This window comes from Eucalyptus grandis, chromosome 8 (assembly GCF_016545825.1).
Source record: "Eucalyptus grandis isolate ANBG69807.140 chromosome 8, ASM1654582v1, whole genome shotgun sequence".
NCBI classification, from domain to species: domain Eukaryota; kingdom Viridiplantae; phylum Streptophyta; class Magnoliopsida; order Myrtales; family Myrtaceae; genus Eucalyptus; species Eucalyptus grandis.
Genome location: NC_052619.1, coordinates 67,966,672 through 68,236,343, shown reverse-complemented (window position 1 = coordinate 68,236,343; position 269,672 = coordinate 67,966,672). Strand labels below are relative to the sequence as shown.

Sequence of the window (269,672 nt, the reverse complement as noted above, 5' to 3'; positions counted from 1 at the left end):
GAAAGAAGATGGAGAGTGAACAGTTGATCGAGCCAAGTTTGCTCAATCATAACCTTTTGGGAAAAAGAAAAAATGTCGACAGAATTTACTCTGTAGTGCTACTTAGAATGGGAGCAATTCTTTTGGGATTTGCCTCATGGTGCCAATATGCTTTCCATCAACTCAGACGTGTTGCATCCATCCTGAGAGGATGCGGAATTGCCCGTGAACCCAACTAACTTTATCTGCTAGAACAAGTAACATATCAGATCGCACCAGCACAATCAGTGGCAAGTCAGGGTCCAGGAGGAGCTCGGGCATAAGAATGGACCATGCATATGCTCAGGGATCAGTAAGGACTAATACATCTGATATGGTTTCTGCAGTTCATAGTCTGTGAACTATCTGTTTCTAAAAGTTATAAACATAGAGGCTATAAAACTATCATGCTCTTATGAGATCATCAAGAAAATGATTGTTATTGGGCTCCTCATTCTCAGTGTAATGCTTCGATTGCTGTTCAATAAGCTATTTGCAGTACTCAATTTCCTCAAGTTGGCTGCTCTGATCGAATTCTTCAGTCCCCTGCTGCCAGTGGCAGGCTTTCCATCTCCAATGCTCAGAGTTTGCCAAGATCCAAGGCTTCTAAAGTCTCTTGGCATAAGATCATTCGGTTCCATAATAATCATTCGTGCCATGATTTTGCTTGGCTTGCGATTTATTTGCTAAGGAGGTGTACAAATTGTGATTGTGTTCTTTGCTGATTTGTTCACGCGTTTTGCGATCACCTTTCATCTCAATTGTTCTCTCTCTCTCAAATTATTCAGTCCACAGCCGCTTCAGTCAGGTCTTATCAGTAGAAATATCTTACCACGGCAACTTGAAGTTCAACGGATGGTGCAGAATTTCAAAGGGCAAGTCTATTTGAATGGTAGTCCGTTAACTCGGCCCGATGTTCATGTGTACATCGGGACTTGGCGGGCTCGAAATCTTGTCACACACGCCAGTTGGTTCATGAGCACATATGCAGTGTACAAGCCCATTGTACCCTATGCTCGTGGAGCTGCTGATAGGCTGAAAACTTGGATGTTTTGTCACACTCTAAAACTAGCAATGATGCCTGCAGAACAGATTTGGGTTGCTTTGTATCATGGATTGTACCTCAAATTTCATGTAGTGCAGCATTATGAATGAGCGAAATCTGCCTTTGTCGCGATGGTCGGTAAATGAAGACGGAATTTATTCTGCAGCAAGTTTCATGTCAATTCTGTTGGGTTGGATGTCACTTCCTTGATACCAATCTTCTCTACACGGCTTCAAGGTGGCATCAGTTTTCAACTCTCTGAATTTCATTCCATCAGAGTTTTCCAAAAGAAAACAGCGAGTCGTACTAGAATGTGCATACCAATCTAGTCCGTTTCGGGGAGAGCTAATGCTTCGTTGCTTCGTTGCCTATTCCATCACACACAAACTGCAAATTCTTTTGGTACCTCAGATTCTCGTATCCATGATCCGTAATAATTTCGTGCTCCTTTCAAAGTCATCCTCAAAGTTTCGTTGCTACTAAGCCCGATTTCTGTGAATTAGGATGGCTAGTTTTGAGTACGAGATCTGCGTGTCCAAAAAGAGCCGAGGGGTGCCGGTCTTTCAATGCAAGAAAAGCAGCTTCGTTTCGCTCTAAAATTTACAAGCAAGCATCGGCGTCAACCCCCCATAGGACTTGGTGCAAGAACACGCGGCCTAGGCTTCTTGGCCAGGATCCCGACGGGTCGAAGCACCACATCGTGATTTTCTGAGATGGTTAAGTACTTGATTAAACTAGGCCGAACATGATGCATTACCTTAGTATGCTCTGGCCATCTCAATGTCCATATCACCCGAATGTCATGATCAAATCACTGCTTGAATTAGGGAAGAAAGGACATGTCCGGATGCTTCCATGCGGGGCCAGTAGAAAATCAATATAAGAGGAGGGGGCCATCCTTCTGCTGGGCAAGGGCCCAGAAATATAGAGAGGAAGATTCCAATCCCTTTTGTCAATGATCTTAACGTAATGTCATCAAATATTTCAATCGAATCGAATTGAATATTGGCATTGCCATGGCCACAAGGAACGGGCCAAACTTTTGTCGCCACTCCAAAGGACAAACCAGGTTAGCGAAATTGAGTAGCTAATAATTAGTGGCACTGCAGCAGATTTGATGTAGATCCTTTGCTTTTCCCCTTCCTATCTTGGCGTGGCCGAGTCCGTTTTTGTCCCACTTTATGCATTAAAAATCTTTTAATTTTCTTCTAATTATTATGAAGTCGTTTTGTGCAGAAAGAGAGGCAAATTAGATTGAGTAGGAATTAGGTTTCTCAAAAAAGTCATTGTCATCTAACTTTTTCAATCAGTTTCTTAAGCCACTCATTATTGTGACCTAGGCTCGCGCACGTTCGGAGCATATTTAGGTGACATTTGGTACGACGATATGGGATGAGAGAGAAATATCATAAAACGCAAAAAAAGAAGAAGGCAAAATGGAATAGATAGAATGAACAATGTATCTTTATTTCATTTTGTAACGATAAAGTGATTATAATAAAATATGATGGAAGAAAATTAGATGAGGGAAGAAAAATACCCTTTTGAAATGAAAGCTGGTGTATAGGGAAGAAATGGATTTTTGATATTTCAAAGTGATAAAATGAAATGGGTTCTCTTCGACGTGCTTCTTTTCCTTCTCTTTCTTTCTTTTGATATTCTCATCTGGAAATTTTCGGGAAAACAGAAAATTAGTACATTTAAGGATGTCTCCATTTGTAAGAAAATTATCATCATAATATCCTAAAATCACAAATTATCATAATTAATACATTCAAATATACTGGTAATGGAATGTCAACATGTGTGATGAGGCATCTTGAAGTAAGTTAGTTAGGATAAGTAGGCGAAGAAGATGGATTAGTGATCTATAGGAAAGGGCTAATTGCGAGATAATTTGTGCTTCATTGCAAGTTCATTTTTACTTTCTACCGCATCTATCATTTAATGATCAACACAATAGGAATGGCGTAGAAGATCACTATTGACATGGTAGATGGAGTCATCGTTGAACTTTGATGGCGAATTCACTCGTTCATGAAATCAGAAGATGACAAGCGAAATAAAAATAAATTTGCAGATACATAATCTTGTCTTTTGCTCTTGAGCTAACCCATCCCCTAATACACAAAATCTCTGGGAAAACAATTCCTGAACAAGAACCCAAAACGAAACTATACCCTAATTTATACATTGTTTTGGTATTTAGTAAGTACTATTGAATGGGCAGAAGGAGAATTCAAGTTTGAAAATAGCAGTGAAGGCCCCTCCCTGTCACTGCTAGCACACAAAGGCAGCTTCTTCTTGGATCCTGCCCACCATCTCGTACACGGCAGTTGCAATCTCGTTCACCGAGGTCAACTGGGAACTATCCTCAACCTGCCTCGCAAGCCATCACGTTGTTAGGTACATCAACTCATGTCTCGGCAAAACTAGCCAAGCAAAAATCAGATTCAGAATCATTTCTTGCCATTTTCTCTAAGTGTGAACAGTTTTTCCTCCTTCCCAACATTGAAATGATTAGCCTATCATTATCGGGTAGTTATAGGCGCGGGTCACGGTCAGTGTCTCAAAAAACTGTCTCGACTATATATCGATGCTGTCTCTATTGCGGTTTCTAGGCCGGTATTGTTTCTTTGCCGATTCAACGGAATTTTCGACATCGATCTGGCTTGATCACTAGATAAATAGTTTGGACGCAGAACGGATGGTGGTGTACTTAGTATAGGAGGAGGCTGACCTTGACGCTGAAAGAATACAACACCATGTTCTGGACCGTGGTGAGGGTGAGGTGGAGGACGTTGAGCCGGAGGGAGTGCAGCCCGTGCACCATCTTGAGCAGCTGCTTCGGCTGGTTCCGGGACAGGACCTTGACGTTGGCGTGGCTGTCGACCAGGGTCACCTCCACGTCCGCGACCGCCGGCTGGGCCTCGGGCCTGTGCGAGCTGCTGGCCCGGGTCGAGTACTGTGGGAAGGTGAAGAAGTCGGAGAAGGGGTGATCGTCGGCGGGCGAGGCTGACCGGGGGCCGTTGACTTGTGCAGGCTGCTTCTGGGACTTGAGGGATTGGAGGTGCTGCTCCAGCTCCTTGACAAAGTTGATTGCACCTGCTATTATTGATGCCTGGTCCCCCTATATTAATCAATCCATTTCCCAAAAAAAAAATCTTGAGATTAGGAAAGAAAATCTTTAGATCCGATGTATTTCACCAATTTAATAAGAATTTTATTATATAGTACTAAAATGATATATATATATTTTTAAGTGAATAATGTAATCGGTACGGACAGAGAGGGAGAGCCGAACCCTTTGGACGTAGGAAGGAGGCATCATGGACCGGAGCACGGCGAGGTAATCGTTCATCTGCTTCCGGCGGTTGCGCTCCACCGCAATGTGGGTCATCCTCTGGCTCTCCACCTCGTCCCTATTCTTCACTATCCTCATCCTCCTCCTCTTCCTCCGCCCCGCCACCGTCCCCGGCGGCGCAGCCGGCGGCGGGGACGCCCCCACCCCCGCTAGTCCACCCTCGACGTCCCATCCGCCGTCTCTGTCCACGTTCATCGCGGCCTCGGCAGCGTTCAAGTTCAGAGCCGCCGCCTCGTGGACGCGGGTCGTCTTCTCGTCGTCTCCGAAGCAGCCGGACCCGACGTGATGGTTCCAAGCCCCGCCGCCGTAGCAGCTGAACGGGTCTTGCTGGAACACCACCGTCTCTAAGGCCATTCGAATTCGACCTTCCGATTCACTCTCTTCTGTCTTCGATTAATGTCAGAAGCAGAGAGAGACGGAGAGAGAGAGAGAGATAGAAAGTGGGTTTGCTCGAGAGCTGAGATGGGTCTAATTAGGAAGCAGAGAGAACGGTGCTGGACTGTGACAGGAAGTGGAAGCTTTACCTTAAGGAGCAAGTTCTCTCTCCTCTTGCTCTGTCCGAGTCCGTGTGAGCCTGAATGAATGCTTGTCTCTGTCCTTGTTTCTTTTATAGGGGCCGGGCGAACGTGTGTCATCGTCTGTCATCGTATCCAATGCTTCTCCACTTCCCTGAATTTCACCTCAGAACTGCTGCTCGTATTTGCCATCAACTTGTCGACTTGACAGTGACATCTCTCTCTCTCTCAAAACGCCGATCCCACTAGAACTTTACGAACGCCCGACTAATCCTCGTATGATATACGGCGTTCCCCCGCGGCCGACATATTTCAACATTTGCAGTATACATGTCATAAGAGCACGACAGTGACGATGGCGATTGAATTGGATTTACTGTGAGTGATCTAAGAGACTAAAGATTACACGCCATTAGAGTACATTTTGGTGTTGTGAATAAGACATGGCTTGAGCCAGGAATGTGGACAGCAACCCCTTGAAAAGACTTATTAGCAGATTAATGGATCACTTCAGAATGGCATATACATAAGATCGGATAAGATCTGGATGTCATGTCATGATAAGTAAAGGTGATATTGAGTTGTTTTGCCTTCTTGAAAAATGAGATATGATGATATTTAACACATTACGGCTTTACATAGGAAAAATGAAATGAGAATTTCTAGCATTTATGAATCTTGTGAGTAGTGATCATTATTAGCTAGGATCTCTAGGAAAATTGTCCAAATAATCCTTAACCTATTGTGCAGTGACCAATTCAATCCCTAACTTTTCAATTTTGCCAATTTGATCCTAAATTTTTTTGACTTGCATACTTGTCCATTACAGAAATTCCATTCCGAATTTGCAAGGTAGTCATCTGAATGTTTGAGAGATTGAAGGGCAGTATCAGAATCCACCTTGAAAGCTAAATTGGTTTTGTTGGTATCCAAGTGTCATAGCTTCGGAAGGTTGGAGAAGTGGATTGTAGAAACTGTTCCTCTCAAGGAATTTGCTAAGAGATCTAAATGGTAAAGATATGAAATTGTTACGGAGACCTAAAAACATTTAGACTTGCAATTTTCCTAATGCCTAAATTGTTTGAAAAATCAAGATATTGAAGATGAGCGTGAGAATTGGCTTTGGTTTAGTGAATAGAAAGAAAATGAAATTTGAAAAATTAGTAGGTTGATAAACTCAAATTCGATAAGGGCATTTGATTCTCATACTGAGCTCTTTCCAGTTCACTTGCCATAGTAAGTGGACCCGCACTCTCCGCAAGAGCAGCTCGAGCAATCCACTAACAGCCAAAGAGTTTGGGATTGGGAACCTTATACCTAGTCCTCAAAGCCACTCATTTTCCTGAGATTATGGATCCATTTTGCCGACTTTCCTTGCCTACATTGTTCCATTGACTAGAGGTTGTTCACTTTGGAGACCTGGTGGGGTTATGAGTATGACTTAACATGGATGGCACTTGGTTCTCTAGATTTCTATGGACCAATGAGAGCATGAGGTCTCTTGCTTTGACAATCTTTATGCTACTCTCGTCGAGGATATTTAGTGACCGAAGATAAGAACACCACTAGAAATTATTAATAACCAAAATTCTAAGATCATCATGGAGATCAAGGACTTCCAACTTAGTGAGGTTTCCCAAATATCGAGGAACCGTTCCATGAAAATTACAAAACGACAAATTGAGGGGACTTATTCACTTGCTTACCATATTGTTGTTCAAATCAACACCTTTCAAGGTTTTGGTAAAAATTAGATAATTCTTTAGTGCATGAAGCGTCTCATTTAACTTGCTTGAGTAAACACATATATGCATTCCTCTCCTATATTTATGTTGTTTATGCGCTCTCTCTTCTCTAAGTTTTCAATCATAGTGTGAGACAACCACTATATTCCATGAGTTTTTAGATGACCTAGTCTTCACGTTTTTGCTTCTAGATTATCAATAGAAAAGGCAAATGACCACCACTGCGGTGGTCACCTTGAAGAGGCTGCTATGGCTAGTACTATAACCTAGAGGGGTGAATAAATTATAAAAATGAAATTTGATAACTTTCGCGGAATTATTAAAGACAAGCGTGATTAGAGGGGAGCAATTTAATAGATGCAAAAGTAGCGTCTAAGGTCTTCTTTGATAATATTAATTGGTTTTTGTTTTGTTTTGTTTTGTTTCATTTAACTTGCTTGAGTAAACACATGCATTCCTCTCCAATCTTTCTGTTGCTTATATGCTCTCTCTTATCTAATTTTTCAATTATAGTGGCAAACAACCACTGTGTTCCATGAGTTTTTAGATAGCTGAGTCTTCACATCGTGCTTCTAGATTATCAATAGAAAAGGCAAACGACCACCGTTGCGGTGGTCACCGAGATTGCTGTAGCTAGTATTATAACCTAGAGGGGTGAAAGGGTCATAAAAATGAAATTTGGTAACTTTTGTGGAATTATGAAAGACAAGTGCGATTACGTGAGTGCAATTTAATATATGCAAAAGTAGTGTCTAAGGTTTTTTTGATAATATTAATTGGTTTTTGTTTTGTCTTGTTTCATTTAACTTGCTTGAGTAAACACATATATGAATTCCTCTCCGATCTTTATGTTGTTTCTGCGCTCTCTCTTCTCTAAATTTTCAGTCATAGTGGCAGACAACTACAATGTTCCACGAGTTTTTAGATGGCCGAGTCTTCACGTTCGTACTTTTGGATTATTAGTAGAAAAGGCAAACGATCACTATTGCGGTGGTCACCGTGAAGAGGTTGCTATGGCTAGCACTATAACCTAGAGGGGTAAATAGGTCATAAAAATGAAATTTGATAACTTTTGTGGAATTATTAAAGACAAATGTGATCATTGGGGAGCAATTTAATATATGCAAAAGTATAGTCTAAGGTGTCTTTTTCGATAATATTAATTGGTTTTTTTTTGTTTTGTTTTGTTTTGTTTCTCTCTTGTTTAAGGTGCACAAAACACTTATAGCTTCTTTGATTAATAAGATTTTGTTATATATTTACCCGAAACCATCTACAGTAGGAAAAGCAAAATGAAATTATGCAAGTGCAGTGTAGGTTGGAATTTATTTTTTGATTGTGTTTTAGTTTAGGTGTGACGCCAATTTTTATTTAATAATGTCGAGTAATATTTTGGACCGATTTTACAAATCAAACTAATATTCATTTACTTAATTTAATTTAGAAGATGAGAAGAATGATGGTTCGATTGAATCGCTTAATTTTGATATTATAACCATGGCCCATTTACAAACCTCAGACGAGATCAAATAAATTCTTGTCAAATATGTCATATCACAAATCCAGACACCAATCCAACCACCTTTAAGATACCTAGAATGTGCCAAATATCTCCATAATATCTAAATCACATCTTCATCACACCCACTCAAAGTCAAGCTGGTATGGTAGAATAATTTCAGTTTGCAAAAGTTTGGGATAGATAGTGTCGCGAACCTGTTTGGATAGCTGTCAACAACATTACCTTTTTCAATAGATTTATCAATATGCGATAATAGCATTCGAAAAACAAAGCACTATCCACAGGAGCTTTTCAGAAGACGGTGTGGATATGCGATTAGCTAGCATCTTTTGAAAGCTGGCGCCGTATTTTGGTTTCGAGTAGGCAATGCTAAGAAACCATTAAATCGTTTAATGTAAGTGCGATTCAGAAGCCTTCAGGTAGATGATGCCAAAGTGTGAAACGCTATTTGAAAAGTATGTAATGAAGGACATCTTGCGACGACAGCTGCGTGAGAAGGACCCACGATTGGCTTTGTTGGGGCTATAATGTGACAAGTTTGATGCGGTACCAGGGAGAAATTATGAAAACACATGCATGGTTTCAACCGAAAATGAGTATTGAATTGACAAGGGGCGTATTCGGATGTGCATTGGGTGTGATGTGCACCCTAGTGTACTCAGATTGTATTTGACAGTCGGGATAAAATTTATATTATTTTGTGTTTGGTATCTGTTAGAGACATGATAAAATTAGATATAAGAGGGATATAGGCAGAGATAAAATTATTCCATAGAAAATATGAGATAAATGTGGATATGATTTTTAACATTTATAATATGAAAGTTATCTTTCTTCAATGACAATTTTCTTAAATTAACAACATTAAAATTAGATTCAATATAGATAATAATAATAAATTCAAAATAACAAAAAATAACAATTTAGTTATTTTTTTACCAATTTTTTTTTTTAATTTTACCAAAAAAAAATTTAGTTATTTTAATTTAATCTTATTTTAATTTATAAAAATTCAAATTTAATTCTCTTTTATAATATAAATTAATTATACAAATATAAATATTTATTACATGTTTTCGTATTTTATGCATATTAGTATAGTTTACTATTTAATAAAATTTTAATAGAGAATGATGGAAGGGGAAAAAATAAAAAAGAAATTAATTTAAAAAAGAGAAAAATAAAAAAAAAAAGTAAATAAAAATAAAGTAGGCAAGAGTGTTGTGAGAGATTTTTATCATCTCCATTTGTAAAATTTTCGATTCATTCATATTAATATGCCGTTTATACCAAACAATATATATGATGTGATGTAAATATATTTGACATTTATTACTGTAATCGCCAAAAAGTGGATAGGATATAACAAAATCCTTGAATTTCATATCTTATCATATCTAGTCCTATTTCGATTAGAAAATCGATGACCAAAGACAACCTCAAAGTTTTCTTAGGATTAATTAGTTTTGATACCAACTTAGAGAATGAGAAGAATAATGGAACAATTGAATTGCTTAATATATCATGTCACGTGTACAAATCCGATCGCGTAGAAAGGTGCACATGGTACGCTGGATATCTAAATAATTTGCAAAAATAGATGACGTGTCATAAATATCACCATAGCAATTAAAATATATCTTTAATTGTTAAAGAAGCCCAACGACGCCAAGGAATTTCGCAAAACATTACTTTCTCGTGAGTTGATCAATCCAATTTGCATTAAGCGTGAGCATTAAACTTAAAAAGACCTTGAGTTTTACGAGACACAAGATCCCAACCGTTTAATTTCTTTGCCAGCGTTAACACTCTCACTTGTGGAATATATCGGCTAATTGTCCGAAAAGTCCTGAACTTATTGTATGGTGATTAATTAAGTTCTAAACTTTTTAATCGTACTAATTTAATCATAAATTTTTTGACGATTTGTTAATTTAGTCATGAACTTATTATTTGTATAATTGGCATAAATGACTAAATTGATAAATCGTTTAAAGGTATAGAACTAAATTGGCACAATTGAAAAGTTTGTCACTGAACTAATAAATTGTCAAAATGTTTAAAAGGTTTAGAGCTGAATTGGAGATTGTATAACGGGTTTAGGATTTTATTTCCTGAAATGTTACTAGCTTACTTTCAAGAATCTTGCTTGGTACCAGAGTATAAAGAAGATCAACTTGGATCTAGTCCACTAGTAACAAAGTGTAGATGACCAAAAGAAAAGGAAAAAAAAAAAGAACTAGTAATGGAGGTTATATATGACGACATCCAAATTTCACTTACTAACTTGGCATCGTCTATGATGTGCATCTATAGCTAGTGCTTGCACGAAACCAAACTCTCTTTCGAACTCCGAAGACACCTCGACTAAGATCCACCGAAAGACCCTCTTTGATTCACTAAGATATACGCACGCATGCGTTCATATTTAAATCACAAGCAAATCAGTATTCAAACCTAAGCATCTCAGGAGGAATCTCCTTAGATGTTAGGCCCCTTGTATATACTCTCCATGGTATTGATGCATGAATCTCAAACCAATAATTATTGTTTTAGAACGACTACCTAAACATCTTAAATCGCTTGATTAATGATGCCTGGATGATGATGGCAATCTCTGCTCTGTTGCACCGAGGCAATTATTATCACGAGAACCTCTAATTAAGATGGCTCGATAAAGTCATCCATGTCGCTTATCAAATCCATGATTGTGCTCTGTATCGAATCTTAACCATTTTGATAATTCCGAGTTTTCTTTTATCAATACATATAGTCGCGAGCGAGCGAAACAAAAGCTTTATGTCACCGTCCAACCAAACCAATGACTCACGTTCCATATATGAACATGATGTCTAGCCTAGGCACGAATCGATGTCTTATTTCACAGCACGAGCTCCCCCCCCAAATCTCTCCACAAGTATCGTGATGACTTCATCTGCGGCCACCGCGAGAAACGACAAGAGAACGCCTTTGGGCGGCGGGAAGATCGACGAGATCGCCGCACGGCGGGGTTGAAAAGCGTGGAGGAGTTCCCAAGGGATGGTGGCAATGGTCATTTCAACGGAAGAAGATAAAAGCGACTTCGACCGGTGCTCTCTCTCTCTTTATCTTCTTCCCGCACGCAATATGTAATTGGCAAAGACTTTTTGCCCCATCTTCATTATTGGGGAATTAAATTTAGAAAAGGAGGAGAGGGGGGGCCCTAATTGCGTGGGCCTGATCTTGGAAATCTTGCACCAGTGCGAAGATGCGTGACGGTAGATGTCAAAGCGTATTAGCCTGCGACGCTTGATTTGTCGTCTCCGGATCGAGGCTACCGAGGTAGGTGACAAACCCCAGTTTTGTTACTGTGGCCTCTTGTTCTCTAGGGTTAAACTCCGCGATTTTCCGTCGAGAGATGTAAGATTTGCATAATTCTCACGTCAAACCCCCTAAGATCAACGTAGATAATCAGGGATATTGGGAGGATTTGCAGCTCGGGAACTAGAAATCACCTATTCGGATCTCACTGATCCGAATCGAATTTTCCTAAACGATACTTACTTGCACGGCCGTCGGACTCAACCGGTTCATGGAGGGTGTTCCATTGATCTCCAAATGGTAGAGCTCTATGTTCCTTCCCTTCACTTATCGAAAGCAAAAGTTTCACTGTGTATTTGGCTTGATACTATAATACTAGCATAAGGGACACCGTGTTTGTGTGCCCGACTTTGGAAAAAAAAAATTGATATCGTGGGATTTGCTTCAATTCAGAAAAGAAATTGCTACAACATCTTGTGTGTTATTTCTAGTCAAAATACTATTATTATCAATCTTATGATCACATGAGTTTTGTTGAAATTATCGTGTATAATTTAGAGTTAAAATACGCTTTGAAATTGTTTCATGGCAAAGAGAGATTATCTCTAGCATTACCCTTCATGGGATTTCAACCTCAAACTTAGGTCGTGTTCGTTTGAATGCGAATTAATTTTCTAGACTTCCGCGTGTTTCACTCGCTAAAAATGACCGGTTAGTGGAAGACCACATTCATGGTACAACAAAATATTGCACGTTTAAAGTTAGAAAAATAATTTTTTCTAATCTGAAAATGAGAAAATAATTTACTGAAAAAAGCGATTTCTATCCATCATAAAATTTCCTCCGAAATAAACGCATCCTTAGCTAATGAAACTTCCAGAAATGTCAATGTCAACTGCTAATCTCCCTACCTACACGTTCGCACATTTGTCTTTTTCCAAGCCCTAAGTCGCACTCTTTGGAGGGGTCCTGAAGATCACTCTCAATCTTTCGAGAGATGACCTTTTCCAGGCAAGTTCATGGCTCAGTCCCCATGAGAACTCTGGCATGAAAACCTTATTTTATGTCGTTCGTCCACCCCCCGTGTTGCACGCAAGACAAAAACCACATGTCCGATGAGGTTGATAGACTTTATTTATCTCCTCCGAATCCCCAACTACATGTGTGCGTGACGTTGCTACAATATCGAGATTTCAATGATGGAGCAATCAAATAGAAAAGAATGCATTCCGGCGGGCCGTGGAGATTATGTTCGAAGCCGCTGGGACACTCTTTACTCTACCTTTCACGAACTTCCGAAGCAGGTAAAACCCCGGAAGAATGTTATGATTCGTGCACGTTTTCTACTCCGCGTTTCACGAACTTTCGAAGCAGAAAAAACCTCGAAAGAACATCATGATTGCAGGTCGTACTTTTTCGATTAGGGTTTGTGGGAACATAATATGATCTCGTAGAAAAGAATGCATTCGACACCTAAGTACGAAACTAATATAATCCCATTTCATTGACTTCTTTTCCGGGGGTGTTAGTGCAGATTAGCTGGATCGTTGACGGGGAAGAATTGAATCGCTCCGAACGTCAATTAGGCGGTTCGATTGGGTGCACAAAGTCTTAAGCCATTGAAAGTAATTACCTCCAAACACTATGTTTGAAGGAAAAATAATAAATAATGTTATTTAAAACTCCGTCTCGTGCGCAAGAAGTGAAGAATCCAATGAATGAGAGGCAGGCAAAAGATTTAATCACAAAAATAGGGCGAGATCACAAGTCATTATCTGACATAATCTTTGCCACTAATCAATGTTGTTGTCTTTGCGTGGATGACTTTTCAATGGGTATACCAAAGTCATTGGGCGGATGGAAGTCTTCCGTTTCCATCTTTTGCACACTATTAAATTGTGTATTGCTTTTAATTGCCTTTCGCCATATTCGTTTCATGCAATTAGACCTGATCAATGGGCTGACCCCGAACACCATAGTTCATGATAGGGGTATACAAAATGGACCGTCCCGAATCCGTTGATTTGGTCCGGATCCCAAAAGTGTCGGTCCAATTTTCGGACCTTTAAAGTGAAACCGGCATCCGGGCGGTCTAATTTCATATTCTAAGTGGGATTAGTTTATTGTTTTTAAGAAAATAGGAGTTTGCAGTTGGACAATAAAATATTCGGATGGAAGCATAAGATTTGTTTTGAATTTGTTCATGGTTATGTTTTGGATGATAAGATATTTGGATAGAAATATGAAAAAAAAAAATAGTGACTGGTCCGGTCCCCCAAGGTCATCCTCAATTTTGAGAATTGGGAACTGATTACCGCTAATTCATGGCCCTAAAAGCCTCGTGTTGGTGATTTTATTCGTAAAATGATTTGGGATTGAGTGGGGCTTAGTGGACCTACGTTGGCTTGCTTTGGCCTAAGTGGAGAATTGCTTGACCGGACCATTTTGATTTGTGCACTTTGAGACTCGTTGATTTGGGTGGGCCTAGTGGGATGTTACACCTATGAACAAGTCCTCGCACAACAAACACGATCACCTTCTAATTAGAAGTAGAATGTAGATTCAAGATTTTGATATCGAAACTTCCAAGTATGGTCAATTTTAATGAATAATGCCGGATGATGCTCGGGATTGATGTGTTGAGTCAGTAGGCCAAGTAATGCAAGAATTTCTTATTGGGTGTTAGGATGCTTTTGGGAAGGCTTTTGGGGAAATGCAAATGCTATTGAGTTAAATGAGTTTTTCTAAATACAAATTGTGCTTGGTAAATTGTATTTGTAAAAGTCTATTGTTTGTATGTCCTTGAGCAAATAGTGTTTGGACAAATTAAATTTGCAAAAAGACTTTTGTTATTAAAAAAAAAAGAAGGAGAGTTGGTCGACGACTGCCTGTGAAGAGCTAATAATCGCCGGCGAAGGGCAAGTAGTTTGGTGAGGGGCAAGCGCTTCGGTGAGGGTCTCAGTGCAGAGGTCACGACCTTCGTGTGGAGGTTGCGGTGCGGTAGGTCGTGCGACCATTTGTCAGATTTGGGTCGCAGTGACCCTCGCCGGATGGTTGCGCAACTCGCCGCGCCACGACCTCCACACTGCGCCACGACCTCTACACGAAGGTTGCATCATGAGATTTGGGTCACGGCAACCTGATTGTGACCAAATCGTGAGATTCGGGTCATGGCAACCCTCGCCAAACGGTCGCATGACTCATTGTGCCGCCACCTCTATGTGGAGGTCGTCAGGGTCGCGCGATCTGGGTCATGGGGACCCTTGTCGCATTGCAACCTCTGTGTGGCGACCCTCGTCGGAGGGTCACACGACCCTAGCTGGATCACTTGCCCTTCATCGGACCGCCTACCCTTTGCCGGCGACCACATGTAAATGCTAGTCTTGTCCAACAAAGAGAAGGGAAGAAGATGAAAGTGAAATATTATTGGGGTAAAACCAAAAAAACAAAAGATTATCAAGGATAATTTCAGGAGAATTTTTTTCACTAGCCCCTAAGGCCAGCATGTCGAGAAAGTCCAAGCTCCTTTGGGCTTTTAGACTTTTGAAGGCTTGCATTTGGCAAAGAGAGCTCAAAAAGAATTTACCAAACGCCAATTATTTGGCTGAAAGAACTTTGAATGCCCAAGGGGCTTTGGGAAGGTAGTTCCCAAACGCACCGTTAATACCGTCTAGAGGGCCATAGGCAGTTTGCATATCACTTGGCATACCAATTTCAGTTGACGTAGCATCATTCATTCTTTCTTATTCTCTTGTTTCCATCTTCATTGTCACAACAAAATGTAAGTTAATAATCAAATCCGAAGGTTGTCATGAGATAGGATTTTGGGCCTTGGGCTTTCTCTATTTCGCAAGTTGGGCCTCAGCCTTGAGGTGGCGAACTGGGGGAAGGGGCCTTTGTAAGCCCAATCCCAGGCCCAAAGGTCCACCTTCCTCCGCACAACAATATATGTTCCGATTAGGGTTAGGGTTTTAGGATCTCTCGCACTCTCTCTCTTCCTCCGCGAGCCGACCGAAGAAGCTCCACTCCATCGCCCCTTGGAGAGCGAAAATGGTGAAGGGACGCCAAGGAGAGCGCGTCAGGTCGCCGATCTTCATGCTCCCGATTGCATTTCCTCCTTTCACGTCGATCCGTTTACGATCGGATTAGCTTAGCTTCTACTTCGGTCGTGTGCTTACCTGGTTCCTTGTTCTTGGGTTCTTGCAGGCTCTACGTGAGAGGGACGATCCTCGGGTACAAGAGGTAAGCGACGAATCGAATGGGGTTTCGATCTTTTTCCTTTTTTGATTCGGCTCTAGCTTTGGGGGATGAAGATGATTTGCAAGTTTTGATTTTTTTGTGTAATTTGCAACAGAAGCGGCCAATGCAGTAGCTTTGCTCTCTTTTCTGCGATAATTTGCTCCGTTCTAAATGTATCATCTCGATTTGTGTATAAAACAAGAGAATGCCTTTTCCTTCCATTTATATAATTCCTGTATTCAAGGCTTTATGAATAATTAGCACTAGTATATGAAGGAGGGGAATGAATAGCAAAGAAAGTTTCCTGATCCTTAATATTCTGGATGATGCAAGTATGTGGGTCGAATTGGAAGCCGCGAGGTTTTGCACTTGTGGTGCTTGTGGAGGATTATTTATTGATCGTTATGGCTGAGTATTGGGTAATGCGGTGGTTGAAATAGGTCGAAGTCGAACCAGTACCCGAACACGTCATTGATCCAGATTGAGGGAGTGAACACCCAAGAGGAGGTGGCATGGTACTGTGGCAAACGCATGGCCTACATCTACAAGGCCAAGGTGAAGAAGAACGGTTCGCACTACCGCTGCATTTGGGGCAAGGTCATCAGACCTCATGGTAACAGTGGCGTTGTACGGGCTAAATTCAAGTCCAACTTGCCTCCCAAGTCCATGGTAGGAAGTGTTGCTTAGCTCAAGCATGTCTACTTTTGGGGCTAACTCAAGCATGTCTATTTTGAAAGCAATCTTTGATTGTCATGCTTAATGAAATTTGCCTTCTCTGCAGGGAGTGAGAGTCAGAGTCTTCATGTATCCCAGTAACATATGAGGTAAATCTATCAGCTGTCTGTACATCACATTAACATATTTATTTTCAATAACCCCTTCCCTCCTTTAATCCGGAAATTGTGTCTACCCCCTTACCATATCTGTTCAACTGGAAACCTGCTGATGGCATTTTGTGTTGACATGGAAGGACTTGGATTTTCAAGTTCAGATTTACTATGTTGTTTGAAGTGTCCAATTAATTTTTTGAGTTATCTTTAGAATTTGAGTTGCCTGTCTTGAATATGTAAAATAGCATATTATACTAGTCTGAACTATGAGTGATTGTAGTACAACCAAAATGATCTTGTGTTTTGTTTGTTTATAGTTTTACATGTACAAACATAGTGTTCTTTGAATTATCTTTTGTTATTGCAAGTTTGGGGTTTATTATCATTAATCATTTTAAAGGTTTTTGTAATTTTTGGGATTAGCACACTATAAGTCCATAATTTTTGTATGGTGCTTATTTGAGTGATAACTTTTTTCAATCACTTGAGTGCCACACTCGTGTAAAATCATTCACCTAAGTGCCTATTCTGGCGATTCATTCTACGTGGCTTTTTAAATTGATCTTGTCTCCGATGTGGCTTTTTAAATTGATCTTGTCTCCGATGTGACTTTTTAAAAAAGAAATTCAAGTCCAAAGTGCACAATTTTCAATTGATGTAGCAACTTTGTTTTGGCCCTTTTGTTTCCCCAAATGAACTCTCCATCTTCAAGATCAGAGATTGAAAACTTTAGCCGCTATCTCTCTTATCTCTGGCAAGCAAATAGCTGATTTGTGTGATGAGTGATTGAGAAACCATGACTCAACCATCAGAGAAGAACCCTCAAAATAATTAGGAATAGGAAAGTCAATCTTTTGAAGGAAAATTAATGGAATTAGGGTTTTCTACGGTCTGGGAGCAGGGTTGGGTATCAAAAGGGGAAGTTCACCGCCCGAGGCCGAGCGCTTCCCTCTTAAGCAATGAGGAAGCGTGGTATTCCACAGAGAGAGGGTATTTGTGGCACACGATATTGTGTGACGGGCGCACATTAGCAAATCTTGGGTGCTTCCATGGCCGCTCTGTTGCTCTAGTTCTTGTGGCCGAGCGAGTGGTTTTGCTCTACATTCAGAAAAATTCTTGCCTTTTGTTGTGGCTGTTCTCGGTTTCACATCTCCTGTTGAATCTTGATTCTGTATCTTCTGGCAGCTTTTCAATATTGTTTGTTGAATGCGAATTTTTTCTTATGCTTTGGATAATTTTTTAGGCAAAGTAATGATTCACCTTGGGAAGCTGCTCTGCAATTTCAATTTGCATTATGTTCTTTGCAAGTCTGATCACTTGAGGCAAATATGAACCAACGCTCTTCTACATTATACTAACTATGCTTCCTGTTCCTGTCTTCTTTTTGCAGGTCCTGCTTCCTCAGGGGCATCTGAATCCCAGCTTCGTGATGGCTGATTTGAGAGGACCTACATAGACATGTAGCTAAAGTGAAATCGATTCTTCTGAATTCATTAGGAAAACGATGCGTCTGCGTATTTATATTTGAAATTGTTGAATTTCAACTAGTTGTATTGGATTAGATGCCGATTTTGACAGATGTGCATTTTGCTTGGGTGCTGGTTTTGGTTTTCTTCCAGGCTGCTTTTAACATCATTTTGAGAAACTCTAATGCGAACATGGTTGAATTCCATCAGCCATGGAATGCCATTGCAACAGATGATGGTGGGGAGAGAATGCAATGGCAGACTATTTTGCATGTTCGATCTTAATCGTCCGGTCATAATAATCGCGTTCGTCGAAATGATTTTTTTTTCCTTTGCCTTCTAGTGTGGCTGAACCGAGTAGTTATCTACGCAAAGCTGAAATGAGGGTGTTTTGAATGCGTAGGAGGGAGAGTAGGGTGAGTGTTTTTCACTATTCATAGCTCTGTTTTTCTAATTTCATTTGTCAAGTTAATTCAGATTTTGACACATACGCAATCAATATGTATTTGATGCGCATGATTAGTTAGTATGTTTTTGGTCATCACTTCGAATTTGATTTTCGTTAAATCAACATGGGAAAGTTAAATAAGTGCGATGACTGTTCGTTACGTTCATTATCTAGGCGAGACGAACAATATCATCCTAATAATGCCAAATTAAACTCCACTGAAAGGATAAATTTTATATATATAGACACTAACCCTGTTAGCATCATATGATTTGGCTTTGCAATTGTAATTTATCATGGTCTATGCGTTTTATCTGTACTTCATAAAAGCATAGTTGAGAGAATTGAAATGATCAAATGGCCGTATCATTTTGTTTAAGGTGTTTCATGTTTTCCACTTTGAGACCTCTTAGAATGAGTTGGCTCGTAATTATTTTTCAAGTCGAACCATCGCGTGTACGGTTCTATCATCATTATATTTATGCACAGCTTAAAAATAAGTATGAATGGAATATTTTAATAAAAAATGATTATGCGTGGCGAAGTTTGGGTATGTTGCTGTTTGAAAAGTAAGCATTTTATTTTCATATAAAGATAATTTTGGAGTTATTATTATTATCATTATTTTCGGATTGATACAGGGCCCTCAAATATCTTGATACACCAATATAAAACCGTCTAAACTTCCATCTCAAAAAAATCTTTGGATAAATTGATATTTTATAGAGAGTGCTGCAAATATTACAAAATTAAAAAAGACAAAGTAATCTACGATATCAAATTTTTAGCGTAACAAAAAGGATCGATAATGTCATGATTGTTAAATCTTTTTGATCCTGCGAAGATGCACGTGTTAATATTCTAGTTACATTATAGTCTCATTTCATTTCTCGTGACCAAAGGCACCATTAACGAACTCCTTTTATAGGACAATGGGTTGTCTGAGCACTCGATTGCTCCGCCTTGTTATTTCAGACCGAGCTGCAATTTGCTGGAAAAAAGCAAACAGTTTGTACAAACGAATCTGTCCAAAGTGGACTGATACTGTCAATGTGCATGAGATTAGTCTTGAAATCATACTCCAATGGCACATGATGTCATGGCCTAACTTATAATGCTCACTGAAAAACAGATAAATTCGACCCTCGTGGAGCGTCGATCAAAGAACGGCTCCCATTTGGTTGGACTCCATTACCAGTAAGTTGTTAAGGCGAGGTGAATCACTGTTATCAAGTCATAATTCAAACGCTGTGAGTGTAAGCTAACATTGCAGCAGGAAAAAGAATCGTGGCACCAGTGAATGATCCTGTTAAAATCTGAGGGTGTAGTCTCTTCTCAACAATATACAATGACATTCTCAACCAAAAAAGAAGAAAAGAATAGAGACAAAATTTCTTTCCTGTACTGAAATTTGTGCAAAATAAACTCAGATCAATCCTCTATAACCATTTCTTGTATACCATTATGTAGATTCTCTTGACTATCTGACCAATAGTGAAGTAACCTATGAAGAGCACAACCAAAAATCCAAAGAATGATAAGGGAAGTCTGACAAACCCCATGACCTCACCAATTCCGGTGCATGGAATCGCTATCCCGATCGCTGAGATTACAACTGTTGACAAAATCACTGGCCATGATGCAGTCTCCTGAATGAATGGGATCTTTTCCGTTCTAATCAAGTGAATGATGAGCGTCTGCATGAGTAGCCCTTCAACGAACCACCCAGAGCGGAAGAATTCGTCCATGTCAACTACATCAGCTTGATAATAGAACCAGAGAAACAGTAATGTGGCCACATCGCACACGGTACATACAGGGCCATTCCATAATATGAACATTGGTAAACCTTGCCGAGACCATCTCTGTGGGGTTTTCACATAATCTTCCTCCATTTTGTCCCATGGGATTGCAATTTGGCCGACACTGTACAAGAAGTTCTGTACAAGGAGTTGCCTAGGAGTCAATGGCTCGAATTGGAGGAAAAGAGTCGCTATAAGGAGGGAGAGAACACTTCCTACATTTGCAATCACCGACATCTTTATGTACTTCATCGTGTTACCGTAAGTCATTCTTCCCCTCACAACTCCTGCGACTAGGACATTTAGATCTTTCTCAAGCAATATGATTTGCGAGAAGTCTTTAGCAACCGATGCCCCTGAATCCACAGAAATGCCGACATTGGCTGCATCGAGTGCAAGTGAGTCGTTGATTCCGTCTCCTAGGAAACCAACCACATGGTTTCCCACAGTTTGCAAGGACTGGACAACACGAAGCTTTTGTGTGGGGGTGAGCCGGGCAAGCACGGTTGCCCTTTGAACCGTTTCATGGAAGGATTCTTGGTCAAGTAGCTCCAGTTCAGGTCCTGTTATGACATGGGTGGTTCTGATGCCGACTTCCTGGCAAACCTTTATTGCCAGAGCACGCGAGTCACCAGTTAGTACTTTGGCTTTTACTCCCTTCTCAGCTAACCGCCACAATGCTTGCTTAGCCGAGTCCTTTGGTGGATCGTAGAATGTTATAAGGCCAAGGAACACCATGTCTGATTCTGTTACCTCATCATCATCCTTTATCTGACCACTCGCATTCTGCAACAGCAGAAGTAAGCAATCAGTGAAAGAAAGTAAAGATATTAAAAAAACAACAAGCAGGAAAGATACTTCAGCACCAACTTTAATTTTCCTCTATAAGCATGCAATCATCTACTCCTCAGAGCTTAATACTGATAATTTGGAACAGACTATGTTGTCAAGGTGAGAACATTTACAGGGAAATGTAGCTGTGTGATTGAAGACAGCTAGAAAAGAGTGGATAACCCTGCCAACAGAGGACCGCTGGCATGTTTTTTGGAACTTTTATTTGTCTACTGTTCAAGTATCATGGAATTCCAGGACACAGGGTCATTCATTAGGACGGCAAAAAGAAATGTTGATTACAAATGTGATGAAGAACAAAATACTTGCGCGGATCTCAGTTTGTAGTTCAGCAAGGTATGCTTTTAGAAGAAGAGGTCTATGAGCAAGAATGATGAGAAGATGGATGATAAAAATTCCGATCAAATTAAACCCACATCAGAGCCACTAATAACAGTGGCCACCATTTAGTTTGTTAGCAAAAAGTGCAATAGTAGTGCATTAAGTCATCAGATAATGGCTGTCCACCACTTGTTGAGGATAGGCAAGGACAAGCATGACTAGATGCTTCATGTACTTTTGCCATCGCGGATTTGACTTATATCATCAGAAATCTGGTTCCTCTTTTTCACTCAATGTAAGGAGATGAGAAGCATATCACAATTGACAGCTACATATAAATTTCTTAATGGAGAATCATTTAGACAGATCATGACATGCTTCAACTGCAAGACCGTGTTACTGATGCACAGAACTCAGAAGTAACTAATAAGTTAACATTCACATACCTATTTCACTCTTAATACATCTGTGTACCACTGCTGGAATGTCTAAATGACTCCAAAAATAAGATTCTTTTAAACCAACATCTGCCACAATCAATACAGACTATTTTGTTGCATTTCTTCTTCCATCTAAATTTGTTGATATTTCTTGATCAGCTTAGATTTGTTTCTGAACTAAACAACATAGTATGTTCTGAGCAAGTGAAAGACCTAACACTTAAGTAATGGTCAAACTCTGAGCAAGTGAGCAACTGCTAAAAGGAAAGAACAAATATAATGTAGGTTGCTACACTGTTGCTACACTGGTAAGATGGACGAATGTCAACTCAAGAGTTGTGCATCAGAAACACTTTCCTTTTAAAGTGTTAAATTCAAACCTTAAGGACATTTTTCATCACGCAACTCCTTTACCCAAAAACCTCCTAAAAGGATGCTACTTGAATCTGGGAGACCACTAATGAAGCCTTATCTAATCATGCAATACAAGCAGAGTCGTTACCAATGTATCAAAACTAAAGCAGGTGAAAAAGCAAATTCAAGTGAGGTAATGGTGCACATCAGATTTAAAAGGATAGAGGTGAACTTATACGGACCTTTGTTAGTCTCTTTACTGCAACTCCAATTATTCTTAGCCCCTCGTTACTTAACTCTTCTCCCAAATCCAAAATCCGCTGATATTCTTTGGCAGAAAATGCTGTAGTAGAACCACTATCAATTTTCTCAATAAACGAACAAACTTTCATCACTTCTTCAAGTGCTCCTTTTGTTACCATAAATCTATCACTGCTCTTGCTTTTGCCATCTCTTGAAATTGATTCAATCTCCAAAATAACAGATACACGTCTGCGTATAAAATCAAAAGGGAGCTCATCCACCTTTGTCCACTTGGACGGCTGAAACCTGTGGCCATTGGTGTAGACATATGCCAATATCGCATCATCAAGAGGATACTTCTGCTCAGTCTTGAAGTAAGAGTTAAGAAAGGCAAATTGTAAGACTTTTTCTCTCTTTACACCCCAGCAATCAAGATGGTCAACCATAATTGCCCGATCCATGGTAAGTGTACCAGTCTTGTCAATACATAAAATATCCCTGATGGCAGAAAAGAAAAGCATAACAATCAATTTTTCTATAACACAGACATCAAATGCGGCTGCTACAAACAGATGATCACCAAAATCAGGTACAATAAGCTGAAAGCAAGTTCAATCTAGAGCTATATCAAATAGCATCAAGCACGAATCAATTCAGCTCACATTCACAAGAAGTGTCCTATAATAAATTTTTGGGCTTGACAGTCTGATTACATAAACTTTGGAAATTCTTTTCAACTTTATTACAGAGGCTCAAGTATCCTCGACAACCAAAGAACAGGAATTCTCCGACTAACACCCAAATAGAGAAGATTTGTTGCATCAGCCAACCACCCACAACTATGGAAAACTCTTTAAAGGCTACTTCTTGGGTAAATCGAGAATCCATCTGAAAAGTTAAACTTATATCTAACGGTTGCGACGCACCATTCAACTTGGCCTTCCATATACAGACAGTACATTTCAAAGGACAAGGCTGGGAATTTTTTTTTTTTCTTTTTGGGTTTTGACTTTGACATCCTAAGTGGATGACTAAGTATCTTATCCTTAGTTGCTTGTTAATGAAGAACTGTGCTTACTTCTTTCTCTCTGAAGTCTATAATGAATCTGCTCTTTTCTGGGGAAAATATCTATGTTAAAAACTATACAACCAAGAGGTGGTGTAGATGCCACAGACATATCCTGACATGCAGCTAGAATTAGCTACTACCATAAAGCTGAGAATAGCTAGCTTGATAAAATTGGCAGCTGGATGAACTAAAGAACGTAAAAGCCTAATACTGGAGAGGCAATAAGTGAAGTTCCTCGGATACGAATATAGGAGAATGTCTATTACCTGCCCACCAGGACCTACCCCATGATCTAGAGTAGCTAGGTGGCGAAGTAAAATTAATTCTTGTTCAAACATGGGCGCTTGGCCCAGACACGCTGTCTTCTCAATTGCGGGAAAAGAACTTCAAGAGGGAAGAATGCTAGATTTTATTGTGAACGCAATTGAGAAATCTGTGAGTGCTTGTGGGATCCTCTCTCTCTCTCTCTCTCTCTCTCTCTCTCTCTCTCTCAGACCAGTCACCCCAAAATGCTGCTAATTCAACACTTACATGGATCCCATATCTCGTATAGCGGTTATACTTTTGACAACGCATCTGTCCTTGGCCATAGCAAGTGCTCCTTTGGCAAGACTTGTGTTGACGATCAGAGGAAGCATTTGAGGGGTCAATGCACATGCCACAGAAAGTCCAAAAAGGACACTCTCACTCAGTTCTCCAGATGTGAAGTACTCTGTTAAGATTATGATAGCGACAACAACTAGCATTACACCGACAAGAACATAAGATATTCTCCGCACGCCCCTCTCAAAGTCATCTGGAGGCTTTCGCTTCCCAATGTTTGAGAATATTGTGCTCATATAAGTTTTGGATCCAGTTGAAATGACTAGACCAGTTCCGCTTCCTGACACCACATTTGTTCCCTGTACAATGCACATTTGACATATAGTAAGAAATATTTAAAAAAAAAAGGATCCATAAATGAGAACGGTTAAAGAAAACACCATGAAGTAGGCCTCAAATGACCAACACAAATGGCAGTAATCAATGAAACTCGTGCAAGTTTTATCTTTCTCAGCAGGCCCTATGTAATGCTTAGATCTACTGCAATAATATAGATATACACCTAAATTCTTATCCAGCAGGCCCAATTTGTATCTTAAATCAATTGAACTGCAAGAAGCTATGATTCTTTTGACTATCATAAAATTCTCATCCTCAGCTCCCCCCCCCCCCCAAAAAAAAAAAAAAAAAAAAAAAAAAAAATGAATAGTTACCTACCATGAAACATATATTTCTCAAGTCAAGTAGGGGAGTGCTCTCATTTTCCTTGACATCAGCCATCTTGTCCGATGTTCCTGACTCACCTGTTAATGAGGACTGACTGTGCAAAAATCAGTGTGTGAACATGGGATCAACTAGTGCCCATAAACTACAGAAAGAGATGGCTTGAAAGGACTGAGAAATCGTCTCACATGCCAAAGGAAATTTTGTAGGTGCCATACCTGACTACAAGGTGCTTTGAGGATAATAGGCGCACATCACCAGGAAATAGGTCCCCTGGTTCAAAAATGATAATATCACCAGGAACAACATCCTTTTGATCAACTTGAACTATTAATTCAGTCTGCTCAACTCTGCCAGCACATCTTTGAACTTTAATGGGGCATTTGACAAATTCAGAAAGTTTCATAGCTGCTTTAGAACTGCTGTGCTCCTGATAGGTATCAGAGTGGAAAAATTGATATTGAGGCTTAAAGTACCGTATGAATGAGCTTAATAAACAATAATTACCTGATAAAATCGAAGGGAGACACTTATGAAGACCAATGCTAGCATGATACATCCATTAGGATTATCACTGGTTATGTATGAAAGTACTGACAAGACAATCAAAATCATATTGAATGGATGAAAGAAAGCATTCCACAAGAGATGCCACCAACTTGGAAAAGTATACTCAAGAGGAGCATTGGGACCACTTTCTCTCAGTCTCCTCTCTGCTTCAGTGAAGCTCAACCCTGAAAGAATAATCAAAAAGAGTCTTTGTCGTTATGGAATATACAAGGCACAAAGCACACTACATATAGAAAAAGAAGTAATAAAAAACTCAGACACATTGATCATCAGTTAACCTGGTTGTTTCTATACTTCAATTTTTTAATATGTACTTCTCGTTTCCTCAGCCTCTCATGACATGCCGCTAAATTCCTTTGTCTCAAAGGTATGAGGGCAACTATGCCTCCCTAATTTGGACCATTAGAGCCTTAATACTGCAACCAGTAAACTTAACTTGAAAAGAATCAACTCGAAACAGGTCTATTGCAAGACATTCAAACAAACTAAGATGAAGACATGATGGATACCTTCTTCCTGCCTTCACTAACAGTTGAACAATGATAATTCATCACTAAACCCTAGGAAGTAGCAACCCCAATATTTAGCACTGTCCAGTCTGGAGAAGGATCAGCTGATATTTTCTTGGAAAACATTGCAACAGTTGCCTCATTTAGGCCAGCTAATAAAAGTCTATGACATCTAACCTTAACAGCTAGGTCAAAGCCATAGCCACTCTTATATCTTTTATCTTGAGTGTCAGTCCACACCAAGGAACTCTGGAGTTCATGTCCCTTCTCTTTTTGCATCTATGTTCTTTATAATCAAAATCTCTTTGCTTTGTCCCTAACCATGTATACATCTAATTCTGGTCATTTAAAGATGGTTAGCAAAGAGTAATCAGAATGCAAAAATGACTGAATGTAACTTCTAAGCAATATATTGAAATTTTCGTTTAAACATCCTCCACTGCCAGTTTTATTAAACTTAGAGTTTTTGTATTTTTGAAATTTTACTTCCCATCCTCAATCTTTATTTTTCTTGTTTCTTACAACCTGCCATTCTCAAAAATGTTATTTTTCTGTACAGTTGCACAAATTAACAAAAATGCCAAACAGGATTTCACAATCGCAAGTAGGAATGCTAGCCTGTCAAACCGTCAGCATGCACCTCCTCAATTACCACTACCAGCAACTCCCTCTATATCTTCAGGCAACGAACCACTACAAGCATCATCATATATATTTGCTTGTGAAGGAAAATTTTCTTTGGGTGGATGATTTAGTGCTTTTGAAAGGAAAAATAAATTTAAAGATGTTATTGTGAGTAGGTATAGGCTTACATATGATAAGAGAAGTGCCTTAATTTAGAGTAAATCTCAATTTTCCTGCTTGGCTTCTATGTGAAAAAGAAAGAGGTGGAAAGAAGCGATGGCTTGTAACATCTCATGGCAGCAAACTGGTGGGGGTGCATATAGTGCAGACACAAGGAAATAAATTGTCTTTTCCCTTTGGCCAGAGGGAAATAGATTGGTTGACTAGGTGATTGTAATTAATCTTCTTTTGATTAGTCACTGTCTAAACTTGTCTGTCAGATTGCTGAGAAAACAAGATCAACATGGGTCAACAATTTAATCTGATGGTGAAACAGTAATTGGGTTCTTCAGGGTATCACAGAGAAGAGTACCCTGCCTCCTTGTTCTGCGGGATTTTCATCTATTAGGAGAGCTAAGCTTGGTGCAATTTTGGTTCCCCTGTTGCATAGGATGAGGGAATATTTGCTTTGGATACAGAGTTGGGAAAGAAGGTTATAAGGGAAGAAATTCAACATATCATAATTTCATTAACTTAGAGATTCAAAGAGAAATTTGCAAAAATAGAGGAAAGTGAAACTAAACCTATAATGCAGGATGTAATCACAGTATCTCCTTTTAGGTAAGCTCAATCAACTTTAGTTCTGTTTGATAATATTGCTTTTGTTTGAACAATGTCAATCGATAGCTCTGCAGGGATGTGAAAGTAGGCTATTGTTGGTAATTCAGCAGATAGACCTTGGTGGCAAAATAAAAGAATGGATGCTGCAGAGATTGCTCAGTTATCCTACCGTTCTGTCCATATATGCCTCTGCAAAAGGCAGGTCATTTTAAAAGGATAACAAATGTCCTCAATGAGAATGGTCTCTTAAGATGTGGTATCAAATTAAGCATGAGCAAGCACTGCACAGCATTATCACACCTATTGTCATGGCCCGGGCCGTTTGGATTGGGACTCTTACAGGTGTTGACACCTGTACAATTGCCGCATATAATAAGGCCATCACATGGTTTACATGGTGAAAGTTAATAGCAAAGCTCAAGTTGTGACGTTCCTGAATTTGAATTGTAATCTTCCATATCAAATCTACTCTCCAGCAAAGGAAAAAACCAATCTGAGAAGGACTCAGGAGTTTGCAAATGAACACTGTATGCTATTTGCATGACCGCCCTCTTGAGTCAAATGACCATATCAATGGGTATGTCCTCATTCAATAATAGTCAGGCCCAATAAAACTATGACTTACTCTAATGAATTTGTTTGTAGCTGGAAGAAATGATACAATGCCCTCTCAAATGATGGTCATTTCAACTTCTACAGTAATATGCAGTAGAAATATTACGTTCAGATGAACTCGGAAGGAAGAAAATAACAGATATGGAAATTGCATCAAAAGTCAAATCGATATGAGCATCAATTGGAAAGATGTAGTCGGCATTTTTCAAGATATCTACAAAATGAAGTTGCAACCAATTTCTGCAAGATCATAGGAAGCGGAGGTGGAAAGCAGCCAAACCAACCAGAGTACCTAAGCTGCTACTCATTTGCCTTCAAGTTCCTTAATTCAAATCTACTAAAGTCCTAAAATTTCAACAAATACAATTCAACTACGCCTTTCATCAAACTGTTGACACAATACCAATCTTTGCCCAAAGTTGCCGCTATCAACCTAAACCGCGGTCCTCAAAATAGAAGCACGAATTAAGCACTAGGGAATCCTACTCACTCACCTCTTTCGGTGGATCGAACATACTCGAAGACCAAGTCCTTGTCCGACCGCGCCAGCGCATACAGCCAAGAGTACACTTTCTCTTCCTCCTCCGTCCTCAACCCGCCATCGACTTGATCTGCAAAAACCACCAAAAAATCAGTCTCGCCTATACTCTTTTCCCAGAACCAGAGACCGAAGCCAGAACAAAAAAACAAACCGGGTCGGTTCCGAACTCACTTCCGGACATGAACCGCTGCAAGAACCTGCCGACCACGTGTGGGAATCCGTCCTCGCGAGGCGGGGGCTTCTCCCTCTGGACGAGCCCATCTTCAATGGAGTTACCGACGTGGCCGCCGTCGACGTTGGAAGAGAGAAACGGGAGAGAGGTTCTGGGCCGCCCCATAAGAGCAATCTGGGGAAGGTTGAGGCGTGGGTAAAGCAGGCATAGAGGGGGTTGAGCAGCGTGCGACTTTGAGGTGGAGCAGATGAATTCATATGGTTTTGAGGGGGGGTTGGAGATTTGACAAGAAGGTGTAGAAAGAGAGAGAGAGAGAGAAAGAGAGTTTGGCGACAAGAATATAATTTTTTGAGGACTTCGAACTAGGTTGGTGCTGCTCCCTCTCCTTCGAACGAGTTGCTCTGTTTCTCTCTCTAGACCTTCACTTCAACTACCAGACTTCAAGTGACGGTTAGGTGCAGAGGAGGCGGGAGCTGATGAGCGAAGAGGAACAGTTTTAACCGTTGGGTCGGTCGGGGCTTTGACCTTCGGAGAACGGCACGTCGTTTCTCTGTTTTTGTAATCGACACCCTGGATTTTTTAAGAATTGTTGCAATCACACCCCAAAACTTCGAATTTCTACGGTTATCACCCATTTGCCCGTAGGCCTCTCTCTCTACACGAGATTCTTCGCCCCCTGCCACGTGCCAGGCATTTGATCCACGACATCGCGATCGCTGATGGGGGCAGCGAAATTAAATAAAAAACAAAAAGAGAATGTCCCGACCAGCGGACAAGCGTGCTCGTGGATGATTGAGATCTTTCAATAAATGATTAGCACGTGCGCAATCTAAGTGACGGGGGATCAAAATTAATCAGATCATGTGTTCATCTCAACTTCACCAGAGTACCTTGCACTTTAAAAGGAGAATTGTATAAACACGGATCAAAATCCACGTATCTTTATCTTTCTCAATACAAGAAGTAATATGACGGAGAACCGTCCCATGATTGATTGTTTGCCTCATGGGACCATTGATTCAAGTTCACTCGAGATTGGAAAACTCAAATTGGAGGATGGGACTATCGGTTGGGGAGACTAGGTGAGAGAGGCATTGCGGCGCTAGTTGCGTCTTGAGGAAGGAAGGAGGAGGAAAATCCGGTGGTTGAAATTAAAGAATTGATGTTTAGATTATTTAGAGGTGTATCCGTCGGCCGGTGGACTGGAATCTTGGTACAAATTCAGTAAAAACGTAGGTACACCAAAATGATTAGGTAGACATGTTACATGAAATGACAGCCTGCAAGTCCACTCGGATTTGCATTTGTCCTTTACTTATATATAGAGGAAGGTTTGGTCTTTTGAGTCCATATTCTAAGGGCCAAAATTGGTTTTTCATTTGGAGGGAGGACAGATGGTATGGTCTCAATTTTTCCTAACGATTTCTGCCATAACATATTAAAAGAATAAAATTGGCCAAGAAATCTTTTCTTGATTTATTAATTATTTTTAAATTCGGTTGTCTTTATTTCGTCAGAAGAAAAAATAGATAACATCTTTGTTGTTTCCTATGTTAACCAACTTAACCTCTCTTCTCTCCTCTTCTTTTCAAGAAAAATGCGTAGATTTGAGAAGATTTCTTTCTTTATCTATATAGCCCAAGAGCCCACTGTTAATATAAGCAAATTACGTTAAAGTGTTATTTACTTTTCAGTGCTTGAAATCTCAAATAATTACCCAGATGTATAAAGCGATATAGTACAAAAAAGAGAAAGAAATGTTTATAGTGAATAAAATTTATTATTTGCAATCAGTCTATGGCGCATGATAGTAGAACTGTTGTTATTCAAGGTGAAAATATGTTGGACTTGTGCATGCACAGAATGACCCACTAGTTAAGATAGAAAACGAAACCAAGTAGGTTCAAAAAGAGACACGGCCCACTAGGTTCATTCAATCACAAACATATTAAATGCATTTGAATAATAGGTAGTTACGAAATTGCACGCCGATTCTAAAAAATACCGCAAACAAACAATCCACTGGACATAATATAATAATAAAGAACAGAATCAAATAAACATGCTAGAAAATTTATTATTGAAGTTCACCCAAACTTGAACTACGTCTCCGCGTAGAGGCACTCTATGGATCCACTAGATTTCGAAGAAAATTAAAATACAATGATGATCTTATCTCAAGATTAGGGCATAAAAAGATTAAGAACTCTCACAAAGAAAAAACTCACCTTTTTATTTTCTCTTTTTCTTGCCTTTCTATTTTCTTTTTTAGCGTCTTGACAATTAGTGTCTAGCTTTCGCGAATATAAAAATGTAGCTTTTAATCTAAAAGAAAATTTAATAGAAAAGATAAAAAAAAATCCTTTAAAAAAAATATCTGGCTTCATGTACAACAATCTCTTACTTGAAAACAAATATACCCGATGTACCAAGCAACTTTGTATTCATCTTCTTCAAAAGTTAGTAACTAAAAAACTTGTGTTTTTGCGATACTCATCATTAATCAAATGTGGAGTAAAACCAATGGTAGTAGTACAGAAAATATGCTTCTCTCTATCTACTATCTTGGTCAACATGTCAGCTAGATTCTTCACGCCTTCAATCTTCTGTAATTTTAACTCATTATCTTTCAATACTGACATGATAAAGTGATAATTCTTCTTGATATGTCTAGTTTTTAAGTGATAAGTTGCATTCTTTTCTAAGTGCATTGCACTTTAACCATCACTCCATAGTGTATTGACTGGCTACTTTCGATGAAGCTCCTCCATGTAATCTTGTAACCACATAATTTCCTTAGAGGTGGTATTCTACTTTTGTCATCAATAGAGCCATTACTTTATGTAGTTAGGAAACCCAACCTATTGATGTACTTACAATTGTAAAGACATACCCAGTGGTACTCTTTACCATTATCTCCATCACCCAAGTGATTCATATCCATATAACCTTACAACTCTAGAGATGTATAATTATAACAAAGATAGTAATTTGATGTATTGGTTAGATATCTCAATATCTATTTCACTACATTCCATTACTCTCTGCTTGGATTTTGTATATATTAATTGACAACTCCCACTGCTTGTGCAATGTTTAGCCTTGTGCTCACCATGATATACATCAAACTCCTCACTGCTGATGCATATGAAACTACTGCCATATCATCTTTTAAAGCCTGAGAGCTCCTACACATATTCTTGAAAAGTTCAAAGTGACTCACTAGAGGAGTCGCAACTGGTTTTGTTTTATCCATGTTAAATCTCATTAATACCTTGTTCACATATTTTTCTTGCAACAGCCATAATTTTTTATTTTTTCTATCCTTGATGATTTTCATGTCTAAAATATTATTGGTCTCTCCCAAGTCTTTCATAGCAAACTGCAATGATAACATCTACTTCACTTTTGCGATTCTTTTCATATTGGAGCTAGCCACTAGGATGTCCTTCACATATAAAGAGTGATACAGAATATCACAATCATCATACTTGCCAAAATAAATACAATGATCAAACTCATGGTGTGCAAATCTTTTTTTTTTTTCCATGAAACAATTGAACTTTAGGAGCTTGTTTTAAGCCATATGAGCTTTTCTTCAAGCGACATATAATGTGCTCCTTATCTTTGACTTCAAAACCCTTAGGTTGTGTCATATATAATTCTTCATATAAATCACTGTGTAAAAACACTGTTTTCACATTTAATTGCTTAAGATGAAGATCCTCCATTTCAACTATACTTAGTAGAACTTTGATTGGTGTCATTTTCACTATAAGTAAAAATATCTTAAAATAGTCGATCCATTCTTTTTGAGAAAAACCCTCAACCACAAGTCTAGCGTTGTATTTGATACCACCATTTGCTTCATTCTTAATCCTGTATACCCACTTATTTAACAAAGCATTTTTTTTTTTAATCTATGGACAACTTGGTAAACTCCCAAGTTTTGTTATGAAGTAATGAGCTCATCTCGTCTTTCATAACATGCTCCCACTGCAAGTGAGATTTGTCTTTCTTTGCCTCATCATAAGTCTCAAGTTCTCCGAATCTGTATAGAAAACATGACTCGTAACAATATTAGCTGATGGATAAAAAATTACCTTTGGTTTTCTCACACGTGTAGACCTCCTCAAGATAGGTGCCACCGTGTTTGGTTTTAGGCTTATCATGTGTGCACTCGATTTCTTGGAACCATCTAGGACAAGATAGGTATTTTGTGGGTTGTTTGTTATTCTTTGCCTATAGCCATACTCATTTCTATCGTATCCGATAAAAATGTATTTTGTTCCTCTTGAACTGCATCAATTTTTAGGACCGAGGACCGATAGTAGGCTTATCTTGATAACATCTTTTTTTCTCCCTAAACCTACAAAAGTATCTCAATCAGTGTATGAAATCGATAATGTGGCATATAAGATGAAAAAAAGTATCTCAATAACTAGATCTAATGAATTTTTTTCATCATGCATATACATAACTAGATCAAACACAAAGGACATAGGACGGAAGGAAAAAATAGGCCTAACTCTGTCTATCTAAAACTGCAACATATTTTAGTATTAGTTTCTACCCATTTTTGCCTTCTTATACTTTGTTCAGGACATCTTTTCTGCGACAACTATCCTTATGCATCTTTTTTCATGCTTCAAGAACCCACCATTTGGAATATCACATTCCAACTCCTGTCCGATTTGAGTGACCATCCATCAACAACTTTGTTCGGTAAGACAATCCATATCTGAAAAAAGAATTCATTCATTTCTCAATTCAAACTTTTAATCCTAAACAGGAATGGCCTATCAAAATGTCAAGATCAAGAATATCTTCAGATTCCTCTTCAAGATACCGTTCAAGCTCCGATTTGTTGTCATCGCGCCCCCTTTTCATACTGCTCATAAAATTTCTTCAATTTTTCTTCATCGTCATAAATCCAGAATTTAAAAATGTATTTTAAAACCATCATGTTTACTTTATCTAAACTCCCATAGTATTTATCAAACTTCCCTTCATCTTCACACCCATAGCTCTAAGCTTGGGATCCAAAGCATTACTTGCATCTTTCAAATATTTATATAAAAAAGCTATTCCCTCAAAATAATCATTCGAAGTGGTATATAAACTCCCTGACATTTGATTGGTAGCATCATAAAACTGCTTCAGAAATTTGGAAAGAATAGTGGCATTTTCCCAATCTTCATTTTTAGGAAGATCATTGCTAAGCTCAGATTGGAAAGACAAATCATCTTCTGCCATCCTTTCAAAAGCTTTTCTAAATTTTATAGCCGTGTGTAACATGAGATAAGTGGAATTCCATCGAGTGGCAACATCTAAACAAAGGCGAACCCTTATGAGTGATTCTTTCAACCTCAATGCAAGATTGGAAAGCTTTAGCTCTCATAGGAGAACTCCTCACATATCTAACAATGTTTCGGATGCGTGCAATAGAATCACGTACCTCGAGACAAGCCATCTTTTACAATCAAGTTCAATATATGAGCAGTGCACCTCATGTGTAAAGCCTCACCAGCTAAGACCAATGACCCATCTCTTGAAAATTTATCTTTCAAATAATCAATGGCAACATCATTCACACTAGTATTATCCACTGTGATTGTAGACACATTTTTTTCTATTCCCCATTCATAGATGCATTTTTCAAGTATTTTCCCAATCTCCCTGCCCTTGTGACTGTGTATCACCATAAAATTGATAATCCTTTTGTGTAATTTCCAGTCTTCATCAATGAAATGTGCAGTAAGACATAAATAGTTCAGATTTTGAACAGAAGTCCATGTATCAGTCGTGAGTGCAACCCTTGATCTAAGCTTACCAAAGAAAGCCTTCAAAGAACTTTTTTCATTCATATACAACTTGATGCAATCTCTAGCTACCGTAAATCGTGACAAATGTGTGAAGAGAGGTTGTATCTCAGTAAGAAAATCACGAAATCCAGCACGCTCAACCAAAGAAAATGGTTGTTCATCAACGATAATCATCCGAGCAAGCATGTACCTAGACCGGTCTTGATCAAATTTCCATGTTGTTAAGATATTACCACTATCATTACCGGTACCAGTATCTCCCCTTGCCTTGCCAAGCACATTTGCATCACGTGGTGCAAACAATTTTTGCCTCTTATCTATATTTGGAGGATACTTATTGCACTTTTTCAAATGCTTCAACATTGTTGAAGTACCATTGTTAACGGTATATGAGTACTCCTTTCCACAATGAATGCACTTTACCATACATGTTTTTTTTTGTCTTCTCATCTATGATTCTTGAAAAATTATCCCACGCAATAGATTTATCCGTTTTTCGCTTCTTACAAAGAGGAGGATGATTAGTGGATACCTTGGTTGACTCTTTTAAGTTTTTTTCACATCCATAGCTAGACGATTCCATCATAGGACTGATCTCGTAGCATCCCTCCACTTCAGTTGAAATATTATCTAAATCCATCAAGTTCACCTGAATATTTAAGTACCAGCCAGCATGTAAGCTTCAGCGCTGCACTCACTGATGAAACAAAAAATATCAGCTATGGTTTCATTTTTGAGGTGGCAACATCAAATAGCTATTCAAAAACTACATGCAGCAAATAATAGAAAAATGCAACATCAAATAGCTATTTATATGTTGGGTGGTTGAGAACCATGACCGCTACTAGTCTTGACAAGGAAAAGGTTGAGGGGGGAAAAGAAATTTTACCAGGAAAGAAAATGCAGAAGTTAATTGATAAAGAAAAAGGGATCTTTAGAATGATTTCCTTGAAGAGAAGGAAAATTGACAAACTTGGGATCTACGGAAAGTTATTCATATTAGGTAAGGTTGTACCACTTTTCAAGGGTGTGATTCATTCACTAGATCCGAATTTTTGCCAACATGAGGCATCGATCAGAATTTATGAAGGCCTAAACATAGTAAGAGGAGCTGAAGTAATCAACAAAATCATAAATTGAGGTCAAAAGAGCAAAAGGACACAAAGCCCAAAAAAGAAAAAGTGGGCACTTCATTCTGAAATTTAATTATTATTCAGATTAAACTATAGCTACGTAGCATCCATAGTTACTTGATAATGATGAGTTCATAAAGTTTAGAGAGTTTGCCGGTGCATATCTATAATAAAGTGATTTTTACCTTGTCACACGACTCCCAAGTCAAGTGAATTTGGCTTGATTCTTGTGCCAAATTAAGTCAATTCTCTGGGAAAGTCGTTAGCACTACAGTGATGGAGCCTGCAACCAATAGAAAAAGCCAATTTCTTAGAAAATCCACAGGACAATTTGAACCCATACTTGTAGGAAATTCTTATTTCATCCCAAAATGCTACAATTTTTTTTAGCATTACCAATTGTATGCTCATTGTCAAATTGAGTGGCCTTGCTTGATTGCTAAGCCCATGAGCCTGCTCTTTTAAATCAGGAAATACACAAAGAGACAGCCAAGAAGTTGATCCTCTTGTGATATACGCACAACTTCAAATTATTTTTCCTGACTTCGATTGATCATGTCTCCCACGGTATACAATCGTGAACTTAGCTCAAAGACTGGTCTCCAAAATGCTTGCACGCTACTATGATTGGGTCAGCAAACAGAGAGTAGAGGGCATGACGGCGACGAGAGAGCGGGCAGTCGAGGCAAGTCCCCCTATTGTAAGTGAGAAACTTAAAAAACAAACAGAAAAATGTGTTCCAGTGAGTAATTAAAATAGATAAAAATGCCAAGGAATTTACCTCCATTAAGAGCCAACCTATTGATAAGCAAAGTAATTCAATTGCTGCACTGGAAAAGACAACGGAAATTACATCATATGGGCCTGACTACGATGAAGTTGAATGTTCTTCTCAAGACGTCTAGCATTGGGAATGTTTGACAATGGCGTTCATGTTCACCCATCATCAAATGCTTTTCAGAAAATCCTTTGCAGAGCAAAGGAGAAGATACTTCAGGTAGCTTTCATACACTTGCAGCCATGTTCCTCAGTCATCACTCAGCAAGCCGTCCCTCTGTTATTTGCATGTAAGAAGCAGAGCAAATAAACCAAATATGTAATCGACCTGTGGTGATAATCTGAGTACACAGCTCGACCCAAATATTCTCCACTACTGATTCAAACACCATCCACTTCAAGGTATGCCTCTTCTTTGAAATATCTATGGTGAATAGGACATTGTAAGGATCAGATTGTGAAAAAAGAAAGTGTAAATAGAAAACTAGGATCTCTCTCTCAAAGCACATACACAATAGGCTAATAAGGATTTATGACATAATATACTTCATTACAAAGTAAAGTTATTGCTGTTAACATCTATTTAATTCAATATCATCCTTAGGCTGTAATCATTTGTATGAATTTCACCTGTTTGAATAACATTAGGCACCAAAAGCACTAACAGACGAGTATACATACTAGTTAAATACACAGACTTCGTACCGAACCTAGATATATGAGGATCAAAATCCACCTTCTACCTGTCCAAATATTTGCTGTCTTGACAGGTTCGATATAGTGAACTGTCTCCCAGATTTAAAACAACTTCATTAATGGGACATGAGACTCAGTGAGATGACGATTGGAAGGAAACTTGGTGGTAATCTGATTTACTCGCATCACATTTCAGATGAAAAGTGGACAGATCTCGAGACAATGGAGAGTTCTTCTAGAAAAGGAAGAAGTTCCATTTGTCACGAGATATTTGACCCACAATTCCATCGTTGCTACATCTGCAAAAAACCCCTTTCAACCATTTCACCAACAAGTTGCGTGGCTCTAGTATTTTGTTATCTCTTAGTAGTCTTTGGATGATTGTGTTATAAGTGACCCCATCTGGGAGGTCATAGGGACTAATACCCAGCCAAACCAGTCACGTACACGAAGCAAACATGGAAAAAAAAATCAACACAAATCAAGAGCATACATGAGGTTGCAGATCTCAAATGAAGCACAAAGTAGAACTCACTAGCCAAGTTGTGTTCGGAAAGCAAGGGCGAGCCGAGCATTAGGGTTTCTATTTAGAACTTAGCAGTCAAGCTTCAGGCGGCAGCGGCTTCCTATCCTTCTTGTCAATCAAGGAGTTGCTACTTTTGATTTTGGCAAATTTGAAGAACAAAGAAGACAAAATGGAAGAGAACAACTAAATACTTTTAGATGTGAATAATTGATCTTTTATCTAACCATCACTCTTGTGGTATTTCGTAATTTTCAGGTTTCTAATGCACTAGGTGGACTCTTGTTGATAAGAGAAACAATTATATCTAACATCAAGCTTCTTCCTATCCTTCTTGTCAATCAAAGTATATGCAATACAACTAAATACTTTTAGATGTGAATAATTGATCTTTTATCTAACCATCACTCTTGTGGTATTTCTTCATCTAATGCACTAGGTGGACTCTTGTTGATAAGAGAAACAATTATATCAACTGTAGCAGCTCATAAGCGTAGCGGGAGACTCACATGTAGCCTCATGCTTCTTGCATGTTTTAGAATAGTCATGTTCATCCTCTCGGCTACACCATTTTCTTGAGGGGTTCTAAGAACAGACTTCAACCTGTTTATGCCTTCTCAGCTCAAATTTTCTGCAAATTCCTTACTTGTGTATTTACCATTATTATTAGACTTCAGAACTTTAATATGATAATCTATCTCTTTTTTTACCATGGTCTTCCACATCTTGAACACCCAAAATATTTTTTGTCGTGACCTAAATTTCGGTGCATTACTTAAAGTTTAGGCTAATGGACTGCTACGCCTAGACTTAGCTCGAGCTTTCCAAAGCTCATACCAATTCGCGACTTAAGTTTAATTTTTTTAACATGCAAATGGATTTTATCTAGGAGTCGCCACTAATCGGTTTACGGTAGGTCAATTAGATACCTAAGTAAAATAATGAGAGAATTATTTTACTTCTACGAACCAGAGATTATGGGTACGGGGGGGGATAAGTACACTAATGGTGCCATAAGTTGTGTACGACGCTCACTTTGGTGCCAAAAGTTTCTGTCGGATCACTTAAGTGCCAAAAAATTTAAAAAACGCTCACTTTGGTGCCAACGCCGATTTGAATTGCCGGAAATCCAACGTGGCCTTTTTTTATTAATTTATTATACTGATGTGGCTCGCCGAAGAGTCCAGTCAGCAAGTAAACCACCAAATGACGTCGTTTGGCGTCTTAAACCCCAAGTCGAAACTTAAATCCCCAAATTGAGAGAGAGAGAGAGAGAGAGAGAGAGAGAGAGAGAGAGAGAGAGAGAGAGAGAGAGAGAGGCCATGGCGGCGGCGTTGTCTTCTTCCCCAAAGAACAACACCAGCGCATAGAGAGAGGCCATGGCAGCATCATCTTCTTCTCTGAAGAACAACACTAGCGGAGAGAGAGAGAAGCCATGGCGATGTCGTCTTCTTCCTCGAAGAACAACACCAATAGAGAGAGAGAAGCCATGGCGGCAGCATCTTCGTCCTCGAAGAACAACACCAGCACCAGCCACTCTTTGAACAGAGCCCAATCTACCATCTCCATCTGCGCCCTCCTTGTTTCCCTCGCACTCCTCGTCTTCTCTCTCTCTTTGCACCTTCAATCCCCCTTCTTCCTCCTCCTTCTCTGCCCTTGCCTCCTATTTTCCCATCACTTCTTGGCCGAGCGATGGTGGTCGAGCATGGTGCCGGAGCATGGTGGCTGAGCGAGGTGGCCGAGCACAATGGCCGAGCGACGGTGGCTGAGCAAGCTTGGTCGGCGAGGATGAACAAAAAAATACCCTAATTTCAATTACAAATGAGCAATACGACGTCGTTTTTCCTAAGCCATCCACATAGGACGGCAAAACGACGTTGTTTTCTTAAGTAGGATAGAAAACGACGTCGTTTAAAGGGTTTATCGATTTTTTTTTAAAATATAAATTCACGTAATCATTTTGGCCGGAATTTCTCGCTGGTGACACCAAAGTGATCGTTTTTTCTCCGATTTGGCATTTAAGTGATCCGGCGGAAACTTTTGGCACCAAAGTGAGCGCCGTACACAACTTATGGCACCATTAGTGTACTTATCCCGGTATGGGGACTTGGTTACGCTGGATTTCTCTAATGCCCTTTCGGTACCATTCTTTTTCTTTTTCAAAAATGTTTTTGCAAGTAGCTAAGATTTATTTTAACCTAAGTTACTATCATGCAAATATGATGACCACCTTCACTATTAAACATCAAAATAAATAAATAAATTGCATCACACAAAGCAAGCAATCACTTTTTTTGGAGTTTTTCTTGAAATTAGAATTTTTAAATTAACATGCATCTTAACTATATGACCTAACTTTACTAATAAATAAATTCTAATTAAATGATCCTATTATGCAAACTAGTTAACATGCACCTAGTATTCTTGTATTTTTTTTATTGAAATTCGGAATTAATAAAAACCCTAATTAAATATCTAAAAAAGAATAATTTTCTAATTTATTTTAGGGATTAATTTGACTTAAACTCTATCCTATCTTAGAAAACTATTTTTTAGAAAAATGAGATAATTAAGATGTGTAGACATTATCTAAAAACCTATTTATATAAAAAAGGTCATTTAGGTCCAACCCTAACCTATTTCAAAAAAATATCTAAAAATGTAATCCTAAAAAAATGTAATCTTAAAAAAAATTCTAATTTACTAGTCCTATATATCTAATTTACTAAACCTACATGCTCGATGCAAGATTTTGATTTTTTGATTTTTGATTTTTAGTGTTTTTCTAAGATAAGTAATTATCAAATAAACAATCAAAATATTCATCAAATGAGAATTAGAATAACCGAAAAATAATCCTTTGTCGTTAAATTAACGGTTATTTTAATCCTAAACATCACAACAAAGAGTTCAAAATAATTAAAAATCTAATTCGAAGTCTTACGGATCAAATTAATAATTATATTGATTTAACAATTAAAATACTATCAAAAAGCCAAAAAATTAATATAATTAAAAAAAAAATGATCCGACGTCTTACGAATCAAATTAATAATTATAATAATTTCGAGCAAAATCCCTGCAGATAATACCTACAAGATTTATGAAATGAATATTGACATCCAATATTACAAATTAAATAACTAAACTAAAAAATGAAATAAAATAAGATAAATAAAAAATAAACTAAACTACCTAAGGGACTTAGGAAAACAAGGTGCGATGGGAGTCGCGCGGGTGAGGGGGACAGTCGATAGAGTTGGTGTAGCGAAGGGTAGCTGGCGTCGGAACTCCGGCGAGGGTTGGCAGGCGGCAACGTTGGCAATAGCGGCGACGAGTGGAGGTCCAAGTGTGAAGGTGATGCGGGATACTGGCTTCGGGCGAGAGTGGGCAGACAGAGGCGGTGGTGCGGTGACGGCATCAGGCATGAGCATAGGCGCGGCGACGGCGTTGAGCAGAGCAGGGAAAATGTCGCAGTCGTCGAGGCCAGTGCAGGGCATCGGGTGTTGGGTCGCCGGAGGGAGAGCGGTGGTGAGTGGGTTGTTGTGGGGCGATTTGCAGGTCACAGGTGAGGCACGGTGAGGATCCGGAGTTGCAAGGGACATCGGAGCGAAGGTGCAGGTGCGACGTTGCTTGAAGGGTGCGTGGTGGTGATGGGTGGATAGCGATGCTGCAACCTACGACAGTGGTGGCCGGCGGACTAAGGTGGGGAGCAATGGAGACCGGCGAGGGAGCAGTGGCTTCGTGGGGATCGGCGGCTCGGCTGCCGGCATTGGGTGGCGTTGGAGCAACGACATCCGGCACAAGGCTGGCGAGATGCTAGTAGAGTGGTGGTGGCGGAGGCATAGGCGTGAGATCGGCGCAAGATGGAGTGGATGGAGACGCGTGTGGCGGGTGCGGAGGAGGAAGACAAACAGTGACTTTTTTTTTTGTTTTTTGTTTTAATCTCTCTCTCTCTCTCTGCTCTTACGCTATGTAGCACCGACATGGACACACGACACGCGACACGACACAACACGACATGCCGCCATGTCATTTCTTAAAAATAGAGAATTTCGACACGTTCCGACACGTTATATATTATTCGGGGTCTCAGCCTCAAAAGACATCTTGAGAGGTGAGGGGGACCTTCACAGATATAAGATATAAAGCAGGCCAGCGGGCTTCTCCCAAGCGATGTGGGACAGGTATCTGGCTGACCCTTTAGCACCCTGCCCGGATCCACCTTAACCTAGCTCTGATACCAATTCGGGGTCTCAGCCTCAAAAGACATCTTGAGAGGTGAGGGGGACCTTCACAGATATAAGATATAAAGCAGGCCAGCGGGCTTCTCCTAAGCGATGTGGGACAGGTATCTGGCTGACCCTTTAGCACCCTGCCCGGAGAGTGGTTTTCTGCTAAAAGGTTGTCCCTGAAGGGCTTGAACGGGGTTGTTCGCCCACTGTGGGATGCATACCTGCAGGAAATTTACTCTCCTTCCTTGGTTCTAAGTCTAGGTCCATTCATAGTATCAGAGCCTGGTTTCGTTTTTAATATTATCCATTCCATGCGTTTGACAGGTGAATCTAGAGCTGAGAAGATCTCTTCTCATCATGTCTAGAGAACCAAAAATCCTCGAAGCACCAGTTTCTCTTGCACCTTCATCTTCATCTTCAACACCTCTAGAATTTCTTGTTTCTAATGCTTCTAAGATAGATTATCTCTATGAAGTCTCTCTTAGCGATGAAACCAAGATTTTTGAAACCCAACTCTCCCTCATGAACCCTTATTCTGCTTTCGCAAAACCAACCTCTTCATTTTCACCCATCCGCTCCATTCGCCAGCTAATTCACCAAACCCCAAAGCAAGTAAAGGAGTATGTCCGGTCCTCCAAATTCGACCAGCATCCTATTCCCTTTGCGAAAAGGAATACTTTGTTACTCTCGAGATCCCTCCAGAATTTCCCAGACAATGGGCTCAACAGGGATACACTCATGTCCATTATGGAGTTGTTCGTCTTGCTCTAACTTTCCACGGTCGAAAAGGTTTGCCAGTTGTGGCAATAATAGCATTACTAGACACCAGGTTTTTACAATACCAGCATGCTTGCATTGGTACTGTTCAAACTACTTTGAATGCAGGAATAGTTTTTGTCACTCTATACCCCAACTTCAACATCGCCCTTTCAGATCCCCAGTTACTTTCTTTTATGAAAGTCCAAGTTCAACTTACTGGAGCCCTCAAACTGCTGACTCGTAGCTGCAACATTACATTACCGAGATGGTTTATCGAGTGCGTAACCATGCACTTGACCTCAACTTCGACAACGGTAATGAAGATGCCTTATTCATCTCCATGCATAATGACCAGGCATCCTGTATCCATGTTCCTAAACAGATTCCAAAGGATACGTTGGCCAAGCTCCTTCTAGAGACTTGGATTACCAACTACGAAAAGCTGCATCAGCACAACAAGCCTTTCCAGTCTACGGACTTAGAGTTCGTAAGGAAAAAAGATGGAACTGTTTCCATCAAATTTGGCAAGGAAAAGGAAGAAAGTCCTTCTATCTTCCAAACCCTCTTCATGATTGAACCATGTATTCCTCAATCCATTTTCGAGCCAGATCCAAAAAAGCATGTTTGACACTTCGATGGTGATGGACATCCTGTTCATTACCATAAGGACAATTATGGTAATTGTTTTTGGGATCCTTTCTGCCAATGTTCCTCCTGTATAAATTCTCCTGACGAGGTAGACCCTTTTGCAAAATCTCCACCTCGACGGAAAAGGCCAAAGGATAAGATGTTCCAAAGGTACATATTACCCAGGGCCGCATATCGCTCAAGAATTATTGAAGTTTCCTCAGGACAACTTCACAACAAAGCAAATTCAGCAATATCTTGGGATAAACCCAAACATTGCAAAGCTTCTGATCCCTTTGCAATCCATGCTAAAGAAGAATTCCCCACCTTGGGGAAAAACTCAAACCAAAGCAGTCGCTGAACTTAAGGAGATTATGCAGAATCTCCCACCATTACAAATACTATCAACATGCAAAAGAATTCTCCAAACCGACGCCGGTGACGAATGCGAGCAAAGTTTGTTCTTTTTGAAGAAATTGATGGTAAGAGACTCCTCTCGTGCTCATAAAAGTGGAAAGTTTTCCCAAGCTGAAATGCATTACCATTCCACTTTCAAAGAAATCTTAGCTTGATCAAAAATGGAATCAAAAAATTTGAGTTTCATCTCATTGGCCACCACTTCTTGGTGGAATTAGACATGGCATCTTTCCCTCAGATGACCAAGTTTAAACAAAAGCAGATTCCAAATTCCCAACTGCTTCGATGGGCTGAATGGTTTTCAAAATACTCCTTTGAAACTAAGCATATTCCTGGAAAGAAGAATGTACTTGCTGACTTCTTATTAAGGCCAAAAGCACCAGCCGAGATCAATATATACACCAAGAGACCTGCCTTCCATATGCTCAATCATGGAGTAAAATACAAAATTGAGAACATCAGAAACTCACAAAGCTGGAAATACCCCCAGGAGATTATCCAACAAATCCAAAACGACAGTCTTGTTCAGAATTTGGAGAACCTCATGTGGCAAAGCCACACAGATCTATTCAGATTCAATGGAGGTTCGATTCTTTATCATTTTAGGTTAAATATGAATTATCCATTCATTCATCCTCTTATCACGCAAGGAAGATGATTTCACCGAACAGCTCAAAACGTTATTGTGGTACTTAACCAATAAGTACCTAATAGCTTTTGAAATTCCAACAAGAAGATTCATTGCCAACCTCACAAGGATATTCCTGCTCGGAAGAAACATTGAAAAAGAATGTGATAGAAATCTTTTAGAATTTCTAAATTGGTTCTATCATCCTACATGTTGGAAACAAGACTTGAAAAAGAACCGAGATCCATGACGCCAAATCCCGAGGTCCATACCATTCGTTTTTCCGACGTCCTTGGAATTTTTGCAGAAATAATGGTAGTATTCTTGATGCACCACTAGAAATAGGAACCGGATCCTATAAACCTAACTTGAACAGCCGAGAAGCCCGGATTTACAAATCTTATCCTAGATCTGTTCGACTTTGTGAGCATGAATATCGAGAACTCCAGAGAATCCTGTGCCAGGAAAACAAGACCATTCCCGAGAATGTTTGGAATAATGCACCCACCACGTGGGATCATTATGACCTAGCACCAGAAGCTAAGGAAGCACTCGGACAATACAGACAAGTCTCATTGTCCCAAGAGCCTGAAATGACAAGCGAAGATGACATTGTCCAATCCACCCAAGACCCCTATGCACGCTTTGGAGGACCTCTGTCCCAGGATCCCTACAAACAATTTCAAAGCATGGATACATCTTTCTATGCAGAGCCATCCAACTGGTCTCAGCCAAGAATTCCTGACCCTCAAGAAGATGAAAATACAAACTGGAATGAAGAAGAAGCATCGCATTGGGCTCATGAACAAGCATCCTCATCATGAAGGCTGAATCAAATCCTCTCACCTGAAGACCTTGAAGCCCTTGAACATAAATACGAGACACATCTCCTAGAAGACAGCTCGGATGACTCAGTTTGTAGCTACAATGCTCGTGATGGACGAGACCATTGAGTCCGTACAATTTCACTGTAGCAAATCACTGTTCACTTTTATTGTAGCACTAGGCTAGGGAAAGTACTGTTCATAGTACAGTTACTGTTCATAGTGTGCGAATAATTCCCTTTCGGTGCCCCTGTTTGTAGCTGGACCCGTGAGCTAGGTCCATGTGTTTGGCTTTGTGACCTCTTATTGCCTATATAAGGCAAGGAGGGTGTAATGTTTTGGGCAGAGTCCCTTGAAGTAAAGTGTGTGCTTTGTGAAAATCTCTCCATGACTTTCTAATTTCCTCTTCTTCTCCAGCCTGGTAGGATCCTTCAAGAACAGCTTGGGTAGGTTAGAAATAGGCTCGAACTAGTGGTTTTCGCTAAAAGGTTGTCCCCGAAGGGCTTTTTATATGGGATGCATACACCGCAGGAAATTTACTCTCATTCCCGGTTCTAAGTCTAGGTCCATTCATGATAAATACATAAATAAATAATAATAAAAATAGCATAGAATTAATTTACACGAAAAATATTAAATAATATCATTCATTATTTTAATTTGTTACAATAATACACAAAACTTAGAGGAAAAAAACATTGTTTAAAGGAAAATGCTGAAATGATATTTTTAAATTTATTTATTTATCATATATAGCATTTTTTATTACTTTTTTCATAGTAAAAGACTTAAAAAAACAATTCTAAAAAAAACAAAACTGAAAAAAAAATATTGACCTTGTGCGTGTATATTTATAGCAATTTTATTACTTCTTTTATTACTTCTTTTGTGTATATTTATATTTTGACTCCTTAAGTATTAGAAATTTTTAAAATTAACCCCGTGCGTGTCGGAATCGCGTGTCGAAATTCTGGACTTATGTGTCGGAGCGTGTCGGAGAAAGTTGATCATGTGTCGGATTTTTCGACACTTGTTGACCGCGTGTCGAGACGTGTTGGAATGTGCCGGACATGTGTTGGAGTGTCGGACACGACACGAAGGACACGTCTCCGACACGTAGGCTTCCGGAAAATGTCCGTGCTACATAGCCCTTACATCGCCTCTCCCCCTTTTCTCTGTACCTTTTGCTGTCCCTTCCTCAGTCAAAAGGACACTGCCCTCTTGATTTGTTTTCTTCTCACCAAAATAAAAATTTTGCTCTTCAATTTTCAACTCCACTGAAGGAAACCGCTCACTTTTTCTACACAAATTTTTTGCACGAATTTTCTCTCTGAAACTTTTTGCTCTCAATTTTTCGAAAATTGCCCCCGGTCACGAAAATTGTGACTCTTTTTATAGTGATTTCCATATGGCTATTTTTTATAGCAACTTTCGAATTTCCATCTTCTGTTGCATTAAATCAAGCTTGAAAATTAGAGTGTGATTTTGCAATCAATTTGATTTTGCTCTGATTTCTTTCATTTTGTAAAAATTATTACCTTTTATTCACCTGATTTTTAAATTGCTTCTATATTTATCAAAATTTGAATATTCATTGGAGTTTCAAACTTTTCATAATCAATCAAATCAATTTTCCCCATTTTTTCTATTTTTCATTTTATTTGTTTTGATACGTTTCTTTATGAGTTAAAATTAATCCATAATTTTTATGTAAAAAATCAATGATTGGGTTGCCAAAATTTAGGTGTTAACATTTTTTATTTTTCTTTGAGAGTATAGACCGAAATCTTCCTTGTCGTATCATCAATGAAGATGACAAAATGTTTCTTACCACGATAAGAGAGTTCTAAGCCGGTCCCCATATATCACTATGAACCAACTATAACTTTCAGCCTTTATTTTGTAGGCCATTCAATGGAAAACTGACAACCTTCTATTTTCCATAAATGCAACTCTCACAGAAATCTAATTTAACTTTTTGCAAACTTGAAACTAATTTTTTCGAGTGTAACTGCTTTATACTGTTTTCATTAAGATGTCCCAAACGATAATACCAAAAAGTAGACAAATTATCTATAAACACTGTAGTTTCAGCCATGTTACTGATATTATCTCTTTGGAGAAAGTAAAGTGTACCCATACACTTTCCTTTTGTTACTACTCTTGCCTCTGAGGTTGTCTTCCACTCTCCACATCCAAAAGTTGTTATAAAATCTTCTTGATCAAGTTTCTTATTTCTTTTTTTGTACTAATGGTCAAGTTTATTAGTTGAAATCAGATTTTTCTTTAATTAGGAAAATGCCTAATTTCACGTAAAACTAGATGTCCTCCACCTAAGATCTTTATAGTTATGGTTCTTTTCCTAATAATTGGACATATGTGGCCGTTTTTCACAACCACTTACTCGAAATCTCTACTGGCATAATTATCAAATATATCTTTTTGCAAGGTACAACGGAAAGAAGCACCGGAATCAATAAACTATTTGTTTGTCATCAAGTCAAACTTTGCAGACAAACACAACTTTTCTAGTGAGGATTCATCGCTAATCACACTAGTTCATTGATTCTCATCTTGCCGCTTCTTTTTGTAAGCTTCACACTGAAACCTTGGTGTCCAGTTGGTGACAAAACCAACATTCATCATTTGCAACTTGTCTCTTACCCCTTGATTGTGATCTACCATACCTGCTGAATGTTCCTTTACTTTTAATTCTTCCATAGTTCTCCATTGCTAGTGCCATTGAAGTTGTAGATGTTGAGAAATTATCTTTACTTGAACTTTTCTTCGCATCTCCTTATCCATGATCTTGCTTACAGCATCATCCATAGTTAAATCACTCTTCACGGTGCTTGAAATTCCCTATATCGCGATATTGTATCTTTCTGGAAGGGAACATAAAATCAATAAAGCTTGGAGTTTCATACTTAGATTTATGCCTACGGATTCCAACTGACCCATAACCTGCGTAAAACTATTAATATTTTATGCTACGGAACCTCCGTCAGATAACTTCATATTAACCAGTTTCTTTAACAAAAATACCTTATTTGATGTGAAAAGCTTCTCATAAATATTCGTTAGAATATCTATGACTTCTTTTACAGTTTTCATTTTCGTGATGTGATACTCTATTTTTTCGTCAACCCTAGACGAATCGCACCTAATGCCTTTCGATTAAGAATTTTCCCTCTAGCTTCCCTTGTCGGATTGACTTTTGCCATATCAAGTTTCCTACTTTCAAGTGGTGCATAAAGATTTGTTTGATAAAACTAATCCTTGATTTGTAGTTTCCACCATTCGAAATTTTGCCCATCGAACTTATCAATTCTAATTTTATCTTCTACAATACTATTTGCTTTCAATTGAACATTACCAAAAACCCTCGATATTTCGATTAGCCAACCCAGGCTCTGATACCAGTTATTACGAAATAATACAAGAATATAATCAGAAGAACATGCCTATAAATTTGTTATCGAAGTTCATCCAAACTTGGGCTTTGTCTTTGTGCAGAGGCACTCTGTGAATTCACTAGATTTCGGAAAAAATTGGAATACAACGACGATCTTCTCTCAAGATCAAGGTGCAAAGAGATTGAGAACCCTCACAAAGAAAAAACTCACATTTTTCTTCTCTTTTTCTTGCCTCTCTGTTTTCTTTTATAGCGTCTTGATGGCTAGCGTCTTGCTTTCCTTATTATAAACATATAGCTTTTAACTTAAAAACAAATCTAATATAAAAGACAAAAAAATTCCCTAAAAAAATATTTGGCTTCATCTACAACAAGTTCCGAATTGACGAACCGGTCCAATCCAACCGGGAGCGACTTGGCTCCACCCAACACCGGTCCTGGCACTCCTTTGGGTCTCCCTTTCGTGCTTAAAAGGTGGCTGTTGCCATTTGCGGGATTGGTCCTTCTATAAAGACACTTTGTTTCTTCAACTTAATCCGATCGATCCATTTCGTTTTCCGACTATCAAAAGACAAAAAAGGAAAAAAAAAGAGAAAAACATGTTTGGCCGCACGTCTCGCTAACGAGAGATTTGATCCTTATAACAAAGACATGTCCTCCATTTTCACATGACATACGAGTCATCTGCTTAGGTTATAACTCGCCTGCCACGTTCCCATCCCTGCCATTTGCACCGCCCTCGGAAAAGAGACAAACGAATCCGCAGATGTGTATGCGGCTACGTATCAATGGCAATGTCATCACTCTCGTATCTCTGGTGTTCTCGTCGGTGCACGGTGGTACCGCCGCGCAGCATGATACCGGGCCGTCCCCCAACCCCCTGGCAAGTAGCCACCGCTTGAGCCCCGCTGCAGCACTCGTCTTCGTCCTTTTGGTGCTATTCTTCTTGGCCATTGGCTTCTCCTCCGTCTACATCCGCTGGTGCTCCAACTCGCCGCAGCCGCCCCTGCCCGCTGCAGCCATAGTCGCTCTGGCTCCCCGCTTCTCCTCTGCCGCTGGCGCGGCCCTTCTCCTCCCCTCTCGGCGTCCCGGCCTCGACCCGCACTTGCTGGAGGTGCTCCCGACGTTCGCCTACGGAGAGGCGAAGGGCAGGGAGGATTGGATCGGAGGAGCGGAATGCGCGGTTTGTCTGAGCGAGTTCGATGAGCCGGACACGCTCCGCCTGCTGCCGTGGTGCGGTCATGCATTCCACGTCCAGTGCATCGACAAGTGGTTGGCGAAACACGTCGAGTGCCCCGTCTGCCGGAGCACCGTCGCGATCGAGTGATCATACGGTGAGACCTAGCTATCCGTGTATTTTTTTCCTCAAAGCTCTAGTGCATGTATCTGTAATAATTATCATTGCCTAAGTTCTCGTCACATTCGAGGTCAGACCATGTCTTTTAGTCACTTTGATCGAAGTTAGATACGAATTCATGGATATACAAAATCATTTTTATTTGCAATGATTGTACTAGCAAATAGCAAATAAAAAAAAAATATCATTGCTAGATATAAAATCGCTCACTTTAGTCGTTAATAAAATCATAGTGGGTTTTGAATAGACGCATCTAGGAGAGGTCCAGGTCAACGGAGATAGGGACAGCATGGCAAATAGCCGCATCTTGTCCGTGATTGGCTAAATGCTAATTTGATTAGAAGGAAAACTGTCGATTTATCGGGAAAATGTCAAGTTGCTAATACAGCCCGAATTTATGATCAAATTAATGAAAACCGCTTTTATCGTTAATCATGTGAGATACATGCTGCACACAATTGCAATGAGATTATACTCTCCCAATATGATTTTTTTTCTCATTCGAGAGATCATGTATCAAAGAAATTCTACACCATCTAAATGATGGATTGGTAATTTTCCATCCGCTCAAAAGCATAGAACATGTATAGGTAGGTTTAAATTGCTATAATCTTGATTTCGTGAATTCTATCCCAGTATTAGGCTACGTACATGATTTGTTACGTAATGTCCATTCATCTTTCTCTTCTCTTCTTTACTTTTAGTTATTTAGAACTTGAATGAGTTGTTAGGACCCACTAGAATATATTAAATAAAAGGAGGGCACGGATATATATAATATGGTCACTTGCCATTATTAATGGGCAAGTCTCACTTTCTCTTTTGGCTTTGTTTGGTAAATTAAAGGATTGGCTTCATCCATGCCTTTTATTTTTATTTTTATTTTTTTTTTCGCTTCTCTTCTCAATTTGGCTATTGTGGGAAAGGGAAGGAAAAGTCAAAAAGGGCAGCACCTCGTGCTCTCCCATTAAAACCTACTTCGTCTCGGGTCCTCCATTTTCCTAGGCAAAGTGGCCTTGGCCCCTTCTCTGTAAGAGTGACGAACGTTGCTTGTCCCAATCAAACAAAGCAAAAGCACACCCTCATCTCCACCCTCATAACAACCAACATCAGATCATCGCCCCCGCCGCCGGCCGCCCTCCGCCGCCGTCTTATTCTTGAGTTGATGGGTCGACGGGCGACGAAGCTCAAGGACCTCTTGGGCATGATGAAGGACAAGGCCTCCCAGGGCAAGGCGGCCCTCCTCCACCCCTCCGGGCCGGGCGGCGGCGGGGGCGGCGGTGGCGGTGGCGGCGGCTCCCCGCTCTCCTTCCACCTCCCCCTCCTCCGCGCCACCACCCACGACCCCTCGCCCCTCCCAAGCCCAAGCACCTCGACCTCCTCCTCTCCGCCGGCCACTCCTCCCGCGCCACCGCCTCCCTCCTCGTGCTCGCGCTCATGGACCGCCTCCAGTCCACCCGGGACGCCTCCGTCGCCGCCAAGTGCCTCATCACCGTCCACCACATCGTCCACCGCGGCTCCTTCATTCTCCAGGACCAGCTCTCCGTGTACCCCGCTTCAGGTACAAGGCCGTTCGTCCCTTTGTCTTCGCTGGTCAAATTCCAGATCATAAAAGGAGAGTGTCGAATCGCGTCATAACATGACTGCCCTCGGCTGCTGCAGGAGGGAGGTGTTGGTGTTTCATGAATCATGTATAAGAAAAATTAACGAAATGAACGCAGCGGAAACAAAGATATCTTTTACACATGATTCTCCTAAGGTGTTGTTCGTGCGTTTCAATCAAAAATCTAAACATAAAAGGGAGTTAAACGAAATACCTTTCAAGCGCGCTTTGAAACGAGTCGGTTCGGTTGTTCTACAATTCGAGTCCCACAAGTGTCGGACCTCTAGTTCGGACACACCAACAACGAACGTCGAACGGAAGAGAGAACCTTCGGATATTCTCCACTTCGATTGTGCTAGCAATCACGTGGAAATGATCCAACGTATCCTCAATGTATTATAGTCACAGCCCGAATGAGAAAAACACTCTACTTTCTCGTGTCTCTCAAAGAATACAAGAACACAAGAACACACACATTTCTCTTTCTCAATATTCAGCAACTAGAGAACTCTAAATATTTGTTCATGGTGAAGAGCGGATCCGGAACAAGAAGACAAAACACACGAAGTCTCTTTTTCCAAATTTTCAGCAGCTATTTTTCACTCGTCCCTCATTCATTTTTATAATAAAAATGACCAGCAACGATTGCTGATCGATGGACGATCAGCAACCGTTGCTGATCGTCCAAAGCGGACGATCGTGCATGAGCAACCGCTCATGCACGATCTTGGCATGATGGTCAGCGGTTGCTGACCATCCATGCTTCGTGCATAATGGTCAGCAACTGCTGACCATTACGCTCGTGCATGTGCACGAATTCGTGCACATGCATGAAGCTTTAATTAATTAATTAAATGGATAAATTATTAATTAAAATAACATAATCCTTAGCAGCTTTAGGGCATCTTCTAACAATCTCCCACTTGCACTAAAGCTAACTTGTTTGGTATGTTAACATATATCCACTTTGGGCATGCGTGTGCATCATATGCAAGTAGGCTCGTGACTATAATACAAATTAAATTAAATCTCATTTAATTTAATTTCAAATCGACTCAATTCGATTTCAGTAATTGCAAACACATTTGCAATAATATTTCTCTCTTGTTCCACGTCATCCTAGTTGTTTATGGTGTGTGACATCCCTAGGTTCATCACTAAGTTGGTAGTAAGACTTGTACTAACACATTAGTACTTCCAAAAGAATTAATTGTCCCGATTAATCTTTTAGGTCCTACAAGCCACGATTGACATCTAGCAATATATCATGGCTACCCAGATAGTGTGAATACTTTAAGAACATAATGAACCTGTCAGCTTTGGCTACAGTGTAATTCAATCCCTCTGTCTTACTATGTCCCGATCAAACAAAGACCATGGAATATTTGTCAAGTCATTAATTCGATCATATGCACAAATCTAATTGACATGCATTTTATTTGAGACATAAACAATTTATTCTCGGTTACAACCCCGGCCGAGGATTTCAATGCGAGTGTCACAATTAGATCGCATAGGACATCATTATCATACCTTGCATATAACAAGGAGACAGATTCCATATTGCGCACACGTGTAACTTCGTATATGAACAAACTATGACCATCAAGTATAAAGACGGATCGACGACCCGGCATTATGTGCACCCGTGAACCATAGTTGTTCGATACACAAGTTAACACTGTGCCTCAGTCTAAGGATTATTTACACAAGACCAAAGCATGAACAATTAGACATTGACCACGCTAAAAGCTTCCATGTCGCTAATCGTTCCATATGCGTCACGTTCAGTGAATTTGTCTAATACAAACACCTGTGTTCTAACTCAGGCATCATAATACCCAATGACATGTGACTCATCATTCCCTTAAGTATCCAATACGTAATGGCGAAGTTAAGAACACACCGGTCTCAACAGGATTATTAATATCCACTTAATAATCCATCGACCGGGAACAATTTAAAGATTCAGTCTAACTATGAACCCGTCACATATATTCTTGACGTCTCAAGAATAGGTCTAGTTGCAACTGATCTTATGGAATCATTCATCAATATAAAATAATTGGACAAATGAATGAATACGTCGTTGCCATTAATTAAATAATAATAATGAAAGTACAACTGAAATCCCTAATATGTAACTATTACATAGTAGCTTTAGGGCATACATCCAACAATTTCCGATTACACTAAAGCCAACTTGTATGGTACCTCAAACCCATTTTGTCAATATGTCTTTCAAAAGAAGAGGGCGAGGTAAGGCCTTAGTGAAGGGATCGCCACGTTTTCTGCTGAGGCAATTTTCTGCAAGGCGATATCACCTCTCCCAACAATTTCTCCGATGAGATGGAAGCGTCTCTCAATATGCTTGGACTTCTGGTGAGACCTTGGTTCCTTAGCTTGAGCTATTGCCCCATTGTTGTCACAAAACAATGTGATCGGTTGCTCAATTGAAGGAACGACTCCAAGTTCAGAAATAAACTTCTTCATCCAAGCGGCTTCCTTTGCTGCTTGAAGCAGCTACATACTCGCCTCGGTGGTGGAATCGGCGGTTATGCTTTGTTTGGAACTTTTCCAACTAACGCACCACCATTGAATGTGAAGACAAACCCGGACGTAGACTTATAATCATTAGGATCCGATTGAAAATCGGAATCGGTATAAGCTACAACTTTAAATTCTCCTTCTCCATATATCAAGAATAAATCTTTAGTCCTTCGCAAGTACTTAAGAATATTCTTGATTGCTATCCAGGTTGCTCTTCTCCCTGGATCGACTGATATCTACTAGTAATACTTATAGCATGCGCAATATCAGGTCTAGTACATAGCATAGCATACATTATGCTTCCAATAGCGGATGCATATGGTATCTTTGCCATCCGCTCTCTTTCTTCAAGAGTGTTGGGACACATCTCCTTAGAAAGACGGATCCCTTGCCTAAAAGGCAATAATCCTCTCTTGGAACATTGCATGTTAAACCGTGTTAACACTTTGTCTATGTACGTAGATTGTGAGAGGCCAATCAATCGTCTTGATCTATCTCTATAGATCTTGATACCTAAAATGTAGGTTGCCTCTCCTAAATCTTTCATGGAGAATTTCTGTGACAAGAATAGTTTTATCGATGATATCATTGGTACATCATTTCCAATCAAAAGTATATCATCGACATACAAAACCAGAAATGCAATTGCACTCCCACTGATCTTCTTATATACACAAGGTTCATCCGGATTTTTGATGAAGCCAAACGATTTGACTACCTCATCAAAACGGATGTTCCAACTCGGAGGCTTGTTTGAGTCCATAAATGGATCTCTTAAGCTTACACACCTTCTGTTTTTCACTATTGGATTCAAAACCCTGTGGTTGTTCCATAAAGATGTCCTCATCGAGAAAACCATTTAGAAATGCCGTTTTGACATCCATCTGGAATATCTCATAATCAAGGTGTGCAGCTATAGCCAACATAATCCGAATGGATTTTAGCATGGCCACAGGTGAGAAAGTTTCGTCATAATCAATTCCTTCTTTTGACGATATCCTTTCGCCACCAGCCGTGCTTTGTAAATTCCAATTTGACCTTCAACATTCATCTTCCTCTTGAAGATCCATTTACAGCCAATTGGTACAACACCATCAGGTAGGTCAGTCAAGGTCCAAACCTCATTGGAATACATTGAATCCATTTCGGATTTCATGGCCTCTAGCCATTTACCGAATCGATGTCCAACATCGCCTCCTCATAGGTTTTAGGATCACCGAGTTGATCACTATCATTCACAATGAATAATGGTTCGATATGATCAACCGAGTGTCTATAACGCGAGGTGGGCGAGACGTTCTCGCACTTCTCCTAAGAGGTTGTGTATCGAAGCTCCCATTGAATCGTAGATTGGTATACGAACTCGGTTGTTTGGCACTTCATTATTTTCTTCTTGTAAGACTATTTTCCTTAAAGCACCACTTTCTTGGATGAACTGATTCTCCAAAAAGAAGCGTGCTTGCATACCAAAATTCTTTGGTTTGAATGAAAATAGAAATAATATCCAAGAGTTTCCTTTGGATATCCAATGAAGCGACCTTGTTCAGATCTTGCCTCCAATTTTTCCATTTTTAGCTTTTTCACGAAAGCTGGACAACCCCAAATCTTAATATGATTAAGACTGGGTTTCCTACTATGCCATATCTCATAGGACGTAGTTGGAACAGATTTGGACGGCACTCTATTCAGTATATATACAGCTATCTCAAGGGCATATCCCCAAAGGGATATTGGCAAATCGGTGTAACTCATCATAGATCGTACCATATCTAATAAAGTACGATTTCTCCGTTCAGATACACCATTATGTTCTGGAGTTCCAGGAGGTGTCCATTGTGATAAAATGACATTCTCTTTAAGATAGTCTAGGAATTCAGTACTAAGGTATTCACCTCCTCGATCCGATCGAAGAGCCTTAATACATTTTCTGTTTGTTTCTCAACTTCAGCCTTGAATTCCTTGAACTTTTCAAATGATTCAGATTTATACTTCATGAGGTATAAATAACCATACCGTGATTCGATCATCGGTAAAGGTAATGAAGTAATTATAACCACCTCTAGAGTTTCATTAATTGGTCCACATACATCCGTATGTATTAATTCTAATATGTCAGCTCGCGCACTTTGTCCCACAAAGGCGCTTTGGTCATTTTTCCTAGAAGACATGCCTCACAAGTCGAGTATGACTCAAAATTTAAAGGATCAATGTATCCATCATTACTCAACTTGTTAATTCTGTCTTCTCCAATATGACCTAATCGGAGATGCCAAACATACTTTTTATTTGGACCGTCTCTAGGGCGTTTATTAGTTATGGCATTTATATCAATTCTATTTTGCTTATTGGCATTGGTAATCGCATTACCAGACATTGTAATGGTATAAAGATTGTTGGTTAATAAGCTAGAACCAACACATATTCTATTATGATAAATAGAACATACATCATCAGCAAAAGAAAATTCATAATTCTCTTTACCCAAACGAGGTACAGAGATGATGTTCCTAACAGCATTCTTATAATGCAAACAGTTCTTTAAAACCAATACATGTCCAAAAGGCAAACATAAACGAAAAGTCCCTACAGCTAATGCAGCAACTCTTGCTCCATTGGCAAACGTCGGGACAATCTCATTTTGCCTTAGCATCCTCGCTTATTTCAGATTCTGCAAAGACATACAAATATGTGAAGTTGCAGCAGAATCTAGAACCCATGAGCTGGATTCAGCACTAACCATAAGATTGGTTTCAATAAGCATAGACACCATACCTTCATAAGGTCGGTTCTTGGGCTTGACCTTCAAGCTCGCGAGGTACCTCTTGCGGTTCCTCCTCCAGTGCCCTTTGACACCACAAGTAATGACATTTCCCTTTATCAATCATGGGTTTTGGTTGCACAACGGGTTTGGCAGGCCTCTTCCATTTATTCTTCTTTAAAACGGTCTTACCCTTTGAAGAAGAAGCCTTAGCCATAGCCACTACATTTGGCCTCGTGTTATGCATTTCCTTCTCATAAACTACCAACATGCTATGTAACTCAGCAAGAGTTTTCTCCATCTTATGCATGTGGAAGTTTTGGACAAAACCGAGAAGGAATCGGGTAAAGATTGGAGGATCAAATCCACAGCTAACTCATTGTCCATAACAAGATTCAGCCTAGCCAATTCTTCAATGTGCCAGATCATTTTCAAAGCATGATCATTAACAGATGATCCTTCAGCCATCCTCATACGGTACAATGCCTTAGATATCTCATATCTAGAGGTTCGACCATTCTCATCAAAGTATTCCTTTAAGTGCAAAATGATCGACCCAAAGCATCTTCCATAGATTCATACTTCTTTTGTAATTCATTATTCATAGAAGCAAGCATATATGACCTAACTTTTAAGTCATCATCACGCCACTTATCATAAGTGACACGCTCCTCTTGGGTCCCACCCTCGGGAAAGGAGGCTGGCATCTTTTCATCAAGCACATACCCAATTTTTTCTGAATTGAGAACAATTCTCAAATTTCTCACCCGTCAGTGAAATTGGGTCCAGTCAAACAATTCTTGTCAAGTATAGAAGCGAGTGGGTTTGTGGTCACCATTTTTCAGAGTAATAATATATCTGTTGCAGAAAATAAATTGTTAGCCGTTGTATCTTTCAAAGTAACTATTTCATTTTGGCCTTTAAATGAAATAGATCCTCCCACTAAATTTATATTCGAATCCCATACTCCTTAAGATGGGAAGCGGTAATCTTCGTTGGGTAAAGATTACTAGTGGGGATTGGAGTCCCACTAGCCCAAAGTCCACCTCACCTAACAGTTATTGGTGTCCTATGAACTTAGTGAGTGAACCAGCTTGTTCAACGCATCATATGCGAGTCCCAATCATAACTTTCGGCCTCTAGACCATGAAAGCCTCACCTAACAGTTATTGGCATCATGATCATAGTTAAGTCTAGCCCATCGTCTCATGCAAGTATTGAAAACACAAATAATTCCCTCACCTAACAGTTATTGGAAATCATTTGGCTCCAACCCCACAAAGATCATATGCATAATGGAGTGGTCCAATATTATAAATGGTAATTAACCCCTATGTATCCATAACCAGTTAGTTAACCACTATAATATTGGATCAAACCACGACGATGGAAGGCCACGAGTCCGAAACCCGTTTCGACTTAATATTCTTTGTAAGGAGATTTGGGTCGTTATTAACGGTCTCACTTTGCACATTAACCGGTTTAACATGCACGATACCATAAACACAATAAATAAATAGATATCACATAATATCTATCCTATGTGGTGATCATGGAATTATGGTTCAATGGGTCTCGAGCCAAAGAGACCCATTTAGCCATTTTAATGTTTTAATTATATGGACCTCGCTCTTCACTTTTTCTTCAATCTTTGAACTCTTCAAAGACCGGGCCCAAAGAGCTCACCGGTTTAATGGCTCCTCCAATGGCTCCTCCTCTCTTGTAGTATTTACATCAACAATTGAAATACTAAACTATACTCTAAAATTACATATCAAGAAAAATTAAAGTAAAATAAAAGGAAGGACGCAGCCTCCATTTAATAATTACATCCCCAAAGAGAATACCTGTAATCATCATACATTCATCCATACAACAATCACAACAATTAGGGATTTTTCCATGATCACCACCCTTCCTTACGAGCCATAAATTCAAAATTTAAAGCTCGGAAGGCATGCATAAAATTCTGCATATCATTTGCAAAATATAAACATCAAGTATAACAAGTTACGGATTTTTGATTCAAAATTGATTTAGTTCTAATTTTTGCTTTGTTGATTAAATTTATCACATAAATCAATCAACTTCTATAGGCCACATAAGAGCAAGAGAACCAATTCTCTTAACAAAAGTAAATTGGCCATTAGAATGTGTCGCGACCTATTTTTTCCGGGTTTGGACCACCTATGGTTTGGCTAATGGATTGCTAAGTCTTTAAGCTTAGCTCGGGCCTCCCAAGCCCATACCAATTCGCGACTTAGGTTTTAATTCTTAACATGCAAATTTTTTAATTAGGAGTCGCCACTAATCTATTTTTGGTGGGTCGATTAGAAACCCAAGTAAAGTGATGGGAGATTCACCTTACTCCTACGAACCAGAGATTTATGAGTTCGGGGACTTGGTTACACTAGACTATCCTAGTGCCCTTTTCGGTACCTTTTTATTTTGAAAAATGTTTTGGCAAAGCTTGAATTGATTTTAAACTATCTTCCTAACATGTGAGGTGCTTTCATGAAAAGGCGCAAACCACCAATTTAACACCCAAAAAGCAATTAAATAATGCAGGACTTACCTCGAAAGCATTTGCAATATTAAATTAAAATCCATATCAACAACCCTAGATATGGTTTTTAATTAACAAGCAATTACTCAATTTTTGTTTCCTCTTTTTCAATGAAAATATAGTCCATATGCAATGCAATGCTTCTAATCTAATATGAAATGATATGGCATGGCAATATGTCATAAACTATATGAATGAATAAGAATTTTTGTAATTTCTTAATGAACATGCAATAATTAAATATGCAATTTAAATTAACCAAAATGATTTAATTCTAATGACGTGCAATACAATGCAATGCAATGACGTACAAAATTATTTCAACTAAAATAACATGCAACATGCAATTTAATATGCAAGGTATATGTCACGCGACATTTATTAAATGACTTAATCTAATGACGAGCAATTTCTAATTAGAAATGAACCTAACAATATTCACTAAAATGACGTGCATTTCATGGACTTAATTCTATATGACATGCAAATGACATTTTTTTATTTTAAAAATGCAATCTATCCTAGAAATTGCAACTACTTTATCCTAAGACAAATTCTATGAAATTTCAAATGATCTAGCTAGATTAAGATTCTATCTAATTTAAACTAGGGATTAAGTCATATTAAATCCTAATTTAAACTAAGACATTATCTAAATCTAAAATGCCATTTATCTAAAAAGATGATCTAAAATGAAACATGCAATTCTAATCTAATATGCACAATGATTTTTTTCTTGTGTTTTTCTTTAATCTCGAAATTAAAACTAACACATAATTAAACATGCAATTCAAATAAAAAAAAACTAACAACTTAAATGATTGCACTTTTTTGTTGTTTTTCTTTTTATATTTTTCGAACTGAAATCGCTATCCTAGATATGCAAGATAACAAGAAATATTCTAAAACAAACTGAATCTTAATTCAATTTTTTTTGGGTTTTTTAGTGATCAAGCACTTATCAACTAAACATTAAATATAAACAACCAATATAATCACTCAATAAAGGATCAAGATAATTGAAAAAATAACCTGTCGTCTCACAGGTTAAATTAACAATTATTCTAACCCTAATTATCACAAAAACTCAAAATAATTAAAAATCTAGTCCGAAGTCTTACGGACTAAATTAAATAATTATTATGATTTAACAATTGAGATTCTACCAAAAAGCCCAAAAATTAAAAATAATTAGAAAAATGATCCGATGTCTCTCGGATCAAATTAATAATTATATTAATTTCGGACAAAATCCCTACGGATAATGCATACTAAATTCACAAATATTAACATCAAATATTACAACTTAAATAGATGAACTAAAAATGAGATAAAATAGAACAAAATAAATAAAAGAAAAAGCTAAACCACCTAAAGAAAGAGGGGCTTGCTGCAGCGTTGATGGGTGCCGGACGGACGGTGGCCGACGTCGGGACTCCGGCGGGAGCTGGCGGACGGCGACAGTGAGGGGCTCGAGCTTAGAGCAGCGGCGGAGGTGGAGCTGGACCGCGGGTCGCTGGGTGGCGACGTTGACAGCGGTGCGGGGCGCGGCTGGCGTCAGGACGTCGCGGACTGCTGGGCGGCGACGGCGTCGAGCTCCGGCGCAGGGGTTTATCGAATCGGGCGGCACTCTGGCACGGTGACAAACGAGCAGGAGGCAACGGCGTTGGGTCGTCTGGCGGAGGACAGCAGCAGCGGGCTTCGGCGATGAGGCTGCACGTCGCGGGCGAGATCGGCGGAGCGGCGGTGGCGGGGCGCGGTGCGAGGTCAGGAGCGGCGGTGGTGCAGTGGCGGGTGGCGCTCGGCAAGGTCAGGAGCGGCGGGCTTCGTCGGGGAGCGGCGCAAGGGCAAGGCTCGGCGCGGCACGGTGGGCTCGGTTGGAGGAGGACTCAAGCGTCGGGGCGAGCTTCGTGGGGAGACCGACGAAGCGGCTGTGGCGGACGCACGGTGGCGGAAGCCTCGCGGATCGAAGTTGCAGAGGAGGGGCAGCGGACTTGAGGAAGATGATGAATAGTAGGGGTCAAATCACCTTTTGCCTTTTCACCTTTCTCCCCTCTCTTTCTCTCTCTCACGTTCTGACTTTTTTTCCCTTCGCTTTTCTGCAGAAGCTTTTTGCTTTTTTCTTTTTCTCTTAACCTCCACGGATGGCTTCTCTCCCCTTTCACTTTTTCTGAATTTTTTTAAAAGAAGCTCTCCCCACAGGTCCTCGTACACGGTTGCTTTTATAGGGGTAAGAGATAAGCCTTCGATTTCCCTTCAAATCTATATCGCGATACATTTTCACCAACCGATCATTATTGATAAAGATTTAAGATTACGATAAATATTTTCTCGAAATCCAAATCTCGCAAAGATAATATCGCAATATCGCAATATATTTTTACCCATCTCGCCTTATCTAAAAAGATTCATATCTCGGAAAAATTTTAAAATATTATATTCCCATGAGATAATTTTTAATTATTAAAAACGCGGGCTTGGGCCAACCTACTCGCTTCGTGGATTCGATTCATTTAATTCGAATTCATCCGCCACCGGTCCAATAGATAAAATGCAAATAACAAAATAAATGCAAATATAAATCTATATGCTATGCAATTAATAAAATTAACCCATAATTTCCTATGTAATAAATAAATAAACTAAATCGTCAAAATTTAGGTGTCAATACCGCCCCTCTTTGAATGTGAGCTCGAAGAGGTTGCCTTCAAAGACAAATTGAGATCTAAATTTTGACCATGCAAATGCATTGAATGATTTTTTTGTCGGAAAATGAATTCCATTTTTTAATGCAATTTATATGATGCATGGAAATGCTAATGCAAATGATAGATGAACCTACTCGAAATAACTTACCTTCGAGGAGGATAGAGTAATTCGAGGTAGTGGGTGTTACTTGTCCAGACCCGTACCATTCTACGGTCGCCTAGAATAGTAACATGACTTTGTGAAGATGTCGCTTTTCAGACCCGTACCATTCTACTCTGGGCCGCCATAAGATGGCGAAATGAGTTGCTTTCTCGGGACCCGTACCATTCTACGGTCGCCCAATACGGCGAAATGTTTTATAAGGAATCGCTTTCCCGGGACCCGTACCATTCTACGGTCGCCCAAGACAGAAATGTTTTGTAAGGAAATGCTTTCCCAGGACCCGTACCATTCTACGGGCCGCCCAAGACGGCATAAATTTTTGTAAGGAACCTTTTTCCCAGGACTCGTACCATTCTACGGTCGCCTAGTATGACGGTGTTTGGTTGTGTCTAGGACCCGTACCATTCTACGGTCGCCTAAACGGGGATTTACCTTCCAGGACCCGTACCATTCTACGGTCGCCTGAATAGGGAAATAAGTTTTGTTTAGGACCCGTACCATTCTACGGTCGCCTAAACAGGATTTACCTTCCAAGACCCGTACCATTCTACTGGCCGCTTTGAATAGGAAATAGGTTTTGTCTAGGACCCGTTCTATTCTACGGTCACCTAGCCCGAGGTTTTGCTTGGCTAGGACCCGAACCATTCTTCGGTCGCCCAACCTTGCAATAGAAATCATCCGACTGGGACCCGAACCATTCTTCGTCGCCTTAATCGATTGAATCGGAGGAAAATATTTGGGGACAACTCGGTAGAGTGTCGGTGTTTTCAAAAGGGAATCAGGCTATGACAAAGACGCGAGTCAATATAAAGGGACATCGGGCTACAAAAGCACGCCGAAGAGGGACTCTGGGCTACGAAAGCACGCCAGGTCAATATAAAGGACACCGGGCTACTGAAGCACGCCGGGTCGATAAAGAAGGACTCTGGGCTACGAAAGCACGCCAGGTCAATATAAAGGACACCGGGCTACTGAAGCACGCCGGGTCGATAAAGAGGGACTCTGGGCTACGAAAGCACGCCAAGTCGATTTTAAAGGACAGCTTGACCAAGTCAAGTGTCAATGCACTTAAGAGAGAATACCTGCACAATGACAAGTATTTTAGAATATGGTAGAGATATACTTACCTGGTGATATCTCTAATCCTTGGGATATGTCTTTTGGAATTTAGATATCCTGTGAAGGTCTTTCACCTCCCGATGGAGGTTTCTCATCTTCTAATATCATGAAACATTCGAAAGGAACTTGAATTACCCGTCGACATGACTTAGAGCAAAAACGATATGCATTCATCAAAGAGATAGACAATCTAAGCTACTCTAGAATGCACATTTCAAAATTCAGTGAGGTTTTTATCAACTCAATCAAGGTTTATGCATAATGACATTTGTATCACCCAAATTTCCACTGGAGAGAATTATCATTCAAGACAATCTTCACTCACGACATGGATTTCTTAAAAATACTAAATGAGAGACTTTCGGTTAGAAAGGACTTTCACTCACTCTCATTTAGAATGGCTATTTTATGCGAATCACTCTATTTTATCATATCGATATGGGTCCGAGTATTCTCGTAAGCGATACGATCTTACCAATCTGAGAGGTCTTTAACAAGGACCATAATGTGGCTTGGTCAACGGCTTAACAAAATGACTCTTTGAGTCAAAGCTATTGAATGAACTGTCTTATAATCATCTCCGGGTTTACAAGTCAAGAACCCTGCAAAATGAAAAAGAAATAATCTTGCTCGCACTTCTTCGAGCGATGCTTATAAACATATGAACTCCTACGTTAATTCAAGTACCCTAATCTGAAGAGACTTTGTAAGGGACGTAACGTAGGTTGGGTTTATGGGTTGAGAAATGAAATGATCATTAGGCTCAAAATGTGTGTAAAAGGTGAGAGTTGATGATCATCTTGGCATTGCCACCAGTTTTCTTTTTCACCATTGAGGATCGTCTTCATAAAATGCCCCACTGATTGCAAAAACTCAGCATTTGAGTTCTTTGACTATTGTTCCATTGGGATTCGATTCTTGTAGTTGACAGTCACCTATCTTGACTCTTTTTTTCATCTATGGGCATTGACTTTGCTTTTATCAAGCACACCACTTTTTATGCCCATAACTCTCATGCATTTTTCACTTTTTTTTTTTTTCATGGGCATTGGCCTTGCTTTTACCAGGCACACTTTGCTTTTTCATGCCCCTTAATTATATTTTGAATTCAATTCTTGCGCACAATGCATGCGTCAAGCAATTACACTTTGAATGGCACTTGAACTTTCAAAAGTCCTCATCGGCTTTTGCCTTGCCCCAGTGTGGGGATGATCACCAACGGGTTTAATGTGAAATGAATTCATAGGCTCAAGTGGGCTATGCAAAGGATATAAGTGTATGGGATAGAGAAAGAAATGCTCTTCATCATCCTAAGGCACTTAAATTAACACATGAATTCAATGTAATAGCAAGACAAGAAGATTGATGCAAGTGAGAGCAAGAAAATTTCAATTCATTTTACTCACCTCATGATGCAATTTTATCTCTTAGTTGCCCCGATGTGGGGTGATTCTTGACAGGGGTGATTTGAAAAGGAATATCCATAAGTGTATGGGCTCAAAAGGGTTAAGCAATGGATCACCTGTAGTGTTTGGGATAGAGATATGAATTGCCTCTCATCATTTCGGTTGCCGTACCTTTTGCGAGAGAACTCTTTACCTTATGAATATGAACCTTCCTACACTCATCTCACAAGTGTATGAATATGGGACTGTGTATAGGATAGGGTTTGCCTTTCATTATCCCGACTCGTCTCATTTAATATGCTCAATCAATTCCACATCATTCATTAAATTAGTCCATCTTGATGTTCTTTAGTGGAATTGGTGGATAAAACATGTAAGAGTCAACATGCAAAACCCTTTTTAAAAAGAACTCAACAGCTTTAAGCATGTTAACTTCAAACAGTAATCTATACTGCAAAATGGTTTTAAGCATTCATTCAAGGATTCCTCTACAATGGGAATTGCCTCAGCAGTTTATGTCTTTGGATTGTCCCTATCATTCAAGATTGAAAATCCACTTTTGCCCCTGCACAAGAGAACGTGCATCAGGATAATACTATGCAACATCAAAGTAAATTCGAATTGCACATCCATTTTGGCTCGAGTTGAGACTTTATCCCAGTCGGATCACTACCAAAATCTGTCATGTCCCAAATTGGTCATCTCCTCCACCAGGGAATGATGGTCCTCTTTTACTTGCCCCAAATCTTTTTCATTACAAGTGCGCTCTAAACTTGTTGATCACAAGTCAAGTTTATGATCATTGAGACTTGATACGCCATTCTCGGATGTCCCTTGTCATAAAGTTATAGAATCATGTTCGAGACAAGAAGCAAATGAGTCGAGACAAACAAACAAGTTTAACTGCTACAAGCTTTGGGAAAATGTTTTTTTTTTTTTTTTACAATGAAATGCTTTTTTTTTGTTTTTGAAAAGGTTTTTGGGAGGAAACATGAAAAAGTCCAGCCCTCAGGATTTCTCCGTGGATGATATTTTTCTTTTTCATGGTTGGATATCGTCATTGGACTGGTTTGGTATACTCCATCATGTCCTCAAAATTGGAAATAAAATTGTAATTTCATTGAATAGAATCAAATGAATTACATTATTGGAATGGAAAATGCAATTCCTAATCTCTAAAAAGAGAAAAAATCAAAAGCGATTCCTAAAAAGCGAAAAGCAAGTCCTAAAAAGCAATAATAATTCCCACGCAGGGGAGATGCAACCGAGCATGCCCCTAATTAAACAAGGAAAGTGAACTACTTAGGACCATGAATCATGTATGCTTGAGTTCTTCACCCTCCTTGCTCGTGTGATGCGAACCCTTCAAATCAGAGATTCTTCCTTCTAGATATGTCACGAGCCTCTTCATGGTGGCATCAAATTCAGCTACCTCGGGAAAATGAGACGATTCAAAAGTTCTCTTGGCTCTCATCTTCAAGTCGCAAATTCTTATTGAAGATGGAGTACCTATGTCATCGCAGCCTTTTTGCTTGATGAGAAAAGTCACAGTAGTAGACAATTCATTGACTTGATTTTGGTGGTGTGCAATTTGCTTGTTCATATTATCAATGATACGGTCCATCGCCTCGTTTCGATCCGCCATTTTAGCTCTCGACCGTGTACGGATGGGTGAGCGAGATCGCTTCATAATCACCTAATTGAATAAATGGGAACATGTAAGCATGATGTGTAAATAGAAAGCTAGTCCATGACAACCATTTAATTTTAGTCAAGAAAAGTCCACATGTGAAGAGGATTTCCTGAAATTGGACTAGGAAAATAAAGATATGAGATGCCCCAATAGAGACGAAATTTCCTAAATATGAACTAGGAAAAACCAAGACATAAATTGAAAACAAATTTCCAATTTTTATTTTCCAAATGATTCATTGTATGGCAATTCATTTGATTTCTAATTGACAAAGGAATTAAATCAATGATTGACCTAGATTGTCATGGACCGATCAAGAGTATGACAAAGTAAGTAAATTGCATTAATATGGGAATAGAAGACTTACTTCACCAAGGAAAATCGATGGCAATCACATAGACATGCACATGAGATGTGAGGCTCGATTTCTACTCTAGACAGGCTTAACAAAGTGGAGCTAAGAGGATGGTCGACCGTTGCGGTCTCGCATTAACGTGTCGGGTCCCCTAACTCCGGCTCAGTCGAATGGAATATCCAATAATCACGCAGTCTCGCGGATATGGATAAACACATTCGACACCATGAAAGAAATTTCGGGGAAGAGAAGGTCAACCTCTACATAGCAATCTCGCTTTAGAGGAAGTATCATTCTCAACACCATCCTAGAAATCCTATCGCAGCCCAGGTTCGACCGCAGGTTGTGTGTGCAAATAGTGTGGTGCTAAAGCAATAAAGCATGCACAACAATTTAAATGCAAACAACACTTCTATAGTTTTAATTCAAACATTCATCCCTAACTCCAACCTGCAAAACAGGGGTTAGCAAAGACTACTCCCCTTATACCTCCTATCTGCAAGAACATTTAACACCTTAGGAATGTTAGGGACATACCTGGGATCCTCGCTGCCAAACAAAAATATTTTTAAAAAGAAAAATTGGCCTAAGTCCACTAGGTGTTTTAACACAAGTCCCCAGCGGAGTCGCCAAGCTGTCGCGACCAATTTTTTGGGTTATGAATCACCTAGAGTTTGGCTAATGGATTGTTAAGCCTAAACTTAACTCGGGCTCTCCCAAGCCCATACCAATTCGCGACTTAGGTTTGAATTCTTAACATGCAAATTGATTTTATTTAGGAGTCGCCACTAATCAGTTTATGGTAGGTCGATTAGACACCCAAGTAAAGTAACGGGAGATTTACTTTACTCCTACGAACCAGAGATTTATGAGTTCGGGGACTTGGTTACACTAGACTATCCTAGTGCCCTTTCGGTACCTTTTTATTTCATTTTTTAAAAAAATGTTTGGCAATTGAATTGATTTTAATTTAACTTCCTAACATGTGAGGTGATCATACATGCGCATACCACCAATTTAACACTCAAGAAAGCAATTAAATATTGCAAAACATACCTATGAGCAACGAAAGCATACGTATTGTTAAATCAATTCACATCAGTATTCTTAGATATGATTTCTAATTAACACGCAATTTCAATTTTTGTTTTCACTTTATTTAATGAAAATCATGACTTATGCAATGCATCTAATATGACATGGCAGCATGACCTAAACTATATGACATGAAGAAATGCAATAATTAAATGCCATCTAAATGACCTAATTCTAATGACATGCAATGCGATGCAATGACATACAAAATTATTTAACCTAAAATGACATGCGAGCTATATGTCAAGCGACATTTATTAAATGACATAATCTAATGACGGGCAATTTCTAATTAGAAATGAACCTAACAATAATCACTAAAATGACGTGCATTTCATGGACTTAATTCTATATAACGTGCACATGATTTTTCTATTCTAAAATTGCAATCTATTCCTGGAAATTGCAACTAATTTATCCTAAGACAAATTTTATGAAATTCGAAATTTAAAAATGCAAAAGTGATCTAGCTAGATTAAGATTCTATCTAATTTAAACTAGGGATGAAGTCATATTAAATCCTAATTTAAACTAAGACATTATCTAAATCTAAGATGCAATTTATCTAAAAAGATGATCTAAATTTAAAATGAAACATGCAATTCAAATAAAAAAACTAACAACCTAAATGAATCACTTTCTTTTTTGATTTTTTTATTTTTTAAAATTCGGAATAAAATCCCTATTCTAGATATGCAAATAACAAGAAATATTCCAAAACAAACCGAATCCTAATTCAAATATTTTTAGATTTTTGGTGGTTTTCAAAAAAAACAATCAATTAACTAAATCTAAACAATCAAGATATTCAATCAAATAAAGGATTAAAATAATCGAAAAAATAACCCGTTGTCTCACGAGTCGGATTAACGATTATCTTAACCCTAATTATCACGACAAAAGATCAAAATAACTAAAAATCTGTCGAGATTACGGATCAAATTAATAGTTATATTGATTCAACACTTAAAATACTTATCAATAAACCCCAAAAGTTAATATAATTAAAAAAATGATCCGACATCTTACGGATCAAATTAATAATTGATAATTTTAGGGAAGACCCATGGATAATGCCTACAAAATCCGTGAAATAAAGATCACTCCTAAACTTAAAAGAAATAAATAAAATAAAGTAAATAGAAAAAAAGAAAATAAAACTACCTAATTTCCCTTTCCTTTTCTTTTTTTTGTTTTTCTTTTCCTGCTTGTAACCGTGAGTCTCCAAGGCAGCGGGTTAATCGGCACGGCAATTGGCGTCGGTCCGGCAGGGCAGCTCTGGCGAAGGGAAAGCACGGTTAGTTGCGTGTCAGGCAGGACGGGGACGGCACGGGAGCAGCAACAGCAAAAACTCGTGGAGCAAGAGTGCTCGGGCGGAGGACTCGGGGGACACTCCGGCGTCTTGAACCAGCAACTCGTGGGCGAGATCGGCTCGGGCTGCAACGGCGTTGTCGCTCGGGCGGAGCTGATCGTGGTCAGATCAGGGGCGGAGCTCGGGCACTGGGCTCGCGAGGGGGGTCGCGGGTGCTCACGGACAGAGGTGGCCGGCGAAGATACAGCAACAGCGGAGCGTCGGTTTGGCGCGAGCAGCGCGGCTGGGCGGCGGTGCGAGCTTGCGGGCGAAACGGCATGCGGCTGACGGTGGGGCGGTGGTGCGTTGGAGAGTGGCTCGACTCGAGCTTAGGTCGTCGCGAGGCAAGGCGTTAAGGCGCGGCGCGGCGTCGGGGAAGGACGGTGGCGGAAGCTTCGCGTATGGAGGTTGCAGAGGAGGGGCAGTGATTTGGGGAAGATGATGAACAGTAGGGGTCAAATCACCCCTTTACTTTTCTCCTCTCTCTCTCTCACGTCACTCTCCCTCTTCCTTCGTACTCTTTCTTTCTTTTACTGCAGAGACAAAACTTCTCTCCACTTTTTCTGAATTTTTTCCAAAAGAAGCTCTCCCCACAGGTCCTCGTACACGGTTGCTTTTATAGGGGGTAAGAGATAAGCCTTCGATTTCCCCTTCAAATCTATATCGCGATACATTTTCACCAACCGATCATTATTGATAAAGATTTAAGATTACGATAGATATTTTCTCGAAATCCAAATCTCGCAAAGATAATATCGCAATATCGCAATATATTTTTTTACCCATCCGCCTTATCTAAAAAGATTCATATCTCGGAAAAATTTTAAAATATTATATTAAATGAGATAATTTTTAATTATTAAAAAAACGGGCTTGGGCCAACCTACTGCTTCGTGGGCGAATTAAATTCATCCGCCACCGGTCCAATAGATAAAATGCAAATAACAAAATAAATGCAAATATAAATCTATATGCTATGCAATTAATAAAATTAACCCATAATTTCCTATGTAATAAATAAATAAACTAAATCGTCAAAATTTAGGTGTCAATGAGAATGCAAAAATATATTTGAACTATAAATCAATTAAACGCACGAAAACGCCTAAGGTTGGCTCGATACCCTTTGTTGGTGTTTCATGAATCATGTATAAGAAAAATTAACGAAATGAACGCGGAAACAAAGATATCTTTTACACATGATTCTCCTAAGGTGTTGTTCGTGCGTTTCAATCAAAAATCTAAACATAAAAGGGAGTTAAACGAAATACCTTTCGAGCGCGCTTTGAAACGAGTCGGTTCGGTTGTTCTACAATTCGAGTCCCACAAGTGTCGGACCTCTAGTTCGAGACACACCAACAACGAACGTCGAACGGAAGAGAGAACCTTCGGATATTCTCCACTTCGATTGTGCTAGCAATCACGTGGAAATGATCCAACGTATCCTCAATGTATTATAGTCACAGCCCGAATGAGAAAAACACTCTACTTTCGTGTCTCTCAAAGAATACAAGAACACAAGAACACACACATTTCTCTTTCTCAATATTCAGCAACTAGAGAACTCTAAATATTTGTTCATGGTGAAGAGCGGATCCGGAACAAGAAGACAAAACACACGAAGTCTCTTTTTCCAAATTTTCAGCAGCTATTTTTCACTCGTCCCTCATTCATTTTTATAATAAAAATGACCAGCAACGGTTGCTGATCGATGGACGATCAGCAACCGTTGCTGATCGTCCAAAGCGGACGATCGTGCATGAGCAACCGCTCATGCACGATCTTGGCATGATGGTCAGCGGTTGCTGACCATCCATGCTTCGTGCATAATGGTCAGCAACTGCTGACCATTACGCTTCGTGCATGTGCACGAATTCGTGCACATGCATGAAGCTTTAATTAATTAATTAAATGGATAAATTATTAATTAAAATAACATAATCCTTAGCAGCTTTAGGGCATCTTCTAACAGGAGGAACTATCTGAACCTGTCCAAATTCAGGGACGAGACGACGCCGCTGATGTGGGAGCTATCTTCATGGGTCCGGTGGTACGCCCGTTACCTCGAGTCCCTCCTCTCGACGTCGAGGGTCTTGGGCTATTTCCTCTGCTCCGCCTCGAGCGCGCAGGAGAAGGAGAGAGCGGAAGAGAACGTCTCTACTTTCGCCAACTCCGACTTGCTCAAGGAGCTCGACTCCCTCGTCGACCTCATCGAAGAGACGTGCAAGATTCCCGACTCCCTGTGCCAAGTAAGCATTGTCTCCGACTTCATCTTACAAATTCCGTTCATCACATCCTCCTGTAGAACGAATCTGTACAGTGTTTCTTTCCTTCTCTTCAGGACAACGAGTTGATACGCACGGTGACGGTTTTCGTTTCGGAGGACTACTTGTCTGCGATGGAGGCGATCTTGATCCGGGTCCGGGAATTCGGACATCGGCTGAGTTGTCTCAGTTTCGGCGAATTGGTCGAGCTGGTGTGCGCTCTGAGGAGGCTCGAGCGGTTCAAGGAGAGGCTGTCGCCGCTGTTCAGTCACAAGGTCGCGGCGTCCGAGGGCTTCTGGATTGCGGTGGCCGAGACGAGAGCGAAGCTGGAGTCGCAGAGGGAGGCGGGGTCGGTGTCGGCGCGGCCGTCGTCGGAGGAGAAGAGAGTTGGCGCGAGCGAGTCAGCCCGGTTCGGAGGGCGGATTCCAATGAGTTCCAGCCACGACTCGATCAGGTTCTCGTCGGGGAGAATAGTAGGTTTGAACAGGTATCATTTGCCCTTCCAAGAGTCGGTCGAATTGTTTGCTTGATCGCATCGAAGTTTTCTTTCCTTTGGACTTGGTATATCAAGCTTTGTCGTATGCGTATACATCATATAATTTGTAAGAAGAGAAATTGATTTAATTTCGACCGGTGTATATATATATATATATAATGGATTGTGTATTCTATACCATATAGCTTCTCTTAGTCTTATTCTCATGGATGTTAACAGTTTGGTTCAGTTTGATTTTTCAGTTTATTATTATTATTATTATTATTATTATTATTATTATTATTATTATTTTAATATTAGAAGAGATTTAGTGAAAAAGAGAGGCATCGTGTAAATTATAATATCAAGAAGAGGGACGATTTTTAGTTTGACTTGGTTTGATTGGAATAGAGATCGGTTATATTTTTCATTATCCGAATTGAATTAGAATTGCATGAAATTTTGATTCAATTCGGTTTCGTTTTGTTTGATTCCAAGGCTCCTCCCACATTACATGTTTTTCTTACCACCTAAACAAAAAGATATTATCAATTAAAGTTGCAATATTCGAGAAAATAAATCAAATGTACGACGATGTCAAACATGAAGCATGGAAAATTGAATCAACATGACATCAGGATACTCCTATCATCATGGTTGTTCTCCCGGATCTAATATATTTCTTTTTTGGAAGTCAATAGCCTTGGTCGTCGCATTTTGATTTGGTAAATATGTTCCGATTCAACTTGCTTATTACACAAAAAAACTATATCTTGACCTCATACTGGTCAGCGGCGTCGGTTGGAGAGCATAGTAGGAGAATGAGTTTTACCTAAATTTTCAGACCTAAACTGACCTAAGTTAAGATCTACATCAATAAGGTTTTCAGACAGGAGACTGAATTTATCATTCGCAAATTGTACTATTTTCAGCGGTCTCTCTCTGGGTCAGAAGGTGGGCCTGTGTTGCCGTATTAAATTCTCCATTAGATTGAGAAGGACGTGCATCCAGAAATCTCTTCGTTAATTAGACCTGGCACGTTCTTATCTATAAAATGTCTTAGTCCATCCAACTACGCAAAAGTAAATAGCCTGTCCAACTTAATCAATCGTTGGCCCCATTGCAATAATATTTGGAAAGTTTTGATTAATGCGGTTAATCTCAATGCGGGCTAAGTCCCGGTGACTTGACTAATTTGAGGCCCATTAGGTCTAAAGCACGAAATGGATGGATTTGGGCAAGCAATTTTGCAATTCGCCATCCAAGCTATAGCATTCCTGTGGCACTTAAGAAAATATTAGGTACGCATATCTTGTCACGTAGATCATACATCACTTCATTCATACATTTAGGATTTCTTTTTTTTTCTTGATCTCTCTTATCAATTACCCACTCTCTAAGCTCGCTCTCTGCAACAATGGCACCTCTTTTTCATCCTCTCCCTGTCGCTCTTCTCTCTCCTTCTCCCCCCGGTCCTCTCCCTCGCCTGCACTCCTTCGGTTCCTCTTGCTTGGAAAACCCATCTGGGTCATCCCCTCTCTCTCAGCCCGACCTCCGCACCTCCCCCTCCATTGCCACCACTAACTGAGCCAATCAGATCTGGCCGAATGACGCCGATGACGTTCATGGACGAGCGTCGGCATCACTCGCAAGCCACTCGTCCAAATCTGGCCTTGCCCATCTTAGTCCACAGTCGCGAGCTATTATCGTCCATGGCCTCGGAAGGCCAAAAGAAAAGGGAAGAGAGAGAGATATGAAATGTGGGCCCCACTCGGGCACGCGAGTGGAGCGAAGGAGTATAGTGGCACACGATTTACATGATAAGATAGGTCTATTCGATATTTTTCCCTTGATAATCTGTATGTTTTCATAAGATCTTAATAATGAATCCTCAAAGGCATTAGTTAAGATCATTGAAAATAAAAATAACTCATATGAACATGCTTTGCAAATTTAGAGATAATACACTTTGAAAAGGTTGCTTATTTTGAATGGATTTTTTTTTTTTTCTTAATGTTTCCAAAGAACAAAACTTAACAAATATCTTAAGGGTACTATTTCACTTTTGCCTTTTTAAAAAAAAAAAAATTATCATGACGCTCACTTTTTCTATGACCGAAAAGCTCGTGTCAGTTAAGACGTGAACTTTGAATTGTTTGCACTTGGGTGCGTAGAGAACAAGCTTGAAATATCCACCTAAATCACACGCGAAGCTGTTACTTTGACCGCTAAATCAACCCCATGCAATAGAAAATTCAATTGAGACCAGTAAAGGTAATGTCGTGGTGGCTAATGCCACTTGGCAAGATAATGACATTTTCTAAAGGGGTTGGCACGATGTGCCGGAATATAATAAGAATATTACTTATGCTGTTGAATATAGTAATTTCCAAAATTCCCTACCAGATGATGACAAATCTCTCCCATCTTCCATGTGTATTGACTAGAGGTGGCAACATGAGTCTAAGAACCCAGAGTTAATGGTGGAGGTCATAAATGAGTTGTCTTGAGTTAGAATAGATTTAAATGGGTCCAAGAAATGAATGCCTAACGATATAAAAATAGATAACTTTTTCAGCGGTCTTCTAATGATAAATAGAGAGCCCAATGACCACCGACCGAGGTGGCGTGGATGGTAGATCCTTGGCCCTCCCCGTGGAGGCCAAGGTTGGCCGCGCGACGAGGGAAGCGATCTTAACTACATGGTGACTTAAGCGTGACGTCGGGGTGGTGGTTTCAAAAAAAAAAAAAAAAAAAAAAAAAAATAAAAAAAATAAAAAAGCGTCGCGGGGTTTATTAAAAACAAGATTTGTTGGTCAAGCGGTTCCCCCGCACAAAAAAAAAAAAAATAAAAAAATAAAAATAGAGAGCCCAATGCATCAGGTGGTGTTGGAGATATTAAAAAAAAATATATTATTTTTCTTTTTCTTTCTTTCTACAAAGTCGGGTGAGGGTTTTCGGCCAACTCTTATTGGTCATAGGCTATAGCCGATTGACGCTTGCTAACACCAAGTGAGGGTTGCACAGCTCATCGGTTGTTGGTGAGAGTCTCACAACCTTTGCCTGTGGTCAGTGAGGGTTGGAGTGAGGGTTGGACAGCAACCTTTGCCAAACTTACAAGGAAAAAAAGAAAAAGAAAAGGAAGAAACAAAAAAAGAAAACATAAAAGAGAAGAAAATATATAAAAATAAATTAATTGTTAAGAAATTATAGAAATTATCTATCTAAACCGGTCGTTCTATGCTGGTCATGTCACCTAGCACAACTGATATCCATGTTAGTGATTTCCAGTCAAAATTGTTCAAAAAGACTAAATTAACAAATCACTAAAAGTTTTAAGACTAAGGGTTTGTTTAGTAATGTGCCAAATAGTGCCTATTTTTATCCTTTTATTTCTTGAACTAAAAAAAAAAGAATAGAAATCGATCGGTAACATTTTTGTTCATGAGAATAGATTAGAACAAAATAAAAAAGTAAAAAAAGTTATTTCTTTATTCTCGGACATAATTCTATAATCAAGCCTTTTCTTTTTCTTTTTCTCCTTCATCTAGCTAGTTGTCACCCTCGACAATGGTTGGCGACCTTGTCGGTCCATGACGAGGCCAACCTTGTGGTGGTTGGGCGAGCTAGGCTCGGGTCGACAAGGCTCCTCGAGGCCAACCTAGAAGAAGAAGAAGAAAAGGAAAAAAGAGAAAAATGTAATAAAGTTATTAAAACAATTAAAATAAATTCTAGGTCACAAAAAAAATAAAAATTGAGGGTCATACCAAATGCATTTCTATTTTAGGAATATAAATTTTATACAGTTATCAAATGCTTTTGAATGCTCAAAAACTTGTATAAGGAACAAAATCAAAAAAAGTTTTTTCTGAATAGAAATTGTTTCTAGAACATGATGGTTATCAAATGCACCGTAAATTAGCAAAATGTTTAAAATTGAATTGGTATAAACGCAATAGGTTTAGGAATTTTTTGGTAATTTTTGCATATGTTTTGTCAAACACAAGCATACTCTTCTAGTTTTTTTTATGTGCATTTCAATCTTTGGTTTTTTTTTTCTTTAATGTTTTTACTAGCAAATTTTATTTAGTTTATTTATTTTTTTATTTGATAAAATAATCTATCCAAGTAACATATTCTTATGAAGAGCTTAAAGTAGGTTAATCGTTTTGATGCATGTGGATGTGTTTTAGTAATAAGTGGGCCGGGTTTGGGTCGCTAAAATTGTATTACATAAAAATGGGTCAATATGAGTCAAATGAATTAATTTGGGTTGGATCATTTTTTATCCAATCCACTCATTTGATGGGCCTAATCTCAATTACGAAGTGAACTTCAAGTGAGCTAAATTAAGCATATTGTAGAACATGTACCCTTTCACATGGATAAATGCAATTTTGAACAAGGATATTACTAGTGTCATCACATTCACATACACTGAGAGAATTATTTAAATGATATTTTGATTGCCGTCGTGGAGAAGGATGACACTCCTCTTTCAATCGATCCTGCCAACTTTATTAAAATAAGTCGAGAACTGAAAAATGATTAAAATAGAGTGGCAGTATCCTTGCTTCTGCTCATTTTGTGTCGGCCCACTTATTCACGTGTATGCGAGCTTGTTGGGCCTGCAAAAACAGATAAAAATATCGTAGCCCAAGCAAATAAATAATGAGAAATTCAAAATCCCCCAATTAACCTGAATTTGATTAGTAAAATTCATGTACTAATGACAAACTATACGTTGAAAATGACGGACTCGTTGAAGCCCTCCAATTACAGTCTGCCGCGTCGTTTATAAAACGAATTTTACATGTCAAATCTTATGAATTGCTTGAAAAGAATGTCGCAATTAAGTAAAGTATTTCTTACCTCCTTGTCCCAATCGCACCGCCATACGATTATTGCCAAAATCAAGGTCTGAACTGCAGTCCCTCCAAAGATCATTCCAGCCCATATTCCCTGTTCCACACATTATTGCTTTGCCTTAGCTAATGATTAAACCCTCTAATTGAAATGTGACAATTATCTATCTATCATTGAAGACCGAAAAGCACAAGAAAGATGAACACGGTGTGGCACATACCATAACACCTTGGTGAAATCCCCATCCCATCAAGAAGCCGAGTGGAACCCCGACCAGGTAATAGCAACCTAAGTTTATGTACGCCACGTAGGATTGCCACCCTGACCCAACGGCCACTCCTTTGGAATCCCAAAAATGCATGCCAAGGAATCAAAATTTCATGAAACCGCTATCGATTTATCTAAAAGGTCAGACCTACTATATCGAAGTGTGATATAGTACTTAGACGGTCTGACATCATCACATACCCGAGAGAATAGGTTGAACACTGTTGAGCAAGATGGTGAAAGCTAGGAGTACCGAGAGCTGGTTCACTGCATCGAGGACGGGCTTGCTCGCGGTGAAGATCAACGCCAGCTTGTCCTGAGAGAACATTATCAGGAACCAGAAGACGAGGCCAATCAGGACTGACGTCACCACTGACACCGCCGTTGCAAACTTGGCTGCTTTGCCATTCCCAGCACCGAGCTCATTTGCAACCCTCACCCTGAACTTCCACAGATATTATCAATACAAGCATTTCCCACGATTATGTAATTTAGTCTTCTTTTTTGGTAAGGGTAATTCTCTTGATGTTTTTATGGCAAACCCTAACCAAGAACCATTGTATGTAGCATGACCTGTTTTGCATCGAATCTTGCTTCGAATAAACATATTCAGACAAGTTTCGTTGTGTGGAGTTACCGCATAATGCGTCGACATCACGCAAGCGGATCGAAGGGCTCACGCCTTCCCTCGCAAGAGGCGATCGCTCGTGAACGATAATAAATGCCAAAGGGAATCGAATCTGTGTACCACACGGTGACCACAAGGTGTCCTCTTCTCTGCCCACAACCACAATCCCTCTACATCTAGGAACGTTCTGTCTGTACATTCAATGACCGAAGCGACAAGGCACTTAAAACCATGACAAATTTAGCAACGGATTGTCTTTTCATCTTCATATCGACATTTTCTTTGATTGCATCGAATCAAACCAACCGCGCTTTAGGTGTTTCTGGCTCGAACATTTAATGCAGTGGTTGTTGGTCTTCGCGGAATCTTTCATATGGAAAGAGTTTTGCTTTGCAAATCTACGCATATTATCGTTCACAAGTGACTCCATCGAGAGGTCATTTGAAAACTAGGGTTCTTTGTTTTTCTACCCATCCTACTGATACTACGAGACAAAAAAAATGAGGAAGCAACCTCCGTTTGAATAAGTTGAAGGAGACATTGGATATAAAACACCAAAAAGAATAGGGAAGACCAGGTACAGGTTAACAAGAACAGACAAAACATTTCATTTTTTTTCATCAAGCAAATCATGCATGGAGATCCTCTAAGTCACCCTCCGTAATCATATGGTCTTGGCCAAACCTCATACATGTGGCCTCTATTGCAAAGGCTGTAGGGTCATTTCTAACCCCAACATGACGTGTGAAACTCAAACGTGTGGTGTCGAATCTAATAAAACGATTGGAGGAACTTAGCAAGGAGAGAAATGATTAAAAAAGAATAGGGAAACGGATGTGAACGATAATTCGTGAGTTGTTTTTGCTTTTTTTTTCTTTTGGTTTTTATGTGATAAGGATGAGAAGAGGGCATCGGCGTTGGCGATAGGGACTCCTCGTATTTTGGAGTTAATATTTAAGTGATGGAGAAGATAGAAGTTACCCGGTAGCAGCAAAGAAAGCCAGAGGAATCATCAGCTCCCAGCCATTTATCGTCATGCTGACCACGCGAAGACAAACAAAGTGAGCCCTCAAGACTGACCAACAGAGGCAGTGGCAATGTTGAATACGTTGTTCAGAATGGTAAAAACAAATAATTCAGACTGTCGTCCAAAAACGACAGGCGCTGGCACATGTTCGTCCGCATGCAGATGAATGAATTATTAGCAAAAGACCAGCGCAATAAATCAGACACCGCGCAGAATTTTTTGTGGGGGTGACTGACTAGAAGTGGCATGTGATAGGACTTCTACCATATGGACAAAGCATCCACGGCGATCTTGGCGTTCTCCAGATTCCCGGTCATCAGGATCAGTATTTTGTAGTACCAGTTCTCCAAGCTGCACATGAAAGAGTGTCACGGGCAATGACGTTGGTCAGATTTAGTTTGCCTAGTGAGCCTCACGGGCTCGCTATATATAGCACGTCGAAACTAGGGCAAAAACCCCATAAACTCATGACGAATTTATGAAAGTAATCTCAATCTGACACGATGCAATCGAGCATGACCAATACTTAGTAACAAGATCGAGACCATTTGAAAACAAGCCGAAGTAACACGAGAGCGACTGATACCAACAAGTCTGTGCCGAGAGAGAGAGAGAGACAGAGAGAGAGAGAGAGAGGGAGGTACCAGAGCATGAGTCCAGAGGCAAAGGAGAGCCTGACAAACTCCCACAGGCCATAGAAGGCCTCCATTGAGAAGCCGGTCCAAGTGAGAGGACACCCCCCGCACACGGTGTAACCGAACAGCCCGAGCACCAGCACCCACCACGAGAAGTTGAGGGTCATAGCGGTCCCGACCACGCCGAGATGGAGCCGGTACACTAGCAGCCAGCTCATCAGCACATGAACCACGAGAGCCCCCAAGGACACCCAGGCGATGGCTGCGGTCTTGAGCTGGCTCTGGAGGAACCGTTGCAGCGGGAACTGGAAGGCGAAGCTGAAGTGAAGCGGGATCATGACCAGGGTCACGGTGCCTGACAGCTCAGCGATGTCGTGGGGCTGGCCGAGGAGCTTCAGGAACGGGGAGGCAAATAAGTAGAGCGGCAAGAGAAGGATGCAACACAGGAAGAGGACGATCCACGACCTTTGCAAGTAGACGCCGAGCATGTAGTACTTCTTGGCCCCGAACGCTTGCCCGCACAACGTCTCCAAGGCGCTCGCCATCCCCAGCTATTCACCAAATTCAAGAAGAAGCTTTTGGGATCATTGACTCAACTTCTATAAGGGGGAATCACGTCTGACATGAAATGAAGAGTATAAGAATCTTTTAAAGTACGTACAAGGAGGCCGAAGTCGAGGCCGATGACGAGGTTGGTGGTGAGAGCCATGGCGGCAAGCTCGAGGTCACCGAGGTGGCCGGCGAAGGCCTGGGTGATGACCAGCATGGAGTAGGACGCGACGCGGCTGAAGATGGAGGGGCCGACGATGTGCCACAGCTTCTTGGATTCGACCCACACCCTTCGAGCCAGACTCTCATCTCCTCCCTCTCGTCCTTCCTTATCCTCATCCTGTCCTTGCCGTTCAGTCGAGTTCTGCAAAAGAGGGACCTTCTCTGCGTTCTCTGGAAACTTCAGGGTTGGCATTTTGCTTGGCCACCGTATGCAGTCCGTGTGTTTTTCTCTGGGTGGTCAGCAAATTGTGGACGACTCGCGAAGAGATGCTGATCTCGATTTGCAACATGGTCACTTCATATACATATATAGGAAAGTGAGTCGATTAGCGTATTGTCCTGATGCGAAAAGAAAAAGGAAATTTGTCATTATAAATGAAATTAAAAGGTCCAGATTTATATGACTATCCCACCCCACCCTTTTATTTTTCTGTATATATAATCAGCTCTTCCCGACCGGTAGCTGCCAACCTCGTTCTTGAAGCAACAGATTTCAAGGAGACATACGAAATTAATATTCAGAAGATGCTACAAATGTAATTATTGCTATCTGACGACCAACAATCACACACTCATTGACAAGTGCAATGCAACAAAGACGTAAAATTTAAAGTACGTCACTTATATGATTGATTGATTTCGCGATCCGTAAACGAGTTTATGCGATGATATTTTATATTGGCATTCGCGTTTGATCAGCGACTTTACAATGAAAGTAAGAAGTGACGACAAGAAAAATAATCGATTTGTTTAAAAATTGATTCTTGAAAGTGATTCGATGAACTTTAAGTGATATATTTAAATTAAAAAAGACGCAAAAAATACTCAGCAAAATCTGTCACCGCACTTGACCATCTATTCGAGATTCATTCTCTATATTATTTTCCCTACATAACTTGAGGAATGAGTTTCTAGTTAATTAATAAATTGTTCTCTATATATCTCCAAATTTCACATTTTTTTTTCCTTTTGTGTTATGATACTTTGTATGAAATTTGCGATCACATCTATGGGATTACGATTGGGGGAGCCATCCCCCAGTAGCCTTAACCGAAGAGTTAGGATTATTACACCTTTCTAAACTTGTGTCGGTTTTTTCTTGTATGAAAAGCATGCAGATTCTTCTTTGTTAAGTAGGGGGCAGGGCAGGTAAGACTTTTAGAACAATTATTAACTTTATGTTTTATGTTTTATGTTTTTTTTGGTAAAGATTATTAAATTTATGTTTAATTTCAATTGACCTAATAATTTCTCTCTGATCTCTCTCCCCATTTTCAAGCGTTCACTTCCCGTCCCTCTTGAGGGCGGTGACCACCGTCGAGATCGTCGGCGGTAACCGTGCCTACGGAGCCCATATCTCTGCCTTCTCTCCCCAATTAGCTAGGTTTTTCGTCTTAGTTCATTTTTTTGTTAAGAAAAACTCGAATCTAATGCTATCCAATATGCCAGAGACTAATTGGGATGGGACATATTTCTATATCAAGCTTAACATTTGTTGTTTCATGGACAAAGTATTTGGTATAGGATTACTTATCCCATCCTATCTTATTCGGTTGAGTAATCCTCGTGACAAAACGTAACTAATTAACTTTGGCGGACTCTTTAGGAAAGGATAAACGAGACATTTTATATGCTGGAAGCAGACTCGATCATGGTTTTTTTTTTTTTTTGGGGTGGTGGGGTGCGGGCTCACCCAAGCTCAATTGGAGCCAAAATGGCCCAAAGAGAATTTTAGACAGGCTTCAGTAAGGGCATTTATTCAGAATGTCCGATCCCAAAATTTGTGCATAAAAGTTTTAATGAGGGCGGGGCTTGAGCAAAAATTTAGATTCGGCTTTAACGCGTGGACACACCCAAAAAATAAATGAATCGATGCTTAGAAGGTGCATTACATTGAGCTCCTTGATAGGCACCCCTTCACTACTCCTAATAACTTGTCCCCTGTCCATCATAAGTTTGCATTACATAAAGCCATATAATTAGATACCAAGATTTAGCTTATATTAATGTGCTGATCATTAAGTAAATAATCGGTCTGAAGAGATTCGAACATATCGTGAGGTTATTATCAACTGATTAAAAAGTTTAATTGTTAAATGAAACTGTAGTAAAATACTTAAAAGTTCGACTCTCTCTCTGCTCCAACCAAGATCAATAATACTGGTATGAGGAAAATATGACATTGAGTCTTGGGTATTAAATGATCAAACTCGTTTTGCCAAGAAATCATAAGTAAGGCTTGTATTTTTCTATGCTAATCTTGATGGATGAAGTATCATCCAATTTCACGGGGAACAAGAGACTGGGTTCTCTAATCTAGCTTATATGAGTGTCAGCAAATGGTCGTGGGTGATTCCAACTCGGCTTCGCACTAGAGTATGGGATTGAAACCGCACCACCAGCCGACACACAAGTATCCCACTATTGTGTGCACAGAATAACTTCTGGTAACAATGAATCCATGAAGAAAAATACTGTAGGGCCTGGAGGCCATGTAAATCAAGCCCATCTCCAACGTTGACCGCTCAATGGTTGAGATGTTATTGATTTACATGATCTAAAGATAGTGCAATAACTTCTATATCCATATGGTCAATGGCTGAGATGTTATTGGTTTACATGATTTATTGACCATGCTGTCACTTGTCTATATAATGGTTATATGTTCTGCATGTACGATAGGAGGGAAATTCTTCCAAACCTTTGACTGAGGAAGTACAAGTTGTGGACATCACCATGTAAACATTTAGGTTTCATTTATTTCACTGAAAATATTTTCTAAAAAATATTTTTCTTATTTTCCAACATTTTGAATCACTTGGGAAAATGAGTCAACAAAAAAGGTTTTCTTAATCTATGTTTAAGTTCAAATAAATGATTTTCTTTTTAAAAAAATCAGAAATAATTTTTTAAAATATGACTAGACATTAGTGCTTAGAGCAAGATGCTTGGGTTTGATTTATATTTATATTTTTTTCTTCTACTATGTTCTAATTTTCTTTTGTTAGGGCTACGATGTAACTAACCATGATGAAACTCTACGTTGGGGAAGAGGAACCCTAATGCTTATTCTCAAGTCCCTAGCAATGGGCCTAGGTATAAAGGTTGGGGCTATGTCTATCGAGGTCCTTCGAAGGTAAGCTTGGTCTATGAGGCAACGCCAATGCCTACGTACTCGGGCCAGGGTCCATCAAGGCTGAAATCGAGATCTCAATGCTCGGGATGGGGTCCTTAATGCCCTTGCCCCATTGAGGCTAGGCTTGGGATCCTCGCACATGGGATTAGGTCCTTAGTGCCTTAGGGTCTGAGTTTATCGAGTCCGAGGCCTCGAGCTTAGTGCGCAAGACTGGGTCCTGGACACCCAAAATTGGGTCCATGGAGGTTGGGCCTTGGACCCTAGCACCCGTGCTCGGGTCCACCAAGGCTAGGCTTGGGGCCCTAGCATCCATGCTCAAGTCACAAGTGCCAGCGCTTGGATCCCCATACTCATGACAATGACCATCAATGCCAAGCCTTGCACATTAGTAGTTAGATTTAGGTCCATCGAGGCCAGCCCTGAGACCCCTCACCCGAGACCGAGTCCATCGTGGCTAAGCTTGAGTCAATCGAGGTTGGGCTCGGGGCCCTATTGCTTGTGCTTGAGTCCCTGGTGCCCATGCTTAGGTCCATTGATGTCAGGATCTCGAGCTTGGGTTAATTGAGGCCAGAACCTCTACCCCGACACTTGAGCCTAGGTCCATTAAGCCAAGCTCGGGACCTCGGCACCTGTGCTTGGGTCCTCGGTGCCCTTGCACGAGTCCTAAAACTCACCGGGTCCATCAAGGACTGTCCCAAGTCCTTAGGCTCCTACTCTTGGGTCCTAAACCCCGATGCCAGTGCCAACAAGCAACCTTGATGGACTCGGGCGTGGGTGCTAGGGACCCATGCACAAGTATCAAAGTCTTGGGCCTAGCCTTGATTGATTTAAGCATGGCATTGAGGTTCTAGGAGTGGCCTTGATGAACCAAGGCATAGGCATCGAGGACCCATGCATGGCTCTACCTCAAAGGACCTGAGTGTGGGTGCTAGAATCTATGGCTCAGCATCAATGGCCCCAGATGGACTTGGGCTTGAGAGTTGGGGTCTAGCCTTAATGGACTTGAGCTTGGTCATTGGGGTCTTGGGCATGAGTGTGGGTGTATCGAGCTCGACTCGGCCTCAATGGACGTTGGCCAAAGCATTGGGGACTAGGTCCTAGGGGTGAGCATTGAGGTTTAAGGCATGGTCTTGATGGACTTGGGTACAAGCCCAAGGTCTTGAGCTCGGCCTTTATGGACTCGGGTAGGGGCACCGAGAGCCCGACACAAGCATCGATTCTCAAGCCTAACTTCAATGGACCTAGACCAGTGTCCATGCTCATGGTTGGGGTTAGAGATTTGAGTTGGGGACCTCGATGCCTTTGTTTGATTCACCAACTGTCCATGCGAAAATCACTAGTGTCGATGCAAAAATCAAATGAGATTTTCCTTAACATATCGCATAAACTATTTTCTAGTTATTTTTTAAATTTCAGATGTTATTTTATATTTTGGCCCGTAAACCAAACGTTTGCTTCGCAGAAGCATAAACAAATATGTCATTAATCTAATAATAAAAAACTAGTTAAGATAGTTTTCTTTAATCAGTGAAAAATATATGCTCCTATATCTCTATTTGTTTTACGGAAAACAAATATTTTGGAATATGTTTTTCTAAACATGATCGGTTTTTATTGATTAATTATTTCAAGTGATATAAGTTATCATTTTTAAGAAAATTTTTTTAAATAATTTATATTCTATGAAATACACGGACCGTACATGCAAGTTCCTTTTCCTTGACTAGATTGAAGTGTGTGATTCACAATTGTGGCTAGACAATGACGTTGTACTAGCCACCGTCGTATCACCGATTCAAGCAACCTTAGGCTTAACCAGCTTATGAGACAGGTCTTCTCCACTCGTTTGTCATGTTCTTTGGGCTATTAGGAGATGACATAGTGGTTGGATGACTCTCTTTTCTCGCCCTTCTCGACTTAAATCACCGACGCATCTCAATGTTTATCAGCAAGTCAACAACACATGAGACAGACATCGACGCACACGTTTCATTTGGGCAAGAACCAAGTAGAAGTGCAAGAAACCATATCTCGCAACTTTCGCGCTTTCTTGCACTCAACATGCTCAATCAACTTTTGCCCTAAACATACATTTGTTTAAGTTTTCTTGCTTTTTTTAGCTTCCCTGTAAACCATGTATATAGATAGCCAAACATCACTAAACCCGCCTCACACAAACAGCTTACTCACACCCGCGCACTCTTTCTCTCTACCTCTCTCCCTCTCACCATGAGGTCTTCAAGTTTTGCGGTGGTTGCGTTTTTTATCGCTCTCTTCCTCCTCTCCACCCGAGTCCCGGTGTCGGAATCTGCGATCTCGTGCAGCGACGTGTTGAAGGACCTGAGGCCGTGCGTGAGCTACCTGAAGAGCGGCTCGGGGAATCCGCCGGCGGCATGTTGCGCAGGGGTGACGTCGCTCGCGAACGCGGCAACAAGCTCGGCAGATAAAAAGGCGGCGTGCGCGTGCCTCAAGAACGCAGCCCAGAAGATGAACCCTAACGCGCAGTTGGCCCAGGCTCTTCCTTCGAAATGTGGAGTCACCTTGCCTGTTGCTGTTTCACCCAACGTTGATTGTTCCAAGTACGTACTTAAGCTAGCCCTTAAAACTATTTGAGAGATTATAGAATATTGCACTGCCACAGTTAAAAAAAAAATGAAAAATGTACATGCTGCCTTATCTCATCACCCACATAGAGAAGGGCCTAAGAACACTCCCTCTAACTTTATCATATGCATCGGAATTGTTTGGTTTGGCTTTCTAATAGAAATTCCTAGAAAGATAACCATTTGAAGTGAAAATTTATTTACATCAAGTTGAAAATTTCTTATTTTCTAAAGTACTTTTAACGAGTCTCAGTAAATAGAAGAGGCGATTCGCTTTTTTTGGACATTTTCTTGATAATATCTGTGTTATGCTCATATTGCAGGATCGGCTGAAACAATAGTGAGTTTGCATGGTGACGGTTCAAGCTATTTTGATTAGCGACAGTTGTTAGTCTATGAGTTGGAAATAAGGTGAAGAAGGAATCTACTGATGTTTTCTCGTATTACGTTTTCCCCGTACCCGTGTGATGCTCAATCGAGCCAATATGTGATATGTACCGAGTGATAATAAAGCATACTATGTAGGAATATGTTTGATGGGATGTAATAAAACTTATTAAGCGGTTTTTATATGGCCTTGTCTCTGTGGAAATTTAGCAGATTTTATTTCTTGAATATGTACTGAGAGGTTTCTACTAAATAATGATCGATCTGATGCATTTTAAGCAAGCTTACTTGAGAAAATAAATAACCATGCATGGTCACGAGCTACACAACACGAAGACCCCAGTTACTACACGGAGACTTGTACATATCAAGGGAAAGTTTACTTTCAAAAGCAGAGCATTTAATTGACCCATGCACAGCCTTTTTGATTCTCGAAAAAATCACGACATAAGCACTAAAACGTACGATGAGTCATGTGAACGGCAGAACCCAAGTATTCCAGATAAACTGAAGGAAAGCAGCCCAGGAAGGTTTGGACAAAAGCTGGGGAAGAGATTTTTATTTAGAAGAAGGGATGGCCTGGGCAACTTCGCTATCTTAGTCCCTAGGAACTCTCAAAATCTGATGAAGATGTAACGCAGCAGAACAGACCTAAGAGTACACATGACAACCCAAAAAGAATATGTTTCTTATCTTCATTAGCCGAGTTACAGAAACAAGAAGCAGGTTAGGTCTGCATATTCCACTCGGGCAACCTATCCATCGTGCCTTGTCAAAAAAAAAAAAAAACCTATCCATCGTGGAAAATCCGTTATTTATAGCCAACCAAGCAACGAGACTGTGTGGAGGAAGGCATGGAATGAACCATATCAACATACACCACGGCACTTTAAGCCCTTTATTCTCAAAGCATTCCAAACATTTCTAGCATCTAAGGGCGCGTTTGGTAATGCTTCTGTTTCTGGGAATAATTTTTAATTAGAAATAATTCTTTTTTATTCTGTTTCCGGGAAAAATTTCTAAGCATTTTAAGCCTTTTGATAACTATTTAAAATTTCAATTTCAAGAATAGAATTGTGTTTGGCACTGTCCTCAAAATTTCTACTTTAAATCATTTTATTTTAATTTTTAAAAAATTTATTACTTTTTTTTTTTCTTTCCTTTCATCTCTCCTTCTTCAAGGTTGTGGTCGCCGGCCTTGGGATGACCTATGACTGGCCAAACAAGGGCCAGCGACCTAGCCTGAGCATCACTAGCCCTCATCGAGGCCAAGCCTCGTCGGTGGTCGGGGGAGGCCTGGGCGAGGCTTGCTTGGCCACTAGCAAGGCTCGACCGCACTAGATTTGGCGAGGCTAAGCTCGCCGGTGGCTGGGTGAGCCTTCGACGAGCTTGCCAAACCTCGCCGAGACTAGTCGCCGGAATCGTGGGCGGAGGCGGGCGGTGGCGGCAGTGGTTAAAGAAGAGAAGAGAGGGAAGAAGAACAAGAAGAAAGAAGAGAAAAGAGAAAAAAAATGGTTGGCTTAATTTTGAAATTGTTCCTAGGAACAAAAAATCAACTTTTTTTTTACTTCTCGATTCTATTCCAAATTTACTTCCGGGAATAAAAAAAATAGAATTTGTTCCCGGAATAAAATTTTTACCGAACGAATTTTTGTTTCAAATCTATTCTTGAAAACAAAAGAACAAAAATTGTTTATTATTTGGCAAGTTGCCAAACACAGCCTTACTCTCTAAATATAGTCAACTTCCAGATGACACTGTCAGGGACAGAGATATTGGGCTGCATAGATGCACAAAGACCAGTTTGAGTCTGCACAAGATCCTCTGATCAAGCAGGAGGTCAAAACCAGTCCAAACCCTCAATAACATCAGAAACCTTGGTATCGGGATGCAGAGAAGGGTCATACTCAACCCTGCTATGAGAAGTAGAACCAATGGATGCTAGTCATCGTGCCAGATAGAAGTAGACTTCCCATCACCAATAATATGCTCGATATATGGGCTAACAACACGTCTAAGCTTCAAGATTTTCCTCCAATGAAAAGATGCATTAGTTGGAATAGACAAAGTCCAAAAAATGAAAATAAATTTCCAAGTCAGCTCTAGCCATAACAAGTAGGATGACCAACGTTTACATCGGCGATTTTCAATCAAAATTATCCGAAATCATTAAATTGACAAATTATCAAAAAGTTTGCAACTAAATTGATCAAATTGAAATATTTAACATTGAATTGGTACAAGTTCAATAGATTTAAGACTTTTTGGTAATATTTCTATTTTTTATGTGTATCAACTCATTTTTAAATCTATCCACGTTGAAAAACAAAGAAGTTTTTTTTCTTTTTTTGAAAGGAAAAGGTAAATTGGTCGATGTTTTGCATGATACAAACCTTGGTTGTTGTTAAAATTCTATATTCCATTTCATATGAAGTGTCGGTGATGAAATTTGTTGTTTTTTCCCCTTCTTTTCCTTGTATTGTAATTCTCCAATTATTTAATGGAAATGTCCAAATCTGAGCGTACCTAACCGGAATTTGTCATTTCATAATCATTTTATTTACATTCTGGGGAGCATGTACTGCCACCACTTGCTGCATTACAACAAATCAATTATACACAAAACAAAGTCGAACAAATCATATCAGATCAAACGCTGCGATCGATTCTTTATACAAAGCAACTATTTCTGACATTTGCACTTACGAGAACTGGCAAGGTTCAAGCCACCTCCACATGAATACAGATCATCTTCACATGGCCAATCTCCTATGAAGGACAAAGATAAATTACAAAACGAAAGCACATGATGTAAAAGAATATGATCACGAACCTTTTTTATTTCATCAATAAATATACGATGTACATAAAATGGGACTCAAATCTACAAGTGGGACGAGATTACACGAGCCAAACACCAATGCCAAAACGAATGACAACCGTCAAATCAAGAATCGAATGGAATCGCTCCATGAAGCTCCAAACCCTAGAGTCAAACCCCCCAACCCAAAATACAAAGAGACGCTGACCAAAAGAAGACGTACGACACGAAAAAGAATTGGAAAAATGATGAACTAGTCCGCAGACAAATTATAACGACGCCAGATTCTTGCCCAAGTTCAGTCCACCCTATGATGAGCCCAGTTCAGACAAGATCGTTAAGCAGTTCTTTCTCTACGCCAACACGTAGGCGAAGAGAATGCCGGTGAGGACGGTGGCGGCGCTAGCGACGGTGGAGGCTCCGGCGCTGTTGCCTCCGGCGGCGGGGAGTCGCGGGCGCGTCGGCCGACGTGGGCGGGGCGGGCGGGGACGGGGACGGGGCCAGCGCAGATGGGGACGGGGCGGGAGACTTCTTGGGAGAGAGCGAAGGAGAGGGAGACGGGGTCGGGGTCTTGACGGGCGACGGGGCCGGGGACGGGGTGGCAGGGGAAGGCACGGGGCGGCCGTCGTCGCCGGGGTCGGAGCCGGCGGGGTCGAGACCGGAGTCGGCGCGGCTGCGGTCGGCGAGGGGGCCGGCGACTGCGCCATGCACGCGGTCGCGAGGAGGGCGAGGAGCACCGCCACCTTGAAACCAGCCAAACCCATCTTCGTCTTCGAGTTCTTTTCTTTGTGTAGAAGCTCGAGTCGATGAGAACTTTCAGAGAGAGAGAGAGAGAGAGAGAGCGAGTGATGGAGGGAGAAAGGGGGCGATGGAGTTTATATAAGAAGAGAGAGGTGGCGGAGATGGTGGTGGTGGCGGGGGGAATCGGCGGAAGTTGGACGACAGCGAATGTAGCAGTCGAGCGATTTGTAATAATAATAAGGGGAGTCGCTGTGAGATTCCTGGCTGAATAAACAAATGCGAGGGTTATGGCTTGACATGATCGTCTTGTCCCCCCCGCTACTTATAGCGGGGAGCTGGTTCTGACTGGTTCGCCTTCTTTGAAGTTTCTTCGACGGACGTTGGCGTGGGCCGGTTCTTACAGGTGTCCCGTCGCTTTCTCTGAATTTTTCTCCCTCCTTTTTTTGTGTTCATCGGATGCGTGGAGGGGGGCGTACGCGTCTTTGGCAGATCCCATTTTTAATGAAGCCTGGATACTTTGGCATACTTCAGTTTAGAAACCCGATAAAAGCGCTTTACTAGCATGTTTATTATGCTTCGATTACCGTGAGAATAAAAATATATGTCATGAGTCATAAATTTTTAAAAGAGTTAACTTCATAATAATTTTTAATTATTTATTATTTACTTTTTTTTTGTGACTTAAAACGATATCAATCATTTCTTTCAAACAAATGGTAATAAATGATTTATGAACTTTCACTTCGTGTACAATATTGTCTTAAACTTTTAATTTGTTTAACGTAATTCTTGAATTTTAACACAATTCGTTCTTATACTTTTGATACATATTCAATAAATAAAGTGATAATATTTGATATTTGCATATATATCAAAGTCTAAATTGAATACTACCGGCTGTTGCAGTGTGGATGGTAGATCATTTGTCCTCCACCGAGGAGGCCGAGGTTCGAAGCCTCTGCGAAGCAGGAAGGCTGAAGCGCTGTGTGGTGACTTAAGCGACACCTGAGAATTTACGTGGCGGCTGTCGGCCAAAGCGGTTCCTCCAGCAACAAAAAAAAAAAAAAAATTTAATTGAACACGTATCTTTAGTTTATGAATCATATCAAATAAATTAAAAGTTCATTAATCACATTATGCATTAATCGAATGTTCAAGAACTATTTATGCCGTTTTTCTATAATAATGAACTTTGGGCTCGTTCCCGGATCTTCCCCATTGCGTGAGATTATATCGCACTCGCGCGCCACGTTTCCACACGACCGTGTATGGCGTCCGACCGCCATGAGACGGTCAGGGATTCCAGCTTGGCCACCTTTCCTGTTTTCCGACGGAGAAGTTTCGGAGTTCTTGACATTGAGATTGCGATTGCGATTGCACATGCGTCGGTCGGTGGGCTCTCGGTCGGCGGCGTGTCCCCATCGAATTCCCCCCACGGGGCCGAATCGCACGTTCCCGTACCATCGGAACGCGAGCTTCCCGACTAGGGAGCCGCTGGCCTGTCCTTCCTTCCATCCCTCCGGGTCAACCGGTTCAACCACCTCGGGAGCGGTCAACACGATATTACCTAATTACCCCCCTCTCGCCTGGACGCGTTCTCCCCCAGCCGAAGGAAAAGTCCTAAAGAGCTAGCGTCATTCGAGGTCGGAGAGGTTTCTCTGTCTCTTCAGCTCTGTGGCACCCACATATGTTGAGCTGGCATACGTACAAAAAACAGCTGCAATTTAAAAATTATAAGGAAAAAAAGACAAAAAAGATAAATGTTCCGAATCCATTCCGCCGATTTCGGTGGAATTGACATCTCCATCGAGACTATAGAGCAATGTGAATTTGGGCATTGGTCATGATAAGCTAAAATGCGCGGTTAAGCTAGAGTGATGGGCTTTCATTTGCTTATCATGACACATGACATAAAAAACATTAAAATATGTCTAAGTTTTTTCCGATGACATGAAAAAGTTCAAACTTTTTTTTTATGTAATACATTTACTTTCATTCAACATGCTATTAGATAATTATTTCAGCCAAAATAACGTTGTTTCATATACACGCTATTCTAAATATTATTTGCTTTTCAGCATTCATATAAGTAAATTTTTAGCAGTATCCATTGACGGAATTTTGATGGTGGGTAGTAACAGGTCATATAGGTAGATGTTTATGATTTTTTTGTGTCACACTCACAATCGACATAATTTATGGGCGTTTTTGTGATTTTTTTTTCAAAAATGAAAAATCTCGCGGTTTCCAGCCCCGCAAAGGTGCTTTCACATGTGAAGCGACGAAGTCAAGCTTTCACGTCACACGTGTCGCTTCCGATGGTGACATTTTTGGGCGGTTCGGAAGCTGGGGGGCCTAGATCCGTAATTTCACGTGCGCCTTGACTCCTTCGCTTGCATTTTATTATACGATATTTATTTTATTTTGGGTTTTTACTCTTTCGTGAATATTCAAAAGGATCGGGCAGGGATGGACCAACTGTAGCCCACCCATTTTTTTTTTATTATAAAATTTCCTTTTGGTATTTTCTCATATAATTGGAGAGAGAAACTAATTAATTAAAGGAAAGGGAGAAGGGGAATTGGAGTACAACTAACACCATTTAATAATTCATTAATTTCTTTCTTTCTTTCTTTCTTTATTTTAATTTTTCGGGAGTGGGGTCAATTTAAGGGCCTAAGACATACAGACAACATGCGGTCCCCTTAATTGCATGCCCGCTCGTCGCCCCTCAATGAAAGCGCCTAACGTGCAAGCGATCCGACGCGGCGTGCGATCCGGTTGGCACGACTCCATCCTTGTCCGAGCAAACAATTTATAAAATTCATTTATTTAATTATTTTTCTTCCCCTTTCTTTCCTAAGAAGACATCCTCCCAAATTATTTTCAATCCTTAAGATCGATCTTCATCGCGTGTTCTGGTGCTTAATGATTGGGAGAGCTTAGGAATCCGTTTAGGAGTCTCGATTTTAACCCAGTTTCTATAATGATATAGTGGTTCATCGGTTTGAATTGGTCATATCGCCACAGTGCAGTTGCATGGATCCGATTTCGTTCAAATTAAAGATAGAGTTAATAATACTCTTAAAAACATCAAACTGATACATCGATGACAAATTTATCTTTTATTAATTTTCGTCAAATTTTATCTTTAAATTTGATACACGATAACATATTATGGCGTGAGAAGTTCACATAAAAATTCATAAAGTTAATGCCACGAAAAATTCCAAATTTGTCACAAGTGTACGGTTAAATTCATTATAGGAATATTGTTAAATTTATCACAAATGTACTAATTTGAGATTTTTTTAGATATTTATTCTATGGATTTTCACGTGGACTTGCTACGTCAACATATTTTGTCGCAATGTCTCATCCGGGTTAGTAATTTTAACGTTAAATTTAACAGAAGTTAATAGATAGTAAATGATAAATTTATCAAAAGTGTATTAATTTAGAGCTTTCGATGGTAAAAAAATCAATTTTCGATAAATTTATGATAAGTGTATAAGTTTGGATTTTTTATGACTAAGAAATTAATTTGGTATAAACTTATCATAAACCTATCAGTTGAGATTTTTAAGGTATTATTCTTTAAAAGATAATGATGGTCGAGTGATAAGTCTAACAAATAATTCCATGGCCAAAAAATCTTATCATTCCATAGGAGTATGGAATGTCATTGGGCATTATTCCGGGATGCTCTTGTCTCTCTTACGATCTGGAAAGGTGTACTTTATTAAGTAATTATTTGCGCCTTTTGTTCGCCCAAAGTTGACTAATTATTTACTTGGGAACGGGCAATGGAGCTGGCGAAAGCTGGCCCAAGTGGACATCGCAAGTGACAGCGACTATGTACTGGATCCATTATCCTGACGCTTTTATTTAATGTGAATTCATGACTTGGTGGTCTGGCCAAAGATCAAATGAAGTTTTTACTTGCACGATCGAGAGGAAAATCGCGTTAGGTGTATGGCTGTATTTGCTTGGCATAGACTCAAAAGGGGCCTAGCATTATCGCCCCCACCAAATAATGTCCGACCGAAATTATGTATCCGTCCCTATCTCGTACCGTCCTATCTTGGCTTCTTGCATCATGGACAACATAGCTCTTGGCAATATATAATTTATTCGTGTGGTTAGTACCTTTTGTACGAGTGAATGAGACATTTTCCTAAGGTAAGTATTTTTGTTTTTGAAAATAGATTTGGAACAAAAATAAGAAAAAAAAAAAAAAAAATTTACTTCTTACTCTTAGAAGTGTGCAAAAGAACTGGGACCTATCTAGATCGTCTGGAACCGGTAGTTCTTAAGGGAACCGGTCCGGTTCCTGGTTCCATAAACCGATCCACCCACCCACCCGGACCGAACTGGTTATATTATAACAATACATTAATTTTTAATATTTAAAAAATTTAAAATTAGCAAATCTAAAATTTATGGCTCCAATCATCATCTTATCTCAATTCACTACTTTCCTACTCCATCTCGTCTCTCTCAGTTCAAAATCTCCTTGAGTTCTCTCTTCCTCTTCGATTCACCTTTAGATCTACTCATCTCCCTTCGAGTCCTAGTCTTAACTCGGCAAAATAATGAATTGATTCTCTTTTCCTCCCTCGAACTTGAACTCTCTCTGTACGTCGTCGCCACCTCCGAATTCACTATCACTATCATCCTCTTTGTTGTTGGGCTCATTCCGCTTCTACCTCCCCTCTTCCTCCTCCCCCTCCTCAAGCTTCTCCTCATCATCCTCATCTTCGGGGACGGGCAAACTCCAATTCTAAGAACAGCTCATCGTCCCCGTTGTCCTCCTCATTGTTGGTCTTGAGGGAGGAGTGGGAGACGACGGAGGCAATGGCGAAAATGGTGGTGGTGGCCAGGATGGAAGCGGAGCAAGGGTCGCAACCGCCGTTGCCGCGGCACAGTACTTGAGGAGAATAAAGCTACCATGGTCAGGAGAGCTAGAATAAGTAGATGCGGGGAGGGTGAAAATGGGAAGGCGTGGAGGTTGGACCGGTTCTATGGATGCATCCGGGAACCAGATCGAACTGGTGGTTAGTATAGCTCTCGGCAATATATAATTCATTCGTGTGGTTAGTACCTTTTGCACGAGTGAATGAGATATTTTGCTAAGCTAGGCTGCGTTTGGTAACGCTTCTAGAAACATGTATTTATGTTCTTTCGTTTTTTAGAGTAGAAATAGAACAGAAACACATTCAGTAAGTTTTTTGTTCTCGAGAATAGATTTGAAACATAAACAATAAACAAAAAAAAAGTTACTTCTTGTTCTCGGAAACAATTCCAAAAACAAGAATAAAAAAGCAAAAATCAAGCTCTCTTTTTTTTTCCTCTCTCTCTCTCTTCCTCTCTTCTTCCCCTAGCTAGTTGCCATCGCTGGGCCTCGCCGGCCTCTGGCGAGGGCCCCCCGAGCCTCTCTAAGCCTTGCCTAGTCACCACGAGCCTTGTTTTTAAGGGTAAACAAAAAACAATATTGGGTGAAGCTTTCCAGTTCCACAAAGGTTATGTTTCAGAGGAAGTGGGGAATGAGCCAATCCCGAAAGCTTTTGGAGATGAGTATAGGTGACTACATATATTTAGTCAGATTTGGCAAATATATGTCGGATTTATATAAGAATTATTGCAAGTGCAATATTTTGTTTACCGAACATTCTTGAGACCATGACATATAAAAGCTTAACATGTGTCGCGGCGTAAAACAAAGCTATTGAGCTTATTGTAAGGAAATGGAGGTTCCAAATTTGTATACTAGACATGACATCCTATCAAGACCATATTCCAAAAGGGAAATTCATCCAATCAAGTTCTAAACCTCTATTCGCCATAAAAAAAAAGTTTTAAATTTATTATACATATATCCATTTACTCAAGAACTTTTTAATTTTGCCAATTTAGTTCTATAATTTACGCAAAATCTCCGAATAATTACTAAAAAAGTCTTAAACTTATCGTGCGAATAACCTTTCAATTTAATCAATTTAGTTCTGAACTTTTTGATGATTTGCTAATGTAATTATTTTAGCTAATTTTAGCCAACAATCATGGGTGCGGAAGTTGGTTATTCTACGTGGCATGTGGATAATATTTTTAAGGATATGACATAAATGGTCCATAAATTTTGACTCAATGTATAATGTGGTGCTTGAACCTTTAATTTGTTTAATGTAATCCATAAACTTTTGATACATGTTCAACTTAATCCACGAACTATATAAAAATGTTTAATATTGTCTTTCCATTAATTATATTTCATGGACTATATTGAATATCTTCACATAATTCAAGAACTAAATTGAATATGTACTAAAAGTCTAGGGATCACATTGAATAAATTAAAAGCTCATGAGCCATATTGCAAATTAGGTTATAGTTTTGGAACCAAATCAAACCAATAAAAAATTTAGAAACCACATTGCATATTAGGCTAAAATTAAGGAATCATGTGTGTCATTTTCCTTTTCTTTTTTCTTCTATTTTTTTCATTGTGGCTGATGAGGATTGTTGAGTAAGCGAGGGCTTTGCAGTTCTTGCAAGAAAAGAAAAGAAAAAATAACAAAAAATTGTTTTTTCTTTAAAATTAAAAACTTGTACACATTAGCTGCGGCTGTGTCATGTAAGATGGCCGGTGTCAATGTTTGTAGTTACGGTTAAAATTGGCTGAAAAAACTATATTGGTGAATTGTCAAAAGGTTTAGAATTAGATTTGACAAATTGAAAGTTTTACAACTGAATCGGGCATCTAATACAAAATCACCAAAAACTAGCTAGGTACGTGAGAAGGGTCAAACCGGACAGTTTCTCGAACAAAAAAATTGTGATTACTCTAAAAAATAAACACAGGCCCTCCACTGGTGCAACTTCTCCTTTCCTAAATGGACCCCTCGAGCTCAGCCAATTCCCACCTTGGGGTTTACCCCTAGTTTACTCTTAATTGATCCGATTGGTCAGTAGCATTAGGATCTAAACTCACATAGTAGGCCTCGGCGTGGAAACTCGAGAGATTGATAAGGATGGGTCGTGAACAAGGTCGATAACTCTGGCCAGCCGTCCGCCGTTAAGACGGGCTAGAGGTCTCCAGCTTCTAGCCGAGACGCGCTGTTACTTACTCAATGCAAACTCCATTTCACTCCAAGAGATGGCGGAGAAAAGAGCGAAGCCATGGCCGAGATCCGCGCTCCTGGAAAGCACAGGATTTTGTACTTCCACGGGTTCCGGACAGTGCCGCAATCCTCGAGACACAGATCCGCAAGTGGCTCGAATCCGTCCTGGAGAAGCTGGACCTGGCATTCCTTGACGCCCCGCATCCTTCCGCTGGCTAGTCAAGCGTGGAAGGCAACTTCGACAATCCCTACTTCAAGTGGTTCCAGTTCCAAGTTCATCAGGTCCGTGACACATGTCGAAATTTTATATGACATGAAGGCTTCAAGAGAATGTTGATACTTCCTAGGCACCAACATGTCTTTCCAAAGATTTGGCCTTTGCCAGAGTCACGGATACAATACCCGGCAATGATAGCAACTCTAGCCATTCTAGGATTCTCCCTTTCTCCACCAGGTGCCATCAAACATCCGAAAGCCGATTATTCTCGATGAGCTTATGTACCAACATTAAAAGATGTCGATAAGTTGAATATTTTCCAATCACATGACGGCCTGAGCAATGATTTTTCGTCATGGCATCAGGTTCAATCTGCCCATTGATCAGGTCTAGGCACGACTGAAGTGCTGTAAAGCTATAACTACTCCAAAACGATTAGAGAAAACAAAAAAGAAAGAAAGAGAAAAAGGGATAATTCCTAGAGCTGATGATGGGTGCGTCCTGCTTCTGTTGCATGCTCTCAAGAAATGATATCATAGTCGATTCTAGATTAATGAGCCCCAAATTCCGGGCAAGTGGATGTGCGTTCATGGTTTGGTTTGGAGAAAGTGTTAGAAAGTCTCACATTAGTAAAATGGTGAGGTGTGATTTTCCCATTTATTTTAATTTTCTCTTTCTTTCTTCTTTTACTTTATTTTTTTATTGTGTCAACAAGGGTTGTTAGGGTTGCTTGCTATTGGGCAGGGGCAAGAAAATAAAAGAAAAAATAACAAAAAATTTATAAATTTTTTTTAAAATTTTAAAATGTCCCTGTTAGCTCCGATCACGCCACATAAGATGGCCAACATTAATGTCTCTGGTTTCTAGTCAAATTTGCCAAAAGGATTTTATGGGAAAATCTTCAAAAAGGTTTAAGACAAATTAGGCAAATTGAAGTTTTATAATTGAATTGGCATATATGCGAAATTGCAAGAAGTTGATTTGGTTTTTTTTTTTTTTTTTTTTTTTTTTTTTTTTGTCAGTCTTATTCTACTTCTCTTCCAACTCTCACTATTAGACTTTTTCTTATCTTCTTATAGGATGTGAAAGTCGAAACCCACACTTAAAGTTAAATCATCCCCATGCCAACTCTCTTGAGAAGGTGATGGATTGAACCTCCTACCTCTCCCTTCTTATATGGGAAGAGTGGCGGGAAAAGTACTAAAAAAGTAATAAACATATTGCATTTGTATTAATTCAGTCCTAAACCTTTTTACATCGGTACCAATTCAGTCCATCCGGCTAATTTTTGGCCTGCCGGTGCTGATGTGGACATCGGCCGGTGACCGAACGCTGACGTGGCAATTTTTAAAATATTTGTTTGAATTTTTTTGAATTTTTTTCTTTTTCTTTTCTTTTTCCTTTTCTTTTCTTCCTTCTTCCCCTGGACTATTCCGGCGGTGGCTGGCGAAGGCCTCAAAGCCCTCGCTTGTCGCCGGCGAGGGTCGCGGCCCTCACCCGGCCTCTCCCAGGGCCGCCAACAAGGTGACTTTGCCCTTGGCCTCACTGGCCACGGGCGAGAGGCCGGTGAGGCCTCGCCCTGGCCTTGCCGTGGGTGAAGGCGGCCTCGCCCGCGACCGACAAGGCCAACACGGCCCTCGCTAGGCCTTGCTGGGGTGAAGGCAGCCACTGCCCACGGCAAGGCCAGGGCAAGGCCGAGTGAGGGCCGCAAAGCCCTCGCCAGCCGTCGGCGAGGGTCACAGCCCTCGCTCAGCCTCGCCTAGGGCCGCGGGGGAGGTGGCTTCACCGAGATTTGGCGAGGCTAGCCTCGCCGGCCCCTCGCCCGCGACCAGCGAGGCCAAGGCGAGGCTAGCCTTGCCCAGATCTAGGCGAAGCCGCCTCGTCGGCAGCCCTGTGAGAGGCCGAGCGAGGGCCGCAACCCTCGCCAGCGGCAAGCAAGGGCTTTGAGGCCCTCGCCCAGTGGCCGGAACAGTCCAAGGAGGAAGAAGGATGAAAAGAAAAAAAATGAAAAGGAAAAAATTCAAAAAAATTCAAAAAAATTCAAAAAAAAAAAAATATTAAAAATTGCCACGTCAACGTTCGGTTACTAGCCGATGTCCATGTCAAGCTGGTAGGCCAAAATTGGCTGGATGAACTGAATTTGTACCAATTTAAAAAGGTTTAGGATTGAATTGGTCAAATTGAAAAGTTTAGGACTGAATTGGTACCAATACAATAGGTTTATGACTTTTTTGGTACTTTTTCCTTGAGTGGCCACTTGAGCAAATCTCGTGTTTTGTACTCAAGAAGGGTCATATCGGACAGTATCTCGAACATATATAGTGATTACTCTAAGAAATGGCTGCCAGCCAGCTAGAGCCCTCCACTTGTGTAACTTCTCCATTCCTAAATGGACCTCGTGCTAAGCCAATTCGTGCCTTCGAGCTACCCCTAGTTTACTCTTAATTGATCAGGTTGGTCAGTAGCATTAGGATCTAAACTTACATGGTGAGCGTCGGCGTGTATACTCGAGAGACTGATGAGGATGGGTCGTGAACAAGGTTGATTACTCCAGCCGGCTGGCCGCCGTTAGACGGGCTAGAGGACTCTAGCTTCTAGTCGAGACGCACTCTTACTTAATGCAACTGCATTTCGCTCCAAAAGATGGCGGAGAAAAGCGCGAAGCCATGGCCAAAATCTGTGCCCCTGGAAAGCCCAGGATTTTGTGCCTCCATGGGTTCCGGACAAGCGCCGCAATCCTCGAGACGCAGATCCGCAAGTGGCCCGAATCCATCCTGGAGAAGCTGGACCTGGTGTTCCTTGACGCGCGGTATCCTTCTGCTGGCAAGTCGAGCGTGGAGGGCATCTTTGACCCTCCTTACTACGAGTGGTTCCAGTTCCAGGTCCATCAGGTCCGTGGCCTTGTTTGGAGGGTTTTTTTTTTTTTAGGTCGGATTAGTCTAACTGTGTTGTCCAATAACTGCATTACAATATACGATGCCATGTTGCGCCAACGTGCCTTTCAAAAGATTTGGCCTTTTCCAGAGCCACGGATGCGATACCCGACAACGATAGCATCTCCAGCCGTTCTAGGATTTTCCCTTTCTCCACCAGGTGCCAGAAACATCCAAAAGCCGATCATTCTCGAGGAGCTTATGAACCAACACTAAAACATGTCGATAATTCCAATCACACAACGGCCAGGGCAATGATTTTTCGTCCTGGCATTTGGCCGGTCTGCCCATTGATTAGGTCTAGGCATGACTTAAGTACCGCAAAGCTATAGCTACACCAAAACGATTAGAGAAGACAGAAAAGAAAGAGAAAAAGGGAAAATTCCTGGAGCTGATGATGGGCGTGTCCTGCTTCAGGATCATACAGAGTACCAGAACTATGAAGAGTGCATCGCCTACATAGAAGATTTCATGGTGCAGAACGGCCCTTTTGATGGCTTACTGGGTTTTTCCCAGGTGAATCCTGGTCAAATAGAAAGAAACTTTCTTCACTTTCCATCTCAATTTTGTGCGTTGATTAAACGATTTTGGTACTTGATTACTGATTACCAGGGGGCTTCTCTGTGTGCTACATTGCCAGGAATGCAGGAGGAAGTAAGACATATTTCTACTTTTCCCTGAATTCGAAACTGATGGTCGATATTCGACATGCAAAATTGGAAAACAAGCCGATAAAATGTCGTCAAGTTCGTGCAATTAACGTATGCTGAAATTTGCAGGGAGTGGCACTCACCAAGGTGCCCAAAATCAAGTTTGTGATTATAATTTCCGGTGCTAAGGCAGGCGGAGCAAAATACACCGCACCTAAGCTCGTAGCTAACGCGTTTGCGGCTCCTATTAAGTGCCCTTCTCTTCATTTCATAGGTAACCACCTAAACTCCAGCTTTCGTCGATTCTGTTAACATAAACGCTATGCTTTTGGAAAGTCTATCCTAGCTGCGCTCGACGACGATGACGATACGACCGAAAAGGGGAGGGATATCTTTCCTAACGCGACATTAGTCGTTAGACTAGCTTCAGCTATGGGAAGGGAGATTGTGAATAATTTTCCTACCACTAAATGTTGTTGAAGGAGTTTTAGACCATTAGTTATCTTCTCCCTCTTCAAATTCAACTCTTCGTCGATTGTTGTAAAGCAGCATATGAACCAACGATTTCACTTTCATTTTGGTGAAATTGGTCGTGCACTCAGCGCATTTGGTGAGAAAGCAATTATAAAGATTTTATTGAAACTTTAAAAGCAAAGGCCGCTAAAAACACCTAGGTTATAGTACTTCACAATGCAGTTACACATGATGCAGTTATAGATCTGTCACATACTAATACTAAATGGAATCCACTAGAGGGTGTGCATCAGTCGTAGTATAACTCGAGAACTGGACTGAACCGGCTAGTTCTCGGTAGTTCTCGAATCCAAAATTTGGAATCGAGAATAATTGGTTCAGTTTCCGGTTCTGTGTACAAGATCAGATCAACCAACCAACCAAGATTTCTTTTTCTTTATTGATTTATTTTTTATTCTGAAGCAAATTCTAATTAGTAAATTATTTAATTCTTTTGATGTTGAGAAACTCCCACTTGTGGGGAATTTAAAAAAAAAAAATGAATTTGGTGGTTCCAAGACCGGGTGGGCCGATTTCTAGTTTCACAAACTAGGAACCGACCTTGCCTAGTCTGATTCTTGGTTCTAGGGTAGAAAACAATATGTTTTGCAACTGATCACCCTTGCATGATAGCCTTTTAAGAACGCACCAAAAATTATTGATACAGATGTCATTATTTTGTTGTAGGTGAGCAGGATTTCCAGAAGACAGAGGGACTTGCTCTAATTGATTCGTTTGTGGATCCGCTGGTCATTCATCACCCAAAGGCCCACACAGTCCCCAGGCTTGGTTAGTGCCCCTACTGATTATATATAATTCATGTCTCGTTTCCTCATTGTCTCAATCCATCTTTTGCCCTTAGATAGAATCCTGTCTATGTGGTGGATCAAAATTCTCGTTCTCTAAAGAACCCCTGAATTAATTCTCTTTCTATATATCCAAGCCGGTGCTTTGTTTTCTTTTCTGTTTCAATCCCTCGTGCAGATGATCAGAGCGTAAAGATTGCGCAGAATTTCGTTGAGAAGATCCTGAATCTGGCCACCACATGAGGCGCTTCCTTGCAACTAGCAATGAAGATCAATAATAATTCTCATCTGAGATTCGACTTGCGAATGATAATTACTCGAAGTTACTCAGTTGGATGATATTCTTCTTTTTCTGTGATTTTCATTTCGTGGTCTGATGGGACTTCTATCAAAAGTGCCTCTCCTCTCCTCTGCCCAAACGCATGCGAAGCGAGCGTTCTATGGCCGGTTTGTACGTTAAAAAATCGGACTTTTTGGCTATCCGTGGAATTCATTTGGTTATATCTGTGGATGGAGGAAATAATCTTTCAACGGTTTGGTACGCCTTACCTAAATCAGTATCACACAGTTTTCATTTGGTAAGATAACGAAGGGTCAAGTTGTAAGTTAAAACAGGGAATTACAAGTTAAACCAGCCGAAGTGAATGGGTTATGAATACAAGTTAAGAATGAACGGATTGTGTTAAAGGGCCTATAGAGAGAACTAGCCAAAAACCAGAAGAGTCCACTTTCAGCCGAGACTCCTTTCAAGTTCCTGATGTATTTCACCCACAAGGTAGTAGAGAAAGTGAGAGCCATGGCTGAAAGCCGAGCCCACAATCTACTATCTTTAGCACAAACACAGTTATTCATGGCAACACAATTGGTTAACGTTCTTTTTTCCTTTCTGATTTTCGTTTCATGTTTTGATGGGACTTCAATTGAGGATGCCCGCTCTGCTCCACGCTCGCAAAGCGCGAGTTCTAGTCCAGTCGTATGTTAAAAGCAAACTTGTTGGACATAATCTTTAAATGGTTCGATACGCCGCCCAGCATGAACCGAAATCACACAATTTTCATTTGGTAAAGACAATGAAGGGTCAAGTTGCAAGTGAAAGGCAGAGAAGCACAAGTTTGGCCGGTTGGTCAATAGCACTGGGTCCAAACTCGAGATTTGCTGGTGGTTGAGGTTGGTGGGGATTCTTTAAGAGCCGGAGCGAATGGGTCATCCATACAAGTTAGGCTTTGAACAAATTATATCACATGGACACCAGAAAGAACGGACCAAAAACCAGAGGATTGACTTGTGGTTGAGATTCCTCTCCAATTCCTGCTCTAGTTCATTCCCAGGATAGTAGGAGAAAGCGAAAGCGATGACTGAAAACCAAACCCATGAGAAGCCCAGGATTCTGTGCCTCCACGGGTTCAGAACGAGCGCTAAGATCCTCGAGACGCAGATCCATAAATGGCCCGAATCTGTCCTGGAGAAGCTGGATCTGGTGTACCTCGACGCCCCATACCCGTCCACGGGCCAGTCCGGCGTGGAGGGCATCTTCGATCCGCCCTACTTCGAGTGGTTCCAAGCCAATCAGGTCAGATTTCCAGTTTCATCTGGATTCCATTTGGTGTAACTTTAACTATACCACATGGTTGCAGCCTTGTGAGGCACACAGTGCTACGAAATGTCATGGCACGATCGTAGCACCGATCGTAGCACGGTGCAGCTACAGCTGCACCAAACGGGTTTTTAGCAAAAAAACGGGGGAAATTCATCGAGCTGATAATTGAGAGTGTTGGGGTTCCAGGATTTTACGGAGTACGAGAACTTTGAAGAGTGCATCGCTCTCATTGAAGATTTCATGGTGAAGAACGGTCCCTTTGATGGTTTACTGGGTTTTTCCCAGGTGAGTCCGGTCAAATGAAAGGACAAAGTAACATCTATTCTTTTGGGGGCCTGTTCGAGTTCTTAAATTCTTTAGGTTTTGGGGCCACAAGAAGAAAGAAAAGAGACAAACTAACAAAAACTTCATCGCCATGTTTACAAGATTTTCCTGTTTTGATTACCAGGGAGCTATGCTAGCTGCAACATTGCCAGGAATGCAGGCAGAGGTACACTTTTTTTCTATCTAATTATCCCAACAAAAATTCCAAATCAAAACACATAAATGAAAGGAAAAATGCGAAGCATCAACAAAATGCTGAAATCTGCAGGGATTGGTACTCACGAAGGTGCCCAAGATCAAGTTTCTGATTCTAATTGCTGGGGCTAAGCTCGGCGGATCAACATACGGTGCGCCTCCACTAGCAGCTAATGCGTTTTCCTCTCCTGTCAAGTGCCCTTCTCTTCATGTTATAGGTAACTCCCTGAACTTAGCTCTCTTCGATTCTACTGCAATCCAATCACCATTAACTCGCTTACAAGTTTTAAAGTCTAGTCCGACAGTGCCTGACAACGACGATGTTAGTTAACTATAATTAGTTGTTACAACCACCGCGTGACCTCGTTAGGCTAAATTTCAACAACCAAAGTGGGAATAGTGATGATTTTTTGGTGCTGTCCTCCACCTAAAGGTCTAAATGAGTTCCGAGTTGCAGCTTCATATAGAATGCTATCGATCCAGTCTTGACCAATGAAGTTGGACCATAATCCATCCTTGTTTTACACTTTGAATCCGGGGATTAGGACCTAAACAAGAAGTGTCAATATCAAGGTGCGCAAGAAGATCCACATGATAAATTGAAGCTTCTTCAAACACTGGCAAGGTCAATGGGAGATTTTGTGGGATTAGCTATTAGATGAAGATGTGATTTAATATTTAATTATTTTAACGCTTCATTTCACGCTTAGTTTGGTATTTTTACTTAGTACTAAGTGTGAATATATTTAATTGGGAAGGCAAATAGGGTCTAGTAAGATATGAACTTAGGATCTCCAATTCTGATATCATGTGAGATTTTGTGAGATCACTGCCAACTATTTTAAAATCTTAAGCTATAAATGAAGGTGTAGTTTAATATTTACTTATTCTAACGGTCAATTAGCTAACTACGAAAGAGATTATAGATTAAGTGGGTACGCATCATGGCCTCGTTAACTGATAAATTAAGAAGTGACTGTTGTGCTGTTAGGCGAGAATGATTTCCTGAAGCCGGAGTCGATTGCTCAGCTCGATTTGTTCGTGGATCCGATCGTCCTCCATCACCCGAAGGGCCACACAATCCCCAGACTCGGTTAGTGTCACTACCAAGTGATTCAGTCTCTCTTTTCCCAATGTTTCAGTTCCTCCTTTGTTCTTAATCTTACTTTCATCAATTAATAGAACGAAAAAAGTGGATAGTGAACATCCACTCGATCGTAATTTTGTCGGGAGCAATCTCCCGTGTATCGAGGGATAGGAACGTTGTGTTCTGAGATGCCATAGATGTTTCGCTTTCTACGAATTCATGTTGGCGCTAAGTTTTCTTTTTGGTTCTTCTCTTGTGCAGATGATCAAAGCCTCGGGATCGTTAACAATTTCATTGAGAAGATCCAGAGTCTCGCTACTACATGAGTCAATCTTTATTTGTGATTTGGCTATCTTTTTTAATCTCTGGAAAGCTTGAAGGGCAAGGCATGGAAAAGTTCGTCTCTTAACAATTTGCATAATTATGGGGTACCTCCTTCTATAGACCAAGAAAAATCTCTCGAGGATGAGGTAGCGAGGTAGCTTGTAATTTCCCAAAAATTTAGTACCACTAAAAGTGCAACACGTTGCTATAAGCTCTATTGGTAATTATGGTGCTAGCAAGATTACATGAACTGGGTGTTTTTCGCTATAAGATCTATATGTTGTATGCCATAGCAGTTGACTACATTTATTTTGCGATGTCGAGATATATGGAGTGTCAAAACTTGATACGGGATACACCTAAATGTCAAAAGTTCATAAGTGTTAAAATCGGAGTAAAATGAATTAATTAAATATCAATGGCGATAAAATTTAATAAAAAATATTGATGTAGCATTTTTCTAGCAAGACAAGTACAAAATGATGTCGTTTTGCATGCTGATATGGCTAAATAAGTCGAAATGAGGTTGTTTAACTCAAATTTGAATTTTAATAGAAATATTAATTAAAATAAATTTAAAACTAAATAATCATAATAAAAAAAAAAAGAAGAAAAAGTTACAGAAGGTGTTAGGCAAGGGCTATGCAAGTCCTCGCCACCACCTCTGGCCCTAGCCAGGGGCCAACGACCTCGGTCAACTAGTGGTGATGGCCTGCAAGCCCTTGCCCAAATCTGGGATAAGGGTTGCGGCTTTCCCCTTGATTTAGCGACCCGCCAGGCCTAGGCCAAGCAACACTAACTGACCCTCCCTCCACCATTCCTTCTTGGCAACGGTGGGGAGGCGGCGGCAAAGGCTTGCACAGCCCTCACGGTTCTGCGATCTCCTTTCTTTTTTTAAATTTGGTTTTGAATTTAGTTTAAAATTCAAATAAGAGGCAAAAAGACGTCGTTTTGCCTCTTTTTTACTGACTCAACTCTTTGATGAGCCATGTAGACGAGTTATATTAATAAAAAAATTGCCACATAAGATTTTCGAGAGGCTTCATCAAACTTGGCACTCAGATGTCCCCATGCCAAGTTTTGGCACTTGCACTATATTTCTGCCTCCATTTTTTACTTAACTATGAAATACATCATTAACCAGATATAAATCTAAAGAATGTATGCTAGGTCATAAGTCTTCAAACAAGAAATCTTGTATATTCCAATTTCGCCCAACTGACTCATAAATGTAGGTAATCTACAGTTGATTAGGATCCATAGGAAGTTGTTTTCAAGACAACATGGAAAGAGCCAAACCTATCTCTAGGTCAAACCCAATTATCTTGTGAGACAATAGCATAATTTTTTCCGGCAAAATACATGTTTTTTTTTTTTATTTATTATTCTATCGTCCTAGAAATTTGAAAAATTGATAGGGAAAATTATTCAACCAATCTTTAACCTATTGCGCATATGTTTAATTATAAAATTTTAATTTTATCATTTTAGTCTTAAACATTTGCACGAAATTCTAATATAAACCTTTCAATTAATTTCCACCAGAAGTCGTTGATGATGATCAAGTTATTACCAGTCATCTTACGTGGCCCACTACTATTGATGGGGAAAATTGCCTTGTACTCAATAATGCTCATCACAAGCAAAATCTTCACCTTATTATTGGAAATATTTTTTGCCGGCACATGTAAACACGTGTACAAATATGTACATATACATTCAATTCATTAGCAACATAACCATATAATAGATTTCTTTCACTTAAATCTTCAAGCTTCTTTTGCTAATGTGTCCCAAATGCATTTGTCACAATTTAGACTCTCAAATAGATGCATCCGATGTTTCTATAGCGAAATCTATCATTGTCTTACCTTGAAGTTCATACGGGCCACCGTGCTTGATTTCTTTCATTATTACCAAAGCACTTCAAATAATTTTTAGAATTCTACATTTTGAAATAGATCGTTACCCAACTGAATCTATGGCACTTAAGGAAATCAATTTATTCTTTAACTCTGGAACATGCCTCACTCTAATCAATAATCTCACAATATCATCATGCATTCTGATTCTAACAAAACCAATGCTAACAACATCACATTCAACGTTGTTCCCTAACTATACTTCATTACCATTCCGTAATGATAAGTAGTAAACTAGTTTATATTTTATGTAGCATGAAAAGAACAACCAAAATCCATAATTCATCTTCCATCAAACGATAAATAATTAGTGACAAACAAGATATAATCGGCACTATCAACTACAACTGCAATATTATCTACAAAATTAACTATAATTTCCTTAGGCAAATGTACACTCCAAGTGCCAAAACTTAGCACGATGGGACACTTAAGTACGAAAAATTAAAAAAGTGACACTTAAGTGTCATCTTTTTTGAAAAAATAGATACTTGAGTGCCACCTCCAATGAATCCCATCAAAAATCCTATGTAGTAATTTTTTTTTATTAATTTTGTTTGCTTACATGGCTCGTCAAAGAACTAACTCAACAATGAAGTGTAAAAGCAATGTCGTTTTGGCGTGGTTTTGAAATTTAATATTAAAAATAATTTAATTTATATTTATATTTAAAAAAAAAAAAAAGAGGAAGGAAGAAGATGAATATTTGCTAGTGACTAAGGGCCCAATCCTCACCGCCATCGCCTCGCCACCGTTGTCCAAGGGGGCTAAAACCCCACAACCCTAGCTGATCGGAGGTGAGGGCTATAAGCCCTCGCCCAGATCTAAGGCAAGGGTCATGGCCCTCCCCCAAATTCAATGAGGGTCAACCCTTGCCCGACTGGGCCAAGGGCATTGCTTGCGGGGGGTCACCCCGGTAAGCTTGTGCAAGGGTCAACAACCCTTGCCATGTTTGGAGGAAGGCCACGACCCTTGTCTCAGATCTGAGTGAGGGCTTGCAAGCCCTTGCCTTCTATCAATCGAGGTCACCAGCTGACCTCCCCCCATCCTCGCCAGTCCGTCCCAACAACGGCTACGAGGGCTGATTCCTTAACCGCCTGCAACTGTTCATCATCTTCCTTATTTTTGTTTTAAAAAATAGTATTAAATTTAGTTTAATTAATTTTTTATATTAATTATTTACCCACGTCAAATGTCAACAGCAAAACGACATCAGTTTTACACTTGTTTAGCCATCAAGCATACAAAAAATGACATCGTTTTGCACTTACCTCACCAGAAAATTGCCACTTTAGCAGTTTGGTCGGATTTTTGCCATTGGCGCTTAACTGATTTATTTGCTCCATTTTTTATACTTAAGTATCACTTTTTTAACTTTTGGCACTTTAGGTGTCTGGCACTTAATTTCCTTACCCTTCTCATTTTTCAACTTAAGACAATTCTTTCTAAGATGCTTTAATTCTATTATCTTCATTATCCGATAGTTGGAATATTGACCTCATCTTTAAAATCAATCTCAACTAAACTCAATTGACTAATAGTCACATTGAATTTATTGATATGATCTGCAATTAACGCACCTTTGCTCATCTTTAACAATCACATTAAATTTATTGATATGATCTAGAATTGAGGCTTCACTCATCTTTAAATTAAACAGATGTCGCATCAAATAAACGTTGTTGATTGCAGGGGACTTCTCGTACATATCAAACAGGCTTTTATCAAATCAATAATGGTCTTCCTCTTCACGATGTTAAACGTGATGTTACGAGTCAACGTCTACTGAATAAAACCCATAACTCGTCTGTCTAACAAATCCCAATAAGCTTGCTTCATCATCTCTGGCTTCTCCCCATATAGGAGCAAGTGCAGTTTTATCTAGTAAAGATAATCTTCAATCTACATCTTCTAGAAATTTAAATAATTCCCATCAAATCTTTCAATTCTCACTTTTCCTTCTTTTGTCGCCATCGATTTGCTTCAACTCTATGAAGTCTAGTTTTGATACCAATTATTGCGGAAAGGTAAAATAGACAAAATAAGAAAATAACTTAGACACTAAATTTACGTGATTCAATTGTGGAGAACTATGTCCATGGGGAGAGTAGCGACGAATTTGCTATAAATCAAGCGATGCGATGGAGATTAGATACTCAAGTTACTCAAATGCTCTCGATATTTTCCAAGCCCCAATTACATCCAATAACTCACGCAATATTTAACTTCAAAATTCCTTACGAAATAATCTCTCAATCTCATAAAGAAATTCACAAATTTTACCACAATATTTCACGGCTACAAACACTAACTTGATGAATGTAATTTAAGAGTTTTCTCTGCACGTCTTTGCCTACCAAACATTTGTATACAGACCGCGCTTCAAGAAGACCTTTATACATCAACCGCAGCACGAAGACCGCCTTCACGAACAAGCACTCACGGCAAATCAACAACGGCGCGCCCAAATTCCAGCAATTATTCAGCCCGTATTTATAATATACATAAGAAACAAAACCCTTCATGAAACCGAGTCCAACGTGGGGGAAAAAAAATCCACGGTCAACTCTCCTCAAATTTATTTTCCTTGCTAACTTCAATGTAGAAACCAACTCGTGCGTATATATAATTTTTCGCTTTTTTCGCCGACTACAGCTCGTAAAGGACATATTCAAGATCACGCCACCAATATGAATGAGGTTTCTGCATTATGCAAGATCCAATCTTGAACTTTGATCTACCGAGTTAACACGCAAATAAATTGGGATCGGGTTCATTCAATAAGCTTAAACTCAAGACATATTTTAACAAGTTAAACCAAAGAAACACAAGTTAAACTGACCGAAGTGAATGGGTCATGAGTACAAGTTAAGATATGAACAGATTAATTCAAAGGGCCTATAGAGATAACTAGCCAAAAACTAGAAGAGTCAACTTTTAGGTGAGACTCCTTTCAAGTTCCTGATGTATTCCAGCCCCAAGATAGTAGAGAAAGCGAAAGCCACGGCCGAAAGCTGAGCCCACAAACTACTATCCTTAGCACAAACAAAGTTATTCGTGGCAACACAATTAGGGCCTGTTTGTTTGCATTTCTTTTTCTGTTTTGAACACTTTTTCTATTTTTCGTTTTAAGGAACGAAAAAGGAACAGAAACGCGTTTGGATGCGTTTCTGTTCCTTTTTTTTTTTGTTTTCTGTTCCTTTTTGTTTTTGTTTAAAAACAAAAATTTAACAGTAAATGTAAGAAACAACAAATTTTATGTTTCTTATTTCAAACATATTTGAAGAACAAAAAGGAACAAAATCGTGTCCTCCCCGCAAGGAGCCTCTCCTCCCGCGAGCGTCTCCATCGTCGTCTTCTCCAGCGCCTCCCACTCTCCTAAGACCGACAACCGCCTTTGTCTCGAGACCATCCGACTTCTCCACCGTCGTCCTCTCCTGGCGCCCGCCGCTACAAGCGTCTCCACCGCGAGCGTCTCCTCCCGTGAGCGTCTCCACCGGTGCGGCGAGGCCGACCTCGCGCCTAGGCCGGGCGAGCTCGGCCTCGCGAGGGCGCGAGCCTCGCCGTGGTTGGGCGAGCCGCCGGCCCTCTCCGGCCCACGTCGCCGACCGCCAAAAGAAGAAAAAAAAGGAAAAAGGAAAAATAAAAAAGAAAAAAAGGAAAAATAAATAAGAAAAATAAGAAAGAAAATAGAAAAATAAAATAAAAATATTTAAAAATTAAAAGAAATAAAAAAATTATACAAATTTATCAAACGTGTTTTTATTCTTTTTATATTTTGGAACAGATTTACCAAACGCGTTTTTGTTCAAAATGTCCCCTGGGAACAAACACTTTTTCTATTTTTGTTCCTTTAAACAATTTTTAAACAGAAACGTTACCAAACGCACCCTTAGTTAACTTTCTTTTTTTGTTTCTGATTGTCGTTTAATGTTCTGATTTTCGTCCTTATCACCTTTGTCCATTGTGGCCATACTATTTGTAAGACAAGGACAACATATCTTTGGCTGTTCTTCGTTGAGTTCGGGACCACCACTTAAACTTGTTGCTTTCGCTCAATGCTGCCGACAACACAAGGAAACGGGGACCACAACACTTGCTCGTATTTGCAATAGTTTGTGGTAGACAAATTGGGTCTTGATCGGGTTATGAACGAATGGGGTCTTCACGATTTGGACGTTCGAACCTGGGACTACAATGGACGAAGGCATCGGGTGAAAGGGGGACTCGATTTGTTCATGATTGTCATATTGGCTTCATGATTTTGTGGTTGACCAATGTGATTGAAGTAAGATGAGATCAGATCTAGAGAAAAAACAAGACCAATCTGGGTTCTTCGTGAGTTTGTGATTTGAGAAATTAGGGCTTTAGTTGATGAAGGGGAGACGACAACATTTCTTTTTCTTTGTGAGTCTTCTTTTCCTTTTCTTTTTTTTTTTTTTTTTTAATTAAAGGAAACGGTGTTGTTTTATTTTCCGGCAACCACGTCCACACCAGCCGTGCCACGTAGGATGGCCAACGCTGACTAGGTAGGCCACATCAGACTTTTCCGGTCAATAGGACTGAATTGGACAATATACAAAAGATTTATGACTGAATTGACTAAATTGAAATGTTTATGACTGAATTGGCACAAACGCAATAGGTTTAAAAAAAATTTGGTAATTTTCCCGTGAAAAGGATGCTGCCACTTTTATGATTTGTTTTGGCATATACCTCAGAACTGCAGCACATTCGCAATCACATCGTTATATAGTGACTTTTAGCGAACCACCCCATCCATTTTTAAGCTAAACACCAAGGTTGCAGCACTTCACAGCACAATTACAGCCCGACACAGTTATAGTTCATATAAAGGAAACTCTATGCTTTTGGATATCCATCGAACCTATACGATCATATTGATGCACGGAGGGCATTGTCTTTTGAGATGGATCCACAGGGCCGGCCTAGATCCGTATCACAGAAAATTCATCTGGGAAGATGATGAAGGGTCAGGTTGTAAGTTGCAAGAGGGAATCACGAAAGTAAACTGGCCGGCTGTTCAATAGCATCTGGGGTCCTAGCTCGAGGTTAAATGGTGGGTGTGGTCCATGGGGATTCTTTAAGGCATTGTTTGGTAACCATCCAAACAATGCATGATTATGATTTTTTGTTCTCGGGGGTCGCCTTAACGTAATCACATTTTGTAAATTTTTGTTCGGAAGTAGATTTGGGGCAGAATTAAGAATAAAAAAAAAGTTGATTATTGTTAGGGAACAAATCTAAGAATCAAAACCAATTCTTCTTCTTCCATTTTCTCTTCTTCTACTCTTTTCTTCTTCTTAATTGACCGTCATCCAGAGGTTGCCATCCGCCGCCGCCGCCGTCGCCGCCCGCCGTCGTACGCCGCCGTCGCCATCAGCGAGCTCACCGAAGGCCCGCCTAGCCACTTGCAAGCTTGCCAGAGGGTTGGGCAAGCCTCGCGACTAGCAAGGCCGTCCTAGCCACCAGCGAGGCTCAACCTCGCCAAGGCTAGGCGAGCTTGCCGGTGGAGGGCGAGGCCCCAACGAGGCTCGCCCACCCCACCGGTGGCGGGCGAGCCTCGCCCAACCCCGGCGAGGCCGATCTAGCCACCGGGCGAGGCCAAGCCTTGGTGGGGCTAGGCGAGCCCCGCCCTGCCGTTGGCGAGGCTTGGCCGACTAGGGCCGTCCCTCGCGAGGGCCGGCAACGCTCCGATGAGGTTGCCGGCCACCGGAAAAAGAAGAACATGAGAGAGAAAGGGAAAAAGAAAAGAAAGAAAATTATTTAAAAATTAAAAGAAATTGATTTGGAACAAAATCAATAAACACAGTACGTACGTAATTCTATTTCAAAATAAAAAATTCGGATAGTTACCAAACGGCTTAAAATGCTTAAAAATTGTTCCCTGAACAAAAATAAATAAATAATCATTTTCTACGTAATGCATTCTCGTAAGGAATTATTACCAACGCGCCCTAAGAGCCGAAGCGAATGGGTCATCCATATAAGTTAGACTTTGAACGGATTTTATCACACGGACTGTAGAGAGAAATGACCAAAAACCAGAGGATTAACTTTGTAGTTGAGACTTCACTCCAACTCCTGTCCTAGTTGTTGGAACCAAAAGGATTTGGAGGGAGAGAGTACACACACAAAGAGAGATTATATTACACAATATGCCTTTGTAAAGGCTTAAGAGAGTACACACACTAACTTTGCTAAGCTTAAAACACTCTCTAAAATCTCACTCTCTCACACACTAAAAAAAAACTAACATAACCCTATATCTATAAGCACTTCACCGCCTGGACTTTAGACATGCAAGAGTTAAAGTTGAACTTTTCTTCTCAAAAATTGTGGGCTGCGTTTCCTTCAAGTCCAAGTTGCAAGCCACAAGTTCACCTTCCTTCGTACTTCTTGAGATCTCCAGCAGCAAGTATGATAATATTTTATTGTTGTGCCCAAGATACTTGTACTTTCTTCATGATTTTTCTTCTCCGGCGGCTTAGAGAGACGTGGTGCTGAAGCACACGTTTCTTTGACGGTTTACAAACCGACTAACTCTTGCTTACACATAGCCAAAAAACAATTAAAAGACAAATAAGCTAATCAAAACACAAAACCAATTTTACTATTTTCTAACACTAGTTCACTCCCAGGATAGTAGGAGAAAGCAAAAGCGATGACCGAAAGCCATACCCATGAGAAGCCCAGGATTCTGTGCCTCCACGGGTTCAGAATGAGCGCTAAGATCCTCGAGACGCAGATCCATAAATGGCCCGAATCCGTCCTGGAGAAGCTGGATCTGGTGTACCTCAACGCCCCGTACCCGTCCATGGGCAAGTCCGGTGTGGAGGGCATCTTCGATCCGCCCTACTTCGAGTGGTTCCAAGCCAATCAGGTCAGATTTCCAGTTTCATTTGGACTCCATATGATGTAACTGTAACTGCACTACTGCGACCCGGATCTTTGAAGATTACAAGAACTTTGAAGAGTGTTGGGGTTCAGGATTTTACAGAGTTCGAGAACTTTGAAGAGTGCATCGATTTCATTGAAGATTTCATGGTGAAGAACGGTCCCTTTGATGGTTTACTGGGTTTTTCCCAGGTGAGTCCGGTCACATGAAAAGAAAAAGCAGCATCTTTTCTCTTGAGGGGCTCGTTCAAGTTCTTAAATTTTTGAGGTTTTGGGGCTACAAGAAGAAAGAAAAGAGACAAACAAACAAAAACCACATCGTATCATGTCTTGTTCATGACATTTTCGTGTTTTGATTACCAGGGAGCCGTTCTAGCTGCAGCATTGCCAGGAATGCAGGCAGAGGTACACTTTTTGCTATCTTCTTATTCCAACATAAGTCCAAATCAAAACACATAAATGAAGGGAAAATGTGAAGCAACAGGACGTTTTGATCGGGTTGCTGCAATTAACAAAATGCTGAAATTTGCAGGGTTTGGTGCTCACCAAGGTGCCCAAGATCAAGTTTCTGATTTTAATTTCCGGGGCTAAGCTCGGCGGATCGAAATATGGCGCACCTCCGCTGGCAGCTAATGCGTTTTCCCCTCCTGTCAAGTGCCCTTCTCTTCATCTTATAGGTAACTACCTGAACTTGGCTCTCTTTCATTTTACTACAATCCAATCGCAATTAACATGCTACAAGTTTTGAAGTCCAGTCCGACGGTGCCCGACAACGACTTTAGTTATCTATAGTTAGTTGTCACAACCAACCGCATGACGTCATTAGGCTAAATTTCAGCAATCAAAAGTAGGATCAGTGATGATTTTTCTGCTGTCCCATACCTAAAGGTCTAAATGAGTCCTGTCAAAAGAACTTGGACCATATCTTCTTTTCCACTTTGAATTCGGAGATTTCGGACTAAACAAGAAGTGTCAACATCAAGATGTGCAATAAGATCCACATGATGTAATCAAGCTTCTTCAAACACTGGCAAGGTCAATTAGCCAACTAGGAAAGAGATCATGGATTAAGTGGGTACGCATCATGGCCTCGTTGACTGATAAATTGAGAAGTGTTTATTGTGCTGTTAGGCGAGAACGATTTCCAGAAGCCAGATTCGATCGCTCTGCTCGATTCGTTCGTGGATCCGATTGTCGTACATCACCTGAGAGGCCACACAATCCCCATGCTCGGTTAGTGTCACTACCGACTCGATAGTAATTTTGCCAGGATTAGTCTCTGTTCTATCAGGGGATAGGAACGTCGTGCTCTAAGAATCTCGGAATATTTCTCTTTCTACTGATTCGTGTTGGCACTAAGTGTTTTTTTTTTCTCTATTGAGCAGATGATCAAAGTCTAGAGGTTGTCAACAATTTCATTGAGAAGATCCGAAATCACGCTACTACGTAAGCCATAATTTATCACAACTAGCTAAGGAGATAACAAAAATTCTCATTTGTAATTAGGCTCTCTTCCTTTCTTTCTTTTTTTTTCCTTTTTTTGTTTTTACCTCTACAAAGCTTTTAGGAAACATCTTTGACAAGGACGCTAGAAGTGTCAACAGTTGTGTACGGCACCAAAATTTTTACCGGCTCACTTAAGTGTCAGGTCGAATAAAAAAATATCATTTAAGTGCCTCTAACGAGAATTCCAGCTAAATTGATTAGATGGCCTTTATAACTAAATTTTAATAAGACTTGGCATATTTTTAAAAATATCAAATCCACATGGATGGCCAAAACGACGTCGCACAATGATCACATTTTTTATTGATGTTAGCACTAAAATGATCACTTTTTAACAATGACTAGCATTGAAGTGATTATTTTCTCACAATGATTGGTACTTAAGTAATCATTTTCAACAATAATTAACTCTCAAACGAGCCATATTTACAATTTTTGGCACTCAAATAAGGACTCGTCAACTTATCTACATGACATTATTTAGGGATTATATGCTAACTGGGCATGCTAGTAAGCCACATAGGATTGAGAAATTAATACAAATATGGCCACGTTGAACTTCCGGTGACCTAGATCGGCGTTGGCACTTCAATAATTGTTTTTTTTTTTAATGACACTTAAGTGATCTAAAAATAAACTTTTGGTATTAAAGTGAGCGTCGTATACAACTTTTAGCATATCTAATGCCGTTCTCCTGAACATCTTTTATACACTCTAGTATCTTTTTTTGAGGTAACTCTAACTCATTCTGGGTGCCTGAAGCTAGTCTCATCCTTCTATCTAATTGTTGATTGATACTCTCATGTTCCTTCTCTCCTTTTAAGGACATTAGCAAGATGGCCAGTGACCCAAGGAAATGAAAAAATTGGTTACATTTTTTTAATGTAATCTTCTTTTATAGATAAATTAAAAAATATATGAATGGAGTTTTTTTTTTTGTCTTAATATGATTGGAGTTTGTTTTCCTTTTTGTAGCACTGCACAGGTTGATACGCGCAATGCCAAGCATTCCTTTCGGAGTCGAGTGTGAGTGCTAAGTAGAGATCCTCTTTGGTGTGGTAGGCCCTTTGCCCTAGAAGGCGATTGCTGTTAACTATTAAAGGGGTCACATGGTGACTTGGTATTCATGATTCTACAAGAATTTACATGAAAATCTCGCATTTGCTTCCTTCAATGGAAGTTTTATTTTCTAGAACGCATCACAATTTTTGGTTGTGATCAATTCAATCTCTGATAAAAAAGATATACCCTAGTTATATTTTATCTCTTCAACAAGTTTGGCTTTCGGCATAACAAAAAAAACCCATGAATATTAACCCTCCTGCATAGAGATTAGCATGGTTCTAGGTAGAATGAGGAACTGGAGTACTCAATCAGTGGGAACCAATCTGATTCCAAGTTCTAAGGAGATGGTTTGATTCCTAATTCTACTTTTACAGGAACTGCCAGTTGCCCATTCCCATAGGAACCAAACCGGAACTGAGAACTAAACCAAAATTAGGACTAAGAACTGAAATCGAGACTGAGAATTGGAACAGAACCAGAACTGAGAGCGGGAAACCTAAAGTAAAATACCAAATTTTCCTCCCGATATGGCACCTAAAGTGATATTCATATTCGTTTATATATTTTAATCTCTTTTATATCTCAAATGAGTGAATGTTTTCTTTAATCTTTTTTTTTCATAGATATGGATTGTCTTAACGAAGAGATTATTATCGGTAAATAGAGTTTACCAATTGAAGCAAAATGAATATGTGTGGTGAGGCTTTCTAATAATTACTTTAGTTTAGTTAATAGTAATTTTAAATTTAAAACTACTAATTCAATGATTAACAATGATTGTTGTTTCTTTTGATTTCATGTGGTTAGAATTTAGAATAATCTTTGACGGATGATTGAGGACTGAAATTATGTAATTTAGGTTTTATGTCATATCTTTTAAACTTTTTTTATTATTTATTTTATTTTACGTGTTTATCTTTTATGGATTGTTGCTATTGATAAATTAGAAGTTTTCATTGTTGTTGTTGCATTGACTTTTGTTTTGCTTAACTAAATAGGAGATTAAAAAAAAAAATTATTAGACCATGGAGCTGATCTCGGAACCTATGATAGGGTAAGTTCTAGGTTTCAGGTACTGGCATATGGGTTCCAAGTTCCAAAAATTGAGGAATGTGTATCGACAAGCAGGTTCTAGATGAAACTTATAAGGAACCTAGAACTGCTCACTCGTTTGCTTAGCTATTCAAGGCCTTATCTTCTATAAGACCAAAACATCTCCTAAGGAGGAGGCAGCTTGTAATTTCCCAAAAAATTAGTACCACTAGAAGGGCAACACATTGCTAAATGATCTATTGGAAAATAGAGTGCTAGTGAGATCAGTTGAACCGGGTGCTTTTTGCTATAGGATCTAAATGTCAGGCATCATTGCACCTAACTATGAAATACATCATAAGCCAAATATATATCTAAAGAATGTATGCTACGAACACAAGTTTCCGAACGAGAAACCTTATATATTCCAATCCCGCCCAACTGATTTGCAAATGTAGATAATCTACAGTAGATTAGGATCCATAGTGAGTTGTTTTCAGGACAAGATGGAAAGAACCAAACCTATCTCTAAGGTCAAACCCACCCATCTTCTTGACAATAGCATAAACTCCGTCCGGCGAAAATATATGTTTTTAAATTCTATCACCTGGTCGAAAATTGAACACATGACAACCAATTTTAAACTTATTGTAAAAATATCAATACAATCCATTTTTTTTCCAATTTAGCCCAGAATCTTTACACAATTATAATATAATGATTCTGATTAATTTTTGCGAAAATAGCCAATGTGACAATCCAATTGCTACCAACCATCTTACACGGTACACCACTAGTGATGTGGAAAATTACCTTGTCCAATTGACCTAATGCACAGTTCGATAATGCTCTAATGAAATAATACTATCACAAGCAAGATATTCGCCACATTATTGGAAATATTTTTTGCCAGCACACGTAACCATGCATACAGATATGTATGTAAATTTTATTCATTGTATTTGGGAAACAAAAAAAAAAAATCGAAATTCCTCTTCTATATTTACCAGTTATCAATCCATCTCTTTAAAGCTATTATCGTGCAATATTCACCGAGTGAAATCATAATCCAAAATAGAAGAGAATGCTAGGCGCATGCCATGAGCAGCTATAATTATTGTTGAATTATAGGACATCTCTCTATAATTATAAAACTAAGCTTCTTTAGATAATCTTGCTAGGTCAATAAGCCAACTAAGAAGAGCATTACAATCTAAGATGCTGTCCGATACAGCTTTTCCCTGAATAGTTTCGATTGTGAAAAGGATGCTGCAATTTTCACGAAGTGTTTTGGCGAACACCTCAGAACTGCAGCACATTCGCGGTCGCATCATTATATAGCAACTTTTAGCAAATCGCCCCAACCAGTTTTAAGCTAAGCACCGTGGCACAGCACTTCACAGTATGGTTGCAACACGACATAGTTACAGTTCCTATGTAGCAAACTTCACGCCTATGGACATTCGTCGAGTATATGGCCATGTCGATGCACGGAAGACGTTATCTTTTAAGACGGGTCCATAGGCTCGGCCTAAATCCATATTACAGAAAATTCATCTGGGAAGACAGTGAAGGTTCAGTTTGTATAAGTTGCAAGAGAGAATCACGAAAGAAAACGGCTGGTTGGTCAATAGTATCTAGGGTCCTAACTCGAGGTTTTTTGGTGGGTGTGGTTGGTGGGGGGAGAGGACCCGAAATTTAAAGTTGCAACTCCTCTCCAGTTCTTCCTCCTAGTTCATTCCCAGGATTGTAGAGAAAGCGAAAGCCATGGCCGAAAGCTGAGCCGGTGAGAAGCCCAGGATTCTGGGCCTCCACAGGTTCAGAACCAGCGCTAAAATCCTCGAGACGCAGATCCATAAATGGCCCGAATCCGTCCTGGAGAAGCTGGACCTGGTGTTCGTTGACGGCCAGTACCCATCCAGGGGCAAGTCTAGCGTGGAGGGCATCTCCGATCCTCCCTAATTCGAGTGGTTCCGGGCCAATCAGGCCAGATTTCCAGTTTCATTTGGAGCCCCATTTGGTGCAACTCTCCAGCTGTACTATAGTGTTGCAACCTGACGTTTCAAAACTACGACACTATGAAATGTCGCCATATGATGGTGGCACAGTGCAGCTATAGTTATACCAAACGGGTTCTTAGCAAGAAAAAGGAAATTATTCGAGCTGATACTTGAGTGTCCTGATTCAGGATTTCACTGAGTACGAGAACTTTGAAGAGTGCATCGCTTTCCTTGAAGATTTCATGTTGAAGAACGGTCCTTTGATGGTTTACTGGGTTTTTCCCAGGTGAGTCTGGTCCACAAAAAAGACGGGCGCATCTCCTCCTCCTCCTCCTCCCTCCTCCTTCTTTTGGGTCGTTCAACTTCTTAATTTTGAGGCTTTGGGGCCACAAAAACAAAAGAAGAAACACACAACCGAATACTCCGTCGTCATGTTTACGAGATTGTTTCGTTTTGATTACCTGGGGACCATTCTAGCTGCTGCATTGGTAGGAATGCAGGCCGAGATACTCATTCGTGAAGAAACAAAATGCTAAGCGAGACAACTTGTGTTTGAGTTCTTGCAATTAAAAAATGCTGAAATTTGCAGGGGTTGGCGCTCACCAAGGGGCCTAAAATCAAGTTTGTGATTATAATGTCTGGGGCTAAGCTCAGCAGGTCGAAATTGAGCGCACCCTCGCTGGCGGCTAACGCGTTTTTGGCTCCTCTCAGGTGCCCTTCTCTTCATGTTTATGGTAACTCCCCGAACTTAGCTCTCATCGATTCTATTGCGATCAAAATCACAATGAATGCTACCAGCTTCAAAGCCGAGTCTGACGATGTCCGACGAGGATAATCAGTTGTGGTTTGGTGTTCGACATACAAAGTGGTTAGGCTAAATTCAGCTTTCCAAAGTAGGATCGGTGATGAATACTCTGCCGTCCTATACCTAAAGGTCTAAGCGAGTCTAGCTGTGGCTTCATACAGAATGCTATTGATCCGTTCCTGTGGAAAGAACTCGGACCATAATCTGCATTTCTTTAAGAAGATTAGGGACTAAACGAAAGCTATCGCTATCAAAGATGCGAAAGAAGATTCTACGTGATGCAATCAAGCTTCTTCGAACGCTGCCAAGGTCGTTAGGCCAAAATAAGAACTAGAGATTGGAATCTAAGTGCGTTCACATGATGAAATGAAAGATTGCAAGAACATGGCCTTGTTCATTCACAAATCTAAGAAGTGATTATTTGTGTTGTTTGGAGAGATGGATTTCCAGAAGCCGGAGTCGATCGCTCTGCTGGATTCGTTCATGGATCCGATGGTCATCCATCACCCAAAGGGCCACACAATCCTCAAGCTCGGTGAGTGGCACTGCTAATCTAACGTAGTTCTCTATTTTGCCAAAGTGTACTGAAAGTCTTAAAACTTATCACTAAAGTGTAATAAATTTTTAAAGTTGCAATCAAGTTCTAAAACTTTCAAAATATACAACCAAATTTAAGAAATTGTCGTGAAAGTGCATTCAAATCCAAAAATTTTCAAAAAGTGCAATCAATGGATATACTTGATTAAACAAATTTGACAAATTTTATGGTTTTAGGACTTAAATGGACTTTTTGACAATTCTAGGACTTACTGCTCTTTGTGACAAATTTTAAGATTTAATTGTACTTTTAAAAGGTTTTAGGATTTAATTACAATTTCGTGACAAAGTTTACGATTTGCCAATGCTCTTACCCAATTTCACTCAATTGTAGTTTTATAACAAGTTTTAGAACTGTGAATGCTCTTACCCATTGTTCTTATTTTCACTTTTGCAAATTAATGTAAAAGAACGAACAATGAAAATCAACTCGATTGTAATTTCGTCGGGATTAATCTCTCTGTCTATTGGGTGACAGGAACATCGTGCTCTAAGTATGCCTAAAATATTGCATCGACACTGAGTTTTCTTCTTGTGTCGCTCCTTGCCCAGATGATCAAAGCCTCGACATTGTCAACAATTTCATTGAGAAGATCCGAAATCTCGCTACAACATGAGCCGTTCTTTATCGCAGCTAGCTTAGGAGATAATAAAAGTTCTCATTTGTGATTTGGCCCCTTATTTTGAACCTTTGAAAATTTGAAGGGCGAGGCATATAAGAGCTCATCTCTTAACAATTTGCTCGTGTACGTGGTATACTATAAGGAATGTAATGGTACACCACGAAAAAATAAGTTTCCGATCAAGTAACCTTACATGTTGTAATCGCTTCGGCTATAATGTAGATTACCGGGGGCGATTGTTTTATGGGAAACTCAATATTTGGAGAACATTTTCCAGAAAATGATTATTGAGTTTGGTTTTTGTTTATTACTTCAGGCTCTTAAACTACAAGTAAGTCATCTTCTCCGGCCAGTGAGAGCCTGTTTGGTGACCATCTTGTTTTTCTATTCTTTATGTTATTTTGTTCCTCGGACAGAAAAAGAACATAAATCTATTTATTAAAGACAACTAATTTTTCTATTTATCAAAATAGAAAAGTGGTTAGAAATAGATTTAAAACAAAATCAATAAGTAAAAAAATCCACCTTGTTGTTTTGTTTTTTTTTTTTTTTTGGTAAGAGTAAGCAATATATTAATAGGGGTCAAACTGTACAACCAACACGGCTCCAAAATCCACTTTGTTGTTCTTAGAGATAGAAATAGGAAAAATTATTTATGAATAAAAATTGTACTCATGAACATAAATGTTACCGAATGAACTCTAAGACAGGGGTTCTTGGCAAAGGTGAAGTAGAATTGTTCCGGATGCTTTGGACTGGACTCTATGGGCAAAGGCTTTCATGTCCTGGTTTTGTCTATTGACTATAAGTTGATAGTCCTAATATTTTAGGCGTTGTGAATTGGTGTTGGGTATTCTATCGAGAATTTCATTTCGTTGCTGGATGGGGTTAGACCCACTTTACATAGACATAGAGCAATGTTAGGGATATAGAGTATTTGTTATATATTTTTTACTAAATGATGTGCCGGCACATATGACATGCTTGAACTATGAATCGCTAAACATATAAAGAGCGGGGTACTGGGGATTTAATTTATCCAACAATAATTAGTCATCATATCATTTAGTAAGCAAATTTCAGTGCACTTTCTTAGTATATATCGAATTTCTTATGTAGTCATTATGTATGTCCCTTTGACTTTAACTTCGGTGGAAGTTGCACGATGGCATTGCTTATGAAATCATATTGTTAAGTATTGAACATCCTCACTGCCAATATCATGAAACAGCGAGTCAATTTTACCAAGCAATAAGTTGCCACGATTATTAGAAGACCTGCCTTTGTTTATAGCTGCTGCAAAAAAATCAATGCCTGCACTCCAGGTCTTCCCCTTTGCATGGTGCATTTCGCCTTTGTGGGCAACTGGGGCGTGTAGCATTAGGAAAGGAGGTATTAAGCTACTTCAAGTGATGTGACGGATGGCAAATGAGTATTTAATCATATTTGACATTTGAATGGACAATATAAGCACGAAATTTGTCAAAAGAACTGATTTCTGATGTGATCTTTATACTAGAAGCTCTATATAAGCACAAAATTTCCCAAAAAAATTGATTTCTAATTTGATCTTTACACTAGAAGCTAAGGCTACTAGTCGATATTGTGCCGAAGCCAGTATTCCTGTATTGATACGTTATTAACTATTTAAAAGACTGCTCTTTCTTTTGAAAAATAAAAATAAATTATTTAGCTATTTAATTTGTTGGCATGACAAAACAGAGTAGGAGCTTGTACTTGTTACCATGGTTTTTTGGTGATACTAATTATTAAGTTAAGATGAGCTCTATCATGCCTGTTTTTTAAAAAATTATACTATGGTTGAACATTTGTTCTTGTGTTTGTCGACACTTGGTAATCTGTTGTTGCGGTTCAATGCTAAATAGGTTGTTGGTTTTGTGTTCGAATGCATTTTGTCTGAATACTTTCTTGCTACGGTTGTGGAGCTGCTCCTACAACTTATGAGGTGCCGGATAAAAACCTATAAAAGTTGTGACGCCCAATTCTACGGCTAAAGTTGCTGCATGAAATTTGTACCAAACAGTCACTTCTTGTGAATAAACATCTTCATTTTCCGTGTGAAAATAATAATTTTTGCTGGTGATTACGATGCTCGTATGGAATTTTCATTATCTACATTGTGATTGTAATTTTTTGAGTGATTGTCCCAAGAAGCAAGACTATAGAAAAAGATAAAACAATTCCTGTCATCTCATAAAATACACGCTCGTTTTAAATAATCCTTAGGCTTTTAAATTTTCTAATCATAATTTTAAACTCTCATTGTTTTTCCAATCATGTCCTCTCAACGACAATTCTCATCAATTCAAGTTGACATGGCCCCACAAACCATGCCGAAGTCCAGTGTGAAAAATGTTCTATAGGCAGCATTTTTTAATGGCATAATTTTCATAATCTCTAGTCTATAAAAGCAAAATAATTCAAATTACTTTCCGTTGTGACCTACCTCAGCATTTTTTAATGGCATAATTTTCATAATCTCTAGTCTATAAAAGCAAAATAATTCAAATTACTTTCCGTTGTGACCTACCTATGGAAACAATTTCTTTTTCTTCGCATCATATTCCATTGTGATCCGTATATATATATATATGCGAGTAAAAAAATTACTTTTAAACATAGGATTTTGAAAAAAAAAAAAAAAAAAATCGCCAGCAAGGAGTCGATTTATGTGGAAATGGATTGCCAAAAACGACATGCCCGTCGCGGGGGAGCGGCGAAGACACGAGCATGAGCATTAACGGCTACAACCACCATTTTCGCCACCCGCCGCCGCCTCATCTCTCCCTCCCACCTCTTCGCCGCCGCCGTCACTGCCGGGCAGCGCCGATCAATGGCCACGACGGCCGCCACTGCCGCTCCCTCCTCCGCGGCCGCTGCGCGGCGGGGGCGGCGGCGCACACGACGATCAAGGAGAGAGTCGTGTTCGAGAGGGAAGTCAAGAAGAGCAAATTCATCGCGATCGCCGGCCCCGTGTCCGACGAGCAGTCCGCCTTCTCGTTTGTCTCCCAGGTTGAGGCTACTCGAGATCCGTCGTTCGCTCTCTCGGCATTTCTTTAGGGTTTCGCAATCTCGATTGTGCATTCTTCTGTATGGGCGAGATGAGGTTTCCTAATTGAGTCGATGGAAAACTTGCTGCAATTGGTTCTGTTCAAAATTGTGGAACATCTTCCCGGTTTTCGGTTATAGGAAGTTCGATTTCGATTGGGAATAACCCGATTCTTTGGTTTCTACTTCTGGCTTCTCAAGTTAGGGATCCGCGCGCGACTCATAATTGTTGGGCTTTGATGGTTTTATATGAGATGAGCTTAAGGCCCGTCCGCCCATGTTGGGCCTAAAAGCCCGGCCCACAGAAATAGGGCCCGTGGATGGAGGGTCGTATAAAAGGGAGGAGAGAGAGGGAGAACGCACCTCTTGGAATTAACGAACGTACGTCTCCCTCTCTTACAAACGCTCTCTCTCCCTCAAATAGAAGATACAGTAAGCACAAGGCAACTTTCTTCTCCCCTTCCAAGCGAATTGTCGTCATCGGATCGAATAGTGACAAATTCTCTTCCTCTTATCGGCATAATCTGTGGCTAACAAGGTACGCTCGAATCCGTGGTGTGCTTTAGGATCGGTGATACGTATTTTTCTCGGGCTTGTCTTCCGCATTCGTTTTAGGGGGTTCGATTTAGTGTCAAATCCGTTTTTGGGAATCAGTTAATCCCAACAGGCTTATAAGGTGCATGTTCTATGTGAAATTCAATTTGATTCAGCTTTACGTGTGGCCTGTATGCAATGCTAGTGATAGTTGCTCTGTTCATCGGCTGTGCAGCAGCTTAATTTTTATTATTCGCCGTTTTGCTCCTGATGGGATTTTGACGTTGCTCTGTTCACCATGGCCTCGTTAACTGATAAAATTAAGAAGTGATTGTTGTGCTAATAGGGGAGAATGATTTCCTGAAGCTGGAGTCGATTGCTCTGCTCGATTCGTTCGTGGATCCCAACGTCATCCATCACCCGAACGGCCACACAATCCCCAGTCTCGGTTAGTGTCACTACCAACTCATTCAGTCTCTCTTTTCTCATTGTTTCAGTTCCTCTTTTGTTCTTAATTTCACCTTTTTATCAATCAATAGAAAGGAAAAAATAGATAGTGAACAGCCGCTCGATCGTAATTTTTTCGGGAGCAATCTCCCGTGTATCGAGGGATGGGAACGTCATGTTCTGAGATGCCATAGATGTTTCGCTTTCTACATATTCGTGTGGCCGCTGAGTTTTCTTCTCGTTTCTTCTCTTATGCAGATGATCAAAACCTCGAGATTGTCATCAATTTCATTGAGAAGATCCAGAATCTCCCTGCTACATGAGTCTTTATTTATTTGTGATTTGACCATCTTTCTTTAATCCCTAGAAAGCTTGAAGGGCAAGGAATGGAAAAGTTCATCTCTTAACAATTTGTATATTTATGTGGTACCTCCTTCTATAGACAAAAAAAAAAAAAAAAGTCTCCCATGGATGAAGTAGCTTGTAATTTCCCAAACATATAGTACCACTAAAAGTGCAACACATTGCTAAAAGCTCTATTAGTAATTATGGTCCTAGCAAGATCACATGAACCAGGTGCTTTTTGCTACAAGATCTAAATGCCGTGTTCTGTTACAGTTATACTACATGCATTTTACACTTAACTATGAAAATATGTCATTAACCATATATAAATCTAAAGAATGTATGCAAGGAACATAAGTTTTTAAATAAGAAACCTTATATATTCCAATTTCGCCCAACTAACTCATAAATATAGGTAATCTACAATTGATTAGTATCCATAGGAAGTTGCTTTAAGGACAACATCATGGAAAGAGCCAAACCTATCTCTAAGTCAAACCCAGCCATCTTCTAGGACAATAGGATATGTCTTTTGTTGGCTCCTAAATTTTGCCACTTCATTTAGGATTTAATCGTGTAAAAGATTAGGGATTAAACGCCAAAAAAAAAAAAACCAAAAAAAACCAAAAAAAATTATTAATAATAATAATAAGAATAACGAAAACGAAGAGAGGCCATTCTCTCTTTCTTTTTTCCCCACGCGCAGGCCCTTGCGCGGCCCATCTTCTTTTCTCCCTTGCGTGGCCCACGCGCAGCCCATCTTCCTCTTCTTTCTCCTCGGCTCGGCTCGGCTCGGCTCGTGCCCAGCTTTCTTCCCCCCTCCTGCTGGTCTTCGCTGAAAAAGACCTGCAAGAACAGAAAAGATGGAGCAGTAGAAGCTGCAGCAGCACAGCGAGAGCAGGAAGATCGAGGAGCAGGCGGGGCGACCGGCTGGCGAGGCAAGAACCAGACACACCGACCGTTGATCTTGAAGAGCTCAGTAAAAAGAAAAAAAAAACAGGAGGGCAAGACAGAAAACACGGGCTGGAGCGAGAAAAAAGAGAGGAAGACGAGAAAGGAGAGCATCGGGCACACAGAGGGAGAAAACCAAAGAAAACGGAGAACCGGCAGAGACAGGAGAAAAGAGGGAGAGCTTGAGCGAGAGAGGTGCTCGAGAGTGAGAGCTGGAGCGAGAGAAGTACTTGAGAGAGGGTAAAGAGCCAAAGAGAGGCTCGTACCGTGCACGGAATCGGGCTCCCCGACGCCCTTCTTCTTGAACTATGAGAAACCGAGAGAGCTGAGGAGGAGCTGAGAGGAACCAGAGAGAAACCGAGAGGGAGAAGAAGTCCGAACGAGGAAGCGACTAAGGGAGAGCAAGGGAGCTTCAGTCATCGCTTCAGCTGCGTGCGAGCCCCGCCGGACGACCCCTCGGCCAACGTCCTCAAGTCGAATCCGGTAGGTCCTCGCGCCCTGTTTTCACCCTGTTCTGTGCATCTCGGGCCGGAGTTGTGTTCGACTGGTTTGCGTAAACTCCGGCCTTGTCCACTCCCTCTTTGGTTGCTGTATGTTTTATTGTTTGTTGGTGAGACTCTCGGTTTGGGTTTGGGTCCTAGTTGAGATAGAAACCATGTGATTCGGGAGCGCCCTCCACCTGTTTGATAGAATGCCACAACGAGATCCAGTCTCCGTGGTTTTGTCTTTGACTGAAATCGAGTTGTCCAGGCGTGTCTCGCTCTTTTGTGATGTTCCGGCGGTGTTGGGTGACCCTGGACGTCGGTCGTGTGGTCGTTCGCTACGTTCCCATTCGTCGTTGTTGCTTGCTCGGTGTTTGGCCGAGGAGGGTATGCTCAGCCGATGATGGTGACGATCTCCGGCCAACTAGTGGCCGACGGAAGTTCGGCGGTGGAAGGGTCGCCGGTTGTTCCGGACTGGGTTGTTGTTTGGCTGAGTCTCGATGAGGCCATGTTTTGGGAAAAGAAGCTTCGAGCGTACAGTGGGCAAACACGAAGGTGAAAAAGACCAGGGAAGAAGACGACCTAAAAAAGATTTAAAGAAAAACAAGAAATAAAAGAAATAAAAAGAGTAATGAAAAAAAAAAATAGAAAGGTGGAAAAGACGGGGGGGGGCAGACGTTCGGTGCAGGGAAAAAGACAAAACATAGAAGAAGCCAAAAAAGGAAAATTAAAAAAAAAAAAAAAAAACTAAAAAAAAAATAATTAAAAATCTTATTTTCTTTTTCGACCCGATAGGGTCGAATCTGGTTTTGGGTCGGGTCAATGGCAGGATCGGATCTACCCGATCCGAACCCTATATCCGAATATAATAATATTAAATATTAAAAATTTCAAGAATTCAAAAGTTTTCAAAAAAATCAAAAATTTCGAAAAATAATAAAAATCAAAAAATTTTCCGAAAATTCAAAAACTCAGAAAACATTAAAAAATTTGACTTTTAAAAAAATTTAAAAATTTTTTAAAATTTCGATTTTTTTAAGAATAGAAAAATCTAAAAATCTTAAAAATTAAATTTCCTCGAAAATGTTGAAATTAATCTTTAGAGTAAAAATTAATACTAAAAATTAATTAAATTAAATTTTTATTTAAAAAAAAAAAAAAAAAAGAGGAAGGAAGAAGATGAATAGTTGCGGGTGACTGACAGCCCGCTCCTTGCCGCCGCCTCCCCACCGTCATGGGGGTGGGGGGGCTAGGGCCCCACAACCCTAGTTGATCGGAGGTGAGGGCTTGTAAGCCCTCGCCCAGATTTAGGGCAAGGGTCGCAACCCTCCCCTAGATTCAATGAAGGCCGATCCTTGCTTGATCGGGCCAAGGGCGTTGCTTGTTGAGGGGTCGCTCCAGCAGGCTAGGCCAGGCGAGGGTCATGCTGACCCTCGCTATGTTTTGAGGAGGGCCGTGACCCTTGCCCCAGATCTAGGTGAGGGCTCATAGGCCCTTGCCTTCTATCACCGGGGTTGCTGGTAGACTCTTCCCCCATTGTCGTAGGCCCGTCCCGACAACGACTGCAAGGGTTGATTCCTTAACAACTTGCCACTGTTTATCATCTTCCTTCTTTTTGTTTTAAAAAAATGGTATTAAATTAAATTTAATTAATTTTTATATCAATTATTTACCCACGTCAAATGTCAGCACCAAAACGACGTCAGTTTTACACTTGTTTAGCCACGTCAGCATGTAAAAAATGACGTCGTTTTGCACTTGCCTTACTGGAAAATTATTACTTCAAAGATTTTGATCGATTTTTCTTTTGTTGGTACTTAACTAATTCATTTGCTCTAATTTTAATATTTAAGTATCACTTTTTTAACTTTTGGCACTTTAACTGTTTGGCACTTAATTTCCTTACCATTTTCGTTTTTTTAACTTAAGACAATTCTTTCTAAGATGCCCATTTCGATGCCCATTTTTGCCATAACTTCAACGGACATCATTACTAGTCCTAAACTGGTTACACCTGTTCATGTTAGTATTACTCCTACTAACATGTGTTCTAGATTTTCTTCTATTTTCACCTACTAAAGTAACATATATAGGCTAGCCAGATTTTCTTCTACGAATGTCTTCATTTAGAATTAAATCTCAAAGCCCCTTAAACGTCAAACCAGAAGAATTACTAACAGCAATAATAGCAATATTCTAACTATCAGACAATGAAGATAATAGAATTAAAGCACGTACCTCATCTTTAAAGTCAATCTCAACTAAACTCAATTGACTAATAATCACATTGAATTTATTTATATGATTTGCAATTAACACACCTTCGCTCATCTTTAATAATCACATTAAATTTATTGACATGATCTATAACTGATGCTTTACTCATTTTTAAATTAAACAAACGTCGCATCAAATAAACATTGTTGATTGCAGAGGGTTTCTCGTACTTATCCAACGGGACTTTTATCAAATCAGCAGTGGTCTCCCTCTTCACGATGTTAAATGTGACGTTACGAGCCAACGTCTATCGAATAAAACCCATAACTCGTCCATCCAACAAATCTCAATAAGCTTCCTTCATCATCTCTAGCTTCTCCCTAGATAGGAGCAAGTGCAGATTTATCTAGTATGGATAACCTTCAATCTACATCTTTTAGAAATTAAAATCATTCCCATCAAATCTTTCAATTCTCACTTTTCCTTCTTCTGTTGCCATCAATTCTTTTCAACTCTATCAAGTCTAGTTTTGATACCAATTATTGTGAAAAGCGAGCTATGGAATAATAAAATAGACGGAACAAGAAAATAAATCAGATACTAGATTTACGTGATTCAATTATAGAGAACTATATCCATGGGAGAGTAGCGACGAATTTGCTATAAATAAAGCGATACAATGGAGATTAGACACTCGAATTACTCAAATACTCTCGATATTTTCGAAGCCCCAATTACTTCTAATAACTCACGCAATATTTAACTTCGAAATTTCTTACGAAATAATCTCTCAATCTCATAAAGAAATTCACAAATTTTACCACAAGATTTCACGGCTACAAACACTAACTTGATTAATGTAAGTTAAGAGTTTTCTCTGCACGTCTTTGCCTACCAAGCATTTGTATACAGACCGCGCTTCAAGAAGACCTTTATACATCAACCGCAGCAGCACGAAGACCGCCTTCACGAGCAAGCACTCACGGCAAATCAACAACGGCGCGCCCAAATTCCAGCAATTATTCAGCCCGTATTTGTAATATACAAAAGAAACAAAACCCTTCATGAAACCGAGTCCAACGTGGGAAAAAAAATCCACGGTCAACTCTCCTCAAATTTATTTTCCTTGCTGACTTCAATGTAGAAACCAACTCGTGCGTATATATAATTTTTCGCTTTCTTCGCCGACTACAGCTTGTAAAGGAAATAAATTACATTCAAGATCACGCCACCAATATGAATGAGGTTTCTGCATTATGCAAGATCCAATCTTGAACTTTGATCTACCGAGTTAACATGCAAATAAATTGGGGTCAGATTCATTCAATAAGCTTAAACTCGAGACATATATTAACAAGTTAAACTAGAGAAGCACAAGTTAAACTGACCGAAGTAAATGGGTCATGAGTACAAGTTGAGATATGAACAGATTAATTCAAAGGGCCTATAGAGATAACTAGCCAAAAACCAGAAGAGTCAACTTTTAGGTGAGACTCCTTTCAAGTTCCTGATGTATTCCAGCCCCAAGATAGTAGAGAAAGCGAAAGCCACGGCCGAAAGCTGAGCCCACAAACTACTATCTTTAGCACAAACAAAGTTATTCGTGGCAACACAATTAATTAACTTTCTTTTTTGTTTCTGATTTTCGTTTCATGTTCTGATGAGACTTCAATTGAAGATGCCCGCTCTGCTCCACACCCACGAAGCGCGAGTTCTAGGCCAGTCCTATGTGGAAAGCAAACTTGTCGGACATAGCATGAACCGAAATCACACGATTTTGATTTGGTAAAGATACTGAAGGGTCAAGTTGCAAGTGAAGGGCAGAGAAGCACAGGTTTGGCCGGTTGGTCAATAGCACTAAGGTCCAAACTCGAGATTTGCTGGTGGCTGTGGTTGGTGGGGATTCTTTAAGAACTGACCATACAGGTTGGGCTTTGAACAGATTATATCACATGGACTACAGAAAGAACTGGCCAAAAACCAGAGGATTAATTTTGTAGTTGAGATTCCTCTCCAATTCCTGCTCTAGTTCAATTCCACGATAGTAGGAGAAAGTGATGACCAAAAGCCGAACCCATGAAAAGCCCAGGATTCTGTGCCTCCACGGGTTCAGAACGAGCGCTAAGATCCTCGAGACGCAGATCCATAAATGGCCCGACTCCATCCTGGAGAAGCTGGATCTGGTGTACCTCGACGCCCCGTACCCGTCCATGGGCCAGTCCAGTGTGGAGGGCATCTTCGATCCGCCTTACTTCGAGTGGTTCCAAGCCAATCAGGTCAGATTTCCATTTTCATCTGGACTCCATGTGGTGTAACTATAACTGTGCTTCATGGTTGCAACCCAGATCTTCAAAAACTATTGACAACTTGGAATGCTTGTGAGCCACACATGGCGCCAAGAAATGTCACGGCACGATTGTAGCACGGTGCAGCTATAGCTGCACCAAATGGGTTCTTAGCAGAAAAAAATTGGGAAATTCATCGAGCTGATAATTGAGAGTGTTGGGGTTCCAGGATTTTACAGAATACGAGAACTTTGAAGAGTGCATCACTTTCATTGAAGATTTCATGGTGAAGAACGGTCCCTTTGATGGTTTACTGGGTTTTTCCCAGGTGAGTCCGGTCAAATGAAAAGACAAAGCAGCATCTTTTCTTTTGAGGGTTTGTTCGAATTATTAAATTTTGAGGTTTGAGGCCACAAGAAGAAAAAAAGAGACAGACTAATAAAAACTCCATCCCCATGTTTACAAGATTTTCCTGTTTTGATTACCAGGGAGCTACGCTAGCCGCAGCATTGCCAGGAATGCAGGCAGAGGTACACTTCTATCTATCTTCATATTCCAACAAAAATTCCAAATCAAAACAAATAAATGAAAGGAAAAATGAAAAGCAACAGGACTTTCTGATCGAGTTGCCGCAATCAACAAAATGCTTAAATTTGCAGGGACTGGTACTCACGAAAGTGCCCAAGATCAAGTTTCTGATTTTAACTTCTGGGGCTAAGTTCGGTGGATCGAAATTCGGCGCACCTCCGCTGGCAGCTAACGCGTTTTCCTGTCCTGTCAAGTGCCCCTCTCTTCATGTTATAGGTAACTACCTGAACTTAGCTCTTTTTGATTCTACTACGATCCAATCACCATTAACTTGCTTACAAGTTTCAAAGTCTAGTCCGACATCTCCTGACCATGACGATTGTTAGCTGTAATTAGTTGTTACAACCACCACATGACATCGTTAGGCTAAATTTCAGCAACCAAAAGTAGGATCAGTGATGATTTTTCTGTGCTGTACATAAAGGTCTAAATGAGTTCAGAATTGCAGCTTCACATAGAATGCTATCTGTCAAATGAACTTGGACCATAATCCATCCTTGTTTTACACTTTGAATCCGGAGATTAGGGACTAAACAAAAAGTGTCAACATCAAGGTGTGCAAGAAGATCCACATAATGTATTCAAGCTTCCTCAAACACTGGCAAGGTCAATTAGCCAACTAAGAAAGAGATAATAGATTAAGTGGTACGCATCATAGCCTCGTTAACTGATAAAATTAAGGAGTGATTGTTGTGCTGTTAGGCGAGAATGATTTCCTGAAGCTGGAGTCGATTGCTCTGCTCGATTCGTTCGTGGATCCGAACGTCATCCATCACCCGAACGGCCACACAATCCCCAGTCTCGGTTAGTGTCACTACCAACTGATTCAGTCTCTCTTTTCCCATTGTTTCAGTTCCTCTTTTGTTCTTAATTTCACTTTTATCAATTAATAGAAAGGAAAAAATAGATAGTGAACAGCCGCTCGATCGTAATTTTTTCGGGAGCAATCTCCCGTGTATCGAGGGATGGGAACGTCATGTTCTGAGATGCCATTGATGTTTCGCTTTCTACATATTCGTGTGGCTGCTGAGTTTTCTTCTTATTTCTTCTCTTGTGCAGATGATCAAAATCTCGAGATTGTCAACAATTTCATTGAGAAGATCCGGAATCTCGCTGCTACATGAGTCTTTATTTATTTGTGATTTGACCATCTTTCTTTAATCCCTGGAAAGCTTGAAGGGCAAGGAATGGAAAAGTTCATCTCTTAACAATTTGCATATTTATGTGGTACCTCCTTCTATAGACAAAAAAATAAAAATAAATAAAGTCTCCCAAGGATCAAGTAGCTTGTAATTTCCCAAACATATAGTACCACTAAAAGTGCAACACATTGCTAAAAGCTCTATCGGTGATTATGGTCCTAGCAAGATCATATGAACCGGGTGCTTTTCTCTACAAGATCTAAATGCCGTGTGTCGTTACAGTTACGCTACATGCGTTTTGCACTTAACTATGAAAATACGTCATTAACCATATATAAATCTAAAGAATGTATGCAAGGAACATAAGTTTTTAAATAAGAAACCTTATATATTCCAATTTCACCCAACTGACTTGTAAATGTAGGCAGTTGATTGTCATGGGAAGTTGTTTTTCTATGTCAAACCTAGCCATATTCTAGGACAATAGCATGTCTTTTTCTGGCTAATATACTTTTTTTTTTTTAATTCTATTGCATCGTGGAGAATTGAAAATATTATAGGGAAAATTATCCAAACAATCTTTAACCGATTGCATTGACGCTAATTTAATCCTAAATTTTTAAATTTTGTCACTTTAGTCTTAAATCTATATATGAAATTCCAATATAAACCTTTCAATTAATTTCCACCATACTTGACGATCCAATCATCACTAGTCATCCTACATGGCGCACCACTAGTGATAAGGCAAATTGTCTTGTACAGTTAACGTAACAAGTGGTTCAATAACACTCTACACGAAACAATACTATCACTATCACAAGCAAAATCTTCAACATATTATCAGAAATATTTTTTGCTGGCACATGTAAACACGAATACGAATATGTATGTAAATTTTATTCTTTGTATTTGAGAAACAAAAAAAAAAAAAAATCGAAATTTCGCTCTTACATTTTCTGAATTATTAGATGGGCCTGCTTGCCATATAACTTGAAAAATCTTGGTTACTATATTTATGTTGTCATGGAAACCCCATCTCTTAAAGCAATTATTGTGCAGCATAAACAAGATCCAAACGACAATGTAAACAAGCTTCATTCGATAGTCTTGCAAGGTCAATAAGCCCAAAGACCAACTAAGTAGGCAGTACATTCCAAGAGGCTGTCCGGTGCAGCCTTCCCCAAACGGTTTCACTTATGAAAAGGGTGCTCCAACTTTTATGATTTGTTTTGGCAAATACCTCAGAACTGCAGCACATTCGCGGTCACATCGTTATATAGTGGCTTTTAGCGAACCACCCCAATCATTTTTAAGCTAAACACCAAGGTTGCAGCACTTCACAGCACAATTAGCAAACTCTATGCTTTTGGATATCCATCGAACCTATATGGTCATATCGATGCACGGAGGGCATTGTCTTTTGAGACGGGTCCATAGGGTCGGCCTAAATCCGTATCACAGAAAATTCATCTGGGAAGACAATGAAGGGTCAGGTTGTAAGTTGCAAGAGAGAATCACAAAAGTAAACCGGCCAGTTGGTCAATAGCATATAGGGTCCAAACTGGAGATTTATTGGCGGGCGGGTGTGGTTGGTGGGGATTTTTTAAGAGCCGGAGCGAATGGGTCATCCATACACGTTAGACTTTGAACAGATTATATGACACGGATTATAGAGAGAACTGGCCAAAAACCAGAGGATTAACTTTGTAGTTGAGACTTCCCTCTAATTCCTGTTCTAGTTCATTTCCAGGATAGTAGGAGAAAGCAAAAGTGATGACCGAAAGCCGAGCCCTTGAGAAGCCCAGGATTCTGTGCCTCCACGGGTTCAGAATGAGCGCTAAGATCCTCGAGACGCAGATGCATAAATGGCCCGAATCCCTCCTGGAGAAGCTGGATCTGGTGTACCTCGACGCCCCGTACCCATCCATGGGCAAGTCTGGCGCGGAGGGCGTCTTCGATCCGCCCTACTTCGAGTGGTTCCAAGGTAATCAGGTCAGATTTCCAGTTTCATCTGGACTCCATTTGATGTAACGATAACTGCACTACATCGTTGAGACCCGGATCTTTGACGGTTACAAGAATTTTGAGTGTCGGGGTTCAGGATTATACAGAGTACGAAAACTTTAAGGAGTGCATCGATTTCATTGAAGATTTCATGGTGAAGAACGGTCCCTTTGATGGTTTACTAGGTTTTTCCCAGGTGAGTCCGGTCAAATGAAAAGACAAAGCAGCGTCTTTTCTTTTGGGGGTTGTTGGAATTCTTAAATTTTTTAGGGTTTGCGACCACAATAAGAAAGGAAAGAGACTGAAACAAAAACTTCATCGTCTTGTTCATGATTACCAGGGAGCTGTTCTAGCTGCAGCATTGCCAGGAATGCAGGCAGAGGTACACTTCTATCTTCTTATTCCAAAAAAAATTCCAAATCCAAACACATAAATGAAAGGAAAAATGCGAAGCAACAAGGCTTTTTGTTTGAGTTGCTGCAATCAACAAAATGCTGAAATTTGCAGGGCTTGGTATTCACCAAGGTGCCTGAGATCAAGTTTCTGATTCTAATTTCCGGGGCTAAGCTCGGCGGATCAAAATTCAGCGCGCCTCCGCTGGCAGCTAACGCGTTTTCCTCTCCTGTCAAGTGCCCTTCTCTTCATGTTATAGGTAACTACCTGAACTTGGCTCTCTTCAATTCTACTAGGATCCAATCACAATTAACTTGCTAACAAGTATCAAAGTCTAGTCCACCGGCTTAGCTGTAATTAGTTGTGACAACCAACTGCGTGACGTCATTAGGCTAAGTTTCAGCAATCAAAAGTAGGATTAGTGATGATTTCTCTGCTGTCCTATACCTAAAGGTCTAAATGAGTTTAGAGCTGTAGCTTCATATAGAATGCTATCGATCCAGTCCTGTCAAAAGAACTTGGACCATAATCCATCCTTGTTTTACACTTTGAATTCGGAAATTAGGGACTAAACAAGAAGTAGCATCATCATCAAGGTGTGCAAGAAGATCCGCGTGATGTAATCAAATGTAATCGAACTTCTTCAAACACTAGCAAGGTCAATGAGCGACATGGACTCATTAACAGATAAACTAACAGGTGATTGTTGTGTTGTTAGGTGAGAATGATTTAGTGAAGCCAGACTCGATCGCTCTGCTCGATTCATTCGTGGATCCAATCATCGTCCATCACCTGGAGGACCACACAATCCCCAGACTTGGTTAGTGTCGCTGCCAACTCGATAGTGATTTTGTGGGATTTGTCTCTGGTCTGTGGAGATAGGAACATCGTGCTCTAAGAATCCCGATATATTTCTCTTTCTACTGATTCATGTCAGCGCTAAGTTTTTTTTTTTTTTAATTTTTCCCCTTCTATTGAGCAGATAATCAAAGTCTGGAGGATGTCAACAATTTCATTGACAAGATCCAAAATCACGCTACTGCCTGAGCCATTATTTCTTGCAACTAGCAACGGAGATAAATATTCTCATTAGTGATTGGGCTCTCTCTCTCTCTCTCTCTCTCCCTCTGAAAAGCTTGTATGGAACAGCTTTTATGCACTCTTCAATGGTCATCTCTTTTGAGGTAACCATAACTCACTCTGTGTGTGCCCAAAGCTAGTCTTGTCCTTTCTATCTATATGTTGATTGATACTTTCACGTTCCTTCTCTCCTTTTAAGGACAAGGAAGCGAAAGAATTGACCTGATATAACGCATGCTGTGAGTCTCATTAGTAGGGACATGGAATGTCCAAGAGAGGTGCATCTTAATTCTGCAAAATGAATTTTTCGTTACTTGCAAGGTACTGTTGCTTATGGGCTGTTTTATGAGAAGGAAGAGAAGTCAGATCTATTTGGCTTTACAGACATTGACATGCTGGAGATCTAAATGATAGAGGAGATATGTTTTTTCTGCTGGGTTCAAGAGCTGTCTCATGATCCACAAAGAAGCAACCAGTTGTTACTTTATCAACAACCGAAGCTGAGTTGGTAGTTGAACTTCATGTGCCCGTCAAGCTATTTAGCTAGGAGCAAACACACAAATGAGTGCATCGCTTTCCTTGAAGATTTCATGGTGAAGAACGGTCCCTCTGATGGTTTACTGGGTTTTTCCCAAGCAAGCGTCCACTAAAAAGACAAAGGAGCATCTCCTCCTCCTCCCTCCTTTCTTCTTCTTCTTTTGGGTCGTTCAAGTTCTTAATTTTGAGGCTTTGGGGTCACAAAAACAAAAGAAGAAACAGACAGCCGAATACTCCATCGTCATGTTTATGAGATTATATCGTTTTGATTACCAGGGGCTATTCTAGCTGCTGCATTGGCAGGAATGCAGGCCGAGGTACACATTCACGAAGAAACAAAATGCTAAGCAATACAACTTGTGATTGAGTTCTTGCGATTAACAAATGCTGAAATTTGCGGGGGTTGGTGCTCACCAAGGTGCCCAAAATCAAGTTTCTGATTATCATGTCTGGGGCTAAGCTCGGCGGGTCGAAATTCAGCACGCCCCCGCTGGCAGCTAATGCGTTTTCGGCTCCTCTCAAGTGCCCTTCTCTTCATGTTTATGGTAACTCCCTGAACTCACAATGAATGCTGCCAGCTTCCAAGCCTAGTCCGACGATGTCCGACGATGATAGTATGGTTAGGTGTCCAACACATAACGTCGTTAGGCTAAATTCGGCTTTCAAAAGTAGGATCGGTGATGAATTCTCCACTGTCCTATACCTAAAGGTCTAAGCAAGTCTAGCTGCAGCTTCATATAGAATGTTATGACAAAAGTACAGTGGAAATGCCAAAACTTAGATACAGGTATACATAAGTGCCATTTTTTTTTAAAATTAAGACATATGAGCTCCAAGTCCGACAAAGCCTTCTAGAAATCTTACGTGGCAATTTTTATTAATATAACTCGCCTACGTGGTTCACCGGAGAGCCGAGCCAAGTGAAAACAATGTCATTTTACCTTTTATTTGAATTTTAATATAAATATTGATTAAACTAAATTTAAAATTAAATTTAAAATGGGAAATCGCAGAACGGGAGGGCTTGCATAGCCCTTGCCCAATGCCTTCTGCAACATCTTCTTCTTCCTTTTTTTAAATAATAATTTACTTTTAAAATTAATTTAATTAATATTTATATTAAAATTCAAATTCAAGATAAATCATTTTGTTTTTTGTTTATCTAGCAATTTCAGCATGCAAAACAACGTTGTTTTCCGCTTATCTAACCACGTCAACGTGCAGAACAATATCATTTTGCAATTGTCTCACTGAAAAAAATGTCACGTCAATATTTTGGCCAATTTTTCTCGCTGTTGATATTTAATTGATCCATTTTACTCTAATTTTAACACTAAGTGTACATTTCTAAACTTTTAACACTTAAGTATTCATTAATAACAAGTTTTAGCACTCCCTCAAATGCTACTGATCCAGTCTTGTGAAAAGAACTTGGACCATAATTAGCATTTCTTTAAGAACATTAGGGACTAAACGAAACCTATCACCATCAAAGAAATGCAAGAAGATTCCATAGGATGCAATCAAAGCTTCTTCGAACGCAAATAAGAAATAGAGATTAGAATCTAAGTGCATGGACATGATGAAATGAAAGATTGGAAGAACATGGCCTCATTAATTAACAAATCTAAGAAATGATTATTTGTGTTGTTAGGTGAGACGGATTTCCAAAAGGCGGAGTTGATCGCTCTGCTCGATTCATTTGTAGATCCGATGGTGATCCATCACCCAAAGGGCCACACAATCCCCAAGCTCGGTTAGTGTCACTACTAACGCAATTCTCTCTTTTCCCAAAATATATTGAAAGTCTTAAAACTCATTACGAAAGTAAAATCGAATTCTAAAATTTTTAAAATGTGTAATCAAGTTTTTAAACTTGTTGTAAAAATACAATCGAGTTCTGAAACTTAAAAAATTTAATTAAATTCTAAAATTTGTTATGGAAGTGCATTTGAGTCTTAAATTTTTCAAAAAGTGCAATCAATGAAAAACTTAAGTAGATCAATTTGACAAGTTTTATTTTTTAGGACTTAAATGGACTTTTCGATAGTTCTAGGACTTAATTGCTCTTTGTGATAAGTTTTAAAACTTAATCACATTTTTTAAAAGTTTTAGGATTCAATTGCAATATCATGACAAGTTTTAGAACTATCAATATTCTTATCCCATTCCACTCCATTGTAGTTTCATGAGAAGTTTTAAAACCGCAAATGCTCTTACCCCATTCCTCTTTTGTTCTTATTTTCACTTTTGCTAATTAATGGAAAAGAATGAACGATGAAAATCCACTCGATTGTAATTTCGTCGGGATTAATCTCTCCACCTGTTGGGGGATAGGAACGTCATGCTCTGAGTATACCTCAAATATTGCGTCAGTGCTGAGTTGTCTTCTTGTTTTGCTTCTTGCCCAGATGATCAAAGCCTCGAAATTGTCAACAATTTCATCGAGAAGATCCGGAATCTCACTAAAACATGAGCCGTTCTTGATCGCAGCTAGCTAAGGAGATATAATAAAAGTTCTCATTTGTGATTTGGCTCTTTCTTTTGAACCTTTGAAACTTTGAAGGGCAAGGCATGTAATAGCTCATCTCCTCAACAATTTGCATGTATACATGGTATACCATAGGGGATGTAATTGCCACGAAAATAAGTTTTCGACCTGGTAACCTTACATGGTTTAATTGCACCGACTATAACGTAGATTGGGGGTGTTTGTTTAATGGGAAACTCAAGATTTGGATAACATTTTTCAAAAAATGATTATTCAATTTGGTTTTTGTTTAATACTTTAGGCTCTTGAGCAGCAAGTAAGTCATCTTCTCCAGCAAGCAAAGGCTTGTCTAGTAACTATCCTGTTTTTCTATTTTTTCTATTCTTTTGTTCATGGAACAAAAAAGAACAAAAATTCGTTTAGTAAAGTCAGCTAATTTTTCTATTCCCCAAAATACTAAAGTGATAAGGAAATAGATTTGTAACAAAACAATAAAAAATAATCTATTTCGTCTTGGGAACATAAATGGTAAAAACTATTTCTAAACAAAAATTACTCTCAAAATAAAAATGTTACTAAATGAACTCTAAGACAGAAAGATTCTCAGTAATAGAATTGTTCCAAATGCTTTTGCCTCTATGGGTAGGGTCTTGAGTCCTATTGACTATAAGTTGATAGTCCTAATCTTTTAGGCATTGTGAGTTGGTGTCAAATATTCTATCCAGAGTTTTGTTTCTTGCCGGATGGGGTGTGGACTCACTTTACATTGACATAGAGCAATGTTAGGAATACGGAATATTTGTTATATATTCTTTACTAAATGATGTGCCAACACATATGACATGCTTGAACTATGAATTGCCAAATATATAAAGAGCGTGGTGTGGAAGAACTTAATTTATCCAACAATAATCATTCGTCATATCATTAAGTAAACAAATTTCAATGCACTTTCTTAGTACATATCGCATTTCTTATGTAGTCATTATGTATGTCCCCTGACTTTAACTTCGGTGGAAGTTGCACGATGGTGATACTTATAAAATCATATTGTTAAGTATTGAACTTCCTCATTGCCAATGCTGTGAAACAGCGAGTCGATGTTGCTGCGAGCATTAGCAGGCCCTGCCTCTGAGTTCATCGTTGCCGCAAAAAATTAATGTCTGCATTCCAAGTCTTCCCCTTTGCATGGTGCATTTTGCCTTGGTGTGCAGCTGGGGAGTGTAGCATTAGGAAAGGGGCTGTTCAGCCACTTCAAGTGATGTGACAGATAGCAAATGAATATTTAATCATATCCGATGTACGAATGGACTATATAAGCATAGAATTTTGTCAAAAGAATTGATTTCTGATGTGATCTTTATACTAGAAGTTCTATATAAGCACAAAATTTGCCAAAATAATTTATTTATGATCGTATCTTTATACTAGAAGCTAAGGCTGCTAATCGATATTGTTTTTGTCGGCACTTGGTAATTCCATTGTCGCGGTTCAATGCTAAATAGGTTGTTCGTTTTGTGTTTGTGGAATGCACTTTGTCCGAAGACTCTCTTGCTATAGTTGTGGAGCTGCTCCTACAACTCACGAGTTGCTTGATGAACACCTGTTATTTGCAGCACCCAATTCTACGGCTGAAGTTGCCGCAGGAAAGTTGTACCAAATGGTCACTTCTTGTGTATAAGCATCTTCATTTTCCGATGCGAAAATAATAAAATTTGCTAGCGATTGCAATGACCATATGAAATTTTTATTGTCTATTGTGATGGTATTCTTTGAGTAATTATCCTGGAAGCAAGACCATAGAAAAAGATATAATTTTTCGAGTAATTGTCATCTCATAGGTTCCACGCTCTTTCTAGTTAGGTCCTTAAGCCTTTAAATTGTCTAATCAAAACCTTAAATTTACATAATCTTTCCAATCACGTCCTTTCAATGGCAATTCTCATCAATTCAAGTTGACATGACTCATGGACCATGCCGAAGTCCAATGTGAAAAATGTTTTTAGGTATCTTTGAATGGCATAATTTTTATATTCTCATCCATACAAGCAAAATAATTCAAGCTATTTTTCACCGTGACTTAGGGGTGTGCAATGGAAACCGCCCGAACCGGGAACCAGCCGGACCAGACCGGACCGGTCGGTTTCGGGCGGTCCTAAAGGGTCTCGGTCCGGTCTCAAGTTCCTATTTTTGGAACCGGTGACCGGTTGGTCCGGTTCCCGGTTTTGGTCGGAACCAGATCGGACCAACCATTTATATATATTTTTTAATTTATGAAATAATTTATAGTACCCATTATCATCATATTCATTTCTTCTCTCATAACTCAAAGCTAATAATCCCTCCCTTTTTGCTTCGAACTACACTCAACAGTAACCATTACATCAGCTTTTATTTTCCAAATTTTTGCAATTCTCCTCTTGCCTTTCCCTCTTGAAACCTAAACGAACGGCTAAACCTTTTCTTTTTTTATGTTAGTTTCTGCTTTAATATACAGTAACCATCACATCAACTTCTATTTTCCCAATTTTTGTGATCTAACTCAGCAGTAATTTGATTCAACTTTCATTTTTCCAAACCCTTCCTAGTTCCTCCCTCTTCGCTCTCTCCCATCTCCCGTCGTTGCCCCGACGATTCCCAAGGCCCTCTCGTTCTTTGAGGTGAGTCCCGAGTCCCATCCTCGATCAGCTCTTTTGCTATGTTTTCATTGCCACGCGGCTTCGTTGTTTGATCATTTATACTCTGTAGTCCCATCTTCGTTTGTTTCCGATATGCGATTGTGCTGTATTGATGTCACGTTTGGGGGAGGGGGGGGCAGTGGGTGGTTGGATTTCGTCTCCTCCACGCATTTTGGTGTGGGTAAGAGCGCTTCGTTAGGGGATTTCAATCTCTTGGCTCTCTGTTGAGATTTAATTCTTTGTTAGGAGATTTCAATCTCTTGGCTCTCTTTGTTTCCACAAAGTTGACGTTTTTAATTTAATAGGGCGTCACTTTGTTGATCACAAAATGAATAAAAAAACTTGACCAGATCATAATCTCGCACATTACTTTACTAGTAATTACTATTTATTTTTTTATTAAATGAAATGAAAACAAGTTATGGTTCATTAGAACCGGACCGGACCGGTTGGTCCGGTCCGGTTCTCAGTTCCAAGATAGCCGGTCTGGTCCACGATCCAGAAAAGTGGGAACCGATCCTCCCAGTCCGGTTCCCGGTTCTTGGGTGGAACCGGACCGAACCAGGAACTAATCACCCTTACCGTGACTTATTTATGGAGGCAATTTTTTTTTCTTCATATCATATTCTATTGTGATTTGAAGGACACGTCTACTCAAATCAATGTCGGAGGGATTTGATCGGAATGTATATATACATATACATATATATAATTAAAATTTTTAAACAGGGGATTTTGAAAAGAAAAAGAAAAAATCGCCGGGAAGAAGAGTCGATTTATGTGAAAATGGATTGCCAAAAACGACATGCCCGTCGCGGGGGAGCGGCGAAGACACGAGCATGAGCATTAACGGCTACAACCACCATTTTCACCGCCTCATCTCTCCCTCCCACCTCTTCGCCGTCGTCGTCGCCGGGCCGCGCCGATCGATGGCCACGACAGTCGCCGCCGCCGCCGCCGCTCCCTCCTCTGCGGCCACCGGCAGCAACAGCCGCCACCGCGGCGGGGGCGGCGCTGCTTACACGGCGATCAAGGAGAGAGTCGTGTTCGAGAGGGAAGTCAAGAAGAGCAAATTCATCGCGATCGCCGGCCCTGTCTCCGACGAGCAGTCCGCCTTCTCGTTTCTCTCCCAGGTCGAGGCTACTCGAGATCCGTCGTTCGCTCTCTCGGCTTTTCTTAGGGTTTCCGCAATCTTGATTGCGCAATCTTCTGTATGGGATTGATGAGGTTTCCTGATTGAATTGATGGCAGACTTGCTGGAATCGGATCGGTTCTGTTCAAAATTGTGGAAAATCTTCCCGGTTTTCGGTTTTACGAAGTTCGATTTCGATTGGGACTGACCGATTCTTTGGTTTCTGCTTCTGGCTTCTCAGGTTAGGGATCCGCGTGCGACTCATAATTGTTGGGCTTATAAGGTGCGTGTTCTATGTGAAATTCAAGTTGATTCAGCTTTACGTGTGGCCTGTATGCAATGCTAGTGATAGTTGCTCTGTTCATCAGCTGTGCAGCCGCTTAATTTTGATTATTTGCCGTTTTGCTCCTGATGGGATTTTGACGTAGCTCATTCTATAAATTGGAGAGCAGGTGGGAGATCAGTTCCGGTCTAATGACGACGGTGAACCGTCGGGTACTGCTGGAAAACCTATTTACTCTGCTATTGAATCTTCGGGGATCGATAGAGTGATGGTTGTAGTTATAAGGTAAAGTTTATTTTGGAAGGGGGTGTTTATATCGGAAGAAGCTTCCTATCTTAAGTTTGGCTAGATCCCATTGTTCTTATCATATAACATTCGATGCTCTTAGAGTAGATTCTCCTGTCATGGCCTGAGTTGTCTCTGCTTGGCTGGGCATAATGTGTATTCTCACTATTGATAATGCTTTTAATTTAGGCACTTTGGAGGTATTAAACTAGGTACGGGAGGGCTGGTGAGAGCATACGGTGGAGTGGCATCAGAGTGCTTAAAGAATGCCCCAACTTGTCTGGTGAAATCTAAAGTATAATATAATTTCCTTTGGCAGATTTTTACTTTACCTCCCTTTATCTTTTTGAAGCTTTAAGCTTGAGTAGAAAAGGTGATTTTTCATGTGTTAATGTCTTTACATTTTATCACTTGAAATGACATATACGCTGCCATTCCATGTAATTATCTGTAGGTTCCAATGGGTGTGGAGATTCCTTATGAGCTATTGGGAGTTCTATATCATCAGGTGAGTTGACATTGCTGATTCATCATCTATAACATTTGGGATTGTATCAAGTTTTTGTTCACCACAGGGGCTATGCCAGGATGTTCGTGTTTTTGGGTAGTAGATATCTGTTAAGGATGTCCAGCCATGTAAATTCTCTCTGAGCATCCACCACATAGGAAAGGAAATTACCAGTTTTCACTGCTGTAGTTGGTAGAGATCAGTTTGATAGAATTCAGAGAGAGTATATCCACCAATGGGTGCCCTTTGCTCTATATTTCATAACTTAATTGGACAACATCGTTCATATGATTTGCGATTTCTCTGTCTTAATTTTCTTTTTAGACAGATGGAAACCTGTCAAAATTTGCCTCACCCAGTCCTCTTCCTATCTTTGTCATGTTAGCTTACCTGATTTGTTGCCACAAGAATTTTATTTTTTTTATTTAATGCAGTTTGGTTATTTGCATTATGTACTCTCTGTACAGTTTCTGGTTTGCCAATATATATTTAGATCGAATTTCTGTAGTCTCACTTGTGATATTTAAGTTGACTGCATTTTAGTTTGGAGTATCCTTGCTTCCTTGCCCGTTTAGATATAAGTGGTTCAGAAGTGTACATATCTTCTTTTTTTGTGTCCACGAAGTATCCTTCTGTTGATTTGATTTCTTTCTGACTTTACAGTTACAAGCTTTCCATGCTGAGGACATCAAGCAGGACTATGAGACTGGTAAAGACGTTACCACCATGGTTACCTTCAAGGTTGATTATGACCAGATGGAGAAATTGGAAGAAGCTATCAAAGCAAATTGTGGTCGTGATATTCCATTGTATAAATCCTGACTGAGTCTTGCTCATCTATCTTCTCTGAGGACAGTCTTGTCCATGCGTCTGATCCTGTAATGACAGGATGCAGGTAAATAATAGGTAAATTTTCTCCCTTGGACGAAGTTAATGGGTAGAAATTCACTCGATGCCAATGTGCACCCAAAAGCAATGATTATTTCCTGCCCTAATAGAAAAAGCTCAGCAGAAAACAGGAATTTAAGCCTGACTTCCCCAGATAGATTGGTCAAATATGTGCTGCATGCAATTGAAACCTAATGAGGCATAGTATAATATCTGTGGAGCTGTGATCCAATTATTCGTTTTAAATTTCAAATTTTTGTCCCTTTAAAGAATCACTAGACCAACTCACATTGTAATTTTATTTTATGATCTCTTGTTGTGTTTCCTCGATTGATAAGTGAGGTTATGCTCGAAACATTTCAGGTGGGTAGGTGCTCTCTCTTGATTATGGTTACTGAGACAGTGGCCTGTTATTGATCTCGCTTGACTATCCCAAGTTGAAGAACTCCCAAAGGATTGATTTACTTGCATGGTGGAGTCATTCCGGAGATTCTGTTGGATTGATCAGACAAGAGGAGACACCTCATGCAATTGCCTTGGAGGCAATTGTTTTTTTATCAGAAGGGGCAAAGATTCTTTTGCTGCACATTGCATCTTGGTTTTACATCCAATCCTAAATTAGAGAGTAGGTTACTCATATTCTGTGCAAATAAGGATGTAGCCGGCTATGTAGCTAATGACACCGTTTTATGAAGTTTTTGACATTTTCCTGGGCTTTCCTGATACTGAAGACAACCAATTTGGTTCTTCATTTATCACAGCACGTTCCTCAGCATTACTATCTGTGGGGCTGGACGAATCAGTAAATGCCATGAAGTAATGCAGCCAAGCAGCTAGAATGAGACAGTCCAGGGCTGCCCGGACCAATATATATTTCTCGACTCATGCTCCGGTCCCAGCGCCTGAGGGGGAGGGCAAAGCTCCCTCGTTGCTCAAACTAACCGCTGTAGATGCATCACTTCCATGACTTTGTCATGCATTCACAGTTCACATAGAGTATCCCCGTTCCTTTCGGGATTTTTTTACTCCAGATATGTACTTCAAAAGAGGGCGTTTGATTAGGGCACGTATCAGAAAAGAAGAGCACATTGCAGCTACTGCTGCTGCTTCGGGAAAGAAGTAGAACATAGCCCCACATCCGGACACACCATTTGCATTCTCCACTCCTACTGAACTGTTCTTCTTCTATACATTCTCCATCCCAAACAGAGAAATTGGATTAAAAGAAATATCAGCAATGCCACCACCGACCTTCTTGACCTTCGCTGTACGCTTGCACTGTTTCGCAACCAAAAAAAAAAAAGCAAGAAGAGCTATCCCTAATATTTTCTCGAGCTAGAGAGAGAAAGAGACAGCGTGTGACCGTATCCACATCGACCCAAAACAGAGGTTGACATAAAATAATAGTTCCCTCTTAAGCAGCACTCACCAGAATGTCGTCTCCTACGTACTCAAACTCCAACTCCCCACCGCCACTTCCCTCCTCCTCCTCCTCCTCCTCCATTTTCTTCGTTCCCTCTTCTCCGTCGCTGCCCGCATTGCCGCGGCCCGCATCGTCGGCCACGCTCCCCCGCCCGCCCTCCTCCTCCTCGTCCGACGATATCTCCACCAGATGATCCCCCACGTCTATCTTCTCCTCCGCCTCCTCGTACCTCAGCGGGAAGAGCCCCAAGCGGCAGTTATAATGGCCTCCTCCTACTCCATTGTGCACGACCCCGCCGCCGCCGGACGCGGTCGCCTCCGGTGGCGCCCGGATGGCCGCCGCGTGGAAGCCCCGCCCGCAGTTCGCGCACCGCAGGCAGCATTCCTCGTAGGCCTTCTCGTACTCGTGCGCGCAGTAGCAGTAGGGGCACAGCGTCCAGAATGTCAGCTCCGCCGCCGTGTGGCCGACGCGCCGCCGCTGCTCCTCCTCCATCGGCGCGTGGTGGGCTCCCGGTTCGTCCCCGCCGCCAGCCGCCAGCCGCTTGGGGAGGGGGGTTTTTCTCACTTTTCTTAATCCGTCGTGTGAATCGAGGAGGGCAAATGAAGAAACGAAAAATGACGGCATATGGGGTTACATGGGAGACATGGACCGTCGGATGGGAGATCGATGTGGGGAGCGAAGGGTTCGGATCGTATACCGAGAGCCACGAAGATCAGGGCAATGAGGAGGGCATTATCATAATATCATCTGCCAGACGAGCAGGAGGCAAAAGGTTCAAAGTGCTTGCTTGGTTGGTTAACCTTGAACCAGGAAGTATCTTGCTTGGGAATTGGGAAAGTGGGGTCAAAGCATTCATTCTTGTTCAGTGGAATCATCAGCCACAATCTATCTACAATATGCCCTTTGGATGATATTTACTCAAGTAAACAAGTTAAAATCATTTTCATAATTTATCTAAAAGTATGAAAATAGTGTTACTAAGCTTTTGTGACGAATGCCAGAAGCAACATCGTCGGGCATGGTAACTGAAAAACACGGACCCCCTTCTAAGATTGTTGCGCGCAGCTTCTAATGCATGGAGGCACTAGAAAAGACTTGACTTTTTTGTACAGGAGTAACTCTGCATCTTGCTGAATGCTGATGAAACGAAAGAGGCTATAAGACTACTTCCCCTTGTTGCCATCTTGTGGGAGACGGAGCCCCATGAGACCGAGCAAATTCGAAGCCGGTCCGGGAAGCCCCTCTTGGGAAGAGAACGAATCGAGCAAGCTCTTCATCAGGTTCACATCCACGTCGACTGGAGTGAAATCCTCGTCCGTGTCTTGGGTGGAACTTGATGCTCTCTGATACAAAAAGACCATGGAGATGCTTTGAGTTAGTTAGGACACCAAAATCAGATGGAACAGAAGGGTGTCTCTGAAGAAAGGGCACAAGCATTCATAGGAAAAGAATGGCAGTAGTCTAGTTCCCCTTTCATACTTACCAGACACAAGAATGGGGAATGCATCCCCGGCAATCCCCAAGTTAGATTACAAGGTCATTGACAGTTTGAACAGAATAGTTTCGAATAAAAGAGAAACTGAACTGATTATGACACAACAAAATGTCTCACAAGATGGCACATATTCACCGAGACATCGTGGACATTCATAGATTTGAATCTCAATTCTCTAACTTTAGTTATTTAATAGGGTACTTTGTTTTCCTCCAAGATCTGTCCATAACTAACAAGCTAGTCAATGCTGGGGCACAGATGAGGCTCTACTTCTGGATCGGCCTAATCTTTTCAGGCTGCACATTCGATCAAAAAGTTCTTACAAACCAGGACAAACAGCAAACTTTGAGAATAATTCTCTGACAAACAGCAAACATGGCTCCCAATGGGCCAGAACAAAACAAAATTTGAGGAGTGGAACCTCACAGTATGGATGCTGTGTATTTTCTCCCGTGTGCACCAGGTACACACGAGATATTTGGGGAAATTGAACCCAGGCAATCTCACAGCTCCCAATCACATCATCCAAAGTACACACGAGTTGCCTCGGCACCCAAGATGAAGTACTAGTTTTTTGCCAAGTAATAAAATCAAACAAGGACACGGAAGTTTTCCAGGTGATAAAGATCTATAGGCCATATATGGCAAAATTCCATGGCTCCCAATTGCAACTACTCTTGGAAGCATTGCCCCTTCATGGCACATCCAATGGCAATGATATCAATATGAAGGAAGAAACAGCCAACAGATTTAAATTAACAGAAGGTCTGCCAAAAAGATAAGTGCCGCATTTCTACAGGACAAGATGAGAATACCTGATTTGTTTTTGATGGTTCTTCATTGGCACGAACAAAACTTTTAGTGAGTGTGCTGCTCTTTAATTCCTGACTTAGAGCATCCGAATAAGAATCCATGAAAATATCCTCCTTATCTTCATCATCAGTTGCATCTTCAGATTCATCTGATGAGATCATAGAAGGATTGAAAATATCACTCACAGACATATGTAACAGAATTGTCCTTCTTGACAAAGTATTTAAAGGCCACCCAATGCAATGTAAAGATTGACTTATCAACAATCAGCACTTAATGGCAATGGCACAATGTAAAGGTTGGCTTTTTCCTTTTCTTGCTTAGCAAAAGAAGATCATATGAATGGAAAAGATTTGCTTCACAATTTGGACTATTTGTGCGTTTCCGTTAAAGTGTACAAAGTGAAGAATTTTCTCCATAAATGCCACACAGGTTGCTCTCCATCTTTTTTGCTCTTTTTTTTTTTTTTTTTTTGGGGGGGTGGTCTTTCATAATAGTTAAATTACTACTAAAAGCGATATGAATAAGAAATCAGAATTTTGCTAGATCCAACAGGTCCCTCAGATCATGAAAATTTGTGCACATCCACATCAGACTGAGTTGGACATCCTAAAGTATTTCTTGTGCCAAAAAATTCATAAGATTACAACCCCTAAAATCATGAATCAGGTGCATCTTATTAAATAGGCCATCCTACAGAGCAATCAACTGAATCTGACAAGCCCTTTCAATCGCTGGTCTTGGTCCCATGAAACCATCCATCAGCTTTTGCTCAAAATCATCCACGACATAATCTAATTCTACTTCCATTAATTCTCTCTGTGCCAATGAATAAATGCAGTTGCAAATTAATACAGTGATCATACCTAAAGAATACCAATTAAACAGATCACAAGGCTAGAACTACATGCTCCCATACACGCTGTTAAAGTAGAACTTACCAAAATCCATGTCTGAGGAGGACCCTTCCCCAGCATCTCCATCTGGAGAAGTAACCTCCGTTTCATGACGCCCAAGTACAGATTCCATGTCCTTAAAAAAACGATCCACATCGAGGTCTACTGTATCCCTTTAAATGGACGAAACAAGATCATTTAAGGATTGGATTAGGTGACTTTATCAACAAGTAAGGATATGCGATATGTCAACAGAAGAAAGTTCAAGGCTGTTTCTGATTCCAAAATGCTGCACAGAACTTCACTTTACTAATCGCTACTGCTTATCAATATATTGCTTGAAAATCATCTACTGTAGCCATGTTACAACACATCTCAGCACAACTAAGTACCATGATTTTAAAATTAAATGTATGAAAGGAAATCCATTCTTACACCAAAAGAAAAACTTCATAGCAAATATCACTGCACAAGAAAGCACCACAGCTGCAGCATTAAAGATACATATAAGAGGACTTGAAGACAATTTCAATATCAATTTCTCGCCTTTCAAGGTTATCCAAGCTAAAATTCCTGTGAATCAATTGTAACCCAATAACAACATGCCAAATACAAAAAAATGCAAGTAAGTTGAAAACCTAAAATGTAAACGGTTGTCACTATCTGTAGCCCACCTAAACTGTGTCAGTTTGTTATTGTAACTATGGACCAACATGCACCAGTGCACACATGCCCATGGCAAAGACACAAGAAAGAAAAAAATTTTCCATATTAGGCAAACAGACCTTTGATCAGGAACTTCCGCTCCCTCGTAGCTTGACACCTTTTGGACGAATGCCTCCATGGTCTTTGCTATATTACTGAGATCACAATCATCATTGCTGCGGTTCGAAGGACCAGTGTCTGATGGCTCTTTTGATTTCTGCTTTTTCCCATGCATAGCATCATAAAGTTCCATCTCCTTCTGTCTTTCCAGAAGTGCAGAGTTCAATTCATCCTCACCGGTGTATAGCCAAGAGTCATCATCAGAGGGAGGAACCTCCTGATTCCTAAAATCATCGGCTGAGTGAGGTAATGCAAGAATCTCATCTATGCGCCTGACTGGAGAGCTCAGCATTTCACTGCAAAAGGAAAATGTAGCATCTTTAGCATGCTAAGATTTAAAAAGAGAATACCATCAGTTGCAGCAAAAACTTATGATTATAACCCAAAGAAGCAACCAGATAAGCCATATTTTAGGTGGACAGATATGCACACATCATAATTTCCGGTCATCTATATTCAATATTTCATATCCCAAATTTCAAAAAGAATCATCACAAAGGAGCAAGGCCGATGATCAAATGAAATTATATTGGTTCTGTCCCCCAATACGAGGAAATTGAGAAATGGAACAGATCTGGAAAGCACAAAAATCTTTAGAAGCTGCATAATTGCCCAGCTAGAGTACATACAAACTCCCACAGTATTGAGCAGTCAACAATCAAGTCTTGATCTTTTTACCAATAAAGAGATAAAAGATGCTACCTCAAAACTCAGCGGCTAATGCAGAGCATCCTAACTATGGCAGAATATGAATCAAAACCAATCAGCTAAGCACTATTACTTAGAGATCAAGTCCTACATTTATGGATCGAATATTAATAAACCAACCAAGGAACATGCTATGATATAAACAGAAAACAAATCTAGTGCCTGGGAATGGAAAATGTACCTAGCCTTTGAGAACAAGGAACTATTCTTGTAATACTCCTCTGCCTTCTCCATCAACCTCCTATATTCCTTCGAACCCGGAAGCAACCCTTCGAAGTATCCGCTCCTCTCCAAGCTTTCTCTATACGCCTCCCACGTGCTTCCTTTCCCTTCCAAACCCTCTCTTCGCCGCATCTGATACATCATCTCGAAACCGCAAGCAATCTTCATCCCCAATTCAGCTTCCGTATACGCCCTGGGATTGCTCCTGCTCGGCATCGGATAACATTTCGGAGCCTGAAACGTCTGCTGCACCAGCTGTGCATACATTGCCCTCGACAAGGTGACCACCACGGTCACGAGCTCCTCCTCCTTCCCCTTACTCAAGAACCTCTCCATCCTCGCCGCGTACTTCATCGAATCGATATCCCTGTCGTAGAACCCTTCCACGGCGAGCGAAATCAGGCAGGGCTCGTGCCTCAGCACCTGCGCGACCGACGCCGGAACCCTAACCCTAACCCTGTGCATATTCCTCCTCGCCTGTTCGGGGTAGCCGGCGATCCGAGCCTTCACCGCGTTCTGCACCGCGTCCCCGGCGCGCGACTCATCCCCGTTGGCGACCAAGAACCTCAGCGAATCGACGATCGACGGGGACGCGACCTTGTCGCGGGGGACGATGTGGAGGTCGCCGCGCCGGACGAAGACGCGGTTGAGGCTGGTCTCCGGGTTGAGCCAGCGGGGGAGGTGGAAGGCGGCCTCGATGAGGAGGAACTCGCCGTCGGTGTCCCAGACGCGGACGGAGAGGTCGGGGAACTCGCGGGAGATGTGGAAGAGGAGGAAGACGACGAACCACTCGTCCTCGAGGTTGTCGCCGTAGCGGAGCCGGCCGTGGAGGTGGAGGGGAGCGGGGCGGCGGCGGGGGGGAGCAGGGGCAGGGCGGCGACGGCGGCGGGGAGGAGAGGGAGAGGGAGAAGGGCTGGTGCTGCCACAGGTAGGAGGAGGTGAAGGGGAGACGGAGGAGAGGATCCGGAGGTGGAGGGATTGGAGGTCGGCGGGGGACGGCGGCGGGGAGGAGGAGGCGGCGGCGGAGTCGGGGAAGACGGAGTAGAAGACGGTGTCGTCGGGGAGGCGGGAGCGGTGGTGGCTCTGGGAGAATATGGAGGTCGGAGCGGCGGCGGCGGCGGCGGGGTCGGAGTCCGCCATCCTCGGCTGTGCTCGTCGCCGGCGGTGAGGGTGGGCGGCGGGGGCGGCGGCGGGGCGGGGGGTTTAAGCGGTTCTATTCACAAGACCTGAATTTTCTTGAACGTTCTTCTCTGCCAAATCATTGTCGGCAGAATCCTACGATGAAATTTTAACGTGAGACGAGACAATTTTTCTAGATTCTTTGCGAGTCATTTTGAACAACTAAAAGTAAAGTGTTTTCAAAGTCCTAATCTCCATTCTTCGAAATCAGACCATGTCTTAAACCTTCCGATTGATTCCATTAGGTCCTGAACTTTTTTCTTTTTTTTTTCTGAGTGCAACTAATTTCTTTCGATATAAAGTACAAAAAATGCCAGTTGACACCCAAAAATTACTTACATGACAACCTTAAACTAGTCTTTTTACTATAGTTTTATGGATCCAATTCTAAAATAAATATATATATTTTAGGTATAATCTCAAATCTAAACTTTCACACATACTTTAAATCTAGCCTTCCATTAACTCTCCATGCATAGTCACAGTCACGATGAGTCATCCAACGAGACATTTATGCATAAGCAATATATTACCACCAAAAGCTGACATGGAATTGATGGCGAAACTACATTGACCACATTTTGAACGTCTAACACACGATTTATGCAATTGGGGAAAGTTACCTTTAGGGTTCCATTTCTTCACCGTATACGCATGGGAGTCTTCAATTTGTCTAAAGATCTTTCGCTTGCTCACTCATTCTCTCACAAACATTTGCTAACTCTCACACACACTCATGCGTTGTTTCCATCTAAAATTTTGGGCTTGAAGGATCTATACTTACTCAAGGATTGAAGCTGACAAAGCATTAAAGGTATTGAATACAAGGTCTTCTTCTTCTACTTCTCCCTATGCTATTGTACATATTAAATTATGGTCACACGTTCTTGATGGTCCGCATAAAAATGATCTATCTTATGGAAACATAAATCAATTGAAATTTTATGATCATAATGAACTTCTGAAGTTGCCAGGTCTCTCGAATCCTCCTTAATTGATCATAGTTAGACTTCGATTTGCAAGCACGAAGGCTCAATAGAATCAAATACTCCAAGTCATGACATATCCACCTCTAGCCATGATTAAATTTATTCTAGGCTCAAGCTCTGACACGATTGAATTCAAATCTCTAGATGATTCTAGAGACTTGACAACTTCATAAGTTTGTTATACCTAAAAAAAAAAAAAATTGATTTTAGCTTTCATGAGATAGATCACTTCTAGACAAACTATCAAGCATATGATTATTGTAATTTAATATGTCCAATAGCATAGGAGGAGGAGGAAGAAGAAGAAGACGATCTTATTGAAATCAGTTAGGGAGTCCTGGTATGAATTTGTGAGTATCAGTCTAATTCATAGGTCTAGGTGTGAAATCGCCCACTTGAACTCGATTGGTGCGTGCGCGCATGCACACACATATTAATTTCAACTCTTACACGCCTTTAAGTAAAAGAAACCGTAGCTCTCTCAACTTGGTTCTTTTACCATTCGCTCCTCAAGACTCCTCACACGAGTCCTCCACCTCCTCTCACACAATCTCTCTCAAAAAAAGAAAGAAACCCTCATTCTCAACTCTCTCGCCTCTAACCATTGGGATTCGCCCTAGTGGCCACTTTTCCAATATGGAAGAGGAAGGTGAGGGGTTCAAATCCCCACCTTCTCAGGGGAGATGGGATGTGGACGCGTAAGTTTCAAGAGTGGGTTTCGACTTCCACGCCCTGTAAGAGGTAGGGCAAAAGTCTGAGAGTGAGTGTAGTGTAGAATAGAATAGGACTAACCAAAAAAAAAAAAAAAAAACTCTCTCGCCTCTCGATCCGTCAGTCAGTTCACCTCTCAATGAGTCACACGATTTCCAGCCCTGTCTCGTAGTCAGCCTCGCCTCCCTCTCGCAATCTCGCTCAGACTCACAAGTCTTTCACCTCCCTCCTGTTGCTTCATGTGTGCTTGCTCGTATTTCTCATTGTTGCTTGTCTCTATTTGGTTGATTGGGAGTTCCTTTGAATTTCGGTTTAAGGTCGGTCCTCATTGCTGCTTTGTTGCTTCTTGATTTATATTGTCCTCATATTAAGCATATCCTGGAGCACATAATACAAAGCTAAGGTGGAATTTAAAGCTAATGTTTCAGAGTAGAAAAGATGGGTTCTCTCGGGCGTTCTCCTTTTACATTGGCTCCCTTTCTCTCATTCTAATTTGTTGTCACTATGAGTGATTGTTTATGGCACCGATTTTTTGTACAGTTGGTTAAAGCTTTCTATAAATTCTTATCTTTACCAAAAAAAAAAAAAAAAGGGGTTGATTTAGTCAACCCTTTTGGCATTATACACTTCTCAAAAAATCATCGAATCGTCTTTACTAAAAACTAGTTTCTTGGACCCACCTAGGAGTCGACCAAACTAGTGTTAAGGTTCTTAGGTGGGTTCATGAAACCAATGAGCCATTCCTTGTTCCCATTTTATAGATTTGGCTTTCGGGAGCGATTCTCGGTTCTAAAACCCCTAATTATGTTGATTGAGAGATAAAACTATCCGCTTGCGATATGTAAAGTTTAAGACTTGGTGCAATTTTTACCCAATGATGATGATGATGATAAACCAAGTGACAGGGAGAACCAATAAACAGAACTAACAATGCTGAGAAGAGAGGATGTTCGAGTGTTCCAACCTAGCAATAATTTCTTTTTCTTTGAAATTATATATTATAAAATGATCTTACAAATCTAATCAATTAAAAAATTCACGGACCCCTTACATGGTAAGATAAAATTCAAAAATCAATAACGTCTCCCATCTCATCATCCGACATTCTCGTTTCATCGAGAGAAACAATCTTAACATAAAAATTAAGCGCATGCCATATAAGATTAAGATTATCAAAAAAGCAAAAATGAAAAATAAAAATAAGCATTCCTTTTTTTTTTTTTTTAAATTAACCGACCAAAAAAAGAAAAAAGAAAAAAAAAGACAAGAAGTCACAATTTTTTATTGGATATTAATTGGTTGGTAAAGGCAAGTAAAGAAATACCCGCCGCTGTTCATCAATGATGTCGCCACGCGACGCTCCTGTCCATCGATTGTCATCGCCACCACCATCCTCCTCCATCTCCGCCGGCCGCCACCGCCGCTGATCCACCGCCGCTTCCGCCATGTGCCACGGCCACCACCACCACCGGAGGCCCTTCTCCGACGACCACTTCGCCCCCGCGCGGGGCGCGGGGCCCCTCCTGAACGCCGACGCCGTGGCGGCGGCGGAGGACCTGCGGAGCCGCCTCGCCGAGACGGAGGCGCGCCTGGCGCGGGCCAGGGCCCGGGAGGCCGAGCTGAGCCGGCGGCTGGAGGAGATGAAGCGCTTCGTCTCCGTGATGGAGATCCTCGAGACCTACCTGGCCCGGCGGTTCGCCGAGCAGCGGGATCGCGTCGAGCGTCTCCTCGTGCCGTCGCCGCGCAACTAGAAGCTCGCTCTCCCTCGCCGCGGGGGATTTCAACGCTCGGGGCAATTCCTCTTTGTCCTTTCTGGGTTTGCTGTATAGTTCGATCTCCTTTTCTTTCTTTCTTTTTTTCTCCTCCTTCTTCTTGTGTTTTCGTTATGCTTGATAAGAAAGTATGCATAAACGCAAGATAGTGTAGGAGTTTCATTGCTCCATCTGTTCCAACTGAATCGATATCTCTTTTGGTTGTTTGATGGGTCTCTAAAATTTGGATGTTGGGCAGAGAATTGTTGATCGGCACTTTCTTGTTGTGCGGCTCGGTGGGAAGTTCAGATGGTGTGTTTTTATCTGGGTGATCCCTACCTAATTGAGGAAATGCATTGCCCAATGAAAGCTGTTCTCTAGGATAACTCAGAGAATTCCCTTTTAAAATTACCCAGTACGATTGAGATTCAGGATATGGTGATTTAGATCTGGAGATGATGTTTTCAGGTGAATTGCGATTGCGATGAGATAGTGTCTTTGTTCGAGAAAGATCAGTAGGAAGATCAGTGGGCGATGCTCTTTAGTAGCGAGGTTAGTTTCTTCTTGTTTAGGAAGACGTATTTCATGATCATGGGGGGGAAAAGCAGCCGTCTTTGTGCTTAATGAGAAAGATCAATAGGAGGGTCGGTTGGCAATAAGCCATGCTCTTCTGTGGTATGCTTAGGTTCTTCTCATTTGGGAAGAGGTATTTCACGATCATAGGTGGAAAAAGCAGCAGTCTTTGTGCTTTTCATGGCGATGATAACAATAGCTATAAGCTAGTTTCTAATGCATTCTGTTATTGGAGCAGTGCAATAGAAGTTTACAAAATACAAGCACTATTTTTCTGCTTGTTACCTATAATCTGTCTTGAAATAATTGAACATGTTCCAGTGTCTTGGAGAGGTAACCGCACCAGCACCGGCTGTTTGAGCATCGATCTATTTTGTGATTTCTTGGTCTCAACAGAAGATGTTCTCATTTAGGTCTGTCATTATGCTGTCAAGCACATAAATGCATATGAACCGCGGTTCCTATATTCCAGAAGATCCGCGTCTACTATGAAGCTTAGGGAGTTCCTTGCTTGGATGCCCTCCTTAATTTTGCCAAATTTTATTAGCATGTGCTGTTTTAGCTTTGTGTATCTATTGCAATCTGCATAGATCATTTCTTACCAATTGACAAAACTATGCGGTCATATGGATCTCCCAAGTGAAAATATCGCTCCTTTTTTTTAAGTTTACTCACTCATCCCATCACCATAAATGCCAATTATCCATAGCAGACTGATCTATCTCGTTGAGTCACAGCACAATTTCTGGTATAATTATTCCTGTTTCTCCAGCTATTGAATCTTGTGAAGCGGCAGGCTTCCTTGAGCCCTGGATAAGCTTTGAGGTGCTTGAGTAATGCTTAATGCAGCAATAGTTATTAATTGAGGACCTAAGGGGACTTGGCAGGACATCATAGGATTTACAGTGAGGTTACCGATGGCTTCACTATAAATGCTTAATTTGTTGCTCATAGGACTTTGCAGGACACCATAGTAGAGCTATGTGTGGGAAGCTAACTTCTCAATCAGCTGCTTTTGGTTGGATAAGACGGCTTGCGCTTGCATGTGTTGTAAAGGTGCTCGAGCAAAGATAAAAATAATCAGGAAAAGGTGAAATGCAGTAGTTTTATGGCTTGATCCTATTGCTTGAAACACAGTTTCATCATTTTGGATGGTTGCTTTGGGATGAATTAGCTGCAAGACATTAGGCTGTTGAAATGTTATAACTCAGTGGTTGCACCATGCTTCGCTTGATTCTACTCTGCTGAAACCGGAGACCTCATTGGTTTCTTGGAACTTTCTTTCTGAAAGGAAATGGGAGGTGGCTGCTGTGTATCTACATTTTGTTGTTCTACATTAGTGTATCTGTGGATTTTGTTCTTATTACCCTCGGTATGATTGCCCATCATAATGTATTTGTTGTTTATGAAAATGCTTGATTTCCAAAGGCGTCACTTCTACTTACACAACGTCAAAAAGGGCAAGTAAACTAAGCCCTATTCAAATTTCTGTGCACAACGGAGGAGATGCTTTTAACTTAGTATTATAGGTGTTTCAATTTTGGGCAGTGCTACAGTGACATTGTGCATTTCGGTAGTACATATTCCACAATCGCACAATCGATCTGATTCGGTGTTGAATGTCAAGCATTCGGTGAAGCTATGCAACATCAAGATCAGGGATGTAAATCAAGCCCGAAAAATAGAGTGAACATTTATGCCCTTCCTATCGCCATCACTTGATGGATCATCGGTGGAGAAGCATGGCAGTTAAGGTCGCCCTAATCCGTCGGCCCTTCAATGTTTGAACGGTATGAGCTCCGTCGGCATTGAGGGTGATTGCTTTTTGGGACCATGCGGCATCACATACTGTGGCCTTCGATGACCACAATCTGTCAGTTTCGACAATACAGGTTGCCTACAAGATTGATTACACGCCTGATGGTGTGGTAATTAAGACGTGGCAATGCGCCTCCTCTCTGTTCACTCTCTCAACCCTGAGACCAAACCAGTGTTAGCCCAACAGTCTTTGGCCGGAGTATATAGACCTGATTAGCAGCTTGTCGACCCATGTCGACCCATCTCGCCCCCTTTTCCGAGCCTGGCCCCACGTTTTGTATCCAAGACCGGCCCCGGCTAAGCTAACCTGGGTTGCCGAGCGGTCCTGCTAGAACCCACCTCAGCATCCTTCAGTTGCAACGCCCTTTACGTCTGCTTCCGTTTGAAGCTCTTTCGAATGGTTCGGTGGATGAATTTTCCTTTTCCTCGCGTTGCGCACCCTCAAATTACCTGTAAAAGCGCAGATCCGACGTCACTTTCTCCACCGAAAAAAGCCAACAAGATAGAGAATTTCAGAAGAAGATTGGCAGATACGGAAATGGGAAAAGGAGAGAAGCGGATAGAAAGTGACATCAGTGTTGCTTGAGAAAGATTCTATCATGGAGGATTTGGAAATGGGGAAAGAGAAAAGATAGTTGAGTGTGCTGTCGGTCCCTTTATCACGAAGTCTTTCGAGTTCATAATTTGAGGTAATCTCCATGTCCAGATGCCATCTTAAAAGTGGTTTTAAGAGTCTTTTCCAAAGGCAAAGCATTCCAAAAACGAAGGCGATTGCTTTCTGATTTCTTTAAGCGATCAATTCCGGCCGATGGACCCATCTCGATCATAATTGTTGCCGATTCATGGATTTACACTGGCTCGAGAGGACTAGATTCAAGTGCACACAGTACAGGATTCTGAAAGGAGAAGCAAAAGGGAAGTTTTTTTCTCCGCACTAATCTAGTGGTGGACATCGGAAAAGCTTTGATAATATAGTATTATTTGAGAAATTGTTTATGGTCGATGAGAAGTACATGTGCTGATTCCCGAAATTAACTCTCATCTTTGAGAAAGTAGTTTGTCTCCAAAGACATGCATTGATTAACACTCCACCTATGGCCACAAAGGCAAAACACACGCCACTCCTTTAATTCTCGGAGCGACACCGGACCATCGATCATCATTTCTCTTATCATTCTCCTTGTGTTGATTACTATCTCATCGCATCAATCAACACTGGCGACATATGTAGATAATTGTTATCATATTAACTTTGGGAACTTGTATTTTTGGAATGGAAGTCGGTTATTATTCATCTTCTCCAAAATCACCACACGGAAAAGCCGATCGGAGGTCTACGATCGTAGGCCAAGGGGTTGCATTACATCTCAAAATGACCCGAGGGTCGTCGACCTTAGTCCAAAGGGTCTTCGATCCCGACGAACCGTCACTAGACCTCATGCGAGCCTCGGTTGTGTTCATCGACCCAAAAGCTCTACGATGGATGGAAAGCCGCATGAGGTGCGACGGTCGCCTGAGGCCATGCAATGGTCGCCTAACCTGCGATTGCGAGAACCAAGGCGACTGATGCTTGGGGTCGCGCGACCTGGTTGCGAGGTCACATCCGATCGTGTGAACCCAGGAGACAACAGCCGCCAAATTCGATGGTCCGATAGCTAGATGTGGTCGATTGATGGCCGAGACTTAAAAAAAATACAAATTTTTTTTTGTTTTTTTTTTAATTTAATAAAAGTCCTTTACAAATACAAAATTTACCAAATAGTATTTGGCCAAAGTTATTTCTCAATATGCTTTAGAATTACAACTCACCAAACGCTATTTGCATTTTGAAAAACTCCATTCATCCAAAGGTATTTACATTTTTGCAAAAAATTTCCCCAAAAGCTAAATCAAAACGAGGCTTTTATTTGGCATAAGGAAAAAAAAAGGCAAGGACTTTATGAAGTTTACTGCCGGATTGGCATAAAAAAATGATTTTCATATTTGCATTTGGATGGTTGATATATGAAATAATTCAATTACTAAACTAAGTCTTAACACATATCATTCATTTGAGGGCGAATGCGTAAATAATTTCTTATATTGGTGGTGGATCTAATAATAGTAATCTAGAAATAATTCAGCTAAACAATTGCAAAGCACAATTTACAGTTGGAACAATGATAATAATAACCTGTGTTGTGGATTCAACGACAGGAATATCCCTATCAGCAAGGCTGCTCTGTTTTTACTCGCTTTCCCTTTCAATTTTCAAAAGCCATGGTTATTCTCTCACAAGCTTTTTCCCTCAAAAAGCAAAACCCCTCAGCACCTGCGAATTTTCCCAACGGCCGAGAACAGGGCGCTTCTGTAATTTCAATCGATCCGCCATTCATGATTGAGCACCAGAAAGATAGTGATTTGCGACCAGCAAGAAAGGACCAGTGGAGTTGAGAACAGGACGCTGCTGCAAATTTCTCCCTTCCAGTCACCGTCACTGTCACTCTCACTCCTTCAGCTCGCCATCCTCAAATGACGACGAGGCACCAGCGTTGTCGTGTACCCATCCCATCTTCCAAATCCAAATGATGCCGGTTCCCACTTTGCTTTGCTCTTACTCTCTCATCATTACTCAATCCTGCTCGCTGTAGTTACTGGGTCTTCACTCTCTTATTGTTTTGAAGTTAAGACGGAGAGACAGGCATCACTGACGACGACCCATTTCTCAAAGAGCTGAAATGGAAGCTGGGTCGAGCTCCAAAAATGTCGGCAAGGCTGAAGGGAAAGTGGGTGGTAGGAGACTCGGCTCAATGTTCTCAAAGATCGATCCTTTCGTTGGGAGAACCGACCACAATCCCAGGGAGCTGAGATCTTGGGCTAAAAAAACCGGGTTCGTCTCGACCTTCTCGGGGGAAACTAATCGCAGCTCAAGTGCGAAGTTTGATAGCGGCGGGTTTGATCTGGAGAGAGATGCTGATAGGAGAGGTGGGGGGTCCTCGCCTAAAATAGAGATCGACCCGGTTCTCGGCAGGACTAGACGGGATAGTGGGGTCGAAATCGAACCTGCTTCGGTTGCCGGAAGTGGAGTGAGCAGGGACGGAAACGGTGGCATTTTAGGGGCTAGGAATGGGGCATTGAGGGGCGAGAGCCAGAGGGTGAGGGTGGCGGATGAGGCGAGTTTGAGGGACAAGGAGGATAAGAGGAAAGTTGGTGCGAATGGAAATGGGAATCTTGAGGGAGGTAATACTAGGAGTGAGAATTCGAATCAGAACAATGGGAATGGGCGTGGAGTTGCAGCCGTTGCTCCAGGTGTGGAGATGAATAAAGATGATAGAAAGGAGGAAGGAGATGTGCGGATTGATGTCTATCCGGAAGGCGAAGAGCCGGAGAATGGGTGGTGGAACAGGTCGCCAGGAATGAGGTTGGGTTTAAGAGATAATCCGGGCTTCGGTCAGTAAGCTTCCCGTTTCATGGAAGTCTTTGTCTTAATTTTTAACTTCGGCTTGTCTTAGTTGTGTGGCAGTGTCTAGTGAGCACTTAGGCTGCATCAAGGAACCTGCGTACAAGGGCGGATGTGATAATAGTTATCTTGTTCTATTTAATAGGGGCATTAGTTGCAAACTGCATGATGCTTACATTTATCCAAACGTGATCTCAATGCTTTTGCTTTTCGTGGATGTTTGCATGACTCAGGCAAAATACTCACATGCTTAGTTGTGATAGTTACTCTTTATGATAATGTCCATGCTTGTAATATTTTTCATTCTTATCGTCTTTCCAACCACTGGACTATAGTAAGGGCAACTAGGGAAAGGAGAATGCCGTAAAACTTCAGTAACACATGCATATTGTCCAATTACCACATAATTGTTGGAAGAAAATAGAATCATCTTATGCATCATGCTTGACTGATCTGTTCGAACCAATGAAGTAATTGGACACGGAGTTCTCAGTGAGTGCCAAAGTTAGTACTATTCTGACTCCGCTTCATATCCATCGGTTGCAGTGCCAATTATTTACTACAGTTTGCAGCACTATTTGTCACTGGCTGGTTCACTTATATTCATCCCCTTGATCATGGTCCCAACCATGGGAGGATCCGATGTAAGCTTACTATTGGAGAGATAAATTTGATCTTTTCTCAATGTTGCTTCGCTATTTTGTTGACACATCTTTACCATTTTTTACTACAGAAGGATACCGCGACTGTAATTTCCACGATGCTATTGGTGTCTGGCATTACTACGTTGCTGAACTCTTACTTTGGTACCCGTCTTCCATTAGTTCAAGGGAGCTCGTTTGTATTTTTGGCACCAGCTTTAGTCATAATGAATTCACGGGAATATCGCAATCTCGCTGAACATGTAATACTCTTATATTGGTGAATTCATACTGTCATGCAAATACATTCCCTACCATTTCTTCCACATGTTTAGAAATAAATGGTCGTAGTGAGCATGTACGGAATCGGTTTGATGGTAAAAGCAGGAAGAACAACAATTGTGTTGCCTTGTCTTAGTCTCTTTTATTTTTTTTATATCGTCTTTTATATACAGTGGTACTTTTTTAGGTAGAAAAAGGATATCTACAGTCTACTATTGACTGAAATGAAATTGAACATGCAACCCAGGCAGTCAATTTCTTGACCCCTGTGGAAATTCTTGCAATGATACTAACTTGTACTGTCCAATTAAGTGCAGAGGTTTAGGCATATAATGAGGGAATTGCAAGGTGCTATAATTGTTGGTTCAATTTTCCAAAGCTTTCTGGGGTTTACGGGTTTAATCTCCCTCTTAATCAGGTAATTCGGATTTTATAGATGAGTGTTTCCTCATGTGTTTAGTTATTCTCGTAGATCTAATTCTGTAACTACAATTGATGCATTAAAGCTTACTGATTTAAAATGCAGTCGTTAATGTGATTTCTTAACAGAACTCTTTTATGATCTGGGACCTAATATAGCATCTAAGATCTTCTTTCAATTACATTAAAATTTTATGGATCAAAGCTAAATTTTTGGAGCTTCAGGTTAATATGATTCTGCTTTTGCAGGCTGATAAACCCTGTGGTGGTTGCACCAACTGTTGCTGCAGTTGGTTTAGCATTTTTCAGTTATGGTTTTCCTCAGGCTGGTAGCTGTGTGGAGATTGGCATTCCGCTGATACTATTGGTTCTTATTTTCTCATTGGTAAGAGGCTCCTTTTGCTTGCACTCTCAAACCTCTGTCGATGAGTCCTTTAAATTGATTGTCTTTTTTAAGGTCATTTTCTGTTTTGATTCTGTACAGGCAAACATAGTAATTTACCTCACGTATAGTAACATTACTTTTGTTTTTCCAGTACCTTCGAGGGATCTCCATCTTTGGGCATAGATTGTTCCAAATATATGCGGTATGTACAGTTTTGAATAGTTATTAAATTGTTTAAGTTTCATCTTCCAAACCATTGTTCCAAGTGTAGATCTTTTTTCCTTGTGAACTTTGAATTTTGAAGACATCGAATTATATGTTCAACTTTTGCAGATTTCAACCTTTTTCTTTTAAGTGCTTAGAATTGTACAGCTTGTGCTTCCCCTGAAAAGGACCCTTAATTTCGTTTACCAGCCACATGAAAATCTGATCAATAGCTTGCTCAAGCATTTCTTGTATTTGCCAAGGCAAATTTAAAGTATTTTGAGAACAACACCGTTACTATACTGGATTGAGCTAAGTAACATGACATCTCTAAGTAACTGCAGGTTCCCTTCAGTGTGGTGATTATATGGGCGTATGCATTCTTTTTGACGGCCGGTGGGGCATTTGATTACAAAGGCTGCAGTCCCGACATACCCAGTTCAAACATATTAGTTGATTCGTGTAGAAAGCATGCTTACACTATGAAGCATTGTAGAACTGATGTCTCCAATGCAATGAGAACTGCTGCTTGGGTCAGAATTCCATACCCTCTGCAATGGGGTGTACCTATATTCCATTTAAGGACTTCCATGATCATGATCGTCGTGTCATTGGTCGCATCTGTGGATTCGGTCAGTAGTCAGTACCTTGTACAGTTAAACATGCAATGCATTCAGGAAATAGAACGGAGGTGAAGAGAACTTGCTGGAGAGGCCTGGTTAGGAGCCATCTTAGAAAATCTTTAAACAGATAACAGGGAATATAACTTGGCAAACTGTTTCCTAGGACATTATTTTTCATAACTGCTCCTTTACTTCAATTGTCTTCCTATTTTCGCCCTAATTTTAGAAAAACCATGGATGAGAAATTTTCTAAGTTTTATATTAAAAAATGATTGTTGAAATCAGTTTGTGGGTATTATTCTCAAATTGGTATCTTCTCTTCTTCAGATACATTTTGAGACTTTAGGACAACTCAGCTCTTTTTTTATGTCTTTGCTTTAATTCCTATTAGACAAGATTTGAAAATTTTTAAAATTTGCATTGACTGAGTTCTCAGCTTTTCTGCAATCTGTATTTTACCAGTGTTTTTTGGTACTTTGCGATGCCAGATGAGATGCAGATGATAGAGATAGATGTTGTAAGGAGAAACAAAATAGATAGCCAAAAGCCGCTTAATGGTGGAATAACATAAACATAAGAGAACTGCTGGTTTAAATTTTAAAGGTTTTGTCAATGTTGCATCTTCTTGGCAGATTGGAACATATCATTCTGCATCAGTGTTAGTCAATTTGAAGCCTCCCAGTCCTGGAATTGTTAGCAGAGGAATCGCACTTGAGGGTTTCTGCAGTCTACTGGCAGGACTTTGGGGTTCTGCTTCTGGGTCAACAACATTGACTGAGAACCTTCATACGATAAGAATCACAAAGGTGGCCAATCGTAGGGTGGTGGAAGTTGGTGCCGTTTTCCTGATTTTCTTCTCATTCATAGGTATCGCACCCTTTCACAGCCTCTTAGAGCAGCCCTTAATGTGTCTACATTCTCATGCAATTTAATATTGATTCTCATTAGTATAATGCTTGACAACTCTAATTAGAAATAAACAGGGAAGAAAAAGAAACCTTAGAAAGAGAGAATTTAGTCAAGTCAGCTAGGGTAAAACTTAAGCTGGCTTTAAGTGTCTCCGTTTCTTTCTGTTAGGGCCTTCAACTTCAATAATTGACTTTGTTGCTAAAGGTAGTTGGACATATGCATTTCTACATCTTGTCCTAATGGTTCATACTCTCAATTCACTCACTATTTTTGCATTCTCAGGAAAGGTGGGTGCTATCCTTGCTTCTATACCACAAGCCCTGGCTGCTTCTATACTGTGCTTCATATGGGCGCTTATCGTGGCACTGGGCCTCTCCACGTTGCAATATACTCAGACAGCAAGCTTTAGAAACATGATAATAGTTGGCGTCTCACTGTTTCTTGGTTTGTCTATACCCGCTTATTTTCAACAGTACCAACCAGAAGCAAGTTTGATGTTGCCTGGTTACTTAATACCTTATGCTGCAGCATCAGATGGTCCAGTCAACAGTGGCAGTTCTCAAGTAAGTCACTCTTTACTCCCTTTGATCCCATCTTTTTCTATTTGGTTCATTTTTTTCCCTTTCTTTACTCTCTTGCTAGATTAGGTTTGCACAAGGGTTTTTGGACTCGAATTCAAATTGGTTGGGCGGGGTGATCTCTGCGCTGCAGAGTGCTTGATCTATTAATCTCTAGTTTGAAAAGAATCATTTCGAGAATTAGGGGAGAACATTGAAGTCATACGTCAGCAATCTTGAATGCTGAATACAACTGACTTATGTTGCAATGCTTCTATGAACTCCTAATAGATTCACTGTCTTCATGATGTCTGATCAATTGAACTACTGCGACTTTTCTAAAGAACTGTTAACTATAGTATTCTTCTTTGAGATTCTGCATGTACAACGATGATTATCCTGTCTCCAATTTTCGAAGACTTTATGCTGTACTGCTGAAAGTGCTTTGTGAGCTTAACACTTCACAATTGTAAAGCAAAACTGACATATTGTGTCTGATGTTAATGCCTCCAGCTTGATTTTGCAATAAACGCGCTCATGTCATTGAATATGGTCGTGACTCTATTGGTGGCAATTGTGTTGGACACCACAGTTCCAGGCAATCGGCAAGAGCGTGGGGTATATATATGGTCACAACGGGATGATATAGCGGCAGATCCATCTTCGCTTGCTGATTACTCCCTTCCTAGAAAAGTTGCCCGAATCTTCTGTTGCTCAAGATGTTTGACTGCCTGAAATTTGGCAGACGATGGCTTGTGTGCTGCAAGACGTCTTGCATATACTTGTTAAGGAGCCTTGAAAAATGGAGGGCTCTCACTTGGAGAGAATACAGCTGATTGTGAAGAAACCCTTTGATGGCAAGCTCTTGCTTGCAAATTAAAATCTTGATTATATTATATAGACAGAGTTGTGATGTTTTGCCTTAGGAGTCAATTTTATGATTTTAACTAGAGAAAGAATATTCTTTTGTATTGGGTACAGTTTGTAAACTTCCTATTTAATCTGATCCTTTGGGGAAGGATTGATTTATCCAGATGACCAGCTGGAAGCCTCTAGATAGCCTAAAATACCACCTCATCATGTAACTCTCAGCATATACTTATTCATATATTAACCTAACTGTTGAGTAAACATGTGTATTGGATGAGTACTTGTATTGCTTTATGGTTTGAACTTGATCCCCGAAAGATGATAATTGATCAAGTGTCTCTTCTCTGCTCCGACAGACATGGCGAGTACAGGATGCTTCCATCAGTGTGGTCACTCGAATCTTTGGTATTTCCAGTAAGTAACGACAATGGGGGAAGACATTACATATTGACTGTATTCCAGCACCCATTTTACATGCCTTTTTCGATAATTCACTCCCTAGGAAAAAGAAAAAAAGAAAAAAGAAAAAAAGGAGGGGTGTTATGCTCGTGTTTACATTTTTAAAGGAATTGAGCAATTAGCCAACTTGCTAATTCTCACCCTCGACGCATGCAAAGAATTCTTCTTGGCAATGACAAGTAATTGCGAGAAATGCCGATGCACTGAGCAATTTACTCTTGCATAAGAAGCTGCATGTGCCGGTTAAGATCCTTGAGATAGGTAGTGCAAGAATAGTCTTCCAGGTCACAGGCATCCAACAGAAGTGCTCTTCCTGATACTGATTTCTGCTTCCACTCTTGAGCACCATCCTCACCCTTGAGCATCTGCACAACCTGGAGCCCAGAAAAACCAGCATTTTCTGTATCAGACTCTTTTAACTTCGAGCCAGCATGCGGGTTTGTGGATTAAATGCCATGCTACCAATGAATCGAAAATTCATTAATGATGATGCTTTTCGCTTGTGCTGTGAGGATGACTAGCAACAACATTTGGTACCAAGAAGCCGTGCTCATTTATTTTACCTTCTTCATATCTGGACGCATGGTGGATATGCAGTGAACGCACATTGAAGCCATCAGTGTGGCTCTTTTCATTTCTGCGATATCATAAGCGTCTTTCAACCGTGGATCCGCCAATCCTCTGATGTTATTTACGTCAAGGAGTGGCTTGGCCTGCATGACAGAGATAACATTCCAAAGAGAACTTCCAGAAATTGGCAGCAACTAATATACCGTAAGAGGCATGTCAAAAACCTTCATTAAATTTTACAAATATCCCGTTCCTTAGAATACTTGAACTGACGACTATTTCGGATGAAGATTTGAGGAAAGTGACCTACCCACATAACTAGGCTCTGGCGGGTTGAATCAACAGCACGGCGACCTGTAATGAGCTCGAGTAGCAGAACTCCAAACGCAAAGACATCAATCTTTTCGTCCACAATTCCATGCATGAAGTATTCTGGGGCTAAATATCTGTAAAAATTATAAATTACAGCAGAGAAGGCATTGGAAATAAGTGATTATCATCACAAATGACTACATCAAACGGCAAGCCTAACCCGAATGTGCCCTCGATTGGGAACACGACGTGCTGAGCCCACTTCTCAGGAAGCCACTTTGCCAATCCAAAATCAGATATCTGCCACCAAGAATTTGGTTCCTTTGGTTCTTCATTCTTACTTACGATTACTGTAACTCTTTGTACCATACAAAAAAGGGAAAGGTATACCTGGGGCTCATAGTCTTCGGTGAGTAATATATTGGAGGCTTTGATGTCTCTGTGAATGATCCTCCTTTGGCAACTGTAGTGGAGATATTTCAGCCCTTCAGCTACTCCTACAGCAACCTTAAACCTTATTTTCCATTCAAGACTCTCTGCTGAACCTGCAACACTGAGCAATTTTCATCAGTATCCCATTGACGGCTTATGTACCTTGTCTTCGCAATTAGGTGAGTTAATGGCTCGAGTTACTGTAGTGCGTAATGTTTACAATGAATTCAGGAGGCTAGCAAAAACTTTATACGATATTGGGGTCGTCCAACCTGACAAGAAACAATCCAGCACAAGTAGCTCATGGCTAGCTAGCTCGATTCGCAGGCAATCGGGCTTTGTACGTCTCAAGTCGAGGGGATCAAATGTTTGACAATGAGAGCTAAGATGACATAGAATGTAGAGGGAAAGAGAGCACATCACCGTGAAGTACCGAAGCGAGGCTCCCGTGGGGAGAGAACTGGAGGACAAGGTGGAGACCGCCGTCCACGCCATAGCCGAGCAACCGAGCCGCATTTGGGTGGTCGATGTGGGCTATGATCCCCAGTTCAGACAAGAAATCAGCAGTCCTAGTCTCTTCTTCCTTATCTTTCTTGATCAATCGCTTCACCGCTACTAGCAGGCCATCGGGTAATCGCCCTTTGTACACCTCCGCGTGCCCTCCTTTCCAATCAAGTTCTCTGAAACGGATCGAGAGAAAATCAGTCGAATTACTCAAATCATTTTTAAATGTCTCATTACTCAATGGTCCAGCGACAGTAACTAAATTACTGAACAGTGAACCAACTGGCAAGCGGTTCGGAAACTGTCTTTCAAGTATCACCATCTTGATTTTCTCCATCATTAGGTTAATAACGGACAAAAACACGATTTCAAAGATGGGTTAAAGACTTCATGAAAAGTATAGGTTGTCCTAAATTAGCTCGATGAAATTGCTTTGCTGATAAACGTCCAATCAATCGCGCCAAAAAAAAAAGAAAAAGCATTCAGCTTCGCGCCACGGGTCTTGACTAACTCCGAAGTGGCTGGTCCCTCGTCAAAGACTTAGGTTTTCACATTTGTTGGCGTCCTGTCGTCGCCTTTTCTTGGTCAAAAGTAGATCGCAAAAGTCTTTGGAATTCGCAAAGACCGATCTGTTCACACTTTCACTGTATACGTCCGTGCCACTCAGAATCAGAGTATATTCACAAACATGTAATTGATCGAAAAAAGTCAGAATCAAGTCTCGAGCTCGCTATTAATGAAATTCAAGCACCAGGCAAATGACCAAATATTTCACCACCTCTAAAATTCTAAAATTTAAATCCTTTCTTGATCAAACTGTCAAAACATTGAATCCTACTCTTGCACTTGTCCCCCCCTCAAATGCTCTCCCTCATTGGCACGGGCGTGCGAGAAGTGTCTCTTGGACAAAGGCACGATGTCGAAAGCCGTGAATCTCGCTGTGGCTATTCTTTCAAGCACACCTAACCCCCTCCGTTATTTGGCGCAACTGGGTCCACCCAAAAAAAAAGTCAAAAAGGAAGTCTGCGGTCGATGAATTTTCAGTACCAAAAACATCACAATCACCACCCCCCCCAAATTTCCCCCCCAAAGAAAAAGACGAAGGGCACTATACAGAAAAGCAATAGCAGAGAGCATATCAATACCCATCTAAAGTTGGAACATCCGAAGCGGCTGTCCAGAGACAACAAAAAGCTCAACCTAACATAAGTCACTCTCGCGGATCTGTTTCGCCTAGCCATAGTCGTAGTTGATGACTATCCGAACATGACTAAAAAAAAAGAGAGAGAAATTTGGAGGGACGGACTTAATGTCGAAGGTGCTCTTACATTGAATTCGCTGTCTCTACAGTTAAATTTTGTTGAACTCTATGTAGAATATCAAAAATTTAATGATAGAAAAGGAGAAGACTTTGAATCGTCAAGTCAATGAAAAGTCGATCTTTCAAAGACGACGAAGAATCATATGTTAGCATGTACAAAATCATTCTATGTTACAACACATCTAAAGATGCAGACATGTGGAGTGGTCAAATATAAAATGTATGAATTTGGAATGAGTTCGAGATGTCAGTCAAATTAAAGTTGGAATTTTTTCATAAAACCTACAATAAGGCAGCATAGATAGAATTTTCAAAACGTAACAAGGAGGGGGACCGATCAAACACTTGGGTCCTCCCCCTGGCACTATCATCATCATCATCATCATGTTCGGTCCTCAAGCACGTTCTGGGGAACAGTCAGAGAGCAAGAAAAATTAATAAGAGTCTCCGAGCAAAGAGGCGCGACCGTTTCAAGCAGCCCCTGCATTGATTTTCGTGCAGCAGGCAGATCCTGTAAAAGCGAGGACCAAGCACGCGCCCCCTCCCTTTTTTTCTGATCCTCGCCTGCTCTGCTCTTGACAGTCCATGTCGCCCGGTCGTCGGGTTTAGGACAAGAACAGGAGGACATCATTACACGAAAACTTTACTGTTCTTGATACGGTATTCCATTCATGTTCTTGTTGCTTTTATGCATGATTAGACTCGGAGTCTTCTTGGGTATTCGATGGTATGCTAAGTGTCTTGGAAATTAGCGAGGTTTAGATGGATCAATGATCGAGACGAATCTAGTTCATGCAAATCATTCTAAAAAGAGAAAGAAAGTAGAAGAGTGGAACGCAAGAATTTAGATTTTTTTAAAAAATTTAAACTTACCAGGGCTGAAGTTGTCTGTAGCCGCCACGAGCTCTGCAAGGTCGAAGCTCCGCCAAGTGGGCTTCGACGCCGGCAGATTCAGAGCCCCGCGATCGATCCCGTCCTCGGCGCTGCGAATCCGGAGCAGCTTCTTCTTCTTCTTCTTCGCCTTCGTCGCGGTGGCGGTCGTCGTCTTCGATCCTCTTCGCGAAGAAGGATCGAAGGGGCACGCGTCGGCCCTCGCCTCCGCGGGAGGACTCGTCAGCAGCAGCAGCCTCCTCGTCGACCGCCTCCTCCACGCGTCGAGCACGCCCCCCCAGTGCAGCCTCTGAGCCGCCGCCGTCGGCTTCTGGGCCGCCGCCGCCGCCGAAGACGACGACGAGCTACTGCAGCTACTGCTGCTGCTGCTGTGATCGGAGTCGGAGCCGAGGGACGGGATCTCCAGGACGCCTCTCGGAGACGACGCCCGGCCCTCGCCCCCGGCGGCCGCCTCCTCCACCTCCACCTCCACCTTCCCGACTCCAGCCGGCCCCAGCCCCTTCTCCGGAACGTCTCGACCTCCGTCCGTCTCTGCAGCAACAGAACAAAGGAACAATAAATAAATAAAAAACCCGGTCGCCGCCGCGTTCGATGGATGCTCTGTTTTTGGCCGCAGGGGAAAACAGAGGAGACACGGAAGACGCTTACCGCCACCGCCACCGCCACCGCCAGGCATTGCGAAAGCCGGTGCTTCGACTGCAGAGTTTGTCTCGAGAGGGGGTTGAAGACAAGGGTCGCGATCAAAGCTTGAAGAGTCAAGGGCGAGACAATTCTCGGGTCTTCCTGCAGGCCGCGAGAGCCGCCATTGATACAAGCCAAAACAGGGGTACACTCCTCTTCGAGTTCGAACAGACAAAGCTTTTTGACTCTTCTTCTTCTTCTTCTTCTTCTTCTTCTTCCCTACTTTATAAAGAGCCTCGACTGGAGGAGAAAGTCACAAGCGCCAAATCTCCTATGGATGACGCAAACCCCTCTTCCATTTATTTTATTTTATTTTATTTTTGCTGATTTTGGCCTTTTTTCGTTCCGGGAGATCGTTAATCTTGGCGCAACTAACGCCTGTGAAAGGCGCGCGGGGCTTAAGGGGAGTAGGGACCACGGGCAATAACGACCCTACCCGAAACCTGCCGGGGGCGTAAATAGGGGGGACTCCCGGGGGTAAATTCGGAATCTCAAGCTTTTGTAATCCGACCGGAGTTCCCTTTTTTTTTTAATCCGACCGGACTTAGGAGACCCATTCTATGCAGGGTTGTGTTCTTGTACCGCTGCCCGCTGTCCGTCTCCGTACGACGACGAGTACAGTACCGATAAATAATGAATGAAATAGGCCGAACTCTACGTCGAATTTGATGAAGCGGGGCGTCCCGATTTCGATCATATTGCCTTTGATTCGTTGAGAATACTCTATGTCGATCACGGTTTTTAGTATGTACTGAATTTATCGTGAATACCATCTTTATTAGTAATACAAATCTCAATGATGTCTTTGACGTATTTTTTGGGATTTATTTATACGTGCCGTCAATTGTCTCTTCTTTTCGAATGATCGAGTGGCTGAAAGAGCTCGTGGAATGTGATGAGGACTCTTAAATGGAAAGGGAAGTTGGGACTTGTGTAAACTTTTTCTTTATCTAAAAGATCAATTCAAGAAATGTGTTGGAGATTCTGAACTCTTGGCGGGAGAGTAACCTATGGACGCACCGAAAATCGAAGCGATGTTAAGTGGACCTTGATTGTTGACTTCCGTCTCATCGTGTTTATCGTAATGAAACTAATACGGGAATTAATGGGTGCTGCAATTCAAATCTTAGACCAGAATAAGGAATTACAAAAAAAATTCAAGATGAATGATAAGGATGATGGAGATTTATAGAGTTTAGCTAAAGTGACAGTACCTAATCCACAAAAAGAGCCAGCCACTAAGAAATTTACTATGAGTTAGGGAATCCAAAATTTATAATCGCTCAAGTGTTTCCCGATGATAAATTATCCTGAAAAATAAAATCGACAAATATACCTCACAATCTATCACAAAGAAATAGAAAACTCATTAGAAAAATCCATAACACTCTTCTTATTTGCTCTAATGTGTAATAATTGAGAAGAATTATATTTTTACATGTTCATATACGACTTGTTGACTCAAACTGAGAAACCTATTTAAACTAGGAATCCAACTCGAACATGGAAAATACGTCTATTAGCTATTGCTTGTTCAGATGTCAAATTATAGTCCTATTTGGGTTTGAAATATTTATATAAATCAGATTTCTTTCACTGATTCAAATTCGAGATTTATTTTTAAAATAGTGATCCCTCCCATTGAGTCCTTTTGGCTTATGTTTTAATAGCTTGTGGAAGTTGCACGATGATTGAAGGTTCGAGAATCGAGAACACATTCTATCCCCATTTGTCTCGTATCACGTGAGAATGGATCTCGCTGACTTGGATCTTAGAACTCACCGAATTCAAACGCAATTAGATAATCTAAATAAGATCCCAATCCAATGCATTTGGACAAACATAATAGCTATAGTTAATGGATAACCTAAATATGATCCCAATACAATACATTCAAACAAGTATACACATCATATATATAATTTGCCCGCATTCATTTGGACGAAAAGAGAAAAATGAATTCGTTAGTAAAATGAACAAGAGAGAATTTCTCGAGTACCGTGGAACGAGTAGATATAAGAGATGGAAGTTGTCAAAAATACTTTTCTACAAATTTAGTGACCGCAAAATGAGGATCGGACATGATATGATTAGACGATCCTCTTCAAATTTTGTTGGACTACCCCTTAGGAAAATCGATGAGCTCATTTCATGGTCACAAATTAGTTTTGTATTTGTCTCTCAAGTCGTCCGCCGAGTCATCATGTTATAATATTCACTGCTTTAAATGCGCTAGGAGATCACTGGATCTGTAAAAATCAACTTCTGAAAAAAAAATTTGGGGGGGAAGAACCACGGTTGTTTACTTACTGGTTGGCGACCAGTGCGTAAGTTGACCTGTGCTAACGATATCAGCTTGGCCTCATCTCAGATCGAACGTCCTCCTAGTTTTTCTATTTTTCCCCCTCAGCCATTATGTCATTTTCGTGGCACGGCAGAGTCTTATATCATGCGCAAAAATTCTCCCTAGTATATGCATAACAACACCTAGATCCTAAAGATAAATTTGTACCTTTTCTTTTTAGTAAACTCTCCGGAGTACTCATAACAACATCGTCATATCTTTGCAGATATAATTACACTATTATCCGATGGAATAAGTTACGTATTTGCTTATTTGGACCACTTTGCTGAACTTTGGTCGATAGTATTCTTATGCTTGGTCATATTCAATCCTGGAGTTATCAAATGTTCAATAACTAAAAAAAAATATTGACTTATTGCGATGAGTGACCTTGCACGGTTGAGCTAGGGCAATGCTGCAATTAATGCACAAAGTATAGTGACATGAGACTCGACATGTGATTATCCATCATCTTAAATGAGAACCATACCCCTCATTTGTGGTACCAACTTTCTCAAACACGATATTGCAAATAGTAGGGATGCTTAATTCAAGGTATCGATTCCCAGTTTTTGGAATCTGTAACTTGCCACACTTGTTTGGTCGGGTTCCAATATTTTTCCTTCATTTTTTCTTAAATCAAGACAAATAGCAATTATAAAAAAAAAAATAGTATGAGCAACAAAATAGTTGAAAATAAAATATGCTAAAAAAACAGAAATATAAAGCAATAAAATGGTTAATTTAATTTAAAAAGAGAAGCCATATTTGTCCAACTTCATAAAACAGGTTCTGACCGTCAAATCTTTATTGGATGAGTGGATTCAGTTCCAAAATTTGGAACCTATCCAAACAGTATCAACTTAAAATTTTTGAGACCAGGAGCCAGACCTGCTTTCATGATTGATTCGGTCACGATCCTAGTAAATTGTGTTAGTAATGCGCCACAAGCTCCTTACACGTGCCATGTGGCAAGTAGTGGTAAGTACATTAGGCGTCCGATGTACCTTGAAACCCTAAAATAACGTCGCCCGTAATCGTTTTTCCTTTTTATCGGCCATTGACCTTATAGCATTCATCAGTGGCTCCAAATTTCTCTCCCATCCTTTTCTTCTCCCCCTTCCACTGTTAGGGGAAAGGTGGGCAAAAAGTGCTACTAATGAATGACCTAGCGAAATGCGAGAAAATGGCGCATGGAACAAGAACAGTAAAGTCGACATGGAATCATCATCGTAATCATGATCTTGTGATCATTATTCTTCTCGAACAACCAAGATGATTCTTCTTACTGCGCGATGATGGTCGTCGACACCAAGAGCACTCTCGAGCAGTGTTTGGCTTTCGCCGCTTTGGTCAAGAGGCAAGGCCCTTGATTTTTTACCATGTTCTGTAAAAGGATTTTTTACCTTTTGCTTTACGAAACAATTTTGAAAGGTCGACATAGTGGTTCGCTCGTTATACAATATTTGATTAACATATTAAAACTGAATAAATCGATAATAAGCTGCATACAAAAAATCAGACCAAATTTCCCAAATAAAATCACATCTTTTCCATACGTTCTTATTTTTCGTACTCATGGTAAAATAATAAATGCTCGTGCATATACGAAGTGCATTTCCTCATTTCTTTGTTTTTTCACATTTCGAGAATAAAGTGTTGTAGCATGCACTACAAATTTACATGGTTTATTCCGGTGAAAAGCACGTACAATGCGGCTAAATACTCCGAACGCACGAAATCCCGATGTTAGTTCTTTCGTAGGTGTAGAAAGAAAGGGAGTATTGGATTTGCGTTGGCCCCAGATTGCGCAACTTTCCCCACCAAAACCTTAGTCAACAAGATGAGGAAGCTCCCAAGTCCACTAAAACTTGAAAAAACGGACGAGTGGATCCTTACATCGGATTCAACTATCGATAGTGGAATTCGCAAGTACTCATCCCATCAAATCCACAAACTGCAAAGACCGAACCATACAACTTCCTACTTTTTCCCGAATCAGAAAACGTACGTGCTACATGCACACCTGATGGAGTAGAGGGATTTTCCAAAAGAGGGTGTTCCTCAGAAATATGTCGTATGTCGAATTTTGGTTAATCTTTCCCGAGCGCGACGTGGCGTCACCACCAAGAGCGTGATGATGCATGGGAGAAAGTTGAAAAGAGATTAAGAAAAAAGGGCGAAATCAAAGTGGGAATGGTCATATGGGTTAAGTGGGTGAACTAAACCCGTTGCTGCAGTGACTTAATCCATGTCCTTAAAGCATTATAAAAAACAACCCCACCGAACCCTCACCAATGTCACTCGAACGGTTAGGGAAAGTGCGTTTAACTGAATTCTCCCTGACGACTGCACTCGACCTCGGAAAAATCTTCTAACAAAGGACAATCCAAAATACCCACATCACTGAAAACTAAAATTTGAGCCTGGGAGTTCTAGGTGGTCTTCCGAGCACCTCGTGACCTCACCACTATCAAGTCCGATTAGCAGCGACTTGAGAGATAAGATAACGTGTCGAATTCTTAATCTTTGTTATTTAGCATTGTTCTAATGTTTACGGGTGCATTTAAGCAAAGGGATGAGGGTAGTTTCCGATTTTCATTATGTTTCAGAGATGGCAAAAGAATCGATACATTCTTCCAGTTTTTTCATGGGCACTCCTGAACAAATTCCTAAAGAAGAGCTCAGAAAATTGAAAGTTAAAAAACGTCATGGTATTTATGTTTAATGATTGGTCACGAAATCCCATAATTTCATCATTTGTGTTTTACAGAATTTTTCAAAAGGCTTAACAATCATCATGGCAAATTAGAGATACGTGAACAATTACTTAAGTGGTTTATCATTGTTAGTAAGTATAATCTCCAACTTAAATTATTAGGTGGAAAGGTGGAAAGAGACTATTTGTATATGTGACACATTAGAATCAAATATTTGAGTGATGTATAATCATATTTAGCACTCCGTTTGTATGTGACTCGATTCAACTCGACTCGACTCGATTACTGTGAAATGAATACAACCCTTATCTTGTGAGCAAGTATTGATGAAAGGAGTCTCGAAATTCAAACCTTCTACTCTAATACAATGTTAATAAGTTCAACCTAGAAATTTAAGTTATTTTGTAGAGGGAGATTACATGCATATAAAATATATGACGACTACGTATTTAAGCAATGAAGGATTATTTAGCAGCTAATATTTCACTTTGTCTGTTGACATCCTCTCTCTTGATAATCTCACCGACAAAGTAAGATGCAAACCGAGCCTCGAATGGGTGATCAAATGTATGGCTATTCATAGTTAGTGGTGTGAGGGGTCGAAGCTATGTCCCAATCCATTCAAAGGGTTCGTCTTCTACTCGTTAGGCTGATGAGAGCCAGAATTTATTTTTCCGAAATTCAAACTTAAAATTAGGTGCGACTCATATCACGTGACAATTATAATTGGCCGATTATACCACATCGATCAGGCACTACACACATAAGTCCAAGTTGATGTGATTTCCTATGGGCGAAGCTTTCACTTTCTACCGTTTCCGACCGCATATGGTGCATCAACAGAGGTGGGACAACAACCCAACAATATAGAGAAAGAGGCGGATAGAAAGAGGGGGTTAGGTATGGCTATGGTCACGGAGGTATAACGGATTGGTTGTTCCACCTGATAGATGTTTTGATCACTTCGATAGATAACCAGCATTAGCAACCCAAGTCGCGAAACTCTGACCCCATTTCGTGGGATTGCGTCCCCGTGCTCTGCGTCTTTGGTTTTGGTGTTCTTGGGATTGATGTGATCAGGCTACGATAAAGACATACGCTAGATATGTTAACGGTTTGATAGGATCGGTTTATAAAGTCACATGACGAAGGCTAGATAGGTATTGACCATAATTCACTTGCTCAAATGATCATCTGGTGTTTATCACCTCGCCTTGTGAATTCATAGGTGGTGTGTGTCAAATCAGAATATGGTGCATTTGCAAAAGGCCACGCATGTATATAAGCATCGGATTCTGTAATGTGAAAGCTCGCTTATGATCCTTGGAACTGCTAAAAATTTTAATCTATTTAGATATGCCCTTAAATATGTGTAACTTTTCTAATAAGGTCCCCCGTTTCACATTCGGTTAATTTAAGACGACTTACATATCGGAGCATGCTAGAGTTTGACATAGAAAGATTTGTCACTGTGGACTATCGGCTAGTGCCCGGGATTGAAAGTCTTGAAAATGAATACCATAACCGGACCACGAGTAGTTTGATTTCTCCACACGAATATTGCCCACGAGCTTTCTGCATCCGATTTTGTCTGGTGTGAATAGAGCCGAGCACACTTTTTGGATCCGACGTGCTAGGATCTATGTACTTATTCATCTCTACCCTTTAGTTGTGAGCTTTGTCTCGAAAATTCTCTCAAATTTATGTCCAGTTGAACGATTATACCAAAGAAAATTAGCAGTCGATTATTGTTCGGTTATTGACATGCTAGTGTTAAGACACCAACCACAACCAAAAATAAAAATCATGAGACAAACGAATTTTTATTTTGGAGAAGTACATGCGGTGGGCTATCTAGCATCTAACTCACGAGAAGCCGTACTTCCATGTGGGGTTCGTTAGGCATGTGACTTTGGGTTTTGACTTTTGAGAAATCCAGATTATTTCGAATTGTAATTACAAGTTTTCTTTTATAAGTTTATTGGTCGAACCAACATTCGGATGTAGTGACTTGTTAGAAGAAAAAAAGTAGAGGTGTGTATCAGTTGCAGTCCAATCGGGAACTGAATTGGACTGGAGCAACCGGTTTTGGGTGGTTCTTGTGGGAATTGGCCAGTTTTGGGATCCAAATTTCTGGAATAGGAAATCAGACTGACCAATGGAATTGGCCTAGAGTACACTATTATTTTTGTTATTTTATTAAGCAAGGGCAAGACGTATTGATAATTTGCGGAAATAATCTCTTCTTTTACTAGTAACTTCTCTGCAATTAGTAATTCCATCGTACACTAAAGTTACATTCTATATATTTAATAACTCATGATAAAGAAAAAAAAAACTTAAAAAAAAAAAACTAACATTTACTTGGGAACCGGTTCCTATCCAATCCAATTCTTAGTTCCAAGGCGGGAATCAACCCACTATCGAATTAATCACCCTAAAAAAAAAAAAAAAACATGATAACTACTTTATTTATGTTCAATAAGATAATGAAAAAATTATCCAAAAAGTCCAACATCTATTGTATTGTCTTAAACACTTTGGATTATGCTAATTGAGCCATAGACCTATTTAATATTTTGCCAATTAAATCCATTCGGCCAATTTGGTTGGAAATTACTGACGTGGACGCGGTCATCTAATTTGACATCGAGGGGCTAGTTATCTTGAAGACAACTAATCATTCCTTGGACTTATGGGGACTGTCCCTACAAATGTGAAGATTATGATTAGCAATCTTAGAGCCAATATTCACTGACAAAAAATATAAACCAAAACTACAACTTTTAAGGCATGAAACCCAAGCTCGGTCATGAGCCGTGACATCTTATGGACTCGTGCCCAAGCCCGATGCGATTTGATTCGGACCGGGCTCCACTCATGCTAGGCTGGGATCGCTTGAATCGGGCTGGGCCATCATTGGGTCGGACTCGGAGACATAAATGGATTGGGCTTTTCTAGATTTGTGTCGATTAGTGACTAGGGCTTCATTCATAACTTGAGCAATGAGACCTAATGGCCTGCAACGGATGCTAATGAAAGTTTTGCCGACGATAGTATCGGATCATATTTCGTCATTAAGCCTTTGTCATCGTAAGGCCAGCGATTTTCGACACTTTAATGTGGTTAAGCACCCTTGGGTTAAAGACCGGACAAGTTTATAACATGCCTACTCAGACATGTTTCAATTGACCGGATTAACATCACGTAAACTCGTATTAACGTACGTTTCACGGGGTCAGGAGTTCGTTATTCTAACACTGTCCGATGTGCTGCGTCGGGGGTCACATAATTCATCAACAAAACGTGTTGTACTAGGATTTCAAAGTGGCGATCCGATTACGTCACGAAAGTACGAATCGCCGGCTCCATGTAATGGTAGAAACGTCGAGTGCCATAAGCCGCCGAATCAGATGGGTTCTTACTGTCAGTCTCTGCAATTTTGATGCACCAATGCCACCATGCCGGCCGCCGCGACGGTGGAGGGGCTCCGAGGGACGGGCGGATGAAAGGAGTCGAACCCTTCGCCACCTCAAACCCCACAAAATATAAATCATGTCAAATCTCGTGACAAGATGATGGAGTATGTGATCATTTGCATCAAATTTGAACCAACCATTTTTGGAATGACATTTGATTGGCTTCTAATCGCTTAATAGATGGATGCTCCTTGGCTAGCTGCTACCTAATAAAACTAATTTGGGAAAATTACCCGATTGGTTATAAATTTATTGTATTAATATCAATTTAGTTATAAACTTTTCGATTTTATAAATTTAATCCAAGAAACTCCAATATACACATTTTGGTAAATTTTCGCCAGAAACCGCGACGGTCTAGACATCAATGGCTATCTTATGTGACCATATCAACAATTTATGATTAAAATTAGCTAGAAAGACTATACTAAAAGTTCACGCAGATGTTTAGGGTTAAATAGACAAAATTGAGAAATATTTGTCTAATATGTTGGCATGGTCGGCCCCTTTCACAATCACAACTCAAATAAAGCAAAGGGGTCTCAAGGTTCAGGCAAGTACTTAGTGATTTTACGGTAGAAAGTGACTACATCTGTTGAATATTTTGAATAAGTGTTTGATCAAAAGAGATTTTTGTATAAAAACTTTTGGGACATGTTTGATACAAAAAAAAAACGCAATGAATGAATAAAATCTGGAATCGGATAAATACCACGTTAGGTTGTAATAAAAAAGAATAATGTAAATGTCCAAAAAATTTAGGAGTTGAATGTTAGATATCTTCCATTATTTAAATATGAGAAGAAACAATAACACTCAAAGAACTCGAAACAGGAATCACGATTGCATCGTGGCCTCCATACCACGTACCAAACATATAGCATTGCATTTGCCGATATATTCATGTTAGATTACAAGCATGGTATAAATGAAGAAAGATCATGAGGTACTTAGATGAATGTGCACACAATGTGTATATATCAACCTTAAATCTTGATTGCTTTACGCGAGACTTTATATGATTTAAAGCATTTGTCTAAATCAGAGTTGGGGTGGCCCTCCTTCTTAGGTTCCATTTGAAAGATTCCAACACAATGTACTTCAATCTAGTCAATTTTTTCATTATATGCTATTCGTGGAACACAAAACTTTCCAAAGCTAGTGATAGAACATCACCGAATATGACAAAGTGCTTCATCTAAACCTCAATCCATGCGTTACTTGACAAATGATGAATCCCAATAAGGAAATAGAACAAGACAAGCGACCAGAGAGAGAGAGAAGTTGGCCGAGCTGGGTCCCATGTTTTTCTCCATTAAGGACTCGGATAGATATCCAAGAAATTGAAATGAATCGTCATTCACTTGTATTGCTTAACGTATAATACAAATATTTATACAACATATTGCTTGGGAAAAGATCTACATAATATCTCTATCTAATTCTAAGAGATATATTATGCTAATTGAAAAAAAAAATGTAAATTCTAATTGATAATAAGAGATACGTCAAATATTAAAAAAACAAAGCAGATCTTCCGTAATAGAAGCCAACAGGAGTAAGAGCAGAAGTCGGGATTGAGAATTCAAGCTAAGGATCCATGTTGATAAAATAACTTGAATGCAATATCAATCAATATCATCATTGCATGCATGATGTGCACCATTTTGCCGACACTGTTCAAGCCGTCTAATATATTTAGCACGATTGTAAATTGGACTCTAACTCTTCTTTTAAGGTCAAAGAGAGAGAGAGAGAGAGAGAGAGAGAGAGAGAGAGAGAGAGAGAGAGAGAGAGAGATCTATCTATGCTCGAACATTATCTCATCAATTTCGGTTAATAATATACTATTTACATTCGGAGGATCGGACAATTCCCAATAATTTTCTTATGGCAGCCCTAGTCAAACAATATATATATATTTGTCTAATATGTTGCCATGGTTGTTTCCCCGTTCACAATCACAACTCAAATAAGGCAAAGGGGCCTTAAGGGTCAAGACAAGTACTTAGTCATTTTATAGGAGAAAGTGACTAGATCTAGTTGAATATTTGAATAAGTGAAGAAACGCAATGGACAAATGAAATATGGAATCAGATAAATACCATGTCAGGCTATAGTAAAAGAGAATAATGTATGTATGCAAAAAAAATAAAAAATGGAGGACTCGAATGTTAAATATCCTCTATAATGTAAGTATGAGAAGAATCGATCATGCTCAACTAATTCACTCACCATAAACAATGGACTTAACACTGAAGTCATGATTTCGTTGCAATCCCCATCCCACGTCCCATGCGTAGTATTATTCATGTCGACTTTTCATCTTACATTACAATCATATCTTAAATTAGGAAAAGATTATGAGGTACACAAGATGAACGTGCACGCAATGTGTACATATCAACTTTAATTTTTGATGACTTGACGCTAGACTTCACACGATTTAAAGCACTCGTCTAAATCAGAGTCGGACAGTGGCCCTCCTTCTCAGGTTCGGAATTTTTCTTTGTTGCTAAAATCGAAAGTTTCAATACGATGTCCCTCAAATCTAGTCAATTTTTTTTTTCTTTAGATGCTATTCCTGGAACACAAAACTCTCCAAAGCTAGTGATGGAGCAACACCCACTATGACAAAGTGCTTCGTCTAAACCGTAGTCCATGCCGCATTACTTAATCTGCAAATGTTTAGGGTCATAGAAAACGATAAGCGACCAGAGAGAGAGAGAGAGATGATTCAGAAGACGATCGCCACTTCGACTTGCGCATGCGCACTGCAACACCAGCTGTCATTTCTACGTTCAAATCCACCAACATCTCTGTCTCTGTCTCTCTCCATCCATCACGAAAGCTCCATTCATCCCTAGAGAAGGAGAAGTAGAAAGAGAGAGAGAGAGAACGAGAAAGGGACGCGGACGCACGCAAAACCCTCATCATGAAACACCCACAGTCGGCAAACCCCAAGCCCACCGTCTTCAAGTGCTTCCTCCTCTCCCTCCTCTCCCTCCCCTTCCTCCTCCTCCGCCACCACCTCCGCCCCCATCCGCCCTACCCTCCTCCCTTATCCTCCTCCTCCGGCGACCTCAGGATCAGACCCGGGTACACCTCCTACGAGGCCTACATCCAGCGCCAGCTCAATAAGACCCTCAACCCGAGGCTCCGCCGCGTCTGGACCACCCGCGACTGGGACCGCAAGGTCTCCGCCTTCGCCCGCTTCTTCTCCGACCTCCAGCGCCGCCGCCTCCTCTCCAACTCCTCCCGCGCCCTCTGCGTCGGCGCCCGCGTCGGCCAGAAGGTCGAGGCCCTCCGCCGCGTCGGCGTCGCTGATTCCGTCGGCATCGACCTCGTCCCCGCCCCGCCCCTCGTGGTGGAGGGCGACTTCCACCAGCAGCCCTTCGCCGACGGGGAGTTCGACTTCGAGTTCTCGAACGTGTTCGACCACGCGCTGTACCCGGGCCGCTTCGTCGGGGAGATCGAGCGGACGCTGAGGCCCGGCGGGGTGTGCGCGCTCCACGTGGCCCTGGCGCGGCGCGCCGACAAGTACTCCGCGAACGACCTGCTCAGCGTGGAGCCGCTGGTGGAGCTGTTCAAGGGATCGGCGCTGGTGCATGTCCGCAAGGTCGACGGCTTCGGGTTGGACACCGAGGTCGTTTTCAGGAAGAAGATTCGCCAACCGCTTTTGTAATTTTCTTTTCTTCCTTTTCCTTTCCTTAAAAAAGAGTTTTCTGTGTATATTCTGTAATCTCGTGACCTTTTTTATCTTATAAAAAAAGGAGAAATTCTTTAATTATTGTTTTGTTTTATATTATCGAAGTAGTAAATCCAATCTCCTCAGGTAGCTTCTTCATCGACATGCATGCACACTTTAATGAATAAAGTTAGAGTACTATATACTACTAATTAGAAATTTCTAGTTGCATAACATCTTGTGAATTTATATGACTTTCTTTTCTAATTTCAAAACGATGAGATATCCCACGAAAGGACATTTGCCACTTACAATAAGGTAGGCCCTAATAAGGGAAATACCAAATCTAATATAAAATAAGCGCGCATTAAACGTCAAGAGAATTATGTATCCCAAGTTGTATCGACTTAATTTTTAACACTTTCCACCGCACTACAGTAGACTGTTAGTTTTTTTTTAACAAGTATCCGTATTTAATTACTCAGCGAAAACGGCACCCAATTTAATTAAAGAAAAGATTTATTGAATAGATTTTGCTCTACACAATATGTCTAGATATTACAATTTCTTTTCATTTTAACATGTTAGACAAGCACCTAGGAAATGCTTTTGACATTAATAAGCGGGATATTTCGGGCGTATTTAGGTAGAATTTACTGATGAATCTTTTATAGTACACCAAAGTTCTCATAGGAAAAGTAAAATAATGATGATGATGATGATGATGATGATGATGGTGAAACTTAAGCTGAAGCAATCAAGCTCAATTTTTGAGTTCATTAGAACAGTTTAATTCACAGGTTTTCCAAACACGTTTCTTGAAACATTGAGCATTTGAATTGCCGTGTTAGTCAGGTCTCTCCTGTTCAGATGGCATTGTTTCTCCCACATTTAAGTGCTTGAATTGGCAAATCGAGAACAAATTAAGTTAAATAGACAAGGCCTGTCATTGTCATAAAAATCATAAAAATCATTCCCTACGCACTATAAAAAAACATCGAAGTGTCCCCATATATATATATGCGCGCGCGCCCCGAGAAATCTCAATATTTGATTAATTTTATGAGATGTTGGCTTGATAGATGATGTGGTAATTTTCGTTTCATAAACATAGTTTTCGGCATGATTATTGGGTTCACCAGAGAAGCATTTTTTTCCCCCGGTAACGGTGAGATGGTAAATGAGAGAAATAGCTAGATCATATTTGAAAGAAAAGACAAGAGAATATAAAAAAGAAAAAAGAAAAAAGACAATCATTGCTAAGATGAATATAAAACCTAAATGACATGTTATAAGCTAATCACGCTTACTTTGAGTAAGATTAACGTAAAAGGGAGATACTAAGACCAAGTGTGATGGAAAATGAAAGCACCTAAGTTCTCGTGCCTTCCTGTGTAATTACCTCGGAACAAAACAAACATGGGATCTTCCACAAAAGTAGAATCACTGGCCTTGGCAAATTTTGCAGTGAAGTGAAAATCTGCTAGCTTTCGTTGGTGAGATTCAGGGCATGTTTGTATTGAGCAAAACTCAAAATTTGGAGAATATTTTTCAAATTAACGATTGGCTACATCATTTAGAAAAATTAATCAATGAAAAATATGTTCCTTATGATGCTTAATTATTTTCGTGGGTGATGAAAAACATTTTCTTTCATTTATTTCCGTAAATGATACAAGAAATCATCTTTCAGAAAATATTTTCTAAAGTTTGAATTTTTTTCATGAAACACACTCTTAATAAGAGTTATATCATTATGCATGTTCCAAATGAATAGCTCAAATTGAAGAGACGTGAGAATTACTCATGGATAATGTTGCGAAATAACCTCCTCCACTATCAACCGGTTACAACTTATTATGTTGCTATAAATTTTGTAATTTTTTTGGTGCTACTTATGTATTATGTTTGTGATGGGATTATAAAACATATGATCTGATTACAATGTCTTGTCATGTCAGTAATATAGACATTGCACGATATAGGTTTTTTTTCCTAAGCTAGAATAATAGATCCGTGTATCTATCTGTCATAGAGTTTTTATGACATACTATGTTACTTTCGAAACCATTTTAAGCACCTATCAAAGACCCGCCAACCTAAAAATCCATATAAAATCCTACATAGCCCGTGAACATGTTAAATTTAGCCTTCCAGACTATTTATGTGGGCCTTACTGGGATAATCTGAACTCATTTGATGAGATTTGAATGGGCAATCTTTCGTTCCCGAGTCGAAATTCTTGTGAGCTGAAAAGCCCCCTCGTGAAGGACCTTTTTATTTGTTTATTTATTCATGGACAGCTAATTCATTGGGACCTGCTATCTCATGGTTTTTCATTTGCCGCAGCAAGAATCTATTGAGGGTGTAGACATGGGGATTCTCTAATAAGCCGAAAGAGCGGGCTTCCTTGCTCCGAGCTTTGCTTGCCCGGCCCATCAATGAATCTTGTCCCTTGGAAGAGCCCATTTCCATCTCGTACTAATATATCAACCAAGCCCCACCTTGGGACTAGGGGTGAGCAGCGGTCTAGGGTCGACCCTGGACCGGCCCAATCCTACCGATCCTGGTACGGTTCCCAAGGGGATTGGGTTGGTCCTTGATTCCAGGACCAACACTGTACAGGTTGGTCTTTGGTTCTAAGAGTTTTGGGTTGGTCCAACCCTGGACCAACCTTGTATATTATATTATATATTCAAACCTAAGCAAAATGTCTGTTATATTATATTATATTGAGATATTCTACCAATAACACTAATAGTAATTTCAATTTAAAACTTTTGTTGAGTATTAATTATGTGTTGTTTGTTTTGTTTTCAAGTGTTTAGAAGTTCAAGTGAATTAATAAGATGTGAAGTTATATATTCATGGTTTATATTAAGTATTTTGAACTTTTTCTAGTTTAATTGTATTTTACTAATGAATTTCAGCTGTACTTTGCTTTTCAATTTGTGTCAAATGGTAGAAGTTTTTGAAGAGTAGAGTAGTGCTACGAGTTACTATGGTGATTTGCTAGTCAAGTGGTGTAAAGCTCATTTTTTGGTTGAGTGGACTCTACGTGATCGAATACAGGAAAACGCTTTTGCATATGGTGTTATGAATATTAAAAATAGATGATTATAATAACTTTCCATCTTGTCCCATATCTCGATGAGCGGTTAGTAGGTATGAAATTTCTATTATCGTGTCATCTTAAATTTGCTAAATATGTATTGGTATTTATAGTTTAGTTGCACAATGCCACATTGTTGATAGATATGTAATTTGAATTTGTAGGTTTGCTTTTTAGGGAGTATAAAAATAAGACGAAAAAAAATTATCAATTGATCCAGGTTGATTTGGAACCGGACCGAACCCATTGGGTCGGTCCGGTCCTTGGTCCCAGGTTCAATAGGGTCGGTCCTCGATCCTAAAATTGAGGACCGACACTGTATAGGTGGTCCTAAGGTTAGGGTGGCCCGGACCAACCCGGACCATGCTCGACACCCCAAAAAAATGAACAATCCCAACAATTGTTTTTTTTTTTTTTTTTTTTGATGCCGAGATTTAGCCTAGTTCATTGGCCTAACTCACTTTCGAAGGCACAATACTGACTATATCTCGGGGGAGACTAAACAATCCTAACATCATTAATCTCTTCGTTACACAAAAAATTTCACATTACTTTCTAAGTCATTTTTTAAGTTTTCAACATTTGTAGCACTTTCTATAGATCTCAATTTCTCTAAATACTTTTTTGGAGTAAAGTTTAGATGATTTTATATAAATAAATCGAGATAATTGCGGCCCGACTATTTTCCAACCGCCAACGAAAGTAATGACGATACGAATTAAATGGTGGAGTGGGGCTACGAGAGCTTTGTGTGCAGGGGATAGTGAACCCACTTCCTGACCGGGCAACAACCAATTCGAGAGCTGATCGGCCAAGATTGCAATCACCACGTCCCCATGTGCATGTTGAATAGTCCGTCATCAATTTCTCTTTCCGCGATCTAGTCTATTTTGCTAATAAACAACGTGTGGAAAAGCGATCTTCTCAGACTTTTTGTTGCACGACATGTCCATTTATTTGATACTTATAGAGCCGATGAAATGGTTGGATGAAAAAGGTCTCATAAATATATACCTAACTCATACTGAAAATGGCGGTTCCCACTGCTGACTTATTTCACCTAGCTACAACCGTCCCTCTCTTTCTTTCAATGTAATGTCGCACTTTCTCTAAACATGCAAGCTGTGATTGGGCCTATTTCATGGACCCCGCACCACGCCTAAAAAAATTGTCCATCAACTTGCTCATTCCAAGATTCAACTTTCAAATCTTCTATGACTTACTATATTTCTTGATTTAGAACCAGATGGGTCATCCGGATGACACGGTTTTGGAGATTGGATTTTTTTTGCCAATGGCCTATGGAATAAAAATCCAATGTAAAATTGGAGAATTATATGAATTAGGGTTTATATGTAGCTTAAGTACCTTGTCTGTTTGATGTGCTATCGATACGATCAATCATATGGCCGTGGCTCATCATTGAATTACATATTTTACACTGAATGTCCAGAATAAAAACCCTTTATTATTAGCACGGATCAACTTCCATGTCATATCATGTGAAGCATATTGACTAGTTTGATGGTGCATTAATCGAGCTAAATGATTCATAAGAGTACACAACTCATATTCAACTCTCTCATTACGCAATAATCATAAACTCTCAATGTGTATGCAGCTTGAATTAAAGTTTAATTAAGCTAGTTGATTGGAAATGAAAAAAGTGTGATGATGCCCTTCATTTGGTTGTGCTAACCTTCTCAAGTCCGAAAGATATGAACTCGATAGCAGAAGATACACATAAAATAGTGAACCCTATCGTTTCACAATCTTGAGTCAATTGGTATCAATAAAGTGATTGAGAGTTATGAAGGGAAATTCATCGGTGTCTGATATATATATTTTAAAGAAAAATGTAAACATTATAACAATGTTCTTCCATGAATTTATGAGTGTTTAGTAAAGAGCAAAAGAAAGGATGAAATAAAGGGGACTCAAGAATTCTAACCATATCATCACAATACCTAAATGATATATGATTTTTCTCATATATTTACCTGACGTTTAATATCGATCCATTGTATCTTGTACTTCAGATTGATGCTTTTTGAGAACATTACTTGAAAACTACAACGATTCACATTGTTCTATCAAGTTCACATGATTGAACTATAATAGTAAATATGATATAGACTTTGACACTGTTGCAAGGTCCTTTTAGATCCAAATATTGTCAAATCTACTAAATAGCTGGAACGTTAAGCGATGCACAAAATTTTATCCATCGTTGAATTTGATTAACTTCTTATTACTACTTATAGTCCATCACATTGTTTACCATGTCAAATTTGTATATAGCTACAATGCTGATATAGCTACAATCCTAAAAGGAAATTAGTAAGAAAGTGAAGACTTTTGCGGTATATATCAACGAATTACCGAAAAAACAAGGCACAAAACTGGAGGAAAATCGAAACGTACGCTTTGGTGGAGGCATATGTGGTCAGAAGAGGAAATAAAGGGATACACACTGAGGAACCAATGTTGGAGAAATCCTCTTGAAGTATTTTGAAGTTGACAAAACGTTTCCATCAGTCTAGTCTGAAGGCTTGTAGACTCTGTTATTTAAAGTCTGAAGACATCCGGACAGCCAGACTCAAGACTCAAAGTCTATCCTCATTGGCAGTTTCTAATCCGTTGAAGAAAGGCTATCCAGAACTGGATGTTTCATTAAAGATGTGGCCTTATCGACTGGAGAAGATCTCTTGGCTGGTTATGACATAACGGAATTCTTTATTTGATCATAATTGATTCGAAGATTAAGGATCCGATGATTGGCAAAGTATATTTGGAAGGTTCTACCTATGGAAACCGAGATCCTGATTGTATGGGCGAACATGATTGATGGGCTATCGACATGTTCCTTTAATAGCTCGAATGATCTTCCTAATTGATTCCATCCAACGGGTAGATTGGAGGAATTCCTTTGGTAAGTGCCAACGGGTATGATGGCATGAAGGAGTATATAAGGAAGACGTTCCAGTTGTTCGAGTGTGTACACGATAGAAGAATTCCAAAGTACGAAGCCTCTTGTTCTTAGTCAATTCATTTGTTGAGCAAAATCGTGTAAACAAAAGAGAGTCTATATTCGTGAGAAACCTTGAGGAAGTGTGGTAGAACATCTACCTTTGTGGAATCAAAGGAAAAGGCTGTGCTTGTAACTTCTCTTTTGTTCATAGTGAAATCCAGCCGGTGGGCTGTCGGTGCGGAAGAGTGGACGTAGGCTTGGAATAAGCCAAACCACTATAAATCTTGTGTTCATTTCTCTCTTCCCTAACCTTTACTTCACTTTGATCGCATTTTCCTTTCTACTTTTGCCTAGAATCGCTTCCGTATCTCGAGAAATTGTTTGTGCACCTATTCACCCCCCTCTAGGTGCTTATACTAGCTATCTCAATTGGTATCAGAGCTCGTGTACTCACTTTTGTTGAAGTGTTTTACTTTAGAGTTAAAGATCTATGGCTAGTATGTTGGCTCCAGGACTGGTAGAAGGGCAAAGCAATACCAGACCACCTTACTTTGATGGAAATGATTACAACATATGGAAAAACAAGATGAAAGCATTCATAAGATCAAAAGATCCTCTGGAATGGGACGTTGTAAAAAAAGGAATCATTCCTAAAGCTGCATCTGTCTCAAAAAGAGGAAAAGATGTTGTTGAGTCTAGCGAAATGACTCAGGAAGAGAAAATCAAGAGACAAGCTCTTGATGCAAAAGCAATTTATTCTTTATATTGTGCTTTATCCCCTACTGAATATAACAGGATATCTTCTTGTGTTACAGCTAAAGAAGTCTGGGATAGATTACATATTACCCATGAAGGAACAGATCGAGTGAAAGAGACTAGAATCAACATTCTCCTCGGTCAATATGAAGCCTTCAAAATGAAACCAGGAGAATCTATAACGGAGATGTTCAGTCGCTTTACAGAAATCGTGAATGGTCTTGAAAACCAAGGTAAACCAATTTATGATCCCATGAAAGTAAACAAGCTACTGCGTGGACTCTCCAAGGATTGGAATCACATAAAGACCTCAATCGAGAGACCCAAAGAATCATGCCACTATCTGTTGATGAGTTGGTTGGGACTCTTGAGTCTTATGAAGTGGAACGAATCAATGAAGACGAAAACCCTAAAGGTAAGAAATCCATTGCGTTAAAATCTAATGATGATTATGATGTTATAGACTCTGAAGATGATATGGACGATGAGGAACTTGCACTCATGATAAGAAGATTCAGAAAGCTGAACAGAAAAGGAAGAAGATTCAATCCAAAGAAACAAAGTTTTCAAAGGAAGCAGACTAAGTCTCATTTGAGGATGATGAATCAAACAAGGATGTAGTCTGCTTTGAATGTAAGAAAAAGGGACACATCAGACCCAACTGTCCTCTTCTGAGAAAGAAGAAAGGAAAAGCTGAAAAGTACCGAAAATCTCTTAAAGCTAAAACCTGGAGTGATACAGAATGTGAAGAAAGTGATGATGAATATGCCAATATATGTCGATGGCACAATCGGATTGATTCAAATTCGAGACAAATTCAGACTCGTAAAACGAATTTGAGGTAAGTAACTTCAAAATCCCTATTAAGGTTTCAAAGTATATGATGAATTGTGTTTTAGTCTTAAGACTTCTCTTAAAAGAATTTCCGAACTCAAGAAGGAAAATTCTACTCTAAAACAACAGGAAAATATTTTGAAAGAAAAAGTGAAATGTTTAGACAAGAATGCTTCTTCTCTTAAAGAAAGTGAAGACAATCTTTTAAAAGAAAATGCATTCTTGAAAAGTGATATCTCAAATATTTCCAAAAGATTTTCTATAGGATCTGAGAAACTGGAAAAAATTCTCTCTATTCAAAGACCTTATTTCAATAAATCTGGTTTGGGAATGATATTGACCTGAAACCATTCCTTTAATTGATTTTCCTAAAGTGAAAGAAAGAATCAAACAAAGACCCACAAGAGATGCTTACAAAAATCATTTTAAAAGGATCTTTGTAAAACCAGTTGGTCGCAATGCTCTCAGATGCTCAAAGTGCAGTAATGCAGATCATTTTGAAAAAGAATGTCCCATGATTTGGAAAACATTCGTTAAAAAGGAATGGGCAAAAACCGTATATCAAACTAACACCAATGGACCCAAGAAAATATTGGTACCAAAGAAGGTTTAAGTTTCTTTTTAAATGCAGGTCACTATCAAGAAAAAGGTAAAATGGTATTTGGATAGTGGATGCTCAAGACACATGACAGGAGACTCAAATTACTTCTTAAATATTGTTCGAGTAAATGGTGGAAAAGTTTCTTTTGGAGGAAACATCAAAGGAAAAATTGTGGGATTTGGAACTATAAAGATTGGAAATCTCACAATCAGCAATGTTTCCTTAGCGGAAGGGTTCAATTACAATTTGCTCAGTATTAGTCAGCTATGTGATACTGGTTTCAAAATCAACTTTCAAGAGGGAATATGTTCTGGAATTAGTAAAGATTCTACTCAGTCATTCATGGGTCGAAGACATGGAAATATCTACCTCTTGGATGTGAAACCAGATGAATCACAATGTCTAATCTCAATCCAAGACGAAGCAAACTTATGGCACAGAAAGCTTGGGCACGTCAACATGAAGCAAATAGCCAAAATCTCAGCAAATAAGCTTGTTTGTGGTCTACCTAATTTATCATACCAAAAGTCTGATCTATGTACACCATGTATATTGGGAAAATAGGTAAGAAATTCCTTTAAACCAATAAATCAAGTTTCTACTAACCGTGTACTGCAGCTTCTGCATATGGATCTTTTTGGATCAACCAGAACACAAAGCATTGGAGGTAAGAAATACTGCATAGTAATTGTGGATGATTACTCACGATTTACTTGGGTATATTTCTTGGCAAGTAAGTCTGAAACTTTCTCTTACTTTGAAAAGTTTGCTAAAAAGGTTCAAAATGAAAAAGGATATGTTATCTCGAGTATAAGAACAGATCATGGAGGTGAATTTGAAAATCATGATTTTAGAAAATTCTGTGATGAATCTGGTTTTCAGCATGTATTCTCCTCTCCATATACTCCAGAGTAGAATGGAGTTGTGGAAAGAAAGAATAGATCTCTTCAAGAAATGGCTAGAACTCTTTTAATTGAAAGTAATATCTCTTCACGTTTTTGGGGTGAAGTAGTTTCTCTGACATGTTACATTATAAATAGAGTTTTTCTAAGGCCTATTCTTGAAAAAAACCTCCTATGAACTATTCAAAGAAAAGAAGCCTATTGTTTCATATTTTCATGTATTTGGATGCAAATGTTTTATACTGAAAAATGCAAATGATCGAGTTGGTAAGTTTGAAGAAAAGTCAGATGAAGGCATCTTCCTTGGATATTCAACCACAAGCAAAGCGTATAGAGTCTACAACAAGAAGACTCAAACAGTGGAAGAATCAATGAATGTTAAATTCCAAGACTTTATGCAAAATGAATCCATTCGGACTCATCTTGAAGAATGCAGAACTGCTCAGAATCTACAAAGTCTAAAACAGCTCGGACTTTGAAGGACCAACAACAAGTGACTGTGAAGATTCAAGTGAAGGAAGTGACCATCAATTTGACAAATTAACCAGCAACTGAAAACATAAGTCCGGTCATCCCAAAGATCTTATTATTGGCGACATCAATGAAGGAATTCGCACAAGATCCAAAAGGCGAAGAGTCTAGTTTGTGGCTCTTGTTTTTGAAATAGAACCCAAAAGCATAGAAGAAGCTTTATTTGATGTTTTTTTGGATTGAAGCTATGCAAGAAGAGCTCGGGCAATTCAATATTAATGATGTCGGGAATTGACTCCTAAACCAAAAGGTAAGTATGTTATTGGAGCTAAATGGGTTTCGGGGAACAAGATGAACGAGAAAGGAAAAGTCATAAGAAACAAGGCAAGACTCGTGGCCAAGGGATACACACAAGAAGAAGGGATAGATTATGACGAGACTTACGCACCAGTAACAAGGTTAGAAGCAATTCGATTATTACTTGCTTTTGCTTGTTATAAGAATTTCATGTTATTCCAAATGGATGTCAAAAGTGCCTTCCTAAATGGATTCATTCAAGAGGAAGTCTATGTGGAACAACCTCCTGGGTTTGAAGACCCAAGGAAACCGGGCTCGGTATTCGAGACTCAAAAGGCTTTATACGGCTTGAAACTGTTGGAGAAATCTTCTTGAAGTGTTTTGAAGTTGACAAAACGTTTCCATCAGTCTAGTCTCAAGGCTTGCGAGACTTTGTTTAAAGTCTGAAGACCTTCGGACAGCCAGACTCAAGACTCAAAGTCTATCCTTATTGATAGTCTCTAATCCGTTGAAGAAAGGTTATCCAGAACTGGATGTTTCGTTAAGGATTTAACCTTATCAACTGGAGAAGATCTCGTGGCTAGAAAAGACATAACAGAGTCCTTTGATTGATCGAAGATTGACTCGATAATTGAAGATCCGATGATTGTCTAAATATTATTGGAAGGTTCTACTTATGGAAACCGAGATCCTGATTGTATGGGCGAACATCATTGATGGGCTATCAACACGTTCCTTTAATAGCTTGAACAATCTTCCTAATTGATTCCGTCCAACGGGTAGATTGGAGGAATTCATTTGGTAAGTGCCAACGGGTATGATGGCATAAATGAGTATATAAGGAAGACGGTCTTAGTTGTTCAAGGTGTGCGCGATAGAAGAATTCCAAAGTCTGAAGCTCCTTCTTGTTTAGACAATTCCTTTGAGCGAATACTTGTATACAAAAGAGATTCTATATTTGTGAGAAATCTTGAGGAGGTGTGGTAGAACATCTACATTGTGGAATCAAGGCAAAGCTGTCTGTAACTTCTCTTTTGTTCATAGTGGAATCCACCAATAAGTCATCGGTGAAGAAGAGTGGACGTAGGCTTGATATAAGCCGAACCACTATAAACCGCGTGTTCAATTTTCTCTTCTCTCAGTCTTACTTTGATTATCGATTGTCTCAAATCCATCATCTATCTAGTATTGTGCAATTGTTGAAGAAAAATCTTTTATATACCTATTCACCCCCCTCTAGGTACTCATACTAGCAATATCAATTGGTATCAGAGCATGTGTACTTATTTTATTTGAAGTATTTTACTTCGTAGTAAAAGATCCATGGCTAGTATGCTAGCACCAGGGCTGATGGAAGGGCAAAGCAATACAGACCACCCTACTTTGATGGAAAGGATTACAACATCCGGAAGAACAAGATGAAAGCTTTCCTACGATCAAAGGATCCTCTCGGAATGGGACGTTGTAGAAAAATGAATTACTCTTACCACTGCATCAGTCTCTGAAAGAGGGAAAGAAACTGATGAGACCAGCGGAATGACTCAGGAAGAGATAATCAAGAGACAAGCACTCGATGCAAAAGCAATTTACTCCTTATATTGTGCTTTGTCACCAATTGAATATAATAGAATATCTTCTTGTGTTACAACAAAAGAAGTTTGGGACAGATTGCATATCACCTATGAAGGAACAGTCAGTGAAGGAAACAAGAATCAACATTCTTCTCGGTCAATACGAAGCCTTGAGAATGAAACCGGGAGAATCTATAAGCGACATGTTTAGTCGTTATACGAGATATTGTGAATGGTCTTGAAAATCAAGGTCAACCAATTTCTGATCCCATGAAGGTAAACAAGCTACTGCGTGGACTCTCCAAGGATTGGAATCACATAAAGACTTCGATAAGAGAGACGCAAAGAATTATGCCACTATCTGTCGACGAGTTGATTGGAACTCTTGATCTTATGAAGTGGAGCGGATCAATGAAGATGAAGATCCAAAAGGTAAGAAATCCATTGCATTAAAATCAAATGATGATTCGATGATACAGATTCGAAGATGATATGGACGATGATGAGCTTGCTCTCATGATAAGAAGATTCGAAACCGAATAGAAAAGGAAGAAGGTTCAACTCAAAGAAACAAAGCTTTCAAAGACAGCAGACCAAGTCTGTTGATGATGAGGAACCAAACAAAGATGTAGTCTGCTTTGAATGTAAGAAAAAGGGACACATCAGACCCAACTGTCCCCTTCTGAAGAAGAAGAGAGGAAAAGCTGAAAAATTTGAAAAGCTCTCAAAGCTGAAATGCAGGTGATACGAGTGTGAAGAAAGTGATAATGAATATGCCAATCTATGTCGATGGCACAATCGAGACTCGAGATAGTGAATTTGAGACAAGTAATTTTAAAATTCCTGTCAAAGTTTCTAAATACATTGATGAACTGTGTTTTAGTCTTAAGACTTCTCTCAAAAGAATTTCCGAACTGAAAAAGGAAAACTTAGCTCTAAAACAAAAGGAAATTGTTTTAGTAGAAAGAGTTAAAAGTCTAGACTTGACTGTTTCCACTCTTAAAGAAAATGAAGATAATCTTTTAAAAGAAAATGCTCTTTTAAAAACAGACTTATCAAATATTTCAAAGAAATTTTCAATAGGTCGAAAAACTTGAAAAAAATTCTTTCAGCTCAAAGACCTTACTTCAATAAGTCCGGTCTAGGTATGACAGCAAAAACAATTTCCTTGATTGATTTTCCTAAAGTAAAAGAAAGAATTAAGAAAAGACTCTCAAGAGAGACTTACAAAAATCATTTCAAGAAAGTTTTTGTAAAATCTGTAGGGTAGAAATGCTCTAAGATGTTCAAAATGCAACGGTCAGGATCACTTTGAAAAAGAGTGTCCTAAAGTTTGGAAACCTGTTAAGAAAATATGGGCTAATACTGCTTATGTTACTAACACCAAAGGACCTAAGAAAGTTTGGGTACCAAAGAAAGCTTGAGACTTTATTTTAAATGCATGTCACCGTCAAGAAAAAGGTAAAGTGGTATCTTGACAGCGGATGCTCAAGACACATGACGAGGAGACTCAAATTGTTTTATAAAGCTTGCTCAAGTAAATGGTGGAAAAGTTTCATTTGGAGGAAACATCAAAGGAAGTATTGTGGGATTTGGAACTGTGAAAATTGGAAATCTCACAATAAGTAATGTTTCCTTAGTGGAAGGACTCAATTACAATCTTCTCGTATTAGTCAATTGTGTGATACTTGGTTTCAAGATCTTCTTTCAAGAAGGAATATGTTACAGAATCGTAAAGACTCTACTTAGTCTTTCATGGGTCGAAGACATGGAAACATCTATCTTCTGGATGTGAAACCAAATGAATCGCAATGTTTTATCTCAATTCAAGACGAAGCAAGCTTATGGCACGAAAGCTTGGTCATGTCAACATGAAGCAATTAGCCAAAATTTCATCAAAGCGGCTTGTTCGAGGACTACCCAAATTACCTTATCAAAAGACGATCCATGCACTCCATGTATTCGGGAAAGCAGGTAAGAAATTCATTTAAGCCAATAAATCATGTCTCTACTAATCATGTACTATTGCTGCATATGGATCTCTTCGGACCAACAGAACCACGAGTATTGGAGGTAAGAAATATTGTCTAGTAATTGTGGACGATTACTCCCGTTTTACTTGGGTATATTTCCTTGCAAGTAAATCCGAAACCTTCTCGTATTTTGAAAAATTTGCTAAAAAGGTTCAAAATGAAAAAGGATGTGTTATCTCAAGTATAAGAACAGATCATGGAGGTGAATTTGAAAATCAAGATTTTACAAAATTTTGTGATGAATCGGCTTTAAGCATGTGTTCTCCTCTCCATATACTCCTCAGCAAAATGGAGTTGTGGAAAGAAAGAACAGATCTCTTCAAGAAATGGCTAGAACTCTTTTAATTGAAAGTAAGATTTCTTCACGATTTTGGGCTGAAGTGTTTCAACAGCTTGCTATATCATCAATAGAGTCTTCTTAAGACCTATTATAGAGAAAACCCCTTATGAGTTATTCAAAGATAAGAAACCTATTGTTTCATACTTTCATGTATTCGGTTGCAAATGTTTTATATTGAAAAATGCAAAAGATCGAGTTGGTAAGTTTGAAGAAAGATCGAGATGAAGGTATCTTCCTTGGATATTCTACATCAAGCAAAGCCTTGAGTCTATAACAAGAATAGCCAGTCGTGGAGGAGTCAATGAATGTCGATTTCAAGACTCAACGCAAGATGAATCAAGTCGAGACTCATCAAGAAGAGTCCGAACTGCTCCAGAACCTTCCAAAGCTTACAACTCAAGAAGCATCTCGAGACTACTGGAAAACCAACATTAGGTTGTTCGTGAAGATCCAAACAAAAGAGAGATCATCAACCAGACAAATCAACAAGTAACTGGAAGCATAAGTCCGGTCATCCTAAAGATCTTATTATCGGCGAAATTAATGAAGGAATTCGCACAGATCCAAAAGGCGAGAAGAGTCTAGTGTTGTGGCTCTCGTTTTTGAAATTGAACCAAAGAGCATAGAAGAAGCTTTATCTGATGAAAGCTGGATTGAAGCTATGCAAGAAGAGCTTAGACAGTTCAACATTAATGATGTCCAGGAATTGACATCCAAACCAAAAGGTAAAACTGTTATGTGGAGCTAAATGGGTGTTGAAACAAGATGAATGAGAAAGGAAAAGTCGTACGAAACAAAGCAAGACTTGTAGCCAAGGGATATACGCAAGAAGAAGGAATAGACTATGATGAGACTTACACTCCAAAGTAGCAAGGTTAGAAGCTATTCGACTATTACTTGCGTTTGCTTGTTATAAGAATTTTAGGTTATTCCAAATGGACGTCAAAAGCGCCTTCCTAAATGGATTTATCCATGAGGAAGTTTATGTGGAACAACCACCGGGGTTTGAAGACCCAAAGAAGCCGGACTCGGTCTTGGACCGAAAAGGCTTTGTATGGTTTAAAGCAAGCACCTCGGGCTTGGTACGACAGATTAAGTAAGTTCTTAATACAAAATGGTTTTGTCAAAGGTAAAGTAGATACGACCTTATTTATCAAAAAGGAAAACAAAAGTTTCTTACTTGTTCAAATATATGTGGATGACATTATTTTCGGATCCTCTAATGAAAATCTGTGCAAGAAATTTTCTAAGTCTATGCGGGGATGAGTTTGAAATGAGTATGATGGGAGAGTTAACATTCTTTCTTGGTCTTCAAGTAAAACAATTGAAGGAATGAACTTTTATTTATCAAGAAAAATATGTTAATGATCTTGTCAAAAGGTTTGGACTGGAAAAGTGCAAAAAGACCGACATACCGATGTCAAGTTCTTTGAAGATAGACAAAGATGAATAAGGGAAGAAAGTTGATCAAAAGCTGTACAGGAGCATCATTGGATCACTTCTTTATCTTACTACTTCTAGACCTGATATTTTGTTGAGTGTTTGCATCTGTGCTAGGTTTCAATAAGATCCTAGAGAATCCCATCTCAGTGCTGCGAAACGTATCATTAAATATGTTGCTTCATCATCAAGCATCGGTCTTTGGTATCCTAAGAAGGAGACTTTAATCTTCCGGGATATTCGAGGACGCAGATCCGGCCGGTTGCGAGTTGATAGAAAGAGCACTTCGGGAACTTGCCGGTTGCTTGGAAGCGGGACGGTGTCTTGGTTTCAAGGAAACAAAGCACTGTGTCTCTTTCAACAACGAAGCAGTATGTAGCCCTTGGAAGCTGCTGTTCGCAAATTCTATGGATAAAACAACAGCTAAGAGACTTTGAAATTGAAGACTCATGCACGGAGATTAATTGCGACAACACCAGCGCTATCAACCTCACCAAAAATCCAATTCTCCACTCAAGAGCAAAGCATATAGAGATTCGACATCACTTTATTAGAGACCATGTTCAAAATGGAGATGTTTCAATTCAATTTGTTGACTCAAAGAATCAACGGCGGATATATTCACAAAGCCTTTGGAGAAAAATCAATTTGAATCTATCCGTTCCGGACTCAACATTTTGAGGTATGAGGATATCAAAGTCTAAAGACTTTCGGACTCGGACTTACAAGACTTTATCTTTAAGATAGTCTTGGTACGACCGACAGATGTAAGTCTTTCTCTTGAATCTCATCTTGAAAAGGTACGATCATCGACGTGTGTTTAAATTGTTGCTATATTTAATTGGCGTAATTATTGCATCGTTTCATTTTAAAAAAGGAAGTTATTTTTGAAATAGCTATTTTTGCGGAAAAAACGATTATTTTGAAAAGGCATTTTTTATTTCCTTTGTGACGGTTCGTTTATCCCTCTTTTTAACCGATCAAGCACTGTCGATTCCTCTTCACTTTACTCTCAAAAACCCTAGAAAGCATCGATCCTCCATTCCCGTTTGTCTTCTTTGTTTAATCTTCAAAAAGTTGTCATCTTTCCGGGAAAGTCAAGCAAGGAAACTTCCAAAACCGAGAAAGATGTCATCTTCAAGAAAGTCTTCAAGAATCGCAAGCGGGGACCACGGCGAATGAGTGAGGGCCTACGCACTTCGATCTTCAAGAAGAAGTGACTCCCGTAACAGCAAGCGAGCCCACAACATTCTCGGAAAGCATCATTCTCCTCCATCTAGTCCTCAAGGCGTTGATCATCAACAACGGGGAAGAAATCATCGAGGATGCAAACCCCATGTAAGAGTTCAAAAGCCCGCTTATATTTACCAGCTATATCGTGCTTTAAAAGGAATTCGTACTCCTTTGAACTACATTGATGATTTTCTTAAAGACAAAGGACATGGGAACGAATATATCTTTCTACGAAAAATGGAAAGTTTGGGAATTGCTCGTAAAGGGGTGGCTGAAGAAACCCTTGCGAATATCCCAAGTGATCCTTGTGATGGGGCCGAATCTGTAGATGGGAATGATGATGACAAATTGTATGAGTCAATTTCAACCGAAAATGGGTGTTGCGGTTGAAAATCAAGGAAAAAGGAGATTTGTTCAGATCGAAGGAGCAAAAGGATCGTACTCGAAATTGCTGAAGCGTGGGGTAATAAACCCTAGGAGTGTGGATTTTGACTTTCGGATGCTGTGAACGTGAACTTGAGGGACAAGTTGAGTTATCTTCAACTTGAAAAGTTCCGCTCGACACTATAGAGGCCTATCTTGAATTAAGCGCATATTTCTATTCAAATCTTAGCTTTTGGATGCGAATAGATTCTCTTTCAGCGTTAAAGACCAAGACTATGTTGTGGATATGAATATCTTTGGCAGATGTGTTAGAAGTTGAAAGATGAAGATATCAACCAATCAAAGTTTCCATTGCTCGGGCCACACTTGAACTGGTGAAGGACAGGAGAACAGATGAAAAGATCACCTACTTAAGGATGGGTGCATTCAACATCTTGCTTCACAAGATTGTGATTAATTGCCTCCGACCGAAATCAACTTCCAAGACTCGATGTTTCAAGTTCAGAGGCCAAGCTGATGTATGCCATCCTCTTTGGGAAAAGGTTTTCTCTCCCACACTTTGTTATGTTTCACATGTATAGAGCAATGATGAAGGACAGAGGTCAACTCCCTTACCCAAGCCTTGTTACGAAGTTATTCGGACATCTCGAATATTCAGCCTCCGCAAATCTTTTGTGTTCGACCATGCGATCATATGGTGGTAGGACTAAAAATGGTGACCAAAATGCGTCTGAAGGAACGAGCAAAGAGTTGGAGAAATTCAAGGAGAAGACTCACCAAATCTCATCAAATCTCTTCGCAAGCTAAAAGAAAAGGGAAGGAGCCCATGGTTGCTCCATCCAAGAGAAGAAGAGCTCTCCTTGTTGAGGATGAAGATGATGAGGAAGACATCACCATCTCTCGCAATGGCTTTGAAGAATTTAAGTCGTCTGTTCCACGTAAAGAATCGAACAAATGACGAAAGAAGCGAGAGGAGAAGGAAGAAGAAGAAATAGAAGCTGAAAAAGAAGCAGAGGAGGAAAGACTGAAGAAGAAGAAGAAAGAAAAGAAGAAGGAGAACCCGAGGAACAATCTTCTCCACATGTAGGCATGGAAAAAGGGGGAGATCGGGAGAAAGGAGTGAAGTCTTCATATCCCTGATGCAAGTGAAGGAGTCGGTCGCTCACCCAGACCCGAGAGGATGTTTATGCCTCCCAATTTCCAGAAGAAGGTCATGAAGTTTCATCGCCAAACCTGCGAGATTATGCTGATCTACCATCGTCTGCATTTACTCCATTAGATCGAGCCGAAGCAAGTACTCAGACTGATAATGGAGCAGATTTTCGCAGAATCATGGATATTCTCTTGGAGATGCGAGGTCAAATTTATGCCTTGGGATGCGAAGTTCAAAGCTTGAAGAATGAAGGTCAAGCTTCTTCCTGTTCATTGAATGATAAGATGCAAGCCCTCTCTGTTCAGAATCAGGCCAATGCCAAAAGTGAGGAGATTGCACAACTAAAGGAAGACTTTAAAAGGCTGGAAGGCATCGTTCAGTCTATGGAAGATTTGCAGCTTGTCCGCGTTCCCAAGCAATCTTGACTTCATCTCATCCTTTTTAATGATGACAAAAAGGGGAGAGATGCAAGATTTGAACAAACTTTCAATCATTAAACTTTTAACTGTTTGTTGGATTGTTTTGTTGTTTGAACTCTGTTTGACTTTGTTTTGTGTCTAGATGAGAACTGAACTAGACTTGGACTTGACTGCTTCTATTAACTAGTATTGATATCTTATGGATGGCTTTATCATATACTAGACTAACCTATTTTCTGTGGTTGCAAATTCTAGTGTTATTCTCTTAGCCATTTATTTCTATAAGATATGCATATGTATTTGAGAAATGTTTTGCAGGTCAAAGTTATCCAAATCTGCAGGAAATTTTTGTCACCATAAAAAAGGGGGAGATTGTTGGAGAAATCTTCTTAAAGTGTTTTGAAGTTGACAAAACGTTTCCATCAGTCTAGTCTGAAGGCTTGCAGACTCTGCTGTTTAAAATCAAGACCTCCGAGCACAGCCGGACTCAAGACTCAAAGTCTATCCTCATTGATAGTCTCTAATCCGTTAAAGAAAGGTTATCCAACCGGATGTTTCGTTAATGATTTAACCTTATCAACTGGAGAAGATCTCGTGGCTGGAAAAGACATAACGGAGTCCTTTGATTGATCGAAGATTGACTCGATAATTGAAGATCCGGTGATTGTCTAAATATTATTGGAAGGTTCTACTTATGGAAACCGAGATCCTGATTGTATGGGTGAACATGATTGATGGGCTATCAACACGTTCCTTTAATAGCTTGAACAATCTTCCTAATTGATTCTGTCCAACGGGTAGATTGGAGGAATTCCTTTGGTAAGTGCCAACGGGTATGATGGCATAAAGGAGTATATAAGGAAGACGGTCTTAGTTGTTCAAGGTGTGCGCAATAGAAGAATTCCAAAGTCAAGCTCCTTCTTGTTTAGACAATTCCTTTGAGCGAATACTTGTATACAAAAGAGATTCTATATTTGTGAGAAATCTTGAGGAGGTGTGGTAGAACATCTACATTGTGGAATCAAGGCAAAGCTGTGCTGTAACTTCTCTTTTGTTCATAGTGGAATCCAGCCAATAGGCATCGGTGAAGAAGAGTGGACGTAGGCTTGATATAAGCCGAACCACTATAAACCGCGTGTTCAATTTTCTCTTCTCTCAGTCTTACTTTGATTATCGATTGTCTCAAATCCATCATCTGTCTAGTATTGTGCAATTGTTGAAGAAAAATCTTTTATATACCTATTCACCCCCCTCTAGGTACTCATATTAGCAATATCAGAAACAAGCTCCTCGAGCTTGGTACGACAGACTGAGTAAGTTTTTAATTGAAAATGGATTTGTTAAAGGTAAAGTAGACACTACTCTTTTCATTAAAAGAGAAAGCAAGAGTTTTCTACTTGTTCAAATTTATGTCGATGATATTATTTTTGGATCCTCTAATGAAAGTCTATGCAAGAAATTCTCTAAGACTATGCATGATGAATTTGAAATGAGCATGATGGGTGAGTTAACCTTCTTCCTTGGACTTCAAGTAAAACAATTGAAGGAAGGAACTTTTATTCATCAAGAAAAATATGCTAATGATATTATGAAGAAGTTTGGACTGGACAATTGCAAGAAGGCCGATATACCAATGTCAAGCTCCGTGAAGATAGATAAAGATGAAGGAGGAAAGAAAGTCGATCAAAAGTTATACAGGAGTATCATCGGTTCACTTCTTTATCTAATCGCTTCTAGACTCCGACATTTTGTTTAGTGTTTGCATTTGTGCCAGATTTCAAGCGACCCTAAAGAATCACATTTAAATGCTGCAAAGCGTATTATCAAATATATTGCATCAACTTCAAGCTTCGGGTCTTTGGTATCCTAAAAGGGGAGACTTTACTCTTCTTGGGTACTCGACGCAGACTTAATGGATGCGAGTTGATAGAAAGAGCACCTCGGGTACTGTCAACTACTTGGAGGCGGGACCGTGTCTTGGTTTTCAAGAAAGCAAAGTACGGTAGCTCTCTACAGCAGAAGTAGAATGTGTAGCTCTTGGAAGTTGCTGTTCACAAATTCTGTAGATAAAACAACAGCTAAGAGACCTTGGAATTGAAGATTCATGCACGGAGATTAAATGTGACAACACCAGCGCTATTAATCTCACCAAAAATCCAATTCTTCACTCAAGAGCAAAGCATATAGAGATTCGACATCACTTCATTAGAGATCATGTTCAAAATGGAGAAATTACGATTCGGTTTGTTGACTCAAAGAACCAACCGCGGATATATTTACAAAGCCTTTGGAGAAAAATCAATTTGAAATTATCCGTTCCAGACTCAACATTTTGAGGTTCGAATAAGTTAAAGTTTAGAGACTCTCAGACTCAGACATATAAGACTTTGACTGCAAGACTTTGACTGTAAGTTATTCTCTCTCTAATCTCATCTTGAAAAGGTACGTTCATCAACCGTGTTGATTATTGTTATCTCAACCGCTATCTTTAATTGACGAGATTATTGCATCGTTTCCTTTAGATAAAAAAGTTATTTTGAAATGACCATTTTTCGAAAAAGGCAGTTATTTTTTTTAAGGTATCTTTTCACTTTCCATTACGACGATTGGTATCCCCTTCTTTCGATTGTCTTATATACAGTCGGTTTCTCTTCGCTTAACTCCAAAACCCTAAAAAGCACCAATCTTCCATTCTTGTTTGCTTCTCTTGTTTAATCTTCGAAAAAATTGTCATCTTTCTTGGGAAAGTCAAGCAAGGGATCTGTCAAAGACTAAGAAAGATGTCATCTTCAAGAAAGTCATTGAGGATCGCAAGCGGGGGACCACGACGAATGAGTGAGGGGCCTACGCACTTCGATCTCACTGAAGAAGAAGTGTCTCTAAATAAGCAGCATAGCCCACAACATTCTCAGCAGCGTCATTCTCCTCCATCTAGTCCTCAAGATGTTAATCATCATCAAAATGAAGAAATCATTGAAGATGCAGATCCTGTAAGAGTTCAAAGGCCCTCTTTTATTTATAAGCTGTATCATGCTTTAAAAGGGACTGGTACTCCATTAAACTATGTGGATGATTTTCTTAAGGACAAAGGATATGGAAATGAATATATCTTTTTGTGAAAAATGGAAAGTTTGGAAATTGCTCATAAGGGGGTGGCAGAAGAATCCCTTGCGAATATCCCAAGTGACCCTCGTGATTGGGGAGTTAATCCGGTGGATGGAAATGATGATGACAAATTATAAAGCGAATTTCAGCCAAGAATGGGAATTGCGGCGGAAAATCGAGGAAAAATGGGAGAGTTGTTTAGATCGAAGGAATGAAGGATCTATACTCAAAATTGCTTAAGCGTGGGGTGATAAACCCTAGGAGTGTGGATTTTGACTTTCTGGATGCTGTAAATGTGAACTTAAGGGAAAAGTTCGGTCATCTTCAACTTGAGAAATTCTGCTCTGACACCACAGAGGCCTATCCTCAACTAACTGCATATTTCTATTCAAATCTTAGTTTCTTGGATGCAAATAGATTCTCATTCAGTGTCAAAGATCAAGACTTTGTTGTGGATATGGATATGCTGGCAGATGTGTTAGGAGTTGAGAGAGGAAGATATCAACGGATCAAAGTTTCTATTGCTCGTACTACTGGAACTTGTTAAGGACAGGAGAACAGAGGGAAAGATTTCCTATTCAAGGATGAGTGCATTTAACATCTTGCTGCACAAAATTGTAATCAATTGCCTCAGACCGAAATCAACTTCCAAGACTGATGTCTCAAGTTTAGAGGCAAAGCTAATGTATGCAATCATCACTGGGAAAAGGTTTTCTCTTCCTCACACTGTTATGTTCCACATGTATAGAGCTGTGATGAAGGACAGAGGACAACTTCCTTATCCAGGTCTTGTGACGAAGTTATTCAGACATCTGAACATTTAGCCTCCGCAAATTCTTTGTGCTCGATCGTGCGATCATATGGTGGTAGGACTGAAAATGGTGACCAAGATGCGTCTGAAGGAACTAAGCAAGGCATTGGAGAAATTTGAGGAGAAGACTCCAGTCAAATCTCATAAATTCTCTTCTGCAGGAAAAAGAAAAGGGAAGGAACCCATGGATGCTCCATCCAAGAGAAGAAGAGCTCTCCTCGTTGATGATGAAGATGATGAGGAAAACATCACTATTTCTGCTTTGAAAAATCTCGTCGATCTGTTCGGAAGAAAGAGTCGAAAACAGCGATTTAAGAAAGAGAGAGAAAGAAGCAGAGGAAAAAGAAACGGAGGAAAAAGAAGAAGAAGAAGAAATAGATGCTGAGCAAGAGAGAGTTGAAAAAGAAGAAGAAGAGAAAAGAGATCAAGAAGAAGAAGAACATGAGGAGCACTCTCCACCGAAGGCATGAACACAAGGGGAGACCAAGAGAAAAGAGGAATATCTTCAAATCTTGCAACCAAGTGAGGGAGTAAGTCAATCCCCATCCAGATCCGGAGGATATTTATGCCTCTCAGTTTCCTGAGGAAGGTCATGAGGTTTCTTCGCCAAATCTGCGTGATTATGTTGATATACCATCGTCTGCTTTTACTCCATCAGATCGTGCCAACGCCAGTACGCAGACCGACAATTCAGCAGACTTTCGCAGAGTGATGGATATTCTCTTGGAGATGCAAGGTCAGATATATGCATTGGGATGTGAAGTTCAGAACTTGCAGAATGCAGGACAAGTCTCTTCGGGTTCATTAAATGATCAAATCTAAGCCATTTCTTTTCAGATTCAGGCTAATGCTAAGGGTGAGGATGTTGCTCAACTGAAGGAAGACTTGAAAAGGCTGGAAAGTATCGTTCAGTCGATGGGAGATTTCCAGCTTGTTCATGTTCCCAAGAATCCTTGACTTCATTTTAATCTCAATCTTTTTTATGCTGACAAAAAGGGGGAGAGTTGTGAGACTTGAAAAACTTTGAACTTAAATTTGTCGAACTTTTGGCTTGTTTGATTTGTGGTTTGTTTTGACTTGACTTTTGAGTCATGTGTGTCTAGATATGGACTAAATTTGGATTTGACTGCTTATTATTAACTACTATTGATATCTTATGGATGGCTTTATTGCATACTGGACTAACGTATTTTCTGTGGTTGTAGATTCTAGTGTTATTCATTTAGCAATTTATCTCTATAAGATATGCATATGTGTTTGAGAAATGTTTTGCAGGTCAAAGTTTTCCAAATCTGCAGGAAAGTTTTGTCACCATAAAAAAGGGGAGATTGTTGGAGAAATCCTCTTGAAGTATTTTGAAGTTGACAAAACGTTTCCATCGTTTAGTCGAAGGCTTGCAAACTCTGCTATTTAAAGTCTAAAGACCTCCGGACAGCCAGACTCAAGACTTAAAGTCTATCCTCATTGACAGTTTCTAATCCGTTGAAGAAAGGCTATCCAGAATTGGATGTTTCATTAAGGATGTGGCCTTATTGACTGGAGAAGATCTCTTGGCTGGTTATGACATAACGGAATTCTTTATTTGATCATAATTGATTCGAAGATTAAGGATCCGATGATTGGCAAAGTATACTTGGAAGGTTCTACTTATGGAAACCGAGATCCTGATTGTATGGGCGAACATGATTGATGGGCTATCGACATGTTCCTTTAATAGCTCGAATGATCTTCCAAATTGATTCCGTCCAACGGGTAGATTGGAGGAATTCCTTTGGTAAGTGCCAACAGGTATGATGGCATGAAGGAGTATATAAGGAAGACGTTCCAGTTGTTCGAGTGTGTGCACGATAGAAGAATTCCAAAGTCTGAAGCCTCTTGTTCTTAGTCAATTCATTTGTTGAGCAAAATCGTGTAAACAAAAGAGAGTCTATATTCGTGAGAAACCTTGAGGAAGTGTGGTAGAACATCTACATTGTGGAATCAAGGAAAAGCTGTGCTGTAACTTCTCTTTTGTTCATAGTGAAATCCAGCCGGTGGGCTGTCAGTGCGGAAGAGTGGACGTAGGCTTGGAATAAGCCAAACCACTATAAATCTTGTGTTCATTTCTCTCTTCCCTAACCTTTACTTCGCTTTGATCGCATTTTCCTTTCTACTTTTGCCTAGAATCGCTTCCGTATCTCGAGAAATTGTTTGTGCACCTATTCACCCCCCTCTAGGTGCTTATACTAGCTATCTCAACCAGAACCACTGTTCAAGATCGCTCATCTCTTCCTCTTCAACATTCCATCGATCACTCCCTTCGTCGCCCACACCGCTGCATTGACGTTCACTCTCAACATGCTCTCCATCAACTCTTGATCCACCTCGTGAAAGCACCTTGGGTACGGATAAGCCGACCCCGCGTTGTTGACGAGCAACCCGACGTTGATCCCTTACGTGGCTCCCGCAATGGCTGCCGCTATCTCCTCTCCGCTCAGCTTCGTGAGGTCTACGACCCCAGTCTTGACCTGGACAAACTATCTCATGCGTCGGAGATACCATCACTCGGGAATTCACGCGAATTTTTAACGTAAATGGCATATGAAGTGCTAACTATGTGATGGACCTCGGTGGTTGCTCTGAATCTATCCCTCAGCTCACTCGAGGTGGCTTCGAGTTTGCTGGGGTTCCAGCTAATGAGCCCAAGGTTGAGGCCCTTGGAGGCGAGCTCGAAGACCAGGGCTTTCCTGATGCCGTCGGTGGTGCCGGTGACAACGGCCCACGGGCCATAGTCCTGCAAGTCCTTTGGGTTCCTCAGGAAGTGGCGTGCAGCCATCGGGCGAAGGCGAGCAGGTTCTTGAAGAGCGAGATGAAGCCTAGTACGGTGGCCGTGGCGATCAAGAAGTCCGCAAGTACCATCGTTTTGTGCGGAGTGTGGTTTCACCAGATAAAGTAGTGGTGGCAATTGCTAAACATTTATAGACGTGTCTCTCACCTCACTGCTCTGCACAACTCCGCGACATACCATCTCTCCTCACCCGTCCGAAAGATAGTTTTGTACCCCGATATTCCTATTGTAAATTGTCAGAGTGTAAATTATTTTCTCGCAGTGATCTATATATATATATTATATTTTGTTGATATGTGCATGATGAGATGCAATAAAGACATCGATTTGTCTTAATGTTATGTGATGTGATGTGGATAAGAGGAGTCTGAATAGTTATATTTTAAATAAAGTATAGATAGGATGATTTTAGAAGATAGCTAATTGTTAATAATAGAACGTTTCAAAAAAAGAATGCTCTTCTTTTTTTCTCACACTCCATAAAAAAGAACGAACAAAAGGCAATTTCATTTTTATTTTAAGAAAACAATTAACATTAATGCTGAAGAATGTGAATACTTTCTTCGTGATTGTACTTGGACCATCATGAAATCGTATCGTCCATTGTTCACTTGTGATTCAACGTATGTTCCTAGGTAATTCATTTATTACGCAATAAAAATGTTAGTTGTTTCTTCCGCCATCTTTCATCCCTCATTGGTCTCAGAGCCTGTGTCATGATATTTATCTTGTTTTTCTATTGAATTTTCTCACAAACTGCTTGATGAGGATTAAGAAGATGAATTTCATATTGTTTGAATGTTCATTGATTAGAAATTGCAACATGAATCATCGAAAATGAACCAAAGCAATGAATGGCTTTGGAGGTCATGGACAACCATCTTTGTTTTGGCCATTTTTTTGGAATATTTTTCAGCCAAATTCAATTTTTGAATATAAGAAATGAAAGTATTCGTCGAGATGATCATAACGGCGGGTGACATGCCACTGGATGGCGCTACACACACCTACATGTGCCAGAAACCGCTGTGTGTAAGCGCCACCCACACGCTGAGAATGCCCAACACATGAGCGCCACACATGCGTTGGTGAATCAATGTGGGCTGTTTTGACAAACCGTTCTATGCACTTGTCGAGTAGATATTCTCAGGTACCGTCAATAGTCCAGTTAGCGCAAGGAAACTCTGGGAAACGTTGCCTGTGAAGGTGAGCAACGGGCCTTGGGCTTCGGATTCAAACAACTCGCGCGTAGTGCTAACCACAATTGTCCTATCTGTGGGTGCAATGACCTCCACTATTCCTGAGTTTAATCGGTGCCACCAATGAGACACCAATTTGCGAACATAGGAACATTCCGGTCATATCTACTTGTGCCATCCACAGAAAAAAGAGAAGCAATACTTTAGAAAAGAGTATCACTTGTTAATAGATTGGCAATTGTTGACGATCCAAGTTACAGCCAACGAAAAAGTTTTGATGGAGATGCAGTCACTTCGGGCTCTCAACCAAGCAGAGCACGCTTTGTGCTGTTTCAAAAATACAGCCGATTGCGATGAGCGATGATCATCAGCATCCGTGGAAGCCATCGAAGAACAGACCTAATTCTGCTCTCTTTTTCTCGTGGCCAACCTCTCACAATTTCTCTTCTGTCTCCTTTCCTCTCTTTCTCGGGCAGATCGCCTTTCCACCTCTCCTCGCACAAGCCCACAATCTCTGCAGACTAGACCGAGGCCGACTCGAAGAGAACCGGATAATCGTGCAATGCTCACTCCACTGGCAATAAATCATTCGTCTAGCATGCCCCGCAAAAGAGTGAGATACACAGCCATGCCACATATATCACAACCCGAAGCCTCTAAAGGAACTTCTGCTTCTGGTGATTGACTTTAACTTCATTGTTGCACAATTAAATCCGTAAAATTGTTGGTAAAATATGGCTTCGAATTGGGTAGAATAATGAAGATGAATATTTAGAGTACTCAAGTTGGACTTTGAGGCGTGATATCACTTTCTTTAAGGATTTATTTGCCCCACAACGTTATTAATGGTCACTAGCAAAAATCCTCCAGGATACAACAAAGTCTTAAAATGAGAATAATAGATAACAATTCTAGTATTTCTCTAGAGTCTCTCATGGAAAATAATTGAAAAACAATGGCTATATATTCTTTTGAAAGAAGACGAAAAAGGAAGAAGATAATTGTTTTTTATCTCAAAACAAACGTACTTATCTTTGTTTTTCGAATAGAAGCAACCCTTCAAAAGGTTGCAAAAGAACAAATGCAATTTTTCATGAACAAGTACATCTTTTACGTTGAAAAGACATAAAAATTCGAAATTAAATAAATAAAAAATAAAAAATAATCATAACTTTTCGTGAACAGTCACATTGTTTTAATAAGACTATAATTAATTTTTTTATAGAAATAAATCCAGATTTTCATTAAATAATGATCATCGGTTAGTGTCAAATCTCGTCCACGTGCGCACTCAAATCTTTTCGATGTGGGACAAGGCACCTCTTCATTTGTTTTATAAACAAATTACCAACAATAAGGGTCAGTGCAACCCTTATTGGTCACACGTCATGCAAGGGTTGGTCATTTTACAAGAAATGATAGGGTTCATATTCTATGTGTATCTTCCACTATCGAGTTCATATCCTTTAGACTTGAGAAGGTTAGCACAACCAAATGAAGGGCGTCATCACACTTTTTTCATTTCCAATCAACTAGCTTAATCAAACTTTAATTCAAGCTGCATACACATTGAGAGTTTATGATTATTGTGTAATGAGAGAGTTGAATGTGAGTTGTGTACTCTTATGAATCATTTAGCTCGATTAATGCACCATCAAACTAGTCAATATGCTTCGCATGATATGACATGGAAGTTAATCCATGCTAATAATAAAGGGTTTTTATTCTGGACATTCAGTGTAAAATATGTAATTCAATGATCAGCCACGGCCATATGATTGATTGTATCGATAGCACATCAAACAGACAAGGTACTTAAGCTACATATAAACCCTAATTCATATAATTCTCCAATTTTACAAAGGATTTTATTCCATAGGCCATTGGCATAAAAATCCAATCTCCAAAACCGTGTCATCCGATGACCCATCTGGTTCTAAATCAAGAAAAATAGTAAGTCATAGAAGATTTGAAAGTTGAATCTTGGAATGAGCAAGTTGATGGACAATTTTTTTAGGCGTGGTGCGGGCTCCATGAAATAGGCCCAATTGCAGCTTGCATGTTTAGAGAAAGTGCGACATTACATTGAAAGAAAGAGAGGGACGGTCGTAGCTAGGTGAAATAAGTCAACAGTGGGAACCGCCATTTTCAGTATGAGTTAGGTATATATTTATGAGACCTTTTTCATCCAACCATTTCATCGGCTCTATAAGTATCAATAAATGGACATGTCGTGCAACAAAAAGTCTGAGAAGATCGCTTTTCCGCACGTTGTTTCATGCACGCAATTCGTGCTAAAAACATTTTATTAGCAAAATAGACTAGATCGCGAAAAGAGAAATTGATGACAGACTATTCAACATGCACATGGGGACATGGTGATGGCAATCTTGACCAATCAGCTCTCGAATTGGTCGTGACCTGAACCAGGCTAGTCTTATTGTTGCGCGGTCAGGAAGTGGGTTCACTATCCCCTGCACACGAAGCTCTCGTAGCCCCACTCCACCATTTAATTCGTATCGTCATTACTTTCATTGGCGGTTGGAAAATAGTCTGGGCGCAAATTTGGAACACTGAACCGTACGAAGTGGAGAAATCTTCATCCCTCCTGGTCGGGGACGACGCGTTTTTGGTTTCTAGCGCTTATAATGTTAGTTAGACCCTTCAAGCTAAGACGGATCGGCAAGGTGAGTTGCTAAGGATGCTGTTTGATTGCTTCCTCTGAGGTTGGTGCCCTGATGATAAATACAGAAGAACTTCGTGCTCTCCACGGTGGTTTCTCTGCTTTAGGTTTAGTTTGCAAGCGCAGTTCAGAAAGGTATCCAAAGGCTTATCTGTATCATGGGAAAGTCCTCAAAATTTGCTCGTTTTGTACTAGATGGTCGCGTCAGTATTGAGTAGTATTTATTGTCAGTGGTCTCGGAGTAGAAAGCGAGAGGAAGACGTACGCAAGTGAAAGTGACCGAGTAACGCACGCCGAACTAGTTGACTGATTCTTTAACTCTCTTGAAATGTGTAGCACGAGGTTTCGTGTGGGATTGTAATAAACCAGATTTAGACGATGCATGATTGTTTTACTAGTTGCAATAAAGTGGAAAGTTTAGGATAGGTGATAATGTCTATTGGTGTTATGGCAAGAGAGGGTATTTTAGAAGGAATTGTCTTAAGTTAAAGAACAAGAAGGGTAAAGAAATTATAGTTAATTTTGTAAATGCTATTGCAACTGTAGCTAATGATAATTCAGATAATGTTGTTTTTTTCCTGTTTGTTATTAATGATTAGTCGTTTGATGGATAGATAATGATTTTGGTTGTCTGTTTCATACTACACCAAATATAAATCGATTTACTACTTATCAACGCACAAATAACAATAAAGTGCAGTTGAGACCAATACTGAATGCAATGTTGTCGGTATTGGTAATGTTAGAATTAGAATGCATAATGGTATAATGAGGACATTGACTGGGATAAGACTGTTCCAAAGTTGAAAAAAAAAAAAAAAAAACCTAATTTCCTTAAATGTCATGGATTCAATCGAGTGTCTATATATTTTAGAATGTGAAATTTTGAAAATTATTCGTGGTGCTTTGGTAATAATGAAATGAATCAAGCATAGTGGCGTGTATGAACTTCAAGATGAGACAACGACATATTTTGCCACGGAGACGTCAGGTGCATCTGCTTGAGAGTCCGAATTATGGCATATGCGTTTGGGGAATATTGAAGAGAGAAACCCGAAGGTTGTAAGTGAAAGAAATCTGTTAGGTGATTATGTTGCTAATGAACTAAATGTATGCAAGTGTTATGATTTAGATCAATAACAGAAAGTGCAATTTAGTACGATTATCATAGAAACCACAAAAATTACAAATTATCGCGATTTCCTTCAAGGGAGAGTATTAGATATATGTTAATGGTTATTGATGATTATTCGATGAAGACATGGGTGTTTGTGCTTAGACACAAGTTTGATATTATTATCAAGATCATGCGGTTGAAAGCTTTGATTGAAAATGAAACTAGTAAAATGATCATGCATGTGTTGATTGATAGCAGCATGAAGTTTTGCTCAAAATATTTAAATGAATTCTGATGAAGGAAGGCATAGTAAGACATCGCACTAGTGCCAATGAATTACAACAGATTGCAGAATTGATGAACAAAATGTTACTAAAGATGGCCCATAAAATGCTCTCTAGTGCTAGTATAGTTACAATATTCCTAGCAAATGTGCTTAGTACGGCGAGCTATCTAATAAAGAGATCATCATCGAATAAGATTAGATGTTGGACAACCGAAGAAGTGTGTTTGGGTAATATTGCTGATTATTTGGTTCTTAGAATATTTGGTTGCCTTTATTATGTTTGAGTTAGTAATGGTAAGCTCAATGGACGGGTACAAAAGTATATATTCCTAAGTTATGCATAAGGTAAGCATGATTATTGATTATGGTGTCCAAAATTAAATTCACTTGTTATTAGCAGAGAAATTACGTTTGATGAGTCTTTGATACTTCTAGCTATGAGTGATTATGATAGTATTTATACATATTTGAATGGTGTTCAACTTAAGGTGGAGTTGCAACTAGAAACTCTTGAAGTAGTGGATACGAGTATTAACGAGATAATAGACATGGATAGTACTTGTAGCGAGGTGGAACCTATAAAGCCAACGATTACTGTAACTGTTGATATTAACAAGGTATATATTTGATGTTTTGATTGATATAGATGTAACAATGGTTGTTGACACATAAATTTTTTGCAAACCATTAAGTTATTTATCGCATTAAAAATTATGGATTATTTTTTAACCCCTAAGTAGATAATATAGAATTAAGTTGCATAGCATATAGTTTTAGGAGCATTTTTATTTTCATTGGACCAGTGACGGATGGGTTCGACTTGATGGTTCAAAGCTTTAATTTGACAAGTTTGACTAAACTTACGAAGAGAGCAAATTGGCTAAAGCCCTTTTTTTTACCAAAATTATCTTGTGAGAAATAGATATTTGAAATATTCCGGAATATGATGGGAATTTTTTTAATATCTTCATATAAGGCAAGTGTGATAAAAACTATTGCAAGCTCATTTTTGCAGGATTCAAAATTTGAGAAAAATCCTCTTGCAATCATGAATCTTTAGGAATATGTATCAAGAACAAATATTGCGTTCGAAAAAAATCCTTATGGATGTCGATTTAAAACCCTAATCCACTCACCTATAAATAGGTTGCTCTAATACATAAGGGGGGTTTATTTGATCATGTCGAAGGGGCTTTTCTCTCGATCAAAAACTGAAAACAATGATTAATACCCTGAAAAATCCCAAACTAGTACACCTGTGACAAATTTACCCCAAACTATTTTTTTTTACCACCAAAAACCCTAAACTGCTATACCTTTGACAAATTTACTACAAATTGGTACAATTATGACAAATTTACTCTCTGTTAATTTTCGTTAAATTTTACTGTCAAATTGTTAAGTTAAATGATATGTGACAGTTGACTGGTATACCAATTTAGGATTTTACGCTCCATTTTTCACCGTTTACAATTTTTGTGATTTTTTTGTGGTATTAATTCAATTTAGTGGAGGGTATATTTGTCACAAATTTACCACTTTGGAGTTTTTTGAGGTTGAATAAATTAATTTGTAATAAAATTGTCATAAATGTACCAGTTTAGGGTTTTTTTTTATCAGTCGAGGTAAATTTGTCACAAGTGTACCAGTTTGGGTTTTTCATGGTCAAAAAAATAATTTTTGGTAAATTTATCACATATGTACCAGTTTTGAGTTTTTTAGGATATTAACCTAAGAATTTTTCATTTTCGTGGCAAAAGGAAAAAGTCAGCATAAGCTTTTCCCTTATGCTGAAAGGACAGTAGAGAGAGAGAGAAATAGGTGAGGGACGTGGGGCAGAAGGCTGGAAAAAAAGAGAAAAGAAAAGGAAGAAACATGAATGTTCATCTTCTTCGTTGGTTCGCCTTGCGCCCGCTCGAGGCCTTCGCTGCGCCGGCCATTGCCACCCTAGTTGCTCGTCCATGAGCACCGCGTGACACCAGCAACCCGCCTGTTGTCACCTGTCGTCGCCCGCCCGCACTGGCCCGTGACGACCCGACGCTGCTCCTGCTCTTCCTGCTGCTGCCGCCTCGCCGCTCCGCCCTGTGCCTCAGCTGATCTCCTTTGCCGACACCTATTGCAGTCGCATTGAACCCTGCTGCCCGAGTCGCCAGCCACGACCCAACGCTAACGCCCATCACGGCTGTCAACCCACGACGCCAGGACTAGTCGCCAAGCTTCCCTTTGCCCGCTCCGGAGTTTCCTCACCGAGCCCCCTGCTGTCGAGCTTCCCTTTGCCCGCTTCGGAGTTTCCTTGCCGAGCCCCCTGCTGTCGAGCTTCCCTTTGCTAGCTCGCACGTCTGCCACCATTGCGGCTGACCCGCAACGCCACCGGACGCCAAGCCTCTGCACACCCGAGCAACACCCTTGCTGCCAACCACCTCCGCTCCGAGCCTCCTCCCTGCGTGCCTGTTGATCCCTCGTTAGAGCTCCGAACGCCAATGCCCTCTCAAGCCTGTGAGAGCGTTCAGCCAAGTCGACGCGGTGCCACCTCGGCCGTGAGCCGAGCCTCTATCATGGTCCACAAGGCACCATTCATTAAGCCGGATTTGGGAAAAATTCAAATTAGGTGGATTTTTTTTTATTAGCTTTATTTATATTTTGTTTGAAATATTTCTTGATGTACGACTGAAATTCCTGATATACTGCCTAATTCGCAACCGCACACGAGTTGTTTATTCCATCTATAAGACTTTAGATAGAATAATTAATCACACGTGAATAAACTTGATATTTTGATCTTTAAAACTTAAGATCAATTTATCGATTTTATTAGTGAAACAATCAAGTTTGATTAAATATCGTTTCCAGACTTGAATAATGGATATTATCCTTGATGATCGTGAATGATTTGGTGCTTATCCTTTAATTGCTTTATTTATCCCAAAAATACAAAAAATTGCATTTGCATTTCATGTAAATTGGAATTGGCTTTTCTAGATAAAATTGCATGATAGAATAGTTAGTTTTTTTTAAAATGCATGTTTAGATGGTATCTAGGTTAGATAATATCTTTTGAAATAAATTGCCTGATGAGATAATTTTCTAAGTTAAGATAGGATTCAGATTAGTCTAATCCTAACTTAAAATAGATAATATCTTTTATATTTTAGCAATTTTATTTATGAATTTAAAAAAAAAAAACAATCATAGGTTCATGAAATGCTCGTTATTTAGTGATTGTTGTTAGGTCCATTTAATTAGAAATTGCATGTCATTAGAATTAGGTCATTTGGTTAATTTAGATTGCACATTTAACCATTGGACAATTTTAATTTCGAATTTCATGATAAATATCATGAAAATTGTCTTAGAATAAATTAATTTCATTCTCTAGGATAAATTGCATGCTCATTAAGAAAACATAAAATATTTCATCAATGTCATATAGTTTAGGTCATATTGTCATGTCATATCATTTCATGTTAGATTAGTAGCATGCATTGCATAAGACATGATTCTCATTAAATAAGTGAAAACAAAAGAAATTGCGTGTTAATTAGAAATCATATCTAGGATTGTCAATGTAAATTCTGATATAACATTGCAATGCTTTCGTTACTATGAGGTAAATCTTGCAATTTATTGATTACTTTTCTTGGATATTAAATTGGTGGTTTGCGCACTTGCATGATCATCTCACATGTTAAGAAGGTAAATTAAAATTAGTTCAAGCTACTTGCAAAACATTTTTTTCCAAAAAAGAAGAAGAAATGTACCGGAATGACGTTAGAGAAATCTAGCGTGATTAAGACTTCAAACTCACAATCTTTTATTTGTAGGAGTAAAGTAAATTTCTCATTACTTTACTTGGGTTTTTAATCGATCCACCAAAAACAAATTAGTGGCGATTCTTAATTGAAAAAAATCATTTGTCTGTTAAAAACTTGAACCTAAGTTGCGAATTGGTATGTGCTTAGGAGAGTCCAAGCTAAGTTTAGGCTTCCTAATTCTAAGTGGTGAACCCGAAATTTAAATCGCAACAATGGTTTTGCTTTATCTACGATTAAAGAAATTGTGTCGGAAAATCCTTGCGGAGCATTTAAAGGCGCACGTGAAGTTGATGTTCTAATGAGGTCCACGATTATGGTGAAATTTAAGCACGGCTTGAACTTGAAAAATATCCATGGTTATTAAGCCTACTGAGGGTTGGGAGAGTAGCAATAGAGTTCAAATTGTAACAAAGCGATTGCGGCTTAAATGTTGAGCTAAGGTGGACATTATTAAAATATATCTCAAGTTTGAGTCCACGAACGAATTCTGACCTAAGATATATATATATATATATATATATATTTTTTTTTTTTTTTGGTAAAGGTAATAATTTTATAGAGCTTGGACAAAATTACAAAAGATCGGATCCAAAACCTACACTCTTAGCCGATTGGCAAAAGTGAAGGGGAACCGATGAAAAAGGACAAAGGCATTAACCCGCTAGGAAAAACACGAAGAACAACTAGGAGCACCACCGAAGGATGGAACCACCGAACCTCCAATCGTCAACCTCAGAATGCGGAACAGAAATGAGAGACAGCAAGTAGTGTCTAAGGATCGGATCCACTAAGAAACACCACCGGATCAAAGCCCCATCCTCTTTGAAGTCATTTTGTTCCTCGGAGAAGGAGAGACATTCTTAAAGGTGATGGCTTTGTCTCTAACCACCTTAATAAGGTGATTTTCGAGCGCCGGAACCACAAGGGATTCACCTGTAAATATGATTGCATTCCTTTTCTTCTAGATGAGATGGCAAAGGGCTCCGAAGGAGAACCGAACTATTCTATGATAGAAGTCATTACCGGTTAGGAACTTCCGAGCCCAAGAGAGCACCTCATTCTAGCATCGATTTTTCCAAGGAATGTTGCATCTGGCGGCCCAAAAGAAGGCCAAGGAAGCCGAGATGCGACATCCGAAGAAAAGATGGTCTCTCGAATCAGGGACTTCGCTGCAAAACGCACACACATTGAAGTCAATACGACCATAGGATAGAAGCATGACCTGTGTGGGAAGCCTATTCTTCACAATAAGCCAAAGAATGAACTAGTAACGAGGGGTTATGGCGTTGTCCCATATTAAAGGCGCCCAATTAACCAGAGTTTTCCTAGCTCTAATAAGGTTCCATGCCGATGATACCGAAAATGAACCCGACGGATGGCCGCACCAGGTAAATCTGTCAACGTTCAAAGACAACTCTGGAAGAGATATACCCCATCTCAGCAAGAACTCCTTGAAGGGCAGGCCCAACGGAGTGAATAAGTCAGCAACAACGGCATGATCGGGGATATGAAGGCTGCTTCTGAACGATGGAGGCACGAATGCATCAAGAGGGCCACACGGCAGCCAATAATCATGCCATAAGGACACAGAGAAACCGTTTCCAACCTTCCATCTAAAGGAGCTTTGGAAATTACTTCTAAGCTAGAGAATTTTTTTCCAAGACCAGGAGCATGTTTTGGGTTGAGACGCAATCCATAAATTCTTCTTAGCTAAGAAGATGGAATGGATCCATCGACACCATAGCGATTCCCTATCGGAGAAGAGGATCCATATAAATTTTACCATTGAAGCTTTGTTGCAATCCTTGAGGTTCCGAATACCCAAACCACCTTCAGTTTTTGGAAGACAAACATCTTCCCATGCAACCTTAGCTCCACCTCGGCCAAGGGCCGTTCCTTTCCATAGAAACTGTCTCATGATTCGTTCAATATTAGCTATCACCGAAGAAGGAAGAGTAAATACACTTGTCCAGAAAGATTGGATGGCATGAAGCACCGATCGGATAAGTTGTAATCTACCCGCAAATGATAAGAATCGATGAGCCCAAGATTGGATTCTAGCAGTGATACGATCCGTCAAGACAATGCAGTCAATTTTATTCAGCCTAGAGGAAATAATAGGGACTCCCAAGTACTGGACAGGGAGCTTACCTTCTTGAAATCCGAATGTCCTGAGGATTCTATTCCGAATGGAGAGATCACCTCCAGATATAAAGATCTCGCTCTTACTTTTATTTGGAAAGAGACCACTCCAAGAGGAGAAGATGTCAAGGCTTCTCTTTAACATGGACACCGAAGAGCAGTCCGCTTGGCAGAAAAGGAAGACGTCGTCGGCAAAGAACAAATGAGACAACCGAACTGGTTTACACCTCCAGAAGTATTTGAAGTCGCTGTTCATTGTGCGGGATACCAACACTCTAGAGAATACTTCCATTACTAAGGTAAATAGGTATGGGGACATGGGATCTCCCTGTCTGAGGCCTCGCCCTCCGGAAAGAAACCATGGAGGTCACCGTTAATGGCTATTGAGTATCTCGGCGTCCGAACACAAGCCATAACTAATTTGATAAATTCTTCCGGGAATTGGAAGGCAAAGAGGACACTTTCCAAGAAGTCCCAATCAACAGTGTCATAAGCCTTCTGAAAGTCTACCTTAACCGCACACTTAGGAAGATACGGATGAAGATGGAAACCCGCAAAAAGTTCTTGGGCAAGGAGAATGTTGTCCCTAATTCTCCTACCTTTCACAAATGCATTTTGAGATTGACTCACCACATCATTTAACACGACGGCTATTCGATTAGCTAGAATCTTAGTAATAACTTTATAGATGGTATTACAGCATGCAATCGGTCTGAAATCCGAAACGGCACTCGCATTAGGAATCTTAGGCACAAGAGCAAGGATCGTCGCGTTTACCTCTTTAAGGAGTCTCCCAGATTGGAAGAAGTCACGAACAGCCAGCAACACCGAGGGACCAACAATCTCCCAGTTAGATTTAAAAAACTTCACAGAGAAGCCATCGGACCCGGGGCCTTGCCCTTTGCAAGGGAGAATAATGTGGACTTGATCACATCATCCGAGACTGGTTCATTAAAGGCACGAATCTGGTCGTCATCAAGAGGTCGTCGGATAACACGTTTCAGCTCTTCTTGAGACGGCTTAGATAAAGCCTCATGCGGGGATAGCAAGGAAGAGAAGAAATTAATAAACACCTGAGGCAGCACCGAAGGGTCAGATATTACAGCCCCGGAGGGATCTTTGATGGAAAGAATTCTATTGATGAGCTGCCTCCTTTTCACCGAGTGATGAAAGAATTTCATGTTTTTATCCCCTTCTTTTAGCCATCGAATTCTCGATTTCTTTCGGTAGAAGGACTCCTCTTGATTCCTCAGTTCAACAAAGACCCGTCGACAACACCTCTCCCTTTCGGCAAGATGAAGATTCATTGGGTCAGATTGAAGGTCAGTTTGAACGGCACTAAGGGCCTCTCTTGCCTCTGATGCTCTTCTTGAGACCTCCGAGAAAGCTTCCCGATTGAGGAGCTTGAGGCGAGCCTTCAACATCTTGAGTTTGGATACTAGTTGAAACATAGGAACCCCTCTGACCGACATATTCCAAACCTGACAGACAATGGTTTTGAAGTCCGGGTGATCTTCCTGAATACGAAATACTTGAATGGCTTCCTTGAGCGAGGCGGTTGAAGAACTTTAACCACCATCGGTGAATGATCGGAGATGCCCGGGCTAAGGAATGTCGCCTCAGAGAAGGAAAAATCAACATTCCACTTGTTATTTACCAAAACTCGATCAATTTTCCTCATCTTTCTCGAGCTTCCTGTCGAAGTAGACCACGTATAACGAAGGCCAACAAATCTGAGGTCCATCAAATCCGTTTGAGCCAAACATTGAGCAAATTCATCAAAATAGGGGATCCAGTTGGTGGAGCCTCCAATTCGGTCGGAGGGGTCTTTGATTGCATTAAAATCCCCTCCAACCACCCACGGCACATCTTGGAAGATCTCATTATAGTGTTGCAGCTCTGCCCAAAGCGGCCTACGGCGAACAAAAGAATGTTCTCCATATATAGCGGAGACAGAACAACTAAGACCAGAATTGTTACACTTAAGACAGCCATGGATTGCTTGATCAGAAATAGAAATAGGACAAAAAGAGACAAGCTCCGGGTTCCACCCAACCCAAATCCTCCCACGAGGGGAGGAGTTATAATTCGCAACCCAATTCCAACCCCTAATAAGGGAGAACGAGATAGAATCAAAAGAGTCCTCCGGAGCTTTCGTCTCGAGCAAGCCAATGTAACAAAGCTTATTAACCGCAACAAAGCGTCTAATTTCAGCACGCCTTAACGGATCACGAATGCCCCTAATATTCCAGAAACCAAAAAACATCAAAAAACACAGGACATAAATGGCTTACCTCCTCCTAGAGGTCTTGGAACCCTTAATAGGCTTCTTCGAATCAGTAGGAAGGGGTGAGTCCTTCAACAGTTTAGCAAGCTAGTCATGAAAATTTGCAGCCAATTGCAGGGGCGGATTGATAGTTGCATTTTCGACAGCCTCCGGAGGGTCCTCATCAGAGGAATCCTCATGAAAACTTGAGTTGCATATATCTTCGGAGCTTTCTTGGACAACCATAGACGAGTCCAATCCAGGATCAGCCACATTAGGTGATTGAACATTTGTAGGGGAATGCAACTCATCCTGAGGGCCTTCTTCCTGATTAGAAGGACCATGTTTCAAAGCCTGGCCATCTTCCGTGATAGGCGATAGACCGACAGATGCCTTGGCATTAGCCGCCTTTTGAGCAGCCACAGCAGCAGCGGCGGCTTCTCTCACCGCCTGCTTCTTCCTCATCTTCTTATTCCTTCGTTTCACCTGTTTCCACCCCATCTCAGCATTTTCAGGCTCAACTGGGTCGGCATTGTTAGGATGATCAATCATAAGTTCAGCTGGGCGAAAAGGAGCCATCTGGCGAGAGCTCGATTCCCCAATAACCAGCGATCTATTAGCATTCGCACCAGGAGGAGGATCTGCATAAACCAGGCCCTGAAGAGGATCATGTGAGTTATCATCATTTTGCTCAGATGAGGCCGGTAAGGCCACTCCTTTCCCCTTGGTAGATACCGAAGTAGGATTAGGATTCGCCTTAGAAGTAGTTTCTGCATGAACCACCTTAGCAGCCGCTTCAGCAGAAGGAGCAGGAACAGTATTTTTGCAGCTATGGCCAAACATTCCACATTTAATACAAACTAATGGCCTCCATTTGTATTCAACTTCCACCACATATGTTTTCCCATCAGTAACCAGATTAATAGACTCATATAAAGTTTGCTGAACCGTTATCTCAACACACACGCGAGCAAATGATAGCATGGACATTTGCTCCGTTCTTTGATCGACATATAGAGGCCTACCAACAGCACTTGCAACTTTGCCAATCGACTAAGCTGACCAATACGCGAAAGGAAGGTTTCTCAGTCTCACCCATATCGGGACAACCATATGAGTGTCTCACTTAAGCTCGACTCCCAACTGCCATTGCTGCAATATAAAGGGAATTCTGGCCACTGTTATGGGACCGCCCTCCAAGAGTTTCCTTCTGAAATCCTTATCAGTAATCCGCAGGAGAAAGAGCCTCTTCCATTGGATAGGACTTCGATCAAAGCCGGTCCCCAAGCTCTCTTGAGGGACTCTTCAACAAGCTTAAACGGTAGTTTCCTACCTATGAAATAGCCAACAAGACAGTCATACAGCTTTGGATCCGCTGCCTGCAGATCAGATTCATCCATATGTATAACCGGTTTGTTGCTTACGATCTGAGGAGGAGAGTATTCCAAATCGTAGCCCTTGTTAGCAGCGCTAGCTACAAACGCCCAAGAGCGGGGGGCAGGCTTCTTCGATCCACCCATTGAGTGGGGTCGAATGGATTTAGATCTACCCCTATAATCCGATCGACCTCTACGAACTACAGAGGAAGGTCGCGAAATCGCGATACCAGCAGAAGCAGCCGGAGCATTACGGTTATCCACAGCCAACGAAGGAACAACCGAAGTAGGACGGTCAGTTCTAGGAGAGGAGGGAGTTCGAAGACTCGGCCCCTTATCATTTAACCGGTTCTGCATTGAATCATCCATCACAGCAGAAACTTGCAGACTAGAAGCAAACCCTAACCCATCGGCGTCACATTAATCCGCAAAAATGAGAAGTACCAGGGAATGCTTAGGAAGGGTTTGTAGAGCATCGAAAGGCGCCTCTTGTCGCCAAAATTCGGGCCCAACCGCTGGCCAAACCGATCGGAATCAGCAGCAGCATATTCGTAGGAACAGTGCCAGAATCGGGAGTCTAGAGAGCTTCGATGAACAGTGTCCCTCATGACCTAAGATATATTGTTATTTGTGAACATCCAAATTTGTACCATGAAATTACATATTTCCTATTTTAGTGTTAAAGTCCAAATTGGATATTCTCTGATATCAAATTTTAATCCGCCTGGCAAAATAGAGGAGGAAATATAATCAACAACTTATACATGGATTGTTGAAGCCTTTGAACTAATATTGGAAATCCAACGTGTGTTAGAATCGCAATTACTCGGTCAATTGATTTCCTTTTGTTAACCAAGAGGCGACAGACTTGGACTTCTTCTCTGTGGCGGTGATACTAACATTCAAGGGTTTATTTTTGTGGGTCTTGCTTCTATGTATATAAAGCAAGTCTTGCCATGGCCGTGAGGTCTTCTTGAAGCACCGTTTGTGTACAAGTGCTTGGTGAACGAAGACGCACAGAGGAAACTCATGAATTACATTTATCACATTAGTATTTGTAATTGTAAAATTTTATGGTAAGATTTGTAAAAAAATTTATGAGATTGGGAAATTATTTAACAAAATCTTTTTATGAGATTCGAAAATTGTTTAACAAGGAATTTAAGGTTAAATACTACGTGAGTTATTTGATATAATGGAACCTTGAAAAGATTTGAATGATTCGAATGTATAATCTTCGTTATATAGCGTAATCTATAATGAAATTTATATATATATTCTTAATTATTATAATTGAATCATGCAATTATGATATTCGATTTATTTTCTTTATTTTATTTAATTTGTTATTTGATACGTCGGTTTCTATAATAATTTCTATCTTTATGAGTTTTGACAGAATAGGACGAAGCCAGCCTCGCTTGACTGATGGGACAAGTGCATCCAGCGCTTTGGTAAACGTGGAACGTACGGCACTTGTCTAGTCATCTCTTCCTTCCTTCGCTTTGCCATAATAAATGACTGTTTCCAAACAAACGTTAGCTGCTTTAAAAAAAAAAAAAAAAAACAAACGTTAGTTAAGCCTTTCTCTCTATTAGCAACCCCCGAGTTAAAGAACATTAACTTCATCCTAAAGTAGGTCAAGAAGAAGGCTATGGTCATTACCCTGTTGACCATACTTAAGACAAAAAATTGCTCCGGTCTGATGGGATTACTCCAACTCTTTAAGAGGTCTTGAAAGCCTAACGGAGGTGGGGCGCGGCGGCTATGTGGCCATGGGTTGCTGCGGGCTATGAAGCACGGACACACTGTCGGAGCTTTTGTGTCGTGTTCGACACGTGCCGATGTGTTCAACACGCTCGGACATGCTAGGACACGCTTGGACATGTGGTCAATGTGACGGATTTTTCGACATGTGGTTAATTTTTCTTAACACGGTCCGACACACGTGTCCGGGAGAGACCGTTGAAGAAGACAATGGAGAGTGGAAATGAGGGCGAGGAAGCGAAGGTGATGCCGTGATTATGAGGGAGGGTTAGAGGAAGAGCAGAAACCATGGCGATTGTTGTGATTACGAAGCTGTGATGGAGGGCCAGTGGTGAGGCTGAGGCTGCGGTTATGAAGGAGGAGGGGTCGGAGGGGGGTGGTGAGGCGAACAAAAAAAGAGCAAAGAGGATCGTGTGAGAAGGAGGAGGAGGTTGCGGTTAATAGGTGATGGGGGATGAGGGGAAGAAATGAGGCAATGGGGCAGGTCGGGGGTTGTAGGGAAAAGGGGGGAAACTGAGGGAGAGGGGGGTGTTTGGGGTGAAGGGGGAAGAGAGAAACAATGGGATTGACAGGTTGAAAAAAACATTGTTTAAAGGCTGAAATGATATTTTTAAATTTATTTGTTTATCATATATAAAATCAGACTTTTAAAAAAAATAAAACAATTCTAAAAAAAAAAAATGGGTGGTTGACTTCTTTTATTACTTCTTTTGTGTATATTTATATTTTGACCCCTCAAGTATTAGAAAAATTTAGGGAAAAGGAGTTGAAAAGAAACTGTCGGGAGAGGGAGGTGTTTGAGGTGACCTGGGAGACAGGAATAATGGGTGAATAAATTTTGGGGATCAGGTGGGGAAAATTCAGGGAAATGACGGGTCATTGGGGGAGAAAAGAAAGAAATTGAGGGGAGGGGAGGGGACTGTTGGAGGTGGCGTGAGAGAGAGAAGCGAAATAAATTTTGGTGAATGAGGATTTGAAAAAAATAATTTTGAAAAATGAAAATATTAAAATTTAAATAATAGGAGATCATAAATTTTTTAAATAAGTTGATTATAATATTTTGTTAATCATTAATTTTATTTATAATTTTTGTCAAAGTTAGAAATATATTCCCAAATATGGGTACGCATTAATTATTAATATGTCTTTCAAATTTTTTATAAATATTAAATAGATATAAATTCATCGTAAATTCTTTTTATTATTTATTTATTTGTGAATTTAAATTAAATTAATTAAAAATAAAAATATTTTTTTAATATGTAACGTGTCCCAATGTTAAAATTCTTTATTTTTGAGAAATAACATATCGGCGTGTCGTGTCACATTGTGTCACGTGTCGGTGTTATTTAGACTGCAGGATTGTAATGGAGGGAGTGGAGAGAAAAGGAAGAGAAAGAGAGGGGATGGGGTGTAGATGACTCTAAGAAAATAATGTACCCACTGTCAATTTACATTAGGAAGATCCACTGTTAATTTACACTAGGAAAGATTCGAGTACAGAATATCTTTGGATATGCGGTGAGGAGAGCTGGTACGTCGCGGACTTTTGGAGAGCAGTGAGGTGAGACGGACGTCGATAAATGTTCAGCAGTTGCTATCCCGTAGTCCTCTCGTGAGACTACAAACCGCACAAAGCGATGGTTCTTGCGGACTTCTTGATCGCTACTGGCGCCGTACTAGGCTTCATCTCGCTCTTCAAGAACGTACTCACCTTCGCCCGATGGCTGTACGCCGCGTTCCTGAGGAAGCCCAAGGACTTGCGTGACTACGGCTCATGGGCCATCGTCACCGGCGCCACCGACGGCATCGGGAAAGCCCTGGTGTTTGAGCTCGCCTCCAAGGGCCTCAACCTCATGCTCGTCGGTCGGAACCCCAGCAAACTCGAGGCCACCTCGAGGGAGCTGAGGATAGATTCGGAGCAACCACCGAGGTCCATTACATAGTTAGCACTTCATATGCCATTTACCTTAAAATTCCCGAGTGATGGTACATCTGACGCACGAGACACTTTGTCCAGGTCAAGACCGTGGTCGCCGATCTCGCGAAGCTGAGCGGAGAGGAGATAGCGGCGGCCATTGCAGGAGCGACGGAAGGGATCGACGTCGGGTTGCTGGTCAACAACGCGGGGATGGCTTATCTCCCGAAATACTTTCACGAGGTGGATCGAGAGTTGACGGAGAGCATATTGAGAGTGAACGTCAACGCAGCGGTGTGGGTGACGAAGGGAGTGATCGATGGAATGTTGAAGAGGAAGAGAGGAGCGATCTTGAACATGGGATCTGGTTCCGCCATGGATATCTCTTCGTTTCCTCTTTTGACCTTGTATGCCTCCACCAAAGCGTAAGTTTCGATTTTCTCCCAGTTTTGAGTCTTCTTTTTTCGGTAATTTGTTAATCAAATTTATAATGCAAAAGTTTTCTCTTTCTTACTAATTTCCTTTTAGGATTGTAGCTATATCAGGATTGATATACAAATTTGACATTGTAAACAATGTGATGGACTATAAGCAGTAATAAGAAGTTAATCAAATTCAATGCCGGACAAAAGTTTATAAATTGCTTAATGTTCCAACAATTTAGTGTGTTTCACATTATTTGGATCTAAAAGGACCTTTCAACAGTGGCAAATTCTATATCCAATCTATTTTTATAGTTCTATCATGTGAACTTGATATATCAATGTGATTCGTTACAGTTTTCTGGCATCATTCTCAAAAAGCATCAGTCTAGAGTACGAGGGACAAGGAATTGATATTCAATGTCAGGTAAATGTATGAGAAAAATCATATATCATTTAGGTATTGTGATAATATGGTTAAAATTCTTATGTCCCCTTTGTTCTGTCCTCTTTTCCGCTCCTAACTAAATACTCATAAATTTGCGAGAGAACGTTGTTATAATTTTACTTTTTCCTTTTAAAAAAAAAAAAGAAAATCAGATGCCAGTGAATTACCCTTCATAACACAATCACTTTATTGAAACTAATTGACTCACTTCTCCACATCGGTAGTAAAACGGATGTATAATATACTTTCTCCTTCAATGACGTAATAACCGCTCAACTTCCAATAGATTAATTTAATTGTGTTCAATGGGTGATATTCAGCCCAAAAAAAATAAAGACTAGGAGCAAGGTCTCATTCTCCATGACTTCACAAATAGAGGGAAGATGATTAGAAGCCTAGGTACTTCATGATTAGCGACAATTCCAGAACGCATGTTGGGGGTCATATAATCCAATCTATGCGTTGGTCTGTGCGATTATCTTACTAGTCATGTTTCATATCAGCTAGACCATGCAATCACTTATTTGCTCTTTCACTTGTGAGTTCTCCACATGAGGAAAATTGTTCAAAAAGTCCTAAATTTATTGTACAGAGGTCAATTCGGAGCCTTTCGATTATACTAAATTAGTCCTAAAATTTCATCTTTATACTTTTAATTGTATCAATTTAATCATAAACATTTTGATAATTTTTCCAATTAATCATAAATCTTTTCAAATTTTGGCAATGTAGTCCTTTTGGCCAAATAATAGATTTAGGATTAAATTGTCAAATCTTCAAAAAGTTTAAGACTAAATTGATATAATTGAAAAATTTATGACTAAATTGACAAATCGTTAAAAAGTTTAGAACTAAATTGTCATAATTGAAAGCTTTATAATTGAATTGGCTAACATATAATAAGTTTAAGACTTTCATCCTATACAAACTCAAAAAAGTTCCTCTGTGGAAAGAAGGGTGTAATGCTGATTATGTACTTCTGTAAGAAGAACTGAAATGGGTCGGTAAATTTATTGACCATGCGTGCCTCATTCACTAACCCCTGATCTCCAAAACATTCCCTAGCTGTATCGATTGTACTTGCTAGTTAAATGCCACTCGATGCCCTTTGCTAATTGGTGAAACAAGACATTATATGAGCTAAAGGAAAACGGTTTTTCTGGCATTGTATCTCGCAAAGGTATAATTTCGAATCTTAATGTGCGTTCTTTTGTTTATGGTCTTGTTATTGTGCTTGTTTTCTTCTCCTTGACTGTTTGTTTGAAACTATGAGATAAACAGTTATGCTTGGATGTTAGAGATTCACTTCAAATGTGTAATTAAGTTTTCATAGAAATTAATGAATCGCAAGTCCCAAGGAAAAAGCTTTTAGAACTAACGTTGCGCTTGAATTCCAATTATATTGCAGGCTCCCTTTTTCATTGCCACCAAAATGACCAAGATGAAGAGTCGGTATCTCTTCGTACCTTCGGCGGAGATATTCAGCAGAGCTAGCGTGCGGTGGATCGGGTACGACCGGGTGTGCAACCCCTATTGGTCGCACTCGGTTCAGGCGTTCATGGCACGCAGGCTGGACACAATCACCGTTTGGGTTCTCGAATGTTACGCGAAATGGTGGAGAGCTCAAGAAAGATCGCGTCGTTAGGTCATCGAACATGGTAATCGCATTTTCAGACGCACCCCGACGTAATTGCAGCTTGTGTGCATGACTTGGATATGAAAGCTTGGAGTGGCGTGATATGGGTCTGTGGTCGAGCCTTGAATATGGCATGTGATATGAAGACTTTCTATTTTTCATTCGGTATGCATAAGTTTTCGTTTATACACTATGTTTTCAGGTCTTTCGACAAAGATCGTGCTTCTACTTCGGTATGCATAAGTTTTCGTTTAAACATTGTGTTTTCGGGTCTTTCGACAAAGATCGTGCTTCTACTTTGGACTCTCTTAAGCACGATTCACTTTTTACATTCAAATGCTTACGCAGTGGTGCCCACAAGAACATCAAAGGATAGTGTTCACTATTCTATATGTACCTTCCATTATCGAGTTTACATGTCGATAGAGTGAAATTGGGTTGTTTCTTTGAGAACCATGTGAAAGCATTTTCACATAAGAAAAATACAAAATCTGTAATGCTCTTTCGATCATTGATATCTCCAACATAATCACTATCTAAATGAGCTCTAAGTTGGAAGGATTCAGAACGATAGTAGTGTAGGCCATGAAAAGTAGTACCTTTGATGCACCGAAGTATCTTTTTTACATCTTTAAGATGAGAAGACTTCAACTTCTCCATATATCAACTCATAATTCCAACACTATACATAATATCCGGTCCCGTGCATGTCAAGTATCTCAAACTCCCCATCAAGCTTCTATAATATATCAAATCAACATCGACACCATCATCAAACTTTGAAAGTTTGGTACCGCACTCAATTAGTGTATTGATTAGAATATAATTCTTCATATTAAATTTTTCAATGATATTTTCTGCATATCCCTTTTTAGAAATAAAAATCCCCTTGGCACTTTGCTTCACTTCGATCCTAAGGAAATAATTCATGAGATCATTATCAGTCATCTCAAATTCTTTCACCATCGATGCCTTAAAAGCGTCAACCATCTTAGCCCTGTCATTCTTTCCACCATGTTTTTTTGCATGGGAAGGTCTTAACTCTATTGGGTGCCTAATCAATCTCCTTCCATTTGTTGTTGAATTTATGGTTCCCCATACGCTTGAAGCTCGAAACTTTGTAGAAGCCCAATTTAGCAACATAAGCATGGATAGAGGATTTTGCAGCCTTTAGACATTCATTCTCTAATTCAAATGACGCGCTCTATCGTAAAAAAATGATAATATTCTCATTATGCGTCATGTTGATTTTTATATGCTCAAAACTGTAAAAAAGAATCCTTATAATAGCATGAACTCGCTGCTCATTAGTAAGGAGTGTAAGCTATCAACTTCATCTCACATATCATGTTTAACATTATTTGAAGATGCTGCCTTATCATTAGATTTGAGTGCTTTCGATATGTGTCAAATTTGATGATGAGTTTCCTTAACTTTATGGCAGATGTATTCATAATCTTATGGGATAAGTACACTAATGGTGCCGTAAGTTGTGTACGGCGCTCACTTTGGTGCCACCGGTGAGAAATTCTGGCCAAAATGATTACGTGGCATTTTTATTTAAAAAAAAAAAATCGCTTGGCTTTTAAACGACGTCGTTTTCCATCCTCTTCAAGAAACGACGTCGTTTTGCTCTTATACGTGGACACCCTCGCAAAAATGACGCCGTTTAGCTCGTACATGGGTTGAAATTAGGGTTAGGGTTTCTTCGTCGCCGCTCGGCCACCATTGTTCGCCGCCAACGCTCAGCCACCGTCGCTCGGCCACCATTGTAGATGCTTGACCAGGCAAGCGAGGAGGGAATGAGATTGTTGCTCAAACAAAAAGTGGCAGAAAGAATAGGAGGCGAGGTGGAGGAGAGGAGGAAGAAGAGGGGTTGAAGGTGCGCAACCGGTGTGCTGCCGCCGCCGTTGGTGCCGTTGTTGGTGCTGCTACTGTGCGTTGATGGTGTTGTTGCTGGTGCCGTTCGCTGCTGGTGTCACTCTTCAAGGAAGAAGACAACGTGCCTCTCTCTCTCTCTCTCTCTCTCTCTCTCTCTCTCTCAATTTGGGGATTTAGGGTTTCGATTTGGGGGGAAAGAAGCCAAACGACGTCGTTTTTGTGGTTTAGATGTTGATTGTGCTCTCCGGCAAGCTACGTCGGCCTAAAAACAAAGTGAGCGTTTTTCAAATTTTTTGGCACTTAAGTGATCCGATGGAAACTTTTGACACCAAAGTGAGCGCCGTACACAACTTTTGGCACCATTAGTGTACTTATCCCTAATCTTATCTTTCAAGGCAGCCCACATTACTTGAGCTTTATCATAACCTTCAAATTCATATATGATATCAACCTACATACAACTCAGTAACGTGATGCAAGTAATACTATTTTTCTTTTTCAAAGCTTTATAAATTTTTTGATATCTTCTGTGCTGAAATGAGGTTCCATGCTCGAGTTTATCCATGGTGTTGTTGAGGGTTTCCAAAACCTCCTACCTGTTAAAGATGTACTGAACCTTTTAATGCAAACTATCATAATTATAACCATTCATCTTTTCACCCTTATTGAAGTTGGCCACAATGGTCTTTGATGCCGAAAACATAATCAATTGCTATAGCCACATTGACATAATAAACGCAGAATCAATAGTAGCACATTTTCTACATTCATACACATTTAATTTGTAGAAAAGACAAACTAAGTTAATGATAATTCAATAAAATGTATAGAAACAAAAATTCACTATATTATCAATCAGCTTTTGTGTACAATTATTTTACTGTCATTAATTAGTTTAATTTGTGCAAATGTCAAGTTCTATGTAAAGACTCCTTTGAATTCTTCCAACCTACAACTTTTACTAAAAAAATAATTATATGACTTCATGTAATTTCTACATTTTCAATTAATATAAAAAAGCATAGCACGATGTGAATAAATGTACAGACATTCATACAACAACTATAATTGAAAGCGGAATTCATGATGTAGTGAAAAGATCAAGGATCTACAACCATATTCGAGTTTTTTCGAAACTAGGAAATTGCAAGCATATCAAAGCATATACATGCTATCATCAAGCCAAGCTCTACACGACATATATGTGGTCATTTACATGTAGACTAATTTATGTATTTCCAAAACCATAGAGAAATACAGGTTTGAAGGAATAAATAATTCGCTTATACCCTAAAAATTATGCGTATTTAGGGTTTTTTATGCATTTTTACACCTTTAAAAGATTCAAACATGTAAAACAAATACATCATAATGTAGAGTATATTCATACGAACCAAACACCACTAACCATGCGCCGAGTGGACTCCCACACGCGCTGTTTGAGTGGTTGGCGCATGTGGCACATGCGACGGCAAGCCAATGTGGCTTATGGCCTGTCCAATCGATCTAACTACCTGACCAATCAACCTGGTCGAGTCTTCGAGTTATGTCTTCATCCAGGTCAGATTGGATCTCTAGTCGGTCGGGTCACCGGTTGGTAGGTCAATTACCGACTGTTGGTAATGTCATCGTTGACGTCAGCCCACATTGATTCGCCAACGCATGCATGGCGGTCATGTGCTGGGCATTCTCAGCATGTGGGTGGGGCTTACACACAGCGGCTTCTGGCACATGTAAGGGCGTTTGGCGTCGTTCGGTGGCATGTCACCCACCGTTATGATAATCTCGACAAATACTTTCATTTCATATATTCAAAAATTGAATTTGGCCGAAAAATATTCCGAAAGATGGCCAAAACAAAGATGGTCATCCACGACCTCCAAAGCCATTCATTGCTTTGGTTCGTTTTCGATGATTCATGTTCCAATTTCTAATCAATGAACATTCAAACAATATGAAATTCATCCTCTTAATCCTCATATCAAGTAGTTTGCAAGAAAATTCAATAGAAAAACAAGATAAATATCATGACATAGGCTCTAAGACCAATGAGGGATGAAAGATGGCGGAAGAAATAACTAACATTTTTATTGCGTAATAAATGAATTACCTAGGAACATACATTGAATCACAAGTGAATGATGGAAAATACGATTTCACAATGGTCAAAGTACAATTACGAAGAAAGTATTCACATTCTTCAGCATTAATGTTAATTGTTTTCTTAAAATAGAAATGAAATTGCCTTTTGTTCGTTCTTTTTTTATGGAGTGTGAGAGAAAAAGGAAGATCATTTTTTTTTTAAACATTCTATTATTAGCAGTTGACTATCTTCTAAAATCATCCTATTTATACTTCATTTAAAATATAACTATTAAGACTCCTCTTAACGACATCACATCACATCACATCACATTAAGACAAACCGGCATCTTTATTACATCTCATCATGCACATATCAACGAAATATAATATAAATAGATCACTGCGAGAAAATAATTTACACTCTGACAATTTACAATAGGAATATCCGGGTACAAAACTATCTTTCGGACGGGTGAGGAGAGATGGTACGTCACGGAGTTGTCCAGAGCAGTGAGGTGAGAGACGTCTATAAATGTTTGCCACCACTACTTTATCTGGTGAAACCACACTCCGCACAAAGCGATGGTACTTGCGGACTTCCACGGCCACCGTACTATGCTTCATCCCGCTCTTCAAGAACCTACTCGCCTACACCCGATGGCTGCATGCCACTTCCTATTGTGATAGGGCGAGCGATCGAACAAATATAAACAAAAAAAGAAAATAAATCGGATACCAGATTTATGTGATTCAGTCGTAAAGACCTACATCCACGGGAAAAGTAGCCGTGAATTTCACTATAGATCAAATGATACAAGGAGATTACACACTCAAGTCACTCAAACACTCTCTCGGTGTTTTCCAAGCCCCAATTACACCCAATACACCAATCTTTCTTGAATGTAAATCACGAATAAGTTTTGTTGCACGAAAAACACAAAGACCCAAAGCCAAGCACCCAGCACCTATGAATGTCTCTCACAAACAAAGAAAACCATGGCACTCAAACTAAGAACGGCACTTCAATCAACAACGATGCTTCGGTGGCGTGCGGCTTCTCCTTTTACGTAGGTCTTCGGCCGCTCGACACACACTCTCTCAGAAGGAAATTATATTTGTTTTATATGTGTGCCCAGTTGGGCCCACAACTTGATTCTCTCTTCGGTGACGTCTCACGCAAGTAAGCTGAAGAACCCCTCCTATTTTCTTTATTGACAAATTCAGTTTCCAAATTCAAACTTGAGTCATATTTTAATAATCTCCACCTTGGCTCGACGTTTGAGCCAAATTGCAATCGCTTCGCAAAAATTCAAATTCTGCCGCTACTTTCCCATAGCCCCGATGGGCTCAACCGCCATAGATATTATCCAAGTCCAAGCCTCACTTGAACTTCACCATAACCGAGGACCTCATCAGAATACCAACTCCACATGCATCTTTAACTGCTCCACAAGGATTTTCCGACGCAACCTCCTCAACCACAGATAAAGTAAAACTATTGTTGTATCCATATCTGTCAGAAGATCGAATATGTACCTTGTTAATTTCAGCAGTTACAGCAACCGTTGGCTCTATAAGCTCCACCTCGCTATAAACACCATCTGTGTTGATTACTTTGCTAGTACCTGTATACGCTACCTCAAGAGTTTCTGGTCACAACTCCACCTCAAGCTGAACACCATCCAGATCTGTATTAACACTGCCACAAACACTCTTAGCTAGAAGTACTGGAGACTCATCAAGGGTAACTTATCTGCTGTTAATAGGTGAATTTTTATCTGGGCACCACAACCGATCGCCCCGCTCACCTTGTGCATAGCCATGGAATATGCACCTTGCTCTCCAATCGAGCTTACCATCAATTACTCGAAAATAACACGGACAACTAAACATTCCATGGGGATCTTTTCACCAGCAACGTTAATGGAAGAGATAATTTTTCAGGAGTCCGTCAGGAGTCCGTTATTCAATAGTAGTTGATGGGGATCTTTTCACCAAGCAGCTTATCGTATGAAGCATATCAGCTAGGATTCTCCTAGCAATACCAGTAGTAGAGATAATTTTATGGGCCGTCTCTAGTAATGTTCTTCTCGTCAATTCTGCAAATTGTTGTGATTTATTGGCACTAGTGTGGTGTTTCACTATGCTCTCTTTCATGCATAATTTATTTGCCAGCTCTGAGCAGAACTACATGCTATTGTCAGTCTGCACATGCTTGATCGACTTACCAGTCTCCGTCTCGATCAAAGCTCTTCACTGCGAGATCCTGACACCAACATCAAACTTGTGCCTTGGCACAAACACCCTGGTCTTCCTTGAGCAGTCAAAAGACTCTCGAACAGATGCATCCGACGTCTCCATAGTGAAATTTGTCACTGTCTCACTTTGAAGTTTATACAAGCCTCTATGCTTGATTCCTTTCATTATCACTAAGACACCTCAAACAACCTTTAGAACTCCACCTTTTGAAGAATACCTGCAACTAGCTGAATCTATGGCACCCAAAGAAATTAAGTTCTTTTTCAATTCTGGAACATGCCTTACTCCAGTCAATGTCCTCACGATACCATCATGCATTCTGATTTTAACATAACCAACACCCACAACATCACATTCAACGTTATTCCCTAACTGGACTTTACCACTACCCATGCACTGATAAGTGATAAACCAATTTCTATTTGGTGTGACATGAAAAGAATAACCAGAATCCATAATCCATCTATCAAACGATAAATCATTAGTGACAAACAAGGCATAATCAGTATTTTCTGCTACAGCTGCAACATTATCTGCAGAATCAACTATAATTTCCTTACCCTTCTCATTTTTCAGCTTGAGGCAATCCCTTTTAAGATGCCCTCTCTTGCCATAGCTCCAACAGACATAATCAACAACCCTAGATTGACTACGTCTATTCATATTAGTACCACTCTTACCCACATGTGTTCTAGATTTTTCTCTATTTTCACCTACTAAAGCAGCAGATACAGGTTCGCCAAATTCTCTTCTACGAATATCCTCGCTCAGAATCAAATCTCAAACCCCATCAAACATCAAACTTGTTGACCCAGAGGAATTACTAACAGCAGTAACAATAGTATTCCAACTATTAGGCAATGAGGATAACAGAATCAAAGCACGTACCTCATCTTCAAAGTCAATCTCAACTGAACTCAATTGACTAACAATCACATTGAATTCATTGATATGATCTGCAACTTACACACCTTCACTTATCTTCAAATTAAACAGACGTCGCATCAAATGGACCTTATTGATCGCAGGGAGCTTCTCATACATATCCGACAGGGCTTGCATCAAATCAGCAATGGTCTTCTCCTTTAAGATGTTAAACGAGACATTACGAGCCAACGTCAGCTGAATAATACCCATAGCTCGTCTATCAAGCAAATCCCAATCAACTTGCTTCATCGTCTCTGGTTTCTCCTCAGACAATGGCAAGTGCATTTTCATCTGGTAAAGATAATCTTCAATCTACATCTTCCATAAACTAAAATCCTTCCCATCAAATCTGTCGATTCTTACATTTACTTTTTCTGTCGCCATCGATTCGCTTCAATTTAGCCAAGCCTGGCTCTGATACCACTTGTTGCGATAGGGCGAGCGATCGAACAAATATAAACAGAAAAAGAAAATAAATCGGACACCAGATTTACGTGGTTTAGTTGTAAAGATCTACATCCACGGGGAGAGCAGCAACGAATTCACTATAGATCAAGCGATACAAGGAAATTACACACTCAAGTCACTCAAACACTCTCTCAGTGTTTCCCAAGCCCCAATTACACCCAATATATCAATCTTTCTTGGATGTAAATTACGAATAAGCTTTGTCGCACGAAAAACATGAAAACCCAAAGCCAAGCACCCAGCACCTATGAATGTCTCTCACAAACAAAGAAAACCATGGCACTCAAAATAAGAATGGCGCTTCGATCAACAACAATGCTTCGGTGGCGTGCAGCTTCTCCTTTTACGTAGGTCTTCGGCTGCTCGACACACACTCTCTCGAAAGGAAATTATATCTGTTTTATATGTGTGCCCACTTGGGCCCACAGCCTGATTCTCTCTTTGGTGACGTCTCACGTAGGTAAGCTGAAGAACCCCTCCTATTTTCTTTATTGACAAATTCGGTTTCCAAATTTAAACTTGAGTCATATTTTAACACTTCCTGAGGAACCCGAAGGACTTGTAGGACTATGGCTCGTGGGCTGTTGTCACCGGCACCACTGACGGCATCAGGAAAGCCCTGGTCTTCGAGCTCACCTCCAAGGGCCTCAACCTTGGGCTCATTAGCTGGAACCCCAGCAAACTCGAAGCCACCTCGAGTGAGCTGAGGGATAGATTCGGAGCAACCACCGAGGTCCATCACATAGTTAGCACTTCATATGCCATTTACGTTAAAAATTTGCGTGAATTCCCGAGTGATGGTATATCCAACACATGAGATGGTTTGTCCAGGTCAAGACTGGGGTCGCGGACCTCATGAAGCTGAGCGGAGAGGAGATAGCGGCAGCCATTGCGAGAGCCACGGAAGGGATCGACGTCGGGTTGCTCGTCAACAACGCGGGGTTGGCTTATCCGTACCCGAGGTGCTTTCACGAGGTGGATCGAGAGTTGATGGAGAGCATGTTGAGAGTGAACGTCAACGCAGCGTTGTGGGCGACGAAGGGAGTGATCGATGGAACGTTGAAGAGGAAGAGAGGAGCGATCTCGTTTTTTTTTTTTTTTTTGGTCAGTGAGAGGAGCGATCTTGAACAGTGGTTCTGGTTCCTCCGTGTGTATCCCTTCGTTTCCTCTTCTGACCTTGTATGCCTCCACCAAAGCGTACGTTTCGATTTTCCTCCAGTTTTGTGCCTTCTTTTTTCGGTAATTTGTTAATATATATCGCAAAAGTCTTCACTTTCTTACTAATTTCCTTTTAGGACTGTAGCTATATCAGCATTGTAGCTATATACAAATTTGACATGGTAAACAATGTGATGGACTATAAGTAGTAATAAGAAGTTAATCAAATTCAACGACGGATAAAAGTTTGTGCATCGCTTAACGTTCCAGCTATTTAGTAGGTTTGACATTATTTGGATCTAAAAGGACCTTGCAACAGTGTCAAAGTCTAAATCATATTTATTATTATAGTTCAATCATGTGAACTTGATAGAACAATGTGATTTGTTGCAATTATTTGGTAATGTTCTCAAAAAGCATCAGTTTGAAGTACAAGAGACAAGGGATTGATATTAAGCTTTAGGTAAATATGTGAGAAAAATCATATATCATTTAGATATTGTCATGATATGGTTAGAATTCTTGTGTCCCCTTTCTTTTGTCCTTTCTTTTGCTCTTTACTAAACCCTCATAAATTCGCGGAAGAACATTGTTATAATGTTTACATTTTTCTTTTTCTTTTTTAAAAAAAATCAGGCACCGATGAATTTCCCTTCATAACTCTCAATCACTTTATTGAAACCGATTGACTGATTTCTCCTCGTCAGAAGTAAAATGGATGCATAATATACTTTAATCTTGTTCAATGAGTGATATTCAGCCCAAAGAATAAAGACTAGGGGCATGTTCTCATTCTCCATGACTTCACAAATAGAGAAAAGATGATTAGAAGCCCAGGTACTTGGTGATTAGCGATAATTCCATAACGCATGTTGGGGGTCGTATAATCCAGCCTATTTCATGGTCCATGGGAAACTATTGTCATGTTTCATTCCAGCCAGACTATGCAATCACTTATTTGCCGTTTCACTTGTGAGTTCTCCTAAAAGGTAGGTGTTCCCGAAAGATGCTATATTGTCCAGAAAGTATTAAATTTATTATACGAAGGCCAATTCAGTACATTTCAATTGTATCAATTTAGTCATAAACATTCATCCAATTAGTCCTAAACGTTTTGATGATTTGGCAATGTGGCCATTTCGGTTGAATATCCAAATAATAAGTTTAAGACTAAATCGACAAATCTTCAAAAGGTTTATAATTAAATTAGCACAATTAAAAAGTTTAGGACTAAGTAAATCGTCAAAAGGTTTATGATTAAATTGATAATTTTAAAAGGTTTAAAACTAAATTGCTCAATGTATAATAGGTTTAGGACTTTTTGGACAATTCTAATGGAGTGATATTATACTATAAAAACTACAAAAAAAAAAAAAAAAAATTCTGTGGAAAGAAGCGTGCAATACTGATTGTATACTTTTGTAATAAGTGAAATAGGTCGGTAAATTTATTAACCCTGCATGCCTCACTCAATTACAGCTGACCCCCAAAACCGTACCCTAATACCAGCCATATACGGTCCAAAAAAGTGGAAATTGACATATTCTCGAATTCTCCTGATATAGGTCCCCCTTTTCATTGCTACAAAGATGACCATGTTGAGGAGGTGCTCGATGCTCTTGCCGTCTCCCGAGATGTTTAGCGGAGCAAGTGTGCGGTGGATCGCGTACGAGCGTCAGCGCAACCCTTACTGGTTACATGCGGTGCCAGGGTTCGTGGTGCGTGCCACAGAGGCATTCATCATTTGGTATGGTCAACGCTACGTAAAATGGATGAGAAAAGGAGGGGTTGGAGCACGATGGCCATCCATGGCCATGCGCCACAATAATTCTCGGACGGCACCGCCTTTGATGTTGGGTGTCTAGGGTGCATGGTCTTAAAAAGCCTGTCGTGGCTCTTTTGGAATTGTCATGTTATGCTGTAAAAGCTCTTGGTTGTGTGCTTAATAAGGTTTCCACCACTGGGCCCGCTTAAAATCGTTGTCCTCTCCTATCTTTACTTCACTTATAATGAAATCAGATTCCGAAAGTAAATAATAACTAAATAAATAAATATGTATCTAAAAGTTGGTATAAGCATTGTTTTCGAGGTCTTGAGTAGTTAATATTATAAAAAATCAAAAGGCTTGTGACACAAACTTTAAAAAAGTCAAAAGTAATGAGGCAGATGTGACGAAAAAATCCCAAACTATACCTATTATACACAAATACCCCCAACTTATATAGATATGACATATATATATATATATATATATATATATATCATCTATTTTAGTTCCATCTAATATATATTTGATACATTAATTTTTAATGGTTGTCTCTGAATCGTGGACAACCTATCTGATTCTGAATCAAGAGAAATAATTTGATTACTTGAAAGTCATATGAGATTTGATAGATGAAACTTAGAATGAGCAGGATAGATTGATAATTCCTCTTTGGAATGGTGCGGGTTCCACAAATACTGTCCAATTACAGCTTCCATTTAGATGGAGTGTGGCGTTCCATGTTAGAGGGAGTGTGACATTTCATCGGTGGCCGAAAATTTTTAAGCATGAACCAAGAGTTTATGTACGCGGGACAATACTAGTCATGGGATGATTAGAAGCACAAGAAAGGAAGGGAAAGTTCATTGGATTGTAGTGTGCATTCCACGTTAAGGGAAGGAATAGTTTTTTTTTTTTTTTTTTTCTAATCTCTTTTTTTTCTTCTACAATGCCCGTCATGCCTATTTATACGGAGATTTACAAGAGGCAAAGACACAGGCTACGTGTCTTCTTTTTAACCCATTCACTCATATCTTGTCTAAATTTTTTCTACAAAAAGGTCTAGACAACTCCACGCACTTCAATTACCGCCTGATGACCAGATATTTTTTTATAATTATCCTAGATTTCTCTAGTAAACCGATCACTTCTTAACAGTTATGCAACTAAGAAAGCTAGTCTTCAACTGGGACGACCGCTTCAGCTCATCCTCTCTACCTGGCCACCTTGCCGCCGCCACAGTCGTGACCGCCGGTCACCGTCCCAACCAATAGAAAGATGCGGCCTCGACATTTCCTCGTCCATAGACACCATCCACCACTTCTAAGCCGCCTCGCTCTCTCTGTCAAATAGCCGGCGTCACCTCACCTCCTCCGTCAATGGAGGAGACCAGACCGTATCATCGTGGACTTTGCATATGCTAAATGAGAATTCTTTTTTGTTTGTTAATTGCAGTTTTATGGTAATGTTCTCGAGGAGCATCGGTCTTGAGTAAGAATTGTAATTTGTTTGTTAATCGCAGTTTTATGGCAATGTTCTCGAGGAGCATCGACCTTGAGTACAAGGAGGCGGGGATTGATATTCAATGTCAAGTAAATATTTACTATAAATTGTTTATGTATAATATACAAAGATCATGTCGAAATTTTCAATACATGAACGTAAGTAAAACGATCAACCTAGCTTTGGTCCATTTATTTATCAAATTTTAAGTATAGCACTTTCTGCCAATTGGACAAGTTAGTCCAAGAGTTGATTTGTAAGTCAAAAATTCACTTATTCGATTTCCCAATATATTCGCAAAAAAAAAAAAAAAAAAAAAAAAAAAAAAACCTTTGTTGTCTGTGAAGATCCAATCTTGGGTGTATTGTCGATAATAAGCTTTCACACTCGCATTTGATGAGGCTGTGATAATAAGCATCTAGGGGATAACACCTTAAACTTAACATTTCAGCAACAGGTGAGGTATGTCTCAACCCCGGCCAAAAAATTTTAGCTACCATAGAAAAACTATAATAAAAGTTATGCTTGAGTCATCTACTCGAGCTCATTTGGCTTGCGTCTTACCCAATCTAATAAGGCAGTGAAGTATTTCATGAACAACCTAACTAGCGAGCTTTCTCATATTCTCCAAAACGACAAGTAAGGACCACCCTGGTTTTCATAGACAACCGCAATAAAGAGTGTCGTTATTTCGAAGAAAATTTATAATATAGGAGAATACTCTTCGGGAAATCAAACCCCAGGAAAATATTTTCTCCTTTTCAGATTAAAAATTTCACTTTCCTAACTTTGAGCATATATATTTTCTTTGATTGTAAATAATTTTTCGTTGACTGACCATTTTCAACAAACCAAAGTGTGAAAGTTTGGGAAATTAATTCGCAGAAAATTCTTTCACTTAAACTAACACACGCCTCCGACCAAAAAAAAAACTAACACACGCCAAATAGTTCCACGAATTCAATGTTTTCTGAATATTTCTAATATATTAAGTAAACCAACTTATCTAGTAAAATGAGGGCAATGTGTAAAGAATGGTCATATAATAGAAAAAAAAATCCTTGTGTCATCGGTTCAGATATCATTTCTCACACATAATTGATTAGTGTGAGCATTTCATGAATTAATTAATATCTACTACTTAACTAATAGTACCGTACCGTAATCATTCCCATGTTACATCCTCTCTCTCTCTCTCTCACATGCGTGTGTGCATCTTCAGTAGCACCTGCTACCGTGCTGGTGTTATCACCTTCGTCTTTCTTCGCACATCAAACATCGTCTTCGTCATCAAGTCATCAACCTACACGAGCCCCATGCTGATTCCCCGGTTTGAAGGATGACAACCCTGGTTTCTCCATGTTATCCCAACCGTCGATTTGAACGATGAAACTTCGCGGAAATTAACACCATTACACCCCCATGTTTCTCTCATAGGGCAAGGCCACGTGTAGCTACTGTGCTTGCAAGTTAAATTAATGCTACTCCATGCTGGGCTAAAGCTACGCATTAGATTATACATGTATAAAGCACCGGTCAAAAGAATCACTCTACACGCTGAATTAAGTTTACATACAAGCCGTATACGGTACAGAAGAAGTTGAAACTGACATTCTCGAATTCTCCTGATATAGGTCCCCCCTTTCATAGCTACAAAGATGATCATGTTGAGGAGGCGCCTGATGCTCGTGCCGTCTCCCGAGATGTTCAGCAGAGCGAGCGTGCGGTGGATCGGGTATGAGCGCCAGTGCAACCCTTACTGGTTACATGCAGTGCAAGGGTTTGTGATACGTGCCACAGATGCGTTCACCATTTGGTACGGTCAGCGCTACCTGAAATGGATGAGACAAGAGGGGCTTGAGCACGATGGCCTTCTTTAGGTCGATCATGGCCATGCACCACAAGAATTCTCGGACGGCACTGCCTTTGATGTTGTGTGGCTAGTGGTGCATGGTCTAGTTATGAGAGTATGGGGTGTTAGATATTAATGGGAAATTCTTATTGTGGCTCTTTCGGAATTCACGTGTGATGCTGTAAAAGCTCTTGGTTATGTGGTGCTCGATTAGGTTTGTTTCCACCAATGAGCCCACTTAAATCGTTCTCCTCTCTTATGTTTACCTCACTTAATAAAGAAGTCAGGTTTTAAAAAAGAACTAAAAATATATTATGTATCCAAAAGTCAGTGAAAGCAACTTTTTCAAGGTTTCGAGCATTTAATATTATAAAAAGTTAAAAGGTGTGTGATACCCTCCCCTTTTCTTTGTCATAAAAAAATCCAGACTTATATATATACACTCTCTATTTTAATTCTATCTGTTGACACCTAATTTAAAAAAAAATAGAAATTGAAAATAATCTTTGATTAGAGGGAAATTTAAAAAAATTGAATTGAAAAATTGAATTCAAAAACTCAACAGCCAAATGTTTTGGAGCCACTTTGTTATTGAGAAGTTGAGTGAGGATATGCAAATATATAGGAAGATCTTTAAAAAAAAAAAAAACTCAAGTATTTTTCTATAAATAAAGAGTACGAAGCCTTAAGAAAGGGGGGGCTTCTCTTCATTGTTCGTCCAAAAAATAGCAAATTGAAGAAAAAAAGAGAAGAAAGGTTTTCCTTTGCTTTTCTGTTCGTGTCTTTGAGAAAACAAAAGAGAAAAGCAGAAAAGTGAAGAAGAAAAGTCAACAGCAAAAGAAGCAAAAGCTTTTGCTTCTGCAGAAAGTGAGAGAGACAGGTGAGAGAGAGTGTCAGGAGAGAAAAAGTGAACAAAAAAAAAGAAAAAGAGAAAAGGGGACTGTTCATCGTCTCCTTCGTGGAAGCCATCCGACGCCCCCTCTGTTCGCTGCTGCCCCCACCGAGGCTTGACACCACCGCCCACGATGATCCCGACGCTACAGGTCTACGTGCAACCACCGACGCCACCACACTTCTGCAGCTCGAGTTTTCACCAGTCATCATCTTGCCAAGCCGCATCGCCGGTCCTTGAACCCTCCTGATCGCCGCGCTGCTGTTGTCGTTCAGCCACCGCGCCTTTGCAACGGGACCCCGACGCCGCCTCCGCCTGCTCGCTCGCGCCCGAACCCGAGCACCTTTGCTGTTGTGACCGACGACGTGCTGCTGTCTTCGCTGCACGGTCCTCCCCCGTTTTGTTGCAGGTCTGCCTCGCCGGACCTTCGACGGACAGCCCCAGCTCCGGCCACCAGGACCCATCACCCTTGGCGAACCACCATCGCAGCTCAGCCATTACTGCTTCCTTGCCATTTCTTCAAGTCAACGGTGAGTTAGGTTAGGTGAATTTTTATATTTGGTTTCATGTTTTGTTTTTATTCTAACTTGATTTATTTTGATTTATTTTATTATCTGATTAGGAAATTTGTCATATTAAGCCATGATAATAAAAAATATTGAACCGCGAGACAACGGGTTAGATTTTTGATTATTTCAACTTTTTATGACAAATTTATGGTTTGCTTTGCATTATTGACTTGCGTTAAAATATATGTCATTGATATACATTGATGAATTATATTTTGGTGCGTCATCATTATTTGCTCCTCACATATTATGCATATCTAGAATTTAAGTACTTAGGTCCATATGCATTTCATATTTAAAGCTTTGCATTTTTGAGATTCATGTAGAATTAGGATGATTTTCCTTTAATAAAACCAAAACGTAAAAAAATATAAAATAAAACAAAAACAAAAAATGTTATTTAGGTTATATAGATTTCATAATGTCCACACCATATGTTGCACCTTAGTTAGTGGGTCGTAGGTTAATGTTTTAATATTCTCGTTGTGTAATTTTTTTAATAAAAAAGCCGAAGATTAGTATTGCATCATTATTTTTTAATAAGAATTATTAAGTCATTAAAAAAAGAAAACACAAAAGATCATTTCCTTAGTTAGTTAATAGGTTAATTCATATCATCATTATTTAGCATAGGTTGCATATATGCATTAAAAAATGAATCATAATCATAAAAGAGCATGCATGTAGAAATACCATGTCATTCATCTCATATCATGTAGCACATGCATATTTAGGATTATAAAAATTAGATTGCATACATATAGTGATAAGTTTAAGTCATACCATATGAATTGCATCTCGCATGTCATTAAAATAAATTCATGCATATTAAGTTTAAATTAAGATTGCATATAATTAACATTTTTAAAAGAAAAAAGAAAAATTAGGTGTCATGTCATTTAGAAATCATGTTTAGGGCATGCATTTTTATTAGCATTTTTTATTGAATGTTATTTTATTGATTGTGCACCCGTATAACCACCATTTGCATGTTAGTAGCTTAAGTTAAAATTAATTAGCATTGCCTGCAAAATATTTTTGAAATTAAAATAAAAGGTACCGAAAGAGCGTTAGACTAATCTAGCGTAATCATGTCCCCGGACCTACTGAATCTCTGGTTCGCAAAAGTAAAGTATTCTCCCATACTTTACTTGGGTTTCTAACCAACTCTAATTGGTTAGTGGCGGCTCCAAATTGAATATAATTGCATGTTTAAATAGATTAATTTCAAGTCGCGATTGGTAGGACTTGGGAGGGTCCAAGCTAAGTCTTCAAACTTAGTAATCCATTAACCTAAACTTTAGGATTGCCCTGAAAAATTTAGGTCGCGACACTATCCGAGATATATTTGTCACACTAATATAAATTTTTATAACACAAAAAAGTTTAGGATGTTTGTGATTTTTAGTGATACAAAAAAAAAAGTTTGGGGCATTTGCATCATAGTAGACATAGTTTGAAATAATAACAAAACAAAAAAAGTGACTAAACACACATTCACATTCAAAAAGACAATGTAAAGGGAACCTATGGGAGCTCCTCGTTTTCTATATATGGGAAAATTTATAAAACCGTACATAACATTTTGCACCCATTACACTTTACCTCATCTATATTTAGGGATGAGCACAAGACTCAATTCAAACTGCCTAGTTTGTTGAGGTTACTGGTGGTTGGTTTATAAGTATAGGAAAAAGCCTTATTCTCTAAACTAGCTTATGGGTTGGTAGAGGCCAAAAACCACCCAACATAGTATCTAAGCCAAGGTTGCCAACAAATTTGAACTCGATAGCCACACAAGAGATTGTTGAAGTTGTCCCACATCGATTGTGGGGTGGTCAATTCATGAGTGTGAGGAAAAAACTCACCATTTGAGCTAATTTTTGGGGGTGAGAGAGGCTTAAGACCACCCAACACGATTTTGGGCATTTCCCAGTTCTAGAAATTTGCAATTGGTAAATATCGATTTAGTTCCTGATTTTATGTGTGGCCGCAACCATCCGAACTAGATCGATATATATTAATTCATTCTATTCCAAAACCCTAATTCTTATTCTTTTCAAACGATTTAGTCATACTCATTGCTCACACCTATCACTCTCACTTCTTTTCAGTCACTTAGTGCTCATGCCTCCCTTGCATCTCAATTCCTCTTGCTTATGTCTCTCTCATGCTCATGCCTATCACTCTCACTTCTTTTTACCCACTCAGGTCTTGCTTGAATCGCATCCCTCTCGCTCAACGCCTCCCTCTCAAAGTCTCATCTCAAGACTCAACTCTTGCCCCTCTCTCTCTCTCTCTCTCTCTCTTGCTTTTGTCTCCTCTCACCAATTTAGCAACCGATCATATGTGTTAGTTAAAATGTTTGAATAAATGCGTGAACAAATCTGAAAAGTATTATTATGCTTAGTGTTTGGATTGATATTGTCAATTCCTGAGCACACTCAAAAACCGAACCAGATATAGATCTGGTTCCTAGGTGGGTCTAGGCCTAGGTAAGCCGATTCTTGATTTCACAAATTAGGAACCAGCGATTTTTGTCTGATTACCAGTTTTAGGGTGAGAATTGGCTCACTCTAAAATCAATCACCCCTATCCATATCAAAGTCTTAGAAGTTAGAAATTAGACAAAAGCTTCATAAGCAAAAAGATTTAACTACCCTTCGTTTATAGTACGATGAAATAACTTTGGTCTATATACTTTGCCTTTTCTAGCCCAAAGCACCTAAAAATTTCGACAATATACAAATATTGACTCGTATATTCACATATATTTTGTTAAATATCCAACAACGGGTGGCACCATTCCCCCGCACACGAGAGAGAGAGAGAGAGAGAGAGAGAGAGAGAGAGAGAGAGAGAGAGAGAGAGAGAGAGAGAGAGAGTATTGAATTGATCGGTAGGTCCGTATTTTTTCAATTATAAAAGTCACGAAGTTAAAAAACCTACTGTCTAGTAACAAAACTCAAGATGCAAAATTGCTTTTTAGCTCTCTATTAATTCAGTGAATTGATAAGAGATTTGTTTTTTCCTCGAACAAAAACCATGATTTCTAATATAAAAGTCACAACGTTAACTCTAAAAAATATTCGAGACGCAGAATATAATCTTAGGAATGAAATTCTAATCTTATATTGTATGTGTATTTTAGTGCAAAAGAAGTGAGATATCATTGATTCACATGTGTTCATGTCTCTACGAGTGGCACATCCCATAAAGTATTCGTTTTTTATTCGAACCATTCTACTTTTTATTTTTCTTTCGAATATTAAAAATTAATCAACGGAACAAACAGTTAACAAAGTTCTTCCCCTTGAAAACTAAAGAACTGTTTTAATCTAAAAATAGTAAAAACATTTAATGATTTAAGGAGGTCCAAAAAATCCATGATTATTTAGTTTTAGGAATTCGAAGTGGTCAACATTAAACAGAAGTTAAAGATCAAATGCTGAGAGCTGAAAGTTTTTAAAAAACAAGGTCGATTCAGATACTGCCTAACTCCATTTGGTTTATTACCCAAATAATTATTATTAAAGTAACTCGAGTTCAAAATATGCAAAACAATTTTATCATCCTTCACCTCTAATTTGAATTTATCTTCTAGTCATGGTTCAATTTGCAAACTGAAATTATCTTATCTATTATGAGCACTTATATCCTTAGAATGGAGGTGCCCAAAAGGGACAAAGTATCCAAAAAAAAATAAAATCCGAACCTATTGTAGATATGTCAATTCAATTTTAAAATTTTTAATTGTGTTAATTAAGTTTTAAACATTTTCACGTTTTATCAATATTATAAATCCAACCAATTTTAGTTGAAAATCATTCACATGGAAGTCGGTTATCTCACATGACATGACTAATACTAACGTAGATATTTTTTCCCCAAATTTGTTGTTACTTTTTTCTTTTTCTACTTTTGTATTTTCTTTTCTTTCCTTTCTTTTTATTTTCCCAACTATGGGTTGGCAAAGTCACTAGTCAATCCTCGTTGGCCATGGGTGAGGTCTAAGAGAGGGCCTCCACCCCTTGTTAGCCATAGGCGGGGGCCTTCGAGCCATTGTTGGCCACTGGCGAGGACATCAAGCCCTCATCTATTTGTAGACAAGGGCCACTACGCCCTCAGCTGGTCTGGGCAAGGGCCACATCACCCTCACTTGGATCTTAGCAACAATGATGGTGAGAACTGCGACATCCTTGCCTAGCTAGCCAATACGCAAGAGTGTTGGCCCTCACTTGTGGCTAGCGATGGTTACCCGATGACCTCGCTGCCCCAGAGTTGTGAAAAAGAAAAAGAAAAGAAAGGAAATTTCGGAAAAAAAATTCAAAAATTGTAAATAAATTTCGTGCTAGCCTCAGTCTTGCTATACAAAATGATTGATATTTATGTTAACAATTTTCAGTCAAAATTGGTTGAATGGACTACGTTGGCAAATTGTCAAAAGGCTTGAAACTCAATTGTTATAGTTGAAAGCTTTAAGATTAAATTAGCACAAGTGTAATAAATTAGAACTTTTTTTGTACTTTTCCAACCCAAAAATGTAATACAATCTGTATTTAGTTATTGTTGACACCCAAAATTACTCTCGAAACCACATGCTGATCACGAGAGATCGCTAGACGAAATGCTCCATTTTGACTTGCAAAGCTAAGGGTAAAACAGCTTTCGTGAAGGCTACTTAAATTGAGCCTTTATGAGATTCTGAAAACCAACTCTAAAGTTGATGGCCCCGGAGATTAATTGCCACATGTCATGCCACAGGAATAGTGCACTAGATTTGAAGACAAAGCAAAATTAGTGTTAGAACTTGAGCAAGAATAAATGCTGCAAGAAATGCGCATAAAAATAGAAGTGATTGTTTGCTTGAGGAACAAGCCACACGAGCATCATCGACGAGGCAAGAAATGATTATTAAAGGATATAAAGTCATCAACAAAAAGTGGAAAATGTGGAGAATGCGAAGAGTAGTGTCCAAGAAAGAGTGGCCGACTGAGGAACAATCAATCTACTCTATAAATACCACAGCCCTACTATTGAGAAACACCCCCCAAACAACACAACAATTATCTTTACTTTATCTTTACTTTATCGCATCTTAGCTGTAGTTTCCAGATTGCCATTGCTAATTAAATTTTAACGAGTATCTCTATCCGATCCAATATCGTTGATTAGATTCCAGTGTTGTTCCACAAACCCAGCGTTATGTTTCTCACTCTAGAGTACTGTTGTTGATTAAATTCCAACTTTACACTTAAAACAAATTTTGTCGTAGATTAAGCTTCAACATAATTTGAGCTCGAGTTATAACTGTTAGTGTCCAGATTACATAATTGATTAAATTTGGTGTAATTTGTGCTCAAGAGCTGTTAGTATTCAAATCATTCGAGTATCAATTGTTAAGGTTGTATATATAAGTTGATATAAGGCTCCTCCATGTATTTGACATTCTATGTCTAAGCTCAACACAGAACTTGAATCTTCTATAATAAAAACCAAAACACAACATTTGGTAAAAGATTTTCACAAGAAACACACCGCTGAAAGATTTTCACTGGGTTCAAAAGTTAGCGTGAAATTGACCATAGAAAAAAACTAAATATAATCTAATACAAAGAAAACATCAAAAGAATTATAATCCAATTTTCCATTGATTTTTCTTCTTTTTATTATAAATCATATGGATTAGCACTAAAGTTAGAAGTCAAAGTTATTATCATTTTCCTATTGATTCGAAGTCCGGAGCATTTCAGACACCTGCATGAATCATCATTGAAGAGGGTTTTCTAGAATATGTTCTCGTTTTGATAAAAAGACATCTCTGCAATGAGTTGCTTCTCATTTTGGATGATGTCGATAATGGCAAGTAGAAGCCTTGGTGCTTTGAATATAACGATCTCGCAACCCAACCGCTGGTCTTCGTATCCGCCACGACACCCCTATGGATTTTGACAATCTTATGCCGGTAAGCCTTTGCTCCCCCTTGTCATTCTTCCTACAAAGAGACCACCGGGTCAGCCTATTGTATCCACTGGGTACGATGCCCTCGTGATTTTTCGCCGTTGCATTGAAATGAAGCAGATTTTGGTTGTTTGATAGATTTCAACCTGAACGGTTCTAATTTTTTTTTTTTACTTTTTTAATCAAATGCTGAAAATTTACACGGACATGGTGCTCATAAAAGACCATAAACTCTATTATGCAATGTATCTAAAACCACACGTTGTTTTCATCTTATTGACGTGACCTTGTCATTTCAATTATTTTGTTTTCTTATTTACTTTTTCTCTCTTTCATTTTGCGACATTAAATTTTTAGAATAACTTTGAGTTTTTTTTTTTTTTTTTTGGTTCTATGAATAACTTTGAGTTCACCTCATAGGTTTCGAGTAAGTTGTGCTTCTATGCGTTTTTACAGGTTTTACTCGTATTGAAGGTCCAATAAAATTTTTAATTTTGAAAATTTCTCAGAAAAGCCGTTACAGAATTTGGGGATGACAAGGATAAATAATCATATTTTGGGCATAAATGATTTTTTACATGTCCCGTAATTAATTGACTAAAGAAAATATATTAAAAGAATTCATAATTGGAGTACTTGTGGTGAACATAATACGACTTGTATTGCATACATGTATAAATCAGTCCACTCCAATAGCGCGAATAATTGCAAAACGTGCGAAAGAGGGAATTTGTTTTAAAAGTAAGTACGAGTATTTTATGTAAAAATGCGAGTATTTTCCTAACAAAGAACATTACATGGATGCAAGAAATTGACATTTAAAATATAATATAAAACCATTTAATTGTAAATATTTCCATAAATAAATATTTGGAAAGAGAGTAGTACCACATAGAGATTTTATAAATATATTCGAAAAGATAAAAATGGTTTAAGATTTGAACTCTTTCCTCCACGAAAATCGGTGTAGGATTAAAACACGCGAAAGACAAAATAGCATTATTATTTATGAACCTTAATCATCGAGATCATCCAGTTTCTTCTATGGGCCTCAACTCTCTACATAAAAAAGAAGTTACAACGCTGTTTTTTTTTTTTTTTGTTCGAAAGTTACAACGCTGTTCGCCCGTAATTACTTGACAAGAAGCCAACCTAATTTCATGCAATGGCGAGATTCCTAAAAGTGCCACAATTTCTGTTAAAATATATTTCGAATTTGAACTTGCGAACAAATCCTGACCCGAGATTTATTGTTATTTGCAGACATCCGAATTTGTGCCATGAAATTACAAATTTTCTATTTCGGTGTTAAAGTCTAAGTTGGATATTCTCTAATATCAAATTTGAATCTGCGAGGCAAAATAGAGGAGGAAATATAATCGACAACTTATATTTGGAATTGTCTTTGTTAGCCTTTTTCGACCAAGACGTGACATAATGAATTGGATACAAAAATTCCAACATGAATTACATTCATCACTGTACTAGAATTGCAAGTGCTTTGTTAGTTTCCTTTTGTCGACCAAGACGTGACATAATTGAACTTCTTCTCGGTTGCGGTGATACTAAAATTCAAGGTTCTTTTTTTTTTTTTTTGGTGGGTCTTGCTTATATATATAAAGCAAGTCTTGCCGTACCCGTGTGGTCTTCTTGAAGTGCCGTTTGTGTGCCTGATGGATGAAGATGCGCAGAGGAAACTCATGAATTACATTCATCAAGTTAGTGTTTGTAGCCGTGAAATTCTATGGTAAGATTTGTGAATTTTTTCATGAGATTGAAAAATTATTTAGTAAGAAATTCAGGGTTAAACACCACGTGAATTATTAGATGTAAAAAGGGCTAGAGAGTATTTGAGTAATTTGAGTATGTAATCTACGTTATATCATTTGATTTATAATGCAGTTCGTCATTGCTCTCCCCGTGGATATAGGTCACTACGAACCACGTAAGATTGGTGTTCAATTTATTTTCTTTATTCAGTTTATTTTATTATTTTATGGCAACAATTACTAAGAGCCATATTTTAGTTTGAATCGATGATGACGGAAGAAAGAAAAATAAGAATCAACAGAATTTTATGGAAAATGTTTTAGTTTCTGGAAGATCTAATTAAATACTATCTCTACTAGATGAAATTGCACTTGCCTCTATCAGGTGAGAAGTCAGAGACGATAAAGCAAGCTGATTGAGATTTGTTTGATAGATGAGCTACAAGTGTTATTTGGCTAACGTTAGCTCAAAACATCATGTTTAGCATTGTGAAGAAGAAAATCACTGCCAATTTAACAAAAGCCATATGCGATCAACAAGATTGATTTGATGCAACATCTATTTAACTTAAAAATGAGTGAATGTATGTTAATTGCAAATCATATCAATGAATTCAATGTGAATGTCAGTCCACTGAGTTCAATTAATATTGACTTTCAAGATGAGATACATGCTTTAATTCTATTATCTTTATTGCTTGATAGTTGGAATATTATTGTTAATGTTGTTAGTAATTACTTTGGGTCAACAAACTTGACATTTGATGGAGTTTGAGATTTGATTCTGAATGAGGACATCCGTAGAAGAAAATCCGACGAACCTATATATGTTATTTTAGTGGATGAAAATAGATGAAGATCTAGTTCACATGTTAGCAGGAGTAGCATTAATTTGAATAGATGTAGTCAGTTTAGGACTGGTGATACTACGATTATTTCTAGTATGAAATGAGTCAATCATCCACTTTGGTATCTTATTGAAAAAAAAATGGTGATATTGTTCCTCCATTGATCAATAATTTCGATTTTTTGGAAGTATCATGATCATCCAATAATAATGGTTTCCATTTTTTCAAATGAACGATTTGAAAGACCTATTGATTCTAACAACTGATTGCAGAGTTGATCATTCAGATGTCTATCGGAGTTATGGCAAGAGGGGGTATTTTAAAAGAAATTGCCTTAAGCTAAAGAACGAGAATGTTAAAGGAATTATAGTTGATTTTGTAGATGATATTGCAGTTGTAGCTAATGATAATTCAAATAATGTTGTTTTTGTCCTGTTTGTTACTAATGATTAGTCGTTTGATGGATAGATTATGGATTTTGGTTGTCTTTTTCATACTACACCAAATAGAAATCAATTTACTACTTATCAATGCACAAATAGCAATAAAGTGCAGTTGAGAGCAATACTAAATGTGATGTTGTCGGTATTGGTAATGTTAGAATTAGAATCCATGATGTTATAGTGAGGACATTGACTGGTGTAAGGCATGTTCCAAAGTTAAAAAAAAAAAAACTTAATTTCCTTAAATGCCGTGGATTCAATCGAGTGTCTATATATTTTAGAATGTGGAATTTTGAAAATTATTCGTGGTGCTTTGGTAATAATGAAATGAATCAAGCATAATGGCATGTATGAACTTCAAGATGAGACAACGACAGATTTCGCCACGAAGACCGCAGGTGCATTTACTTGATAGTTTGAATTATGGCATATGCGTTTGGGAAACATCGGCGAGAGAAACCCGAAGGTTTAAGTGAAAGAAATCTGTTAGGTGATTATGATGCTAATGAACTGAATGTATGCAAGTGCTATGATTTAGATCAATAATGGAAAGTGCAATTCAGTACGATTATCATAGAAAACATGGAAATTGCAAATTGTCGTGATTTCCTTCAAGGGAGAGTATCAGATATATGTTAATGGTTATTGATGATTATTTGATGAAAACGTGGGTGTTTGTGCTTAGACACAAGTTTGATATTATTATCAGGATTATGCAGTTGAAAGCTTTGATTGAAAATGAAACTAGTAAAACGATCAGGCATATGTGGATTGGCAGTAGCATAAAATTTCACTCGAAATTATTAACTGAATTTTGATTAAGGAAGACATAGTAAGACATCACACTAGTGCCAATGAAGTACAACATGTTGCAGAATTGATGAACAAAATGTTGCTAAAGATGGCCTATAAAATGCTCTCTACTGCTAGTATAGTTACAAAATTCCTAGCAAATGTTCTTAGTATGGCGAGCTATCTGATAAATAGATCATCATCGGATAAGATTAGATGTCGAACAATCGAAGAAGTGTGTTTGGGTAATAGTGTTGATTATTTGGTTCTTAGAATATTTGGTTGCCATTATTATGTTCGAGTTAGTAATTATAAGCTTGATGGATGGGTACAAAAGTATATATTCCTAAGTTATGCACAAGGTAAGCATGATTATTTATTATGGTGCTCAAAATTAAATTCACTTGTTATTAGTAGAGAAATTACATTTGATGAGTCTTTGATACTTCTAGCTATGAGTGATTATTATAGCATTTATATAGATCTGAATGGTGTGCAACTTAAGGTGGAGTTGGAACTAAAAACTCTTGAAGCAGTGGATACGAGTACTAACGAGATAATCGACATGGATGGTGCTTGTAGCGAGGTGGAACCTATAAAGCCAACGATTACTGTAATTGCTGATATTAACAAGGTATATATTTGATCTTCTGACTAATATAGATGTAACAATGGTTTTGCTTTATCTATGATTAAGGAGATTAATCCTTGCGAAGTATTTAAAGGTATATGTGAAGTTGATGTTCTAATGAGGTCTACGATTATGGTGAATTTAAGCACGGCTTGAACTTGAAAAATATCCATGGTCATTGAGCCTACTGAGGGTTGGGAGAGTAGCAATAGAGTTCAAATTTTAGCAAAGCGATTGCGACTTAAACGTCAAGCTAAGGTATAGATTATTAAAATATATTTCAAGTTTGAGTCCACGAACTTAATCTTAAGATATATTGTTATTTGTGGACATCCAAATTTGTACCATGAAATTACATATTTCCTATTTTAGTGTTAAAGTCCAAGGTGGATATTCTCTAATATCAAATTTGAATCCGCCGGGCAAAATAGAGGAGGAAATATAATCAACAACTTATACATGGATTGTTGAAGCCCTTGAACTAATATTGGAAATCCAACTTGCGTTAGAATCGCAATTACTCGGTCAATTGATTTCCTTTTGTTGACCAAGACGCGACAGACTTGGACTTCTTCTCTGTGGTGGTGATACTAACATTCAAAGGTTTATTTTTGTGGGTCTTGCTTCTATGTATATAAAGCAAGTCTTGCTATGGCCGTGAGGTCTTCTTGAAGCACCGTTTATGCACGAGTGCTTGGTGAACGAAGACGTACAGAGGAAACTCGTGAATTACATTTATCACATTAGTGTTTGTAACTGTGTAATTTTATGGAAAGATTTATAATTTTTTTATGAGATTTGATAAATTATTTAACAAAAATTTAAAAGGGTAAACACTATATGAGTTATTTAATATAATGGAATCTTGAAAATATTTGAATAATGCAAATGTATAATCTTCATGATATCTTATGATGTATAATGAAATTCATATATATATATATATACATATATTTATAAATGTAAATTATTATGATTGAATCACGTAATTATGATCTTCGATTTATTTTCTTTATTTTATTTTATTTATTATTCGATACGTCGGTTTCCGTAATAATTTCCATCTTTATGAGTTTTGATGGAAATGGGATGAAACCAGCCTCACTTGACCAATGGGACATGCAACGTACGGCGCTCGTCTAGTCATTTCTTCCTTCCTTCGCTTTGCCATAACAAATGACTGCTCCCAAATGTTAGTTAGGCCTTTATCTCTATTAGCGACCCCCTAGTTAAAAAACATTAACTTCATCCTAAACTAGGTCAAGAAGAAGGCTATGGTCATTACCCTGTCGACCATACTTAAAGACAAAAAATTGCTCCGGTCCGACGGGATTACTCCAACGCTTTAAGAGGTCTCAAAAGCCTAACGGAGGTGGGGCAGGGCGATTGTGTGGCCGTGGGTTGCTGTGGGCTATGAAGCACGGACACAGTATTGGAGCTTCTGTGCCGATGTGTCCACATGCCCGGACATGCTAGGACACACTTGGACACGCGATCAACGCGTGACAGATTTTTCGACACGTGGTTAATTTTTCTTGACACGTTTCAACACACGTGTCTGAGAGAGATCGTTGAAGAAGACAATGGAGAGTGGAGACGAGGGTGAGGGAGCGAAGGCAATGCCGTGACAGTGAGGGAGGGTCAAAGGAAGAGCAAAAACCATGGCGATCGTTGTGATTACGAAGCTGTGATGGAGGGCCGGCGGCGAGCCTGAGGCTGCGGTTACGAAGGAGGAAGGGGGCGGTGAGGCGATCAAAAGAGAGCAAAGAGGATCGTGTGAGAAGAGGAGGAGGAGGAGGAGGTTGCGGTTAATAGATGATGGGGGAGGGGGAAGAAAGGGAAAGAACCGGAGGTGAAGAGGAGGAGGCGGGGGCAGGAGAAACAACGGGTGGATGGGAGGGTGGAAGAAAGGGGAAGAAATGAGGCGGGGGCCCGGGGTTTGGGGTGGCGTGCGGGAGAAGGGGGAAGAGAGAAACAACAGGTGATGGGGGCCAAGGGTTGGGGGTGGCGTGAGGGGGAGTGGGGAAGAGAAAAACGATGGAATTGACAGGTTGGGGGCAGAAAATCAGAGGGGGTGGCGTGGGGTGGTGGCAGAGAAAATCTAGGGAAATGGCAAGGCCATTGGGAGAGAAAATGAGGAAAATAAACTGAGGGAGAGGGGTCTTTGAGGTGACCTGGGAGAGAGAAATAATGGGGGAATAAACTTTGGGGTTAGGTGGGAGGTAAAATTAAGGGGAAATGACAAGGTCATTGTGGGGGAGAAAAGAAAGAAACTGAGGGGGAGGGTAGTGTTTGAGGTGGCGTGAGAGAGAGAAATGAGGGAGCCAAATAAATTTTGGAATGGGGGTTTGAAAAGAAAGAAAGAAAATAATTTTCAAAAATAAAAATATTAAAAGTTAAATATTGTTTAATTTTAATTATTATAAAAGACCATAGATTTTTTAAATAAGTTGATTATAATATTTTGTTAGTCATTAATTTTATTTATAATTTTTGTTAAAGTTAGAAATATATTCTCAAATATGGGTACCCATTAATTATTAATATGCCTTTCAAATTTCCTATAAATAGATTTATTAATATTATTAGTATAAATTTATCGTAAGTTCTTTTTATTATTTATTTATTTATGAATTTAATTTAAATTAATTAAAAATAAAAATATTTTTTTAATATATAACGTGTCTAAATTTGTCGGAGTTTTTATTCGTGAGAAATGATGTATTAATGTATCGTGTCGTATCGTGTCACGTATCTGTCGCGTGTCGATGTTACTTAGGCTGCGGGATTGTAACGGAGGGAGTGGAGAGAGAAGGAAGAGAGAGAAAGAGAGGGGATGGGGTGTAGATCACTCTAAGAAAATAATGTACCCACTGTCAATTTACACAAGGAAGATTCGAGTACAGAATATCTTAGGATATGCAGTGAGGAGAGCTGCTCCGTCGCGGAGTTTTGGAGAGCAGTGAGGTGAGAGAGACGCCAATAAATGTTCAGCACTTGCCATCCCGAAGTCCTCTGGTGAGACTAAATACCGCACAAAGCGATGGCTCTTGCGGACTTCTTGATCGCCACGGCCGCCGTACTAGGCTTCATCTCGCTCTTCAAGAACCTGCTCGCCTTCGCCCGATGGCTGTACGCCGCGTTCCTCAGGAAGCCGAAGGACTTGCGCGACTACGGCTCATGGGCCATCGTCACCGGCGCCACCGACGGCATCGGGAAAGCCCTGGTGTTCGAGCTCGCCTCCAAGGGCCTCAACCTCGTGCTCGTCGGTCGGAACCCCAGCAAACTCGAGGCTACCTCGAGGGAGCTGAGGGATAGATTCAGAGCAACCACCGAGGTCCATTACATAGTTAGCACTTCATATGCAATTTACATTAAAATTCCCGAGTGATGGTACATCTGACACACGAGACACTTTGTCCAGGTCAAGACCGTGGTCGCCGATTTTGCGAAGCTGAGCGGAGAGGAGATAGCGGCGGCCATTGCAGGAGCGACGGAAGGGATCGACGTCGGGTTGCTGGTCAACAACGCGGGGATGGCTTCTCTCCCGAAATACTTTCACGAGGTGGATCGAGAGTTGACGGAGAGCACGTTGAGAGTGAACGTCAACGCAGCGGTGTGGACGACGAAGGGAGTGATCGATGGAATGTTGAAGAGGAAGAGAGGAGCGATCTTGAACATGGGATCTGGTTCCGCCGTGTGTGTCTCTTCGTTTCCTCTTTGGACCTTGTATGCCTCCACCAAAGCGTAAGTTTCGATTTTCTTCCAGTTTTGTGTTTTCTTTTTTCTGTAATTTGTTAATCAAATTTATAATGCAAAAGTTTTCTCTTTCTTACTAATTTTCCTTTCAGGATTGTAGCTATATCAGGATTGATATACAAATTTGACATTGTAAATGATGTGATGGACTCTAAGTAGTAATAAAAGTGTCAAAAATTTTTAAACCTTTTGTATTTGTGCCAATTTAGTTCTAAACATTTTTTTGTGCTAATTTAGTCTTAAACATTTTTATTTAGTGCCAATATAGTCATTTCTGGCTAATTTTGGTAAGATTTTACTGATTGGGCGCCGGCGAATTGATATGGCCTGATCGACGCTGACGTGAAAACCTTTTAATAATATTTTAATATTTTTAAAAAAAATTTTTTTCTTTTTCTTTTTTTCTTCTCTCGGACCATGGCGACCAGCCAGCGATGACCGACGAGGCTCGCCGGCGAGGGCGAGCCTCGCTTGTGCTGCCCAAGCCGCGAGGGCAACCTAGCGCCAAGCTAGCGAGAGTTGAGCCTTGCCCATGGTCGGTGAGGCTTGACCTCGCGGAATCACGGCCTAGGCGGTGCCGAAGAGGCTTGCCCTCACTTTGGATCTAGTGAGGTCAAGCCTTGTGGTCGAGCCTCACCGGCCATAGGCGAGGCTGACCCTTGCCAGATCCAGCAAATGTGAGCCTCACTGCCCAGCGCGAGGTCGTCCTTGCAACCATTGGCAAGGTGGACCTCGCCGAACCTCACCTTTAGCTAGTCGCCGCGGTTGGCCAGCGGCCAAAGAAAGGAGGAGAGAAGAAAAAGGAAAAAAAGAAAAGAATAAAAAAATTCAAAAAAATTAAAATATTATTAAAAGTTTTCCACATCAATACCGATTAGGCCACGTTAGCTAGCTAGTGTCCAATTAGTAAAATCGGGTCAAAATTGGCCAAAAATGACTGAATCGGCACTAAGTAAATATGTTTAGGACTAAAGTTGGCACAAAAAAAAAAGGTTTATGACTAAATTGGCACATATATAAAAGGTTTAGAACTTTTTTGACACTTTTCTTGTAATAATAAGTTAATCAAATTCAATGCTGAACAAAAATTGATACATCGCTTAATGTTCCAACAATTTAGTATGTTTCACATTATTTGGATCTAAAAGGACCTTTTAACGGTGTCAAAGTCTATATCCAATCTATTCTTATAGTTCAATCATGTGAACTTAGATATATCAATGTGATTCATTGCAGTTTTCTGGGAACATTCTCAAAAAGCATGAGTCTGGAGTACGAGGGACAAGGGATTGATATTCAATGTCAGGTAAATGTATGAGAAAAATCATATATCATTTGGGTATTGTGATGATATGGTTAGAATTCTTGTGTCCCCTTTGTTCCGTCCTCTTTTCCACTCCTAACTAAACACTCATAAATTTGCGAGAGAACATTGTTATAGTGTTTACATTTTTCTTTAAAAAAAAGAAAAAGAAAATTAAATGCCAATGAATTCCCTTCATAACACAATCACTTTATTGAAACTAATTGACTCACTTCTCCACATTGGTAGTAAAATGGATGCATAATATACTTTCTCCTTCAATGACATAATAACCACTCAAGTTCCAATAGATCAATTTAATCTTGTTCAATGAGTGATATTCAGCCCAAAAAAATAAAGACTAGGAGCAAGGTCTCATTCTCCATGACTTCACAAATAGAGGGAAGATGATTAGAAGCCTAGGTACTTCGTGATTAGCAACAATTCCACAAAGCATGTTGGGGGTCATATAATCCAATATATGCGATGGTCCATGTGATTATCTTACTAGTCATGTTTCATATTAGCCAGACCATGAAATCACTTATTTGCTCTTTCACTTGTGAGTTCTCCACATGAAGAAAATTGTCCAAAAAGTCTTAAATTTATTGTACAAGATCAATTCAGTACCTTTCAATTATGCCAAATTAGTCCTAAAATTTTCGATTTTGCCAAATTAATCTTTATACTTTTATGTCAATTTAATCGTAAACCTTTTGAAATTTTGGTAATGTAGTCCTTTTGGCCAAATAATAGATTTAGGATTAAATTATCAAATCTTCAAAAAGTTTAAGACTAAATTGATACGATTGAAAAGTTTATGACTAAATTGACAAATCGTTAAAAAGTTGAGAACTAAATTGACACAATTGAATAGTTTATAATTGAATTGGCAAACATATAATAAGTTTAAGACTTTCACCCTATAAAAACTCAAAAAAGTTCATCGGTGGAAAGAAGGATGCAATACTGATTGTGTAGTCCAGTAAGGAGAAGTGAAATGAGTCGGTAAATTTATTGATCCTGCATGCCTCATTCACTAACCCCTGGCCCCCAAAACATTCCCTTGCTGTATCAACTGTACTTGCTAGTTAAATGCCACACGATGCCCTTTGCTAATTGGTGAAACAAGACATTATATGAGCTAAAGGAGAACGGTTTTTCTGGAATTGTATCTTGCAAAGGTATAATTTCGAATCTTAATGTGCGTTATTTTGTTTATGGTCTTGTTATTGTGCTTGTTTTCTTCTCCTTGACTGTTTGTTTGAAACTATGAGATAAACAGTTATGCTTGGACGATAGAGATTCACTTCAAATGTGCAATTAAGTTTTCATAGAAATTAATGAATCGCAAGTCCCAGGGAAAAAGCTTTTAGAACTAACGCTGCGATTGAATTCCAATTATATTGCAGGCTCCTCTTTTCGTTGCCACCAAAATGAATATGATGAAGAGATGGTATGTCTTCATACCTTCTCCGGAGATGTTCAGCAGAGCTAGCGTGCGGTGGATCGGGTACGACCGGGTGTGCAACCCCTATTGGTCGCACTCGGTTCAGGCGTTCGTGGCACGCACGCTGGACACAATCATTGTTTGGGGTATCGAATGTTACGCGAAATGGTGGAGAGCTCAAGAAAGATCGCGTCGTTAGGTCATCGAACATGGTAATCGCACTTTCAGACGCACCCCGACGTAATTGCAGCTTGTGTGCATGACTTGGATATGAAAGCTTGGAGTGGCGTGATATGGGTCTGTGGTCGAGCCTTGAATATGGCATGTGATATGAAGACTTTCTATTTTTCATTCGGTATGCATAAGTTTTCGTTTATACACTGTGTTTTCGGGTCTTTCAACAAAGATCACGCTTCTACTTTGGACCCTCTTAAGCACGATTCACTTTTTACATTCAAATGCTTACCCGGCGGTGCCCACAAGATCGTTAAAGGATAGTGTTCACTATTCTATATGTACCTTCCATTATCGAGTTTACATGTCGATAGAGTGACATTGGGTTGCTTCTTTGATAACCACGTGAAAGCATTTTCACATAAGAAAAATACAAAATCTATAGTGCTCTTTCGATCATTAATATCTCCAACATAATCACTATTTGAATGAGCTCTAAGTTGGAAGGATTCAGAACAATAATAGTGTAGGCCATGAGAAGTGGTAGCTTTGATGCACCAAAGTATCTTTTTTACATCTTTAAGATGAGATGACTTCGGCTTCTCCACATATCAACTCATAATTCCAACAATATACATAATATCCAGTCCCGTGCATATCAAGTATCTCAAACTCCCAATCAAGCTTCTATAATATATCAAATTAACATTGGCACCATCATCAAACTTTGAAAATTTGGTTCCATACTCAATTAGTGCATTGGTCAGAGTACGATTCTTTATATAAATTTTTCAATTATATTTTCTGCATAGCATTTTTGGGAAATAAAAATCTCCTTGGCACTTTGCTTCACTTTGATCCTAAGGAAATAATTCATGAGATCATTATCAGTCATCTCAAATTCTTTCACCATCGATGCCTTAAAAGCATCAATCATCTTAGTCTTGTCCTTCTTTCCATCACATTTTTTGTGTCGGAATTTCATAACTCTATTGGGTGCCTAATCAATCTCATTCCCTTTGTTGTTGAATTTATGGTTCCCCGTACGCTTGAAGTTGGAAACTTTGTAAAAGTCCAATTTAGCAACATAAACATGGATAGAGGATTTTATAGCTTTTAGACACTCATTCTCTAATTCCAAATGACGCGTTATATTGTCAAAAATGATAATATTCTCATTGTGCGTCATCTTGATTTTTATATGCTCCAAACTATGGAAAGAAACCTTATAACAATATGAACTTGCTGTTCATTAGTAAGGAAGATGCTGCCTCATCATTAGATTTGAGTGTTTTTGGTATGTGTCAAACTTGATGATGAGCGTAATGTTACACCTTATTACCTTTCTCCCATAGACACATTTTTTTTTTTTTGTCTACTTCGATACATCAAAAAGGAAAAAGCTGTGACTCAGCCACGTCCGGCCTAAAACCCCAAAAAGAACCTCGACCCTCTACATCTCACGTGCACAACCCCCATCATCAGCTTTCAAGCAACTATCCCAAAAAGATCCAGTTCACATATCATATTTAACATTTCTTGAAGATGTTGCCTCATCATTAGATTTGAGTGTTTTTGGTATGTGTCAAACTTGATGATGAGATTTCCACTTTTCTCACCACATCATCCCTCCTCCGATCTCAATTTCAATTTTATGGCAGATATATTCCTAATTTTATCTTTCAAGGCAGTCCACATTACTTAAGCTTTATCATAACCTTCAAATTCATATATGATATCATCCTACATATAACTCAATAACGTGATGCAATCAATGCTATTTTTTTTCCAAGCTTTATAAATTTCTTGATCTCTTCTATGATGAACAAGCATAGATTATCATAATTAATCTATCTAATTTAGGTTTCATGCTCAAGTTTATCCATGGTGCTTGACTTTGAATTTTGGGATGCCACAAGGGTTTCCAAAACTTCATACTCGTTAAAGATGTACAGAACCATTTAATGCAAAATATCATAATTATAAACATTCATCTTTTCACCCTTATTGAAGTTGGTAACAATGACTGTTGACACCCGAATTTTTTTTGTCGACATTTTAAACATTCATTTTGCAAGAAAAATATAAAAAAATAAAGAGCAAAAAAAAATGAATGAAAAGGAATGAAAACATTTTAAAAAAAATGTAAAGAAAACAAGAAAAAAAAAAAAAAGAGAAACAAAAAGAAAAAAAAGAGGAAAAAACGCTGAAAAAAAATATAAAGGCTCGCTCATTTTTTTGGTGCAGGGGGCTCTGATTTTTTTTCGCGCGCGGATTCTCTCTCACGAGCTCTCTCTTGAAACCTCTCGACTCACATACTCTCTCGTTGGGATTCTCTCTCTCTCTCTAACTGCTCGATGGAGCTCTTCCATGGGAGATTGGAGGAAACCCTAGATCTCGGGGTCTCTCTCTCTTCTCGGCGGTAATAACCTCTTCCTCTGCTGAAATCCCTATCTTCGGCAAGTAGAGTTGGAGTTCATTATAGATTTCATCGCTGGTGTTCGTCCACACGAGGCGGCTCTCGCTCGATCTCTCTGGTTCTTCGTTTTTCTCTCACGGTGGCTCTCAAGCGGGTTCGGCTCTCTGATCAGCGACATCAGCAAAAACGGTGGCGGTTACAGCAACGGGTGACGACACCAGCGTCTCTCTCTTCGCCAAATCGGAGGCGTTCTCTTGAAGATTTCTCGAATTTCCGGTGGAAACGGGAGAACGGGTTTCTCCCTCTTGATCACTCTCTTGATGGGGTCTCGAATCTCCGGCGAAAACCAGAGAATCGGTCTCTCCCTCTCAATCGCTCTCGATTCCGGTGTTTCTGAGAGTTTTTTCAACAGATTTCTCTTTCGCTTTGAGGTAAGGATTGGTGACACTGGCAACGACGCCCACGCTTAACTGATCTTCTCTCTGGATTAGGCTCACCGGATCGATGAGTTCTCTTTCTATCACTCTCGATCCGTTAGAGTTTCGATTCCTGTTTCAATCCGTTCGGGTCATGGATTCTGATCTCTATCTCTTTCTCGATCGCTCTCTATGGTGATCTTGCTCTCGGCCGGATCTAATGCTCTCGTCGCGGATCGCATCCTTCCGGAGCTCGAGGTGCTGGGGTTCGGAACCGCACCAAGTTTGGAGGTTTCAATTCATCTCTAAGGACAAAACTCTGAAACCCCTCAGCGACAGCTGCTCTCTCTTTTGGCTCGATCAGGTTCTTTCTATCGATCACTTTTTCTCTTTTGATTTTGTACTTATATCTGCTTTCTATCTTCGAAGTTCCATGCCTTCATTAGCTTCTTTCGCCAAGTCACTTTAGCTTGTGTGTCGTTCATGATAATTGCCATGTTTGTGATGTTCTGTTTGATGCCATTTGCTCCATAACCTGGAAATGTCCTCCACCTGTTTGATGTAATAAACAATGGCTGCCTTATCCTTGTTGAAGAAAAATGGTCTTTCGAGGCGTGTATGGAATATTTGTTCATTTTGATATGAAAAGTTCGAAGCTCGGCATTTAGCTGAGGAAGATGATACATGGTTAGATTGTGTTATGTGGAGATGCCTGCCATATGTTTGTGAAAATGCCTGAATGAATATTTGCATAGTGTCTTCATTAGTCTATATGCAAAATGTTCATGGCTTACTTAAATCATGATGCCCATATTGATTTCATCTTGCTTACTATTGATCCAATCAATCTGAATAATTTATGCATTATGGCATGCTTAAAACCTGTGCTCATTGGCCTTGCCGACTTTGAGTGATATTCGTTTCCACTTCGAATCAGATTGAGTTTTAGAAAGTAATAAATCTCTGTTCTGGTATTGTTTTACTCAAATTTGGGAAGTTTTCTCAATCAAGTAGAGATCTATTGATAGATGAAACTGATGGCTGAAGTTGGCGGATATAAGCAGAAATTTGTAGAAATAGAAACATGATTTGTTACTTTTGTCGACCCTTTTAAGGTTGTAGGGTTTGCTGTGATTCATTGTTAAAACTACTCTTTGTGCATTGTCTGGATGGTTTTATAAACCATTAGTTATGCATTATGGTTCTAATTCATTTGTGGTTGATTTGTATGTCCTCATGATGATCATTTTTTGACTATCAATTTGACGTCAATTGGACTCAACTTCTCTTAAGAAGTAGGCTCGTTTTAATCTTTCCTATGATGCTGACCTCGCATGATTTGCGATGAGTTGATGACTTTTGATGATGAACATTGAAGTTGATTGAGCTTGATTCGCCTTGATCTGCAATTTCGTATACCTGATACATCACTTACTGTTTTTGCTGAAACGAGATGCTAGATGAGGTTTTTTGACCTCGAGCCCTTCTAGACATATAAAATACACTTCTAGAGCTTCGATTTGATATGTTGCACGTCCTGAAAGGATGTCGTTCAGTCATCGAAAAACACCTACAAAGTCTGTTGATTCTGCAGTAATTTTTTTAGAATGATTTGCTGTTCTGACTTACTGCGATTTTCTGTTTTAATTGGAATGAGCTGGTAGATGATGGTAGATGATGTTATTAGGACCTAATGTCTTCTGGAGATTTGTAATAGACTTCACGAGCTTTCCATAGACATATTATATGTGCGATTTGACTATCGTTTGCCCTGCCTAATGAATGTTACCATATCAATGTTTGATTATGGAAATTCAGAGGATAGATTAGACTAATTTTCATTCGTGCTATGATTTCTATGATGATTTTTTGACGAATTTGTCTGCATGAAACTTGTGCCTCATTGTCTTCTTGACATTTGAAACACGTGTTACAAGTTTCGCATTAATGCATGGCATATCATATTTGAATATCGTTTGATGTGAATATCATGCATCCATTTGGCCAATTGCAATTGAAATTTGTCAAGCATGACATTCTTAGTTCCAAGTCACTTTGCAATGTTAATGATTTGTGTGACTTCTTTGCATTCTGATTTAGGGTTAAATGTTTACCCAAGCCTTTTTCGCATTCAACCTTATGTCATGTGCAAGTTTCACATTTTTGTACATTGTCTAGGTGATCTTACGAACCTTTAAACATGCCTTGTATTTTGTCCTGTCTGTGACTTGAATTTGCTGGATTCATGTTCATATATGATGCCTATGTCTATTCATTATAATAATGATTTCTATGCATTGTCTTAGTCATATAAGATGAGGCAAGGGATCCTTGTTTCTTAGATTAGGTTTAGATTAGGACCCCGAAGATGGAGAAGGCGTAAGGCGTGAAGATAGTGGAGGTCGATGTCCACTTCGACTGTTATCATGTAATGCTCATTTTCCCGACATA

General features: G+C 39.8%; 20 protein-coding genes and 1 pseudogene across 25 annotated transcripts; 16 read left to right on the top strand and 5 right to left on the bottom strand.

Annotated features, from left to right (window-relative positions):
• Nucleotides 1-3,071: 3,071 nt before the first annotated feature.
• Nucleotides 3,072-5,082, bottom strand: LOC104415758 (transcription factor bHLH96). The gene is made up of 3 exons (XM_010027112.3): nucleotides 4,368-5,082; nucleotides 3,804-4,193; nucleotides 3,072-3,442 (listed from the first exon to the last, which is right to left on the bottom strand). The coding sequence occupies exons 1-3, from the start codon at nucleotides 4,779-4,781 to the stop codon at nucleotides 3,344-3,346; spliced, it is 903 nt and encodes a 300-aa protein (XP_010025414.1). The 5' UTR covers nucleotides 4,782-5,082; the 3' UTR covers nucleotides 3,072-3,343.
• A 10,366-nt stretch (nucleotides 5,083-15,448) lies between these two features.
• LOC104415757 (60S ribosomal protein L35a-3) lies at nucleotides 15,449-18,316 on the top strand. The gene is made up of 5 exons (XM_010027111.3): nucleotides 15,449-15,591; nucleotides 15,716-15,751; nucleotides 16,189-16,417; nucleotides 16,530-16,572; nucleotides 17,969-18,316. Exons 1-4 carry the CDS (start codon nucleotides 15,560-15,562, stop codon nucleotides 16,569-16,571), a joined length of 339 nt encoding a protein of 112 aa, XP_010025413.1. The 5' UTR covers nucleotides 15,449-15,559; the 3' UTR covers nucleotide 16,572; nucleotides 17,969-18,316.
• Nucleotides 18,317-19,749: 1,433 nt separating this feature from the next.
• On the bottom strand, nucleotides 19,750-28,996 carry LOC104415755 (magnesium-transporting ATPase, P-type 1). Its single transcript, XM_010027109.3, has 8 exons — nucleotides 28,650-28,996; nucleotides 28,432-28,548; nucleotides 25,347-25,573; nucleotides 25,058-25,269; nucleotides 24,834-24,936; nucleotides 24,105-24,475; nucleotides 22,504-23,002; nucleotides 19,750-21,080 (listed from the first exon to the last, which is right to left on the bottom strand). Exons 1-8 carry the CDS (start codon nucleotides 28,813-28,815, stop codon nucleotides 19,932-19,934), a joined length of 2,844 nt encoding a protein of 947 aa, XP_010025411.1. The 5' UTR covers nucleotides 28,816-28,996; the 3' UTR covers nucleotides 19,750-19,931.
• Nucleotides 28,997-49,275: 20,279 nt separating this feature from the next.
• LOC104415753 (RING-H2 finger protein ATL39) lies at nucleotides 49,276-49,836 on the top strand. The gene has a single exon (XM_010027107.3). It carries the CDS (start codon nucleotides 49,276-49,278, stop codon nucleotides 49,834-49,836), a length of 561 nt encoding a protein of 186 aa, XP_010025409.2.
• A 1,017-nt stretch (nucleotides 49,837-50,853) lies between these two features.
• On the top strand, nucleotides 50,854-72,125 carry LOC104415752 (putative clathrin assembly protein At4g40080). Its single transcript, XM_039298992.1, has 4 exons — nucleotides 50,854-51,427; nucleotides 51,529-51,535; nucleotides 71,209-71,482; nucleotides 71,575-72,125. The coding sequence occupies exons 1-4, from the start codon at nucleotides 51,304-51,306 to the stop codon at nucleotides 72,025-72,027; spliced, it is 858 nt and encodes a 285-aa protein (XP_039154926.1). The 5' UTR covers nucleotides 50,854-51,303; the 3' UTR covers nucleotides 72,028-72,125.
• A 4,168-nt stretch (nucleotides 72,126-76,293) lies between these two features.
• LOC104415751 (protein DETOXIFICATION 27) lies at nucleotides 76,294-80,473 on the bottom strand. The gene is made up of 8 exons (XM_010027105.3): nucleotides 80,057-80,473; nucleotides 79,405-79,946; nucleotides 79,025-79,111; nucleotides 78,715-78,771; nucleotides 77,307-77,545; nucleotides 77,059-77,177; nucleotides 76,845-76,934; nucleotides 76,294-76,600 (listed from the first exon to the last, which is right to left on the bottom strand). The coding sequence occupies exons 1-8, from the start codon at nucleotides 80,357-80,359 to the stop codon at nucleotides 76,553-76,555; spliced, it is 1,485 nt and encodes a 494-aa protein (XP_010025407.2). The 5' UTR covers nucleotides 80,360-80,473; the 3' UTR covers nucleotides 76,294-76,552.
• A 4,985-nt stretch (nucleotides 80,474-85,458) lies between these two features.
• LOC104415749 (non-specific lipid-transfer protein 8) lies at nucleotides 85,459-86,487 on the top strand. Its single transcript, XM_010027104.3, has 2 exons — nucleotides 85,459-85,881; nucleotides 86,229-86,487. Exons 1-2 carry the CDS (start codon nucleotides 85,532-85,534, stop codon nucleotides 86,236-86,238), a joined length of 360 nt encoding a protein of 119 aa, XP_010025406.2. The 5' UTR covers nucleotides 85,459-85,531; the 3' UTR covers nucleotides 86,239-86,487.
• Nucleotides 86,488-99,843: 13,356 nt separating this feature from the next.
• On the top strand, nucleotides 99,844-102,574 carry LOC104415748 (esterase C25G4.2). The gene is made up of 6 exons (XM_010027103.3): nucleotides 99,844-100,083; nucleotides 100,543-100,641; nucleotides 100,738-100,779; nucleotides 100,905-101,049; nucleotides 101,976-102,077; nucleotides 102,273-102,574. Exons 1-6 carry the CDS (start codon nucleotides 99,859-99,861, stop codon nucleotides 102,335-102,337), a joined length of 678 nt encoding a protein of 225 aa, XP_010025405.2. The 5' UTR covers nucleotides 99,844-99,858; the 3' UTR covers nucleotides 102,338-102,574.
• A 598-nt stretch (nucleotides 102,575-103,172) lies between these two features.
• LOC104415747 (esterase AGAP003155) lies at nucleotides 103,173-105,911 on the top strand. The gene is made up of 6 exons (XM_010027102.3): nucleotides 103,173-103,664; nucleotides 103,878-103,976; nucleotides 104,140-104,181; nucleotides 104,284-104,428; nucleotides 105,202-105,303; nucleotides 105,559-105,911. Exons 1-6 carry the CDS (start codon nucleotides 103,446-103,448, stop codon nucleotides 105,621-105,623), a joined length of 672 nt encoding a protein of 223 aa, XP_010025404.1. The 5' UTR covers nucleotides 103,173-103,445; the 3' UTR covers nucleotides 105,624-105,911.
• Nucleotides 105,912-114,185: 8,274 nt separating this feature from the next.
• LOC104415746 (esterase AGAP003155) lies at nucleotides 114,186-117,209 on the top strand. Its single transcript, XM_010027101.3, has 7 exons — nucleotides 114,186-114,447; nucleotides 114,555-114,653; nucleotides 114,825-114,866; nucleotides 114,994-115,138; nucleotides 115,593-115,694; nucleotides 115,847-115,907; nucleotides 116,943-117,209. The coding sequence occupies exons 1-7, from the start codon at nucleotides 114,229-114,231 to the stop codon at nucleotides 116,995-116,997; spliced, it is 723 nt and encodes a 240-aa protein (XP_010025403.2). The 5' UTR covers nucleotides 114,186-114,228; the 3' UTR covers nucleotides 116,998-117,209.
• An 848-nt stretch (nucleotides 117,210-118,057) lies between these two features.
• LOC120287473 lies at nucleotides 118,058-126,462 on the top strand (annotated as a pseudogene).
• Nucleotides 126,463-127,338: 876 nt separating this feature from the next.
• LOC104415744 (esterase AGAP003155) lies at nucleotides 127,339-138,438 on the top strand. Of its 4 annotated transcripts, none has more exons than XM_010027093.3 (7): nucleotides 127,339-127,918; nucleotides 131,813-132,410; nucleotides 132,649-132,747; nucleotides 132,908-132,949; nucleotides 133,079-133,223; nucleotides 133,710-133,811; nucleotides 134,067-134,346. In XM_010027093.3, exons 2-7 carry the CDS (start codon nucleotides 132,192-132,194, stop codon nucleotides 134,129-134,131), a joined length of 672 nt encoding a protein of 223 aa, XP_010025395.2. In that variant the 5' UTR covers nucleotides 127,339-127,918; nucleotides 131,813-132,191; the 3' UTR covers nucleotides 134,132-134,346. The 4 variants fall into 4 exon arrangements, 3 of the variants coding, with proteins under 3 accessions (XP_010025395.2, XP_039154942.1, XP_010025399.2); XM_039299008.1 differs by lacking the exons at nucleotides 133,710-133,811; nucleotides 134,067-134,346 and adding exons at nucleotides 137,268-137,369; nucleotides 137,532-137,968 and having other exon boundaries at nucleotides 127,342-127,918; XR_005545313.1 differs by lacking the exons at nucleotides 127,339-127,918; nucleotides 131,813-132,410; nucleotides 132,649-132,747; ... (2 more) ...; nucleotides 133,710-133,811; nucleotides 134,067-134,346 and adding exons at nucleotides 135,623-136,144; nucleotides 136,254-136,352; nucleotides 136,497-136,538; ... (2 more) ...; nucleotides 137,532-137,733; nucleotides 137,951-138,438.
• Nucleotides 138,439-144,174: 5,736 nt separating this feature from the next.
• On the top strand, nucleotides 144,175-147,182 carry LOC104415745 (IMPACT family member in pol 5'region). The gene is made up of 7 exons (XM_010027098.3): nucleotides 144,175-144,468; nucleotides 144,709-144,750; nucleotides 144,920-145,035; nucleotides 145,225-145,330; nucleotides 145,490-145,543; nucleotides 146,207-146,449; nucleotides 146,795-147,182. The coding sequence occupies exons 1-6, from the start codon at nucleotides 144,175-144,177 to the stop codon at nucleotides 146,363-146,365; spliced, it is 771 nt and encodes a 256-aa protein (XP_010025400.2). The 3' UTR covers nucleotides 146,366-146,449; nucleotides 146,795-147,182.
• Nucleotides 147,183-148,777: 1,595 nt separating this feature from the next.
• LOC104415742 (protein ecdysoneless homolog) lies at nucleotides 148,778-154,165 on the bottom strand. The gene is given in 7 exon segments (XM_039299007.1): nucleotides 148,778-149,197; nucleotides 150,165-150,310; nucleotides 151,104-151,231; nucleotides 151,844-152,179; nucleotides 152,773-153,656; nucleotides 153,658-153,761; nucleotides 153,764-154,165. Coding segments are annotated over 7 exon segments (1,968 nt in total). The 5' UTR covers nucleotides 153,954-154,165; the 3' UTR covers nucleotides 148,778-149,017.
• A 2,827-nt stretch (nucleotides 154,166-156,992) lies between these two features.
• On the top strand, nucleotides 156,993-157,719 carry LOC104415740 (protein SKIP34). Its single transcript, XM_010027091.3, has one exon. It carries the CDS (start codon nucleotides 157,138-157,140, stop codon nucleotides 157,441-157,443), a length of 306 nt encoding a protein of 101 aa, XP_010025393.1. The 5' UTR covers nucleotides 156,993-157,137; the 3' UTR covers nucleotides 157,444-157,719.
• Nucleotides 157,720-162,110: 4,391 nt separating this feature from the next.
• LOC104415739 (nucleobase-ascorbate transporter 11) lies at nucleotides 162,111-168,425 on the top strand. 3 transcript variants are annotated; one of them, XM_010027089.3, is made up of 11 exons: nucleotides 162,112-162,407; nucleotides 162,503-163,263; nucleotides 163,820-163,917; nucleotides 164,007-164,177; nucleotides 164,514-164,614; nucleotides 164,866-165,001; nucleotides 165,153-165,203; nucleotides 165,550-165,837; nucleotides 166,461-166,695; nucleotides 167,020-167,300; nucleotides 167,808-168,425. In XM_010027089.3, the coding sequence occupies exons 2-11, from the start codon at nucleotides 162,552-162,554 to the stop codon at nucleotides 168,027-168,029; spliced, it is 2,295 nt and encodes a 764-aa protein (XP_010025391.2). In that variant the 5' UTR covers nucleotides 162,112-162,407; nucleotides 162,503-162,551; the 3' UTR covers nucleotides 168,030-168,425. The 3 variants fall into 3 exon arrangements, with proteins under 3 accessions (XP_010025392.2, XP_010025391.2, XP_010025390.2); XM_010027088.3 differs by having other exon boundaries at nucleotides 162,498-163,263; XM_010027090.3 differs by lacking the exon at nucleotides 165,550-165,837 and having other exon boundaries at nucleotides 162,111-163,263.
• A 126-nt stretch (nucleotides 168,426-168,551) lies between these two features.
• LOC104415738 (receptor-like cytosolic serine/threonine-protein kinase RBK1) lies at nucleotides 168,552-173,623 on the bottom strand. The gene is given in 9 exon segments (XM_010027086.3): nucleotides 168,552-168,997; nucleotides 169,187-169,336; nucleotides 169,504-169,639; nucleotides 169,726-169,805; nucleotides 169,896-170,050; nucleotides 170,361-170,603; nucleotides 170,606-170,617; nucleotides 172,636-173,184; nucleotides 173,302-173,623. Coding segments are annotated over 9 exon segments (1,515 nt in total). The 5' UTR covers nucleotides 173,330-173,623; the 3' UTR covers nucleotides 168,552-168,835.
• Nucleotides 173,624-184,754: 11,131 nt separating this feature from the next.
• LOC104417776 lies at nucleotides 184,755-185,664 on the top strand. The gene has a single exon (XM_010028995.3). The coding sequence runs from the start codon at nucleotides 184,813-184,815 to the stop codon at nucleotides 185,560-185,562; it is 750 nt and encodes a 249-aa protein (XP_010027297.3). The 5' UTR covers nucleotides 184,755-184,812; the 3' UTR covers nucleotides 185,563-185,664.
• Nucleotides 185,665-229,023: 43,359 nt separating this feature from the next.
• Nucleotides 229,024-232,087, top strand: LOC104415737 (very-long-chain 3-oxoacyl-CoA reductase 1). Its single transcript, XM_039300386.1, has 4 exons — nucleotides 229,024-229,406; nucleotides 229,481-229,816; nucleotides 230,171-230,240; nucleotides 231,670-232,087. The coding sequence occupies exons 1-4, from the start codon at nucleotides 229,114-229,116 to the stop codon at nucleotides 231,904-231,906; spliced, it is 936 nt and encodes a 311-aa protein (XP_039156320.1). The 5' UTR covers nucleotides 229,024-229,113; the 3' UTR covers nucleotides 231,907-232,087.
• Nucleotides 232,088-239,768: 7,681 nt separating this feature from the next.
• Nucleotides 239,769-245,823, top strand: LOC104430453 (very-long-chain 3-oxoacyl-CoA reductase 1-like). Its single transcript, XM_039300279.1, has 6 exons — nucleotides 239,769-239,864; nucleotides 240,083-240,262; nucleotides 240,349-240,587; nucleotides 240,628-240,714; nucleotides 243,963-244,032; nucleotides 245,578-245,823. Exons 1-6 carry the CDS (start codon nucleotides 239,769-239,771, stop codon nucleotides 245,821-245,823), a joined length of 918 nt encoding a protein of 305 aa, XP_039156213.1.
• A 14,705-nt stretch (nucleotides 245,824-260,528) lies between these two features.
• On the top strand, nucleotides 260,529-264,704 carry LOC104415734 (very-long-chain 3-oxoacyl-CoA reductase 1). The gene is made up of 4 exons (XM_039301128.1): nucleotides 260,529-261,037; nucleotides 261,125-261,447; nucleotides 262,696-262,765; nucleotides 264,175-264,704. The coding sequence occupies exons 1-4, from the start codon at nucleotides 260,744-260,746 to the stop codon at nucleotides 264,409-264,411; spliced, it is 924 nt and encodes a 307-aa protein (XP_039157062.1). The 5' UTR covers nucleotides 260,529-260,743; the 3' UTR covers nucleotides 264,412-264,704.
• Nucleotides 264,705-269,672: the final 4,968 nt, after the last annotated feature.

Excerpts from the sequence above, each read along its gene's own strand:
- LOC104415747 (XM_010027102.3), top strand. The coding sequence starts at position 103,446 with ATGACTGAAAACCAAACCCATGAGAAGCCCAGGATTCTGTGCCTCCAC. Across the intron at positions 103,665-103,877 it reads AGTGGTTCCAAGCCAATCAG|GATTTTACGGAGTACGAGAA; the intron begins GTCAGATTTCCA and ends TTGGGGTTCCAG. Across the intron at positions 105,304-105,558 it reads CCACACAATCCCCAGACTCG|ATGATCAAAGCCTCGGGATC; the intron begins GTTAGTGTCACT and ends TCTCTTGTGCAG.
- LOC104415757 (XM_010027111.3), top strand. The coding sequence starts at position 15,560 with ATGGTGAAGGGACGCCAAGGAGAGCGCGTCAG. Across the intron at positions 15,592-15,715 it reads CGCCAAGGAGAGCGCGTCAG|GCTCTACGTGAGAGGGACGA; the intron begins GTCGCCGATCTT and ends GGGTTCTTGCAG. Across the intron at positions 16,418-16,529 it reads ACTTGCCTCCCAAGTCCATG|GGAGTGAGAGTCAGAGTCTT; the intron begins GTAGGAAGTGTT and ends CCTTCTCTGCAG.
- LOC104415734 (XM_039301128.1), top strand. The coding sequence starts at position 260,744 with ATGGCTCTTGCGGACTTCTTGATCGCCACGGCCGCCGTACTAGGCTTC. Across the intron at positions 261,038-261,124 it reads GATTCAGAGCAACCACCGAG|GTCAAGACCGTGGTCGCCGA; the intron begins GTCCATTACATA and ends CACTTTGTCCAG. Across the intron at positions 262,766-264,174 it reads GGATTGATATTCAATGTCAG|GCTCCTCTTTTCGTTGCCAC; the intron begins GTAAATGTATGA and ends ATTATATTGCAG.
- LOC104415751 (XM_010027105.3), bottom strand. The coding sequence starts at position 80,359 with ATGCCAACCCTGAAGTTTCCAGAGAACGCAGAGAAGGTCCCTCTTTTG. Across the intron at positions 77,546-78,714 it reads GCTTTCTTTGCTGCTACCGG|GGTGAGGGTTGCAAATGAGC; the intron begins GTAACTTCTATC and ends GTGGAAGTTCAG. Across the intron at positions 76,935-77,058 it reads GATTTCACCAAGGTGTTATG|GGAATATGGGCTGGAATGAT; the intron begins GTATGTGCCACA and ends TGTGTGGAACAG.
- LOC104415737 (XM_039300386.1), top strand. The coding sequence starts at position 229,114 with ATGGTTCTTGCGGACTTCTTGATCGCTACTGGCGCCGTACTAGGCTTC. Across the intron at positions 229,817-230,170 it reads TTGTATGCCTCCACCAAAGC|TTTTCTGGCATCATTCTCAA; the intron begins GTAAGTTTCGAT and ends GATTCGTTACAG. Across the intron at positions 230,241-231,669 it reads GAATTGATATTCAATGTCAG|GCTCCCTTTTTCATTGCCAC; the intron begins GTAAATGTATGA and ends ATTATATTGCAG.
- LOC104430453 (XM_039300279.1), top strand. The coding sequence starts at position 239,769 with ATGTCTCTCACAAACAAAGAAAACCATGGCACTCAAAATAAGAATGGC. Across the intron at positions 239,865-240,082 it reads CGTGCAGCTTCTCCTTTTAC|GACTATGGCTCGTGGGCTGT; the intron begins GTAGGTCTTCGG and ends AAGGACTTGTAG. Across the intron at positions 240,263-240,348 it reads CCACCGAGGTCCATCACATA|GTCAAGACTGGGGTCGCGGA; the intron begins GTTAGCACTTCA and ends TGGTTTGTCCAG.
- LOC104417776 (XM_010028995.3), top strand. The coding sequence starts at position 184,813 with ATGAAACACCCACAGTCGGCAAACCCCAAGCCCACCGTCTTCAAGTGC.
- LOC104415746 (XM_010027101.3), top strand. The coding sequence starts at position 114,229 with ATGACCGAAAGCCATACCCATGAGAAGCCCAGGATTCTGTGCCTCCAC. Across the intron at positions 114,448-114,554 it reads AGTGGTTCCAAGCCAATCAG|GATTTTACAGAGTTCGAGAA; the intron begins GTCAGATTTCCA and ends GTTGGGGTTCAG. Across the intron at positions 115,908-116,942 it reads ATCCGAAATCACGCTACTAC|CACTGCACAGGTTGATACGC; the intron begins GTAAGCCATAAT and ends TCCTTTTTGTAG.
- LOC104415753 (XM_010027107.3), top strand. The coding sequence starts at position 49,276 with ATGTGTATGCGGCTACGTATCAATGGCAATGTCATCACTCTCGTATCT.
- LOC104415752 (XM_039298992.1), top strand. The coding sequence starts at position 51,304 with ATGGACCGCCTCCAGTCCACCCGGGACGCCTCCGTCGCCGCCAAGTGC. Across the intron at positions 71,483-71,574 it reads TTCCCGACTCCCTGTGCCAA|GACAACGAGTTGATACGCAC; the intron begins GTAAGCATTGTC and ends CCTTCTCTTCAG.
- LOC104415740 (XM_010027091.3), top strand. The coding sequence starts at position 157,138 with ATGTGCCACGGCCACCACCACCACCGGAGGCCCTTCTCCGACGACCAC.
- LOC104415739 (XM_010027089.3), top strand. The coding sequence starts at position 162,552 with ATGGAAGCTGGGTCGAGCTCCAAAAATGTCGGCAAGGCTGAAGGGAAA. Across the intron at positions 164,615-164,865 it reads TTAATCTCCCTCTTAATCAG|GCTGATAAACCCTGTGGTGG; the intron begins GTAATTCGGATT and ends CTGCTTTTGCAG. Across the intron at positions 166,696-167,019 it reads GATTTTCTTCTCATTCATAG|GAAAGGTGGGTGCTATCCTT; the intron begins GTATCGCACCCT and ends TTGCATTCTCAG.
- LOC104415758 (XM_010027112.3), bottom strand. The coding sequence starts at position 4,781 with ATGGCCTTAGAGACGGTGGTGTTCCAGCAAGACCCGTTCAGCTGCTAC. Across the intron at positions 4,194-4,367 it reads CTCCTTCCTACGTCCAAAGG|GGGGACCAGGCATCAATAAT; the intron begins GTTCGGCTCTCC and ends TGATTAATATAG. Across the intron at positions 3,443-3,803 it reads TGTATTCTTTCAGCGTCAAG|GTTGAGGATAGTTCCCAGTT; the intron begins GTCAGCCTCCTC and ends CTTGCGAGGCAG.
- LOC104415744 (XM_039299008.1), top strand. The coding sequence starts at position 132,192 with ATGACCAAAAGCCGAACCCATGAAAAGCCCAGGATTCTGTGCCTCCAC. Across the intron at positions 132,411-132,648 it reads AGTGGTTCCAAGCCAATCAG|GATTTTACAGAATACGAGAA; the intron begins GTCAGATTTCCA and ends TTGGGGTTCCAG. Across the intron at positions 137,370-137,531 it reads CCACACAATCCCCAGACTTG|ATAATCAAAGTCTGGAGGAT; the intron begins GTTAGTGTCGCT and ends TCTATTGAGCAG.
- LOC104415745 (XM_010027098.3), top strand. The coding sequence starts at position 144,175 with ATGAGCATTAACGGCTACAACCACCATTTTCACCGCCTCATCTCTCCC. Across the intron at positions 145,331-145,489 it reads CTTGTCTGGTGAAATCTAAA|GTTCCAATGGGTGTGGAGAT; the intron begins GTATAATATAAT and ends AATTATCTGTAG. Across the intron at positions 145,544-146,206 it reads TGGGAGTTCTATATCATCAG|TTACAAGCTTTCCATGCTGA; the intron begins GTGAGTTGACAT and ends CTGACTTTACAG.
- LOC104415749 (XM_010027104.3), top strand. The coding sequence starts at position 85,532 with ATGAGGTCTTCAAGTTTTGCGGTGGTTGCGTTTTTTATCGCTCTCTTC.
- LOC104415748 (XM_010027103.3), top strand. The coding sequence starts at position 99,859 with ATGGCCAAAATCTGTGCCCCTGGAAAGCCCAGGATTTTGTGCCTCCAT. Across the intron at positions 100,084-100,542 it reads TCCAGTTCCAGGTCCATCAG|GATCATACAGAGTACCAGAA; the intron begins GTCCGTGGCCTT and ends GTCCTGCTTCAG. Across the intron at positions 102,078-102,272 it reads CCACACAGTCCCCAGGCTTG|ATGATCAGAGCGTAAAGATT; the intron begins GTTAGTGCCCCT and ends TCCCTCGTGCAG.
- LOC104415755 (XM_010027109.3), bottom strand. The coding sequence starts at position 28,815 with ATGGGGCGGCCCAGAACCTCTCTCCCGTTTCTCTCTTCCAACGTCGAC. Across the intron at positions 24,476-24,833 it reads TGAGAAATATATGTTTCATG|GGAACAAATGTGGTGTCAGG; the intron begins GTAGGTAACTAT and ends TGCATTGTACAG. Across the intron at positions 21,081-22,503 it reads CAGTAAAGAGACTAACAAAG|AATGCGAGTGGTCAGATAAA; the intron begins GTCCGTATAAGT and ends CTGCTGTTGCAG.